Source organism: Pelophylax lessonae (genome assembly GCF_965119305.1).
Source record: "Pelophylax lessonae genome assembly, chromosome: 9".
Lineage (NCBI taxonomy): Eukaryota > Metazoa > Chordata > Amphibia > Anura > Ranidae > Pelophylax > Pelophylax lessonae.
The window spans coordinates 59482458-59739009 of NC_138776.1; the positions used below are offsets into that span (position 1 = coordinate 59482458).

General features: G+C 45.3%; 2 protein-coding genes across 2 annotated transcripts; one reads left to right on the top strand and one right to left on the bottom strand.

Annotated features, from left to right (window-relative positions):
• Positions 1-18524: 18524 nt before the first annotated feature.
• LOC309564217 (uncharacterized protein) lies at positions 18525-203335 on the top strand (the record flags this gene model as incomplete). The annotated part of the gene is made up of 23 exons (XM_082268844.1): positions 18525-18564; positions 22830-22910; positions 34467-34628; positions 50469-50568; positions 58692-58742; positions 79078-79212; positions 89101-89258; positions 89344-89429; positions 90015-90093; positions 97864-97937; positions 98196-98297; positions 159772-159832; positions 174342-174514; positions 181119-181234; positions 187333-187450; positions 188722-188799; positions 195497-195580; positions 195709-195816; positions 195902-196054; positions 196826-196951; positions 200629-200806; positions 201414-201497; positions 203268-203335. The coding sequence occupies exons 2-23, from the start codon at positions 22853-22855 to the stop codon at positions 203333-203335; spliced, it is 2352 nt and encodes a 783-aa protein (XP_082124970.1). The 5' UTR covers positions 18525-18564; positions 22830-22852.
• Positions 203336-208229: 4894 nt separating this feature from the next.
• Positions 208230-252019, bottom strand: FAM204A (family with sequence similarity 204 member A). The gene is made up of 7 exons (XM_082267561.1): positions 251868-252019; positions 248530-248614; positions 247100-247145; positions 246921-247020; positions 245608-245697; positions 209043-209155; positions 208230-208703 (listed from the first exon to the last, which is right to left on the bottom strand). The coding sequence occupies exons 1-7, from the start codon at positions 251976-251978 to the stop codon at positions 208652-208654; spliced, it is 597 nt and encodes a 198-aa protein (XP_082123687.1). The 5' UTR covers positions 251979-252019; the 3' UTR covers positions 208230-208651.
• Between the last annotated feature and the right edge of the window lie 4533 nt (positions 252020-256552).

The window sequence follows — 256552 nt, forward strand, 5'->3', positions numbered from 1 at the left end:
CTCCTTCCCCCGCTGCCGAGCCAATAGAAATGCGCAGCGCGTTTCGCGCATTCGCGGTAGGGCTTCACTGCCGGGTTCCCTTACCGGCAATGGCGACGGCAGCACCCGACAGCCGATGGAAACATCAGCTGCGGTGCTGACATCACTGGATTCCAGGACAGGTAAGTGTCCTAATATTAAAAGTCAGCAGCTACAGTATGTGTAGCTGCTGACTTTTAATTTTTGGTGGGGAAGGCGGAACTCCACTTTAACTTTGTATTGACACCCCCAGCAGTTCGCATATGGCAGTGTGAAGTCGGGTGCGATGCGAGAATCCGCAGTGGATTCGCAGGGTTCCTGCATCGCATCAATGTGAACCGCCACTAAAACATGCCAGAGAACTAAAATAAGGGGGAGGATAAAGAGGGTAAAGAAAAGGGGGAAGGAAAAAGAGAAAGAGAATACCTGCCTAACTGTTACCCGGTCACAAAAAATTCTAACTTTAAGGCCTCATGCACACAGGGCGTTTTTACAGCTGCTTATAGGAGGGCCAGACCTTTTTTTTTGCAGCTTAAAAATGCCCCTCCATGGTATTCTATGGCCTCAGGCACACATAGGCTTTTAGGAGCTGTAAGTGGCATAGGCGTTTTCAAACTGTAAAAAAAATCCCAGGGCCAGCACATTCTAGAGCATCAGCATTAGGCTGTAAAACCGCCTGGCGCACTTAAACAAGGGCTAAATGCGTTTTAACACTGTGTACAGCCTTAAGCCGCGTCAAGCATTTTTACGTTGTAGTAATTGGATTTGAGAGTGGAAAAAAGAAGAGGAGCTTGGAGAAAGGAGCCGTGGGTGGCTCTGAAACGCGTTAGCCGCGCCTTAACCTCCCGCTCCCAGTGCTGACGTCATGTCCGACCAGGAACTCGGCGGCTTGTGTCTCTTGTTCTGTGGTATGCCGAGCTGGAAGCTCCCTGCCTCGTCTAGTGCTTGCTCAGATGCCTCTGTCTGTAGACGTCCTCCAGGTCACACAGCCCTTCTGACCCCTGGTAGGGTCTGACATGCGCTTCATTGTTTTACTTCCTGTAAGTTACCAATTGTCTTAATAAATCCACAAACTTTTAAACATATTGCACTTAAAGTGGCGCTCCTTTGTCTTTCATGAAAATAGAAGAGGGCAAGAAGGCTGCTAAACGCAAACACTGCTAAACGTGGCTGAACGCACATTACCGCCAATGCAAAACACTTGTAAAAGCGTGTTTTAACAGCTGCTTTTTCCTGGCGTCAGAACTGGCTTTGCAGCTCGTTTTTTCATGAGGCCAAAGGGATAAAGAATGATGTTGATCTGCTTTATGACATACAAGTTGGTAACTATAGAACAAGAGGGAAGATACACTTGCTATCTCTTGCGCATAGTACATTCACCCTGACCATACATCTCTAAATTTTTCTTGTTGGTCCCTAACAATGTGAATCCATCATTCAGCCTCCATAATGACATCCATTTTTCTTTTCCAATCAGACAGTGTAGGGCGATTAGATTGTTTCCAGAATCTGGGAATCTTTGCAGCATTTTATTGATGAGGTATTACACTTCTTTTATAAGCCTTCAAGGAAGATGGAATCCCATGAAAAAGGAGATGGAACGTAGAATTTGAGATCGGTCTAAGGGACAATTTTTTAATCCAAGGGACAACAACTTCCCAGAATATTCTAATCTTAGGGCAGAACCATCAATTGTGGAGAAACGTGCCTCGTTGTTCACATCCCCTCCAACAACGGTCACTAGCAGTAGAAAACATCTGAGCTACGCAGGAGGGGGTCTTGTACCATCTGGTAGAGAATTTAGAGGAAGATTCTTGGGTGCCGGAGCTAATAGAAGAAGCATGAGTCAATTTAATGATCCATTGGATCTGGGGCAGGGTAAATTCCAGTCCAAACTCCTTCTCTCATTCCCTAACGTAATAAGGAACAGTTGAGAAGTCGTCTGGTACCAGTTTATACATTTGGGACGATAAATGTCTGGAGTCGGGGAGGTGTCTAGATTGATTCAAACGTGAGAAGACTCGCCATAGAGCGCGGTTTGTGTTCTAATTTAGAGATAAAATCAGTCAACCAGCAATGCCTCCAAGTCATGAAAGGAAGATTGCAGAGCCTGAAGGGGTAAAATAATTCCTTGAGGCGCCAATTTCGTGCATGTGGTATCGCCATTCGCTCCCCATGAACAAAAGAATCCAGGCTACTCACCCGGCAAAAACCATGGGAATCCCTCCAGTGGTGCTAGCAGAGATGTCGGAGGGGCTTAATGTTTAGCCCTTTTCAACCTATCCCAAACATTCAAGGTTGCTCTAGACAGGGGAGAAGTCCAGTCTGAGAGACCTCTAGATGTGGATGGTATCCACGGAGCCCCTGCCAGGTTCCTACCCGCCATTGATTTCTCTAGAGGGACCCATAATTTGGATGACGTGTTGTGGTACCAGTTCAGTATACAAACTAGGGCCATAACCTTATAGTAAAGAGCGATGTCAGGAAGACCAAGTCCTCCATCTAGTTTCGACCGACGAAGGATGTCATATGATAACCCAAGGTGAACAAGTATTTTAAAGCTTCATGCACACTGGTTTCTTGTAAATGCTGTTTACCCCGACAGGAGAAAATCAGCGTTATAAACTCATCTAAGCTATATTATTTCAAACCAGTTTAGGTGAACTTAGCAGTGTTTGGGCGTTTTTTTATTTCATTGGCCAGAATTTTAAAGTGTTCTGGCAATTGAAATAAATAAACATTATGACAAATTACCGTAAGGCTCCATTTACACCTCGGTGATTTGAATCGCGGACAGAATCGCTGCAATTCCAAATCGTGGATAAACGCAGAAGGCTTTTGCGATGCCATTACTTCTTAATCGTACCTCAATCGCGGTGCAACTTTGCTGCAATTGTCGCGTCAATGCGGCATTGCAATCATGGCGAATCTCAACGCCTGGCGCTGTCGCCCAAAAGAAGCTACTTTTTGAGCAACAAGCTTCTCGCGCTGGAGCGTCATTATGCAGCGACAATCACAGCAAAATCGCACCGTGATTGGGGTGCAATTAAAATGGTTGTAAAGGCACAAGGTTTTATAGAATGCATGAAGGTAAAAAAACCTTCTGTGTGCAGCAGCCCCCCTAATACTAATCAAGTCCCCTCTTGATCCGGCAATGTCCACGAGAGCCTTGCCTCTCCGGGGACTCGTACACCTAAATGGCTATTGGCAAAATGGCCCAGCCAGTGAGCCAATCAGGAGACGGAGGGGGCGGGCTGAACCACAGCTCCGTGTGTTAATGGACACACAGAGCAGCAGGTTGGCTCGAGTGCCCCCATACATATACTGCAACAGGATGGCAGCTACAGGTGTACGTCACTGCCTGTTTCTGGCGTATGCCCCTGTTCTATCAGAATAACGCCACCTATCAGATTCTGATAGAAAAAAAATATTTTAAAGTCATTTGGGGGAAAAAAAGTCATGTTCGGTTTCGGTTTTCGGCCAAGGGCATTAGGGCATCCTGAATTTTCGGTTTCTGTTTCAGCCCAGAATTTTAATTTCGGTGTATCCCTACACAGTAATGCTGGCCATACACTATAGAAAAAATTTGGCAAAAATTCGGTCATTTGGACAGTTTGTTCGTTTTTTGGCCAGTTAATGGGCACGAATCAGTAATCGGTTGTGACGTTTTTGAGCCAAAAAAAGGACAAGTTTTGAAATTTTCTGCCGAACGAACAATAAATTGAAAGGGTAATGTGTTTCTCGTCCAAACTGTTTGCACTAGGTATGTGTGAAACAACGAACAAAAAACTGAATAATTTATGTCCACTCTAAGATTTATCGGTCAGTACATGATGGCACGTCATCGTTTGAGTTTGAACAATTTTTCGTATAGTGTATGGCCAGTATAAGAGCTGTGAAAATGTGGAATAGACTCCCTCCAGAGGTGGTTCTGGCCAGCTCATTACTTTAAAAAAAGCCTGGACCCTTTCCTAGGTGTACATAATATAACTGGGTAGTAACATTTATAGGTAAAGTTGATACAGGGAATATCCGATTGCCTCTCGGGGGATCAGGAAGGAATTTTTTCCCCTGCTGTAGCAAATTGGATCATGCTTTGCTGGGATTTTTCACCTTCCTTTGGATCAACTGTGCGTATAGGCTAGTGTATATAGGATATGTATGGTTGTGTTTTCTTTTTTTGATTTTTATTGGTTGAGCCAGATGGATTTGTGTATTTTTTTCTACCTGACTAACTATGCTAAAGCCCCGTACACACGCACCGATTGTTGGCCGTAAATTGTCGGCCAACGTCCGATCGGCCGATTGTCGGCTTGTTAGTATGATGCTTCCGACAACCGACTGCGACTTTTCGGCCGAACAAAATCTGGTGTGCATGCTATAAAATTTTCGTTGGCCGTCACCAGAATGGCCGATTGTTCGTCAGTCAGTACAGATTTCGGCCGACAAACATCAGATGAGCAAGACTGGGCATGCTCAGAGAAGAAAAAACACTCGAAAAGTAGACCAGAACATGATATCACTTCTGCAGTTGGTTGTTGTTGGCCGACAAAATTCGTGTGCAGTCTAGGCACATTTCAACCAACACAACAACAATGGACAAAAGACGGCCGATCGGTCAGCCAACAATCGGTGCGTGTGTACGAGGCTTAAACGTGCCTAGCGTTTATGCGTGTTTAACAGCGTTCAGCATTTTTTGTGGTCAAAAGTCCCTCTCCTGAATGTAATTTTAGGGCGTTCAGAAAACATCCACTAAACTCCCTTACTACTAAACTGCTAAAAACATCCACCTGTGCATGGACATATAGGATAACATAGAGTGGAGTTCAAGGGCAGAAATAAAATAAAAAAAAACGCCAAACTTCAAAAAACAGTTTAATAACAGCAGTGTGCATGAGGCCTTAGGTGTGACATAAAGTGGAACTCCAGCCAAAATCTTTTTTATTTTTCTTTTTGGTCATAGAGGGAAGGGAAAGGGTTGGGATTAATGTTGGGATACTGCTGCCTTTAGGAAGATTTCCACTCCTCACTTACTGTCCCTGATATACAATAGGAAGTGAGTAGAAATCTTTAAAATGAAGGAAGATCACATCTGATCAGGTGTCCCCACTGGAAGCCATCACTTCCAGTTCTGGTGACATCCTCAAACTTTTCAACCTCTACCTGCCCAGAACAAATAGGATGAATCTCTCCAGCAGCAATGAATCCTGAGAGAGATTGTAACCTTTCTTCACTATGTCCAAAACTAGAAAAAAAGAAGTTGGGCAAGCCATACATTAACCAATTTTCTTTCCTTTAATCACAGGTTGAAGGAAAGAAAATTGCTTGATTCCCACATCAACACATTCAGTGTTGATGGGGGATTCCCTCTCACAGAGCCATTGTATTCTGACAGTGAGAGGTTTCCCACCATCAGAATACAATGATCACGGCTTGCGGCTATAGTCAAAATAAAAAAACAAAACAACCAGACTGTCCATACATGGATCGAAATTTGGCTGGTTCCTGCTGAACTGGCCCAATTTTGATCCGTCTATAGCTGGAGTTCACCTTTAACCAGTTCTGGACTGGAAGGATTTGCCCCCTTTAATGACCAGGCCATTTTTTGCGATTTGACACTGCGTTAATTTAACGGAAAATTGCGCGGTAGTGCGACACTGTACCGAAATAAAATTGATGTTCTTTTTTTCCCCACAAATAGAGCTTTTTTTTGGTGGTATTTGATCACCTTTGCGATTTTTATTTTTTGCGCTATAAACAAAAAAAAAAAAGAGCGGCAATTCTGAAAAAAAAATATATATATTTTTCACATTCTGCTATATCGTGGGACGCGTTTGTGATGCCATTACTTCTTAATGGCACCCCAATTGCAAGATAAATTGCGCTGCAATTGCGGCAAATTACAACGCGCGATGCTGTCACTCATAAGAAACTCACGGCTAAATCGCAGTGCAATTGGGGTGCCATTAAGAAATAATGGCATCGCAAACGCATCCCATGATTTGGGTTCAAAACTCTCAGGTGTGAAGGAAGCCTTAGTAAATCCCCCCAAAAAGTGTTTTTCTGTCTGTATTCCATTTGATCCATTTGCGTCTGTGAACTCTCATTGTTGTACAGTAATTAAAACATCTATGGTCAAAATATAACAACAAATATTCATTTCCACATTGTATTACAATTATTTCCAGCCTACTCCTATTCATTGGAAAGATCCTGAAGTTTGTAAACTTACATTTGTGATGATCCCCACACATTTCCTTCCATGGCCCTGCTGTGTCCCACATTTCACAGAGCCTGCCTGCTGAACTACAGAGGTGTGCAGAGGAGGAGCTTCAGGAGGCGGAGTCAGTACAGGAATCACTGTTTGCAGGCAGCAAGGCACCATGGGATATTGAAAGTAAACAGCAGAGGAGAAGCTGCAAAGCATGCTGGGAATCCAGGAAGTTGTGGAAGGAGAAGGGCAGCAGACAGGCCAAACTCACAAAGGAGATTTTTCAAGTAAGCTTATATTGGATTGTCATTAATAACTATTGTTTGTATTATTATTACAGCGCTGTTATAAAATGAAAGTGTATGTCATGACCATTCATTTCTTATAAAACAGGTGGTGAGGAGGTGCATAGTTGCCAACATTTAAAAAAAATTTCCAGGGACACGTTGCAGCACAGCTATCGATTACCACACCCACTTCCCTGAAGCTCCGCCCACTCTGCATAATTAATCTCGCCTCTTTATCAGATTATAGAGTCTACTACAATATAGAGAGAATTACAGGAAGTTAAAAAGGGAATTCCAAACTTAAGGCCACAGTAGCAGAGTTGGAATAATTCTCCCATTCAGCTGCACTACTTCTGCGTAACATTTATGGGCAGCCCGAATAACCGGCGCTTCCAGGGACAATATAAATGACCTGGGACAAGCTCCTATTTGCAGGGACTGTCCCTGGAAAAAAGGGACAGTTGGCAAGTATGGAGGTGGCGTAATGCCTCTTCACCCCCAGTCACACAACCTTTGAAAAGTGAACCACTGCGGATTGCTCTTCAGGGGGCTTGTGTAGATGAAACCTTAAAGAGGTTGTAAACCTCAGAAAAAAAAAAAAACACCAGAAAGACAAAAGCATAATGAGTAAGTATGCATCGCATACTAGCTCATTATGAAATACTTACCTTAGAACGAAGCCCCCGCAGTGCCGACTGCTCACTGATAACCCGGCAGACATGTTCGGCCGGCCTTCTTCCTGGTTGGCGTCCTCCGGCCATCAGATTGGCTGGAGGCGCGATGACATCACTCCCGCCCATGTGCACGGGAGCCACCGTTCACGGCACAGGGCTCTGAAGGAATGGCACGGGTGGCCGTTCCTCCAGAGCGTATGCGCCAATAACGTCATTGGCTGCATGCAATGTAATTTTCTCTTACGTCCTCCGACAGTCGCCGCCATCTTCATATTCGTCACAATGGGTATTAGACTTTGCTCCGTAGGAGTAGCTAGGCAACAGAATATGTCAATATTAAAGCTTTTAACATATCCCCACCCCAGGGGGTGGTCCCCTCAGTCTATACCCTCCTGCTTCCTGTTTCCTGCTTCAGTTTCAATGTCTAGCTTGTCAGGAGTAGCTGGATGTCTCTATGCTGGGGAATTTTGTCTCAGCCTTCTCTCTTTTTTGATTTTATTTGAGTTTTTTCTCTCTTTCTTTATTTAGCTGTTATTTTTACCAGCAATAGTTAGATCTTCGGATGAAGAGGATAATGCGGGCTGCGTCTCGGGCTGACTCCCCTGGTCGCAGGTTGTGGGTCAGTGGCTTCTCAGCCCGCCATCGAGCGTTCAGTCAGGTACCGCTCCTGAGTTTTCTGAACGACCCATCCCCGTTCCGTGCAGGGATGCTAGGGTGAGGTGGCTACCTCACTGGACGCTGTGCGGTTTCTCAACCCACCTTCTGCTGCGTCCTGGATGCGACTCTCCCTGTCTCATGTACAGCGGCTTGTTCGCCTGTGCGGGTCCCCCACGCCATGTAAGAGGTAAGTGTATTCATGTGGGGACCTGTCTGTCTGGGGGGTGTCAGTCTGGGACTGTGTTACCTTGCCCTGTGTTCACACTATTGATGTTTCCCTATCTCTCACACTGCATGCTGTGGGCTGCAAGGAGGGGGGGCTGTGCTGCACTTCTGTGTCAGTCTGAGTGTGTGAACGGCTGTGTGCTGTGGAACTTGATGCTATCATGTTTGGGGCACATTACAGCGCCGCTGCGGCAGTCCACCATGTTCTTTATGACTATGTGGTGTATTTTTATTCCACCTTCATGAGGTGGGGGAGCGGCGGTTTCGGCGCCAAACGGCGCCATTTTGGCTGTACTCGCTCCGGCCGCAGGGTACACATGCATGGCGGCCATTTTCTTGTAGCCTCCCATAGGCTTTAATGGAGCGCCCTGAATATCAGCAATTCCTTTTCTACAGGAGCACCGATCTGGTCAGCAGCAGCGGTCTCTCCAGGTTTTTTCCCTCTATTCTCTGTATCCTTGCCTGAGTATAACTTCTCCCTGTGGGGGTCCCTGATGTGGGTGTGCTTGTGTGGCGGTGGGCTACGTTCGCAGCGCCTTATTTAAAGGGGCGGTCACCCATTTTATTTTACTAATTTTGGGGCATGGATTCTCAGGAAAGCAAATTTCCTGTCACATTGGTGGGAAACCAGGGGACTGCGGTTTTCCCCCTCGGGGGGGGGATTTGGCTGCGATTGTGGCTAGCCTTGCGACTCAGGTGCAATTGCGGATGGCTGCTCAATCCTCAAAAAGGCCCAGAGTTTTCAATTTCCTCTGATTCAGAGGGTGTTGGTGATGGGGCTGCTGTTGCTGGGGTCTGCTTGTCGGGGTCCCGTTCCTCCCTGGACCTTGTAGGGTCAGAAATGGAGGCTGAGATTGAGGGGGTTGATATTTCTCCCCCTGGCTCGTCTGCAGAGCTTGCACTCATGGATGAATTGGTTGCTTCTATCAAAGCAAACACTGCGTTTACAGGATGAACCTTGTCCTCCTGCTGCCTTGGCGGCTTATGGGACGCAGAAAAGACGCAAAACAACGCAGGTATTTCCCTGCACTGATGATTTTCAATGCGCTGTAAAGGAACATTGGCGTAATATACGCAAGCCTTTTTTCTATACCAAGTAGGTTTAAGCTGCGCTATCCTTTTACGCCCGCTACTGATGGGCGTTGGTGTGTCCCACCTCCGGTGGATCACGCGATAGCGGTTCTGAATAAGCCCACTGCGATTCCTGCTGAGGATATCCCGTTGTTCCGGGATGCCACGGACAAACGGACGGAGTCCCTTGCCCGTCATGCCTATTCTATTATGGGTTCCATGCTGAAAGCTTTATTTGCTTCACTTATGGCGGCCCAGGCTGTCGCGAGCTGGACGCAGGTGCTTAATCGCGTCCTGGTGGCTGATTCTGCCCTGAAGGCGACTTTGGATATGGTGGATCAAATCCACCAGGGTGTCATGTATTTGTGTGATGTGGACCTGGATATGGTTCCGTTGGCTGCACGTGTGCATGGTGTGGCGGTATTGTCTCGCCGTTTTGGTTTGGTTGAAGTGTTGGTCGGTGGACCAATCTTCGCGTAAGGCCTTGGCTAATCTGCCCTATGATGGTTCTCGCCTTTTTTGGTGAGTCCCTAGATACGTTAATTAGGGGGATCACGGGTGGTAAGAGCACGCTCTTACCCTAATCCCACAAGGCTAAGACGGCTCCTGGTAAGAAGCCGTGGACTGGTAAGCAAAAGTCCGGCCAGTCCGGTTCAGCGGCCCACACCAGTGCGGCCTGAAGGGGCGCCCTCACCCGACTCTGGGGTGGGGGGGGACGCTTGCTCGGTTTCCTTCAGCCATGGCTGTCCCGGGTTCGGGACAGGTGGGTTCAGGAAATCGTTCGTTCTGGCTACGAGATCGAGTTTCTCTATAGGCCGGAGCGCAGATTTTTTCCCTCAAATCTTCTACTGTCCCCGGAGCGTTTGCGGCATCTGCATCTAGCGGTGCAGGACCTGAGGGCTCAGGGAGTGGTGGTCCCGGTGCCTCATCGGGACAGGTTTCGGGGGTTCTATTCCACTCTGTTCACCGTGCCCGGGAAGGAGGGCAAGGTACGTCCGATTCTGGACTTAAAGGCGCTGAACCGCTTTGTGCGGGTGCGCAAGTTCCGCATGGAATCTCTGCGGTCGGTGGTGGCTGCCCTGGTTCCGGGGGAGTTCATGGCTTCCATCGACTTGAAGGCTGCGTATCTTCACATCCCGAATTTCGAGGGTCACCAGAGGTTCCTTCGATTCGCCATAGCGGAGGATCACTACCAATTTGTGGCGTTGCCCTTTGGTCTCGCCTCGGCTCCACGGGTGTTCACCAAGGTGCGGGCACCGGTTTTGGCTTTGTTGAGAGCCCAGGGCGTCTCTGTCCTAGGGTATCTGGACGATATTCTGGTTCGGTCTGCGACCAGCCAGGGTCTGGAGAAGGCTCTGTCCGTTACGATGCAGTCTCTGCAGGAGTTTGGTTGGACGATAACTTTTCCAAAGTCAGCACTGTGCCCATCGGTTCGTCTCCCTTACCTGGGAATGGTTCTGGACTCTGTCCAGGCGAAGGTCTTCCTACCGGACGACAAACTCAGGACTCTTCAGGAAGGAAGTCAGGTCCCTCAGGGACGCTCCGTCCTCGTCCACTCGGACGTGCGTGAGATGTCTGGGATTGATGGTCTCGGCTTTCGAGGCGATTCCCTTCGCCCAGTTTCACACGCGGGTCCCCAAGCGGAGATCCTGTCCAGGTGGGACGGGCGACCGCGATCTCTGGATCCGGATTTCGTTGGGCCATCGCACCAGAAGGGTTCTTCTGTGGTGGCTCCTGTCCCCGCCGGTGTCAGGGGGCAAGTCTTTTCGTCCTCTCTCATGGACGGTGGTCACCACGGATGCCAGCCTGTCGGGCTGGGGTGGTGTTCTGGGCGTTCTGTCCGCCCAGGGAACTTGGTCGGAGGGGGGAATCCTCCCTTCCGGTCAGCATTCTGGAATTGCGTGCGATGATTCTCTGCCTTCAACGTTGGCCGGACAGGCTGCAGGGCTGTCCGGTTCGGGTGCAGACGGACATTGCCACGGCGGTGGCTTACGTCATTCGCCAAGGGGACACCAAGAGGGCCCGGGTGGCTCGGGAAGTGGCCGACATTCTGTCTTGGGCCGAGACGCATGTCCCGGCGATATCGGCGGTTCACATTCCAGGGGTTGGAGAACTGGCGGGCGGATTATCTGATGCCGCCAGTCCCTGGACCAGGGGGAATGGCCCCTCCGTCCGGGTGTTCTCCAGATGTTGTGCGCGACGTGGGGTCTTCTGGAGGTGGACCTGTTCGCGTCTCGTCTGTACAGCAAGGTGTACAGGTTCGTGGCAAGGCCACGCGATCCTCGGGCAGACGCGTCAGACGCGTTGGTAGCTCCGTGGCATCAGTACCGACTGATGTATGCGTTTTCACCGTTTCAATTGCTGCCCAGGTTCCTTCGCAGGTTGGTCTCGGAACCAAAACACGGTGATTCTTGTGACACCAGACTGGCCTCGCCGGTCCTGGTACGCAGACCTCGTGCATTTGGCGGTCGACGCCCCGTGGCGTCTGCCTCTTCGGGAAGATCTCCGGTCTCAAGGGCTGATATTTTGTCCTGCCTTGCAGTCGCTGGCTTTGCCGGCCTGGCTGTTGAAACCGAGGCCCTGAGGGATAGGGGGTTTTATTCCAATCTGTTCACTGTGCCCAGAAAGGAGGGCAAAGTGCGTCCGATTCTGGACTTAAAAGCTCTGAACCGCTTTGTGCGGGTTCGCAAGTTCCGCATGGAATCCCTGCGCTCGGTGGTGGCTGCTCTAGTTCCGGGAGAATTCTTGGCCTCCATCGATTTGAAGGATGCATACCTTCACATTCCCATTTTCGAGGGTCACCAAAGGTACCTTCGATTCGCCATTGCGGAGGATCATTTCCAATTCGTGGCGCTTCCTTTTGGTCTCGCTTCGGCTCCGCGGGTGTTCACCAAGGTGCTTGCACCGGTTCTGGCCTTATTGAGGGCCCAGGGCATTTCGGTCCTGGGGTATCTGGACGACATTCTGGTTCGGTCTGTGACCAGTCAGGGTCTGGTGAACGACCTGTCCGTCACGGTGCAAACTCTTCAGGAGTTTGGTTGGACGATAAACTTTCCAAAATCGACGCTGTGTCCGTGGGTTCGTCTTCCCTACCTGGGAATGATTCTGGACTCGGTTCAGGCGAAGATCTTCCTGCCGGAAGACAAGCTCAGGACACTTCAGGAAGAAGTCAGGTCCCTCAGGGACGTTCCATGCTCGTCCCTCCGGACGTGCATGCGGTGTCTGGGATTGATGGTCTCGGCCTTCGAGGCGATTCCCTTCGCACAGTTTCACACGCGGGGTCTCCAAGCGGAGATCCTGTCCAGGTGGGACGGGCGACCTCAATCTCTGGATCTTCAGATCTCGTTGAGTTCTCGCACCAGACGGGATCTTCTGTGGTGGCTACACTACCCGGCGGTGTCGGGGGGCAAGTCTTTCCGCCCTCTTTCGTGGACGGTGATCACCACGGATGCCAGCCTGTCGGGCTGGGGTGGTGTTCTGGGCGTTCTGTCCGCCCAGGGTACTTGGTCGGAGGGGGAATCCTCCCTTCCGATCAACATTCTGGAACTACGGGCGATAAATCTCTGCCTTCGGCGTTGGACGGACAGGCTTCAGGGCCGTCCGGTTCGGGTGCAGACGGACAACGCCACAGCGGTGGCCTATATCAACCACCAAGGGGGCACCAGGAGTGCCCGAGCAGCTCGGGAAGTGGCCGACATTCTGTCTTGGGCCGAGACGCACGTCCCGGCGATATCAGCGGTTCACATCCCGGGGGTGGAGAACTGGCAGGTGGATTATCTGAGTCGCCAGACCCTGGACCAGGGGGAATGGTCACTTCACCTGGATGTCTTCCAGATGTTGTGCGCGATGTGGGGTCTTCCGGATGTGGACCTGTTCGCGTCTCGTCTGAAAAACAAGGTGGGCAGGTTCGTGGCAAGGACGCGCGATCCTCGGGCAGACGCCTCAGACGCGTTAGTGGCGCCCTGGCATCAGTATCGTCTGATGTACGCCTTTCCACCGATTCAACTGCTGTCCAGGTTCCTTCGCAGGTTGTCCTCGGAACCGATCACGGTGATTCTGGTGGCACCAGACTGGCCTCGCCGGTCTTGGTACGCAGACCTCGTGAATCTGGCGGTCGACGCTCCATGGCGTCTGCCTCTTCGAGAAGATCTGTCTCAGGGACCGGTGTTCCATCCTGCTTTACAGTCGCTGGCTTTGACGGCCTGGCTGTTGAAACCGAGGTCCTGAGGGATAGGGGTCTCTCCCCTGAGGTCATTCACACTCTGATCGACGCGAGGAATTTTTTCCTCGGGTAGGTCTTTTACCGTATTTCGGAGGCCTATTTTGCCTGGTGTGAGTTCAGGGGGTCTTCACCTCGCCCGTGGTCGGTGTCTGGGGTGTTGTCCTTCCTTCGAAAGGGTGTTGACAGCGTTTGGCACTGGCTATGATCAAGGGTCAGGTGTCTGCGATGGCCGTTCTTTTTTCAACGTCCTATGGCATCTATCTCCTTGATTGGCACTTTTGTTTGGGGGCATCTGGTCCCTCCTAGGAGGGTGCCTCTGCCTCATTGGGACTGGAATCTTGTTCTGTCCGTGTTACAACATGATTCTTTTTTGAACGGATCGGGTAGATCTCGTTGTCTATGTTGTCCTAGAAGGTCACCTTTTTTGGTGGCGATCAATTCGGCTCGCAGAGTGTCTGAGCTGGCAGCCTGTCCTGCCATTGTCCGTATCTGGTCAATCACTTGGTTAAGGTGGTCTTGCGACCTAACCCTTCTTTTTTTCCGAAGAGGGTTTCGGAATTTCACCTCAATGAGGACATTGTCTTGCCTTCGCCTTGCGCGAAGTCTAAACATTCGGAGGAGGTGGTGTTGCACTCCTTGGATGATGTTCATGGCGATTAGGGTTTACCTAAAATCGTCTGAATCTTTTCACAAGTCGGATTCTTTGTTTGTCCTTCCGGGGGTCCTCGGAAGGGCGTGGCGGCGTCGGCTTCTGCCGTCGACAATTGGTTCAGACAGGCCGTTGAACAGGCCTATGCTTTGCGGGGAAAAGTTTCCCTTATGCCTGTGAGGGCGCACTCTACCAGATCTCTGAGTACGTCTTGGGCCTGTCGTCATGGGGCTTCTGTGGCCCAGGTGTGTAGGGCGGCGACTTGGTCGACCGTGCACACCTTCACTCTGTTCCACAGAGTGGATGTTCAAGCATCGGCAGATGCTTCCTTTGGCCGCAAGGTTCTTGGTGCGGCGGTCCCTTAGGGTCCCTGGTTTTGGTCCTTTGGGCTGTTTGGGATTTCTTTGTATGCCTGGGTTATTTGTTTTTTTCCTGGGTTATTGCTCCCGTTGAGCAAATTTTTTCTCGTGTTGCCCAGCTGGTTTCCTTCCTTTGGTAAGGTTACTTTCTTGATGTGGAGACTGCGTTGCCTTTAGGCGCGGCTGCGTTTCAAACCCCTCATGTTTGCACTGCTTTGGGACGTCCCCATTGTGACGAATATGAAGATGGCGGCGACTGTCGGAGGACGTAAGAGAAAACGGAATTTTTGTAAAATTCCTTTCTCTGAGTCCTCCGACAGTCGCCGCCCCCGCCCCTCTTTTGGGGTTTAGGTACTCTACTGCTATTCCACTGAAACTGAAGCAGGAAACAGGAAGCAGGAGGGTATAGACTGAGGGGACCACCCCCTGGGGTGGGGATATGTTAAAAGCTTTAATATTGACATATTCTGTTGCCTAGCTACTCCTACGGAGCAAAGTCTAATACCCATTGTGACGAATATGAAGATGGCGGCGACTGTCGGAGGACTCAGAGAAAGGAATTTTTCAGGTAAGATTTTACAAAAATTCCGTTATCTCCTAAACGGTGCAAGTTTAGGAGATATTTACAGTACCTATAGGTAAGTCTTATTATAGGCTTACCTATAGGTAAAAGTCATTAAGGGGGGTTTACAACCCCTTTAACCACTTAACGACAGCCCGCAACCAATTTAAGTTGGTCCTTTGACGCTAAATACCGGGGTTATGGCAGCTATCTGCTATAACCCCAGTATTTTTGAAAACGGCAGGCGATCAGCTTTCAGATAAGGGTAATCCCAGCGGCGGATTCACCGCAGGATCACCCTTGCGGTGGGACGGAAGAGGTGCCATCCCGCCGCGTACTGGCTATTTTCCCCACTTACCGGACCCGCCAGCAGCGGGGAAAACAATCCGGTCCCAGATCCTCAGAGACAGGAATTTGAGTGAGGGCAAGATGGCCCTCACTCAACTCTATGGTCTTGGAGGACTAGAACGATGTCAAACGTCTTTGCCTAGCGACCGGTTTAAAGGGCCGATTTTTTTTCAAGACTTTCTTTTCTTTTTTAGTGTAGCTGTGAGGTGTGAGGTCTTTTTGACCCCAGATCTCACAATAAAGAGGACCTGTCATGCCTTTTTCTATTACAAGGGATGTTTACATTCCTTGTAATAGGAATAAAAATGATCAAAAATTTTTTTTTTTTAAACTGTGTAAAAATAATAAATAAAATAAATAGGAAAAAAAAATTAAAGCCTGCTGTCCCCATTAGCTCGCATGCAGAAGTGAACGCATACGGAAATACATATGTAAACGGTGTTCAAACCACACATGTGAGGTATCGCCGCGATCGTTAGAGCGAGAGCAACAATTTGAGCTCCTCTGTAACTCTAAGCTGGTTACCTGTAGACATTTTTAAAGTGTCGCCTATGGGGATTTTTAAGTACCAATGTTTGCCGCCATTCCACGAACCGAACGTGCGCAATTTTGAAACATGACATATTGGATATCTATTTACTCGGCGTAACATTTTCTTTCACATTATGGAAAAAAATTGGGCTAACTTTACTGATTTCTCTGTCCGTCTCCTCTGTGCACAGTGAGCAGAGACGGATCTGTCATCCGCCTGCTCAGCGGGGATCAACAGAGCGATTCCCCACCGAGCGGACCGCCCGTGTGGAAGGACCCAAAGGCACATAGAAAACAGTTGTTTTCTATGTGTAGGTTTACACCGTAATCAGCGTGCCCCCCCCCCCCCCCCGAGACCAGTGCACTTACCTGCAGCAGTGCGGCTTCTCCTCAGTACCCCGGCGTCTCCTCCAGTCCTCCCGCCTCCTCCTCGGCCAATGGCATGGTTTTGCCTTTCGGCCAATCAGGAAGCCGGTCTCGGACCCGCTTCCTGATTGGCCAGGAGGAGGATCCGTGTGACAATAGCGAATTTTCATTCGCTATTGTCACACAATAGGTGGGCTCGGGGCGCACTGCCCTGCACCCCGGATCCACCCTTTTCTGAGCGGGAGCCGAAGACGGGGGCAGAGCTGGGAGGAGGAGGGGGCAGCATAGATGGCCGGCCAGATTTTCCGGGACTTCAGCCCAGCTCCGCGGGACCCCGGGACCCACTTCAATTGCGGGACAGTCCCACGGATTCCGGGACGGTTGGGAGGTATGCGTAATGCTGCATTGAGGTGCGGTGTGCTGCCTAAAACCGCAGCATGCCTGCTTTTTTATGTTGCGCAACACACTCCATGTCATTGCAACTCAATGCGCTACGGCACTTAGGGTTGAAAAAAGTAAATAAGAGTAAACAGTGAAATGTGCTGTAACAGCGCATTGCACCGCCCCTCACAGCCATTACACAGCACATACCAGCATGCAAAGTGATCTGCACAAACCATACGATATGATTGGTTGGTGTGTGGAAGGAATATTGGTAGTCCTTGGTGCACGGTGTACTACGTTACATGAAACTCTCCTTGTAACCAGTGCCGGGACAAGGTTACCTAGAGCCCAGGGAAAACATGCCAAACTGCGCTGCCCCCCTCCCCAAGATGTACAGTATGAGCATTATATGCTGGCAAACCCCCCCCCCCCCCAACACAACAAAGTTGGACACCAATCTACATGGTAAACTCCTAAGCATAAATTCCCCCTAATCCCAATACAAATCGCCCCTAATGCTGAAATCCCCCCCTCCCAGCACAAATCATTGCCCCCTCCATCGCCAAAATCCCCCCCCCAGCACGAATACCCCCCCCCCCCCAAAAAAAAAAATCACCACTCCTAGCACAAACAACCCACATTCATTAATACTAGCACAAATCCCTCCCATCCCCCCCAACATAGAAATTTCCTCCTAGCACAAATCCCCTCTCTCCTCTATCATGTCACCTCTTCTAGCACAAACCCCCCTGATGCACCATTCTTAGCACCCCCTCCCAACACAAATCTCCCTGAATCACCATTCCTAGCACTCCCCCCCCCCCCCCAATGTCTGCTCCTAGAACAATTATTTTCCTCTGCTGCCCCCCAAATTCCTCCTCTCAACACAAATCCCCTCCCCCTTAATCTTCTTGTGGTCCCCCCCCCACCTCATATGATACCACAGTGCCCAGGGCAGCCGTCCCTCTTGCCCACCCCTTGTCCCCAGCCCTGCTTGTGACGCACTCAGGCTATAATGCAGTAATTCTTAGCAACCAACCAGATTCAGTTTTCTGTAGTCAGACCAGTAGAATGAATTCTGATTGGTTTTTCCAGCCTCCTTCTATCCAGCACATTCCTAAGCCCCCATTCTTACCATTGCGTTTTCTCCTGTGCTTGCTGTCGCACTGCCCTGCACAACAATGGAAATCATGTTATTCTCTATGGCGCCCGTTCACATCAATGCAGCGCAGCTGCAGCACTTTTCTGAAAAGATGCAGGTGCTTTTTTGGTGTAGCACCATAAACATCAGTGGGAGCGCATGAAAACAGCATACACATGCTTTTTTAGTGCATTTTTAGCAGAGTTTTGTGTAAAATCCAACCTCCTTCTCCTTAAAAAAAAAAAGAATGAAGTATTAAAAACGTAAAAAGTTGCACATCAAAAACGCAGAGAAAGACGCATCATGCAGCGCAGCAGCAATAGCGTGAACCTAGGGTCACACTAAGGCCCCTTTTTATGTTTGTGCAACCTAAAAGTCACCCAATTTTGCCGCAGTTTTTTGTCGCGATTTTGACTGGACTTGAAGCAATGCCTGTGTAGTCTTGTAGACCTCAAAACGCATGAAAGTCGGACCAAAGTAGTGCAGGGACTACTTTGAAGTGGCACAGATATGAATGGCACTCATTGAAAATCATGCAGTAGGACTCCTTATGCGACTTTGCGGTCCCAAGTCGCAGCACAAGTCGCACAAGAGGCCAAAAGAGTGCTCTAAACTACAAAAGAAATGATGTTCTGAATTTATTGATCAGCTACAGGAAACAGAATTCCCCCCCCCTCAGCTCCACACAGAACGGCCCTAGACAGGAATGTGTGTATGGTCAGACATGTGACTTCCTCTCCCATAACCTGTGCTATGATGGGATGCCGTGGAATGTGGGCGGGACTCTGCAGGGTCTCCTCCCTATTGCTATGGTGACAGTATTGTGTACTCGCCTCTTCTGATTTACCAGCTCACCTGTGTAAGATATCATGTCTGTCATGTACATAGCTATCTAATGCTGCGTGTCTCTGAAATCATGTGTGCATGTATGTGTGTGAGTGCGTGTATGTATTATGTGTGTGTGTGTGTGTTTATATATATATATATATATATATATATATATATATATAAAAATATGTGTGTCAGTGCGTGTATGTATTATATGTGTGTGTGTGTGTGTATATATAATATAAAAATATGTTTGTGAGTGCGTGTATGTATTATGTGTGTGTGTGTATATATATATATAATATAAAAATATGTTTGTGAGTGCGTGTATGTATTTTATATGTTTGTGTATATATATATATATATATATATATATATATATATAAAAAATATGTGTGAGTGCGTGTATGTATTATATGTGTGTGTGTGTGTGTGTATATATATATATATATATATAGATATATAAAATAAATATATATAACCCGCGCCCTTATGAAAAGTACATTAATCAGCCACTAACTCAAAACACTGGAGAGTTTAAAAAGGAATAAAATACATGGAGCAGCGCTGACCATTCTATTGCATTTTTGAGATACTATCATGGACTTTGTGTCATCATATATCTACAGGATGTTCAGTTTTTTATATAATTAGCGCTGCTCCATGTATTTTTTATATATATATATATATATATATATATATATATATATATATATATATATATATATGTGTGTGTGTGTGTGTGTGTATTAAGCCTGGTACACACAATGAGAATATCGTAGGAATGATTCTTGTTTTTTTTTTGCATGCTAGTCTTATTGGGTTGCTAGAGCTATGACAATTCTTGTAAGACAGAATACAACTTCCGGCGATGTATTGTATTGTATTGCAGGGCTTGACAAATTTGCTTTGAATCTAAGGCCTCATGCACACTGGACGTTTTTGGAGCTGCTGTTAGCAGCGTCAGACGTTTTTTTTTTTGCAGCTGCAGAACGCCCATCCATGTTATTCTATGGCCTCATGCACACATAGAGCTTTTAGGAGCTCCAAGTGGCATAGGCGTTTTACAGCTCCAAAAAAAACCCAGGAACTGTGCGTTCTGGAGCTGCAGCGTCAAGCTGTAAAAACGTCTGACGCTGCTAAAGGCTGCATAACGTTGCTTAACGTGCGTTAAGCCACGTTATACGTTTTTTTTTCTTCCATTCAAAATCAATGGTTCCCTATGGGAGCCTATTGATTTGAATGGAAGTCGCACTGCAAGTCGGATCAGGATGATCCGACCTGCGGCACGACCTGCACTGTGAGAATCTTGAGGGGTAACTCCACGCCAAAATGGGGAAAAAAACGGCGTGGGGTTCCCCCCCAGGTTCCAAACCAGGCCCTTCGGGTCTGGTATGGAATTTGAGGGTAGCCCCACGCCTGAAAAAAACGGCGTGGGGTCCCCCCCAAAATCCATACCAGACCCTTATCCGAGCATGCAGCCCGGCATGCCAGGAAAGGGGAGGGGACGAGCGAGCGGCCCCACCCCCCCTGGATCATACCAGGCCAAAGCCCTCAACATGGGGGGTATGGGTGCTTTGGGGCAGGAAGGGCTCTGCACCCCCCACCTCAAAGCACCTTGCCCCCATGTTGATGAGGACAAGGGCCTCATCCCCACAACCCTGGCCGGTGGTTGTGGGGGGTCTGCGGGCAGGGGGCTCATCGGAATCTGGAAGCCCCCTTTAACAAGGGGGCCCCCCAGATCCCGGACCCCCTCCCTATGTGAATGGGTATGGGGTACACTGTACCCCTACCCATTCACCCCATAAAAGACTGTGTGTAAATAACGACAGGAGACGTTTTGGAAAGTTTATTAAAAATCTTCATCCCGTCTTCTCCCTCTCCGGTCTTCTGCTCTTTTGCTGTCCTCACTTCTTGTCTTCTCCTCTCTTCTGCTCTTTTGCTGTCCGCTCTTGTCTTGTCTTCTCCTCTCCTGTCTTCTGGTCTTCTGCTCTTTTGCTGTCGGCTCTCTTCTTCCTCCGACGACGACGTCTCCGGCGATTATGCCGGTCTCCGGTCTCTGCAGCTTATTATATAGCCATTGGGGGCGTGGCCGCCAGATGACGTCATCGGGAGACCCCTCCCCCTTATGTCACAGATGACGTCACAATTAAAAAGATTTATTTTTATTTTTTTCCTAGCCCATTGAAATTAATAGGGTGCCCTCATAGTTGCCAACATTTGAAAAAAACTTCCAGGGACACTTTGCAGCATAGCTATCAATTACTTACCACACCCACTTCCATGAAGCTCCACCCACTCCACATAATTAATCTCGGCCTACTTATCATTTATCATCCGCTTATAGGGGTCTACTCAATAAAGAGAGAATTACAGGAAATGGAAAAGGGAATTTTAAAATTAAAGAGGTTGTAAACTCCGTTAATTTTTTTTTTTTTTTTTACAAGCTGAAAGAGAAAGACATAATGAGCTAGTATGCATCGCATACTAGCTCATTATGAAATACTTATCTTAGAACGAGCCCCTGCCGTGCCGTCCGCTCACCTCTATAACTATAGTCTTCCGGGATCGCGGCATCCGGCCATCTGATTGGCCGGAGCCGCGGTGACGTCACTCCCGCGCACGCGCGCGGGAGCCGACAGTCACGGCATGGGTCTCTGAAGAAACGGCACCAGCGGCCGTTCCTTCAGAGCGCATGCGCCAGTGACGTCACTGGCTGCATGTAAGGTAAATATCTCCTAAATGGTACATGTTTAGGAAATATTTACAGTACCTATAGGTAAGCCTTATTATAGGCTTACCTATAGGTACAAGTGTCAGAGGAGGGTTTACTTCCTCTTTAAGGCCAAAGTAGCAAAGTAGGAATAATTCCCCCATTCAGCTGCACTACTTCTGCCTAAAGTTTAAAATTCTCATCACAATTCTTAGGGGTGAGAAATGTGCTCAGGTGTGACCATATAAAAAATGGAATATGTAAATATAAATAAAGTGCAAGGTGTAAATAAGTACGACAAAACCTAATTATACTATCTGGTCTCGAGACTTACATGCAGCTCTGATGACCGCGTGGAATCCCCCTCCGGCTACCAGGTGTCTTCCATGTGTACAGTGGAGAGGGGAGGAGCCTCCGACCTGGGCAGCTAATCAGCTTCAGTGTACAAGTGAATTGCTTTGCTTGTACACTGAAGAGAGAAGCTGAGTAGCTGCTCGAGTCAGAGGCCCCTCCCCTCCGCAGCCATATTTTCACAGCTGGAAACTTCAGCTATCAGTGAACTGACAGGTCGCCCGGCCAGAGAACACCGGGACAAAGCCCCCCACGGACACGGACAGACTGGGACATGGGTCTGAAAACCGGGACTGTCCCGGGAAAACCAGGACTGTTGGCAGCTATGTGCCCTATATGTGACGCAAGGAAATGCACGAAAAATATACAGAGATGCACTCGCACTTGGTCACCTCTGAATGTATACACCGGTGATCTTAGTGTTGGTCACATATGAAGGGGGGGGGGTAATTTGATCAAGCAAGTAGTTGTCTGTTTCTAAATTATGGTGGGAGAGTGTATTACTCGGGAAATCCCCATAGGCACTAGAAGAACATGAACAGTGAATACAGGAATCTCTAGTGGCGATTGAATCCAGAACCTCAGATCTGCAAACACTACTGCCGTGCTGGACATGTTTCTAGCAGATTCCGGTTTTCCCCCAGACCTGATCCCCGAGTCTGTGTATTGTATGTTCTGGTTGGTGCTTTCCTACCAGGGTGCAACCAATAAAGCTCTTACTTTCACTCTCCTATGCAGCACTGGGAGAATCTGATTGGCTGTAGATGGATCACAGACAGCCTGAAATATCAGCTCCTTTGACATTGATAGATGGCTCTGGCGGGGTTCACACTCATGCGATGTCTGTGCGTTGCAAGTATGGCTGAAATCGCATCACATTCGGACCAAAATAGGGGAAAAGGACCCTTTTTTTGTTTCGCACTGGAATCGGATCGCATGGGTGTGCAATCTGATTCCCGCCCAATTTCACAGTTTGCACTGCGTTCTACGGCCTGATTTGGGGGTGTCATTAACTTTACATTGACATCCGCAGTGGTTCGCAGAGAGCAGTGTGAACTGCCTGCGAGTCAGATGGGATGCAGGAACCCGCACAGGAATTGCAGTGCTTCCTGCAACACATAAGCGTGAACCCAGTCTCCCAGTCTTGTGTGGTCTGGAAGGAGACTGGCACACAATGTTGACCTCATGGTGTAGTTCTGGTGATAATCCTCATGTCTCCACTTCTTTTACAGATGTCTTGTGTCTCGTTATCAGCATGTCAGCCAATGTAAGCTCAGTCATCCCGCTGGATATCATCGATGCAAAATCACCAGGTAGGAGCCGAATCATTGTACAGATAACCCTTTGTGTAACGGACAAATTTTAAATGGGCTCTCTATTCTGGTATAGGTTTTTATTATTGTAACATTTTCCTGGATTTTTGTAATGTTACTTTAACAATTTTACATATTCACATAATTGTTTTACATACACTGGGTATAGAAAAAAATCACCCCCTTTAAAATAATCAAATTTTGTTACTTTTCAGTCTGAAATGAAGACAGACACTGTTTTTGTTTTATTCAGCTGTATTTACTAGTGCAATTTATAACAACCAAGTGAAAGATATAACACCAACATGTCAGAAAAAGATCCAATAACAGAATAACTGAGTTGGAAAAAGGATCACCCTACCTTACAGTATGTTATTATTTTGTTTAACCACCTTTTGCTTTAATTACAGCCTTTATTTAGTCTGTTGGGATATGTCTCTTTTCTAACTTTGCACATCTAGACTTTGTAATATTTGCCCACTCTTCTTTGCTGGACTGCTCAAGTTCAGTTAAATTTGATAGTGATCTGTTTATGGACTGCAGTCTTCAAGTCATTCCATAGATTTTCAATGGGCTTTAAGTTTGGGTTCTGACTAGCCCATACAGGACACTCACATTTTTCTCCTTCAACCACTGTGTGGTCATTTTTGCTGTGTGCTTTGGGTTATTGTCATGTTGGACGGTAAACCTTCTTATTGAAAACTTCCTGGGCAGCAGAATTTCCTCAAGAATTGATTGTATTTTGCCCCATCCATTTCTGTACTGACAATTGTTCCAGTCCCTGCTGCAGAGAAACACCCCCATAACAGGATATTACCACCTCCATGCTTTACTGTAGGTATGGTGTTATTTGGATGGTGAGCTACTGTTGGATTGCAGGCCAAATAAATTATTTTAGTCTCATCTGACCATAACATCTTTTTCCATGTGAACCAAGATATGTGTGTGAGCCGCTCAGACTGTATGGGAATGAAGTCCTGTGCCCACTTCTGTGAATGCTGGCTGGGAAGGGAGCTCGTCTATGTTCCAGAAAATGGTAGACAGTGATAGGGGTCCCGGGAGCCTCACATCAAGTCAAAGCCTGCTGTGTGACAGTAAATTGCAGTCTCAGCCTGGACCCATCGCCAGGCCACACCCTCAACACGGTTTACTCCGCCCACCAGAGTAAGCTTCGGCGGTTGTCCAGGCTGGCACACTTTACTAGCACACAGCAGGCTTTGACTTGATTTGCGACTCCCAGGACACCTATCACTCTCTACCTTTTTTCATGTGGCCTCAGAATCTTCGAGGTGCGTTTAGGGTGGTCAGATGAGACTAAAATTTAATTTTCTCTTACGTCCTCCGACAGTCGCCGCCTCTCCATATTCGTCACAATGGGGGTAATTGACCTTTGCTCCGTAGGAGTAGCTAGGCAACAGAATATGTCAATATTAAAGCTTTTAGCATATCCCACCCCCAGGGGGTGGTCCCCTCAGCCAATACCCTCCTGCTTCCTGTATCCATACCTCAGTTTCATTGTCTAGCTATCAGGAGTAGCAGGCTGTCTCTGTGCTGGGGCTTTTTGTCTCAGCCTTTATCTTCTTTTTTTGATTTTATTTGAGTGTTTTTCTCTATCTTTACTTAGCTGTTTATTTTTTCAGCATTAGTTCGTTCTTCTGATGAAGAGGATCGTGCGGGCTGGGTCTCGGGCTGGCCCCACTGGTCGCAGGTTGTGGGCCAGTGGTTTCCCAGCCTGCCATCGAGCGTTCAGTCAGGTTTTTTTCCTGGCATGTGTGAACGACCCATCCCTGTTCGCTGCAGGGATGCTGCGGTGAGGTGGCTACCTCACTGGACGCCATGCGGTTTCGCACCGCGGTTCTGCTGCGTCCTGGCTGCGACTCTCCCTGTCCTCTGTGCAGCGGCTTGATCGCTTATGCGGGCTCCCCACGCCATTTGGAAGGTAAGTGTACTCTGTGTGGGGACCTGTCTGTTTAGTGGGTGTCAGTCTGGGACTGTGTAACCCTGCATTCTGTACACACTATGGGCTCCCTGTCTGGGTTGCTGCTTCTGTGGGCTGCAAGGAGGGGGGCCATCTTACACTGTGCTGTGTTGCAAGGAGTGTACTTACTGTGTGTGACAGGCTGTGTGCTGTGGAACATGGTGTGACACATGTTGGGCATACTTGCGGCGACCGCTACTGCGATCCGCCATTTTTTATTAGCAGCTCATACTGGCATTCCTGTGTGTGGAGAGCGGCGCTTTCGGCGCCAAACGACGCCATTTTGGCGGCGATCGCTCAGACCGCATGTCAGCGCTGCATGCTCTGCCTTTACAGTCCCCCACCGGCGGCCATGTTTGTGGAGCCTTCCATAGGCTTGGTAGGAGCGGTCTGTGTTGCATCACTTCCTTTGCCCTGAGACCAGCGATCGATGCAGCAGCCTGAGGGATCTCTCCAGGTTTATCTTCCTTTCTCCCTGTATTCATTGCCTTCGTTTGTTGTACCTTCTCCCTGTGGGGGTCGGTGTGTGCTGTGTGTGTGCGGTGGGCTGCGCTGCCGCGTTCTTAAAGGGACAGTACCCCTTTTTTTCCTGCAAACTTTGGGGCATGGATTCTCAGGAAAGCAAATTTCCTCCCACTTTGGTGGGGGGCCAAGGGTCTGCTGCTTCTCCCGAGGGGGGCGATTTGGCTGCCATTGTGGCTAACCTAGCTGCTCAGGTGCAGATGCTTGTGGCTGCTCAGTCCACTAAACGGCCCAGGGTTTCAATTTCCTCTGCTTCAGAGGGCGATGGTGATGGGGCTGCTATGGCTGGGGTCCCCTTATCGGGTCCCGTTCATCCCTGGATCTTGGAGGGTCGGAAGGGGAGGCAGAGGTTGAAGGGGTTGATGATTCTCTCCCTGGCTCGTCTGAAGAGCTTGCAATCATGGATGAATTGGTTGCTTCTATCAAACAAACGTTGCATTTGCAGGATGAGCCGTGTCCTCCTGCCGTCCTGGCCTCTTATGGGACGCAGCGGAGACGCAAATCATCGCAGGTTTTTCCTTGCACTGAGGATTTTCAGCACGCCGTTAGTGAACAATGGCGCAATATAAAGAAGCCTTTTGCTGTGCCAAGTAGGTTCAAGCTGCGTTATCCCTTCACACCCGCCACTGATGAACGTTGGTGTGTGCCGCCTCCGGTGGATCATGCGGTGGCGGTTTTGAATAAATCTACTGCGATTCCGGCGGAGGATACCCCGGTGTTCCGGGATCCCACGGACAGGAGAATGGAGTCTCTTGCCCGCCATACTTACTCGGTTACCGGTTCCATGCTAAAAGCTATTTTTGCTTCCCTTATGGCAGCTCAGGCTGTCGCGGATTGGACGCAGGTGCTTCGGCGCGTCCTGGTGGCTGATTCTGCCCCGCCGACGACGTTGGCTATGGTGGATCAGATAAATCAGGGTGTCATGTATTTGTGTGATGCGGACTTGGATTTAGTCCCTTTGGCTGCACGTGTACACAGCGTGGCGGTGTTGACACGCCGCTTGATTTGGCTGAAATGTTGGTCTGTGGACCAATCTTCTCGCAAAACTCTGCTAATCTGCCTTATACGGGATCTCGCCTTTTTGGCGACTCCTTGGATACGCTGATTAAGGGGATCACGGGGGGTAAGAGCACGCTCCTGCCCCAGTCCCACAAGGCTAAGGTTGCTCAAGGTAAAAAGCATGCTTCGTTTAGACCCGCTCAAGGGTCCTTTCGTGCCTTTCGGTCGCACTATAAGGGCAAGCCCTTTAAAGGCCAAGGCTCCCAAAAGAAGCCATGGACAGGTAAGCAAAAGTCCGGCCAGGCCGGATCCGCTGCCCATCACAATGCGGCCTGAAGGGGCGCCCTCAACCAGTTCTGGGGTGGGGGGACGTTTGCTCGGTTTTCTTCAACCCTGGCTGGCCCGCGTTCGGGACAGGTGGGTTCAGGAGATTGTTCGGTCCGGTTACAAGATCGAGTTTCTCTCTCGGCCGGCGGGCAGATTTTTTCCCTCAAATCTTCGACTGTCTCCGGAGCGTTTGCGGGATCTGCACCTGGCGGTGCGGGACCTGCGGGCTCAGGGAGTGGTGATTCCAGTGCCTCATCGGGACAGATTTCGGGGGTTTTATTCCAATCTGTTCACTGTGCCCAGAAAGGAGGGCAAAGTGCGTCTGATTCTGGACTTAAAAGCTCTGAACTGCTTTGTGCGGGTTCGCAAGTTCCGCATGGAATCCCTGCGCTCGGTGGTGGCTGCTCTAGTTCCGGGAGAATTCTTGGCCTCCATCGATTTGAAGGATGCGTACCTTCACATTCCCATTTTCGAGGGTCACCAAAGGTACCTTCGATTCGCCATTGCGGAGGATCATTTCCAATTCGTGGCGCTTCCTTTTGGTCTCGCTTCGTTTCCGCGGGTGTTCACCAAGGTGCTTGCACCGGTTCTGGCCTTATTGAGGGCCCAGGGCATTTCGGTCCTGGGGTATCTGGACGACATTCTGGTTCGGTCTGCGACCAGTCAGGGTCTGGTGAACAACCTGTCCGTCACGGTGCAAACTCTTCAGGAGTTTGGTTGGACGATAAACTTTTCTAAATCGACGCTGTGTCCGTCGGTTCGTCTTCCCTACCTGGGAATGATTCTGGACTCGGTTCAGGCGAAGATCTTCCTGCCGGAAGACAAGCTCAGGACACTTCAGGAAGAAGTCAGGTCCCTCAGGGACGTTCCGTGCTCGTCCCTCCGGACGTGCATGCGGTGTCTGGGATTGATGGTCTCGGCCTTCAAGGCGATTCCCTTCGCACAGTTTCACACGCGGGGTCTCCAAGCGGAGATCCTGTCCAGGTGGGACGGGCGACCTCAATCTCTGGATCTTCAGATCTCGTTGAGTTCTCGCACCAGACGGGATCTTCTGTGGTGGCTACACTCCCCGGCGGTGTCGGGGGGCAAGTCTTTCCGCCCTCTTTCGTGGACGGTGATCACCACGGATGCCAGCCTGTCGGGCTGGGGTGGTGTTCTGGGCGTTCTGTCTGCCCAGGGTACTTGGTCGGAGGGGGAATCCTCCCTTCCGATCAACATTTTGGAACTACGGGCGATAAATCTCTGCCTTCGGCGTTGGACGGACAGGCTTCAGGGCCGTCCGGTTCGGGTGCAGACGGACAACGCCACAGCGGTGGCCTATATCAACCACCAAGGGGGCACCAGGAGTGCCCGAGCGGCTCGGGAAGTGGCCGACATTCTGTCTTGGGCCGAGACATACGTCCCGGCGATATCGGCGGTTCACATCCCGGGGGTGGAGAACTGGCAGGCGGATTATCTGAGTCGCCAGACCCTGGACCAGGGGGAATGGTCACTTCACCCGGATGTCTTCCAGATGTTGTGCGCGAAGTGGGGTCTTCCGGATGTGGACCTGTTCGCGTCTCGTCTGAACAACAAGGTGGGCAGGTTCGTGGCAAGGACGCGCGATCCTCGGGTAGACGCCTCAGACGCGTTAGTGGCGCCCTGGCATCAGTATCGTCTGATGTACGCCTTTCCACCGATTCAACTGCTGTCCAGGTTCCTTCGCAGGTTGTCCTCGGAACCGATCACAGTGATTCTGGTGGCACCAGACTGGCCTCGCCGGTCTTGGTACGCAGACCTCGTAAATTTGGCGGTCGACGCTCCATGGCGTCTGCCTCTTCGAGAAGATCTTCTGTCTCAGGGACCGGTGTTCCATCCTGCTTTACAGTCGCTGGCTTTGACGGCCTGGCTGTTGAAACCGAGGTCCTGAGGGATAGGGGTCTCTCCCCTGAGGTCATTCACACTTTGATCAACGCTAGAAAGATCTCCTCGGGGAAGGTTTACTACCGTACTTGGAAGGCCTATTTTGCCTGGTGTGAGTCTAGGGGGTTTTCCCCTCGCTCATACTCGGTCTCTAGAGTGCTGTCTTTCCTTCAAACGGGCGTGGACCAGCGTTTGGCGTTGGCCACGATTAAGGGTCAGATTTCTGCGCTGGCCGTTCTTTTTCAACGTCCTGTGGCGTCTAACTCTTTGGTTAGCACCTTCGTTCAAGGAGTGCGACACCTGGTCCCTCCTAGGAGGGAACCTTTGCCTCCCTGGGACTTGAACCTTGTTCTGTCCGTGTTGCAACATGCTCCTTTTGAAAAGATTAGGGAGATCTTGTTGCCCATGTTGTCCAAGAAGGTCGCTTTTTTGGTGGCGATCACTTCGGCTCGCAGAGTGTCGGAGCTGGCGGCCTTGTCCTGCGGGTCTCCGTATTTGGTTGTTCACTTGGATAAGGTGGTCTTGCGACCTAACCCCTCTTTTCTTCCAAAGAGGATATCGGCTTTTCACCTCAATGAGGACATTGTCTTGCCTTCGCTTTGCGCGAAGCCTAAACATCCAAAGGAGGTGGATTTGCATTCCTTGGATGTTGTTCAGGCGATCAGGGTTTACCTGTCATCGACAAAATCCTTTTGCAAGACGGATTCTCTATTTGTCCTTCCAGAGGGGCCTCGGAAGGGCATGGCGGCGTGGGCTTCTACCATCGCCAAATGGATCAGACAGACTATTGAGCAGGCATATGCTTTGAAGGGGAAAGTTCCCCCTATGCCTGTGAAAGCGCACTCGACCAGATCACTGAGTGCGTCATGTGCCTGTCATCATCGGGCCTCGGTGGCCCAGGTGTGTAAGGCGGCGACTTGGTCGTCCGTTCACACCTTCTCAAAATTCTACAAAGTGGATGTTCAGGCATCGGCAGATGCTTCCTTTGGCCGCAAGGTTCTTAGTGCGGCAGTACCTTAGGGTTCCTTGTTTTTGGGCCCTTGGCTGTTTGGGATGTTTTTATCCCTAGGTTATTTGTTCTTCCTGGGTTGTTGCTCCTGTTGAGCAAAGTTTTTTTCATGCTGCCCAGCTGGTTTCCTTCCTTTGGTAAGGTTCCTTTCTCTGATGTGGGTCCGGTGTTGCCTTAGGCACGGCTGCGTTTCCCACCCCTCATGTATGCACTGCTTTGGGACGTCCCCATTGTGACAAATATGGAGAGGCGGCGACTGTCGGAGGACGTAAGAGAAAACGGAATTTTTGTAAAATCTTACCTGTAAAATTACTTTCTCTGAGTCCTCCGACAGTCGCCGCCCCCGCCCCTCTTTTGCTATACTACTGAAACTACTAAAACTGAGGTATGGATACAGGAAGCAGGAGGGTATTGACTGAGGGGACCACCCCCTGGGGGTGGGATATGCTAAAAGCTTTAATATTGACATATTCTGTTGCCTAGCTACTCCTACGGAGCAAAGGTCAATTGCCCCCATTGTGACGAATATGGAGAGGCGGCGACTGCCGGAGTACTCAGAGAAAGGAATTTTACAGGTAAGATTTTACAAAAATTCCGTTATTTGGCCTCAACACCAAACAATATGTCTGGTGGAAATCCAATACTGCTCACAATCCAAATATCACCATTCCCACAGTAAAGCATTGAGGTGGTAATATCCTGTTATGGGGGTGTTTCTATGCAGCAGGGACTGGGGCACTTGTTAGGATGGAAGGAAAAATGTATGGGGCAAAATACCATCGAAATTCTTGACGAAAATCTTCTGCCCTCTGCCAGAAAGTTGTCAATGGAAAGAAGGTTTACCTTCCAACATAACAATGACCCAAAGCACATTGCAAAAATGACCACACAGTGGTTGGAGGAGAAAAGGGTGAATGTCCTTGAATGGCCTAGTCAGAGCCCAGACTTAAACCACATTGAAAATATGTGGAATGACTTGAAGACTGTAGGCCACAAACGGTCACCATCAAATTTACCTGAACTTGAGCAGTTCTGCAAAGAGGAGTGGGCAATTATTGCAAAATCTAGATGGGCAAAGTTAGTGGAGACATATCCCAACAGACTAAAGGCTGTAATTAAAGCAAAAGGTGGTTCTTCAAAATACTGACATAGGGGGGTGATCCTTTTTCCAACTGATTTTGTTTTTGAATTTTCTTTATTTTTTCTGACATGCTGGTTTTACATCTTTTACTTAGATGTTTTGAGTTTCACTAATAAATGCAGCTGGATAAAACAAAACTCTGTCTGTCTTTATTTCAGGCTGCAAAGCAACGTGTGATTTCTCTTTCGTTCATTGATGGGACACAGCTCCTGATATTCATAACCATTGGGTTATACTGCCCCCTACAGGAGTAGGACACTAGGCAGAAAAGAATTCTGGCTACATCCATGGGCAGTCCCAGGGGGTTTACTCCCTCTCTCTGCTATAGCCGCTCCGTTTCCTCTGCCTAGTCAGGAGTAAGGACCTATTTGTTTGCTGGGATCTTTGGTACTGGAAAAATGTTTTGGATAGAAAATTATTTCCTTCTGGATTTTTTCCTGTGAGATCTACAATCAACTGCCAGAGTGGGCGACGGACTGGATAATCTAGATCCAGTAGTCACCCCTGTCTGGCCAGTGAGCACGCACAGACCTCAGCTCCGCGCTAGGTCGGCCGCGGCATAGCCCCACCGGACAGGGGCTGGCCTACGAGTTAAATGACTCGCAAGGTCGCATATGACCGGGTCTCAGCCTTAATAGCGGCGTTCCTCCTGGCGGACAGCCCCTTCCTGGATCTGTCCTTGAGGCCTGGTCTCCCTCCTGTGGTGCTGCGCTAGGCCGCCATTTTGTTGTAGCCTGTGTGTTTCTATACACGGTGGCCATGTTTGTGTAATCGGACGGCCATTTTGTTGTGGTTTGCCATTGGAAATAGCAGCGGCCATGACAGTGGAGCCCTGTGGGTGGTGATTTAGGCGGTGGGAGCCCCTCCTCATCCCCTGGTGCTGACTCCTGGATCATTTTACTTCCTGATTGCCGCACGTGTAGTGCAGATTCTCCTGGTGTCTGCAGGTGCCTGTTTCTGTGGCTGGTGAGTCTGGTGGGGTCCTTTCCCTCTCTGCTGATGATGGCTTGGTGCTTTGTGCCTGGTGACCGGGTGGTGCTGCAAGCGCGATGGGAGTTGTCCCTTAGCAGTATTTACACTTTTTGTGGGGTCCCCCATGGTGACTAATGGAGTCTTTGGAACACGTTTCCCTGCCTGATCTCCTCTCTTAGGCTGCGTGGTCCTCCGGGTCCCAATCCTCCATCCATGCACTGACAGCAGTCCTGGAGTCCCTTGTGTCCCAGGTGGAGGTGGCTTGCGGGCGATGGGCTAACAAAAAGCACCCCCCCCAGCCTTCTCCTGCCTCATCTGTCTCATCAGATCCTGAATCTGATTTGGCCGCCGTGGATGTGATGTGGAACACCCTGCTGGGTCTGCAACCTCGCGCCCAGAGTCCTGATAGTGAGGATGATTCCTCCACGTCTGCAACCGCGCACAAAAAGACGCTGGTGGATGCACTGATTGTATCTGTGCGTGAGACACTGAAGATGGAGGATGCAGCTGAAGCTGCGACAGAAGCGCAGGGGCCCTTTGGCACTCAGAAGCTATCCAAAGCGGCAAAGGTGTTTCCTTTCCCTGCCTATTTTGACAGGATTTTCGCTAAATAGTAGGGATGACCAAAGTGTCCCCGTGGGGTCCCTTAGCACTTAGGCCTTACCCCTATGAGGAGTCGCCTCTTAAGAAGTGGACTGGGCCACCGGTGGTGGACCCTCCAGTTTCCAGATTAAACAAGGCAACCATGATTCCGGTTGAAGAGTCCCCGGCCTTCAAGGATCCAAGTGACTGGAAGGCGGAGACTGTGGCCCGCACTTCTGTATATACACTCTGGCTGGTTCGGCAGTTATTCACCATTGCCCTAGTGTTGCAAACTCTGACCGAGTGGGCTAAGCTCCTACAACGTGACCTGGAGGGGTAACAGCTCCCCCCTGCCTTTGCCGAGCTGGCGGACCAGCTGATCCAGGGGCTGCAGTTTATCTGTGATGCCTCTTTGGATGCGGCTCCCTCTCCCCCTCACCTCTCTGTTCCGGCAAGTACTGGTCTGCGGATCAGACTTCAAAAAAGGCCTTGACTTATCTTCCTTTTCAAGGAGATCGCCTGTTTGGAGCTACCCTGGATGACATCATTAAAGGTCTCACAGTGGGGAAGAGTACTTTTCTTCTGCTGGCTATTAAGGGCAAGGAACCTAAGAACATAAGAAATGTTTTCATCCCTCAGGGTCGACTGACCAGGGCTCGAAGCCTTTCAGGGCCTCTTGATTGCCCTGGTTTTGACCTTGGAATGTTTTCAGAGTTTTTACTCAAACCTGTTCACAGTTCCCAGGAAGGAAGGCAAAGTGTGTTCAGTCCTGGACCTCAAGGCGCTAAACTGCTTTGTGAGGGCAGAATGAGTGATTCCAACGGTGGTGGCATCCCTGCGTCAGGGGGATTTTCTCACCTCTGGGGGATTTCCTCGCCTCTATCGATATCAAGGATGCCTACCTTCACATTCCAATATGTGCCAGTCACCAGAGTTTTCCCTGCTTTGCGGTGGGAGAGGAGCATTATCAGTTTGTGGCATTACCCTTTGGTCTCGCATCTGCTCCTCGGGTCTTCACAAAAGTGTTAGCCCCGGTGCTAGCTTTGCTACAGCGGAGCGGAGTCTCCCTCTGCTCTGGTGGATAACTTGGAGGTCACAATATGAACTCTGTGGGAGTTCGGCTGGATTCCGAATTTTCAGAAGTCTGCTTTGGTTCCGTCCACAAAGCGGGACTATCTGGGTCTGACTCTGGACTTAGCCAGAGTGCTCCTTCCTCTGAAAAAAAGATCCAGAAATTGCAAGCTGCAATTTGCCTCCTGCTGTCCAACAAATGGTCATCCCTCTGGACTTGCATGCGGGTGCTGGGCCGGATGGTGTCTAATTTTGAGGTTGTCTCGTTTGCACAGTTCCATATGAGGTCCCTGCAAAGGGAAATTCTGACCAAATGGGACAAGAGTCCACAGTATTTGGACAATCAGATCCGGCTGAGTATGGGCACGAAGGAATCACTTACAGGGTTGCTTCATTCTCCAGCAGCTGGGAAAATCCTTCTTCCCCTTGTATTGGACAGTGGTCACGGATACTGGCTGGCGAGGCATGCATTCTGTTTAGGGGATCTGGACGCTGGCGGAGTCCAGACTCTCGATCAATGTCTTTGAACTCTGAGCAATCAGACACTGCAGAGAGGCACAGTGCTAGACAAAGGGAGGACTTAGGTAAGTATTTGGGGTGGGGGGGGGGATACAAATACTGGAATGCATTAAAGTTAATGCTGTCTTGATATTACAACTACTTTAAGAACACATTTATATCTCACTGGGTCATCACTGAAATAATATTCTAACCTCATTACACAGACATTGTATATTTACTCCCAGCAGCCTTCCTATGGGGCTCATAGACATTAGAAGACATTGGGGCTCATAGACTTTAGAGAGCCCTTCTGATCCAGTTCTAGGCACCTGCCATGTCCCCTACAACTATTCTGTAGCCTAGAATATAATTGGTTACACAGTGCAGCTGCCTGTGTTTAGCAAGAACTGCTGCAATGTCTCTAATGTGTGTGATGGCTTTAAAAACTCACTTGACAGAGGTCTGCATTGTGATTGATTGCTATGGGTTACTGCATGCTGTTCATTCTGCATTATGTTCTCCAATCACACTCTGTGTTTCCTAACGTTTCAGCCAATCAGTACCTGGTTCAGCTACTGGAAGACAAAGGGACAGTGAGTTTCCAACCAATGACAGAAGAGAGGATCCGGCTGGTCTTCCAGATTTTGGACAAAGTGAGCCCACAGCTGGGGACCTTCTCCCGCCTGATGGGGCTCCTCGGAGCAGAGTTATATGGTAAGAATGACAACTTGTTCTGTCTACATTGCTGGCACGGGGCTTCCTGTATCAGCAGAGATGTAACGCTGGCTCTGTACTAGAGTGCACAATGGTTATCTTTATCCTCCTATGAGTACCCACTGGTAAGCCCTTTCGCCTGACCATGGTCTGCTCTGTACTAGAGTATATGATGGATATCCTTTTCCCCCTCTAAATACTCACTGGGGGTTTCCTCCTCACCAGGCTGAGGTCTACGCTGTACAAGGCTATGGTGGTTATCCTTATCCACCTGCAGTACCCCCTGGGGAGCCCTTCCTCCGGAGCGAGGTCTGTTCTATACTACAGTTCATAGTGGTTATCTTTATCTTCCAAAGGTAATCACTGAGGAGCCATTCTATCCATTGGGGAGCCACTCCTCCCGAGTGAGGTCTGTTCTGTACTAGAGGCCATGGTGGTTTTTCTTATCCTTCACTGGGGAGTCCCCATGGACTGAGGTCTGCTCTACAGTCTAAGGCAGGGCTCAACAAGCCCCATCATCCTGGCACCTTGGCTTCTGCCAGCCCACTCACTGCAACTCCCATCGCCCGACGGCCCGGACATGCATCTCTGGGCGCCGGCTGGCCGATCCTTCTCTCGCCCCCCAGCTAGTCTCTGTGGTTTCCCTGAAATCTGGCAGCAAGCAGGATTCCAATGTCTGCCCCATGTGAGTAACATAGTCGGAGCGCCAGGTCAGGCTCCTCTTCCCAGGCGGCCGCTGTCCCCTCCTCCCCAAAGCCCGAGCCGGGAGCTGTGTTTTCTCTTCTGCTGTATGCCGTGCCTGAGCCACATTGCTGCCAAGCTGGTCTTCCTCCCTTTGGCGCCCACCTACACAGTGTGGGAGAGGTCAGGGGGAGGTCAGACCTCAGCGGAGAGTGAGGTGCTGAGGGACCCAGCAGCCTGTGTCGTCCCCCCGTGTAGCCTTCCCCTTACAGAGCGGGCGGACTGGCATTGCTCTCAGCAGGAGCTGGAGGCAGTGGAGGTGTTCCGGTGAAGGATGGACCGGGAGAGCTGCCTGGGCTGTATGTTCGCCCTCTGTGTCCTCCGGGGAGCCCCTACACTCTGCTTGTCTCCCAAGAGAATGCGGTGGATCTAGGACTTCTACATCAGCCTGGGCTCCTGCATTAACTGCATCTTCTCCTATGACTACTAAAAATGAAAATAAAAAAAATAATTATATATATATATATATTGTACAGGACACCGGGAATGTGTCCTGGATGGCAGGTACACTCCCCTAATATTTGAGTTGTGGTCCCTTTAATGGGGACAGTTGCAGAGCTTTTGTGGTACAGCACCTGTGTCAAGGAAGTGAGTGGTAGAGAGAGAGACTCACAAGCTGTGTATCGAGTGGAAGCTCTCCGACAAGCTGAGACACAGGCTGCTAACTTTCTCCCCTGTGTGGCCTGCCTGGCACCCTGACTTTGGAGGAGCCTGACCCCTGTATGGGACCAAAGACTAGCGGTGAGCCTGCTGCTTTATTTCCAGTACCCGGATTTGGACTGTTTATTTACTTTGGCTGAAGTAAGCTGTCTTTTGTTTTGCTGCGATTCAAATAAATGAGCTGTTTTGCTTTTACCAAACTGGCTGGCAGTCATTCCAGAGCTACCCCAGGTTACATTTGGTGGAGGTTGCGGGGCAGAGTGTAGCCGCAAAAGCCATTTGGAAGCATTTAAAGAGCCAGTACCAGGACCCACAGTTCCATGTTCTGGGTCAGTAGAGCATGATAGCCCAGCAGCAGGCCGCTGCAGAGGCCATCCGTCGCCATGAGGATGCAATGGCTGTATTAACAGAAACGGTGCGGCATCTCGCACTAGGTCGAAAACACACGGTTGTTGCCCCTAGCAACCAGGTAGCAATCACTACCTACAAATGTTGACGTCTAGTGATGATGTGGAGGCATTTATGACTACTTTTGAGAGAACAGCCAAAATAGAGGGATGGTCCCCAGACCAGTGTGCTGGTATTACTGCTCCATTCCTCACTGGAGATCCCCAAAAGACCTATTTCGAACTGTCATCTACTGATGCCAAGCATTACAAAAGACTGAAGGCAGAAATCCTGGCCTGCCTTCGGGTAACTACTGCTATACGGGCCCAAAGGGTACACCGTTGGAGGTATCGCCTGGACTGTTTGCCAAGGGATCAGATGCATGACCTGAGTCAGCTGGTCAAAAAATAGCTGCAGCCCGAAGTGTTAACGGGTCCCCAGATAGTGGAGTGGGTCATGTTAGACCGATATCCGTGGTTGCTGCCACATGACCTTTAGCGCTGGGTGAGCCATGGGGACCCCAAGACAGCAGATGAACTAGTGGAAATGGTTGAGAGACACGTTGTGGTGGAGGATCTACTGGGACCTGTCAAGCCTTGAGGACCCTTGCCAGTGAGAAGAGCCAAGCCATCCATAAACCAGGGAGTCAGCACCCAGGAGAGTCAAGGAGCGACCACCCCAGCGTCCCAGAGCTCTGCTCCGGCACGCAGGAATGAGGGCGTGATGTGCGGTGTCACTCCCGGGGTCATATCTAGACTCACTGTCCCCTGCAGGAGGAACCCATGGAGTGTGGCGCTCTACGAAGGATGTCGTTTTATGCCCAGATGGTCTGTGCTTCCCACCTGGACCTAACTGAGGGGCGGTTTGAATGTGACCTTTGGTGTTACCAGCTTCATGCCCAAGCGCTGTTGAACTCCGGAAATATGGTAACACTTGTGGGTAACGGGGTAGCTGGGGGGGGGGTGAGTCCGGGAGCAAGAACCCTGAAGGTGGTATGCATATATGGGGACACCAAGGAATACCCACTGGTGTCAGTGACCATCACCACGGCCTGTGGCACAATTGTCCAGGAGGTTGGGGTGGTGCCGGACCTCATCCATGATGTTATCATAGGGAGGGACTGCCCGTTATTTGCTGAACTTTGGGACTACGTGAGCCAAGGACTACTGGAACAGCTGGACTGCTCTGTTCCCTTTAAGGGGCTGGACACCCCTGATAGCATTGCATCTGGAGCAGATGGTTCCCCAGCTAAATGGACCCTTGAGGGGAGAGAACCCATTCTTATGCAGGTCATGGCTGGTGATAACATAGAGGAAGCCTCCCTTCTGCCGTTTATGTCAGAGGAGGATGAGGGAGAAAGCTACTCTAGTCTTGCCCATCTGATCCCGAGGTGTCACCGGGTGCATTTTCTTCTGCCCAAAAGAGGGATCCCTCACTGAAAAATGCCTGGGAACAGGTTACCGTAGTTAATGGGGTGTCCAAAGTACCTGAGGCCTGAAAAAAGGTTTCCCTGCTTTGTGGTCATTGGTGAGCTGCTATACTGGGTTACCGAGGTTCGGGGAGAAGTGGTCGACCAGTTACTGGTTCCCCAGCCTTTCAGACGCACGGTGCTCAACCTATCTCACAATGACGCGTTAAAGGGTCTCCTGGGGGCTGACAAGACCGAGACACGAATAACAGACCGGTTCTACTGGCCAGGAGTGACAGTAGAGTTGAGACGTTATTGCAGTTAATGTCCCACCTGCCTGCTAACCGTGCCATTGCCCCACTTGAGGAACCCATTGGTGCCGTTGCCCATTATCGAAGTACCATTTAAACGCATTGCGATGTACTTGGCTCGGGCCACCAATACATCCTCCTGGTACTAGATTATGCCACCTGGTATCCAGAGGCAGTTCCCCTAAGACAGACAACTTCAAAAGCAATTGCCAGGGAATTGTTCAATATGTTCTCTAGGACAGGATTCCCAAAGGAAATCTTGACAGATCAGGGCACCCCATTCATGTCTCAGGTGATGGCAGATCTGTGCAAGTTGTTCCAAATCAAACAGCTGCGCACATCTGTCTATCATCCAAAGACAGATGGACTGGTAGAGCGATTCAATAAAACTCTTAAGTCAATGCTTAAAAGGGTTTTGCAACAAGATGATAAAGACTGGGACTGTCTACTCCCTTCATTGATGTTTGCTATTAGGGAAGTGTCTCAAGCATCCACAGGTTTTTCCCCATTTAAATTGGTGTATGGGGAAAGGCCACAGGGACTGCTTGACACAGTGAAGGAAATGTGGGAAAGTGAGCCCTCTCCTCATAAGACAGTTGTAGAACATATAACTCAGATGAGAGAGAGGATTGCTAAGGTGATGCCTTTGGTCAAGGAGCACATGCAAAAAGCGCAGGAGGCACAAAGAAGGGTGTACAAACAGTCTGCCGAACTTAGACAGTTCCAGATTGGGGATCGGGTATCTGTGCTTATACCTATGGTGGAAAGTAAGTCCCTGGCCAGGTGTCAGGGGGCCTTTGACGTGGTAGAGAAGGTTGGGGAGGTTAATTATAAGATACACCAACCTGGGAAGAGGAAGCCCTATCAGATATACCATGTAACTCTCTTGAAGCCTTGGAAGCACCATAAGCAGGAAGTTGCCCTGGCTGAGGTTAGTCCTAAGCCCCTCAATAGGGGAGAACTCAGTCCCAGTTTCCACCTCCCTAACCAAGGCGCAAACGCAGCAGGTAAAGGAGTTCTTACAGAGGAATAGAGAGAAGTTCTCAGGACTGCCAGGTAGTACCAGGGTTATTAAACATTATATTGTCACAGAACCTAATGTGAAGGTTCGAGTGAAGCCCTATCGCATCCCCAAGGCACATAGGAAAGCGGTGTCAGAGGAAGTCCGGAAAATGCTCGAACTCGGTATCATTGAGGAATCGCAGAGCAAGTGGTCGAGCCTGATTGTGTTGGTACCGAAGCCAAGGGGACTCTATGTTTTTGTAATGATTTCAGGAAACTCAATGAGGTATCAAAGTTTGACGCATATCTGATGCCCCCAGTGGATGAACTGATGGAAAGGTTGGGACCAGCTCGATACATTACTAGCTTAGACCTCACCAAAGGCTACTGGCAAATACATTTAACTAAGGAAGCCCGAGAAAAGACTGCCTTTTCTACCCCAGATGGCCATTTCCAGTATAAATGAATGCCGTTTGGCTTACATTCCACTCCAGCTACCTTCCAGAGAGCCATGGATAGAACCTTACGCCCACATCGGAAATACACTTCAGTGTATTTAGATGACATTGTCATCTTTTCTACTGACTGGGAATCCCATCTTCCCTGAGTGCAGGCTGTCTTAGACTCTCTGAAGAAAGAAGGATTTACTGTGAACCTGGAAAAGTGTGCCATTGCTATGGAGGAAGCCAAGTACTTGGGGTACATTGTAGGTAGCGGGCTGGTGAAGCCACAGATGAACAAAGTGGAGGCTATTCAGGCCTGGCCCTGCCCAGTCATTTATGTGACTATCAGTTATGGTGAAATGGAATGACAAGGCTGAAAAGGCTTTTCGGGAGCTTAAAACAGCTTTGTGTCAATATCCAGTGCTTGTTCGCTCTGCACTTCTCAAGAGAATTTGTTGTTCAAACAGATGCCTCCAGTAAAGGCTTGGAAGCTGTTCTGTCCCAAGAGGTCAATGGGGAAGAACACCCCATAGTTCTTCTGAGTAGAAAATATACAGCCGCTGAGAGAAATTACGCTGTAGTGGAGCAGAAGTGCCTGGCCATTAAGTGGGCTCTGGACTCCCTATGCTATTTTCTCCCAGGTAGGAAGTTTGGCCTGGTGTCAGACCATGCACTATTGACCTGGATGAGACATAATAAACACATGAATGCTAGAGTTACCAGGTGGTTTTTGGCTTTGCAAGAGTTCAAATTTGTAGTTGAACACAGGCCAGGAAAGCAACACCAGAACGCGGACGCTCTCTACCAAACAGGCTGGCGGTCATTCCAGAGCTACCCCAGGTTACAATATATATATATATATATATATAGTATCTCACAAAAGTGAGTACACCCCTCAAATTTTTGTAAATATTTTATGATATCTTTTCATGTGACAAGACTGAAGAAATGACACTTTGCTACAATGTAAAGTAGTGCGTATACATCTTGTATAATAGTGTAAATTTGCTGTCCCCTCAAAATAACTCAGCACCCAGCCATTAATGTCTAAACCGCTGACAACTAAAGTGAGTACACCCCTAAGAGAAAATGTCCAAATTGGGCCCAAAGTGTCAATATTTTGTGTGGCCACCATGATAGTATCACGGAGCTGGTGAATGTTAGAGACCTTGCACTCCTCCACCTTCCGTTTGAGGATTCCCCACAGATGCTCAATAGAGTTTAGGTCTGGAGACATGCTTGGCCAGTCCATCACCTTTACCCTCCGCTTCTTTAGCTAGGCAGTGGTCGTCTTGGAGGTGTGTTTGGGGTCATTGTCATGTTGGAATATTGCCCTGCGGCCCAGTCTCCAAAGGGAGGGGATCATTCTCTGCTTCAGTATGTCACAGTACATGTTGGCATTCATGGTTCCCTAATGAACTGTAGCTCCCCAGTGCCAGCAGCATTCATGCAGCCCCAGACCATGACACTCCATGATTTACTGTAGGCAAGACACGCTTGTCTTTGTACTCCCCACCTGGTTGCTGCCACACACACTTGACACCATCTGAAACAAATACATTTATCTTGGTCCCATCAGACCACAGGATATGGTTTCAGTAATCCATGTCCTTAGTCTGCTTGTCTTCAGCAAACTTCTGCATCATCTTTAGAAGAGGCTTCCTTCTGGGGTGACAGCCATGCAGACCAATTTGATGCAGTGTGCGGCGTATGGTCTGAGCACTGACAGGCTGATGTCCCACCCCTTCAACCTGTGCAGCAATGCTGGCAGCACGTATATGTCTATTTCCCAAAGACAACCTCTGGATGTGACGCTGACTCAACTTCTTTGGTCGTGAGGGGTGTACTTACTTTTGTGAGATACTGTGTGTACGTAGGTTTGTGTGTGTATGTGAGTATATATATATATATATATATATATATATATATATATATATACATATATATACTGTATACATATATATATATCTGGACCGGGTTTTACACAGGGGGGGACCTGGGGCCGGGGTGTATAAGGAGGGGGGGACGGGACCCACAGTGTATATGGGGGGGGCAGGGTAGGACAGGACCTATGTGTATACAGAGGGGGGGGGGGGTGCATGCAGACCCAGTGTGTATGCAGAGGAGGGAGGATCTGGGATGTATATCGGGGGCAAGGCGCAACAAATCCAGGGTCGCCATGGTGACCAAAAAAACAGATCCTGGCTCCTGGGCTTCCGCCAGCCCACTCCCGGTCAGCATAAGGCGCAAGCATCTCCCATTGCCCGATGACGTCCCAGACATGCAGCTCTGGTTGCCAGGCAGCTGATCCAGCTCCAAGATTAAAAAAAAGACTCCAGCACTGTGTCTTAGCCGCAGCAGAGTCAAAGTTTCTCTCTTCCTCTCCACACATCGGCAATCTTGTGCACCTCTGCCCCTCCACCAGAAGACCCACCACGCGGAAAAGGCTCCCCTCTCCTTAAGCACCAGCCAATCCGTGCGCACTGTGGCCCACCTCTTATCCTCCCTGCCAGTCTCCATGTGCGGCCCTGGAGACAAGCAGGAAGGTGAGCAGAGTCCAGCCCACACGGCATGCCAAACACCACAACACACACATCAAAAACTTCAGCCCAACAACCTGAAGTGTCAAATTCCCACATTCCAAGAGCCCCAAAGAGATACACCTCCCCTGAAACAACTCAGTGAGAAAGCAGTCCTACCCAGCAGCATGCTTGGCTCCAGTCCCCTCCATGTGCAAATTCAAGATCTGCCACCTCCATCGTCGAAAATAAAACCCTGTTAGGCTCCTTTAGGCTCCTAAAAAGGCTCCTAACTTTTTTAGCTGGCTCCTAGATTCAAAGCAAATTTGTCAAGCCCTGGTCTATGGTCCTTATCCTCCTACAGGTACCCAGTGGGGAGCCCTTCTCCTTTAGTGTGAGGTCTTGTACTGAAGACTGTGGTGGATGTCATGGACTGTGGTGGACGCCAAGGTCTGCTATGTACTAGAGACCATGGTAGATATCCTTCTTCTCCTCCTATGAGTACTCACTAAGAAATCCTTCTCCCCATGCTGATATGGGCTCTGTACTGTAATCAATTGTGTATATTCTTATCCTCCTATTCAATTGTGTATATTCTTATCCTCCTATTTACTGGGGAGCCCTTCCCTCCCAAGCTGTGGTCTGCCCGATACTAGAATACATGGTGTGTAGAGGGTTCTGAGTAGCAATGAGTATGCTCCATGATTATTGAAACTAACCTACTCATTTTTTATGTCTGTCCGTTGTATTATACATGCTGCTCTAGATATCTTTATTGAGGGACAATTTGACCACTTTATGGTGATTGTTTAATTTGTTTTTTACTCCTTTTTTTTTTTCTTTTTCTTTTCTTGTTTATTCACTTTTTGTAAACCTTTAAAGCGGTAGTATACACAGTTTTTAAACTTTTACCTACAGGTAAGCCTATAATAAGGCTTACCTGTAGGTAAAATTAATATCTCCTAAACCTGCACGGTTTAGGAGATATTCACCCTGCATGCAGCCGCTGACGCCAGCGGCGCATGCGCTCTGAAGGTCCGGCGTATCTTGCCGGACCTTCACTTTCCGGCAAGGAGCCAGCAAGGAGCTCTGAACTCCTGCGCGCATGCATGGGAGTGACGTCATCGCGGCTCCCACCACTCACAGCGCCGGAGCCACTGAACCTGGAAGAGATGCAGAGGGAACATGTCTGCTCCCTCAGCGGTGTCCGGGCAACCGTGTCGGGACTTCGTTCTAAGGTAAGTATTTCATAATGGTGCTAGTATGTGATACATATTAGCACATTATGCTATTGTCCTGCAGGGTTTGTTTGTTTTTTTTGGGGATACAACCGCTTTAAAACTCAGAATAAAAAATATTTGGAAAAAAGTAGACTACATGGTGAATATCCTTCTACCCCACGAGTACTCACTGGGGAGCTTTTTCCCCCGAGCTAAGGTCTTCCCTGTACTATATTCAATGTTATGGGTACCCAATGCGTAGCTCTTCCAATTTGGGCTGAGATTTTCTCTGTATTGGAGACCATGGTGGGTATCCCTGTTTTCGTATGAGTACCCAATAGGGAGTCTGTTCTATGCTAGAGTCCATGGTGATTATCCTTATCCACCGAGTACTCAATGGGGAGTAGTCCCCCCCACCCCAAGCTGAGGTCTAACATGTGCTATAGTCTAAGGTGGATATCCTTATCCTCCTATGGGTACCCACTTAGGACCCCTTTCCCTTTGGGCCAAGGTCTGCTCTGTACTATAATCCATGGTGGATATCCTTGTTCTGCTTCAAGTACCCACTGGGGAGCCCTAAACCTATGTTATGTAAGGTGCTGACAGTCTGTAATTTACATTAAATACAGTGCCTTGAAAAAGTATTCATATCCCTTGAAACTTTCCAAATGTTGTTATGTTACAACCAAAAACATAAATGTATTTTATTGGGATTTTATGTAATAAATTAACACAAAGTGGCACATAATTGTGAAGTTAAAGGAAAATGATAAATGATTTTCAATTTTTTTTACAAAAAAAACCTGAAAAGTGTGGTGTGCTATTGTATTCAGCCCCCCTGAGTCATTACTTTGTAAAACCACCTTTCGCTGCAATTACAGCTGCAAGTCTTTTTTGGGAATGTCTCTACCAGCTTTGTACATCTAGAGAGGGAAATGTTTGCCCATTCTTCTTTGCAAAATATCTCAAGCTCTGTCAGATTTGATAGAGAGCATCTGTGAGCAGCAATTTTCCAGTCTTGCCACAGATTCTCAATTGATTTTAGGTCTCGACATTGACTGGGCCATTCTGACACATGAATATGCTCTGATCTAAACCTTTCCATTGTAGCTCTAGCTGTATGTTTAGGATCATTGTCCTGCTGGAAGGTGAACCTCCGCCCCAGTCTCAAGTCTTTTGCAGACTCTAACAGGTTTTCTTCTAAGATTGCCCTGTATTTGGCTTTATCCATTTTCCCATGAACTCAGACCAGCTTCCCTGCTGTTGAAAAGCATCCCCACAACATGATGCTGCCACCACCATGTTTCAAAGTGGGGATGGTGTATTCAGGGTGATGTGCAGTGTTAGTTTCCGGCCACACATAGCGTTTTGCTTTCAGGTCACAAAGTTCAATTTTGGTCTCATCTGACCAGAGCACCTTCTTCCACATGTTTGCTGTGTCCCCCTCATGGCTTCTCTCAAACTGCAAACGGGACTTCTTATGGCTTTCTCTCAACAATTGCTTTCTTCTTGCCACTCTTCCATAAAGGCCAAATTTGTGGAGTGCACGATTATTAGTTGTCCTGTAGACAAATTTTCACACTTGAGCTGGGGATCTCTGCAGCTCCTCCAGAGTTACCATGGGTCTCTTGGCCGCTTCTCTTATGCTCTCCTTGCCCAGCCTGTCAGTTTGGGTGGACGGCCATGTCTTGGTAGGTTTGCAGTTGTGCCATACTCTTTTCATTTTCGGATGATGGATTGAACAGTACTCCGTGAGATGTTTAAAGTTTGGGATATTTTTTTTTAGAACCTAACCCTGCTTTAAACGTCTCCACAACTTTATCCCTTCATGATGCTTTTTATTCACTAAGGTTCTCTAACAAACCTCTGAGGGCTTCACAGGACAGCAGTATTTATACTGAGATTAAATTGCACACAAGTGGACTCTATTTACTAATCAGGTCTGACTTCTGAAGGCAATTGGTTCCACTTGATTTTAGTTAGGGGTATCAGAGAAAAGGGGACTGAATACAAATGCACGCCACACTTTTCAGATATTTATCTGTAAAAACTTTTGAAAACCATTTATCATTTTCCTTCCACTTAACAAATATGTTGGTCTATCACATAAAATCCCAATAAAATACGTCTTTGGTTTTACCATGACAAAATGTGGAAAATGTCAAGGGGTATGAATACTTTCTCAAGCCACTCTATTATATTTGATGTCTGTATGTTTCATACTGTATATTGTATTGACAGTAAAAAAGTAACACTAGCCATAAGCGCCTTTTGCCTTCACCCCCCTCTGGTGTATCTTTAGATTGAGAGGCAGATGTGGCCTCCGCAGATGCAGCCCACCCTGATGGCTCTGTGTCATCGCTTTCTGATGGCGAAGAGGACCTGTCCTCAGAAAGCGCTTTGATGGAAGCACTTAAAGTTTCAGTGGGAGAAGCTTTAAAAATGGCGGATCAGTCTACATTGTCAGGAACGCAGGTGTCTTTTGGCACCCGCAAATCCCAGAAATCGGGCAGAGTGTTCCCTTGTCTGGAACTTTTTGACAATATTGTCAATGAACAGTGGGGGCGCATTAAGCACATGTTAGTGGTGCCCAAGCGTTTTAAATGCCGTTATCCCTTTGCGGATAAGGTTTCCATTCGGTGGACCGTGTCACCAAAGATGGATCATCCAGTTTCCAGACTGAATAAGTCTACTGTGGTCCGGATGGAAGAATCCCTGGCCTTTACGGACCCTATTGAGGGACGGATTGAGTCTTTGTCCCGCCATTTACATGTAAAAGCGGGCTCCATATTGAAACCAATTTTTGTAACCACCCAGACCATCACTGAATGGGTGAAGTTGCTAAAAGGTGTCTTGGAAATGGAACAGCTCTCCCCCCGGGGCTGATTGAGCTCTTTCTCACCTTCCCTTTACGGGGGAGAGGTTGTTTGGATCCTCCCTAGATGAGTTGATCAAAGGCCTTACGGGTGGGAAGAGTACTCTTCTCCCTCAATCCTAAGGGCAAGGCACCACATGCTAGACGGGGTCCTTCTTTTACTGCTTATAGATGGCTTTTTCGTACCTCCAGGTCTCAAGAAAATGGAAAGCCATTCAGGTCTTCTGGGAGTTCCAAGAAGACATGGTCAGGCAAACCGAAGACAGGCAAATCCTGATCTGCAGACAAATCTTCGTCTGCATGAAGGGGCGCCCTCACCCTATTCTGTGGTGGGGGGACGTCTGTGGTGGGGGGACGTCTTCACTTGTTTCCGGATCCATGGACTTCCTTGTTTCAGGACAAATGGGTTCACAAACTGATCCGATCGGGGCACAAGATAGAATTCTGGAATCTACGCCTATCTCCAGACCGGTTAAGGGATCTTCGAGAGGCTGTACAAGTTCTGTTGTCACAAAGGGTAATTGTGTCAGTTCCCTCTCAGGAAAGTTTTCAAGGGTTTCAAACCTGTTTACTGTGCCTAGCAAGGAAGGCAAAGTGCGTCCAATCCTGGACCTCAAGGCTTTGAACCGCTTTGTGCGGATACAGAGGTTTTGAAGTCCATTTGCACGGTAGTGGCGTCCCTACACCAGGGAGACTTTTTGACCTCCATAGATTTCAAGGACGCATATCTACACATACCTATCTACGCTGGACACCAGCGTTTTCTCCGCTTCGCTATTGGAGAGGAGCATCAATTTGCAGCATTACCCTTTGGTCTCGCCTCCGCCCCCAGGGTCTTCACCAAGGTGCTGGCTCTCGTGTTGGCATTACTGCGCCAACAGGGGAATTTCGGTACTGGGGTACCTGGACGATCTCCTATTGGGGGCGGACTCTCACTCAGCCCTTTTGGGCGATTTGACTGTCACTGTCCAAACACTGCAAGAGTTGGGTTGGAACATCAATTCAATTTAAAAAAATCTGCCCTAATACCTTCAATGAGACTGGATAATCTCGGCCTGACTCTGGACTCCGCTTTGGCAAGGGTCTTTCTTCACCCGGACAAGTTGCAAAAATTGCAGGGGGCGATCTGCTTGTTGTTAGCAAACAATCTGTCCTCTCTGCCGACTTGCATGCAGGCCTTGGGTTTGATGGTATTGAGTCGCAACACAAACTCTCATCTTCTGTGGTGGCTTCACTCGTCAGCACTTCGCCAAGGCAAGTCCATCCTACCGTTGTATTGGACGGTGGGTACCAGGGACGCCAGCCTGTCAGGCTGGGGAGGAGTGCTGGTGAAACTCTGCACCCAGGGGTCTTGGACGGTGGAAGAGTCCAAGCTGCTGATAAATATCTTGGAGCTCAGATCGATAACGTTTTGCCTGAGTTACTGGACGGCTCATCTGAAAGGTTGCCCGGTCCAGACTCAATCGGACAATGCCACGGCCGTGGCGTACATCAACCTTCAAGGGGGCACCAAGAGTGTTGCGGCCCAGGAGGTGGCCGAGATTCTGGATTGGGCATAGAAGTTTGTCCCAGCTCTTTCTGCTGTGCACATCCCTGGGGTGGAGAACTGGCAGGTGGATTACCTGAGTCGTCAGGTGTTTGATCAGGGGGAGTGGTCTCTGCACCTGGAGGTGTTTCACCGCCTGTGTGACCGGTGGGGGACACCCCATGTCAACCTGTTTCCTTCTCGTCTCGACTCAACAGGCTCCTTGGGGTCAGTATCGGCTGATCTATGTGTTCCCTCCTCTGAAACTCCTGCCGAAGCTGCTGCGCAGAATAGAGGTGGAAGGGATTCTTGTCAATCTAGTGGAACCCAGACTGGCCTCGGTCTTGGTACACAGACCTGGTAAGGTTGGTCGCCGATGCTCCTTGGAGGTTTCCTCTCAGGGAAGATCTGCTGTCTCAAGGGCCGATCTTCCATCCTGCTTTACAGTCGCTGGCTTTAACGACATGGCTGTTGAAAGCCAGATATTGAAGGATAGAGGTCTTTCTGACTCTGTGATTCCTACACTTTTGAAGGCCAGGAGGTCTACTTCCAGGAAGATCTACCATCGTACGTGGAAATTGTACATTTTACGGTGTGAATCGTTGAAAGTGCACCCTCGCTTGTTTTCGGTAGCTAGGGTTTTGACTTTTTCTTCAAAAAGAGGTTGAACAGCGTTTGGCTTTGGGCACTATCAAAGGCCAAGTGTTGGCTTTGGCTGTGTTTTTCCAATGTCCCTTAGCTACGCATGCCCTGATTTACACTTTTATTCAGGGGGTGCGTCATATGGCGCCTCCAAGACGATCCCCGTTAACCTCCGTGGGATCTGAATTTAGTGTTATCGGTTCTTCAAAAACCTCCTTTTGAGAACATTAGGGAGATTCCCCTGCTTAAATGATCTCAGAAGGTTGGCTTTTTGGTGGCTATCACTTCTGCCAGTAGGGTGTCTGAACTGGCGGCGTTGTCTTGCCGTTCACCTTATCTGGTGGTCCACAGAGATAAAGTGGTACTTCGACCTAATCAGTCGTTTGTTCTTAAAGTGGTTTCTGATTTCCATTTGAATGAAGACATTGTGCTGCCTTCACTTTGTCCTAAGCCCAAGCATCTCTAGGAAATTGCCTTCCATTCTCTGGATGTGGTTCGGGCAATTAGGGTTTACCTGAAGGCTACTGAATCTTTCAGGAAATTAGACTCTTTTTGTCCTTACTGAGGGACCTCGAAAACGATCATCTGCTGCAACCATATCCAGATGGATCAGGCAGACGGTGGTACAGGCTTATTCACTGAAGGGTCAGGTTCCTCCTTTCCCGGTGAAGGCACATTCTACTAGAGTGCTGAGTGCCTCTTGGGCTTTTCACAATCAGGAGTCAGTGATTTAGGTTTGCAAGGTGGCAACTTGGTCGTCAGTGCACACGTTTACAAAATTCTACTAGGTAGATGTGTTGGCATCTTCGAATGCCTCTTTTGGCCGCAAGGTTTTGCAAGCTGCTGTTTAAAAGAGAACTTTTTTTCTCTTTGAGGGTGTATGTCTTTTCTAGGTGAGCTCCAGTTGTTCCTGGTTGAGGTCCTTGTTATTTGGTTGGCTATTTTTAGCCTTTGGGGAATTACGTTCTTCTTTGCATTGTTTTTCCCACCCCTCATGATAATACTGCTTTGGGATGTCCCAATGGCTAAGAAGATATGACGCTGTGTCTGTTAATGAACAATAGAGAAAACTTGATTTTTGTACTTAACGTAAAATCCTTTTCTCTGAAGTTCATTGACAGGCGCAGCACGCGCCCCTCTCATTATGAGTGGAATGGGGTTGTTGTCTTCTAAACACTGCTTGCAACTAAACTGAGGCCTGTAGCAGAGTGTGTGGGGTTATGCCTGCATGGACATCCCCATAGGCGCGGTGAAAGCTTTTTCTTGCCTAGTGTCCTATTGCTGATGGGAGGAGCATAACCCAATGGCTAAGAGGATATGAAGCTGTGTATGTCAATGAACTTCAGAAAAAAGGATTTTACGGTAAGATAAAAATCCAGTTTTTCCTGGCGCTTCGAGTGCATCAAACTGTAAAAAGCATTCAGTCCTCACAATGCGGGTATAAGACAATCAGACAGTATTTCCACACGCATTGTGAACATACCGTGGAAATACTGTCTGATTGTCTTTATGATTTAGGTGTATGGAGATAAGTGTAAGAGAAGGAGGATTCTGAATTCAAGTTTGCTACCATTATTTGGTCTTATCCCCCAGGTGAGGGCACATAGGATGAGGGGATTATCACTAATGTACAGTATGAGGGATTGAGCACATAGTGGTAAACACTAATTAAGGAAGCAGTCATTTGGATATGTGAACACAAGCCTGTTTTTTTATGAAAGATTGAGCATATGCAAGCAAATTTATACCAAAGGACACTTTATGAACTGATGCATTGTTTGTTTTGTTTTGTTTATGGTATATATGGTTTGATATGACATGCTGATTCTGAAAATTGCTATGCAAACAGATTTAAAGGGATACTAGCACATTAACAATTGGGAGTGCGGCACCACTTCATAATATCGTTATGTTTAGTGTTGTATAACTCACCGACTGTATATAATAGATATTAAAGATATGTGTATGCTTCATTCTATATGATGTACTCAGAGTATATAGTATATATTACAGACGTGTGTGTTCTATTATATATATCATACTGACAATATCAATAATATGTTTCATACTATATAATGTACTCACAGTATATAATGGTATATTACAGATGCTGTATACATACACCCAGGAAGTCAACTTTGGAAGGGCTGGAAGGGGACTCATGCAGCCCCATATTTTAGCCTGGCGCTGCAGATGCAGGATGAGCGGTACGTCCTTCACCCACTCTTGCTGTCATTTTTACACTTTTTTATGTGGAGATTTTCTTGATTAATAATTTTCTTTTATTTAGAATTGTAGTTAGGTTACAATTTGTCTCATGCGGTATTGAGGGTACAGAAAGGTAATTATAAATTTCTCTATCGTTCATCGACAGACGCAGCTCCGTATCTTCCTTAGACCATTGGGTTATGCTCCTCCAATCAGGAATAGGACACTAGGCAGGAAAAAGCTTTACTACACCTATGGGGGCTGTCCCTGCAGGCCTAACCCCACACACTCTGCTACAGCAGTTAGTTTGTTTCTGCCTAGTTTAGGAATAGGACCTAGTTCCCTGCTGGGACTTTGGTCTTAGCTATATTAGGGAAATTTGTTATTTTGTGATTGATTTTTTTATTTTCACTAGTTAGAGTTTCTGGAGAACTACAAGCAACAGCTGGCTGTGGTTTTGGACTGGATATTCTAGATCCTTATGGTCTCCCAGCCTGTCCAGCGAGCGTGAGCAGGTTATAGTCCAGAACTAGGCCTCACCACGACAGAGCCCTGATGGATGGGGACGAGCCTACAAGTGGACAAGTCTTGCTGGGACGCGATCAACCTAGAACGCCCTGAGTCGCAGCGTACCCCCTGGCTGGCAGCACTCCCACCCCAGGTGAGAGGTGGTCTGTGCGGAGTGAGGCACACCTGGTACTATGGTATGGCAATACTGTCCCCCCCAATCCTCTGGCGGTCTAGGGGTGTACATGGCCCCCTCCCTGGAATAGTCGGACCCTATGGGCTCCCTTGGTTCCCCTGGCCTCTGGGATACTAGACCTACCCCCTCACAGTCCTTTCCCCTACCCTTAGCAGGTCCTACCTCCGGGGGGTCGGACAAATTGCGGCCTCTGCGGCTTTTTTCTTCAGGGGTGGCCTTGTCATGGTTGGGTCCCTTCCTAGGGATCCTCTGATGCCTCTTGTCTGGGACCCCCTCGGGGGGTCTGGGAGAGCACATGGCCCCCCGTGGGGGCCGCCATTTTGCTGTAGATTCATGCTTTCTATTCTCCCATTGAAATGCATGGGCAGCCATTTTTTGTTAGTTCCCCATAGGAATGCATGGGACGCCCATTTTCTTGTAGTCCACAATTGCTGGACAGGCAAACGGCATATAACATGAAAATCTATCTATGGCAGGCTGTGCTTGTCATTACCTGTGAGGGAACGTTTTACTTTTAATTTCACTTCCACAGGAACGTTCTGGCAGTCTCCTGTGCGGTCTGGTAATGTTTTCTGGCATCCCCTGTAGGTTTTACTCACCAACTCTGCTATCGGCTTGTATTGGATTGGGACTAGGTATACCACTAAGTTTGTGGTGGGATCGTGATTTAGCGACTTTTAAAGTGACACTGAATTTTTTTCATATCAGTGTAATATGGAGTCCCAGGGTACTATTTAACCTACAGACCCCCTAGGAGTACCTGCAGAACCTTCTGGGTCGCAGCCCCTGTCTGCGCTTATGGCAGTCTTGGAAAGCCTTATCTAAGGTATATTTTTGTATGTAAAAGTGTTGCTTGCCGCAAACGCCCTCTGCCTTCGCCTCCCTCGGTAGTTTTCTCAGATTCTGAGGCAGACTTGGCAGCTGCAGACGCACCCCACTCTGAGGGGTCAATGTCTTCGCAGGTGAAGAGGACCTGTCCTCGTCCGCCACCATGTGGGAATGTGCATTGGTGGAAGGGTTCGCAGTTGTCTTTTGGCTCCTGCAAATCCCAAAAATTAGGCAAGGTGTTCCCTTGTCCGGAACTTTTTGACGATATTGTCAATGAAAAATGGTGGGGCATCAAGCACATGCTAGTGGGGCCTAAGCGCTTTAACGCCGTTATCCTTTTGCAGATGCAGTTTCCATTAGGTGGACCGTGCCACCTAAGGTGCATCACCCGGTTTCCAGGCTGAATAAATCTACTGTGGTTCCGGTGGAAGAATCCCTGGCCTTCGCGGACCCTGTGGATAGGCGAGTGGAGTCTCTATCCCGCCATCTGCACGTGCTTGCGGGTTCCATTTTGAAACCAATATTTGTGAATGTCATGGTGTCAGACGGTTACTGAATGGGTGATGTTACTAAGAGGTAACTTGGAAGCTGAACAGCTCCCCCCAGCGGTCCTGGAACTAATGGACCAGATGGCTCAAGCCCTGGTGTTCATGTGTAATGTGTCCCTGGATGCGGCTCCCCTAGTGGCCAGAGTGTCGGTAGTGGGGATTGCGATTAGGCGCATGGTGTGGTTGAAAAGCTGGTCTGCGGACCAGGCTTCCAAAAAGGCTTTGACAGATCTTCCCTATTTGGGGGAGAGGTTGTTTGGATCCTCTCTGGACGAGGGGGGAAGAGTACACTTCTTCCTCAGTCCTCTAAGGGCAAGGCGCCACGTCATAGACGGGGTCCTTCCTTTACTGCTCATAAGGTACTTTTTCGTACCTCCGGTTAGCAAGAAAACGGGAAGCCATTCAGGTCTTCCGGGAATTCCAAGAAGCCATGGTCAGGTAAATCAAAGACAAGCCAGTCCGGGTCTGCGGACAAATCCTTGTCTGCATGAAGGGGCGCCCTCACCCGCTTCTGGGGTGGGAGGACATCTTTGCTTCTTTCCGGAACCTTGGACTTCCTTGATTCAGGACAAATGGGTTCACAAACTGATCCGATCAGGGTACATATCGAATTCCAGTCTCGTCCGTCGGACAGATTCTTCCCGCCCAACCTGCGCCTCTCTCCAGACTGGATAAGTGACGGGAGGCGGTACAATATCTGCTGTCGCAAGGGGTGGTTGTACCAGTTCCCTCTTTGCAATGCTTTCAAGGGTTTTATTCAAACCTGTTTACTGTGCCCAGAAAAGAGGGCAAAGTGCGTCCATTTCTGGATTTCATGGGTCTGAACCGCTTTGTGCGGGTACAGAGGTTTCGCATGAAATCCATTCGAACGGTAGTGGTGTCACTACACCAGGGAGACTTTTTGGCCTCCATAGATATCAAGGATGCATATCTACACATCCCTATCTACGCTGGTCGCTAGTGGTTTCTATGCTTTGCCGTAGCAGAAGAACATTATCACTTTGCGGCGTTACCCTTTGGTCTCGCCTCCGCTCCCAGGGTGTTTACCAAAGTACTGGCCCCGGTGTTGGCATTGTTGTGCCAACAGGGGATTGCGGTACTGGGGTATTCGGACAATCTCCTATTGAAAGCAGACTCTCATTCAGCCCTGGCGATCACTGTTCGCTCCCTGCAGGAGTTCGGGTGGACCATCAATTTCAAGAAATCCACCCTGATACTTACCTTGAGACTGGATTATCTGAGCCTGACTCTGGATTCAACCTTGGCGAGGGTCTTTCTTCCCCTGGACAAGCTGCAGAAGTTGCAGGGGGTGACCTGGTTGTTGTTGGAAAACAATCTGTCCTCTCTGCAAACTTGCATACGGGCCTTGGGTCCGACGGTATCAACCTTCAAAGCAGTTCCGTTTGCTCAGTTCCATACCATACCTTTGCAAAGAGAGATTCTGGTCAAATGGAACAAGGATTCAAAGTCTTTAGACACTTTGATTTGGATGAGCCACTACACAAGATCTGCTTTGTTATGGTGGCTTCCCTCTCCAGCACTATGCCAGGGCAAGTCCTTCCTCTCGTTGTTTTGGACGGTTGTAACCACCGATGCCAGCCTGTCGGGCTTGGGCGGGGTACTGGGGAAGTTCTGTGCCCAGGGAACCTACCAGGTGTGGAGAACTGGCAAGCGGATTGCCTGAGTTGTCTGATGTTGGATCAAGGAGAGTGGTCCCTACACCCGGAGGTGTTTCATCTCCTGTGTGTCAGGTGGGGGACACCCAAGGTCGATCTGTTTGCTTCTAATCTTAACAAGAAGGTGCAGAGGTTCGTAGCTAGATCTCGAGATCCTCTGGCCGACACCACAGACGCACTGGTGGCTCCTTGGGGTCGGTATCGGCTGATTTATGCCTCTCCTCCGCTGAAACTTCTGCCGAGGCTTCTACACAGAATAGAGGTGGAAGGGATTCCGGTCATTCTGGTGGCTCCAGACTGGCCTCGCCAGTCTTGGTACGCAGACCTAGTAAGGTTGGTCGCCGTTGCTCCTTGGATACTTCCTCTCAGGGAAGATCTGCTGTCTCACGGTCCGATCTTCCATCCTGCTTTACAGTCGCTGGCTTTAACGGCATGGCTGTTGAAAGCCAGATGTTGAGGGATAGAGGGTTTCTGATACCGGAAAACCTGTGCAGTGAGCGGGATCCATTGACCGTGGGCAGGTCAAAATAAGTCAAGATACTATATACCCATACGGAATTTGGAACCGGGAACCCTCAGCAACCAAGCACGTAATCAACAAATCGGGGGTGGTGAGAGGGGAAAGACCCTCTCAGAAAGGTTTCAATGACAGGGCTCACAGGGTAATGTGTGCAAAAAGTCAAATTTTATTAAGCGGTGCAATACAAAAAATAGGTAAATACTCACAAACAAGTAAAAACTACATTGCAGCAATTGTGACACATGTAGTGTGGGGCCGACCCCTAGGGTCAGTGTAGGTGGTGGATACAGTGTAGGAACACCACCTAAGGCCAGCACTCCACCTGGTGCAGGGACTCTGTCTCAGGTAGCCCAATGGGAGAGGAGTGATATATGAATTCACAACTGTAAATCACTTCTTCAATCCCTAAATGCTGTAATGCCTCCTTGTGTCTGTAGGGCTGTTGCGAAGTGTAAGAAATGGGTCTTAATGACCCTAGGTAATAATACAAGGTGGAGACATGTAATCGCTGGGGGCTATGTGTGCAGCTATGGACAAATGGTGTCTGAGAGTGGCGGATACACTGTATATCACTATTTCCAGTAAATAAATGTCACATGGAGAGGAACCAGCTTCATCATTACCGTGCCATTACTTGCTCCATGGTCCCAAACCACTTCTACAATCAAGAATGACTGCCAGTCTTCACCACTTAGGTGACAACAGGTCTCATTGAGACCGCAACAGGGTACCAGCGAGCTCTCTTTGGGTGGCCACCTTGTACACTTATTATCCTCTCCATGTGACATTTATTTACTGGAAATAGTGATATACAGTGTATCCGCCACTCTCAGACACCATGAGCCCAACGAAGCACTATATACTTGTACAATGTTACTATTAATAAATATGATTTTATAAAAATTGCAGAAATTGCATGAATCGCATTTTCAGAAAACTGCCTAGAAGTCCTACTTTTTACCTGGTTTGAGGTTTTTGGCCTTTCTTCAGAAAGGGGTTCAACAGCGGTTGGCTTTGGGCACTATCAAAGGCCAAGTGTTGGCCTTGGCAATATATTTTCAATGCCCATTAGTTACGCATGCCTTGATTCGTACCTTCATTCAGGGAGTGTGCCTTATGGCTCATCCAAGGCGATCCCCGGTACCTCGGTGGGATCTAAATCTGGTATTATCTGTTCTTCAAAAGCCTACTTTTGGGAACATTTGGGAGATTCCTCAACCTTCATTGTCTCAGAAGGTTGCCTTTTTAATGCACGCAGGGCGTCTGAATTGGCGGCGTTCTACTGCTGTTCACCTTATCTGGTGGTCCACAGAGATAAAATGGTACTCCGACCAAATCAATCTTTTCTCTCTACAGTGGTTTCTGATTTTCATTTGAATGAAGACATCGTGCTGCCTTCACTCTGTCCCAAGCATCCTAAAAGAAATTGCCTTGCATTCTTTGGATGTGGTTTGGCGATCAGGGTTTACCTGGCGGCTACTGAGTCTTTCTGAAAGTCAGATGCTCTTTTTGTCCTTACTGAGGGACCTTGTAAGAGATTGGCTGCATCTGCTGCAACCATTTCCAGGTGGATAAGAAAGGCGGTTAATCAGGCTTATTTGCTGAAGGGTCAGGTTCCTCCTTTCCCAGTGAAGGCACATTCTACTAGAGCGCTGAGTGCCGCTTGGGCTTTTCGCCATCAGGCGTCAGTGATGCAAGTTTGCAAATCGGCAACTTGGTCGTCTGTGCATACGTTCAAGAAATTCTACAAAGTTGATGTGTTCGCATCTTCGGATGTCTCCTTTGGCCGCAGGGTTTTGCAGGCTGCTGTTTAAAGATATTTTTTTTTTCTCTTTGAGGGTGTATGTTTTTGCTAGGTGAGCTCCAGTTGTTCCTGGTTGAGCTCTAGATTACCTGGTTGGCTACGTTTAGAATTTGGGAAGTTACGTTATTATTTGGGTTGTCTTCCCATCCCTCATGAACATACAGCTTTAGGACATCCCAGTGGTCTAAAGAAGATATGGAGCTGCGTCTGTCGATGAATGATAGAGAAAACTGGATTTTTGTTTACCGTAAAATCCTTTTCTCTGAAGTTCATCGACAGACGCAACACCCGCCACTCTGCTTCTTAGTGTGTGGGGTTTTTGTCTTCTAAACACTGCTTGCAACTAAACTGGCTGCTGTAGCAGAGTGTGTGGGGTTATGCCCGCAGGGACAGCCCCCATAGGCATGGTAAAGTGTTTTTCCTGCCTTGTGTGCTATTCCTGATTGGAGGAGCATAACCTAATGGTCTAAAGAAGATATGGAGCTGTGTCTGTCAATGAACTTCGGAGAAAAGGATTTTACGGTAAGTACAAAAATCCAGTTTTTGCATAATGTTCACAGTATATCTTCCCAATATACACAGCATTTCTGAAAAGCATAATATAGGGACACAAGTGTTTGTACCTGTTAAACAAAATACAAAGTGTACCTGAGAAGAAAGGTGGCAAGGCGTGAGCATAGTGTGGGTAGGGGTGGATGAGTAGAGAGAATACCAGGGTTTAAAGTGGTAGATGAAAGACCATGGGGCTCTGTGGTTAATAGTAAATGTTGGCTCATAAAAGGGAATGTGATGGGGTTCAAGAAGAGAAGAGTCAAAGCTAGGTAGGCGGCATTTGTTTATCCAGGGCTGCCATATTTTAGTGTACTTAGGAATCCTTTCTTGTAGTGTGGCCTAGATTTTTTTTTTCATTTATTACAGCTTGAGCAACCCTGTTTTTGGTTTTGGTAAGGCAAAGTCTATGACTTTTCCAGGCCTTGACTATAGTCTAGTTGCAGTGGTGATTTATTTATTTTTATTTATTACAGGTACTTATGTTGCACTCTCAATTTACACAGCGCTTTACATATATATATTTTTTACATATTATATATATTTACATCAGTCGCTTCCATCAAGGAGCTTACAATCTAAGGTCCCTAACTCACATTCATACATACACATACTAAGGCCAGTTTAGACAGGAGCCAATCAACCTACCAAATTGTGCAAACTCCAGGTAGGTAGTGCCATGGTTTGGATTTGAACAAGATGACCCTAGTGCTGCTAGACGGAAGTGCCAACCACTTAGCCACTATGATTTGTAATAAGAGCTTGAGGTTTGAAAATATTCCAAAAATATTGGCCCAAAGTGTACTAACAGCAAGGCATGTCCACCATATATGTAGGTGAGTCCCTAGATTTCTGCAGCCCCTGACGCATGTGGTTGTATAGTCATGGACAAATTTGGCTATCCTGGTCGAGACCAATTACTGTCAGGATAAAACTTTGTAGTCTGTATTTGGGGAGCCACATTCTAAATACAGGACGTTGTGGTAGCCCAGATATGGTTCCACTCATTGGGTTCAAGGGTGACACTAAGGTCATCGGTCCATTTATTAGTATAAGGAGGGGGTTGAGGTAAAAGTTTGGAAATCATTGCAGAGTAGATCATTGGGATTAGACCCGTGAAGTGGGGGTCTTTGGAGCATTTGTGATAAAAAGATGATAAAGAGATGGTCCATGAAGGTTTGAGTTCAGGGAATGCATGTATAAAAATAGTATTAAAAATATTATTAAATATCTAAAGATTTCCGATCCCGGGAAACTGGATTTCTCCTGCAGGACCTGAAACGTTTTAATGCAGTTCGGGACAGTGAATTGGTGTAATCAAGTCAGCTGCACTTTGGTCCATGTTTTGAAGGAATCAGGGGAAACATAAAGTAGATAGAAAGAGGGGTTGCACAAGAATGAGAGTAAGGGCATGTACTGTATGGGTAAAGGAATCCACTGATATTCTTTAGTGGTTCATGTGGAGATTTTATTACTTTTTCTCTGTATTTATAGAAATGAGGAAGAGGACAGACTCCAGTCTGAGATCCAGCGGAAAAGCACCATGTGAGTAACTTTTATTTATGAAAATAAGCAAAACTGGATCAGGTTCCTTGTTTCCTGACAGGTCCTACCTTATTTTCTGGGAGATTGTCCCTTAAATCCCATAATAATGCAATGAAGCACAGACAGGCTTTATTTCATATCATTTGCTGAGAGTGGCGTCGCACTCTCTGCCTTATCCAGATAGAGAACGCGATCTCTAAATTCTCTTGGAAGTTTTTTCCAATAAAGTCTCTTGGAAGTTTTAACATTTCAAAAGTGCTTTTCAATTTCCTAAAACCTGCAGATTTGATTAAAATAATCCCTGGTGACCCTGCCATAACGGTCCTTGTTTAGGCACCTACTGTTATAGGGAGACAACACTCTGTCCCTGTCTCCTAATTTTTCTCCTGTGTTGTGACGCTGTTAATGGGTTTCCGATGGAAACTACAAGTGGGCGTTTGAACGCACATTACACAACTATGGTCCATTGGTGTCCTCATCAGGAAACCCACCCTGAAAATACTGTGCAACTATCGCATAGTGCATGTAGACAGGAACTTCCTGCAAAAAGGCTGCAGAAGATCAGAAGCATTCAGATAAGAAAAGAAAAAAAAGGTGAAAAAAAGGATTTTATTTAAAAAAATTAAATTTGTTTATGATACACAGTGCACAAGGTAAACTAAACGTCATCTGGTTAGGATTACATTAATGAAGGCATCAGAAAGAACTAAGTCCAACACTGCTATCCTTCACCTATTCTGAACATGTTCTGCTATTCCCAGTCATTGGCTTCTGTCCAGTCACCAACTCTTCTCTCCTTGTCCTTCTCTGATCCTGGGAAGGTTTGCTGCATTCCTGTACAAGAATTAGAGCTCATTCTGCATTTCCTGATCAGATTATCCAAGTTGCATACAGCAAAGTTTCTTTGTGACATATTTTTCTTCTAATATTTCCTGCCAGTCCTATAAATTTGCCATCCAGAACAATATCCGTTTAGTAGCAGGAAGTTTCTGACTTTATATGAGCTATGAACCCAGATTTTCCCTTTAATATATTTGTGACTTGAATCAGGTGTTAGAGAGCACAGGGCTGTGAACGTTTACATACCAGGAACAGTCTGCAGCCAGACATGTCAGGAATCTTAAAGCTGAACTCTAGCCACACGTGTTTGTAATACTCAGTTTATCTAAATATATGTAAGTGGTTCCAAGACTTTTAATTTGTTTTCATCCAGTCTTGTGATGCAGGCACCCCTGCTAGACAACATAGCCTGGCCGGTGACCTGGCTTCTTAATACTGCACTTAAAGTGACACTATATGATATCTTTATTCTTCAAAAATGATCAATATACTACTTAATAGCCCTGTATTCTGTCTTCATGAAATTTTTTCTTTCTGTGTTTTTTGCCTCTTTGTAACATCTCCCATGATTTCCTGAACCTCTCCTTTTTCTTCTCACATCTGTTTGTTTGGAATGAGCAATGAATGTTAGCTGTGGTCATGTGCACTGCTTTATGCACACTACACATCCCACAGTCCATAGTCTCCAGTCCAGGGGTGTCGCACCTAATTTCATTGTGGGCCAAATCAGCATTATAGTTGCCCTCAAGGGGCTGTTTGTATCTGTAAGACTATATGAATTTATCTATGGCTTTTTTCCCCAGAGAATAGGTGCAGAAACTCAGCCACGCCCCCTGCTGAACTGCATTGAAAGATGAGTGTGGCCAAATTGCAGAATGCAGAGTTCAGGGGTGTGCTACATGCTGAGTGCAGGGTTCAGGGGCACACTATGTACAGAGTGCAGGGTTCAGGGGCTTGCTATGTACAGAGTTCAGTTTTAGGGGTGCCCTATGCACAGAATGCAGGGCTGAGGAGTGTGCTAAGCACAGTCTGCAGGGTTCAGCTCTCTTTCACAGGCTGTCCACATCTCACTTCCACCCCTCTTTAGCTACAACCTCTGCATCATTCTGCCCCTCCCCCATCCCCCACCTCTGCACACATATCCCTCCACAGCCCTCATCTCTCTCTTCACCCCCAAAGGTATCTTCGCATCTCGCCTACCTGGCCTGGCTCTAGTACCTCCCAGCAGTGTAGGTGACTCTGCCTCTTTCTCTCACTTGCAGCAAGATCATTGGTTGGCATCTGTGCACCCGGGCATAGATGAGGATCACAGTGCAGCTTACCACATGATGCCCCATTCCACACTGCATCTGCATCTCCCTTGCCCCTGCCATGAGTGCAGGGCAGGCAGGGATTTGTAAAAGATGCAGAGAGGAAAGGCTTCTTTGTTTACAAGTGACAACGGTGAGCGGGGAGCAGGGGGTGAGAGCCGGAGGTACAGAGTTCCGCCACATTCCAGCTGAAAAAAAGCTCTGGGTGCGAGGGTCACATTAAATGGCCATCGGGCCTTGTGTTTGATACATGTGTCCACCTCATGAGCAAACAAGAGAGGGTTGCTACAGTCCTACTTTATGTGAGATCATGAAGAACAAAAGTAGCCACTCTTTAACAAGAAGTTGGAACACAGCATAAAATTAAGAAATTTGGAGATTTGGAGTAAGAATACATATTTCATAGAGTTTAGTTTCACTTTAAACAATAAAGCTTAACCATCAGCCTGTTAGTTACATATACAGGAAGTTGTACTAGCAGCATTAAAAATACATTTACAGATGCATTTGAGGAAAAGTATGGCCAAAGCGTATTTGGCCATACTTCTCCTGTGGGTAAAAGGAATGCTAAAGCCTGCTGCTGGCTGACGTCACAGAGCTGCTTTAGGCTCTGCAGATATCCCGACAATAATGTAATGTCGGGATTCACCCAGATGCCTGCCGGACATATGGTTCAGCCTCTCAGCGTGCTGCTGAGAGCCTGAACCAGCTGATCCCACCCCCTGTGCAGTCCGGCGCTTCAGTTAATTCTAGAGTGGCAGAGCAGAGAGTCTGTGACTGACAGTCACCACTCTCTGCTCGCTGAGGACTGACAACTGAGCGATCAGCAGTCTTTCATTGGTCAGTTGTTGGTCTTCAAGGCAGCGGAAGACAGCTGCATCTTGAATTCATGCTGCATCTACATAGGTGAGTATGTGCGTTTGTTATTTTTAAATCCCATACATACCTTTTTAAACCCAAAAACAAAAAAAAATGTATTTCTCTTTCGTTCATTGACGGACACAGCTCTATATCACTATATCTTTTATCGACCCTTGGGTTATGCTGCTCTCCATAGGAATAAGGATACTAGGCGGAGAAAAGTTTGACTATGCCCATAGGGCAGTCCCAGGGGGTATACTTCCACTTCCTGCTCTAGCTCTTCAGTTTTTTCTCTGCCTAGTCGGGACTAATGACCTAGTTCCTTGCTGGGATCTCCGGTCCTGGCATTTTTTCCTTTTTAAGCAGAATTTTTTTCTTCTTTTATTATTTTCTGTTCCTGTGAGAACTACAATCAATTCAGTTACTTTGAGAACTACAATCAACTGCCGGACTGGGCGATGGACTGGATATCCTAGATCCTTATGGTCTTCCCAGTCTGGCCAGCGAGCGCTTGCAGCACCACCCATTCCAAGATGGGGAGGGGGTCTGCCCAGATTGGTGCCAACCGGTTCCATGTTGTGGTAAGTTGTATCCTCCCTCTCTCTTTTTGGTCCCTCGGGGTGGACGTGGGCCCCTCCCTGGGATGGTCGAATTCTTGGGTACCCTTTCATTCCCTCAAGCCCCTCTAACAGTCTGTCCACAGGGTGCCAGCCAGACAGCCACCCACCACAGGGTGCCAGCCACCCACCCACCACACGGTGCCTGCCAGCCAGACAGCCACCCACAACAGGGTGCCAGCCACCACAGGTGCCAGCCAGACAGCCACCCACCACAGGGTGCCAGCCAGCCACCAACCCACCACACGGTGCCTGCCAGCCAGACAGCCAACCCTAGCAGGGTGCCAGCCAGCCACCACAGGGTGCCAAGCAGCCAGCCACCCACCACAGGGTGCCAGCCAGCCACCCACCACACGGTGCCTGCCAGCCAGCCAGACAGCCACCCACAACAGGGTGCCAGCCAGCCACCACAGGGTGCCAGCCAGCCATTTTGTGTAAGCCTAAATTAGTGTCTGACTCTTTCTTGTTTCAATGGAGATGGATGGAGATAGAAAAATTAAAAGTGTGGTTTGGGAGTATTTCTCCAAAAAACAAAAATACGTCAAATCTTTGGGCCCATCTAAGAGTTCATCATCTTGAATTGTATCATGCAGGACAGAAAAACAAAATGAATCACAAGGTGAATAATCCCTATCCCAGGCAACAATAACAGATATGTTTCAGAAAAAAAACAGGTGGCTAAAATCTGATGGAAGATCACAACTGCTGGGCAGAGTAATCACGGAGATGATGGTCACTGATAACCAGCCATTTACAATAGTGTCTGACTCTGGATTTAGGCGGTTAATGTCCATAGTTGAGCCAAGGTACACACTGAAGAGTGACAAGTTTTATCGGACTGAAATGCTGCAAAAGATTCACCAAAAGGTCGTTGACAAAGTTAAGACTATGCTGCAACCAGGGAATGCTGGCAACTCCCTCTCATTCAAGACGGACTGCTGGTCAGGACAAACAGAATCACTAATGAGTCTTACATGCCACTACATTGACAGCGGATGGACAAGAAGGCATTTGGAGTTGAATACAAAAGGGATTCAAGGATCCCACACTGGGGAGTACATTAAAGAAATGTTTCTAGGCATGCTAGAAGAATGGGGAATCAGCATCAAGACCGAGTGATGCTTGTGCTGCGTAAAGTGGAGCGAACATGGTTAAAGGTATGAGACTTGCTGAAGTGTCAGACCGCAGTTGCATGGCACACACCCTCCAACTGGTGGTAAATGATGGTCTGTCACACCAGAAAGCTTTGCTGGACATTATTACCATGCTGAAGAAGTGCGCAGGCCATTTCCACCATTCTGTACTTGCCAAGCAGCGACTGGGGTGCATTCAGGAAGACCATGGCCTACCCAAAAACAACCTGATACAGGCTGTTCCAACACAATGTAACTCAACGCTACACATGTTACAGAGGATGCTGGCGCAGAAACGAGCTCTCACTATATTTTCTGGTGAATATGGACTTGGAGGACATTCTTGCCCTACTGCAGACCAGTGGGACATAGTAGGCAGCATTATAGAGATGCTCGTACCCATTGAGGAAGTGACACTGGAGGGGAGTCATTACAACTCATCTGTTTCCTCTGTAAACCCATGTGTGAGAGTCCTGAAGATGCTTCTTCAACAGAATGAAAGACCCAACACATGTGGCATCAAAGCATGTAGGCAGGCCATGAGTGCCATACTGCACACAGAGGTAGTCCTCCACTGACTCAGAGTCCAGTCCAGTGCAATCTACTGTGACATGTGTAGCTGTTGCCTTGCTCTTTTTATAGCAGTTGTGCAGTGTGTATGTGTATTTTATTGTGTAGCTGTTGTTGCCTAGTTTTTTTCCTAGCAGTTTTGCGCTGACTGCACTGCAGTAGAGTCCACTACTGCAGCACTTTATTATACATTAATGCACAATCAGATGATGTGAAATGCTAATGTCCAACTCCTTGCAATTGAAGTTTTGCTATCAGTTTTTATGCAGTTAAGGTGTGAAGAACGAGCACTTAATGTTAAAAATGTTTGTTAATAAAGATTAACATGTTTGTTAAGAGATTTCTGTCGTATTTTGTGTTTTTTTGGGTAATTTTTACATGTGTGAAAATATCGGCCGATACCGATATGCGATCGGCAAAATATCGGTATCGGCAAGGAAAAAACGATATCTATCTTCTAAGCCTAAGCACCCTAAAGAGATTGCGTTACATTCTTTGGATGTGGTTTGGGCAATCAGAATGTGCCTGGCGGCGACTGAGTCATTCCGAAAAATCAGATTACCTGTTTGTCCTTACGGATGGTTCCCGTAAGGGGCTGGCCGTGTCTGCTGTGACCTTTTCCAATGGATCAGGCACACGATGTGCAGGCCTCTTGTATTAAAGGTCAGGATCCTCCGTTTTCCTGTTAAGGAGCATTCTACGAGGGTGCCTAGTGCCTCTTGGGCCTTCCGTCATCTGGCGTCAGTGGTGCAGGTTTGCAGGCAGCCACCTGGTCGTCTGTGCACACTTTTACAAAATTTTCTAAGGTAGATATGTTGGCATCTGTTGATGCCTCCTTTGGCCGCAAGGTTTTGCAGGCCACTGTTGGAAAGGATTAGTCCTCTTTGAGGGTGAAAATATTTGCCAGGTGCGCTCAAGTTGTTTCCTGGTTGAGCTCTTGTTTTAACTGGTTGGCTACGTCTAGCCTTTAGGAAGTATGTTTATTGCTTTGTTCTTCCCACCCCTCATGTTGACATTGCTTTGAGATGTCCCAAGGGTCAAAGAAGATGTGGAACTGTGTACGTCAATGAACGAAAGAGAGAACTGGATTTTCGTCTTAACGTAAAATAATTTTCTCTGATGATCACGGACACATCACCTGCCGCTCTAATGAGTTGGGAGTTATGTTCTTCTGACACTGCTTATTACAAAAGTGAAGCGCTAGAGCAAGAAGTGTGAGTATACCCCCTAGGACTGCTCTATGGGCTTAGTCAAACTTTTTTCTGCCTAGTGACCTACTCCTATGGAGAGCAGCAGAACCCAAGGGTCAAAGAAGATAAGTAACTGTGTCCATCAATGAACATCAGAGAAAAGGATTTTACAGTAAGACAAAAAATCCAGTTATTGCAGCTTACCATTTCTTAGATGTTGTGTTTGCATTCATTTTCTCTTTTTTAGAATGTTCCCTTTATTTTCACCAGTTGATCCTGCCAGTAAGTGTGTTTATTTTCAACAGACCAAGATGTCCAGTTAGAGGGTTTAGACAAACCATTTATCACTAACAATAGTCAACTTTATTAATGTATGTAAAACATATTTATGTCATTCAACCAGCGACAGAAGCCAGTTGTTGGACCAGCCGGCTTCTTATGAACAGAGAGTAGTACACATGGACTGAAAGTCAGCTGTTTCCTGCTGAACCAGGCTGACTTTCGGTACGTGCATACCCGGCTTTAGGCCAATTTATCTAAATCTGCTAGTCTTCTCTCTAAATTGACAATGCTGCTCTCCAGGGGTGTCTCTGGTAATCCTCTGTCCAGATTGGAGACACCCTGAGATGTGTATTACTCCTCGGATCACCAGGTGAAAATAAAGGAAGAAAAGCCTAAAAAAAAAAAAAAATTTGCAGCTACCACATTTAAGTTAGTTGTAAAATATCCACTTCCCATCCGCTGTACGTTTATAAACATCCTCGGATAGGAAGGGTGATGTCTTGGTCATCGCTGCAGCAATGATGAAGATATCATCTTGTAGGACCAGGGATTCAGCACAAAATAAAAGTAATCTAAGCGGCTAACGAGCCATTGGATTACTTTTGCAGGCAACAGAAGGGGATCCAACCCCTCTCCTGCCGCCTTTACTGAGCTCTTTTGTGCGATCGGAGAGCCCGGTAAGAATGTGACCAGTGGCATCCAGCTTTGAGAGGAACGGATGATGTTTCTCCCACTGTGTGACATCAGAAACAGGAAGCAACAACGTTTTCGTCACTTCCTGTTTCGGTTGTTTGTTTACCTGGTCATTACTGGCCAGGGAAGCAGCCGATCAGACCGATCTGTGCCTGATCAGCTGCATTGGAGACCAGAGGAGAGATTTGGAGTCTAATAGTCTAAAAGACCCCCAATCTGTCCACAAACAGGACCTGTTACGGCCCATGCTATTACAAGGGATGTTGTTCATCCCTTGTAATAGCAGTAAAGTTGATTTAAAAAAAAAACTAAAGATATAGTGTTAAGAAAAAAAATAAGTAAAGAAAATAATAATTATTAAAAAAAAAATTTAAAGTTCCCCCATTGCCCCATGCTCATGCACAAATGTGAACGTGCATGTAGGTTCGCACGCATATGTAAAGAGAGATCACACACAACTAGGGATGCACCGAATATTCGGCGGCCGAACATTATTCGGCCGAAAATAGAGAAAATAGCACTTTCGGCGTTCGGCCGAATAAGTCAAAAGGCCGAATAATTTTGAGCCGAACAATGTCAGCTTCCGCCCTGACCGCTCACCTTCCTCATTGCGGCTCGCGGCTCCCTTCTCACACGCCGCCGTTGTCCTGTCCGGCCGCGAGTAGGGGGTGTGACGTCACACGCGCGTCCCGCCCCCTGCTCCTGACTGCGGCTCCTTCACACTAGGTTCACGCCCCGCCCCCCTGTTCGCGGCTTTTGGCTCTGGCTGCAGTTCAGGTATGTGATGTGGAGCTGAGCACATTTGGGGGAGAATACAGTAGCTGGCAGCTGCACAAGCATTAGTGTGCAGACTGCCATATGTTGTTGCCACTTGCCATGCTCATTACATTAGAGTGCCCTATAAAGTGCCCCTTAAAAAAAAAAAAAGAAAAAAAAAATGTGCCCAACAGAGTGCTCCCTTGACATAAAATGTGGCCATCAGCTTGCCCCTTATTTTATGCTAAGGGACATGCTGATGAGCATATTTTATGTTAAGGGGCACTCTGATGGGCATATTTTATTTTAAGGGGCACGCTAATGGGCATATTTTATGTTAAGAGCAACGCTGATTTAAATGTTTTTTTTTGCCCATCAGAGTGCCCCCTAACATAAAATGTGCCCATCAGCGTGCCCCCTAACATAAAATGTGCCCATCAGCGTGCCCCCTAACATAAAATGTGCCCATCAGTGTGCCCCCTAAAAATTGGCAAAATAAATGGAAAAAATGCGAAACACCGCGTTCGGTATTCGGCCTTCGGCCAAGCATTTCATTATTATTCGGCTTCGGCCAAGAATCTCATTTCGGTGCATCCCTACACACAACACATGTGAGGTATTGCCATGAATGTCAGAGTGAGAGCAATAATTTTAGCACCAGGCCTCCTGTGTAACTCTAAACTGGTAACTTGTAAAGCTTTTTAAAGTGTTACCTATGTCGTTTCTTAGGTACAGTAATTTCACGCCATTCCACAGGCATACGCAATTTTAAAGCATAACATGTTTGGTATCTATGTACTCAGCGTAACATCATCTTTTATATTTTATCAAACAATTTGGTATTGTATTGTGTTTTTGTGCATTAACATTCATTAAAGTGTATTTTTTCCAAAAAATTTGCATTTGAAAAACCGCTGTGCAAATATCATGTGACATAAAAATATGCAACACCCACCACTTTATTCTCTATGGCCTTTGTTAAAAAAATATATATATAATATTTCTAGCAAAAAAAAAAAGATGTTTTTTACATGTAAGAGAGGAATGACAGAATTGGCCCAGACTGGAAATGGATATTACATTTTTGTTTTTGGGTTTCTTATCGCTTTAATTTTTTTTTAATACATAACTAATTGAAATTGTGATCTTAAGTGCCGGTTCACACTTATGTGATGCGGGAAGGCTGCGAATTCGCAGCCTGTTTCCGCATTCGCAAACGCACCCCTGGCAGTTCACACTGCCATATGCGATACAGTGGGGGTGTCAATGTAATCTTAACGACACCCCCAGTTTGATCGCATATCGCAGTGCGATCTTACAGTTCGCACAGGATCAGATCGCACAAGTGTGAACCACTGTGCGATCCGATCCTGATGCGGCTGCAAAAAAGGGTCCTGTGCGTCTTTGCTGCGGGTGCGGTGCGAATTTAGCCATACAAAGTGTATGGCTGAACTCGCACCGCACAGCCGATCGCATGTAATGAAGGAGCAGTGCGCTCCGACATTACATGCGATCGCCGCAGCCGCACTAGTGTGAACCGGCACTTAATGTAGCTGAAGTGCTGCTTTAAGACAGACCCAATAAAATTGCTTTTTAAAACAGATGATTGCATAAATCTTCTGACATCATCCTCTGCAGAGTGAACATATCTCCCCAGAAGATCAGCCAACGGACTATACCTGCGAATGTCTGCTGGAGGACATACAAATGATTGGCATTCACCAAAATGACAGGAATAGATTAGGACAAGGAACAATAATTCCACATCTGGGGGATCTTTTAGGATCTCTGGGAGCCATCACCTGTTTATGATGGTGTGGATAGTGGTAAAGGGAGCTTGTCTTTCTTGTCGTCATAAGATTTACAGTATATATTTTTATGTTTTGTGCCCTGCTGGAGAGATTCAAATTTTACTCGATGCTGTATGGGTCAGTTTACAGAGGTCTCCAGTTAGCTATGGTGTGGTCACAGAGACACTGAATAGCCTTGTTTCCACAGTTCTCACATGGAAAACATGGGCCTCCTTACCATGATCTCAGCAGTGGGGGAGAAAAGGAAAAGTGACTGGAGAAGGCGGCGTGAAAGTGAACCTGTTACTTTTCTCTAATGTAGCTGCACAGTTATCTGAACCAATGATCTCAAGATTTATGGCGAGTCTCTCTGTGTACAATACACCCAGTCTGCTGTATTATGCTCTAAATTTACAATGTCGATGTTACTATTACTGTATGCTTTACATACAAAGAGAAATGTATGTACAGACTAATGTAAAGTATCTGCAGCCGCAAAACCCAGGAGCTGAAACACTTACCCCGTTCTAGGCCCTGTTCCAGATCTTCCCTGCCATAGAATATTCAGGAACAATGACCCTCTAATCTCTGCTCGGCTCTTTAGATCTTCACTGCAATCAGGGACCTACCTCCCATCTGGGTATGTGGATCTTTCCGACAATTATTCCGATATTTAGGAACAGCAACACCTAAAGTTGGCCATAGAAAAGTCGTTTTTTTTTTTTTCAGCCAGTTGGCTAAACAAAAAAATTGATTCCTCCATCCACACAATCGAGGTGGATGGAGGAATCCCCCCACCTGGACATTGTATTCTGACAGCGTTACCCAGCTCTGTCCGAATACAATGATCAGCAGCTGCAGCCGATAGCTTACAAAAGAACATGCAACAGCTGCCCAGGACTGAATGATATTCCAATACCATGGGTGCCCAGGAGTACCAAGATACCGCTCAACCTCTGAATGACATAACAATACCATGTGTGACCAGGAATACCAAGATATGTCTCAACACCCGACTGACATAACAATACCAGGGGTGCCCAGAAAGACCAAGATATGTCTCATCACCCGACTGACATAACAATACCAGGGGTGCCCAGAAAGACCAAGATATGTCTCAACCCCTGACTGACATAACAATACCATTGGTGCTCAGGACTACCTGGATATGTCTCATGCCCAAATGACATACCAATACTACAGGTACCCACAACTTCCAGGATACGGCATCCCTCCGAATGACATACCGATACCATAGGTACCCAGGATTACCAGAATACATCTCACCCCCAAATTACATTACAATACCAAGGATGCCCAAGACTACCAGGATATGCCTCACCTTTGAATAACATACCCACGCAATGGGTGCCCAGAACTACCAGGATACGTCTCTCCCTCCAGTGACATACCGATACCACAGGTGCCCAGAACTACCAGGATACATTTCACCTCTAAATGATATACAAGTACCACAGATGCCCAGGACCAACAGAAGACATCTCACCCCCAAATGACATACCAATACCATGGGTGCTTAGGACTATCAGATGATGTCTTACTCCTGAAAGACATATTAAAATGACAGGTGTCCAGGACTACCAGAAAATGTTTTACCCCCTCATGACATACAAATGCCATAGGTCTACCAGAATATGGCTCCCCACTGAATTACATACCTGCAATACAAGAAACAGGTCACGCTGCTATTATTTACTACTATAAATGAGCTTTATTCAGCATCCCGCCAGATACAGGCTCCTTCCCTGCTGTATTTTGCAGTAACGTAGGGATACGTCTCTTATTTGCTTTCTTTTGGGCTTCTAAATATAACAGTAGTGTTTTTTTTTGTTGTTATATCTGTTTGATAAGTACAAAATATACCTGTTGATCCTGCCATAAATCTGGTGAGCTTGAAAACTTCCCGTACTCCATCTGTGCTGCCTTCTTATCAGTTACATTGTTCCCAGCTATAGGTTATGGGCCCAGGAGTTGCATTAAGCACCCGCACAGACGTATGCTCTAAACACTGTTTGCATGTACTATTTGGACATACACCTCTTGGGAGTATTTCCCATTTACTTCTTTCAGCTCTGAGCGGTTGCCGAAGGCGGGACACCCCTGCAGATGCTCCTCATTTCTCCTCTTGACACATTAGGGTAAAAAGCAATCTGAGAAATCTGAAATAAAATCTTTTGATCTTTTGTTGGATGGCAGGGCCCCTGGAAGTGTATAGTGCAGACATGGAAGCCAGGCTAAGACGTGGTAAATGAAAGGAGTGCCGAGATGGCTTTACTGAATACCCCGCTGTCCCATTCAGGCCCAGCCAGAGGGGGCCCACTATGGACTTTGATCTGTATAAGCTGCAAAGAAAAGTAGGAACTAATCCTGGAAGTACATTGGAGGAGAGGCTTGTCTAACGTTAACCTGTTCCCTGCTGATATAACACATACCGCTATTCACAGTTTAACCTCTGACCCTGCCGCAGGCTGATGACTAATTGTGAGCCACACCCCCTGCTGGGGGACATCTTAACACCTCCACTGATGGTTGTAAAAACATTATCCAGAGAGCTAACAAGTCCATCCCCATCCACAGCCTCAGGTGTAATTCTGTACAGTATATATAATGGTGAGTGATTCTGTACAGGCTTATATGTGGACATTTCTCCTCAAATTCACCATTCTGTTTTACAAGAGTGACATCACTACTTCCCAGATATGTTATAATACACAAGAGTGACAATAACAATCTCCAAATCTTTAAAATATACAAAAAAGTGACATCACCGCTCTCCAAATCTTTAAAATATATAAAAGTGACATCACCGCTCTCCAAATCTTTAAAATATACAAAAGTGACATCACTGCTCTCCAAAACTTTAAAATATACAAAAGTGACATCACTGCTCTCCAAAACTTTAAAATATCCAAAAGTGACATCACTGCTCTCCAAAACTTTAAAATATCCAAAAGTGACATCACTGCTCTCCTAATCTTTAAAATATACAAATTGACATCACTGCTCTCCAAAGGTAACTTTTCTTTATACAGGAGTGACATCACCGCTCTCGGGATGTAAATTATATTATAAAGGATGGACATTACACTTTCCAGATATAAGTTATATTATGCAGGTGTGACATCACCGCTCTCCAGATATAAGTTATATTGTACAGGAGTGACATCACCGCTCTCCAGATACAAGTTATATTGTATAGGAGTGACATCACCGCTCTCCAGATATAAGTTATGTTGTGCAGGAGTGACATCACAGCTCTCCAGATATAAGTTATATTGTACAGGAGTGACATCACCGCTCTCCAGATACAAGTTATATTGTTCAGGAGTGACATCACCGCTCTCCAGATATAAGTTATATTGTACAGGAGTGACATCACCGCTCTCCAGATACAAGTTATATTGTTCAGGAGTGACATCACAGCTCTCCAGATATAAGTTATATTGTACAGGAGTGACATCACTGCTCTCCAGATATAAGTTATATTGTACAGGAGTGACATCACCGCTCTCCAGATATAAGCTATATTATACAGGACTGACATCTCCGCTCTCTAAATAGAAGTTTTATTATACAGGAGTGACATTACCGCTCTTTAGATATAAGATATATTCTACGCGAGTGAAATCATTGCTCTCCAGATACAGGAGTGACATCACTTCTGCCCAGATATGTTATGCAGGAGTGGCATTGCTGCTCTCCGGATAGAAGTTATATTATATAGGAGTGACATCCCCCTTTTCAGATATAAGGACTGAGATGCCTGTTCAAAAATTACAAAGTCATACAAATCCTGGTGACTAAGCAGTTCTTGGCTGTGTTCACAAATGTCTGACTCAAATCAGCCCCTGCTGCAGCCTCTGACTTTTGTGCCTTGCTATTTTGCAATTTTGCAGTCTGATCACTGGAGGAGAGGAGACTGAGGAAATGTTTCCTTCTGCCAGCAGCAGACTCATGAAATCATCTCAATTTATGCAAAGCTGACTGGAGCTCAAGAATGGCTGTTTAATGATAACAGCTTTTCTGGAAAATTATATTGTTGCTATATATTGTGACTGCGTTTATTCATGCAGACTTGTAACGTAACTGACAGGTCCACTTTTTAGTAGTTCAGATTGTAAGAAAATAGCGTGAAGTGTGTCACAAGCTTTAGGTGATGCTTCAGTGCAATCCATGCACATGTATTTATAAAGAACCTAAGAACCCTATTAGCCAAAGTCCTACCTAAGAGCTAGAAAAGCTGTGTGCTCCTCTGAAACTAGCTTCACTTTTTTTTTTTTTTTTTGCTGATAAACGGGTTTTCTTAGTCTATAACAGTTGTGATTTTGAAGACGTTGCTTATAGCTTGCATGATTTTTTTTATTTAATTTCTGTTACATCAATAATTTGATTGTAAGCTCAAGGGAAAACATGGCTATATTTTCAGTCCCTAACCTGTTGTTATTATGACATCACATCCGCTGCGGCTTTATTCATATGAGAGGCAGTTTCCTCGGCCGTAGCTCTGCCCCCGGGGGTTTAGCACCGCCGGTCGAAGGAGCCTTGCGCGGCCTCAAACACTTGCAACATTTTGACAATTTGTAGTTGATATTCTTGTATTACCCTTTTAAGACCCTAATAATAGGTTTTCCTTTAGCGCTGCATTCAAACATTAAAGGCGGTGAATTCCTCAGTCACCTGTGTTCATTTATGACTAATTTATTATGGAACATATCATAAACTGCTTCTGACATCCAGGCCTCTTCTTGCTCATAAATCTGTTTCCACGTGTTTACATAACTTGCGCTGAAGTTCAGGAAGGGACCTCCAGTGCTGGGGGGGATTTAACCCCTCGCTGTGACCTAGCGCAGGTATGAGAGCCCGATCGGGAAACATTGCTCTCCATAAACCACAGACAGATGTATCAGTGATTCAGGTACCATCCAGGCGTGTTCTGTGGCCAATTATTTCTGGGACGGAAATTCTTCAAGAAGCTGTGACGTAGAATATGATGCAACAACTGGTGCTAATCTGACTATGCCTGGGCAAATAATTACAAAAAAAAAATACACATGCCCTTCTGCATATTACCTGATGTTGAAGAAACCTTCCTCCTGCTCAGCCAGTTGATGGTTCTTCTCTCGTCAAGGTCTATTAACAGGTAAAGTGATACTAACACACACTTTTTCATTTACATTGTCCCTTCTCTTTCTGTATGTGGATGATGACCCTGTAATCATTTTAATTAAAAAATCTAAGTACCTTTTTTTTCTAATCGATATATATATACAGTGGGGATCGAAAGTTTGGGCACCCCAGGTAAAAATTTGTATTAATGTGCATATAAAGAAGCCAAAGAAAGATGGAAAAATCTCAAAAAGACATCAAATTACAGATTAGACATTCTTATAATATGTCAACAAAAGTTCGATTGTATTTCCATCATTGACACTTTCAAAATGACAGAAAACAAAAAAAATGATGTCTGCAAAAGTTTGGGCACCCTGCAGAATTTATAGCATGCACTGCCCCCTTTGCAAGGCTGAGGAGACCTGCCAGTGTCATGGATTGTTCTCAATCATCGTCTTGGAAGACCAGGTGATGTCAATCTCAAAGGTTTTAAATGCCCAGACTCATCTGACCTTGCCCCAACAATCAGCACCATGGGATCTTCTAAGCAGTTGTCTAGAAAACTGAAACTGAAAATAGTTGACGCTCACAAAGCTGGAGAAGTCTATAAGAAGATAGCAAAGCGTTTTCAGATGTCAATATCCTCTGTTCGGAATGTAATTAAGAAATGGCAATCATCAGGAACAGTGGAAGTTAAAGCAAGATCTGGAAGACCAAGAAAAATATCAGACTGAACAGCTCGCAGGATTGTGAGAAAAACAATTCAAAACCCACGTTTGACTGCACGATCCCTCCAGAAAGATCTGACAGACACTGGAGTTGTGGTACACTATTCTACTATAAAGAGATACTTGTACAAATATGGTCTTCATGGAAGAGTCATCAGAAGAAAACCTCTTCTACGTCCTCACCACAAAAATCAGCGTTTGAACTTTGCAAATAAACATATAGACAAGCCTGATGCATTTTGGAAACAAGTTCTGTGGACCGATGAGGTTAACATTGAACATTTTGGCCGGAATGAGCAAAGGTACGTTTGGTGAAGAAGGGGCACAGAATTTAATGAAAAGAACCTCTGTCCAACTGTTAAGCATGGGGTTGTATTGCAGCCAGTGGCACAGGGAACATCTCGCGAGTAGAAGGAAAAATGTATTCAATCAAATTTCAGCAAATTTTGGATGGTAACTTGATGCCATCTGTGAAAAAGCTGAAGTTAAAGAGAGCATGGCTTCTACAAATGGATAATGATCCTAAACACACCTCGAAATCCACGGGGGATTACATCAAGAGGTGTAAACTGAAGGTTTTGCCATGGCCTTCACAATCTCCTGACCTCAACATAATTGAAAATCTATGGATAGACCTTAAAAGAGCAGAGCGTGACAGACAGCCCAGAAATCTCAAAGAACTGGAAGACTTTTGTAAGGAAGAATGGGCAAAGATACCTCAAACAAGAATTGAAAGACTCTTGACTGGCTACAAAAAGCGTTTACAAGCTGTGATACTTGCCAAAGGGGGCAGTACAAGATATTAACTCTGCAGTGTGCCCAAACTTTTGCAGATGCCATTTTTTTGTTTTCTGTTATTTTGAAGTGTAAATGATGGAAATAAAATCTAATTTTTGTTGACATATTATAAGAATGTCTAATCTGTAATTTGATGCCTTTTGGAGATTTTTCCATCTTTCCTTGGCTTCTTTATGCACATTAATGCAAATTTTTGCCTGGGGTGCCCAAACTTTCGATTCCCACTGTATAGCTGTCACATGAGGGGGGGACATGGATAGGAGGGGGAGACAGAGGACAGCAGGATCAACCAGGTTTTTTGCAGAATACAGAAAAAGAATCCCATAGTGACTGAATATGGTCAGCATGTAATACAGCATTTATTAATAGTTTTTACTCATGTGGGTTTAATGACACTTTAAGACAAAATAGCTGTCAAATACCAGTCCTGCCGTTTTTGCGCTCCCTTCTTTCTGAAGCACCCAAGGCAGCTGCCTCATCTACCTACCTCTCAGACTAACCCTGGTTCTCATATCAAGATTGCTCACCTCGGGAAAATTTCTCAGGAGGAGATCCACAAAATCGATTTTCTTTACAGACACCTGTTTTAGGTTGTGTTTCACATGTTGTACCCCGCATTTATTACTAGCAGGCTGACCTCAGTGGCAGTGCACAGCCAACATTACCCTGTGTTTCTCGCTGGCTTAGGCCATATTGTGTTATTAAGCCAGATCCAGTGGTCTCCTTGCCAAATCTGATATCCACTCTACACATTTTCCATGATCTCTTCAGTCTAAGGGTAAACCTCTGGAAACGTTCTGCACTTCCTATTAATTTACTGCAGTCCACAATCACTGGTATTCAGTCTAAATTTGGCTTTGCTTGGTGCGGTGGAATGCCCCATACTTGGGCATTCGATCCGCCCCATCCCTTCGTAGGATGTACCATTCTAACTATTCACAGGTGATATCTCACATCAAGCAATTGTTACGAGTGTGGGCACAATACCATATCTTCTTTTTGGGAAGGGTTCAATCGGTGAAGATGTCCATGCTTCCAAAATTGCTGTTTTATTTCTGAGCCTTACCTCTATACGTCTCTCACCAAACAATTGAAGTGATTCAGAAGGAAGTGAATACTTTCATATGGAAGGCAAAAAAAAAAACAAGCAAATTGTTAGTGTACAGATCCCAAGTTTAAGGTGGATTAGGTTTACCCAGTCTTTGGTTGTATTATCACTCAGCCAGGCTGGTCCAGTTAGCTCAATGGCATGCCCCCCCAGCTCATATTCTGTGGCTTCGCTTTAAAGACTCTACCATAGCACGTTACTATCTCTCTGGCCTTTTATGGACGCATTCAGTTCGTCCATATTGTGTTATTAGTAGTTGTCACTGGAGGGTGACAATGTCGCAGCTTGCAGATTTGCACACTGACCGATCCTAGCAAAGGATATTGACTTCCTGCTTATAAGTAGCATCTATAGCTCCACCTAGATGTCTGAATGAAATAAAAATTCAGTCCTAGAGTAGGCTTCCACCTGATCTGAGTTGATTGACTTTTCTGACCGTGCGCAGTAATGCAAATAAAAGCTCACCACACGCATTTCAGTCTTACCGTTCATTCTCCTTTAGATCTACCAACAACAATATAGTACCTGGACGGACCAGGTTGGATACAAACAAGTTTAATATTTTAGGTACATACTCATATTACATAGTTTTGGTAAATATAAAGTTTATTGTATATAGATTGCATACCTAGCTTGTAATATGTATGGTGATTTATCCAAGCAGTGCTTTACCATTAGGCAGTATATAAATCCATGATATTTACCATTGGGCATATGCCGGGCTTATGGGGAAGCAGAGAGGGTTCTAGGGAATAGCTGACTTCTGAGGCCTTAAAACTGGACCATCTGTGCTGTCTGCTGTCAGTGATGCCAGCCTACAAACTACTTTCCAGAACATCGGCTTACAAACTGCTGGTGGTGACACCAGCCTACAAACTGTTGGTGGAGACACTGGCCTTCAAACTGCCTTCCGTAATATCAGCCTACAAACTGCTGGTGGTGACACCAGCCTTCAAACTCTTGTTGGTGACACCAGCCTTCAAACTCTTGTTGGTGACACCAGCCTTCAAACTCTTGTTGGTGACACTAGCCTTCAAACTCTTGTTGGTGACACCAGCCTTCAAATTGTTGGTCGTGATGCTGGTCTGAGTACTTATGACACTTGATGGTGATCCCAGTTATGGTACATCTGACACTGCTGATGGTGACCCTGGTCTGGGTAAATCTGACACTGCAGATGTTGGGATTAGTACTGGTATATCTGACACCATTAGTAGTGGCACTAATCCGGTTACATCTGACACTGTTGGTAGTGACACTAATTTGGGTACATCTGACACTGTTGATGGTTACACTGCTCCGGGTACATCTGAGACTGATGGTTACACTACTCCGGGTACATCTGACACTGTTGATGATTACACTGCTCCAGGTGCATCTGACACTGTTAATGGTTACACTGCTCCAGGTGCATCTGACACTGTTAATGGTTACACTGCTCCAGGTGCATCTGACACTGTTGATGGTTACACTACTCCTGGTACAGCTGACACTGTTGATGGTTACACTACTCCTGGTACAGCTGACACTGTTGATGGTTACACTACTCCTGGTACAGCTGACACTGTTGATGGTTACATTACTCCTGGTACATCTGACACTGTTGATGGTTACACTACTCCTGGTACAGCTGACACTGTTGATAGTTACACTACTCCTGGTACAGCTGACACTGTTGATGGTTACACTACTCCTGGTACAGCTGACACTGTTGATGGTTACACTACTCCTGGTACAGCTGACACTGTTGATGGTTACACTACTCCTGGTACAGCTGACACTGTTGATGGTTACACTACTCCTGGTACAGCTGACACTGTTGATGGTTACACTACTCCTGGTACAGCTGACACTGTTGATGGTTACACTACTCCTGGTACAGCTGACACTGTTGATGGTTACACTGCTCCAGGTACATCTGACACTGTTAATGGTTACACTGCTCCAGGTGCATCTGACACTGTTAATGGTTACACTGCTCCAGGTGCATCTGACACTGTTAATGGTTACACTGCTCCAGGTGCATCTGACACTGTTAATGGTTACACTGCTCCAGGTGCATCTGACACTGTTAATGGTTACACTGCTCCAGATGCATCTGACACTGTTGATGGTTACTCTACTCCTGGTACAGCTGACACTGCTAATGGTTACACTGCTCCAGATGCATCTGACACTGTTGACGGTTACACTACTCCTGGTACAGCTGACACTATTGATGGTTATACTGCTCCGAGTACATCTGATTCTGTTGATGGTTACACTACTTTGGGTACATCTGATACTGTTGATGATGACCCTAGTCTGGATAAAACTGATACTGTTGTAGTGACCCTGGTCCGGGTACATATGACACAGTAGATGGTGACACTGGTCCGGTACATCTGACACTCTTGGTAGTGACACTGTGTTGTGTTCTCAGTAAATGCTGAAGTTTCAATAAGATTGTACCTGGGACCGAACATAGAGAATTAACCTCCCTGTTGTGTTTGGTTTTCTGTCCTACTCACCTGCTTGTCATGTTTTCAGCTTGTCGCAGAAAGAAGAAGAGATTGTGACACTCACAGATAAAATTTCTGCTGTGCAGGAGAAGAACCAGACATTGCAATCTGCCATGGCTGCTTTGAGACTGGAGGCCGAGGAGAGCCGGAGGAAAGCAGAGAAGTATAACCGCATTATATTATGTAGATGACTGATAGAAAAAGAAGTATCACTTTTATACCTTGTTTAGATGATTAATACATATTCAATATTGTCCAATAGAAAATGTGCATATTTCCTGACTATGCTTTGCAATGAAATACCGTATTTAACCACTTAAGCCCCGGAGGATTTGGCTGCTAAAAGACCAGGGGGTATTTTGCGATTCGGCACTCCGTGATTTTAACGGACAATTGCGCGGTCGTGCGACGCTGTACCTAAACGAATTTGACGTCCTTTTTTTCCCACAAACAGAGCTTTCTTTTGGTGGTATTTGATTACCTGTGCGATTTTTTGATCATGCGCTATAAACAAAAAAAGAGCGTCAATTTTGCAAAAATAACAATATTTTCCACATTTTTTTATATGAAATTCCCCCCCAAAAAAAAGTAAAAATCAAAATTTTTTAACATTTTCGGCCAATTTGTTTTATGCTACATATGTTTGGTAAAAAAAATCGCAAAAAGCGTATTTTGATTAGTTTGCGCAAAAGTTATCGCGTTTACTAACAAAGGGAAAGATTTTTGTCATTTTTTTTTTTTTTTTTTTTAACGTGTTTAATGGCGGCGATCTGCGATTTTTTTTTGCGGTACTGCGACATTGCGGCGGACAGATCAGACCCTTGACTGACATTTTTGACACTTTTGGGGTTACCAGTGACATTTCTACAGTAATCAGTGCTATATATATGCACTGTTACTGTAAAATTACACTGGCAGTGAAGGGGTTAACTTTATTTGAGAGGGAGGGGCTGTGTATGTCCCTAGGGGCGTGATTCTAACTGTGATTGGCTGTGACTTGAGCTGTAGGAACACTGATCAACGGTCCTACATAGTAGAACCGTATGATCGGTGTTTCTACACAGGGGAGAATGACAGGCAGCTTGTTTACACAAGCTGCCTGCCTTTCTCCCTCTCCCCCGGCGATCGCACACCGCGCGGGGGGTCCGTGACCACGCGGGAGCGTGCCTCCGGCGGCGCGCGCTCGCTTCCAGAGCCTCACAGGCTAGTGACGTATATTTACGTCACTTTGCCTGTGAGGGGCTGACCACCGCAGTATATCTACTTGCGGCGGTCGGCAAGCGGTTAATAATATTTTGTGACTTGAATTAGGCAGATGGATGGTTGATGATAGTTTAAATAACATAGGATGCCTTGAAGATCAGCTTTTATGTTTTTTTTTTATATACCCCCCCCCCCCCCATTATCTTAGCATACACTGTGTTAGACTGTGCGTCCCACAAAGTATTTCTTCCTCTCTGGCGGTTCTATCACAGCCCCTATAAATGTGTCTGAGGCACCTCTGACCACATCAGCACCTCTGTCTTTGGGGAAAGTTTTCAAAGTTCAGGTGAAAGTGCGTCCAGAGTTCATACAGAGGCCGGAGGGAATGTCGCTAATCCCGCCTTAGCGCGTCACGTCTCTGGAGACCTATTTGTGAGAGATTTCAAGGTGTTTAACAATTACCGCAAGATTACGGAGCCCTTAGATCTGGTCTTGTGTAAAGTGTAACTAGAGAGGAATGTGAGCAGCAGATCATGGTGCGAATCTCAAATCATTTCCACATTATTATCCAATGTCACCAATGTGCAGAGAAAGAACAGAGCTCACTGCTGGAGGAGACTGAGCTGCTTCTCTAACTAAATAGTGACAAAGAGAACTGCATACCCGTTTATGAGGCTTAACTGAGAGTTGGATAAAAGCCACATGTGTGCCCAAGGACATGCAGCATGAGGATGACAACTATAGAGGGCACTATACTATAGGAATCCATCACCCCACTTGCTTATTGTGGACCATATTACCAGAACCGTAATCCTAAATATTAAATAGATCTGAGCACAGGTTAGTAGTCCAGATAATTTTATTGCAGTGTAAGAATAAATTAAATCCAAAGCATTTCGGGGGGCAGAGTTGACCATCAGGGCGTAGGGACTGATTCAACCGGGTGTTGATGAATACAGTGTTTTATTTGGTTACAATACCACATAAATTGTATCTTTTAATCCAGCCCAGGTGTTTACACTGTTCCCAGTCCATATTTCCTGATAATGGGAGTGAGTTCTGGCCTCCTCAAAATGTTTCTTCCATTGGATCCTAAAGCTGGATACACACTATACAATTGTCTTTAGATTTTTTCCTTTAGACTTACCAAAACCATATAATATGAGGTCAGACCTAAACACTTTCAATTTGTATGCAATGAGGCAGGCCCTTGCACTACATAGTTGAAGGTAAAGCCTCGTACACACGCACCGATTGTTGGCCGACCGATCGGCCGACTTTTGTCCAGTGTTGTTTTGTTGGTTGAAATGTGCTCTAGACTGCACACAAATTTTTTCGGCCAACAACAACCAACTTCAGAAGTGATATCACGTGATGGTTTACTTTCCGTGTGTTTTTTCTTCTCTGAGCATGCCCAGTCTTGCTCATCTGATTTTTGTCTGCCGAAATCTGTACTGACTGACGAACAATCGGCCGTTCTGTTGACAGCCAACAAAAATTTTATAGCATCCACACCAGATTTTGTTTGGCCGAAAAGTCGCAGTCGGTTGTCGGAAGCATCATACTAACAAGCCGACAATCGGGCGATCGGACGTTGGCCGAAAATTTACGGCCAACAATTGGTGCGTGTGTACGAGGCATAAATCTAAAGGAAATCTACCAACAAAAGTTGTATAGTGTGTATCCAGCTTTAATTGGACTAAAATTATTATCTGGCCTATTAACCTGTAATGTGAATGTCTGAGATCTATTTAGTTGCATAGCAGACCAAGAAAACTGTGGAGAATATTCTTTGCTATGTACAGCCATGGCCAAATGTTTTGAGAATGACACAAATATTAATTTTTACAAAGTCTGCTGCTTCAGTTTTTATAATGGAAATTTTCATATACTCCATAGTTTTATGACGAGTGATCAGATGAATTGCTATTAATTGCAAAATCCCTCTTTGCCATGAAAATTAACTTCATCCCATAAAAAACATTTCCACTGCATTTGTAAAGAAGGCTTCAGAAAGTCCAAGAAAGTCCAGCAAGTGTCAGGACCTCCTCCTACAGTTGATTCAGCTACGAGATCAGGGCACCGTCAGTGCAGAGCCTGCTCAGGAAAGGCAGCAGACAGATATGAGTGCATCAGGGAGGCGAAGACTTTTGGAGGATGGTCTGGTGTCAAGAAGGGCAGCAAAGAAGCCACTTCTCTCCAGGAAAAACCATCAGAGACAGACTGATATTCTGCAAAAGGTACAGGGATTGTCATTTTCTCTGATGAATCCTTTTTCCCTTTGTTTGGGGCATCCAGAAAAAAACCTAGACTGTAGAAGAAAAGGTGAGCGCTACCATCAGTCCTGTGTCATGCCAACAGTAAACCATCCTGAGACTATTCATGTGTGGGGTTGCTTCTCAGCCAAAAGAGTGGGCACACTCACAATTTTGCCAAAGAACTCGTGAAGCCATGAATAAAGAATGGTACAAAAACATCCTCCGAGAGAAACTTTTCCCAACCATCCAAGAACAGTTTGGTGAGGAAAAATGTCTTTTCTAGCATAACGGAGTACCTTTCCATAAGGCAAAAGCCATAACTAAGTGATTTGGGGAACAAAACATCAACATTTTTGGGTCAATGGCCAGGAAACTCCCCAGACCTTAATCCCATTGAAAATATACTGTTAATCCTCAAGAGGCGGGTGAACGAAAAAAAAACCCCCACAAATTCTGACAAACTCCAAGCATTGATTATGCAAGAATGGGCTGCCATCAGTCAGGATGTGATCCAGAAGTTGATATGACAGCATGCCAGGGCGAATTGCAGAGGTCTTGAAAAAGAAGGGTCAACGCTGCAAATATTGACTCTTTGCATAAATTTCTTGTTATTGTCAATAAAAGTCTTTGACGCTTACAAAATGGTTGTAATTATATTTCAGTATACCATAGTAACATCTGACGAAAAGATCTAAAAACACTGAAGAAGCAGACTTTGTTAAAATTTATATTTGTGTTATTCTCAAAACTTTTGGCCACGGCTGTAGAAGCTGCCAGTCCAGAATCCAGACACTGTTAAAGCACCAGTATAACACTATTTGATGGAAAATAAAAGGATAATCCTAGGGTTTCCGGTGCTAGTCATTCATTCTCCCAGGTAATTATTATTCATTTTATATTGCACCAACAGTTCCCACAGCGCTTTACAACATGAGCGTAGGAAGGACAGTTACAGTACAATTCAATTGTATTGCTTTGGACAGTGACCATAGATTTCCCATTAGTATAGATACGCATTCTGACACGTATTACTACAGCCGTAATAACAAATGTAAACTTAAAGAGGAGCTCCAGTCTCCCCCCCCCCCCAAAAAAATAAATCACAGTCAGCAGCTACAAATACTATAGCTTCTGGCTTTTAATATAAAGACACTTACCTGTCATTGGGTCCAGCGCTGTCCTCCCCCGAGCTAATTCCTCAATGCTTGAGCCATGCTGCGCTTTTTGAACGATCCTGCAGCCTTATGGGACCTGTGATGTGTACCAGAAGGCTGTGGGAGGGGGGGCAAAGTTCTGCTCGGATCAACGCGGCCATCCGACTGGAAGTTGAAGCGAGGACCTGTCAACACCAGGTACCCGCAACCCCCCAGTGCCAATTATTTAAGAGGCAGGGGGGAGGATGCAAGAAAGCAGAGCTTCCCCTTTTGGGTGAAGTTCTGCTTTATTTCCAGAATTAGCTGGTCCATCTGTCCCATCGTGCAGGCGACTCCACATTCTGGGATCTAATTGATGGGCACTGCAAATACTTTTCTTTAAAATTGTGACATAATATGATACAAGAAATAATAAAACATTTAAAAAAAATTTAAAAATGAAAAAATGTAAATGAGCTTCTGTAGCATTAAAGTCCACCGAACCTTTAAAAACCATCTTGCCTTTAATATTGACTTTCAATACATGGTGAAATTTCAGCAAAATAACACGATTTTTGCCTTAAAGTGATTCTAAAGGCAGAAGGTTTTTTTATCTTAATTCATTCTATGCATTAAAATAAAAAAACGTACGTGTGCAGCAGCCCCCCCAATACTTATCTGAGCCCCATCTACATCCAGCGATGTGCACGAGTGCTTTGGCTGTCTGGGACTCTCCCTCCTGATTGGTGATACAGCAGCAGCACCACCTGCTTCTGTCAGTCAAAGTCAGTTAGCCAATGAGAATAGAGGAGGCGGAGCCTAATCACAGCTCCGTATCTTAATGGACACACAGCTGTAGCTCAGCTCGGGTGCCCCCATAGCAAGCTGCTTGCTGTAGAATCACTTGACAGGAGGGAGGGGCCAGGAGGGCAGGCGGGGGACCTGAGAAGAGGAGGATCTGGGCTGCTATGTGCAAAACCAACTGCACACAGCAGGTAAGTATAACATGTTTGTTATTTTAAAATAAAATTAAAAAACAAGACTTCAGTATTACTTGATCACTGGAATTATCACTTTAATACTAGTGAAGTGAAAACAGTAAATTTTTTTTCATGACCAGAGCAGTTGAAAGCTCACCTCATTAAGCTCCCCCCTTAGAAAGAACCAAACTACTCATGCGTGGTATTAAATGGCCGACACGGCCTTTTATTAAACAATAAGCTTTTAAATAACAAACATAACATAACCCAGTTAAACTTGGTTGCAGGTCCTTGATGGTACCTTATTACTTCAAACTTTGTGTTTGTGGCACCATTTTGCTAAGTTACACCTCCAGCCGCCAAACTCCGACCTCCAACATCAACCCAGCCGACCTCCGACATCAACCATTCCTCCCACTGCCCGGTCCTTGTAACTTGAACCATACCAAGTAGAAGACAGCATACCTCTGATGGGTCCTCACTATTTTCCCAATAAGCTTAGCTTTAGACCCCTGTAAAGGGCCCCAAACAGCAATACAATACAATAAATCTGAGTTCCTCAAACCATAAGAGTGGGAGGGAGGGACGTTCTTCCAATGATTCCTGCTCTGTGAGTGAGCCTAAACCACTCCTCCCCAGCAACCATACTTTACAGCTACACCCCATTACCTTGTCTGCCCAACCAATCAGGTAAGGGTCAGTATCTTACCACATACTTTTAGTAGTATGTATGCCCTATGCTTAATTATTTTCTTATTAGCACCAGGCATAGCTTTTCTAGTGCTGAGAGACAACAAATAAAGACCTGTTTAAGTGTGAAAAATGAAAAATAATTAGTATTTGTATATGTATGTTACGTGTGTACATACTGTATATTATACCTGGGCATGTGAGAAGTACAGTAGAAGCCAACCCTCACCGCTAAAATCTATCATTAGAAAGTACATAGTTACATAGTAGGTGAGGTTGAATAAAGACAATAGTCCATCCAGTTCAACCTGTGTAGGTGTGTGTGGCTGTAATCATCTAACATAGCCCTTAATGTCCTGATCCTTGAGATGTAAGTCGAAGAGTCTTTTGAAAGCCACCATACTACCCGCAGAAACCACCTCTTGTGGTAGACAATTCCACAATCTTGTAGCCCTAACAGTAAAGAACCCTCCTTGTTGCCTGAGGTTAAAACGCTTCTCCTCTAATCGCATTGTATGTCCTTGAGTCCTCATGCAATTCCTTCGAATGAACAGCTTTTTTTCTAAGCTGAGATCCCCATTAAGATATTTATAAATTGCTATCATGTCCCTTCTCAGACGTCTCTTCTCCAGGGAAAATAAATCGAGCGATTGCAGCCGCTCTTCATAGTTAAGGTCCTCCAACCCCCTAATCAGTTTAGTTGCCCTTCTCTGGACTCTCTCCAGCTCCAACACATCCCTCCTGAGGACTGGCGACCAGAACTGGACAGAATACTCCAGATGCGGTCGGACCAGAGTTTTATAAAGTGGAAGGATTATAGTCTTATCTCTGGAATACATCCCTTTCTTTATGCATGCTAATATTCTGTTGGCTTTGGAAGCTGCCGCTTGACATTGCATGCTGTTGCCTAATCTATCATCAACCAAGACTCCCAGATCCTTCTCCATTTTTGATTATAACATGAGTTATAAATCTTTCATTGACCCTTTCCCTACTCATATGCATCTGCTGCAATGACATTTGCAGCCCCACCATACCCTTTTCCCAAATACTGAAGAACGAGAGGGATGTTCAAAGTGAACCTGTGACCAAACTATGCACATATTTACATATGCTTAACAAGTAGTAAAAGAGATTTTTTAAAAAGCCATCAGTCCCCTTTTTTTTATTGTTTGTCACATGACTAAAAGTAGGACCCTTGCATTAAATATTTGTGAATTGAAATAATTCATCCTCAAAGATCACAACAAAAATCACAGTTCAACTTCCTCAATTCTCTATAGAGAGCATAATCTTGGCAGCGGACTAGCCCTCCAACGTAAATACACAGCAGGTGCAGAAAGCCGTAGAAACTGTTTGAAACCAATTCAGAGTCTGTTTTGTTTTAGAATATTGATTACTTCACAGTGTCTGCAGCTACAGAGGTCATTGATGACTAGATGGATGGATTTCAAGAGCCTTTTTGCTGATTGCTAAAGTGTGTTGAAAGCCAAAACTTTTTCCTCTATTGTCCATTGAAGGACACAGCTTGACAACCAAGGGTTATGCTGCTACCTACAAGAGAAATGGACACAAGATATATAGAAAACTGAAGGTCATTCCCCAGATGCTATAACCTATCAAAGCTATAACTGCTCCCACACCAATCCTACTCAGTTTTGCTTTGTGTCTTAAGAATTGATCTTCATTACCTTCTGCTATATTTTTGTTAATAGTAAAAATCTTTTAATGCAATCAGCCGTCATTGGTAGATTCGGGTGAGATATTAAATATTCTGGAATTCTCTTCATTTGGCCAACAGACACAGGTTTCCCAGTTTATTAAGTATGCTGGTTTTCTCTCTGCAATGATTCTGCAGTTGGCTGTGACAACGCATCTGTGTTTCAGTTCACACAGTACTCCGCAATTCAGGTCAGGTGAGCTTATTAGGTGATTCCTTGCAGAGGTAATGGAACCAGAGCTGTGTCAATTTTGTCTGTCCCTGTCTCTGAAGTGGCTAAAAGTGGGGATCTCGCTGGGTGAGGAATGTTTCAAATGTACCTAAGTTTTTTTATGTTTAACTGTCACTTATGCGACCATGGCTGGCTGGGTAGTGATAAGGGACAGATGTTTTTTTCTGGGCTTCCCTTTGTGCCTTTTCTGTGGGCCTTGTCCTTTATTGCCTTCATTGGGGATAAAACAACACTTGGCCATTAGTACCATCAAAGACCAGGTGTCTGACTGTCCATTCTTTTTCCACATCCTCTGACTAATATTTATCTGGTTCATTCTTCCATTCAAGGGGTTACTCACAGAGCTTCTCCTGTTAGGCCTCCACTCAAACTGTAGAGTTAAATCTTTTATTGGTGTTACAAAGACCTCCATTTTACCTATTTGGGACATTTCCTTGACATTGCTATCCTATAAGGCAGCTTTTCTTGTGGACATAACTTCAGCCAGAAAGGTTTCTGAGTCATCAGAGTTGTCTTATAGGGAGCCCCATTTGATCTTGCATAAAGGCAAGGTTGTTTTGAAGCCAGGGTCCTTCTTTTTTGCCCAGTGTGCTTTTTACCCTAATAAAGATATTATGTTATCCTCTCTGTGTCCAAAACTGGTGCACCCCAGTGAGATCTCTCTCCATTGCCTCTTTGTGGTGTTGGCCATTAGGGGTTTACCTTTCTGTGATTTCTTCATTTAGACAGTTGGATTCCCTTTTGGTTATTCCTGAAGGTCACAAAAGAGGATCTCTGGCTACCAAATTCACTGTTTCTAGTGGATTCAACAGGTTGTTTTGTAGGCCTATGAATTGTGAGATAAAATCCCTCCCTTTTCCCTTAAAGCCCACTCCACTAGGGAACTGAGTACTTTTGGGTCATGTTTAGTATTGGTAATCACAGGTCAGGTTCAGTATAGGTAATAGGGGGTCATGTTCAGTGTAGGTAATGTGGGAATATGTTCAGTATTGATAATGGGGTTCATGTTAGGTATTGGTAATAGGGGCTTGTTTAGTATTGGTAATGAAGGGGGCCTGGTTTATTATAGGTAATAGAGAGTCATGTTCAGTACTGATAATTGGGGGTCATGTTCATTAAGGGTAATGGGGAGTCATGTTCAGTATTAGTAATGGGAGTCATGTTCAGTATTGATAATGTCATGTTTAATATTGGTAATGGGTTTTACTTTAGTATGAGTAAGGGCTGTCATGTTCAGTATAGCTAATGGGGATGAGGGTCATATTCAGTATTGGTAATGGGGGGGGGGGGGGCATGTTCAGTATTGGAAATGGGAAGCCAATTTTTAATATAGGTAATGAGGGTTCATGTTCAATATAGACTATGGGAGAAAGAAGGTGTGTCATGTAAAGTATTTGTAATGGTGGGTCATGTTGAGTATTGGTAATGAGGATCGTATTTAGGATAGGTTATGGGAAACATCATGTTGGTATAATTATTGGGTTTTCATGTTCAGTATTGCTAATGCAGGGTCCTGTTGAGTATTGTAATGGGGGTCATGTTTAGTTTAGGTAATGGGGTGTCCTTTTAATTCAAGTAATGGGGGGGGGTCACGTTTAGTATTGGTAATAGGGTTCATGTTTAGTATAGCTAATTGGGGGGGGGGTCATATTTAGTGTAGTTAATCAGGGGTCATGTTCAGTATTGGTATTAGGAGGGCAAGTTCAGCAAAGGTAATGGAGGGATCATGTTTGTTGTGTAATGGGGGTCCTGCTTAGTATTGACAATAGGGGGGGACATGTTTAGCATAGATAGTACTTATTTATGGCCATTATAGAGTTTCTCCATGTGTGCAGATTTGATTTGGTGATCCAGGCTCTGAACAGACAGCTTGAGATGGAGAGACAGACTTACAGACAGTCCTTGTCTGATCTTCAGAATCAGCTCAAATGTTGTCATGATCGCATACAGAAGATGAAGGAACGCACTGCATCATACCAGGCCTTGCAGCAAGGTAAGAGTGTAGAGGTCTGCAGGTTGGTAATATAGTCTCATGTATTTTCTCATGTATTTTCTTCACCCTCATACTGATCTTACAGCTTTCCAGTCGCCAATGACCCGGGTGAAGCAGAATATCTTATCCGCACCAGGGAAGGTTCCTGCAGACCGGACGGCAGTCTCATCAGTTAGTGTGATCTTTGTGGTCTTACTGATAGCTCTGACACATTAGCAATATGTCTGTTATATATCATTGATCCAGCTTTCCTCCCTGAATAGTATCTTTTTCACCTGATAAAAAAATCCCTTAGGGCCCTTTCACACGGGCTCCGTATGTCCACAAATCATCCTATTTTTTGTGGATGATTTACGGACATAATGTAAGTCAATGGCATTGCGGATGTCAGCAGAATACCATCCGCTGACATCCGATTTTCTTCCTTTCAGTTCTGTTCCGTTTTTTGGAACGGAACAGAACCCTATTTTTCCTCTGTTCAAAAAACGGAAAGGAAGCAAAATCGGATGTCAGCGGTGTCATCCACTGACATCCGCAATGCCCATAGACTTACATTATGTCCGTATATCATCCGCAAACGAATGGGATGATATGCGGACATACGGAGCGGATGACACAAGTGTCATCCGCTCCGTGAAAAAAAAAAGTGCCGAGCGGATCGCAATGCGGTCCGCTCCGTGTGAAAGAGCCCTTAACCTGTAGATTTATGTCTGGATATTCTAATCTAAGTCTAATAAGCCTTTTACAATTTTTCAGACATTTGTGTCATCATATCTGCAGACCAACAGACACATGTACCAGCAGCTGCTCCATGTCCGGAATACTGTCATGGATGGTGAGACCAACTTACTAACCATAGAGTGTGACATTACATTTATACATTCCCACCATCACTGGTATACTGCAGATTCCCCTGGCTTCCCTGTGGCAGATGATCAAGGTACAGGCCTTGGTCTGTCCCAGGGCCGCAGAAAATTATATGGGAACTAGGATGTGGCTATTTCTTTGAAATATGTACAGTATATCTTATTCACATAAGCTATGGAGGTGCCAAGACACAGAAGTCATGTTACTTATGTACCAAATGTATCATATTTGAGTTCCTTTCTTCTTCAGCGAGGGACACAGGAAGTCTTTAATCTATATCTTATATTACAGCCCATAGGAGGATTGGACACTGGCAAACAAAAAACATGCGGGCCAACCCAGGAAAACTATACTATCAGCATGCCTCTATTTTTGCTAGTGTCATAGGAGGAAGGATGTGTTTTCTTCAACTCCTAAATATTAAAGAATAACCCACTTCTTTCTCGTTCATTAAGGAACACAAGATTCCATTATGCTGACACATTTGGGAGGAATTGGACACTAGAAAACAAAAATAAGCTACTGGCCAGCTAGCTGTAATCCCTCCCACTCCCATCATACTTTAGTTTGTTACAAGTGTGTCCTAGAAGGATGGACATCTTTTCTCTACTCAATTTTTTTTTTCTTTAAGTGGGAGTAAACTCCCATGCATGATTTTTACCTATAGGTAAGCCTATAGTAAGACTTGTATATAAAGAGCTGCGCTAAATTGATGGTAGGCTAGAGTCACCTAGCATAAACACAATTATTGTACGTAATGGTATAGTATATGTTACACCAACAATAGCAATATTGGCTTATATGGTATTTTATGTATACACCAATGGCAATAAAACTTTATGCCTCACAAACAAATATATGGTATTTTATGTATACACCAATAGCAATAAAACTTTATGCCTCACAAACAGATATAAATATATCACAAATCACATAACTACAGGCATAGGTATATGAATGTGAAGGAGAAAAAAGTCCATCAATAAAGGTCCATGTAGGTTAAAGGTGTCCGGTGAAAGAATGAAACACACACCACTTCCTATGTGCCTAATTCCACAAAGGTGCCACATGCAAAGAGCTCAAGTTAAGCTTACCAGAGCTCATTGGGTTATGAGCATGACACATATATCCACAAATGGGCCAACCAGAATCCACCATGTGGTACCGCACTGCCACTGTATTCCTGAACAGATGCTCCGAGCTGGTAAAGGAGCCCCTCGGTGTTCCACGTCCCAATAAAGAGAAGGGAGCAATAGCGTAGTACGTACACACAGTTTATTCATATAAAAGGTTATAAAAACTTACATCAATGTTAAAACATAAGCGCTTGTATATCTCTTGCTGCCGCCCGACTTCCGGGTCGCGTTGTGGTGACGTCAGCACGCCTTTCCCTACGCCGTTTCGTGATACCTCACGTCTTCCAGGGGAAGACTGGAAGACTGGACCTGGAAGACGAGAGGTATCACGAAACGGCGTAGGGGAATAATGAGAAAACGGGACAAGCCCATAGCGTGATACCGCCAAAACACAAGTTTATTGCCAAAAAAGGAAATACACTCATTCACAGAATGAAAAAACAGGCATGTAATTGCTGTAATGCACCGGAGGCTCGAGGAAAAAGCGATCTTCCTAGATCCACCAAAAAGATGGCCGGCTTCCGGGTGTGACGAGGCGACCAACGCGTTTCGTCATTACGACGTTGTCAAGGGGGTGTAACCAGCGTCTGCATCACACCCCTATAAATAGTGAATGAAAAACCGGCAATATCGCACAGCTGTCACTTCCGGCGGGATCACTCGCACAGGTGACCTAAGCGCTCCAACCCGGAGCGCAAACAGTGCTTTAGCCTGGAAATAATACAATTAGCGGCCATAATTAACCCGAACCGCTGTACTAATTTGTTCCAAAAGGAACCAATCCATGTATCAGTTGGCCAATAGAAACATGGGGTACAGGTCAAGAAAGGCTACCAATCAATATAGCATTCAATTTGGTATATATAGCGTCACATCCGAAAGTCCGGAGCGCCAAAAGTGAACCAGTGCAACACAGCAGGCACATATACACAAATATTAAATATACAATAAAACATGAAATGACAATAAAAATGCATAAAAACGATTAAAAATCTACAAATGCTAAAATCACATAAATACACATAAAAAACATAAAAAAGCCCTAGCGAGTTCTAGACAGCAAGATAAAATCGTATAGTCCATATATACCTAAGGCTAAAACCAAGGTCGCAGGAAAGATGAATATTGGCTAGAGAATATAACTACATGTAAAATATATATAAAAATATATAAAAATATACATGTATATACTGGGGCTCAAAAACTGAAGAACAACTGGGTAGGTAACAGGACCGTATTGAATGGGCAAAACTCAGCTATTGTTAATGAAGGCATTAACATCCCACTCAATGTTTAAACCGAACGGCCTGTATACCTTGAGTAGATAGATCCATTTGGTCTCAAGCTTTGATACCTCCCTCCTAATATTGCAACCCCTCCAATGCGGCTGTAGTACATCTATAATCATGAAAGAGGTGCCACTGGGATCCCTAGCATGTTTCAAATCAAAATGTTTTGATAAAGAATGCTTCGGGAAGCCCTTTCTGATGTTTGCCACATGTTCATTCATCCGTATATGGAAAGGACGGATGGTGCGGCCTACGTAATGCAGGTCGCATGGGAAAGTAATAAGATACACAACATTCTTAGTTGTACAAGTGGCAAAATGCTCTACCTCATAGGATTTCCCAGTGACATTAGAAGAAAAACTAGTATACTTCCTACATTTCAGATGGTTCAGCCTGCAGATAGAACAGCGCCTACATGAATAGAAACCATTCATCTGAAAAAATGGAATTGGCTTCCAAGGGGGATCCACAATGTTGGGTGCAATGGATAATCTTAAAGGGGGCAAAGCCCTATAGGTAACCACAGGCATCTCAGGTAAAAGTGGCCCCAAAACCCTATCACTCTTGAGGACGCCCCAATGCTTCCTCAAAAGTCTCTTTACCATAAAATGTTGGGACGAGTAACTGGTAAAGAATGTAAACTTAGGTGGGGCTTTGAGAGTTTTGCAAGGTTCATCAGGATTCAGGGGCCTAGACGTCGGGTCTAAAATATGTCCCCGATCCATAGAGCCCACATCCTGGGCGATTGAATCCAATTCTTCCAAACTGTAGCCCTTGGAAATAAAGCGTTCCTTCAACAGATCAGCTTCCACCCAATAATCTTCCAATTTGGAACAGTTCCTCCTAATACGCCTGAATTAGTTCTTGGGCACCCCCTTGAGCCACGGGCGATGGTGGCAACTATCCAAATGGATGTAACCATTACGGTCAGTTTCCTTGAAATGTGTGGAAGTGATCAGTTGATTCCCTTCAACTCTAATGCGTAGATCTAAGAAATTGATCTCTATCTCACTGGCCACGTATTTGAGTTCAATGCCCCTATCATTATCATTTAAAGTCCCCATGAAAGTGTCCAACGATACCAAATCACCTTTCCATAGGAGGATGATGTCGTCTATATAGCGCCTCCAAAGGAGGAGCTCTGGAAACATACCAGAATAGACGACATCATCCTCCCATTTGGCCATAAAAAGGTTGGCCATGGAGGGCGCAAATTTTGCCCCCATGGCAACTCCTCTCTGTTGGAGGTAATATTGGCCTCCATACCAAAAATAGTTATGCTTCATTGAAAAACTAAGCAAACGTAAAATTAAATCTTGCTGTCTGCTAGGTAAAGAAGAGTCCCTAGTCAAATAATGTTCTACCGCTTCCATGCCGTCTGCATGGGAAATAACGGTGTAAAGAGAGGTGACGTCAGCCGTGACTAGAAGACATCCCTCCTCCCATACAACCTCCTTCAAGATGTTTATCACCTGTGTAGTATCCTTCAAATATGAAGGCATGATGGACACAATAGGCTGAAGGAAGTTGTCCACATACCTCCCTGCCTGAGAGGTCACTGAATCCAGGCCACTAATAATAGGCCTCCCTGGGGGCCGAACTGGATCCTTATGGATTTTTGGTAATATATACATAATTGGCACCCTAGGGGCCACAGGAACCAAAAATGCCTTTTCTTTTTTATTAAGAATCCCACTGCAAAAGCCATCTTCCACCAACTGGGAAAGAGTGCTTTTATATTTACGAGTGGAATTGGCCTGTAAAGGGACATAGGTGGTGACATCAGAAAGGATATTCATCATTTCAGAATGATAAGCATCCCTTCCTAAAACCACAATGCCACCACCCTTGTCGGCGGGACGTACGACAATGTCATGTCTTTCCTTCAATGATTCCATACCCTTCTTAAATTTCTGATCATAGGGGGCCTTAGGTATGCGCATTTTATCAAGGTCAGAACCCATAACCTCTCTAAAAACACTCAAAGGGGGAACTAGAGACCCAGAAGGGTTAAAAAGGGAGGCATTACTCAGTGTGGTATTCTGAAAGCCCCTAGAGTTAGGCAGTACATTCCGTATGGGATTAGTGATGAGGTACCGCTGGACGTTTAGCTTGCGTACAAATTTTTGCACGTCCATAAATACTTCAAATTTACTTAAAGATCGGGGGGGAACATATTTCAGTCCCTTACTAAGCACCAATTTCTCCTCATTGGAGAGAGGGGCTCCGCTCAAGTTAAAAATACCTGCATCATCTATACCTTTCTCCTTTTTGGATCGTAACTTCCTCCCCCCTCTGGACCCTCGTTTGGTTCTATGGCTCTTTTTGGCCTGGATTGGTCCCTTGGAAAAAAAATGTCATTAGTGTTATTATGGCCGCTAGTTGCTGGTATGCGATGCATACCAGCACATTATGGCATTACCTTGCAGAATTAAAAAAAAAAAAACACCCAGCGGTTTTCTACTGCTTTAAGATCTTTTCTGCTTCAATCAAGAATTAATTTGCATGCCGCTATCTGGATTGGTGTTTCCTGATCTATAGCTTTGGCGGCTGTACAGGCCCGTTGGACCAAAGACTGTGAGGCTATCCTGAAATGTGAGGTTTCATGTAATGGGCTCTGCTTGTGACACTTTCCAGTACCTTTTGTAAGTTTGCTGCACAGTGCTCTCTCCAACTCCAGTAGCTTGGCACAGCCTCTGGCGAGACCCAAACTCACTTTGTGAATATGCCCAAAGATATATGGAATGTGACCTTCAGACATTGGACTCTGCTTTTAGGCACCTTTCTCACGGGGCGGATCTGCTTGGCGGACTCCTCTAGCTCAGCGGGGATCAAACCGTTGATTCCCGCTGAGCAGACGGATGACAGGTCCGTCTCCTCTCACTGTGCAGAGATGGATCTGTCAGAGTCCCGCTCTCCTCTATGGGAAGATCGGATCACCCAATTCCATCCGTTCCAACCCGCTGGACGGATGGCGAACGCATAGACATCCGTCTGTTTTCAGCGGATCTTTTCAGATCGGATGCCAGATGACATGGCCTCCCCATAGAGGAGAATGGGTGACCTGATTATGTTCGCCTGAAAAACGAACAGGCGGACCTGATCGGCCTGATCATGTGAAAGATGCCTTAGTGCTTTCCAAATCTTTGTATACTGCTGCAGAGCGCTCCTCAGGTCCAGGACTTTGGTAAGTATCTGAGATCTCCTTTATCATGTGTCCGAGCATTGGAATATATTACTGGTTCTGTTAAGCACCACCATTATCCCCTGTTTTGTCAGTTCTGCAAAAAAGTTTAGCGACTTGTGGACTGAAGTGCCGCGTCACTTGCTAGAGTGTCCTGTGTACATGCTGCACACTCTGTTCCTTCCTATTGCAGCATGGAGTAGTTTCTTCCTGCCTTTGCTTCTTTTTGCACAGTTTTTTGATTCGGTTAGCCCTTGCTGCTGCCTACAATGACATAGTCACCTCCAGCTATTGAAACTCTCCTCCTCTCAGCAGCTGGTTTGTCACCACCCAAGGTTTTTCTTGGTGCATTTTATTAAAGCTGTATAAAACCCAAAAACAAAAATGTAATCTTTTGCAGTTTATCAATTCTTAGCTGTGATGGCTGCATTCGTTTTCTTTTTTAGGTTTTTCTTTTCCTCATTTCACTTGATGATCCTGCTTTTATTACACTTCCTGTCTTAGGGCGAATGCATCCTGGATGAAGTAGTAAAGTTGGGTACATAAGGATTGAAATTCAGCTTTTTCATTGGGGACTGGCCAAATTTTGATCTGTGCGCAGACCTCTCTGTTAGACAGAAGCTGATCGTTAAATCGGCTTCTATGAAATGGGACTGCTGATAAATGTGCTTTAATCAGCGGCTTGCAGCCAATTGGCTGCAGTGCTGATCAGTGTATTCTGACAGCAAAAAGTCCCGCAGGGGATTCTTGCATCCACATCTGTTGTGTGTGTGGATGCAGGAATCTCATAGCTTTTGTTTTCATTTATCCCACTGACCCAGCTTAAAGTGGTTCTAAAGTCAGAAGGTTTTTTATCCTAATGCATTCTATGCATTAAGATAAAAAACCTTCTATGCGCAACAGTCCCCCTTAACCCTCCTAATACTTGCCTGGGCCTCATCTCAATCCAGCGGTGTTGCATGAGAATCTCGGGTGTCTGGGACTCTCCCTCCTAATTAGCTGAGACAGCAGCAGGGCGCCATTGGCTCCCGCTGCTGTCAATTAAAGTCAGTGAGCCAATGAAGGGAGAGAGGGGACAGGGCCGAGCCATGGCTCCATGTCTGAATGGACACACAGTGTAGCGGTTTGGCTCGGATGCCCCCATAGCAAGCTGCTTGCTGTGGGGGCAGGAGGGAGAGGCCAGGAGCGCTGGTGAGGGATGCGAGAAGAGAAGGATCTGGGCTGCTCTGTGCAGAACCACTGCACATAGAAGGTAAGTATATAACATGTTTGTTATTTTTAAACAAAAAAAAAAACTAGACTTAAGTCTTAGAGTCGGTTCACACTAAGGCGACACGACTCCTTACTACTTCGGGGGCGACTTGTGCATTACCATGCACCACGACTTTGGAGCGACTTGCAGGGACTCCACATAATGGAAGTCTATGCAAGTCGCTCCGAGGTCGCCCCGAAGTAGTACAGGACCCTTTTTCTAAGTCGGAGCTATTAGAACGGGTCCTGTAGGGACCGCGAGGGAGCGCGAATTGTCAGGCTGACAAGTCGCCTGACAAGTCGCGCTAGTGTGGACCGGCTCTTACTCTAAAGCAGACACCTTTGGACAGCAGCATTGTCAGTGCGGGGGAAGGTAGGGTTAAACGAGCAGGTTTAGATGGACTTGATTAACAAATTGAATTTGAATTCCTGCTAACAATTTGAGAAATTTTAGCTAGACAGTTATTTTCCTTTTCGGATAAATGTTTCACATAAATTAATAAAAGCTGATCATCGTAAGCATCCCTGTCAGTGTTTAATAGATCTGCCTGAAAAACTGACAGGCGGATCTGAACGGTCCGCTAGTGGTAAAGGGGCCTTACCAATTTTTTTTGAGACGTGTTGCTGCAATCAGACTCAAAACTACTGCAATCAGATTCAAAACTACCCTTTTTTCCTAAAATGGTACATTTTTTCAGTTTAAACATTTCATATGTTTTCTATTTTCTATTGTGAATAAAATATGGTTTTATGAGATTTGAAAATTATTGCATTCTGTGTTTATGTAGATTTTACACAGCATCCCAACTTTTTTGGAATTGGGGTTGTACATTTTAGTCCAGATCTTGTATCCAGTTTTGATTTTTTTTTTCCTGCAGACTTTGATGCCTTTTTAGAGAGACAAAGTAGCAAATCGGGAAACAGAGGATCTCAACAGGAGCCAGATGAAGAGGTACTATACACACAGCAATATCCAGAACTTGGTCTTTTAGCAGCCATTCACGCTGACCACTGGCAGAACAATAAAGCTGATTGGTAGATATGGGCTACAGTGCTCTGCAAATGGTTTTTGCTGACCAAGCAGGACCTGATCTATGTAATTTTTGTTCTAGGCCAATCTGTCTGTCTTCTCTGTGTTGCCACACAACAATGTATATTCTCTTCCTAGTGAATTTCCAGGTGGTTAATGTGAGCTGTGTTTCCTCCTCAGACACAAAGCTTCCTGACCACCCTGGAGGAACTGACACAAGAGCTGTCACTGCTGAGTCAGCAGAGAGAGAGTCTGGAGGAGCGACACGCAGGGTACAACCAGGTAATAATTTGCTGGAACGTTATTGTGAGATGCAGTCTGGAGGATTAGTTCCTTATGTTGGGGCAACTGTCATAAATGTATGAAAGACTCATGTTTGACAGGTTAGGCTACTAAATCAACCTCCAGAGCTGGGAAACCATATTCCCACCCAATGATCAGTGCGACTACTCTGAATTTGAAGAGCTGTATGTGATTTTGTTGAGAGATACAGTAATGCAAGTCAGACTGTTCCATAAAGTCTACTATATACCAGCTAGGCTTCATAAGCTTAACCTTAAGCCTACCTTCCTATGCTTCAAAGCTGTGGAACTATAGCAGATTACTTCTGTACAAAGTGGTCCTGTGGCTACATTTGTAATATTTGGTCTGTGTTTACTATCTTTATGGAATGCCAGCCAGCAGTCCCCAATATATGTATGATACGACCATGTCTGCTTTGCTTATTGAAGGATCAGTCGCTCTGTACGTCCACTAAGAAGCTACTCAGACTCTTTTATACTAAGAAACGTATCCTCCTTAGGTGGAAACAGACTATAGCTCCTTCCTATGCCGAACGGCTTTTCTTGACTAACACTAATTTGCCCCGTTATAACCTAACCTTTGAGCTTAGAGAAATGTGAAACAATTTGAAAAGATCTGTGGACCTTGGATCTCTTCAACACACGCTACCCCTAATACACTCTAGTGATGATCATGTTAATGCCTGTATTTTCCACCCTTTTTTCCCTGTATGCCTTGTAATAAACACCCCTGTTTTTCGTTATCGTGTGAAACCCAATTGCTTGTTTTTAACACGGGGGGGAGGTCATACCAAAATAGGAGATTGAGATCGGTTAAGTTTTTTTTTTTTTTTAATGCAATGTTTCATTATTAAAAATAAAAGCAGCTGCCAGTTCTTGTGCTGTTATTACATTTTTACCCAAGGATTACCCTAATAATATTTTGGCAGGACCTTCCTTTCTAGTCCAGCATTGTTAAGCTCTGATAATTTTTGAACCCCTAAAGCATGTTGTCTGTTTTTACACTGTGATCTATAAAATTTTCAATCGTATATCACAGGTCACTTCATATTCATGACTACAGCCACCTTCAAGTGAATGGACAATGGACAAAAAAGGCATAAATTCCCTGCCCAGGTGTACCCCCTCCCAGCTCCGCTAAGCCTCAGTTTTTAGCTAGTGGTGATAAATTTGATTACAGATGTGCCTCATCAAAGATCTTGTTTCATGTGCTTTGTTCCCTATTTTTATGGCCTATTCTACACAATCACTTCTGGGGTAGAGATGGGCTTAATCCAGACTGTAGGCCAAGAGAAACTGTACCTGGACCCCCACATGCAAGAGCGGAGTGGCCTGTACTGTTGCTGGTTGGCACTGGACCCTGAAAGCAGCAATCTCCAGGATATTATGTACCAGGGGACCTCACTAGCAGGGTCCAGGGTAATGATCTGTTGGACTGGTGAGTGCCTTTGTAGTGGAGTATAAGGCAGTCCCACTGACAGTGTTCCTTGTGTTCCTGGGTGGCCAATACCTTTTAGTGTATCATAGGCCTATTAAACCTCAACAAGCCATGACCTTACTCAGGCAGAGCGGTGGGGAGAAGGACGAAGAGGTGGGCTCCCAAATGTCTTTATTAGGTAGAGAGGACCCCCTGCATAGTTTGCCCTGTAATGGCTCTCCTAAGTGTCAGATTAGCTGTAAATTCCTAACTTTGTCTGGTATCTCCAATGTTTCAGGGGAACAATCCTTTGGTTCCTTTGTGTCAAGAGATACATTTTTTGCAGTCATTTCTGGTTTGCAGGATGGTCTCTTTTCACTGGTTTGGAATGGAAGGGACACAAGCATACGTGCTCTCTTTGACCTCCTCCCTTTTTGCGAGAGGATGAGGCATTGGAGGGACATCTCAATGTGAGGAAGAGCAGGAAGCTGCTGAGGGTCCAGAATCCTCTGTAGACAATTTTGCCCAAGGTGAATCTCAGGGTCCAGGACTTTTACAGACACAGAAGACCATAGTGGGCTTCCTCCTAGATATGGTGCGCAATAACTTAAAGTTACCACTTCTGGGGTCTTTAGAAGGGCATTTAAACTAGGTGATGGGGGGGTACAGATGAAGAATTAGCCAGCAAGGAGCAAGTAGCACAAATGGGGACATTAGCGTTAGGGTGTTCAGAGTTCCTAAACCCAAGGTGTGTATGGGTAAAAATCGCAAGAGCAGCCTAAAAACAACATCAAACGAGGATATAGTGTGCAACAGGACAAAATTACGAGGATTCTATACCAATGCTAGAAGCCTGGCCAACAAGATGGGAGAGATGGAGCTGCTGATGTATGAGGAGGACTTTGATTTTGTGGGGATTTCAGAGACTTGGTTTGACAGCTCTCATGATTGGCTGGCAACCATTCAGGGGTATTCCCTTTATCACAGAGATAGAGAAGGTAAAAAAGGGGGAGAGGTATGTCTGTATATTAAGAACAGTGTACAGGTAAATAGGAAGGACGATATTAATAATGAAGCTAAAGAGGAGGTAGAATCCCTATGGGTAGAACTTCAAAGGGAAGGCACTATGGGGAAAGAAATATTGGGCGTATGCTATAGGTCCCCAAACTAGAAGGAGGAGGGGGTGGCAGACCTCCTTTCACAGATTGGAATGGCAGCAAGGATGGGAAATGTAATTATAATGGGGGACTTTAATTATCCATATATATACTGGGCAGAAGGAACCGCGCATTCATCCAAGGCTCGGCAGTTCCTAAATGTTTTGCAGGACAATTTCATGGGTCAGATGGTCAAAGCACTGACAAGAAACAATGCGGTACTAGACCTACTGATTACCAACAATACGGACCTGATCATGGATATAGAAATACGGGGCAACTTAGGAAACAGTGACCATAGGTCAATTAGTTTCAGTATTAATAATAGTAATAGGAAACACAAGGGTAATATAAGGACACTGAATTTCAAAAGAGCCAAATTCCCAAAACTGCGATCTTTGCTAGAAAATATCAAATGGGATATAACCCTGTTAACAAAGAACACGGAGGAAAAATGGGAGTGCTTCAAGAACATACTAAACAAAGGGATTGGCCAGTGCATTCCAAAGGGGAATAAATTTAAAAGTGCAAAAATAAACCCTGGGTTGCTAAACTCCAACATAAATAGGCCTATTAATACTAGAGAAAAGGCATTAAAAAAACACAAGGCTGAGGCAGCATTCCAACAGTACAAAGAGTGCAATAAGAAATGTAAAGGCAAAATCAAGGTGGCTAAAATAGAACAGGAGAGCGGAAGAAAGTAAAAAAAATCCCAAGAAATTTTTTAAGCATGAATAGTAAGAAAGCAAGACCAGAACACATTGGCCCCATAAAAGACGATGAAGGTAATCTGGCCACAGAGAACAGTGAGAAGGCGTAAGTGCTAAATAATTTCTTCTCTTCAGTCTTCACTAAAGAATTGGGGGGCTACACTAACCAGATAGTAATGCTAAATTAAATATTACACCTCAGGAAGTACCCCCATGGTTAACAGAAGATAGACTTAGAACTAAACTGGAGAAACTTCACAAATAAATCACCGGGACCGGATGGCTTGCACCCGAGTGTTCTTAAAGAAGTCAGCCAGGTGATAGCCAGACCGTTATTCCTGATCTTTACAGATAGTCTACAGACAGGAATGGTGCCAGCTGATTGGAAAAAAGCCAACGTGGTACCAATATTTAAGAGGGCCAAGATATATCCCGGGTAACTATAGACCTGTCAGCCTAACATCAGTAGTCTGAAAGATTTTGGAGGGGATGTTAAAAGACTATAAACAAGATTTTAGTAATGAAAATAGTATTATTAGTAGTAATCAGCATGGATTCATGAAAAATCATTCTTGCCAGACCAATCTATTAACCTTCTATGATGAAGTGAGTTGCCATCTAGATAAAGGAAGGCCTGTGGATTTGGTGTATCTGGACTTTGCAAAGGCATTTGACACAGTTCCCCACAAACGCTTACTGTACAAACTAAGGTACGTAGGTATGGACCATAGGGTGAGTACCTGGATAGAGAACTGGCTCCAGGGGAGAGTCCAGAGGGTGGTGATAAATGGGGAGAACTAGGATTGGGCGGGTGTGGAAAGTGGGGTCCCCCAGGGATCTGTCTTGGGACCAATCCTGTTTAATTTATTTATAAATGATCTAGAGGAGGGGATATCTATCACAATCTCGGTATTTGCGGATGATACTAAACTAAGCAGGGTAATAACTTCTATGCAGGGTGTGGAAACCTTACAAGCAGACCTTAACAAAATAATGGGGTGGGCAACTACATGGCAGATGAGGTTTAATGTTGAAAAATGTAAGGTAATGCACTTTGGCGTCAGAAACACGAACGTAAGCTACTCGCTAGGGGGGGAACCTCCTGGGTGAATCTAAGATGGGAAAGGACCTGGGGGTCCTAGTGGCTAACAGGCTTGGCAGTGGCATGCAATGCCAAGCCGCTGCAAGCAAAGCCAACAGAATACTGGCATGTATAAAAAGAGGGATTCACTCCAGACATAAAGAGATTATTCTCCCACTTTACAAGACTCTGGTCCGGCCACATCTGGAGTATGCCGTCCAGTTCTGGGCACCGGTCCTCAGAAAGGATGTGACTTTATCAAGGTGGGCCACCCTTGATAAAATCACGTGTGTGAGTGACGCAACGCGTCGGGAGAAGCCAGGTGACGTCACTTCCGGTCTACGGCCGAGACTGGAAGTATCGGAGGTTTACCGCATCGGCGGCTACTGAACTGATTTTATCTTAACTGTAAGTCCTGTATGTTTGCTTTTAAATAAATAATCTTAATGTACTTCACGATGAGTGCCCATTCATTTCTCTGAGTGCACTGGAGGAGGATAGACACCCAGTACTTAATGAGGCGGACAACATCCATTGAAAGGAGACCCCAGAAACTCTAATAGAGGTTCCCACCAGTGGAGGAAGAGTAGATATCCTGGTCCAGTGATCTACTATCACTAAACGCCTTTAAAGGTGTTTGTGGAGGTGAGCGGCCACTGCACCCACATAAGGATATAGCTCACTTCTAGTGACCCGTTTTATTTCAGAAGTTCCACGAAAGTCACCCTTCTTTTCAAGCATTATTTTTTGCACTGTTTTTGCACATGGACTTATTTATAATCATTACCCCACGATTACTATTATATTATTTATTAATTTATTGATTGAAATTTTATATTGTGGATATCTTGTCATCATTATATTTCACCAATCAACCTTTATATGTTTTATGCACTTATGAATATTATATATTTCTTTCTCACCTTAGTCACAGTAACCTGTCACTAAAGTCACATATTGGATGTGTTTTTTCACCTCATACTTTTTTGTTTTCACCACATCTATACATTGAAATGTTTACTATAGTACAACTAGGATTCTGTGCTATATGTAGCTTTGGAAAATGTAGCATTTAGCGAAACAAGCGCCGATCCCCCCCCCCCCTTTTTTTCCTTAGCCTTGTTAATAAGTGGTGACCCTTTAGAATTGGCTGCCCGTTTCAGGAATTTTGGTTCAATTATATAGACTCCACCCTACTCTTATTTTATTACTTTTTCCTATACCCCATTGGTAGCGCATTGGCTTCCTTTTTTCTTTAATGTACAAATACTGTACTGGTGACCCTAGCATAAGGAACAAACTTTTCAGACAAAGGGAATACAATAAGACACGTGGCCACTCACTAAAACTAGAGGAAAAACGTTTTAACCTTAAAATACGTAGGGGGTTCTTTACTGTAAGAGCAGTGGGGATGTGGAATTCTCTTCTCAGTTGTATCAGCGGGGAGCATCGATAGTGTCAAAAAACTATTAGACGTGCACCTTAAAGACCACAACATAAAGGGGTATACAATGTACGGTTAACATCAAACACACACACATCATAGGTTGAACTGGATGGACTGATGTATTTTTTTGACCTCACTAACTATATGTAACTAACTATATATGTAACTATATGGGGTCGTCTTCCCTAGAAGTCACTGGGCTTAAACCCCGACTGCTGCTAAAACATCCTAAATTACTGGGACAGTAAGCAATGTATTCTGATTTGGCTCACCTGAAGAAAGCATTCTCACCTCAGAAGTGATTTACTCATCAGTACCCCACGGAGGAGGAATTCTACAAGAAACAGGATTCGCTGGTTGACCCAGTTTTTTACTACTTGAATAAGACCCTGACAGTCCCAGTTGATCAAGTTCCGGTCATACATAAGAAGTTAGAAAGCATCTTTTTCTCTGGTAGTGGCTGTGGTGGCAGTTTGCCAAGCTTGGGCAAAGCGTATGCCCCGTTCTGGAGAATCGGATCCAATTGATCCTGCCAAGATTTTCTGAGAATTGAGTTTCTCGGTGGATGCCCTGGAAGACTTAACACACCAACTTTCCTAAGTGGGCATCATGTCTGTCCACATGAGAAGGATCCTATGGCTCAAGTGTTGGTTGGCGAGACTTCTCTGCAGGAAACTAATCCAGAGGCTGCCCTCTGAGGGCAACACTTGTTAGGACTGTTCGTGAATGACAGCATTCAGAATGTAACTATGGGGAAAAGCTTGCTTTTACCCCAAAATAAGACGATGAAGGTGACAAGTCCAAAACAGGAGATGTCTTTAGAATCTAAGAATTATTTTTGTTCGCAACAAACCTTGGGCGGTGAGCAAAAACTACAACCCAAGTTTGTAGGAAGAACTGGACCCCTAAATCCTCAGGGTCCAGAGCCAAGTCCTCTTCACAGTGAAGGCACACCTCCACCCACGGAAGTGGAGGGATGTCTATTAGCCTTTGCATTTATCTGGACCAAGGAAATCTCAGAGAACTTGGTCTGCAGCATTGTGTATAGAGGCTACAAGCTGGAGTTTTGCTACTTTCCCCCTCCATGCTCTATACAATCAAGGGTATCTTTGGAACCACAAAAAATAAATCTGTTTTCTCTGCAGCTCTGGAAAGGCCCCTCCCCTGTACTGGACGGAGAGAGGTCGGACAGCTTCTATTTTAACCTGTTTGCAGTTCTCAAGACAAGCGGCGCTATCTGCCCTATTTTGAACCACAAGGTTCTCAAGAAGTTCCTGAAAGTACAGAAATTCAAGCTGAAAACCTCCTGCTCAGTGATTGCTTTGCTTAATCAAGGGCACTTCCTGACACCAGTGGATATCAAGGATGCCTACCTGCACATCCTTATTTTCTGCCTCATTAACAGTTTTTGCTTTTCGCAGTGGATGGCCACTTTATTAGTCTAAGATTTTATATCGAGGTGTTGGCTCCAGTTTTGTGGTTTTTGAAGACATTGTGTGTTGCCTGGATGATCTGCTTTTCAGAGAGCAATCGGCACAGAAGCTAATGTCAAATGTCCAGCAGATGGTAGAGGGTTAGTTGGGTTCTGAACTTTTAGAAGTGGCCCTTGGTTCTGGCACAACATCTGGACTTAGGCTTAGTCCTTGACATGATACTGCTTCCATAGAAGAAATGTCCCTCTTCGATCTCAGGTGGAGTTTTTGAAGTCATTGAAAAGTTCCTCGATTTGGGCCTATATTAGGTTACTGGGGAAGATGGTAGCTGCCTTTTATTTGGTCCTTTATGCCCAGTTTCACTCCAGAGCTCTTCAACTCCATATCCTGTCATTATGGCACAAGCGTCAAGAGTCTTTGAGCTACCATCTTTGATCTGGCGCCAAAAACCAGAACTGGAATGGTGTGTTGTCATGCAGATGCTAGATGCCGAAAAGATGGAAAGTTTTGATGATAGATGTCAGCCTGTCGAGCTGGGGAAGTGTTTTGGAGAACCTTTTGATTTAAGGGAACATGGTTGTCAGGGGAGTGGAAGTTGCCAAACAACTAGTCTTGGACAGAACTTCATGTTTCCGCCTTCTCTACCGTGGCCTTCTCATCCACCAGCAGCTGAATCTGGGGGAGTGGACTCCTTACCCTGGGGTGTTTGCAGAGATTTGTGTGTGGAGAAAAATGCAGTATGTGGATCTCTTGGTGCCCAGATTCAACAACAAACTTGAGTGGTTTGTGTCCCAGACCAGCGATCCTCAATCATTTTCGTTGGATGCCCTAGTGACTTCTTGGGATCAGTTTTCCCTGATCTTTGCCTTTCCTCTTCTGCAGTTTCTATCTCACCTGCTGTAAAGGATAAAGACGAAGGGCATTCTGGTCATTCTCATATTGTGTATAATTTCCGAAGACGTCCTTCCGAAGACGTCATATTGCTGACGAAACGCATCAAGTTGGTACGCACGCTGCCTCGCTCTGAGCCCGCCGGTGAGCCGCACGCCGAGATCCCACTTCCGGGTACGGCGAAATCACCTACAAACACGGTAAAACCTTAGCCGCGAGGCTGGAAAGTGTTTGACGGAGGGCAGGAGCGGCATACTCTTTATAGAGACTGCACATAGTTACGTTTATTCACGATTTGGAGTGAGACTTTTTACATTTTTGGTCTTTTTGGCTTTGGAATGTTTTAACTGGAATTTGGAGTGTTTTTAAACGGTTTTAAAAATAAAGGAGTCTTTTAACGCTCTACACGATGAGGGGCCTTTTTGCTTTTTCATTTTGAGCCATAAAGCTATATCCAAAGGAGACATCTCCCACAACATCGTGGATCACAAGCCATATCTAGTGGACCCCCGCCACACAGAGGATCTGGGATATATAAGACCAAGCGAATATTGATTCCTTTCTGGCGTACGCCACTAGGAATCTACAACATCTGGTAAGTGAGTCTTCTTACCACACAGCACTCAAGGTGATCGGTGAAGGGTCATACTATCGGTATTGCAGCACGATAAATATTGGAAAGACTTTTTTGCACTACGGCACCTTTTTCTTCTTCCTCACCAAGAAAATAAGTTTTTGTGAATCATAGAAGACTATCACAAGCTAGACTGCTATGGTCCATGTATAAATTGTGGATATATATTTATTTATTGCTATTTATTAATATTTATACACATCTATTAATGCCAAAACACGAGTAACTTTTTTTATATGATATTAGCCAGTTTTAATGAACATACAGTATTTTGGATACTTTATGCAAGATATGTTTTGAACACCTATTTTATAATCACTATATGCACTTTATTATTAGTAATTTGTGGATGTGAGGAATCACATCCTCAGAATCAGCACGTAGCGGGAGTATAACATATAGTGGAGTAATACCCCCTATTTACTAGAGGTTAGCGCAGTTTCACATTTCTTTCATTCTCATATTACCTGCTTTGCCATGAAGAAGGGGGTAAAGAAATTGTAAATTACTTGGCTGACAAGCTATGGGCTCTCCTAGATCGGCCATGGTCTTGTGGGTCCTTTACTTGTTTTGTAGACTTCTCCTTTTGAACCTCTCTGAGAGATTCCCTTGTCACTCCTTATGCCCAAGGTTGTCATTTTGGATGCCATTTCTGTCAGGAACTATGAATCAGACTGAGGCAGAAAATGCAGTAAAAATCACACCTTTAATGTAATGATAAAAAATGGTACAGAACAGTAAACGTAGTCAAACATAACCAGGGGTCAGAAGCCAAAATGGGAAATCAGACGAGCCAGTGAACAGGAAACCAGAAATCAGCGTAGTTCGAGTCATAGGAAGAGGATCAGGAACCAGAAGGGTTGTCAGCCGGGCAAAGTCTTTCACAGGAACACAGCAAAGAAACTCCTGATATGTTGACAAGGCGAAGGCAGGAACGGAATGAACACCAGGCAGCCTAAATAGCCAGAAGGGGCTGGCTGTAAGTGGGACTGAGGAGCAGATCATGATAACCAGATGAGCCACTAAGGAAACAATGAGTGCTGACAATTATCCGACAGCTGAGCAGCCTGAGCACAGAGAAGATAGCTGCTGCGAGCCCAGCCTTGACAGTACCCCCTTCTCAACAACCCTTCCCCCTCGGAGGGGCACCAGGTTTTAGCGGAAAACGTCTATGGAAAGCACGGAGGAGGACAGGAGCATGTACGACCAATGATAAGACCTAAGAGTGTTCCTCTGGACCGTTCCCTCTCCAATGAAAAGGTACTGTATGCGCCCATGGAACCTATGGGAGTCAATAATCGATTGGATCTCCTACTCATCATGATTCTCAACCTGAACCAGGTGAGGACATAGTACCGAGTTGGTGAAGCAGGTGCACACCAAAGATTTTAATAAGGAAACATGAAATGCAGTACATTCCAAATACGCATGTTAGAAGGAAGGTCAAATGCGTAAGCCACTGGGTTGATCCTATGGAGAATACGGAAATATATATATCAGGGAGCCAGTTTCAGTGAGGGAACATGGAGTCGGAGGTTATGAGATGATAGCCAGACCCTCTCCCCAACCTGGTAGGAAGGCACAGATAGAAGTTGGCAGTCAGCATGGAGTCTGTACCTATCACTGGCATGTCGCAAGGGCTCTTGGACCTACACCCAAGTGGAACAGAGTTCACGGAGATGCTCCTCTAATTAAGGAATTTAAGGTACAAATGTGTCAGGCAATATGGATGCCTGGAAACCATAATTCGCCATAAACGGAGACAATCGGGAAGCGGTATTGACGGCACTATTGTGAACAAACTCTGCCCAAGGTTAGAGGTCTGACCAGTTGTTATGGTGGTCAGAATTATAGAAACGTAGGAACTGCTCAAAGACTTGGTTAGCTCGTTCTGCTGCCCTATTGGACTGTGAGTGATACACCGAGGAGAAGGATAGCTGAATTCACAACTGTGCACAAAAGGCTTGCCAAAAACCTGTACACAAACTGCCTATCCCTGTCCGAGATTATAACCTTGGGTAGCCCATGTAACCGAAAGATCTCCCAAGTAAAAATGGATGCAAGTTCTTTGGATGTAGGCAACTTCTGGTGGAATACAATGAGACATCTTCAAAAACTGGTCAGCCACCATAATAATAACTGTGTTGCCCTGGTAGTTAGGTAACTCTACAATAAAATCCATAGACAAGTGGGTCCAAGGCCTCTCTCTATTGGGTATGGGTTGTAGGACCACTGGATGGTGTTTACTCTGGGCACACACGGAACAGGCGGCTACGAAGGTGGTTACATCAGCGCAGAGACTAGGGCACCAGAATTGTTGAGAAATAGACCAGATGAGCTGATTCTTCGCAGGTAGACCAGCTACCTTGGTAGAATGGTATGTCTGGAGCAAAGCAGTGCTGAGATTCTCAAGGACAAAGCAGCAGTCCAAGGTTTTTCAGGAGGAGAATGGATCTGAGCAGCAAGAATTCTGTCACCCAAAGGTGAAGTGAGACTAGTGTGAATAGTGGCTAAAATGTGATCTGAAGGTATCACAGGGGTAGGCACCGACTCCATCTTGAAGGAGGAGGAAAACTGTTGTGACAATCTATCAGCCCTTACATTCTTTGTACCAGGTAAGAATGAGACTATGTAATTGAAGCTTGACAGGAAAAGAGCCCATCGTGCCCTTTTGGGAGATAAGCGTTTAGCCTCCGACAAGAATGTTAGATTCTTATGGTCAGTCAAAATGAGGACTGGCACAGTGGTACCCTTGAGGAGATGCCTCCATTCCTTAAGAGCTAAAATGATAACTAGCAATTCTCTGTCCCTAATCTCGTAATTGCATTCTGCAGGAGAAAATTTCTTAGAAAAGTAGACACATGGATGCATAGCGCTCTCAGAGACAGGACATTGAGACACAAGGGCGCCTTCTCCAGCCTCAGACGCATCAACCTAGAGAATGAAGGGTAACTTAGGTTTAGGTTGTGCCAGAACAGGAGCTGAAACAAAGGCAGCCTTGAGAGACTCAAAGGCCTTAATGAAAACCGGAGACCAATTCTGTGGGTTGCCGTCCTTCCTGGTCATAACAGTCAGGGAACAACAATATCTCTCCTGCGCTCGAGTGGTATGCGGGAAGGATGAATCTTCTAGGCGGTTTTATGACACAAATGAAGTGGTCTTGCTGCCCCCCTCAGGACCAAGGGTATCCAAAAGGCACTACAAGAAAACAACAAGAGAAGGGCGCACCGACCTTCTGCATTACCACTTAAAAGTTTATTAAAAGCAAAGAAGGGTAGCGTACAATATACTCACAAACGTAGCATATGAGCAAGCATATAGGAAATGGGCACCGCTCGCTTCCAGGACACTTCTCTACTCCTGGATAGCGTGAAGGCGTCCTCAAAACCTGATGTGGCTTATGCGTTTCGAGGGAGGACCCTCTTTCTCACAGCCAAAATCGCCACTGACCCACCATGCACTCCTAGGAAGTAGGCAGTAGAAATTACATAACTCACAATGGAACTTGCACTTCTCCAACTTACAATACCGGTTTCTCTCAACCTCTGTAGCACACAGGAGACATCTGTGTGGTGGCTCTCTACGGATTTTGAATATATGAGAATATCATCGAGATAAGCCACCACACACTGCTGCAACATATCTCGGAGGACATTGTTGATGAATTCCTGAAAAACTGCAGGAGCGTTGCAGAGGCCAAACAGCATTACGAGGTATTAGTAATGTCTGGTCCTGAAATTAAATGCTGTTTTCCATTAATCGCCCTCCTTGATCCTCACGAGATTGTATGCCCCTCTCAAATCGAGCTTGGTGAAAAACGTGGCTCCCTTTAGGAGGTCAAATAATTCCGTAATCAATGGAATCGGATAAGTGTTCTTAATCGTGATGTGATTAGGACCCCTATAATCGATACAAGGTCTCAGTTCACCACTCTTCTTTTTCACAAAGAATCCAGCACCGGCAGGAGACGAGGGCTTGTGGATGAACCCTCGAGAAAGTGAATCGGCAACATAGTCCACCATGGCTTTATCCTCTGAGACAGACGAAGGGTAGAACTGGCCACAAGGGGGCATGGCACCAGGTGAAAGTCAATTGCGCAATAATACGACTGATGTGGAGGCAAACTACCTGCTTGGCCTTTGTCAAAGGCATCACTATATTCCCGGTACACCTGGAAAAAAGGAGAGTGAAGAGGTGCACAAGACCTAACCACTTTCTGAAAACATGTCTTACTGCATTGTGGCGACCTGGAAAGAACCTCAGCACGATGCCAATCAAAAGGTTGCCTCTGTAGCCAAGGATAACCAATGACCACCAGGGAATGAGGGGAGAAAATAAGTTGAAAACGGAGCAGTCTCATGAGCAGGCTGTAAAGGTCTCCCATCATTAGCCTCAATGGCAAGTGGAGTGGCCTGAAGCTGGAGCGGGATCAAGTGCTTAGACACAAACGCAGTATCTAAGAATAGGCCTGCAGCCCCAGAATCGACTACAGCCTGTGTATCGATGGACGACTCAGACCAAGAAAGGGTAACCGGAACTAGAGGCTTATCCTTCAGGATAGCTGGGGATGCAAAAATGCCACCTAAGGTCTGTCCCCTACAGGACCTCAGGTGCGGGCGTTTCCCGGATGGGTAGGACAAGACTTCAATATGTGACCTGCCTGGCCACAATAAAGGCACAATCTCTCCCTCCTCCTAAAGGCCCTCTCCTCCGCAGAGAGACATGTGAAGCCCAACTGCATGGGTTCTACCTCACTGGCAGACTCTGTACCAGGATGCCTTGGAGGTGAGGGAGGCAAGGGTGGGAATGCAACGCTCGGAGCCAAATGTTAAGGAGGCTTCCGCAAGCGCTCCTTGAAGGAAGGTCTCTCTCGGAGTCTGGAGTCAATGAGAATGGCAAACGTGATTAACTTCTCATGATCCGTAGGTATGTCTCGGGATGCTATCTCATTAATGTTATCCGAGAAACCATGAGAAAAGCAGCCACGAGGGCCTCACTGTTCCAAGCAACCTCTGCTGCCAGGGTATGGAATTCAATGGCATAATCAGCAATAGTTCTTGTCCTCTGATGGACATGAGGCTCTTGGCAGCTGAAGTGGAGTGAACAGGAACGTCAAATACCCTTTTAAAAGAAGCCACAATCTCAGGATCTCAGGACAATGGGTTTTTGAATCTCCCATAGAGGGTTTGCCCAGGCAAAGGCTCTATCAGAAAGCAAAGAAATTATGACCTACTTTGTTTCTGTCCGTGGGGAACGCCTGGGGTAGCATCTCAAAGTATATCCCAACCTGGTTGAGAAACCCTCTACATTGAACTGGATTGCCCCCCAAAATGCTGGGGAAGCAATGCAGAACCAGACGTGCCTCTTACAGAGGTAATATTATAGGCGGATGCCTGCAGGGAGATTGGAGCAGCAGCAGGGATGGCCTGCAACGCTAGTTGTCCTGGAACAGCCACAGTGGGAGGATCCAGGTGAACAGCATGAATCAGGAGCATCTGTAACATTATGGCTAACTGATCCATGTGGTGGTCCTGCTCATTCAATGCGGAAAAAATATTACCACTAGGTGGATTGCCTGCATCCTCTGAATTCATGGCCTTTGCATACTGTCAGGAACCATGAATCAGACCGAGACAGAAAATGCAGTAAAAATCACACCTTTAATGCAATGTTATAAATTGGTACAGAGCAGTAAACATAGTCAAACCTAAGCCAGGGGTCGGAAGCTAAAATGGGAAATCAGACGAGCCAGTGAACAGGAAAGCATAAATCAGCATAGTCTGAGGCATAGGAAGAGGATCAAGAACCGGGCAAAGTCTTTCCCAGGAACACAGCAGAGAAACTCCAAATATGTTGACAAGGCGAAGGCAGGAAAGGAATTAACCAAGCAGCCTAAATAACCAGAAGGGGCTGGCTGTAGGTGGGACTGATGAACAGATAATAACCAAAGTGAGCCACTGAGGAAACAATGAGTGCTGATAATTTTCCGACAGCTGAGCAGCCTGAGCAAAGAGAAGAGAGCTGCTGCAAGCCCAGCCCTGACAATTACTTTGGCTTGCAGGGTCTTGGGGTTGGCTGCGATTTCCTGCAAACAACCTTTCCTGATTCTTCACCAGAATAAGGTGGTATTGAGGCCTCTGTCCTTTTTTTACCTAATGTGGTTTCTTTATTTCACCCGAATGAAATTGCGTTGCCATCTTTATATTCTAGTCCTAAGCATTTTTTTAAAGTGGTTCTAAAGGTAGAATTTTTTTTTTTTTTACATTAATGCATTCTCTGTATTAGGGTAAAACCCCTTCTGTGTGCAGCAACCCCTCTTATAATTACCTGAGCCCAATCTTGATTCAGCACTGTGCCCAAGAAGTAGCGCTTCTCTCGGGTCTCTCTCTTCTCACTGGAGATCGAGGTAGCAGCCTTCTGCTGCTGTCAATCACAGCCAATGAGGAGAGAGAGTGGAGGTGGAGCTTAGCCACACTCTGTGTGTCAATGGACAGACAGAGTGTGTAAATGCCCCCATAGCAAGTGGATTGTTATGGGGGCACTTGGGGGGAGGAGCCAGGAGTATCAGCAGGGGACTCTAGAAGAGGAGGATCAGGTCTGCTTTACGCAAAATAATTGCACGGAGCAGGTAAGTATGACATGTTTATTGTTATAAAATACATTCATTTAGAATCACTTTAAAAAAGTGCTCCACTTTTTGGGTGTTGTTCAACTTGTTTGAATTTATCTGAAGTCTATAGCTTTGTTTCAACAGTCTGATTCCCTGTTTGTTTTACATGAGGGTACTTGGAAGGGTCAGGCCTCTTCTTGATTCACCATTTTAAGATAGAATTGTTAGTTCTCAGGCCTATGTTATCAAGGACAAGCTCCCTTATTTCCCTATCATGGCCCATTCCACTACAAGTATCAGTGCTTCCTGTGCGATTCAGCATCAAGCTTTTGCTGTTTAAGATTGTAAGACTGCAAGCTGGTCTTCTCTTCACACGTTTACTAAGTTCTACCAGGTAGATGCTCACGCTGATGCAGGTGCCAGTTTTGAAAAAGATCTTGCAGGCAGCTCTGTAGCAATGTTTTCTTCTATTCTGTTTTGGGTCTTGATGCTGTGTTGCTCACCCCTCATGTTTAGTGCTTTGGCGCATCCAAGTAGTGATGACAAGTAGTAATGAACATTAAGAGTTCCGGTATCCTGTGATGTATGATTAGGAAATCAGGTTTTTTGGTTTACCTGTAAAATCCTTTTCTTAGAGTACATCACAGGACACAGAGACCCCTCCTCTCTTTGTCTGCTCTTCATTGCTTGCTACAAAACTGAGGCTTAGCGGAGCTGGGAGGGGTTATGCATAGGTGTAGAATTCTGGCCTTTTTGGCTAGTGTCCATTCACCTGAAGGTGGCAGCATAACCTTAATAATAATGAATATGAAGTGCACTTACAAATCTCAACTGCCGCTCCAAGTCCCAGGCTTCTCTGCCCAGCAGTGTGTGCTGGCTGGGTTCTATCACATTCCCTTCCCTCCTTTCATGGATTCAAACAATTTTAAAGGGTCTCTCGGCTTAGTATTGAATCCAGAAAACATTATTGCACAAACAGCACACTGAGACACTACACTCCCTGTCCTCGTCTACGACATTGGAATACTCACCTACATCAGAGTACCACCTTACTTCTTCAGTAAACATATGGAAGATCTCAGGAGATCATTAGAGTCCAATTCACTCAGATCAAGTGCTCTCATGAAATCAGAGAGATTCAGTATTTTTCCTCTTTCGGCCTCCTACTAGAGTCAGGGGCACCTGATTTTGATGAACTGGTATCTGCACTTTGTGGCACATGCATTATTTAAGTTAGATGTCCCAGGTTATCGTATGATAGAGAAAGATGTATTTACGGAGCTGTGATGACAAATAATTCAGAGAAAATGATAATAGTTGTTTGCAGCAGTTGTTGGATTTTGTACATATTATAAGTATTCTCAGCCTTGGACACACAGCTTACCTGGTCACATGATCTACACCCCATCTCTGCAACGATAATCAGCATTGGGGGGGATGAATACATGAAACATTTTTTTACAAACAAAACAAGTTTTATTTCTGTTACGCCACATATGGGTGCAAGCCGATTTCTTGCAGCTGTACTGCTTTACGCGCAGATTACACCTTGCAGGGCCGTACTGCGAGTGATGCCACAGGGGAGTGCGCAGCAAGGATTAAACTGCTGCTCTGTGGGCGAGTTAGGACTTGTTTAATGCAGAAGGTCCTCGCGGAGCAGATTGCAGGGAAAGCAGTTAGAAAACACATCCCGCGTGTAAATGAGGCCAGCGCGGCCCCACGGGGCACCTTTGTAACACAATTTACTTGTGTTCAGCTGTTAAAGAGCTTTTACAGGCTATTGAGCTGGTAAATGTGTCACTGATTGTCATGTATATTATATACAGATGCAGCTTCATTAACCCTTCCTCTCCTATACACACATACAAGTATCTTGACTAGTTAGCGGAAATACTCCATTATAATGGGAGTGACACAGGCAGATATGACTGGAACGGGCCAGCATGTCACCTGCCGTTCTACTTATTAGGGCTCATGCACACAGGATGTTTTTGCAGCTGCTTTTAGGGGCATCTGGCTTTTCTTTTTTCAATGGCTGTGAACTCTCCTCCGTTAGCCTATGTGTCCATGCACACATAAACTTTCAGAGGAGTTTGGAGGCATAAGCGTTTAGGGGCTGTAAAAAACGACTGCTAGTGTGTCCAGGAGCAAAGGCTGTTTGGCTGTAAAAACGCAAAATGTCAAAAAACGCTGCTAAATGCGGGTAAATGCTGTAACAAGCTTTTCGCCGTGTTTGGCATTTTTAGCGTTTTTACATTTTAGGGAGTGTGTGCACTGTAAAAACGCTCAAAACATGCATAAACGATCATAAACACTATTCACAAAACGTGTTTTTAACGCAGCTTTTTCCTGATAGCAGCACTGACGTTTTTTAAAAGTCCTGTGTGCGCATGAGCCTTTATTATTAAGTATACACAAATGTTTCTTCTTTTTAAAAGATTATACCAGGGGTATCAAACTCAATTTCATCGTGGGCCACATCAGCATTTCGGTTGCCCCCAAAGGCCCGTTGTACCTGTAACATTAGATGTCCAGAGCACCCTACCCCCCCCCCCCTTACATCAGATGTGACCCCCCCATCAGAAGTCAAGAGTCCTCCACTCCTCCTTATATTACAGTGCACCCCCTTACCTTCTGCTTCTAGGAAGAAGATGAGGGTGGAGCTGAGAAGCAGGGAGTGCAGGGTCTGGAGGAGGACCAGAGTAGGGACTGGAGTCAGCTGCCAGGGTGTGCGGAATGCTGAGACCAAGAGAGGCAGAGAGGGGTGCTGCGACGGCACAGGATCTGGTGGAGGAGTGCGTTCCTCCTCTCTGCTGCCAACTACTAAGACAAGGTGGGGGATGGAAATGAAGGCGGTGCCGCAGCTGCAGGAGAGGTGCCAGGGCCACAGAAAATGGCCTGGTGGGCCATTTAATGCAAATGATGTTGCAATGTGTGCTAACATTTCAATGTGTACTTTGTAGCTATCTATGAAAAGAAAAAAGTGTCATCTGCTCAAAAGAGGTGAACTCAGCAAGGGCAATACAGTGAGCAAAACCAAAGTTCCCCTGCATGTCATCTAGACAGTTAGCATAAAGAACCTAAGGCTGGCCATACATTATACACTTTCCTCATTCAGTTGTTTAAGTATGACTTCATATTATTTGGTTTTTGGTAAATCTAAAGAAAAATTTTACAAGAAAAAAGCCGGCCATGCATGAAGATTCAACACATGTATGGGCAGGCAAGTTGTTCTTCCCAAGTTGATCCATAGATTGACTTCGGTACAACCAGCCTGTCTGATTTATTATATCCTATTACTTCCGACGGCTAGCAGTAGCCATTGTGCTCTACTGGCCAGAGGGCTCCCTGCTGCAGAATGCAATAGTGCTGTGGGATGCATTCCTCCATCAACACTGACTCTGTTAATGGTCATCTATGGGCTGCTTAAGAGTTAATGCCAATAGGTGTTCTAGTCACACATTGCGTTTTCCATTTGAACGCATGCAGCTGCATTTAAGTTGAAAATTTTGCATTTGTGAAAAATAGGCTGTGTCTGACCTGCTTTGCCTTCTGTTTAACCACTTTAGTACCAGGCATTTTAACCCTCTTCCTGCCCAGGCCAAATTTCAGCTTTCAGTGCTATCACACTCACACTTTTGTAAAAAAAAAAAAAAAAAGATGTTTTAGTTTCTTTTATAAAATTTTGCAAATAAATAAATTTTCTTCAAAAATTTAGGCCAAAATGTATTCTGCTAATTTTCTTTGGTGAAAATAACCCAAATCAGTGTATTTTATTTAGTCTGTAGGAAAGTTCCACAAAGTCCACAAACTATGATATATACAGTATACAGTATATCTGAAAAATGATCAATCCTGATGTACAGTATCTCACAAAAGTGAGTACACCACTCACATTTTGTAAATATTTTTTTTACATCTTTTCATGTGACAACACTGAAGAAATGACACTTTGCTACAATGTAAAGTAGTGAGTGTACAGCTTGTATAACAGTGTAAATTTGCTGTACCCTCAAAATAAATCAAAATACAGCAATTAATGTCTAAACCACTGGCAACAAAAATGAGTACACCCCTAAGTGACAATGTCCAAATTGGACTCAATTAGCCATTTTCCCTCCCCGGTGTCATGTGACGTGTTACAAGGTGTGAATGGGGAGCAGGTGCGTTAAATTTGGTATTATCGCTCTCACTCTCAGTTCAACATGGCACCTCATGGCAAATAACTCTCTGAGGATATGAAAAAATGAATTGTTGCTCTACATAAAGATGGCCTAGGCTATAAGAAGATTGCAAAGACCCTGAAACTGAGCTTCAGCACGGTGGCCAAGACCATACATCGGTTTAACAGGACAGGATCCACTCAGAACAGGCTTTGCCATGCCTGACAAAAGAAGTTGAGTGCACCTGCTCAGCATCATATCCAGAGGTTGTCTTTGGGAAATAGATGTATGAGTGCCAGTGGCGTACCAATGGGGGGGGGCGGGGGTGCGGCCCGCCCCGGGTGCCACTCACTGGGGGGTGTCAGCCGGTGTCCTGCCCTGTGTGTTCAGAGTCAGACAGATCCCGCAGTGTGAAGGCAGCTGCAGTGGCTGGCAGCTCCTTTAGTCCGTGCTGCTAGTGGGGGGCGGAGCCGCGGCGGGAATAAGGGGGCGGAGCCGCGGCGGGAATAAGGGGGCGGAGCCGCGGCGGGAATAAGGGGCGGAGCCTCGGCGGGAAGAAGGTGAGTGCCCATTGCAAAAGTGTGTGCTGGATAGGAGGGGGATGGGGCTGCTACATATAGAGGAATTCATCTTTCTCTATTCTTCCTGCAGCTTCCTGCTGAATAACCGATTCTCCTCCTCTCCCTCCTGCAGGAAGAATAGGGAAAGATCAATTCCTCTATATACAGCTGCCCCATCCCCCTCCTATACAACTTCTTTTGCTGGCCCCTCAAAGTTCTTAACCTCCTCCAGTGCTCCTAATCCCTCCCTCAGTGCTTTTAGCCCCCCCCCCCCGCCAGTGCACTAGACCCCCCCCTGTTCTTTAGCCCCCCCCCCCATGCTCTTCAACTCCCCACAGTGCTTTCTCCCTCCCCCCAAGTGCTCCCTGTCCCCCCCCCCTGTGCTCTCCACCCCCTGATTTTCCTTGCCCACCCCCCTAAGTACTCCCTGTCCCCCCAGTGCTCTCCACCCCCCTGATTTTCCTTGCCCACCCCCCTAAGTGCTCCCTGTCCCCCCCCCCTGTGCTCTCCACCCCCTGATTTTCCTTGCCCACCCCCCTAAGTACTCCCTGTCCCCCCAGTGCTCTCCACCCCCCTGATTTTCCTTGCCCACCCCCCTAAGTGCTCCCTGTCCCCCCAGTGCAATCCACCCCCTGCACCTTCCAACCCCCCTACAATGCTTTCCAAACCCTCTCTTAATTCTCTCCAGTCCCCCCCCCCCCCCCCACCGTGCCCTTCAGCACCTCCAGTGCTCTCTGCTTCGTCTGTGCTCTCCGGCCCCCCTAGTGCTCTTCTATCTTCTATCATATCCTCAGCCTCTGAGCATCTCCTGTACCATGTCTGTAGTCTCTGACCATCTCCTGTATCATGTCTGCAATCTCTCACCATCTCCTGTATCATGTCCTCAGTCTCTGACCATCTCCTGTATCATGTCTGCAGTCTCTGACCATCTACTGTATCATGTCTGCAGTCTCTGACCATCTACTGTATCATGTCTGCAGTCTCTGACCATCTTCTGTATCATGTCTGCAGTCTCTGACCAACTCCTGTATCATGTCTGTAGTCTCTGACCATCTCCTGTATCATGTCCTCAGTCTCTGACCATCTCCTGTATCATGTCCGCAGTCTCTGACCATCTCCTGTATCATGTCTGTAGTCTCTGACCATCTACTGTATCATGTCTGCAGTCTCTGACCATCTCCTGTATCATGTCCTCAGTCTCTGACCATCTCCTGTATCATGTCCTCAGTCTCTGACCATCTACTGTATCATGTCTGCAGTCTCTGACCATCTCCTGTATCATGTCTGTAGTCTCTGACCATCTACTGTATCATGTCCTCAGTCTCTGACCATCTCCTGTATCATGTCCGCAGTCTCTGACCATCTCCTGTATCATGTCTGTAGTCTCTGACCATCTCCTGTATCATGTCTGCAGTCTCTGACCATCTCCTGTATCATGTCCTCAGTCTCTGACCATCTACTGTATCATGTCTGCAGTCTCTGACCATCTCCTGTATCCTGTCTGCAGTCTCTGACCATCTCCTGTATCATGTCTGTAGTCTCTGACCATCTCCTGTATCATGTCTGTAGTCTCTGACCATCTCCTGTATCATGTCTGCAATCTCTCACCATCTCCTGTATCATGTCCTCAGTCTCTGACCATCTACTGTATCATGTCTGCAGTCTCTGACCATCTCCTGTATCATGTCCTCAGTCTCTGACCATCTACTGTATCATGTCTTCAGTCTCTGACCATCTCCTGTATCATGTCTGCAGTCTCTGACCATCTCCTGTATCATGTCTGCAGTCTCTGACCATCTCTTGTATCATGTCTGTAGTCTCTGACCATCTCCTGTATCATGTCTGCAATCTCTCACCATCTCCTGTATCATGTCCTCAGTCTCTGACCATCTACTGTATCATGTCTGCAGTCTCTGACCATCTCCTGTATCATGTCCTCAGTCTCTGACCATCTACTGTATCATGTCTTCAGTCTCTGACCATCTCCTGTATCATGTCTGCAGTCTCTGACCATCTACTGTATCATGTCTGCAGTCTCTGACCATCTTCTGTATCATGTCTGCAGTCTCTGACCAACTCCTGTATCATATCTGCAGTCTCTGACCATCTCCTGTATCATGTCTGCAGTCTCTGACCATCTCCTGTATCATGTCTGTAGTCTCTGACCATCACCTGTATCATGTCCTCAGTCTCTGACCATCTACTGTATCATGTCTGCAGTCTCTGACCATCTCCTGTATCATGTCTGTAGTCTCTGACCATCTACTGTATCATGTCCTCAGTCTCTGACCATCTCCTGTATCATGTCCGCAGTCTCTGACCATCTCCTGTATCATGTCTGTAGTCTCTGACCATCTCCTGTATCATGTCCTCAGTCTCTGACCATCTCCTGTATCATGTCTGCAGTCTCTGACCATCTACTGTATCATGTCTGCAGTCTCTGACCATCTCTTGTATCCTGTCTGCAGTCTCTGACCATCTCCTGTATCATGTCTGCAGTCTCTGACCATCTCCTGTATCATGTCTGCAGTCTCTGACCATCTCCTGTATCATGTCTGCAGTCTCTGACCATCTCCTGTATCATGTCTGTAGTCTCTGACCATCTCCTGTATCATGTCTGCAGTCTCTGACCATCTCTTGTATCATGTCTGTAGTCTCTGACCATCTCCTGTATCCTGTCTGCAGTCTCTGACCATCTCCTGTATCATGTCCTCAGTCTCTGACCATCTCCTGTTTCATGTCTGCAGTCTCTGACCATCTCCTGTATCATGTCTGCAGTCTCTGGCCATCTTCTGTATCACGGCTGCAGTCTCTGACCATCTCCTGTATCATGTCTGCAGTCTCTGACCATCTCCTGTATCACGTCTGCAGTCTCTGACCATCTCCTGTATCATGTCTGTAGTCTCTGAATATCTCCTTTAGCAAGTCTCCAATCTCTTACTCAAACTTAAACACATTGCTAATATTAGCTATCTATCTATGCTGAAGGTAGGACTGTGCAGGGGAGGCAGAGATTGCAAAAGGGGGAACTGTGATTAGAGAGACGGAGGGCCACTGCAAGGGGCACTGTGATGGGGGGCTGTGAAATTTGTGCAAAAAATATTCTTGAAAACATTACATTTTTTTGTGGGTGTTTTTACATTTTAAAGTCGGGGGGGGGGGGGTGCCAGATATAGGATCCGCCCCGGGTGCCAAATGCTCTAGGTACGCCACTGATGAGTGCTGCCAGCATTGCTGCAGAGGTTGAAGGGGTGGGGGGGGGGGGGTCAGGCTGTCAGTGCTCAGACCATACGCCACACACTGCATCAAATTGGTCTGCATGGCTGTCGTCCCAGAAGGAAGCCTCTTCTAAAGATGATGCACAAGAAAGCACGCAATTCATTTGCTGAAGACAAGCAGACTAAGGACATGGATTACTGGAACCATGTCATGTGGTCTGATGAGACCAAGATAAACCTATTTGGTTCAGATGGTATCAAGCGTGTGTGGTGGCAACCAGGTGAGGAGCACAAAGACAAGTGTGTCTTGCCACAGTTAAGCATGGTGGTGGGAGTGTCATGGTCTGGGGCTGACATTAATGGCTGTGTGTGTTATTTTGAAGGAACAGCAAATTTACACTGTTATACAAGCTGTACACTCACTACTTTACATTGTAGCAAAGTGTCATTTCTTCAGTGTTGTCACATGAAAAAATATAATAAAATATTTACAAAAATGTTAGGGGTGTACTCACTTTTATGAAATACTGTACTAACACCTCATTCTTATTTCTTGAAGCCCGAAAATGCCAGGACAGTACTAATACCCCCTTTTTGGAAAGTAGACAGTCCAAGGTGTTTAATAAGAGGCATGGCGAGTTTTAATTTTTTGGCACAATTTATTTTTTTATTTACAGTGACCAGTACAGTGCAGTGTCATCATATACCTGGTGTGGTGGTAATCAAGGACACTGACTGGTGAGAGTATGTAAAAAAGTAAATAAAAATCTTTTCTCTGTCACTCATTGACAGACGCAGACTTCTTGATTAATATCAGTAGGGTTATACTGCCCCTTACAGGAGTAGGACACTAGGCAGAAAAAAAGTTCTGGCTACGCCTATGGGCAGTCCCAGGGGGTATACCCATTCACTTCCTGCTATAGGATGCCAGTTTTTTCTGCTTAGTCAGGAGTAAGGACCTAAGTTCCTTGCTGGGATCTCTGGTCCTGGCAAGCCTTTTTTTTAGATAATTTTTTTTAGCTAGTTTTTTTCTCCGGATTGTTCCTGTGAGATCTACAAGCAATTATGCCGGATCTGGGCGACGGGCTGGATGTTGAGATCCAGGGGTCACCCCAGCCGGCCTACGAGCGCGTGCAGGCCCTAGCTCCGTGCTGGGTCGGCCGCGACATAGTCCCACTGGACGGGGACTGGCCCCGCGAGTTAAACGTCTCTCCAGGTCGCCTACGGCCAGTCTGAGCCTGAGTCGCAGCGTCCTTTTTGGCCGACAGCCCCCCCACCTCGGTGGAGAGGGGTTCTGTCAGGAGTTGGCGCCCGCCTGTTCTGGTGTGGTGAGTAAAATGTTCCCCCTCTCCCCCTGACGGGTTTTGGGGTGGACGCGGGCCCCTCCCTGGGATGGTCGGACCCCCACAATCCCGGGCTTCCCTGTGTCCTGTTACACACCCCCACCTATCTGCCTCCCCCCCCCCCCTCACTAGTGTGGTTGCTGGCTGTCGGTCCTTCAGAAACCCTCCCTCTGCAAATTTTCAGGGGATTCCCCTGCTCGCTTTGTCCCTGAAGGTGGCCTTTTTCTTTGTGGCTATTACTGCTGCGCGCAGGGTGTCGGTACTGGCGTTGTCCTGTCGTTCTTCCTATCTGATGGTGCATAGGGATACAGGATACTTCGTCTGGAACTGTCCTTCCTTCCAAAGGTGGTTTCCATTTTTTCCTTTGCATGAAGTCGTCGTGTTTGCCTCCTTGTGTCCTCAGCCTACACATCCGAAGACTTGCATGCATGCTTTGGTTGTGGTTCGGGCATTTTGGGTGTACCTGGCAACTATTGACTTTTTTCGCAAGTCAGATTCCTTTTTTGTGCTCACGCATGGCCCTGGGAACGGGTTGCCTGCGTCTGCTGCTACTGTTTCCAGATGGGTCAGGCAGAAGGTGGAACAGGATGGTTCAATAAGGGTCAGGTTCCTCCTTTCCCTGTGAAGGCGCTTTCTGCTCGAGCGCTTAGTTCTTTCCATGGTTTTTTCGCCTTCTGGCTTCTGTGCTTCAGGTTGGCGAGGCGGCTACCTGGTCTCTGGTCCCACCTTTCCAAAGTTTTATGAAGTTGATGTGCTGGCATCTGTGGATGCCTCTTTTTGCCGCAAAGTTTGTGGGCTGCTGTTTAAGGGGGCCCTTAGTCTCCCTTGAGGGTTTCTGTTTCTCAGGTGGGTCTCGATGAGTCCTGTTTTACCTGGTGGGCTATGTTTAGCCTTGTGGATTTGTTTCTGCTGTCCCACCCCTCATTTATGGCACTGCTTTGGGACGTCTCTACTGATATTAATCAGAAGTCTGCGTCTGTCAATGAGCGACAGAGAAAACTGGATTTTTGACTTACCGTAAAATCCTTTTCTCTTAAGCTCATTGACAGACGCAGTACCCGCCCCTCTGTTTTTGAGTTGGGTTGGTATCATTTCTCTGACACTGCTTTGTTACAGAACTGGCATCCTATAGCAGGAAAGGAAGTGAAAGGGTATACCCCCTGGGACTGCCCATAGGTGTAGCCAGAACATTTTTTCTGCATAGTGTCCTACTCCTGTAGGAAGAAGTCTGCGTCTGTCAATGAGCTTAAGAGAAAAGAATTTAACGGTAAGTCAAAAATTCAAAAATCCATTTTTTTTTTTGTTCAAGTTTTTATTATGTTTTTTCTTTTTTATTATTTTTTTCTTTTTTTACATTTTAACAATATAGTTTTACAATAGTAACACTGTACTACTCTGGGGAGGTGATCAGGATTTATGAATTTCACTATTATACACAATCGTTTAGTGTTTACTGTTGTGATTAGCTGTAATTGGTCACTGCTAATCACATGGTACAGATGAGCTGTGATTGGCCCTGTCTGTACCATGTGATCACTGACCAATCACAAAGATCACACAATAATACACAATGAATGGAAGCCATCCATGGTGTACAATTGTCATGTGATCTGCTGTGATTAATTACAGCAATCACATGGTACTGGCAGTGGGCCAGTTCACTGATCTCTCATCTGCTGTGTCTGGTGGACACAGACCACAGCCAATCCACAGCCATCCACCTTTATACCAACTCAGGAGTTAATTTTTTAAGCGATATGTCCTCTCTTCTCCTTTTTTAACATGAGTGGTGTTTTATTGATATGTTTTAGGAACAAAAAGCAGTGAGCACTATACCAGTTTCTGTTGTCTTTTGAGTAAAGGACTTGCACTGATCCTTCCACCCACCACCTGAGCTGCTGGTGATGATTGAAGTTTATGAGGCTTATCTTATATCAGGGAAGATCAAGCAGAGTGTGTACTAAACCTGATTGATTGTACAACAGAACATTTGGACCTTTGTTGTTAGGGTCAATATAATAAGGAGGGAGCATACCCTGAGGGGTATGTTTTTCACATACACATATCTTATGCACTTGCTTGAACTTCTATGATTGTTTTTTGGACTTTCCACTGTCAGTATTATTGCATACCAGAATCTAGCCTCTTCACAGGGAGTTCTTGAAACACATGTGTTTGGCTCACATATACGTGTTGTGGTTTGGAGGAGAGGAACAGACACTTGACTCCTGGTTCTACTTCTCGCGGTTGGCAGTGTAGTTTTTGATTGCCCATTAGATTATCACTCAATCAGGGTTCGCCATGTCTGTAGCTACAGTGATGATGGGAGGGGCACGTGAACTGTTGCTGTAGGTACAACCTTGGTCCTTGTGTCAGTGATGCCCTGAAGAACCTCTCCTGCAGGCTCCTTACAACTGTCCGTATGTGGATAAGAAGAGGGAGTTAATGAGCAGAAAACGAGGTGGATTAATGAGAGTGGAATGAGGTCATATACAGAGAGGGGCTGAGAAGGAATTAAGATTTTCTCCATCACGGTCTCCGGGAAAGAAAGGCCAGAAGCCTGGACACCTGCTGCATGATTGGAATCCAATCTGCTCTCAATTAGAAGGCTTTTAACACGCCGAGCCATGCCCAGTGGTGAGTCTGAGCCAGAGGTTACCAATTATATGAAATGATAAAACTATTCAAAGCTTCACAGTGAAATGCTGACAAAATTGTCAACGGCCCCCTCCTCTGCCCCAAGGCCAGACGCACCTCTGTACCAGCTCACTGTTTTATCTCCATGTCATGTGACAACACAGGAGCTCACTAAATGACGATCTCATTCTCCTTTCAATAACGTGGTATCTCTAAAGTACAACTTCTCTGCTGACTCTCTGTAACTGCACTTGAGATGCTCTTGCTAGGACGATTCTTTTTCATATGCGAAATTGTAGGCCACCCAATTGTAAGGTATATCTTCTCCTCTCTGTTACTGTACTTAAGATGCTCACATACTAACTTTTTGTTATCTGAAAAACCCAATAAATACACATTTCTGATAATAATGTGGCATCTCACCACAGAAGAGAAGAACGGGGTGTTTGACAATGTGTACAGTATATTTGTATAAGCAGTTATGGACCAGTGCTTGAGCTGGTGATCGTTTTACTGACAAGCTGCTAATGTCTAAAGATTTGCAGTGGCAGAAACAATTGAACTTACTAATCAGAAGCATTTCATAAACAATTTTTTTCCGTGACAGCTGACATGCCATGATTTCCAGATCTCCTTCAATTTTAGCATTAGTAACATGCCTGGTTTGCACTAGCTGGGTCACATTGATCACTGTTTCAAAAAAAGTGTTGTGTAATGCTACAGCTGAGGGGGATCTAGTGAGGATCTTGTTTCATGTTATAGGTGAAGAAAGAAACCTGGGGAGAAATTGTGTATCACATTACAAGTGTGCAGATCTGGTTAGAGTTATTTTTTTACATTACAGGTTAGAAGAGCTGGTAAAGGATTATGTGTCACATTTCAGGTTAGGAGACCTCCTAAAAGGATCATGTGCAACATTAAAAGTGAGAGATCCTGCATTACATTACATGGGAGAAGGTCTGTTAAGGGATAACGTGTCAGGTTAGGTCATATAGTTAAATATCTTGAGTCACTTTACAGGTGAAGAAACGTTTATAACAGTGTGAGTAAGGAGATCTAGTGATGGATACTTACATGCTAGAAGATCTAGTGACCAATCTTGTGCTATGGTACAGGTGAGGAAATCTATTGATGGGTCTTGTGTCACATTACAGATGAGGGGAATCTGTTGTGGGATCTTGTCTCATGTTACAGGTGAAGAGATCAGGTGAAGGATCTTGTCTTGTTACATGTGAAAGGATCTAACAAGGGCTCTTGTGTCACTTTACAGGTGAGGGTATTTGGTAAAGGGATCTTGTGTCACGTTACCGGTGAGAGGATATGGTGAGGTTTCCTATGTCATGTTTCAGTTAAGAGGTTTGGGGAAAAATCTTGTGTTTCATGTGTGGAGATCTGGTGAGGGTTCTTGTGTCATGTTACAGGTGAGGGATCTTGTGTCAGATCTATTGATGGCTGTTGTCACATTACAAGTGAGGAGATTTGATGTCACGGCACATGTGGGAGTAGCTTGCAAGGGATCTATTGATGGCTCTTGTGTCACATTACATGTGACGAGATTTGATGTCATGTTACATGTGAGAGGATCTTGCAAGGGATCTTGTGTCGTGTTACAAGTGAGGAGATCTGTTGTGGGATCTTATGTCATGTTACAAGTGAGGGAATCTGGTGAGGGATCTTGTATCATGTTACAGGTGAGAGGATCCGGTGAGGGTTCTTGTGTGTGGTATCTTGTGATACATTAAAAGTGAGGGGATCTGTTAAGAGTTCTTGTCTCACATTACAGGTGAGGGGATGTGTCATGGTACATGCTAGAAGATCTAGTGAAAGTTCTTGTGTCATGTTTCAGTTTAAGAGTTTGGTGAGGGATCTTCGGGTGAGGGTTATTGTGTCACGTTACAGGTGAGGAGATTTGGTGAGGGTTATTGTTTCACGTTACAAGGAAGCTTGGTGAGGGTTGATGTGTCACATTATAAGGAGGGACATTTGATGAGAATATTTTGTGTCATGTTACAGGTGAGGGGATCTGGTGAGAGATGTTGTGTGACATTATAGGTGAAAATATTTGATGAGGGATCTTGTGTCATTTTACAGGTGAGGTGAACAGGTGAGAGTTCTTGTGTCATGTTGCAGTTGAGCGTATCTAGTAAGGGATCTTGTGTCACATTAGAGGTAAGAGGATCTGGTGAAGGATCTTGTGTTGCAATACAGGTGGGGAGATCTGGTGGGGGGGCTTGTGTCATTTTACAGGTGAGGATATCTTGTGTCAAGTTAAAGTGAGGGGATCTAGTGAGAGATGTTGTGTGACATTATAGGTGAATAATTAATGAGGGATCTTGTATCAATTTACAGGTGAGGAGATCTGGTGGGAGTTCTTGTGTCAGGTTACAAGTGTGAGGATCTTGTAAAAGATCCTGTGTCGCATTACAGGTGAGGAGATCTGGTGAGGTTCTTATGTCAAGTTACAGGTGAACCTGTAAGTGTATTTGTGTGAAGTCTGCGGCTTCTTATACAATATTTATGGAGATGGGGCTCTAAGTATATTTTCACAGAAATTGTGGTTTTGATTAGTCATTCAAAGCTGAAGGAGGCTGTAAGTGAAAAGCACGTATGGGATCAAGGTAAAAGACTTGAAGAAAACGCTAAGGAGGGGAGGGGCTGCAGGGGTCATTTAACCCCTAATGGCCTAGCGAGGCAGGCTTCCCATTCGCACAACGCCCCATGCTCGCCCTCACTAGCCAGTAAAGGGTTGCTGGAAGAAACTGAAAGCAGATGTCTGAAATTAAAAAGCATAAATTACTCACATAAATTCCAGCGATGAAAATCCATCATTTCAGAGCCGGAGCAGCCTGGAAGGGGTTACATATTTGGGTACTTAACGTTATTAAACAAAGTGTCAACTGAAGCCCCCGCTCCAGGTTCTGGGGGTTCAAATGAAAGAGCGTTTGATGTGCTGGAGATGTGATTGAACTACTTGTATTTTTAGGCGGAGCCCCCTCTGCCTGTTTGTATAGGGGATGATCGGGACCAGGACTGTGACCCTGTCCAATGGCAAGTCATCCAGCAGAGGGCATAGTGGAGACTCCACCAGAACTCCTGCTCCTTCCAAGTGTGAGTATCAATGTCTGAGCCTGGCCTGCTTGGCACCCATTAGGGAAGTTTGTTGGGTGAGATGTTGTTTATGGGATAAAAGAGAGATCCACCAACAGGAAGTAGCTACAAACCACAAACTCTTATAAAGCTGTCTGTTCCTGCCCAAGGTCTTATCTTATTACTGGGCACAGATGTTTAATGACCCTCAGACTACTGGAACACTGGTAGGAATAATCCATTATTATTTTCCTTTAGATTTGGGCAATGAACAGATACAGTTCATGAACAAAGAAGATCATTGGATGTGCTTATCACCATGGCCCTTTCTTCTCTGTGTTTTTTTTTTTTTCTTTTGCTTATCGAGCCCTATATATGGCAGTATATTTACCTTACCGACACCAGTGCCTAATTGCTCCCCAAAATTGCATTCCAGGTCGCTCAGCAAGAAAAGACACTGCCAGGAACAACAGCAGTTGTAGGTTCAGACCCAGGTCCTGACATATACCTTAGCAGAAGTAGTGGATGCTTTTGTGGCTCTGTGGTATCAGTTCACCCTGATCTGTGCCTTTCTCCCTTGAAATGTCTATGTCATCTGCTTCACAGGATCAAGCTTGAGGTCTATCATTGCAAATGGAAAGCATACTTCAGTTGGTGTGAGTTTCAGGCCTTCCACCCCATGAGTTCTAGACCAGAGTTTGGCACTCAGCACTATCAAGGGCAAGGTTACAGCTCTTTGTATCTTGTATCATAGACTGTTGACCTCTCCTTCTGAAGTACAACTTTTTTGTATATATTAATCAAGGGGTGGTCTCACTCCTTGATTAACAGCTTTTTACAGGGAGTTTCCCATGTAGCCCCCCATGTCTGTTCACTTGTCACTTGTGACTTTGTGAGATTGGTATTTGGTTCTCTCAGCTTTTCAGAAATCATGTTTTTTGACCATTAGAGACATTCCTATCTTTACTGGTATTACTTGTAGTCACTGGTGGCCTTATCCTGCAAAGAACCCTGTCTGCTACAAGGTGATGTTGAGGCACATGACTTCCTTCTTGCCTAAGGTATTTTCTGCTTTTTACCTCTGCTCTGCATTTTTATCTTTGCACCTCAGGATATTGTTCTCCCATTTCTCTCTCTGGTTATGTCCTCTGTCTGGTTCCGGTTCACTCAAAGAAAATTTTGCTTCATTGTCTGAATGTCATTCGGGCAGTGGAAGTCTATTTCTCTCAGTCACTGCTTCCTTTAGGAAAATGTATTTCCTTTATAATCTTGGAGTTCTGGCTTCTCATTCCACCAGCTCTAGGTGGCTCAGAAAGACTGTCATCCAAGCTTATGGTCTCAAGGATCTGTTTCAAGGCAGTTTACTTGTCATTTAGATACCTTCCGTGTGATGTCCCGTATAGATTATGCCTTTGCCACGCCTATCACTCTCCCCCTCATTTCTAATGCCTCTATACTACCCCGTGGCATTTCTGACCATGCACCCTTGCTGTTGGAAAAGGATATCCTTCCCTCTCGCAGTCCACTTTTATTGCGTCTAAATTCACATTGGTTAGAAGACCAAACGGTTTATAATGCCTGCTTATAGGGAGTGGCGGAATATTGGAAACTGAATTCTGACACTGTCACTTCAGCTATAGAATGGGAGGCCTTTAAAACCTCACTCTGTGGTACCTTTATGTCCATTACAGGAGCCCTTAGGAAAAATAATCAGTTACGCACTGCTTAATTAGAGGCAGACATGGTGAAAGAATAGGCGGGATATTCAGACAAACCTACTCCACACACACACATGTCCTATGTTTACACTCACCTAGAATTTACGAACTTCGTTTATTGGACCTCACGTGGAGGAGTATGCTGTACAGTGCACCTCTCCAAAAAATATTTGAATAAGGCCGGACATTTGCTGGCCTATCTAGCACGTCCAGATCATTCTCCAAGCTTTATTCCCCGTATTTGTACGCCATTGAACACCGTAGTTGAATCCCTTGGTGAAATTCTGGATGCTTTCATGTCTTTTTAAAATCATTTGTACTCTACAATATATCAATGCCCAGCTGTCACAATATATGGCTGACATGGCTCTCCTCATACTAACTAAAAAACGTAGGGATATGCTTGACGCTCCACTCACCAAGGAGGAAATAGAAACGGCTATTGCACAAATGCCATCGCATAAGACCCCGGGACCCGATGGGTACCCTACTAAGTGGTATGATAAATATAAATTTCTATTGAGTCCCTATCTTTTGTGTACTTTTAATCCAGCAGTGAATGCAGGGGTTCTTCCTCCATCCATGTGCGAGGCCTTAATTATTCTTATCCTTAAGCCACACAAGGACCCATTGGATTGTGACTTTTACAGACCTATTTCACTATTCAATGTGGACGTGAAAATATTGGCGAAAGTAATATCCAATCGCTTAAATAAAATTGTTCCTTCATTAGTACGAAATGTTCAGGGGGGGGGTTTGTCCCTGGTCGATCTACTAGGATGAACATAGGTAGGCTTTTCCCGAACCTACAGTACCCTCATGACCACTCCTCTACCCGGGTTATTGTGTCCCTGGACACACGGAAGGCATTCGACAGTGTAGAGTGGCCTTACTTATTCAAAGTTCTGCAGCTTTATGGACTAGGCCCTCGGGTGATTGCTTGGATTTGACTCTTGTACACTGACCCATTCGCTAAGATTCAAATCAATAACATTGTCACTCCGGTATTCTCTATCTCCAGGGGAACAAGACAGGGATGTCCATTGTCTTCGCTCCTCTTCTCACTGGCTATCAAACCATTGGCCATCCGAATACGCTCCTCTTCATCCATTCAAGGTCTTACATTGGCACCATAGAGGAGCGAATATCATTGTATGCAGATGATAGCCTAGTATATTTGGCTGACCCTTCTGCATCTCTAGGTTCCCTACTGCAGGAGATGGAGGAGTTTGGTGGCTTTTCAGGATTTCGGATCAAAATCCAACTTCTTTCCATTGGACCCAGGGGTGGAACAGGTGATAAATTCGAGTTTGCAGCTTCAGGTGGTGCATTCCTTTTGCTATCTGGGAGTGATAGGGCAGCTGCCTTTACATTCTTACATAGCAAATATAATTTGTCCGGTCATTGCCCAGCTTAAACAACGCATAGACCAGTGGATGACCCTCCCATTAGACCTTATGGGTAGAGCCAACCTAATAAAAATTATATTCCTTCCAAAACTCCTGCATGTTCTGACCAACGCCCCTTGTAGAATCCCCAAGTCCATTTTCCCAAAAATTTATTCCCGATGCTCAGGTTTCCTTTGGCACCGTCAGCCCCCCAAGATAGCCCTGGAAACACTAAAATTGTCATGTAATATGGCTGGCTTGGCCTTTCCAAATTTTTACTTATATTACCTAACCTCTCAACTTGTGGTGGTACGTGATTGGCTACATCCCTCTCCGCATAATGCCGGCACTAATAATGAGGCTGCTATAGTCTCCTCATTGGAAATGTTACATAACATTATATACGAGACAAGGGTGCCTAATTGTCCGGGAACAACAATGATACCCACTACACTATCCATTTTTGTTACCATAGTGTCCCGTCTTTCTAAGGATCCCTGGGACGCCTTCCCTAGCAACCCACTTTGGTATAATCCTGTGTTACATCAGCTCCTTACAGACCCTAATTCACAATATTGGATTGCTAGGGATGTTAAATATCTTTGACACTTATATACTGAAGATGGCTTCAAATCCTTTACCCAAATGAGAGAGGATTTTGCGCTTCCTCCCACTTTCCTGTTTTCCTATTTTCAACTTCGGCATGCCCTACGGGCTCAGTTTGGCTCCCTCTCACTTCTACTGCAAATAGTCCCATTGGAAAAATTGCTTAGGTCCCCAGAGACTACTAGGTTGATATCTGGTTATTACTTCACTTTGATGGCCGACTCTAACCCTAAATTCACGGCAGCACAAACCCGCTGGTCCAGACTAGACTTACAACTCTCTGATGAGGATTGGGATAAATTTACAGATACTTATAAAAACACTGTTATAGCATCGAGAGATAGTTATACAAATGAAAATAGTCTATCAGAGTCACCTCACCCCAGCACAAATACATAGGATGAGGTTAGGCGACTCCCCCTGAATGTTTTAGAGGTTGTGAGGCTGACTTCATACACTGCTTTTGGTCTTATCCAGTTGTTTCTGCATTTTGAAATATACCAAGGGGTGATTTTATAAATCACCGACCGCGCCTAGGAAATTAGTGCTACTAAATAATAAATTATATTACTAAAAATTATACACAGTGGGCTGCTAGTCCTAAAAACACCATGTGTTTGATAATAGTGAAAACAAGGGGGACGACAGCGCTCACAAATAAATAACTTCTAATATTTACAAATTGATGATTAAATAATCAAATCAAAAAGTGACAGTGCACAGTGCAAGTATCGCAATAAAGTGACAATGCATAAACCTTAAATATATATAGTGACAACACTTATGTGCAACAAATGCAAATGCAATATTTGCAACAAGAACACAAAGTGCTAGCTGAAGGTGCTTTTTAGAGGGGAGCCATTTCCCCTTAATCACAATTTTTGTGCTGTATGCAGAAAAAAGTCCTTATGTGCAAAATGCAAATGCAATATAAATAACTCAAATTAGTCCTTGTGAATTATAAAGTGCTCAGTGCTGTGAATAACAGTGTCTTCTTATGGTGAGGTAACAAGAGGGAAAATAATCCACCACCAGATAGATAACACACTTACCAGATGACCCCTTGGGGTCTAGCCTTGGTAAGTGATTTACTGTAGGAGGTCTCAGAAAGGATGGACTTCCGCACAACTTCTAATGGTAGTCTTAGGAGACTGGTAGATTCTTCCTTCACTGCAGATGTAGATGGTCATCCAATTGGTGTGTGTGGCCAGCTGAAGGTATGTGTGTGGCCAGAAGTTATTTATTTGTGAGCGCTGTCCTCCCCCTTGTTTTCACTGTTTCTGCATTTTGGTCAGAGATTGGTTCATTCTTGTCCACCGTTTGGGTGTACCCAATATCCTTCACCCTAAAAATAATTTGCTGGGTATCATTTGAAAGCTATCAGTCCCCATGCATATTAAAAACTACTACGCATACTGTACTTTTATGCCAAAAAAAATATTCTCCTGAGTTGGAAGGGGTCTTCTAGACCCTCTATAGACACTTGGCTCCAGTTAATTAACAATTGTTTGCCTCTGTATAAACTCACTTTGAACTACAACTACGGCCACACCTTTTCGATAAGTTGTGGGACAGGTGGGTGTCTAGCCCTCTGACTTTAGTTTTATCGTGCCCGGGTGACTGATTTATACGGCAGAGGATTTCTCCTTGCAAGTGTATATATACTGTACTGCTATTACCTTTCACATATTGTCCGAATAGATTGTTTGACACACCTGTATATTCTCTCGCAGAATGTTTATTATTCATATAATATGGAAGGCACTGTCTGGTTGCAGTTGTAACCAAATATTAATAGTAGGTTATGTTTTTTTCATTTTTGTTTTTTTGTTTTTTCTCTTTACTGCAAAACTCTCAATTAAAATATCTTTAAAAAATATATATATATTTGCAGTCCACTCGGACACTAGCAGCCATTTTTTGGCCGACGTGGATTCATTCTGACATTTCATCAGGATGAAAGTCTGCTCCATATTATCTCTCGGCCATTACTGTGCTATATTACAAGATGAAAGGAAAGAGATGATAAATCAGTTATCGGCACACATGGGTAGAGAAAACACCAACACGTGAGGAGCCTCTGCACACAAATTACACAGAGAGGACATGACTGGCAGCCATGATGTGTGAGTTCTATTGGGGGTGATGGGGGCAAGATTGGTGTTGTAGACAGGTGAAGTGTTTTGTTGCTGCTCCGATGATGCATTGAGAAGAAATAGGGTATTGTAAATCATACAGCACTCAAAATCATGGACTGTCATATATATCACATAGGATCATACAATCACATCACACACAAAAGTTCAGATTGTACAGTCACTACTGCCATAAATATCACAGGATATTCTACAATCACAGAGATGAATATACAGTCACTGAATGCCATAGACATCACAGGGGATTGTACATTCACATCACACAGAAAGGTTTGGATTGTGCATTCAGCTGTACTGATATGAACTTTAAATGGTCTAAACTTTTTTTTTTTTCCCCAAAGAAATAAAACCTGTTGCTGTAACTGCTCAAAAAGTGATAGCTGGAGTTGGACTTTACCACTTAATGCAGAACTGAGCTCAAAACTGAAAAAAATTACTATCTTGTAGGGAACAACTAGCCATGTTAATTGTGCCTAATCTATGCCCTGGAAAAAATTTACCTTTTGTCTTTGATTACTTGTGAAACTATCAATGCTCTTTTCTGTGTGTATGCACTCCTGTAGTTTAGCCTCATATCTGTATACAGTGGTGAAAATAATTATTTGATTTTGTTTGCCACGTACAAAAGAAATGAAGGGTCTATAATTGTTATCATAGGTGTATTTTAAATGAAAGCGACAGAATATCAACCACAAATCCAGAAAAAGACACAGTACAAATATTATAAATTAAGCTGCAGTTCAGTGAGTAAAAGTAGGTAGGTATTTGAACCCCTACCAACCAACAATATTTCTGGCTCCCACAGATTGGCTACAGTATGTGCTGATGTGGTACACAGATTAGTCCTGTCAAGTTAAGAAGATGCTCCTAACAACAACTCTTTATGTGTGTAAAAGACACCTGTCCACAGAATCTTTTTCTTCCATTCAAACCTCACCATCATAGGCAAGATTAAAAAGGTGTCAAAGGATGTCAGGGACAAGATTGTAGACCTGCACAAGGCTAGAATGGGCTGCAAAACCATCAGAAAGAAGCTTGGTGAGGAGACAACTGTTGGAGAGATTATTTGCAAATGGAAGAAATACAAAATAACCATCAATCGCCCTTAGTCTGGGGCTGTGGTGTGCAAACTTGGTAACCAACTACAAGAAACATCTTACCTCTGTGCTTGCCAACAAGGGTTTCTCCAACGTGTACTAAGTGATGTTTCGCTTGGAAATCAAATACTTATTTTACTCACTGAACTGCAACTCAATTTATAACATTTGTATTATGTGTTTTTTCAGGATTTTTGGATGATGTTCTGTCTCTATCATTTAAAATACACCTATGATAAAATTTATAGACCCCTCATTTGTATGTAAGTGGGCAAACTTACATAATCTGCAGGGGATCATATAATTATTTTCCTCGCTGTATCTGCTATGTGAGATCATCTAAGGCACTTCTGCCTCCAACTGCTAGTCTTAGATTCAGAGTAAGATTTGTGGTCACTACTGTGCTGCCCACTGGACCTGCGGTGCAAGGATCTCTGTGTTCCATCCTTTCTGTGGATTTGTGCTTCTTCTTTCAGCTCTATCATTACCCCACCAGTTATCAGATCACTAATCAGTGGGGCATCTCTAACACAATGTCATGTACCTGGTCTGAGACCAATTTGACGAGAGGGCTTCCCTTGCAGCTAAAGTGCCAAGCACCCCTGAAGGTGAGAACAGGGAGTGCTAGGCTCAAAGAAGCATGAGTGCTGTTTAGGTAGATCTGCTGGAAGCTGCTTGCAGCACAGAGGAACTGGATAGCTGTCAGCTGGTCTGTTAGGACAGATGGCAGGGCCTCTGGAGATGTAACAGCGACCACAGGCAAAGTGGCACCTGAGGAAGAAGCAGGATCATGCTGGCTAGACTGGACTGAAGAAGCAAAGTCAGGATGGTAGCCAAAAGTCATGCACCAGAAGACAAACCAGGGAGTAGGCAGGTTCGTGGTCAAGAACAGAGCTGAGGTCATTCACAGGGATCCTATGGAGCAAGCAGAAGAGTAGTCAAGAGCAAGCCAGGGTCATGCATGGTAGAACAAGAGAAGGAGAGTCCTTAGAGCAAGCCAGGTTAAAAACCAGGGATTCAGGCAGCAGGAAAGTCAGGAGGTAAGCTGGGTCAGTAATAGGTAATCCATGGAATATAGGAAACGCAGGAGCAAGTAGTACTGGTACTTGAAGATCAGTTAGCAAAGTATAGCAGAGTGCAGCCACCTTATACCTCTTAAGCCTTATTATATAGAGCGTTTGGTTCCATTTCTGGCAGCAGATGTGCATAAACGTGGGCCAGTGCGAACATTTGCGCTAATGCGCACATTCGTGTGCATACGTGCCTTTCTGTGCAAACGAGAAAGTATTGGCAATTATGCCAGGTCTTTTCCTCGACACCTGCACAATTTTATTCTGCTGTCACCTTTTCAGCACATCCTCATGTTTGTTCCCAATAGCTTCCTGACACACAAGGAAGCAAAGGGGTTTATTTACTAAAGCTGGAGAGTGCAAAATCAGGCTCATTTCTGCATTGAAACCAGCTTCCAGTTTTTTTTGTGTAGAGGAGAACAACACCGCTCAGGCCAATCCGTGTCCGCAATCCAAGGTGGGTGCTGAAACCTGACTCGCTACCGCAAACAGCATACAAGAATAAATTGGTTGCACACCACCAAACGATTGGATGAAGAGAAGATTCTTTATTCACATATAGGTGCAAGGTACAGCAGGGTAGGATAAGTAGACGTGTTTCACACAAAATCTACGTGATTTCCTCTTGTATCCAGGTTTTATTGCCAAAGCCTAATTGAACAAACTGAGGTTAGAAGCTGATTGGATTCTATGCAGAAGTGATCCTGATTTTGCACTCTCCAGCTTTAGTAAATAAACCCCAAAGCCCTGCTCTTCTACCAGCATGGCCATCTCCACACACAACAAAGGATGCTAAGTCAGTAATTGACCAAAGATCAGTTGCAATGAGACCACAGGCAATACTGGAGAGTAGTCCTCTGCCTTTTTGGGCACAGTTTTCCAGAGTTCAGGTCTATAAAGTCGATTTAAAACTACATGGTTATGTAGGACTCCACTGTCCACAGGGTGACAACGCTGCTGGGCGATTTCTCTGCAGAACAAATAGTGCTGTCACCTTGTTAAAGAAAGTAGAGTTCTACTTTAAAGTGTAAAGGGTAGCAAAAACTGTTTATTTTAGGTTTGGATGGAGTAGACAAGGTTAAAAACTCCTTTAAGGGTATTTCTTTCTTCCTGTGTGCTGCTGGAGAGATTTCATTCTACCTCATGGAGATGCAAGAGGAAATGAGAGGAATTCCTTCAAAGTTGAGTTTATATACATTTTAAAAAGAGGATTAGACTAGGCCCCCTTTACTGACTGTCTGGGCTGTGTGCGAGGTTCCCTTCCATGTGCTCCACCTAGAAAGGGATTTAGCAAATGCCATTTTTATATCTCCATGTAAAAGTCCATCATGTGTTGCTACACTTGCAGGGAGGAAAAAGAATATGTTTGGCTGTAAGCTGATCATTGTGATGAGAGTTCTCATACTAATGTCAAGTCTCACTCTACAGAGGACCCTTGGCGCTGAGTGCTGCCTTTATCTGTAAAGGTATACAGCCGAGCCTTCTGCTTTTATTACATTGGGTTTCTTCAAATCCAGGCAGGCTGAGAATTGATGGAATTTGTTATAAAGATAATATACCATCTTGTAAATAAATCATAAGGAATTCTCAGTGTGTTTTTTTGCAGTATTCATCTTATAGTACTTTTGAAGTGGCTTTCACACTCTTAAAAGCTTGCTTTTCATTTTTTTTGTTATAGTATTAAATGTTGAGATTTGTAAATCAGCCTCTAGATGGAGCTCTCTTGTGTTCAGTACAATTACTCACACAACTGCTGAGATCAGCCTCATTGTTTTCATCAGGTTGGCTGACTCATAGGAGGAGATATACTAAGACTGGACACAACTGTGCAGGTAAAAATGTGCATTTATTATTTTTTTTCATTGGGAGCCTGCAAAGCATTGCACCCATGATCAACAGATCATGGATGGTATACAGGGCTCTTGCAGACTCTGTGTTTAAGCTGTTGCATTCACTGACAGGAACATTCAATGAACTACCACAGCGCTCAACAGCACCATAGTAGATCATTGAGAACTACAACCCAACAGCTACAAAGGGTGTCGGTAGTTGTAACTTCGCATTCACAGAATACTGTGAATGAGTGTCTTTTTTGAATTGTGGCAACAGACACAGGGAGAAGATCCCCAGTTTGCTGTCACAGCGGGATAGGGGGGAGGGGGCTCAGGGGCAGTTGCAGCACTAACATATTGCATGTTACACCCTGAATGCGGGTGTAGCATGTTAGAAAAGGTGAAGTTATCCTTTAAGGAACACTCGTTCATCTCCAGAGTTGTGTGATTTCCATTTCAAGTGCGACTTGGATGTGACTTTGGCTGTTGACTTTCTGTTGCACAACTGTCACATTGATAACATTAAGATGCAACTTTCACGCGACTTTTGAGAGTTTACATTGCAGCCTATGGCCCTCAAGTTGCATGAAAGTCACATCGAAGTAATGCAGTTTTAAAGTCGCTGCAATTTTAAGTTGCATAGATATCAACGGCTTCCATTTAAATATTTGGGCTGCGACTTGTCATGCAACTTTGTGTCCAAAGTCTCATGACAAGTTGTACAGGTGTGAATGGAGCCTTATTGTCAAAGCTTAAAGTGTTCCTAAACCCACAGCAGTAAAATCAGTCCGTACACTGTGTAACCTAAGGGGTTAATCCTCTGCATTGTTTAAAAAGGCTGTTTGATCCTGCCTTCTCTGATCACCCCCTTCTTACACTGACTCCAGAACAGGTCTGGATAAGACAGAGACTTTGGATTTAGGCTGTACATGCTCAGTTTGCTGTGTATTGCTATAGAGTTTTTTTTTTCTTGAGAGAGTGCATGTGATCAGCACAGGGCCAATCAGCACTGTCCAGACAGAGGGTCAGGGGTCAGCTCAGTGAAGTATGAAAACTCCTCCTACAAGCTTAACCTGGAACTGGTAGAAGTCACAAGTCTGCTATATACTGCTGATGAAAAAAGGTATTTGGCAGTTTATTTTCACTAAAACAATTGCATTTCCATGTTCTGTGTACTGTGGGAGACCAGATATAGTGAATGCAGGCTCCTGGGTTTAGGGATACTTTAACTGAACAAACTGAAGTTAGAAGCTGATTGGTTACTATGCACAGCTGCAGCAGATTCTTAATTCTTCCTTTTGCTGTCTTTTCCTGGCCCCACCCCTGTCTTCACATCTTATTGGCTGCTGCTGGTTACCTGCACATTCCTGAACTTCCAACAAAATGGTCACTGTAATCAACCTGGCAGTCATTCACAAATGCAGCTCATATGATTTTCAGAAAACAAGACTATCCCACCTACAAAAGAATTGATCCTTCCATGTATGACCAATATTAGCTCTGCTTTGTATACTTCCCTGTTCTCTGTGTTTACATCTGGAGTGCAGCATATAAACTGGCATCTTTATCAGCAGAGCGGACCTGGCAGAGGCCTCGGGGGGAGGGGGAGAATTGGGGGGAGCTCAAGTTGTTGTGTTTAATTAGCACATCTGACACAGAAGACTGCACTCCCCATGCACTTGTAGTTGCTTCAAGATGTGTCAAGTGCCGGCCACCTGCAGCCGCCGCGCCCCGCTACTCTGCTGTTTGACCTGCTGGGTGAAGTGCCAGAGGCCTCATCTGGATGCAGGTTTGGCCCCAAGACCTGCTGACCTGCAAATGTGGTCTTTCTTCAGAGTTCTGAGAGATCTCCCTGCTCCTGCCCTCTGGATATTGCGGGAAGAGGTGGATTATCAGGGAGAAAACACCAGTTAGGACTCACATTTCACTCACATCCTGCAACGTTTGTGCAATTTATTAATATGTTGTGGTCAGTATATTACTGTTCCTATTTATCCTTGGGGATGACAGGACAATGAAAGTGGACCATCATAAACATGAATATTTGTTCTGTCACCAATCCTTCATTTGTGTAAACATTTTTCTGTAGTAATTTGTACCATGCAGTGTGTTTTAGCCATTTAACTAAAATTTGATAATCCTGAAGGGAGTATCAAGATTCATTTCCCATAAAATCTCCAGAATTACTTCCATATGATCACTGTGATATCTCTTTATTCTCCACAAAATCCCTGGGCTCTCCACCATTGACTTGCTGGTCTCTATATGGGCATTAAAACTTAATATAGTGATGCGCCAGATAAAAAGTGAATAAAAAATATATATGGTATGAATCATAAATATAGAAAAAAACAGTGCATAAATGTGTACGAATCAATAAGTGTCCATAAGTGAATGCTTAAATTTCAGTGCCAAAACACAATCCATATAATGCATCCAATTTCCAAATAGAAAACACCACTGTGTGTGAATAGAGATCCCTTCACCAGACAGATTGGCCTCTCACCTCACTGACAGACCCGGATACACGGGTCAATACCAGCCAGATATCCTTTGCTCAGGAGACTCGTGGAGGACAGCTGTATAACTCTCTCACCGCCCAAAAACGATAAGGCACATAAGGGAAAAGAAGGAGATCTAGTGTTCTCTGTTTTAGAAGCTTTTCAGCAATTTATTGAATGAAAGCGGTACTCACAAACACAGCACTCAGCGGTGCACGCTTTCAGACTCGGAAGAGATGCAGCGTCAGGTACGCAGGCTCCGCCCCCATACGCGTTACGTCAGAGTGCCTTCACAGCGTTGACTTCCTCGGCAGAAGTCAACGATGTGAAGGCACTCTGACGTAACGCATATGGGGGCGGAGCCTGCGTACCTGACGCTGCATCTCTTCCAAAGTCAACGCTGTGAAGGCACTCTGACGTAACGCGAATGGGGGCGGAGCCTGCGTACCTGATGCTGCATCTCTTCCGAGTCTGAAAGCATGCACCGCTGAGTGCTGTGTTTGTGAGTACCGCTTTCATTCAATAAATTGCCTAAGAGCTTCTAAAACAGAGAACACTAGATCTCCTTCTTTTCCCTTATGTGCCTTATCGTTTTTGGGTGGTGAGAGAGTTTTTATCTGGCGCATCACTATATTAAGTTTTATGGTTTCTATTTGTGAGGTATTGGCACAATCAAGTGACTGCAGTCGGATTGGTGCACTGATTGTTGCACTTTCACGCACATATTTTGTTGTGATATCACGGTGAATTTACGTTTATTATTGACCATTATTTTCGCTGATAGTATTTTTGTACACATTGTCTATATGGGCATTTGCTAGGGAATATTTGGTAACTTCTCCCTAGAATCTCTGGGATCACATTTGTAGCCTCTCTGGGCTCTCCTCCATATACATTCTGGGCTGTCACCCATAGACTCCAAGGGGTTCATTTACTGAAACTGGAGAGTTCGAAATCTGGTGTAGATCTGCATAGAAACCAATCAGCTTCCAATTCATTTAGGCAAAGCAAAATTGAATAAGCTGAAGTTAGAACCTTATTGGCTTGTATGTAGAGCTGCACCAAATTTTGCACTCTCCAGTTTTAGTAAATCAACTCCTCTGGGTTTTCCTCCATTAAAAAAATATGATATCTTCATATAGACATTTTCCATAGAATATTTGGGCTCTTTTGAGTAGAATATCTGGTATTTCTTAAGTCAATCAATCTCTGAATAATTTTTGGGATCTCTTCAATTAAGCCACGTTCCATAGACAGTGGGGATTTCTCCAAAGAATCTAGGTTCTCTCACATACTCACTCACCCATACTCACTACTCTTGATGGGTTACACCAGCCTGTGATGTCCTCTGTGAAGCAGCTGTCAATGGAGTCCTATTCATCAGCCTGTACATAAGAAAGATTTAATCGTTCTGTTGTTGTCAGATTGCTTCAACGTGGATTTGCTCAGTGGGGCTCTGCTGGGTGTAACACAGTGATAGTCATGTAATCATGGGGGTGCTGTTACTGCATCCCCCTGCTCAAACAGATACTGAGCTTTTCTATGTGGATCCACATAGATAGATATTGTTGGGTTAGAGGAAGTCTAATCCTTGTGATGTTCCCGCTGTGTCCTTTTGTGTAATTACATCATCTTCATTATGATTGTCTCTGCAGGTGGCCTGCAACCAATATGGCTGCCGTACACCATGTGTAGCACAGTCAGTGGATTCACAGCGCATGTTCAGGCAGGGCGAATATTGTCACATAACATGTACGGGAGAATATCAGTAATTATCAGCTGGCGTCCTTTAACTAGAAGCTCGATAGGTGAGAATGTGAGTACACAGAGGGAGAGAAAAAGACCCTATAATAGCGAGATACACAAAGATGCCGGCCACGACGGGGGGGCTTTTAAATGGTGGTTTGCATGGAGTAATGAGGGGTCTTCTGTCCATTATCATTATTGCAACTATATTTATTGTGTTAGTTATAAAAAATGACAGTCATTGATATATTTTTATTGGAATTTTTATATGTCCACAGAATGACTGTCAATAAGGCCTCTGTTACCTCACAAGACCCTCCATACAATCAAATCAGTCGCAATCTGTCACTCATAGACTATATGGGTAAAAGTATGTGAACACCTGACCATCACACCTGTATGAGCTTGTAGGATATCCCATTCCAATACCATGACCAATAAAATGGAGTTGTCCCCTCTCTGTGGCCATGAGCCTGTGCTGTTCTGGGAAGGATCTCCAAAATTTTGGAGTGTTTCTGTGGGAATTTGTACCCATTTGTGAGGTCAGGTTCTGATAATGGCTGGCAAGCAGTGAGTGTTCTAGTTCATCTCAAAGGTGTTCAGTAGTGTTGAGGTCAGGGCTCTACAAAGGCTACCGGAGCTCCTCCACACCAAACTGGTCAACCATGTCTTTATGGAGCTGGCTTTGTCAATGGGCACAGTCATGCTAGAACAGAAAAGGACCTTACCCAAACTGCTACCACAACAGTACCCATCACTGGAGACACTTGAACTCAATCATTTATAGGGTGACCACATACATTTGGCCATATAGCCTAGGAATCGTGTGCCACCTCCTCATTGTGGCATTGCTGTTGTTGTAGTGTTATTCATCAGCTGGGAAGTTTCTCCTTCTTCGCAATAAACAACCAGTGATGCTGCAGTTTTTACTGTTGGAAATGTATTTGGCTGTGATAAAAATTGGTGTGACTTTGGTCCAGTAATTGTGATAACTGGCTGCACTTTGCTGTCTTTCCAAGGAAGTTGCATCTCTGATGACTCTAAGTAGTTATACAATTACTCCAGATAATTGCTCCACACATCGTTCCATATCTGCATGGAGATAAAATTACCACTTTATAAGTACTTAAAGTGATACTAAACACACACTGTTTAATTTACATTGTCCCTTCTATTCTGTATATCAATGGTGGCAATGTAACTAATTTAATAAAAAAAAAACAAAAAAACATTTAAAGCGGAGTTCCAGCCTTTTCACTCACCTGTCCAACGGTCCAGCGATGCGGCCGCCCGAAGCCTCGATCCTCTCCCTCTGGTCTCGGCGGCGCCGGCATTACTGCTGTGGGCACCCGGCTGTGACAGTCTGCGGCTTCACAGCCGGGTACTCACTGCGCATGCGCGAGTCGCGCTGCGCAACTTGATTGGCCGGCAATCTTCTGGGACCTCTGACATGTCCCAGAAGATTGCAGGGAGGGAGGGGAAAGGAGAACTTCCGTTCAGGGCGCCGCGGCGCTCCGAGCGGAAGTGGGAGCGGGTACCTGTCAAAACTAGGTACCCGCTCCCCCCCCCCCACCAAAAAAAATGACATGCCAAATGTGGCATGTCAGGGGGTTAGAATACCTAAAGCGGAAGTTACACTTTTGGGTGGAACTCCGCTTTAAGTACCTTTTTCCTAATTGATATACAGCTGTCACATGACCTAGCTCTTTCCCAGCCTGTCTGCAGGGAAACATAAGCAGGAGGAGCTTCTAGCCCTCTGCTGCTGGTCACATGTTCAAAATAAAAAAACAGCCTTTGGAATACAGAGTAAAAATAAATAAATATCAATAAACAAAAAAAAAAAATCATACAAATATATATTTGAAATCAAATCTTTATTATTTTTTTGACAATACCATGGTGTGGGCGAATTTTTGCCAGTCACAGGCCGTGCCACGCCCCTTCAGCCTGTGTCTTCAAATAAGAGGGAGGTGAAGCCTCCATAAATCTACACGTACTATCCTGCCCCCATTGTGTTTAGCTGGTTAGTGGGCATGGAGGAGGAAGGAGGGAGCAGGCTGTCATTTACCACTGTGTATATACACCCACATGTGTGTCTCTATAGTCACATGGGCTGCTCAGATGTGATATGGAAGAAATGTTCAGCATAGAAACTCACTGAAAACTGAGCATGTGCAGAGTTGCTACAACAGCTGCAAAATCCCTAGCTGAATTGGGGACATGGACAGAAGGGGGAGATAGAGGACAGAAGGGGGTGATAGAGAGCAGCAGGATCAACCAGGTGTTTTGCAGAATACAGAAAATGAATCTCATAGTGACTGAGTGAGTATGAACAGCATGTAATACACCATTTAATCATAGTTTTTTATGACGTGGGTTTAATGACACTTTAATGCTTTGGAGATTATTAGTTAAATGTTTCGAACAATGCTAATATGGATTATAATTCTAATATTGCTAATAAAGTAGATTATCAGCAAAAAATATTGGTGATAATCTCTATCACCTTGTTTCTGCTACAATTCAGCAGAGGAAAGTGGAGAGTTTCCTAATAAACCTACATCATATCGATGTGTGCCTATGCCTATTTTCTAAGGCAGATGGGAAGAGGATGGGCTTTGTTTGCAAATAATGACCCATTCCAGCAATCCTGGCTCTTCCTCAACTTACATCTGGACAATCACTGTGATGGTAGAACTTCTTAAAATATAATATTACATAAAGGCAAAACGTAACATAACATAAAGGCAAAACATTTTAAAAATATTGGATAGAGTTGAGAGGGTTAGAACTTGTCATGTTTTTATTGCTGTCTCTGCCTCTGTTAGGGAGATTCACTTTCTCTATCGAGTTGATCAACTAAAACTAGGAAGTGCAAAATCTGGTGCAGCTCTGCATAGTAGCCAATCAGCTTCTAACTTCAACTTGTTTAGTTAGGTTTTTGACAAAAAATAAATAAAAAATCAACCCCTATTTGTCATATTTACCATTTTTACTGAAAGTGTGTGTGAAAGAAAATCCCAAATGTTGGGTTGTCCCCAGAACAGTAATAGAGGAGAAATCTTTCAATAGGGGCACTAAGTGTGGCGAACCTGGTGACAACCAGGGATTTCCTCTCACTTCCTGTTTTGACTATGGGACAGGAAGGGGAATCTCCCCAATGAGATACAGATGGCCAAAAAAAAGTTGACAGTGGTTATAAACCTCCCTTAGTCCCGGTTCACACTTGTTCGATGCGGGAAGGCTGCGAATTCGCAGCCTGTTCCCGCATCGCAAACGCACATCTTGCAGTTCACACTGCCATATGCGATACGCAGGGGGTGTCAATTAAATGTTAACGACACCCCCAGTTTGATCGCATATCACAGTGCGATCTGACAGTTCACACAGGATCGGATCGCACAAGTGTGAACCACTGTGCGATCCAATCCTGATGCGGCTGGAAAAAAGGGTCCCGTGCGTCTTTTGTGCGGGTGCAGTGCGAATTTCAGCCATACAAAGTGTATGGCTAAATTTGCATCCGCACATCCGATCGCATGTAATGAAGGAGCAGTGCGCTCCGAATTACATGCGATCGCCGCACACTCGCAATAGTGTGAACCGGCCCTAACTCTATCCAGGATAAAGTATAATGTTTTTCCTTTAATTCTACTTTAAAGTAGTATTAAACCCAAAAGCAACATTTATTATATTGCAGCTTATTTATTCTTTGATGTGATGGCCGCATCTGTTTTCTTATTTAGGCTTTCTTTCTTCTATTTCCATCTGGTGATCCAGCCAGTAAGTCTGTTGTTTTTCAAAAGAACAAGTTCTCCGGCAGAATGTATCAGTTACAAAGATGAGACAAACCATTTAGCATGGAAAGGGGTCATTACAATGATCAGATTTTATTTATGTAAAACCTTTATCCCAAAAGGAAAAAAACAACTGTAACTGCTTATAAAGTATTAGCTGGAGTTTGAATTGAATGTATTAGTTTATCTGCTAATACATCTACCTCCTTTCCCCATAAATTGACACGGCTGCTGTCCAAAGGTGCCCCATGGTACAGTAACGAAGGGTCACCTGCTAATTGGACAATAAAGGATTAGATCACACCAATAAGTCATCAGCTCTGTATACTCCCAAATGTTTACACTGGGTTTCCTTAATGAGGAGTTCCAGGACCAGTGACAATCATGTAGCACAAATTAAAATTTCAACTTCATAAGCAGCGTTGCTCCGCACTCACTTCCAGCTCCTCCACCAGGCACCAACCTGGTTCTTCATTGGCTGAACACACATGACCACAAATGAGTGAGTCACAACGGGCTCTAAGTGTATCCCCTTTACACTGGTTCCCCAGCTCTCTGGTTTACCTGGTTCTGACCCACCAAAACATAGTGCAGAGAAGGGATTCTTCTTGTGCACTATTTCTTTCACATCCATTAGGTTTGTTAAAGCATCAACATGTAAAATTATAAAATGACAACAAGCAAGTCCGTTTCAGCTCTGCCCAAAACATTATGCCTAATTGACTTTTTCATTGGGTGGAGCTGAAAGGCTGGATGTGTTTCTGAATACACAAAAAACTTGTGGGGAGGTGCAGCTTGGCGCATGGGCAGTAAACTCTCAGAGCCCAGTTGCAGAGAACAATACTTGCATTATTGTTAAGGGTCAGCAATTCACAACAAGCCGCCCAAACGGGAACACTCACAGAATGCAACAGCAATGTTTAGCAGAGTAGGTCGCAGATGTGCTGGCGGCGTCTGTCTTGAGGGGTGGAATTCGGCCTGGCTGATCCATGCCCAAATTTGGGAGGTTCCCAGGAAGCATGGCGTGTCCCTATTCTTTCCCTAATTGTCAGAAACCTCTCCCCACTGCTAATCATTGTCCCTGTCAGATGGGAGACCCGTCCCTACACTACCCACATGCAAAATGCATGCCAAGCCTGGGAACCAGGGCCTTAAATAGGCTCTGCCTGACCCAAGATGGCTGCTAAAGTCACATGGGACAGTAGGATACAATCAGATAGCTTCCCCAGGGACCCATTAAACCATAGAGGAACCATGTTCTTCTTGACTGTCCCTCCAACTGTAATCCCTCTGCTGTCAAGCGTCACTTACAGGGGAAAATAGACAACACCTGCCTACAAACTAGCTATCAATATTTATAAGAAATAACACCATAGATTTTGGACTCAATTGATTATTGGTTTGCCTTTGAGGATCAGGAAGAAATTTTTTCTCAGTTGGAGTAGATTGGATCCCACTTTACAAGCGATCTTTTGCTTTTTTTCTGGACCAGCTGCAGGCTTGTGGTTCTGAGAATGCAGGTTTTTATTCGGTTTTAACAATTGGTTAACATGTAAAAGTTCTGCCTACGCAGGGGCTAGCATTGAGGTTAAAACAGGTGCTAGCTCAATAGAAGGGCAAAAATAAGACGACACATAAACAGAAAAAAATGAGAGCTAACACAACAGCAGTAAATATTAGTGTTAATGATACCGTCAGGACCAAGGGGTCCCAAAGAGTTTCCCCACAACTACAGAGCACCCCCTAGGCCCGTCAAAATCCAAAACATGGTGCAATGTACAGCCTAAACTGAACTGAAAGGGATAGAGGAGCGAAAAACAGATGAAAGTTAGACAGAAAGGTGAAGCTAGAAGGAGGGAGATCGCTCACCTATGGAATAGGGAGCTAGAGAAGGGATAGGGGAGTCTAGGAAAGAAAGTGAGGTCAGAAGGATAATAGAGACCAAAAGATGGGGAAAGGAGAAGGGTTTGGGAACATCTGGACACAGCTAGCTGATAGGAGGATAGGAAAGGCATATGACAGCCATGGTTCCCAAATTTTGGGGAACATGCGATCTTTTACCCCCTAAAAGGGGACAGATGTTTTTTTCCAGGCTTAGGCAATCGTTCTTTTGGCTGACAGAAATAGGTAAGGAGACAATTTTCCATTGATAAGTGAATAGGCCTAGAATTGGACAATGTAATAAGGCAAACTTGGCATCTTTTGGTATGGGCAGGTGAAACAACGTGAATAGGATGCCAAATACCGGAGACAAGAAGCCAATTAGTCTAGGACATTTCCATGATTATATGTTTAACCTCACCCTGATTACCACAACCCAGAGAACAGCAGTCACTGTAGGATGGTTTGGCATGGGTAATGCCAGCAAGGATCCAATACCAACGTAGGAGTGCCTTATATGCCGCTTCCAAGGTGGCTGTATTAAGAGGATGCAGGTTTTTTTTAATAATTTTGTCTTTCCGTTGAATTTGTCTCTTTTCAGTCTTTCTAACTGTGAAGCTTGTGGGGTTAGATTTAGGAAATGAAGGAAATATCATTATCACAGCTTGATAGAATAAAGAAAAATATTTGGGCAAGAATTATCCTTGGACCAAACTTGCTGTGTGCCGCTTACACATTATTTTGTTTGTGGTGGAGGAAAAATTTGTGTTTCCTGATATATTTTTCTCCATGCCAGAAGACTAAGGCTCCATGTACACGGGACGTTGTTAAAAGTCCCTTTGAATGCTGGAATTTTTAAAACATCCTGAATGCAGGACATTTAAAACATCCGTTAGGTCGCGTTTGCACCCGCGTTTAGTGGGCGTTTGCGTTTAGAACCGTTCCTAGAGGTAAAAAAAATCATTCCCCTTTAAAATGGAAAAACGCAAAACGCGGGTCATCACATTCGGCCGCGTTCGGACGCGTTTTTGCGCTTGAAACGCAGGGAAACACACGTTCGAATGCAAATAATTGCGTTCCAAAAAACGTCCCTGAACTCAACTGCCTGCAAATGACTGTAAACGACCCTGTGTGCATGGACAGATAAGATAACATTCAGGTGGGTTCAGGGGCTTCTGAAAAAAATGCCCAACTGCTCCTAAACGGCCGTTTCCAACGTCCCGTGTACATGGAGCCTAAGGGTAGTTGATTTTCAGAATAAACATCCAGCAGAGGTAGTGAGCCAGTCAACAGTAAATGGCTTCAAACCTGCTTGGGGCAACCATAGATCTATACTCTATACAAAACATGTATAAAAAAAACGGACAGACTCGATGGACTATTTGGTCTTTTTTCTGCCGTCACTTTTCAATGTTTCTAAGACCTAAATCATTCCTGATGTTGCTGTGCTATGCTGTGTCTCTGTCTGAGTTTCTGTGTTGTTTCGGCCAGTAAACGGCCGCCCTCCCCTCGGGACCTTTCCTGCCTCATTAGAGCAACCCGCGGGACCAAGGAGATGAGTGAGCCCAAGTCATGTGGTTGCAGGTGCTGTTCCCCTCAAGGCTCTCTTCTCTGTCCGGACACTTTTATCTTCCTCCACCCCTGGACTCTGACCCCTCCTGACTTGTTTGGGTTGAAATGAATGTTCAAAGACCAATTTAAATGTTTAGCTGTTTCCCATAGACACATGAGACGCGGCTGATGACAACTTGATCTGTCACCGTCCAACTTTTCCCGGATCGTAAACTGCAAATGGCAACAAGTTTTCTGCCTGGGGACAATCACATTTCATAGCAAAAGTCTTGTTTACAGATGAAATAACAATTATTGGATGACTTATCCCGCAGCCATAAAACAGATTCTATAGCTCTTTTTAATCAATACTCTGATAGAAAAGTGTATTAATGATTGTGTTCATTATATAATTACTCTATATGTTCTAATTTACTGCATATTAATTTCTATATAAATACCTAACCAGTCATATATATAATTTGTATCAGTGCCGGGACAAGGTCATCCAGCACCCAGGGTAAGGATGCCAAACTGCGCCCCCCGTTCCCTTAGGGTTAGGGTCAAGGCGCCCCCCCATCCCTGCAATAAACCATTGCGCCAAGGGCAACCGTTCCCTCCTGCCCACCCCTTGTCCCGGCCCTGAATTGTATAAAACTCTTATTCAAAGCCCAACTCTTGGCAGAAATTAAAAGATCCCATGCAGTAGGGCTGCACCCACACGGCAACAGTTACTTGCCCATTTTGGCTAGAGGAGAGAAGAAACAGTTACTTACCTGAGCCTTCCCTCGCCTGGTAGGCGATGCTCCCTCACAATCTGATGGTGGACTCTCCCTTGACATCCTTACATCAAGTACAGGGCTATGGACCCTGTTCTGGTCTTGGTGACCTCAGGACCCTAGAATGCGGGGGTGCAAAAGCTGCAGGGACTGATCTAGCTTCAGTAGGTAGCATGAGTATCGGGTAAGTATATTTCCTTTTATTGTACTCTTAGACATAAACAAACGCTGAAAGGGATACATTTTTATTTGCCCAGAGCTGGGTTTTAGAAAATACTTCCTAACAAATCAGTAGGTAGACCCAAATTCTTTTTCTTAGAATGCATCATGCCACTATCTATATAGTTTTGTTAATTCATGTTTTGTAAACATGTTGCAAAGTTTCTCACTGCCAGTAACAACAGTGGCTGACAAAGCTTAGACACTGCTTTGCGATTAACAGCGGTATAGTCAACTTAAGGTGTGTTCTCCTTTAAGCCGGCCATAGACGATTTGAATCTCGGTTCAGAAGGGATCAGCCTAGATTCGAACCATGTATGGACAGGCTGATTGTACCCAAGTTATTCAATCGATCAGCCTTTTGGATTTATCATGTGATTATTGCCAACAGCTATAGCTGCTAACAATATTCACTCTCCCAACAGGGATGGCTCCTCGTGCTTCCACCCCCCATCAACGGGAGAACACAGTAGCTCTGCTGGTGAGCATTCCCCCATCAACACTGTTTATGGGGAATTATGGGGAATTCTAACAATTTTCTTTCCTGCAGCCCCTGGTTGCAGGAATAAAAATTCACACTGTTTATTGGCGGCTTTAGTTGGCTGTTTATTTCATAGATCTGAAAGGCAGCCCAGCAGCATCGGTAGGAGTGCACATGGCAGTCTAATAGCTAGGCAGTGGCTTAGCTTTGGTAGCCTGAAAAAAGAAGTGCTGTTACTGGCAGGATCTCCAGGTGGAAACATTATCCGCATATTTACAAAATATGATTTGATTAAGGGCCCTTTCACACGGGCGCTCCGTATGTCCGCAAATCATCCTATTTTTTTGTGGATGATTTGCGGACATAATGTAAGTCTATGGCATTGCGGATGTCAGCGGAATACCATCCGCTGACATCCGATTTTCTTCCTTTCAGTTCTGTTCCATTTTTTGGAGCGGAACAGAACCCTATTTTTCCTCCGGAAAGGGAAAGGAAGGAAAATCGGAATGTCAGCGGTGTCATCCGCTGACATCCGCAATGCCCATAGACTTACATTATGTCCGTATATCATCCGCAAACGGAGGGGATGATATGCGGACATACGGAGCGGATGACACAAGTGTCATCCGCTCTGTGGAAAAAAAAAAAGTCCCGCAGCGGAGAAAAACAGTGGAGCGGCCGTGTGAAATAGGCCTAAGGCCCCTTTCACACATGCTGTCCGTTTGTCCGTTTTTCATCCATCCCTTGACGGATGAAAAACGGACATCAATGTATCTCTATGTAAAAACGGATGACAACCGATGATCATCAGTTAACATCCGTTTTCATCCGCTTCCGTCAATGTCCATTTTTTTGAACGGATGAATGCCCTATTTTTCATCCTTCAAAAAAACGGATCGGACGAAAAACGGATGAAAAAGGGATGACAACGGATGAAAAACAGATAACAACTGACGAAAAACGGATGACAACTGACAAAAAAATGGACGAAAAACGGATGAAAAACTGATACATTTTGACGTGACTGAACTGATGAACTGAACGGACCGTATGTGTGAAAGGGGCCTTAAGCTGAATTCTGGGACAATTCTATATAGGGGTTGATTTACCAAAGGGAAACAGACTGTGCACTATACAAGTGCAGTTGCTCCAATGCATAGTAAATGGGGGGAAGCTCTGCTATTTTCTATCATCCAATCATATGCAATCAAAAATGCTGTTTTTTTTTATTTTTCTTGCATTTGATTGGGTATTATTTGCAAAGTAAAGCTTTACCTCATTTACTAACTTGCAAAGTGCACAGTCTGTTTGCCTTTACTAAACCCACCCCATTATCTAAATACAAGATGCATGTGTTTTCCTAATTGAATCTTGGTGTGCTTTGTGTATTTTTTCCAGATCTGTGCACTAATCCAGCATGAAACATTGCCTTTTTTCAGGAGCCTCATGGAAATCAAGACTGGTCACTGCTGCTCTCTCTCCATGTGCAGAATGAATGGTCTTGTCTCCGCCCCCTCCTGTATATTTCTACAGGCAGCTTGTAGTGGGTGGGGCCTGCTGGGACCCCCCCCCCCCCCCACAACTCTGCTCTCTGTATACAGCACAGTGATGATGTCACCGCTACTTTTACAAAGTAAAAATCTAGGCTTACAAAGGAATTTGGTGTAAATAAAGTGGATTTTATATTTTTTTTGGTCATTGAGGAATATATATAAATTAATGCTTTTATGCCTGTTTTTGCGTTTTAGGAAAAGCTTTATAGAGAGAGAGGTAGGATGCTAAAAATATTGAAAGTAGATTTAGGCTCGGTTCACACCTATGTGTTTTTTTGGTGCTTTTAGCAGAAACGCACTACAATCCATTTAACATGGTTTCCTATGGGACATGCTCACATCTATGCTTTTTTCAGCCGCTGCGTTTTTGGAAAGGGTCAGGGTTTTTTGTAAATGCAAAATGGTGCTTTTTTTTTTTTTTGCTTTTTGGTTCCATAGACTTAAATGGAGAAGCTGCTTTGCTGAGATTTGCATTTTGCATATTTTAATCTGCCCAACAACAAATTGACCAAAAAAAAAAAAAAGCATTAAAAAATGCAAATCGCTGCAAAATCACAGCAAAAATGCACTGTAGAATGCACCAATCACAAACTGCATAGATGTGAATGGAGCCTTAGGGTCTTACATAAACTTTTATTTTCAAACATATTATACAGTTAACCTAAATAAGTTAGGTTATTTAAGTAACAAAATCTAATTATTACAAAACTAGATTTGAATAATAAAAAAAAAAATAGAGCAGTGAATATGACTTTCACCAAATTTTCACTGGCGGTGAATCAATCACTGCCATTTAAAAACATGTGCACCATGAAGATTCACCTGAAGTAAATGGTAGGTTCATTGCTTTATAAATAAGCTCCCAATTTATTTTTATTATTTAGTAGAAGTTTATGTAGATAACCGAGGAACGATCTCCTCAGGTATCAGTATATGTTGGTGTTGGAATGTTTCTGGGGATGATTCCTGATCTTTGTGCTAATGTTAGATGTGGAGGCGACATTCACATTTCTGTGATGTTTCACACATTAATTACCTTCCAGGAAGGGGCATCTTGTTGGACATTGCACCAAAGTGCAGCACGCAGGATTTTTCTTTAATGCAGCTAAGGAAAACACACAGAGGTTAAGGAATGTAACATGGCATTATAGCTCTGTTACATCTTGGTGTATGAACTGTGCAGATGAAAGCAGTATTAAACTCAAAAGCAAACATTTATCATATTGCAGCTTACTAATTCTTAGATGTGACGGCCACATTCATTTTCTTCTTTTAGGTTTTCTTTCTTCTATTTTCATCTGGTGATTCAGCCAGTAAGTCTGTTGTTTTTAAAAAGAACAAGCTGTCTAGCAGGATGTATGTGATACAGAGATGAGACAAACCATTTTAACACTAGCAGGAATGCTTAGAATGATCAGATTTTATTTATTTATGTAAAACCTTTATCCCAAAATGTAAAAAAAAAACAAAAACGGTTTGCTATAACTACTTATAATGATTTTAGCAAATGGCTGCAATATAACAAAGAGTAAAACATTTAAGGGGGTCTGAATACTTTTCGTACCCACTGTAGGTGGGGAGACACTACAAGTTCATATGGAGCATGGTTCCATCACAATTGTAATTGAATCAAGGAATGGCCCTAATGGATTCTTCTCCTGGGTGGCTCTGGGGAACTGCACCAAGTGTTTAATCTGCTATGTAATGGTCTTTAGGACTTTATAGCCAATACCAATCCTTTAAGGCTTTTCCTGCGGAAAGCCATACATCGCATTGCTCAACCCATTTGGGGACATCCCCCCGCTAAGTCTTCAATGGAACAATTACGTTTTTTGATGTTTCATTTTTCTCCTCTGAATGGATTTACTGTCTGATATATTGGGCTAGTGTGGTATTACACATCTCCTGAAGAAGCCAAGAAATTGGCGAAACATGTCGGGATTACTATACCCCAAGTATCACTTCCAATAGATCATCTGTATGATTATTTGGAATTAAATGGTTTAGTGTTAACAACTTTATGATGTTTGTCTTTATTGCTTTTTTGTACTTATATGTTTTATAACATGAACTGATTATAATAAAATTACGAATTTTAATCACTTCTGGACTGGAAGGTTTTACCCTCTTAATGACCAGGCCATTTTGTGCGATACTTTAACTGACAATTGCGCGGTCGCGCGACACTGTACCCAAATTCAATTGATGTCCTTTTCTCCCACAAATAGAGCTTTCTTTTGGTGGTATTTGATCACCTCTGCGGTTTTATTTTTTGTGCTCTAAACAAAAAAAGAACGACAATTCTGGAAAAAAAAAATATATATATATATACTTTTTACTTTCTGCTATAAAACACAGCCAATAAAAAAATAAAAAATTTTAGGCCATCATTTCATTTTAGGCCAATATGTATTCTGCCACATATTTTTGGTAAAAGAATCCCAATAAGTGTATATTGATTGGTTTGTGCAAAAGTTATTGTGTCTACAAACTAGGCAATAGATTTATGGCATTTTTATTTATTTATGTTTTTTTAACTAGTAATGGCGGCGATCAGTGATTTTTAGCAGGACTGTGACCCTGTGGTGGACAGTTCGGAAACCTAACTGACACTTTGGCACTTTTGAGGGGACCAGTGACATTAGTACAGTAATCAGTGCTAAAAGTTTGCACTGTACTAATGACACTGGCTGGGATGGGGTTAACACCAGGGGCAATCAAAGGGTAAGTATGTCCCTAGGGGATGCTCTCTAACTGTGTGGGGGATGGACTCACTAGATGAACATAGAGATCTATGTTCCTTAATAGCAGGAACACAGGATCCCTGTGTTCATCTGTGACAGAACAGCGGTCTGCCCTGTTTACATAGGCAGACCACCATTCTGTCTCTATGGGGAGTGATCTCAGGGGTCCGCTGGACCCGCTAATTGGCTCTCCATCTGGACGTCACTTCCGGGTAGTTGTGGAGCGCAACTACCAAGGGCCATTTGGGTATTTATAAAATCATTCGGGGGCCGTACAAAATTATCAACCTAAAAATGTGCCTATTATATTTGGTCAAACATTTAACTCACCCCTAATGGGATGGCTGCAACTGCTTCTCTTTGGTGAGGTGTGTGATGTTAGCTGGTATTGATGAAGTTGCTACTGGCAACTGGTTTTCCAGGTTTGCGTCGGTCAGTCTGGAGCGCAGTCGACTCTTTGTGGTGGTAAGTTTTGAAAAGAATTGCTGGCGGGTACAGCTGGCTGGTACTGCTGGCCAGTATGCTGTGGGTACTGCTGGCTCAGGCTAGTACTGTGCTGTGGGTCCTGCTGGCTCAGGCTGTTACTGCTGGTTAATATTGTTGTGGGTACTGCTGGCTCAGGCTGGTACTGCTGGCTGGTACTGTGCTTTATGTACTGCTGGCTGGTACTGCTGTGGGTGCTGCTGACTCTGGCTGGTACTGCTGTGGATACTGCTGGTTCTATTGTGGGTACTGCTGGCTCTGGCTAGTACTGCTGTAGGTACTGCTGGTTCTTCTGTGGGTATTGCTGGCTCTGGCTGGTACTGCTGGATCTTAGTGCCCCCTTAATGAAGAGTGATTAGTGCCCCATCAATGCAGAGTGATTAGTGCCCCCTTAATGCAGAGTGATTAGTGCCCCCATCAATGCAGAGTGATTACTGCCTCCTTAATGCAGAGTGATTAGTGCCCCCATCAATGAAGAGTGATTAGTGCCCCTATGAATGCAGAGTGATTAGTGCCCCCATCAATGCATAGTGATTAGTGCCCCCATCAATGCAGAGTGATTAGTGCCCCATCAATACAGAGTGATTAGTGCCCGGGAATTAGAGCGCCTCGCCCTCCCCTTCCCCTCCGTAGGCAGCCCCCCCTCCCAGGATCGGCCATGCAAAGCGGGGACAGTGTCCTCAGTCCGGGGACGTCTGGTCACCCTAGGACAGGGGGCTGGATCAGATGACTTCAGGGGCCGCATACGGCCCGCGGGCGCAGGTTCCCCACCCCTGGTCTAGGTGCATTGTGTGTGCTTTCCGAGCTGGTGCCACCCGGGGCACTTTTATAATGTCAGCACAACTACTGCAGAGTTGTTTTGACATTTTTTTTTTTTTATTAAACGGTGTTGTAGGATCACCTTGTTATTCGTTTTTTCATGCCAATTGCCTTATATTGTCTGAGGGGAGGATGCTCCGTATGGAAGATTGCCTTTAACTATGGAAGAGTTCTAAAATACAAGTTTGCATTTACAAAATAGCGTATCTGGTCCCTGGGACCTGGGGGCTCTGGTGAGTGCATTTATTATCTGCACGTGGTAGAGCACTGAATATTTTTGAAGAAAAGCACTTATTTTGCACTGCACGGTTTATGGTTACAGAGACTGTCATGATTTTTAACTTTTAACAATTTTTGTGTTCTGTTTGTTTTTTTTGTATTTTTGCTTTTCTTTTCATCTTTTTTGGCATCACGTCATTTAGACAAGTACTGTATATGGCGGTGATCTCATCACTTAGGTCACAATTACTGGATTTTTATGTTTGACATCTCCTGATTTTTGCATAACGTATTTGCTATTTTTTTATTTTAAGCAAATTTTATTAGGCTGTTGTCATGTAGTTTATATAAGCCTTTGCCACTATTAACGAGGACATTTTTGGCAGGGGGAACATGCAGTGATGGTGGGAATAAGTGTGCGTTGGTGTTGGGAATAAGTGTGCGGTGGTGGTGGGAATAAGTGTGCGTTGGTGGTGGGAATAAGTGTGCGTTGGTGGTGGGAATAAGTGTGCGTTGGTGGTGGGAATAAGTGTGCGTTGGTGGTGGGAATAAGTGTGTGGTGGGAATAAGTGTGCGGTGGTGGTGGGAATAAGTGTGCGGTGGTGGTGAGAATAAGTGTGCGTTGGTGGTGGGAATAAGTGTGTAGTGGTGGTGGGAATAAGTGTGTAGTGGGAATAAGTGTGCGGTGGTGGTGGGAATAAGTGTGTGGTGGTGGTGGGAATAAGTGTGTGGTGGTGGTGGGAATAAGTGTGCGTTGGTGGTGGGAATAAGTGTGCGGTGGTGGTGGGAATAAGTGTGTGGTGGTGGTGGGAAAAAGTGTGCGTTGGTGGTGGGAATAAGTGTGCGTTGGTGGTGGGAATAAGTGTGCGTTGGTGGTGGGAATAAGTGTGCGGTGGTGGTGGGAATAAGTGTGCGTTGGTGGTGGGAATAAGTGTGCGTTGGTGGTGGGAATAAGTGTGTAGTGGGAATAAGTGTGCGGTGGTGGTGGGAATAAGTGTGCGTTGGTGGTGGGAATAAGTGTGCGTTGGTGGTGGGAATAAGTGTGTAGTGGTGGTGGGAATAAGTGTGAGGTGGTGGTGGGAATAAGTGTGCGTTGGTGGTGGGAATAAGTGTGCGTTGGTGGTGGGAATAAGTGTGCGGTGGTGGTGGGAATAAGTGTGCGGTGGTGGTGGGAATAAGTGTGCGGTGGTGGTGGGAATAAGTGTGCGTTGGTGGTGGGAATAAGTGTGTAGTGGTGGTGGGAATAAGTGTGTAGTGGTGGTGGGAATAAGTGTGAGGTGGTGGTGGGAATAAGTGTGCGTTGGTGGTGGGAATAAGTGTGCGGTGGTGGTGGGAATAAGTGTGCGGTGGTGGTGGGAATAAGTGTGTGGTGGTGGTGGGAATAAGTGTGCGTTGGTGGTGGGAATAAGTGTGCGGTGGTGGCGGGAATAAGTGTGCGGTGGTGGTGGGAATAAGTGTGTGGTTGTGGTGGGAATAGTGTAAACTCACCTGGAGCGGTGTTTCACTCTCTCCATTGGACTACAAAATCACCCATCTGACATGGCACTTAGTGTTCATGTCGATGGGTGTGCTAGTCAAATGCTGCATTTTTTTATTTTATTTAAACGCATGCAGCTGTGTTCAAATGGTGATGCAGTGTTTGACAGTAAACGACGGCCTTTAACCTGCTTAATCTGCTGATCAAATGCACCTTAATAGGACTTTTTTGCATCCACAGAAATGTAACACAAAGCTGCTCAAATGCCTCTGACCTCCCATGTGTACTGCTCAATTAAAGTCTATGGGATTTTGTTGTCCGACACTTGACTCGCATTAGAAACGCACGTCAAGCACAGAAAAACATCGTCCATGGACATGAGCCCTTAGAATTGTTGTTCTGTTCTTCTCGCATGGGGGTTCATTTACTAAATAGGCAAATAGACTGTGCAGTTGCTCCAAAGCTTGGTAAATGAGTTGAAGCTTCACTTTGCAACGAATACCCAATCACACGCAAGGAAAATTAAAAGAAATAAAAACTGCCTTTTTGCTTGCACGTGTTTTGATGATGGATGTCAGCAGAGCTCCCCCTCATTTACTAATCTCTGGAGCAACTGAACTTGCAAATGCACAATCTATTTGCCTTTAGTGAATCAACCCCAAAGTGTCAGGAAGGGTCACTGTGGCTTGTTGTAGTAAACGGTATAAGGCCAAAATCCTGAGCAGATTCCGAAAGAAGGAGAGATTGTTTTTGTGTGGAGATCTTTTGGGAATAATTAACTCCAGCAGCCCCTCCAGATAATCTGTCCTGGTTTGTGTCTGTTTATATTATGCTATATCTCTTATGGCTCTTTTATTTATTGTGTTGTATGTCTTATGGCTCTTTTATTTATTGTGTTGTATGTCTTATGGCTCTTTTATTCATTTTATGTTTTTTTTTTTTATCTTGACAGGTCTTGTCCACCACTCAGAGCCTGAATTCTGGACGCCATCCGCTCAGCGACACAGCTACACGTATGTAGGAATTATCTAAAATATATATATATTGGCTGGACAGAGGCACCTGATTGACCACCACCCCCCCCCCTTTTCCCCCGCAGCAGGTGTCAATCTTCAGCCGGGGAAATTCCCCCCTCACCTCGGGCCAGAATAATATTCAGCTCTGGAAAAGCTCTGGGGAGCCCATCAACTTTCCAAATTGCTCTGCTTGTGAGATATCAAAGCCGCGGCTTCAGCTGTGAAATTAAAACCAAAATAAACGGGCAGAGCCGAGCATGACAAGTGATGAATTAAACGCAGGTCCTCCGCACATTCTGTAACCGCCTGATAATGTAAACACAGCCACACTGATCGCTCTTTAGGCTCTTTATTAGGGACGGGGGATGGGGGGGGGGGGGACATCACTCTCCAGACGTAGATTTTATAAATCAGATACAAGTCCTTTACTTGATTCTCGGGCACACATCCAATCCATCCAATATGATGGTATTTGGGGAACACTGGCCCATACTGGAACATACTGGCCACACTGGTAACCCATAGTGACCTCTCTGATCTGACAACATTTGGTTGCTATGGGTTACATCGCTCTATGCGCCAACATACCTGTTGGCTGGTGAAAAAGCGATTGGCAGAATGTTTGCAATTTCTGCAATTTTTACTAAGTAAGCCTCACAAAAGCGGTCACCCTGAATGGAGCAAAAATGACACAAAGGGGTGGATTTACTAAAGGCAAATAGACTGTGCACTTTACAAGTGCAGTTGCTCCAGAGCTTAGTAAATGGGATGAAGCTTTACTTAGCAAAGAATGCCCAATAACATGCAAAAAAAAAAAACAGCATTATTGCTTACACGTGATTGGAAGATGGAAGTTAGCAGAGCTTCTCTTCATTTACTAAGCTCTGGAGTAACTGCACCATGGCTCACTCCATTATAGCATTTTTATCTGCCGCAGTCAATAAATAATGAGGCAGACAAATCTGAAATTATATATAAATGGCAGTTTATAAAAACATATCAGAGTTAAAGCTAAATGGTTGTGGATTGCATTTCTCTGGGATGGGCCAGTATGAGTTCTCCACCAGAAAATGAACTCTGAGTTATGGAGAGTCCGCTATTCCTGGGAAAGAAGGGGGGGGGGTACAGATGTTAACTATTTCTGTGCTGTAGATGTCTCCTGTAACTGGCACCAGCGGCCCCTCTCGGTTCACATCTGGTGGGCTTGGGGTAGTAATGCAGATTCACCTGCCTTCTCCTCCTCAGCTCCTGGTGAAAATTCCAGGAAATGAGTAATCAGGTCGTACTTAACCCTTGACTTCTCAGCCCAGCTCTGAAGATCAGTGGAAAATGCCATTAATCCAGCACTTCAGTCCTTCCCAGGGGAGCTGGGAACTGCCTGCAATTGTAGAGTGCTAGCGCTGTGGAGCAGAGACAGCCAAGTACAGAGCTGTACAGTGTGTGATTGTAGAGTGCCAGCTCCATGAACTAGAACACAGACAGCAAGGTTTATAGTGGCAAGCACACAATGGTGCTATAATTCTATCTACTCTAGAGTGTCAGCTCTGTGAACAAGCAGAGTCAGCTTGTTTCCCTTTAATGACTATCACCGATAAGTAACACAACAGTGTACTAAGAGGCCATAATAGGAAGGGGCAGGTCTGAGTAGCCAATCAGATTACACCTTATAAGTTTTTGGCAGCCAGAACAATGAAAGTTGATTGGTTGCTGTGAGATACTGCAGTCTGTACCACCATGAATACACGCTAGCAGCATTTCTCACAGTGACTGCAGCATGTCTTCAGTGACCAAACAAATGTCTTCTGGAGAAAGATAATTTCTTAGTAAATAGATGAGAAAATGATTCTCTCTTTCCAGCTGGAAATGATTATCAACATGGTGGACTAGCGAGAATCCGTTCCTCCGGCTGTGAGGGCCCATTGTGCAATGTGTTAACTTGCATTGCAATATTAAAATAGGAAGTCTCAAAAATTTGCGCTGCGATACATGCGCATTGCGTTAGAACATTGAAGTGTCATTCAAAATTAATAGAACCTGCAGAACATGTAATATGCGTTGCAGTAACATGCAAGTTCAAATAGGAACTAAATTATTCCAGCATGTAAGAAAGTGGAAATCACTTCAAACTGACTGTCAAGTGCACAGGCACACTATGCTCTACTGAACACTTTTCTCTTGATAGCAGAAAAGCAGCGTTAAAAATGCGCCCAAAGCTGCGTTTTTTAAACATGTTTAGATGCATTCAAGCATTTGGGCTCTCATTTATTTCATTGGCAAGAATTGTAATTTATTCTGGCCATTGAAATGAATGAAAGTTCAAGTGCTAAACGCGTCAGACGTTTTTTCTGCCCAAAAGCTTCACTCCTAAATGCAGTTTTGGTACATTCAGATTTCTGCCACTAAACACCCCTGCCTCTTGTAAATGCCTATGTGTGCACGGACACATAGGCTAATAGAGGAGCGTTTAGGGGCAGAAAAAGCAAAACGTGACAGCTGCAGTGTGCATGAGGCTTTATAAGTTTAAATATGGCTGTGAAAATGCATTGCTTGTCACATACATGCAATATATACACACAGTACTTTAATATACAGAAAGAACACAAAAAAAACATAATACATACACACACTTATGATGTTATTACAGCTCTCTGCTTTGTCTGGATAATAGGTATACATTTAGTATATAGAAAGATAAAACATTAAAGAGACAATCCATTGGAGCCAAGGCCATCGTATTGATCTTTCTGCTCTCGTACGGTTGGCGTGTTTGCGTTCTCAGTTGATTTTATGGAAGTGCTGCTGGACATTTCATGAATAATCTCATCATAGAGTTTGTATTAGGAGATGCAGGTCAGCCCTGGTAGGGAGCGGACCCACGGCACCTTATTGGTGGAGTTATTTGCTGTAGTTAGATGTTGGATTGAGCTGCATTCCCTGCAGACAGCGAACACTGATGGAGTGTCTGTGAGAAGACCTGACACACGAGCGGGTCCTCGCCTTACAGCGGCGCAAGGAGAGGATTCCCGGCGTTGGGTCTCCCCAGGGACAGACGTAACAATGCAGCCTCATCTTCCAGCGCACTCCATAAAGCAGTCAGCGCACAGATTAAATAATGGCTATAATAAGGTGCATACTGCGCATCGCTTCGCCAAATACAGATGCAGCACTCCAGGGAGGCGACTATAGCGGCTGCCAGTCACTGTTTGTGTACGAGAAGTGGAAGATAATTTGAAGATGGATAGAGCGGATTAGGAGTGTTTGATCAGTACCATCATATTGCTGTGTGCAGCGTTCGCGGTCAGAGAGATCAAAGATCATACGCAGACACCTTGTCACCGTATCTCATTATATACATTACGGAATATCGCACTGACCTCTATGTACAGGGAACTGGATGTTGTCGCTTAGTGATGCAATGTTAACTCCCAACTGAGGATTGAGGAGTTTATAGTAAAAAAAAGTCTGATTAAGGGTGGAGGTAGGGACTGAAGGCTTTGACTACAACTCTGTCTTGTTCTCTCGCTGACTGCATCATCGCTATCAGTGTACCATATTGGCTAGAAGCAAATATGGGAATAGTTTAACACTTAATGGCTACACACAATGAACCCTCTCCAAGAGTCAAACCCTTCCGTCAGTACAATTTTAATGGTTGTGAATGGAGCTACCACAGGTTGCATTAAATATAACCTTTTTAGGACAGAGGAACCCTTGAAACAAGTTTCAGGGAATGGCTAAATTTACAGCTAATGGTATATTAGGATGAACAGTTCATTGAGATATAAGAATAAATAAAAGAATAAGGAATGTGGTGTACTAGGTTTATTTGACACCCAAGGCTCCTCTATATGGTGACCGATGTAGTGCCCCCTTTTTAGTGGAGAAAGGTCTCTTACACTGGCGGTCAGTGGAGAAGTGCTCGCTTAGATTGGTGGTCATTAGAGAAAGGTCGCTTTAGATTACTGAGTTTCCCCCTCTTACAGATAGCTAAAAAGATCATTGGTGTGAATGTTACTTATCTGAAAGGCAGAAACTGCTCATTGAACAAGAAACCCCTAACAACCCCTGGAGAAATCCTAGGCTTACAGGGAACCCTGTTTAAGAAATGCTTTTGTAAAACATTAAAAGGTGTCAAAAACATTGGGGTTGATTTACTAAAGGCAAAAAGACTTTTCAAAGTGCAATTGCACTCTGCAAGTGCAGTTGCTCCAGAGCTTAGTAAATGAGGTAAAGCTTCACTTTGCAAAGAATACCCAATCACGTGCAAGGAAAATTAAAAAACAGCATTTTTGCTTGCAGATAATTGGATGATAATTGGATGATAAAAGTCAGCAGAGCTTCCCTTTATTTACTAAGCTCTGGAGCAACTGCTCTTCCAGAGTGCAACTGCACTTTGCAAAGTGCACAGTCTATTTGCCTTTAGTACATCATCCCCCATGTATCAGAATCCATACATAAAAAAGATAAGCCACTAGAGAGTGCTTTGTCTATGGTGGTGCCGGAGGTGGGGACACCCTTCTATAGGTCAATGGGGGCAAGAAGATTCCTCTATAGGTCACTGTGTGGCTGAATCAATATTATATTTAGGAGATAAAAAGGTTATAAACTGCGCTAACCAAACAAGATAAAATAAGGCCGCTAGCACAGACAACTGACAATCAAGTTGATAAAAAAAACAGAAAAAAATATATATATAGTGCAGCGCTAAATTGAGAAATAAACCATAACAGTCCACTAGAAACAATCAATTGGATGATGAAAAATAAAAAAGGTGACAATATAGCAAAGTAAGTCCCATGTGTAAGGGTGAGTTTAATATCCAAGGTGATGAATGTGGTCACAGTGGTTGCCAGATCCCAACACCATCATTGGGTAATAAATATGCGCTCACCGGATATTATGGACCCAAAATACCATACAGCATATGGGTCACATGATGCTCACAAAGTGGATCCTGGATTCCTCTATCTAAGGCTGTAACCACGGAGGCTCCAAAAGTTAGGTATCAGATGGAGTGAAGGGAGAATGAAGCTCTTAGTCAACCGATGACATAAAGATAAATACCAGAGGAGGCAAACATAGTGTAAAACCGCTAAAACTATTTATTAATTCAAACGGAAATGCACTTACAAACATCCAGCAGTACAGTCAGGGATAATAAGCAAGCAAATCAGGCTGTCAATGGCAAGAAACTGGCGCGTTTCGTTATATAAGACATTCTCAAAGGATATTTCCAGCCATATTATATTTAGGAGAGTCATCAGGTAGTTATTGGGTCACTCTTAAGGATGGTAAGACACTAAAGGCCCACTATAGGGATCCATCTTACATGCTGGTAGCAATATCCTCTGATGATGTCTGTGTGGACGATACGCGTCAGAAGCTCGCAGTAGAACCTCAGTCTTACTTTATTGCCTGTTACCATGCGAATTTTGTAAGTGCAATTCCTTTTATTTCATTAAAAGTTTTTAGCAATATTACGCTATGTGCACTCCTCTTTTTGGTTTTTATGTTACCTGGTTTTGAGAGACTTCCATCCCTCTCCCTATTACCGCATGAGCCGAAAACTACATCCATGGTTACATTCTTAGGAGGAATCAGGATCATCTTGTAAAGCCTAGTGGGTCTTCTTGCTATAAGGCAATTCAGACCCACTTGATCTGGTGAGCGCCCATTCTATTTGTCTACTTGGTGTTGGGAATTATCTTTTCACATTTGGATATGATTATGTTCACCGACAAGATGCATCACTCTTTTGGGACTCTATTTTCAGTCTACCTTTGATATGGGACTTTATCTGAATGTTTGATTTATTCATGTATTATGTCATCATTATTTATTTGTTGTATATTATGTACACAATACTAGCGCTGCATTTTTCCTTTTACATTTATAACCTGTTTATCAGTTATGTTGTTCTGGCAGCTTTTTTCACTTTGATATTAGCGCTTATTAGACCATATTTTTCACGATGACATAAAGATAAATAACAGAGGAGGCAAACATAGTGTAAAACCGCTAAAACAATTTATTAATTCAAACGGAAATGCACTTACAAACATTCAGCGGTACAGTCAGGGATAATAAGCAAGCAAATCAAGCTGTCAATGGCGAGATTCTGGCACGTTTCGTCATATAAGGCATTCTCAAAGGATATTTCCAGCCATATTATATTTAGGAGAGTCATCAGGTAGTTATTGGGTCACTCTTAAGGATGGTAAGACACTAAAGGCCCACTATAGGGATCCATCTTACATGCTGGTAGCTGTATAAGTTTGTTTACAATGTTTTATTTTTACATTTATGTGTTTTCCCATCTTTACTTGCAGACCAAACTGTCCAACAAAAGTTGACATTACAGGGGTTGGGACAAACCATATAATACTGATGGGGATACTTACAACAGTCAACTTGTATTCATACGGTTTAAACTTTTTTTCCAGAAGAAAAAAAAGACCTTTTACTGTAACTGTTTAAAAAAAAATGTAAACTGAAGTTTAATTTGTTTGTCCTGGAAGTAAAGTCCACCTAAGGCCGGTCATAGACACAGATTTGAACTGTGTGTGGGCAGGCTGAACGGCTGAATGTACCAAGTTGATTGATCGATCAACTTGGGTACAACCAGCCTGCCAGGCTTACTTGTGATTATCGCCACTAGCAATATTCACTGTCTTCTCCCGTTGGGGACAGCTTCCACGGCCTAGCCCCCCCCCCATGTCAGCATATTGATGGGGGAATTGTGCAAATTTCTTTCCTGCAACCTGTGGTTGCAGGAAAGAAATTTGCACCGTCTATGGCCTGCCGAAGACCCCCCTGTCCACAGAGTGAAAACACTGCTGTGTAATTTCATTGTAGAATAAGCAATGTTGTTGTTAATGAAAGTGGGAAAAATAACAGATCTGCTGGCAGGATCATCTGGTCATAAAACTATCTTACAGGGGGATTCAGAAACAAACTGCTGTGTAAGGGTCCTTTCAGATTGGAGAACTACGCTCCATCCAGTGGGAGATCAGTGAGCAGACCTCTGCTGAATCAGAGCAGAAAGGGATGGATGTAATTTTTGTGACATTTCTGCGTTTTGACAACGGACTGTGGCAGACCCATGATGGCTCTATGGGTGGCTGGATGTGAACAGACTTACCTCCGATCCATCACGTTTAGGTCCGGGAGGGATTTGTCATGCAATTTGACAGGTCAAATCGCATGACAAGTTGCAGCCTTTCGCCGGCACCGTTCCAATTGATGCAACGCTGACTTTACAGCAGTTTGCAAAAGTCGTTTCTGCTCTACTCTTGCCGATTTTGGGTTCCACTTCAATAGACATCTGTGCATGAAGCTGCACAGATGTCTTTCAAGTCACACCGAAAGCTTTGAAGTTGTGCGATTTCAGCCTTGTTGAACAAGGGCTAAATGCTACTGACAGACTGCATCCTATATGTCATTCTTTATTTTGCTCCGAGTTCCACTTTAAGTAACAGGTTTGGGTTCATGGGTTGGGGATTGAGTTTAAGGGTCACATTAGGATTAGGGGGAGTAATTTGGTCGGGTGTTGGTGATAGTTAATGTCTAATATTAGGAAAATGTTGATCTGTGGGCTGGTGTCCTGAATGTGCTGCCTATTTTCACCCTCCACTGTCCTCATTGTCAGAACCTAACAGAACGGCTGTCACTTCCACACACCGATCTTTTAAAGTTACCTAATTTACACCTTTGTGTGAACTAGTGAAAAAGATCTAAACCTGCCTGTAGAGTGCGCTAATCTGTAGCAGCTAATCGGCAGCCATCTTTCCCCTGTTGTGAGAGTGCTTGTGGTGATGAGAGTTGAAATGTAGTTGCTAAAGGTAACTTTCTTGACTCTTGAAGATTATGTGGTTTGCTGCTGCCAAGCCCTTAATCAGGTCACCTTCATGAAGGATCAGGTGCATAAAGCAAGCAGAGGCTCATTCTGTGCATCTCAGACTGCACAAATTTAGAGTAAAAGGCTGACTACACTCAGAACAATATCCAAACAGCTTAGTCATCCAGAGACCTCTAAGATTAAGCCCATCTTTGTGGGTGAAACGCGTCAAAAAAAGTCTCTTCTCATGTTGTCCTAATTATTAAATTACCAGTGCCTGGATTGCAACCTTTTTTCTTTTTCCTATATGGAAGAGGTTTGATTTGCAGTGAGCCCTCCTCGCTGTATAAATATACGACGGTAGCAATAGCAGTGGCAGACTCACTATTTCTGCTCTGACATGTTGGAAAACCAGCTTTCTATCAATTATTTACATGGTAACCTCCACCTACACCCCCCCCCCCCCTTTCAGAACCGCGATATGCAAACTGTGGCCCTCCAGATGTTGCAGAACTACAGGTCCCATGAGGCATAGCAAGACTCTGCCTTTGGGTGTCATGCTTGCGGCTTTCAGAGGCATTATGGGACTTGTAGTTTCCCAACAGCTGGAGGGCCACAGTTTGCATATCCCTGGTGTAGGGTGAGATGGTATGGTGCCTATCATAGCAGCTTTCATTTGCTGGGAGAGGAGAGTAAAGAAGTCATATATAAGAGTCAAAGAGGAGCTTGCAGTATGAAAGAAATGCTCCTACTTAGCTGGGTCTGGGAGTCTTCTCAGTATGACCACACCCAGAATGGCCCCCTTATATCTTCTGTCCTCTATAACAGCTGTGAACGATAATAAATGGATACAGAACTTGGCCAGAATTGAGGACCGTTATGTATGTTAAAACAGGGATGTTTTCCTCTATCACTGTCACTGAATGTGCTGAGCAGAGATCACCAAGAATTACACGAACTACAGAAAATGAAATACTCCCATAGGAGAGATCAAAACAAAAACAAAACACACCCACTTTGTTGTAAGGATCGGCAGACCAATACAATGTGCTGCAGAGACAGTGTAAGGGCTGTCCTGCTGGTATCTGTCCATTTTGCCTCTCTCCCACAATGGGGAGACTTCCATGTTGTAAATTGTTTCTCCACCACAATGGTGACATTTCCCTCCAGCTGTTTGTGTCTCTGCCCCTCCCACAAAGGTGACATTTCCCTGCAGTAGTTTGTGTCTCTGCCCCTCCCAAAATGATGACATTTCCTGGCAGTAGTTTGTGTCTCTGCCCCTCCCACAATGGTGACATTTCCCTGCAGTAGTTTGTGTCTCTGCCCCTCCCACAATGGTGACATTTCCCTGCAGTAGATTGTGTCTCCATCCCCCCAGAATGATGACATTTCCCTGCAGTAGATTGTGTCCCTGCCCCTCCCAGAATGATGACATTTCCCTGCAGTAGATTGTGTCCCTGCCCCTCCCAGAATGATGACATTTCCCTGCAGTAGATTGTGTCCCTGCCCCTCCCAGAATGATGACATTTCCCTGCAGTAGATTGTGTCCCTGCCCCTCCCAGAATGATGACATTTCCCTGCAGTAGATTGTGTCTCCATCCCCCCACAGTGTATGGATAATTTGTGGCATGTGAATCTGCAATGGATGGAAGCGGGATCCTAGTTCTGTATGTGATGTCATTAGACACTCATTTTCTGCACTCTGAGTTTGGAGAGCGTTATACAGCTCTAAGGTCCTGGATGGTTGTAAGACCCTAATAGAGCCCATGTCAATCTTTTACTTATCTTTAGACTGTCCATTAAATCACTAAGCTGCCATTTTACCAGCCTGACCCTTGCAGGCAATGTCTGATCTATGTGCTGACTGTCCTGGAGTAGCTCCGAGGCCTGGAAACAAACTCCGGCCACCTGCTGACACAAGAACTTACATGTCAGTTTTATGTTTGGAAAGCCGAAGAGCGTGAAATTAGGATTTCACCCGTCTGGCAGAGCTTTGTGTGTTTCTGCTGTGGAACAAGAGATAGCACAGAGCACAACACTACGTGTACTGCTGATTATGATCACTGGATCCCATCTACTTGTCATATCTATGCTGTAATCACCTGATCCCATCTACTTGTCATATCTATGCTGTAATCACCTGATCCCATCTACTTGTCACATCTATTCTGTGATCACTAGATCGCCTCTACTTGTCACATCTATGCTGTGATCACCTCATCCCATCTACTTGTCACATCTATGCTGTGATCATCTGATCCCATCTACTTGTCACACCTATGCTGTGATCACTAGATCACCTCTACTTGTCACATCTATGCTGTGATCAACAGATCCCATCAACCTGTCACATCTATACTGTGATCACAAGATTGCCTCTACTTGTCACATCTATGCTGTGATCACCAGATCCCATCTACTTTTCACATCTATACTGTGATCACCAGATCCCATCTACTTTTCACTTCTATGCTGTGATCACCAGATCGCATCTACTTGTCACATATACTGTGATCACTGGAACCCATCTACTTGTCACATCTATGCTGTGATCACCTGATCCCATCTACTTGTCACATCTATGCTGTGATCACCTGATCCCATCTACTTGTCACATCTATGCTGTGATCACCTGATCCCATCTACTTGTCACATCTATGCTGTGATCACTAGATTGCCTCTACTTGTCACATCTATGCTGTGATCACCAGATCCCATCTAGCTGTCACATCTATACTGTGATCACAAGATCCCATCTCCATGTCACATCTATGATGTGATCACAAGATCCCATCTACTTGTCACATTTATGCTGTGATCACAAGATCCCATCTCCATGTCACATCTGTGCTGTGATCATTGGAACCAATCTACTTGTCACATCTATGCTGTGATCACCAGATCCCATCTACTTGTCACATCTATGCTGTGATTACTAGATTCCCATCTAATTGTCATAGCTATGCTTTGATCACTGGACCCCATCTACTTGTCACATCTATGTTGTGACTACTGGAACCTATCTACCTGTCACATCTATGCTGTAATCACTGGATCCACTTTACCTCTCATATTTACACGATGATTAACTAATCCCTTCTGTATGTCATATCTAGGGTTTGATCAATGGAACCCATCAACTTGTTAAATCTATGCTGTAATCACTGGATCCCAGCTACTCGTCACATCTATGCTGTGATCACTGGATCCCATCGATTTGTCACATCTATGCTGTGATCACCTGACCCCCATCTACTTGTCACATCTCTGTTGTGTTCACTGGATCCCATCTACTTGTCACATCTATGCTGTGATCACTGAATCCCATCTAGTTGTCACATCTCTGCTGTGATAATCTGGTCCCATCTACGTGTCACATCAATGCCGTGATCACTGTATCCTATCTACTTGTCAAATCTGTGTTGTGACCACTGGAACCCATCAACCTTTCACATTCACGCTGAGATCACTGGAACCTATCTACTATGCTGTGATCACTAGATCCCATCTACTTGTCACATCTATGCTGTGATTCCCAGATCCCACCTACTTGTCACATCTATGCTGTGATTCCCAGATCCCATCTACTTGTCACATCTATGCTGTGATTCCCAGATCCCATCTACTTGTCACATTGATGCTGTAATCACTGAAACCCATCTACTTGTCACATGTATACTGTGATCACCAGATCCCATCTAATTGTCACATCTATGCTGTGATCACTGGATCCCATCTACTTGTCATACATATGCTGTGATCACCTGATCCCATCTACTTGTCACATCTATGCTGTGATCACCTGATCCCATCTACTTGTCACATCTATACTGTGATCACCTGATCTCCTCTGCTTGTCACATCTATGCTGTGATCACCTGATCTCCTCTGCTTGTCACATCTATGCTGTGATCACTGGAACCCATCTACTTGTCACATATATGCTGTGATCACTGGACCCCATCTACTTGTCATATCTATGCTTTGATCACTGGATCCCTTTTACCTCTCATGTACATACTGTGATAGCTGAAGTCTTTTATCTCTCATTTTTAATGTGATCACTGAATCCCATCTATTTGCCACATCTATGCTGTATTCACTAGATCCCTTCTCCTTGTCACAAATATATTGTGATCACGGAATCCCATCTACTTGTCACAAATATGCTATGATAACTTGATATTTCTTCTTGGCACATTAATGCTGTGATCACTGGATTCTAACTACTTGGGGTATGGGCAAAAATATTCCAGCTGAAGACCTTGTAGCGCATGGGTGCCCTCCAAGTGTCCAATCCTTCAGATGGCCATGGAATGTTTGTAGACATCTACATGCCGGTACATAGAAAGGTTGGTTTAAGCTCATACTGGCCCTTTTGAGGTCTCAATAACCTGGTCTGATACAGCCCCCTCTGTTGTCCCAATAACAGTGGCTGATATGGGCTCTTATGGGGTCCCGATAACAGTGGCTCAACACAGGCCCTTAAGGGGGTTCTGGCCCAAGGTCCCAGTACCAGTGACTACTACTGGCCCTCCTAGGACCTGTATAACTGAATCATATGGGCCTTTCTAGGGTCCCGATAACATGAGCTGATATAGGCCCCTCTGGGGTCCCAATAACAATGGCTGATACAGGCCCTCCTGGAAGCCCAATAACAATGACTGATACAGGCCCTTCTGGAAGCCTGCTAACAATGACTGATACAGGCCCTTCTGGAAGCCTGATAACAATGACTGATACAGGCCCTCCTGGAAGCACCGATAACAATGACTAATACAGGCCCCCCCCTGGGGTCCCAATAACAATGACTGATATAGGCCCTCCTGAAAGCCCAATAACAGTGACTGATACTGGCCTTCCTGGAAGCCCAATAGCAATGACTAATACAGGCCCTTCTGGGGTCCCAATAACAATGGCTGATACAGGCCCTTCTGGGGTCCCAATAACAATGGCTGATACAGGCCCTTCCGGGGTCCCAATAACAATGGCTGATACAGGCCCTTCTGGAAGCCCGATAACAATGACTGATACAGGCCCTTCCGGGGTCCCAATAACAATGGCTGATACAGGCCCTTCTGGAAGCCCGATAACAATGGCTGATACAGGCCCTCCTGGAAGCCCGATAACAATGACTGATACAGGCCCTTCCGGGGTCCCAATAGCAATGGCTGATACAGGCCCTTCTGGAAGCCCGATAACAATGGCTGATACAGGCCCTCCTGAAAGCCCGATAACAATGACTGATACAGGCCCTCCTGGAAGCCCGATTACAATGACTGATACAGGCCCTTCTGGGGTCCCAATAACAATGGCTGATACAGGCCCTCCTGGAGGCCCGATAACAATGACTGATACAGGCCCTTCTGGTGTCCCAATAACAATGGCTGATACAGGCCCTTCTGGAAGCCCGATAACAATGGCTGATACAGGCCCTCCTGGAAGCCCGATAACAATGACTGATACAGGCCCTCCTGGAAGCCCGATAACAATGACTGATACAGGCCCTCCTGGAAGCCCGATAACAATGACTGATACAGGCCCTTCTGGGGTCCCAATAACAATGGCTGATACAGGCCCTTCTGGAAGCCCGATAACAATGGCTGATACAGGCCCTCCTGGAAGCCCGATAACAATGACTGATACAGGCCCTCCTGGAAGCCCGATAACAATGACTGATACAGGCCCTTCTGGGGTCCCAATAACAATGGCCGATACAGGCCCTCCTGGAAGCCCGATCACAATGACTGATACAGGCCCTCTTGAGGTCCCAATAAATTGGACTCATATATGCCCTTCTAAAGTCTGCTAACATTGGCTCATAAAGGGTCCTACTGTGGTCCTGATAGCACATGGTTTGATAGCAGTGATCCAGCCTGCCCAGAACCCTGCTATAGGATAAAGTGAAGCTTTCATTGCTCAGCAGTTCTGTCCTCTCATCTGCAGGCTCGGCTGTGGCACCTGATAAGTGGGCCTGTTTGCCATGGCTTGTCTCTATCCCACGGCTGTTGGCCTAGAGTACCTATTAGCATGGATAGAGTTGACTTCCTTGGCTGCTGATGAGTGGACGTGGTTCAGGTCCCTTCTGCAGGCCTTGGTCTAGGATGGTCAGTCCTATTGGGGGTTCCCGGTGACTGTCAGGCCATGGTGGGATATTAATATCCGCAGAGTAGTGGAGGCTTCTCGTCTTGCACAGGATAATAATCTTGCATCGCTCAGCGCTCTGGACATCTGCTTGTAATTTTTTGCTTTATGGAGAAAATAGATTTAGAGAAGCCTCGAGCTGCTGTTCTCAGTGATTTTTCAGGCGGCTGATTGAATGCACATGATGCGTGGCCCACGGGCTCGCCGTGTTTGTGTGCGCTAGGATTTCACCCATAATACTTATTATCTCATCAGCGCCTTTATGTATTCTGGAATTATTTGGCCCAATACAATTAATTCTATTAATTAATGGTGTTTCTTCTTGCACTGAGGAACCGCTGCTAATGTTTACCCGGGGTCCCCAGGGGCTTCTCTCCACACACCCAGACAGTCAGATAAATACAAGCACAGGATGTTGAGAAGCTGCCGTGGTTGTCAGCTGCCATCTAGTGGTGAAGTGCAAGAGTGCAGGCAGAGAGCTACAGCAGCTTACTAATTCACGGTTGTGTTTTCTGTTGTCACCAGAGTCCCTAAAGGAGGCGGATGAGGAGAACGTTGGAAGATTTCTCTCCGCAGTTCTGTTCCCTGATGAAACACTACTGAATCGCTACGCTGCCATGATCTACACCAGCTCAGACAACGGCAGGATCTTCGAGGAGCTGCCAGGAGCTGACATGTGTCACAGCTGTGCGGAGAAGGTGACAAACTGCTAAATGCCCAACCAGCCGTCACAGAGACTAAGCACTGAGTACAACTGTCACTGCCTGTCCACACAAATCTCAGTCCTGACTCCCCTATAGGAATGAACAGGAGTGTAAAAAGAAAATGTATTCTAAAAAGTACAATTATAGACTCAATTCACTAAGGTGGATGAGTTATTTTAATTTTACGTTTTTTTAAACATATTTAATTCAGAATCAGACTAATCTCTTAATTGTTATTTTCTGGCAGTTAAATGCTGAATGTTGTGTTTCCTCATAAATCTTGTTTTAACCCACAAACAAGTTGATTTACTGAAACTAGAGAGTGCAAAATCTGGTGCAGCTCTGCAGGGAAACCAATTTGCATCCAGTATTGTCAAAGCCTAATTGAACAAGCTGAAGCTGATTGGCTACTGAAAACAGTTGCACCAGATTTTGCACTCTCCAGTTTTAGTAAATAATGTCCATTGTGTAATTTTATGCACATCTGGAATGGCTCATTTTCCCTTCACAGATGCCCAAAAGAGCTTAGTGATCACCAGCCTGTTACTGGTGGTATTTTAAGGAATTTTCCTTGCAAGAGTCTGTAAAATAACACATGTGGTGGTAGTACACTGGGGTACAGTGCTGGAAACAGGCTGGTGCTTCATTCTCTGGGGACTAAAAAGACGGCTCCATTTGGGCAGCTCTATGGTCAGTGTCTGGTTTGAGTCTTCCAGTGAGTGTCAGCTGTATGTAATAATGCTGCCTGGTAAGCAGATAACACAGACCGGACATGTTCTGTCTCGGGGTCCCAGAACGGGGTACTCAGTCTTAGTGATCAGCCCCCCACATCTCTCAATCATGTCCTCAACAATACTCTTCAGGAGAAATGATATCTCTATCATAAGTTTATTCATATAAAACTTTCATCTAGAAAAGCTATCCTATGGCAGCCTGATTGGATCCCTTTGCTTGTTCCCCACTGGAGCAGCTAGACACTGCCAGCCTGCCTTGGAAATCTGCTTTTACTGGGGTCAGGCTGAAATCCAATCCAAATCCATGTGGGATCGCAACATGTAGCAGTTCCCCTACATGGGCCTACAAGCTCTTGTCACATGTTTCTGTGCTATGAACAGTTCCCAGACTGCACTGCACATCCACCTGGTTCAGAAACCGGTGTTTCCAGAACATCACATTTCCGGCAATGAAGCACTTGGGAAGAACCTTGGTACTACTGCTACACCTGGATGTTGAGCAGGAGCATTGAGTCCCTTGTATGTGATTCATAGATTCATTCACAATTGTGATTGCTAGGGATGGTAACACATCATAGTATTGTCCCGAGCATCACAAATGTGCATTCTTTCCCTTGTTTTCTGGACATCTTGGCCTGTCCAGTGGCCTTGATGGTGAGATCATTGTTCGATAGCGAATTAAAGGTTCCAACTTTTGTGTCCGGACTGTTGTTTGGATCCGGAAGGGTCTGTGAAGATTAAGTGATTAAATATGCAGAGAAATCCCCCTTCATGTGTTTATCATATTAATGATGGCCTCGCTCTCAGCCCCCAGCACTGGACCATCTATAGGAAGCCACCGATAGGATGAACGCTTGTTGTTAATTAAAAGAGCATTAACCCTAATGGTCTGGGAGGCTGAGACGTCATTTACAGAGCGTTGCTGTACACAGGCCGCTCTGCCATAACAAATGAAGCAATCACGAGAGAGGAAAGGACAATTTACCATCCAATCATTATTTTATGGCCTGCAGCGCAGGCTCTGATACACAACCTGAGCCAGGATGGAAAATCAACAAATACCTTATTTATGTAACCTACAAATGAGCCTGAGACTTAATTGCTTGTAGCTTCCTTTTACAGGCGGCTCGGGATGATGATCAGTTGTAATAACACCGATGATTAACATCGACTTTTCGCTGCACGTGGTGACATCACTTGGGGGGCACCTCTGCTGACTTATGACATGGCTGTAGTATGATGGCCATTAATAACCTGAGAATATACTGCACCGAGGGAGAGAATATGGTGCCCTTTGACCCTTGCCTGATCCATCTCTTGTAGAACTACAATTTCCAGTAGACATTGGCAGCCACAGACAGATGGGAATAGTAATTTGTTGAAGGCTTGTAGGACTGAAGAGGCTAATCCACCTGGCTGCTCAGGGTTTGGAATGGAAACCAGGTATATATTACTGGGCTGACCTTGTCCTGCCTGCAAGTTTACAAGTGGCCCTAAGGATCTTAATGACAACCAATGGTGAAAGATGGCTGTTAGTTCTGAGGCTAGGAGAAGCTGATTACCAATCTTTCTCTTTTTTTGTATCTTCACACAGACTATGCTGTAACGTCATCCTGAGACAAGATGGTGGCAAGCTCCAGAGGCTTTTAGCAAAAGTGGGCAGATTTTTACACTGTGTGGCCACCCTTAGATAAAACCAAAAATCTTCTGCTAGCAAATTCATTACAAATTATGGCTTTGTGCTCACAGACAACTCTGATACTAAATTTGCCACACATAAGGGTTGATTTACTAAAACGGGAGAGTGCAAAATCTGGTCCAGCTGTAGTTGGTAGCCAATCCGCTTCTAACTTTAGCTTGTTCAATTAAACCTGGAAGTTGATTGGTTTCTATGTAGAGCTGCACCATATTTTGCACTCTCCAGTTTTAGTAAATCAACCCCACATAGTTGTACATGGCAGCGATTGATGGCACAAATTTGAAACATTGTTAGGATCAAGTATGTATATTCCCGCGCTTCTGGTGTTTAACATATAAATAATTAGTGCCATTAATAGGTTACTGCTCTTATACAGTGCTACTCTCCAATGTTCCCTATGCTTAGTGATCAATCATTTATCGCAGGCGGTTTTAGTAAAGCATTCACATTAACAAAAATGTCCTGTTTGTATATAGCCTAAGGGCTCTTTCACACGGTCCGCGTCCGTAGGCGAATCCGTGCTGCTCAGCGGGGATCAATCCGCAATCCCCGCTGAGCCGGCGGATGACAGCTCCGTCTCCGCTTGCAGTGCAGAGAGGGAGGTGTCACAGCCCCCCGCTGCTCTCTATGGGGGATCGGATGAGAGCGGACCGCCTGTCCGCTCTCATCCGATCCGATCCGATACCTGAAAAATAGGGTTTCCATCCGTCCAGATTTCACGGACAGGATCGGATACGGGTGTCAGCGGAGGTGTCTCCGCTGACATCCGCTGCCCCATAGAGCTGCATGGAGGATCCGATCAGATCCGCCTAAAAAACTGACAGGCGGATCTGATCGGACCGCCCGTGTGAAAGAGCCCTTATGCTTTGTACCTCTTCATTTCCCCTTCCCAAACACAAGTTTGTTCTTTGAAGCGGTTTATTGCCAAGATTGCAGGCCATTGAACACCCATTTTTCACTGCTATAGCCCACAAATGTAACACGCCATGGACAAGTAACATTATATGTGTCCCCTTCGTCCAGCATATTCCTCCAAATCACAATCAGCCTTTTGCCTCTAATAACCTCCATTTTAATGTTACAAATTCAGTGTGCAGCACTGTCCTGAAATTCAGAATATTTTTGGGATATGTGATGGAAAGATGTGAATACCATCAGTTTTATTGACTTTACTCCCTTGTGTTTCTTTTCTCCCTTCTAATCATAATCTGTTATAATGCTCCAGATTGAGAGGTTACTTCTGGAGGAGCGCTTAGGCTCATCAAGACACAAAACAAAAAGTTTTCTGCACTTCTTTCCTTCTCAGGCAGACACTAAGGCCGGTAATGGAATTCTAGGATTTTCACGTAGCTGTTATCGCTGAAATACAGATAAAGATCTGGAGTGATTCCTGTATGTTAAATATTGTACAGAAAGTCCCATTGCCATCTTACGTTCGTCCAGTTTTTGGGACATCCACAATGCTTTATCCAGATCCTGTACTCTATATGTATCTATCTAGTATATATTGTATGCTTTGCCTAATTTGTGGTGCATTGCTATATATATTTTTTTTAATTTAAAGTTTTTGTAAACCTCAGACATGAAATATGAACAAAAAATGTCCCTCTATACTGGGTACTTGTTTCAATAAAGGGGTTGTAAGGGCTGAAGGCTTTTTACCTTCTGTGTGCAGCATCCGCAGCCCCCCTAATACTTACCTGAGCCCGATCTCTATTCAGCAATGTGCATGACAACAGCGGCTCTCTGGGGTACCTCTCTCCTAATTGGCTGGAACACAGCAGCAGGAGTCAATGCCAATCACAGCCAGTGAGAAGGAAGCAGGCGGCGGGAATGGGCTGCGCTCTATGTGTCTTATTGACACACAGAGGCGGTTCGGGAGCAAGCACATACCAGTGGCCAATAGGAAGCGAGTTGCAATGGGGGCACTCAGCAAGGGAGAGGGGCCAAGAGCGCTGACAGGGGACACGAGTAAAGGAGGATCTGAGCTGCTCTGTGCAAAACCACTGCACAGTGCAGGCATGTATTACATGCTTATTTCTTTCAGCTGTCTTCTTCCTCTGTTGTCTGAATTCTGTCAAGTTTTCCTGACCCCAGGAGGAAAAAGGGGACAGGGGAAGGACCTCCAGCCCACCGCCTGTGGTTGAGAGCCTCAGCTCTGTTCCTGGGTGCTGTGTAAAGGAGGTTGTGTACCTTCCATCCAATCAGCTCTTCTCACTGAGCTCTGCAGTGTATAATTTCAGCTCTCTGCCCCTGTTTTTCTGACAGACAAGCTGTATACATTCTGGACTTTGAACAGCTGTAGAGCAGAGGAGACTGCAGATAAACAGGTACAGTATACAGTATCTCACAAAAGTGAGTACATCCCTCATATTTTTGTAAATATTTTATTATACCTTTTCATGTGACAACACTGAAGAAATTACACTTTGCTACAATGTAAAGTTGTGAGTGTACAGCTTGTATAACAGTGTAAATTTACTGTCCCCTCAAAATAACTCAACACACAGCCATTCATGTCTAAACCGCTGGCAACAAAAGTGAGTACACCCCTAAGTGAAAATGTCCAAATTGGGCCAAATTAGACATTTTTGCTCCGCTGTGTAATGTGACTCATTAATGTTACAAGGTCTCGGGTGTAAATGGGGAGCAGGTGTGTTAAATTTGATGTTATCGCTCTCACTCTTTAATACTGGTCACTGGAAGTTCAACATGGCACCTCATGGTAAAGAACTCTCTGAGGATCTGAAAAAAAGAATTGTTGCTCCACATAAAGGTGACTTAGGCTATAAGAAGATTGCCAAGACCCTGAAACTTAGCTGCAGCACGGTGGCCAAGACCATACAGCAGTTTAACAGAAGAGGTTCCACTCAGAACAGACCTCGTCATGGTCGACCAAAGAAGTTAAATTTGCATGCTCAGCGTCATATCCAGAGGTTGTTTTTGGTAAATAGATGTATGAGTGCTGCCAGCATTGCTGCAGAGGTTGAAGGGGTGGGGGGGTCAGCCTGTCAGTGCTCTGGCCATATGCAGCACACTGCATTAAATTGGTCTGCATGGCTCTCATCCCAGAAGGAAGCCTCTTCTAAAGATGATGCACAAGAAAGCCCACAAACAGTTTGCTGAAGACAAGCAGACTAAGGACATGGATTACTGGAACCACATCCTGTGGTCTGATGAGATCAAGATAAACTTATATGGTTCACATGGTGTCAAATGTGTGTGGCGGAGAACAAGTGAGGAGTACAAAGACAAGTGTGTCTTGCCTACAGTCAAGCATGGTGGTGGGAGTGTCATGGTCTGGGGCTACATGAGTGGGGAGCTACAGTTCATTGAGGGAACCATGAATGTCAACATGTACTGTGACATACTGAAGCAAAGCATGACTGGAGACTGGGCCGCAGGGCAGTATTCCAACATAACGACCCCAAACACACCTCCAAGATGACCACTGCCTTGCTAAAGAAGCAGAGGGTAAAGGTGATGGACTGGCCAAGCATGGCTCCAGACCTAAACCCTATTGAGCATCTGTGGGGCATCCTCAAATGGAAGGTGGAGGAGCACAAGATCTCTAACATCCACCAGCTCCGTGATGTTGTCATGGAGGAGTGGAAGAGGACTCCAATGGCAACCTGTGAAGCTCTGGTGAACTCCATGCCCAAGAGGGTTAAGGCAGTGCTGGAAAATAATGGTGGCCACACAAAATATTGACACTTTGGGCCCAATTTGGAAAATTTCACTTAGGGGTATACTAACTTTCGTTGCCAGCGGTTTTGACATTAACTGCTGTGTGTGGAGTTATTTTGAGGGGACAGTAAATGTACACTGTTATACAAGCTGTACACTCACTACTTTACATTGTAGCAAAGTGTCATTTCTTCAGTGTTGTCACATGAAAAGGTATAATAAAATATTTACAAAAATGAGAGGGGTGTACTCAGTTTTGTGAGATACTGTACAACCTATGTAGAAGGATTTGTTTCATCTCTGTGTATCACCTGAGGCCAACCACTTCACAGCCATATACTTGGGCATATGTAAAGGTTTACAGTCACTTTAAATATCTAACGCAATACAAAAAATAAAACACGATCTGACCTTTTTAAAGCAAAATGACACTCTTGGAGTCTCCAGAGTGACCGTCTTCCATTCTTTTATCTTTCAGACCCTTCTGTGTCCTCACAAATTCAGAGAAAGTCAGCTGATTCGCCTGCCCCAGAACTGCACACACATTAAAATCTGCCGTCCCCAGGTGCACCTCTCCGCAGTGCAGGCCAAGATGTGAGTATTTCAATGGGTTATATCCTACAAATTTTTTTTTGTACCTGCCAAACATCGAGAGATTGTTGACGATTTATATAGGGATTTTCTATTTACTGTAACACAAGCAGCAGTATGGGGTGGATTTTGCCTTTGTTTTGAACCCTGGGTGAGAATTTTACCCTATTCGTCTGGGGCCAAATGTCCCAAAGCAGCCACTGCCAGGTGCACAGCCTTCTGGGAAAGCATGAATTAAATTAAGATGTATCCAACACACATGCCTGTCATGGCTGCGATGTGACTTGCCCAGACATGATTGCCATGTCAGCGGTGACATTAATTGAGTCGATTAGACAGTGTCAGGGCCTCTTGGGAATAGACAGGTGAGAGGAGAACAAGGCAGATATTGATTAGTGTCATTAAGAGCCAAGCTCTGGATTCCTCCAGGTTTTCCTCTCTGCCTTTTCCACCGGAGTGTTACAAATAGTGATGATGACAATCACCATGACTTTCTGATTTCTTCCATGTTGATCTTCAGGGAATTGCATAGTTCAGGAATCTTGGTAATTCCCATTCATGAATTGTACAATTCTCTGTTTGTCAGACAGATTTTTTCCCCACGGTTTTTCAATTTTACACATTTTAGGATTTCATAAACATGGGATTCTTACTTGTTCTGGCAACCTGTGTATTGACTTCCAGGCCTGCTGATCTTGGGGGGACAATTGATTATAGAGAATGAATGTTCTCATACAGTCTCTACCACCCCGCTAAAATAAAGCGTGGACACAAATACCGGAGTGAGCATACTCTCTTATTACACAATCTTTCTGAAGTGAGACCATTCAGTTCTAAATGTAAGTCCCATATTGTTAACTGACAGTGTATGTGAACCTCTAAATTGTCAATCCTGAGCGCAGTGAATTCTTCTTTAGTTTGAGTCCCATATTGTTATAATTTAATTGAAGTATGTGCACTCATTACTCACCTACTCGCCATATTCTGTGTGTCCAGTATACTGGTCTCCATTTTGGGTATATACAATGCTCTGATCCAGGGCCATCTTACCGAATGGGCACACTGGGCAGTTGCCCGGGGCGCCCCACCAGCTCAGCGACCCAGCCCCAGCCAAGCTTTATTCCCGATTCCCTTGTGCATCCCGCTGCCGAACTTAGCAGGTGCCAATCGCCTGTTAACCCTGCACTGCTGTCAGGCCACTTGGGCCGTTGGGCCGTGGAAGGGGAGCCCACAACTGCAGGAATGCCTGTCTGCCTTCAGGGGAACAGGCACACACAGGACAGTTGAGTCTGACTCCTGTCCGTGTGTGTGTTTACTGAACCCAGCCGCCGAGCTTGGAAGCTGTCATTAGCCTGGCACTGCTGTACCAATAAATATCGCCTTATCGATAATGTGTATTTTTATTCTTGTGGGTGTTGTGTAGGCAAGGCCTCAGTGCACTGCACTGCCCAGGGCCCTTTAATGCTCTTAAGATGTCACCGCTCTGATCACCAATTAGCGATGAGCTCAGGTGTGTTCAAATCCGAACCCACCTAAGTGAGCCCCCTAGAAAGCTGTCACCTGTACTGTGCCAGTCACCTGCTGTCAAAGCATGCTGCGCAGCTGCACATATATGATGGGTGTGTATGCCTGTGGGCACGGAGCAAAAAATGCTTTGGCCGCTTGTGTTTGGCTCAGTACAGGTGGCAGCTTTATGGCGGGCTCGCTCAGGTGGGTTTGGATTGGGATTTCCTGTGTTCAGTGTTCCATTCTTAAAAAAAGGTTGTGTTGGTGGTGTACTGGCCTGCATAGTGTGTGTGCAGTTGTTCTAATGTGTGTACTAGTCTCTGTGATGTGTTTGCTGGTCTCTGTACTGTGTGCGGTTTCCTAATCTCATACTGTGTGCAGTGTTCTGGTCTCCATATTGTGTGCAGTGTCCTGGTCTCCATATTATGTGCAGTATCCTAGTCAATATACTGTGTGCAGTGTTCTGGTCTCCATAGTGAGTGCAGTGTTCTGGTCTCCATACTGTGTACAGTGTCCTAGTCTCCATACTGTGTGCTGTGTGCTGGTCTCTATACTGTGTGCAGTGTCCTGGTCTCCATACTGTGTGCTGTGTGCTGGTCTCTATACTGTGTGCAGTGTCCTGGTCTCTATACTGTGTGCAGTGTCCTGGTCTCCATACTGTGTACAGTGTCCTGGTCTCCATACTGTGTGCTGTGTGCTGGTCTCTATACTGTGTGCAGTGTCCTGGTCTCATATTGTGTGCAGTGTCCTGGTCTCCATACTGTGTGCAGTGTCCTGGTCTCCATATTGTGTGCAGTGTCCTGGTCTCCATACTGTGTGCAGTGTCCTGGTCTCCAAACTGTGTGCAGTGTCCTCGTCTCTATACTGTGTGCAGTGTGCTGTTCTCTGTACTGTGTGTGTGCAGTGTCTTGGTCTCCATATTGTGTGCAGTGTCCTGGTCTCCATACTGTGTGCAGTGTTCTGGTCTCCATATTGTGTGCAGTGTGCTGGTCTCCATATTGTGTGCAGTGTCCTGGTCTCCATAATGTGTGCAGTGTCCTGGTCTCCATACTGTGTGCAGTGTGCTGGTCTCCATATTGTGTGCAGTGTCCTGGTCTCCATACTGTGTGCAGTGTGCTGGTCTCCATATTGTATGCTGTGTCCTGGTCTCCATATTGTGTGCAGTGTCCTGGTCTCCATACTGTGTGCAGTGTCCTGGTCTCCATACTGTGTGCAGTGTTCTGGTCTCCATATTGTGTGCAGTGTGCTGGTCTCCATATTGTGTGCAGTGTCCTGGTCTCCATACTGTGTGCAGTGTCCTGGTCTCCATATTGTGTGCAGTGTCCTGGTCTCCATACTGTGTGCAGTGTTCTGGTCTCCATATTGTGTGCAGTGTCCTGGTCTCCATACTATGTGCAGTGTGCTGGTCTCCATATTGTGTGCAGTGTCCTGGTCTCCATATTGTGTGCAGTGTCCTGGTCTCCATACTGTGTGCAGTGTGCTGGTCTCCATATTGTGTGCAGTGTGCTGGTCTCCATATTGAATGCTGTGTCCTGGTCTCCATATTGTGTGCAGTGTGCTGGTCTCCATACTGTGTGCAGTGTCCTGGTCTCCATACTGTGTGCAGTGTTCTGGTCTCCATATTGTGTGCAGTGTTCTGGTCTCCATATTGTGTGCAGTGTGCTGGTCTCCATATTGTGTGCAGTGTGCTGGTCTCCATATTGTGTGCAGTGTCCTGGTCTCCATTCTGTGTGCGGTGTTCTGGTCTCCATATTGTGTGCAGTGTCCTGGTCTCCATATTGTGTGCAGTGTCCTGGTCTCCATATTGTGTGCAGTGTCCTGGTCTCCATATTGTGTGCAGTGTCCTGGTCTCCATATAGTGTGCAGTGTCCTGGTCTCCATACTGTGTGCAGTGTCCTGGTCTCCATACTGTGTGCAGTGTTCTGGTCTCCATATTGTGTGCAGTGTGCTGGTCTCCATATTGTGTGCAGTGTCCTGGTCTCCATATTGTGTGCAGTGTCCTGGTCACCATACTGTGTGCAGTGTGCTGGTCTCCATACTGTGTGCAGTGTGCTGGTCTCCATATTGTGTGCAGTGTGCTGGTCTCCATATTGTATGCTGTGTCCTGGTCTCCATATTGTGTGCAGTGTGCTGGTCTCCATATTGTATGCTGTGTCCTGGTCTCCATATTGTGTGCAGTGTCCTGGTCTCCATACTGTGTGCAGTGTTCTGGTCTCCATATTGTGTGCAGTGTGCTGGTCTCCATATTGTGTGCAGTGTCCTGGTCTCCATACTGTGTGCAGTGTCCTGGTCTCCATATTGTGTGCAGTGTCCTGGTCTCCATACTGTGTGCAGTGTTCTGGTCTCCATATTGTGTGCAGTGTGCTGGTCTCCATATTGTGTGCAGTGTGCTGGTCTCCATATTGTGTGCAGTGTCCTGGTCTCCATATTGTGTGCAGTGTCCTGGTCTCCATACTGTGTGCAGTGTTCTGGTCTCCATATTGTGTGCAGTGTGCTGGTCTCCATATTGTGTGCAGTGTGCTGGTCTCCATATTGTGTGCAGTGTGCTGGTCTCCATATTGTGTGCAGTGTCCTGGTCTCCATACTGTGTGCAGTGCTCTGGTCTCCATATTGTGTGCAGTGTGCTGGTCTCCATATTGTGTGCAGTGTCCTGGTCTCCATATTGTGTGCAGTGTCCTGGTCTCCATACTGTGTGCAGTGTTCTGGTCTCCATATTGTGTGCAGTGTCCTGGTCTCCATATTGTGTGCAGTGTCCTGGTCTCCATATTGTGTGCAGTGTCCTGGTCTCCATACTGTGTGCAGTGTTCTGGTCTCCATATTGTGTGCAGTGTGCTGGTCTCCATATTGTGTGCAGTGTCCTGGTCTCCATATTGTGTGCAGTGTCCTGGTCTCCATACTGTGTGTAGTGTCCTGGTCTCTATACTGTGTGCAGTGTCCTGGTCTCCATATTGTGTGCAGTGTCCTGGTCTCCATACTGTGTGTAGTGTCCTGGTCTCCATAATGTGTGCAGTGTCCTGGTCTCCATATTGTGTGCAGTGTCCTGGTCTCCATATTGTGTGCAGTGTCCTGGTCTCCATATTGTGTGCAGTGTCCTGGTCTCCATATTGTGTGCAGTGTCCTGGTCTCCATACTGTGTGTAGTGTCCTGGTCTCCATAATGTGTGCAGTGTCCTGGTCTCCATACTGTGTGCAGTGTCCTGGTCTCCATATTGTGTGCAGTGTGCTGGTCTCCATATTGTGTGCAGTGTCCTGGTCTCCATATTGTGTGTAGTGTCCTGGTCTCCATATTGTGTGTAGTGTCCTGGTCTCCATACTGTGTGTAGTGTCCTGGTCTCCATACTGTGTGTAGTGTCCTGGTCTCTATACTGTGTGCAGTGTCCTGGTCTCCATATTGTGTGCAGTGTCCTAGTCTCCATACTGTGTGTAGTGTCCTGGTCTCCATAATGTGTGCAGTGTCCTGGTCTCCATATTGTGTGCAGTGTCCTGGTCTCCATATTGTGTGCAGTGTCCTGGTCTCCATATTGTGTGCAGTGTCCTGGTCTCCATACTGTGTGTAGTGTCCTGGTCTCTATACTGTGTGCAGTGTCCTGGTCTCCATATTGTGTGCAGTGTCCTGGTCTCCATACTGTGTGTAGTGTCCTGGTCTCCATAATGTGTGCAGTGTCCTGGTCTCCATAATGTGTGCAGTGTCCTGGTCTCCATAATGTGTGCAGTGTCCTGGTCTCCATATTGTGTGCAGTGTCCTGGTCTCCATATTGTGTGCAGTGTCCTGGTCTCCATACTGTGTGCAGTGTCCTGGTCTCCATACTGTGTGCAGTGTCCTGGTCTCCATAATGTGTGTAGTGTCCTGGTCTCCATATTGTGTGCAGTGTCCTGGTCTCCATAATGTGTATAGTGTCCTGGTCTCTATACTGTGTGCAGTGTTCTGATCTCTATATTGTGTGCAGTATCCTGGTCTCCATACTGTGTATAGTGTCCTGGTCTCTATACTGTGTTCAGTGTCCTGGTCTACATACTGTGTGCAGTGCCCAAGTCTCCATATTATGTGCAGTGTCCTAGTCTCTATACTGTGTATAGTGTGCTGGTCTCTATACTATGTGCAGTGTCCTGGTCTCCATACTGTGTGCAGTGTCCTAGTCTCTATACTGTGTATAGTGTGCTGGTCTCCATACTGTGTGCAGTGTCCTAGTCTCTATACTGTGTATAGTGTGCTGGTCTCTATACTGTGTGCAGTGTCCTGGTCTCCATACTGTGTGCAGTGTCCTAGTCTCTATACTGTGTATAGTGTGCTGGTCTCTATACTATGTGCAGTGTCCTGGTCTCCATACTGTGTGCAGTGTGCTGGTCTCTGTAGTGTGTGATGTGTCCTGCTCTTCATACTGTGTGTGGTGTCCTGGTCATTGTACTGCATATCTACATATTGTTTTAAATACAGTGTAGGGTTAGATATTGTAGTTGTGTTTACAGGGGTTGGTACTTCTCAATAAAATGTAGATGTAGGCAGTTTTATATACATTGTACAGGTTGTAAAGATTATTGTACAGATATATTGCAGTAACAGTTTATTCATTTCACTATATTGTATCTCTTCTACAGAGAAGTCAGTAAGACGAAGTCTCTGGTTGGCACCATTCATGGGAACCATACAGCAAAAAATGCCCAGAGGTCCCCAGACGGCACCAAGAGCCAATCAGGAGCAGCCAGCTGGGCTTTGGTGAGTAAGTGATTTCCCAGAATCCCCCAGCAGCAGAGGGGAATAATGATGGAGGAACATCTGGTTTTCCTGCACTAAAGTATACATTGAGTCCTTACCCACCAGTCCCTGTGTGGAGGAGGCAATGTCCAGGGACATGACTGAACATCTGACACTGTCAACACAGTTCAAAGTAATAGTGATAGTGCTGTACACAGATCGCATATAACTAAGCAAATGTTCTGTTTACAGTGCATTTATTGAGCCAACAGCCTTTTTATTGTACCTAAATCTCCCTTTATTCCAATGTTGTACCCCAACCTACACTCCCCCCCCATGATGACCCCCTGTTGTGCCCAAATCTTTGCCTTTCTACTGTACCCTAGGTACTTCATTGTCCCTCTACTGTACACCAGTCCCTCTCTTTGTCTCTTTGTACCCTCAGTCTCCCTTCTGTACCTTTTTTGTACCCCCAAGCCCTGTTATACCTCAGCCCCCCCCCTTTCTTGTACCCCACCCCCTCTACTTTTCGTGAATCCCCCTGCAATCCCCTTTCCTCCCAGGCTTTCACTGGTACCATGATCTCCTCTTCACCCCGTGCCTCTCTACTGTTTCTCAATTTTCCCTCTGTCCCTATACTGTATTCTACTTCAATTTCCCCTCTGTCCCTTTCGACTGTACCCCCAGTCACTCCATATCCCTGGCTACTGTACTTCAATTCTCCCCTGTTCCTCCCTACTGTATGTACCCCCAATCCCCCTGTCCCTCTCTTCTGTACCCTTAATGTCTCTCTGTTCCACTCTACTGTACCCTCATTCGACCCTTTCCGTTGTACCTTATCTCCTTTCTGCCCCCTTTGTTTCTTTCCACCTTACTTCTAGTCCCTTCTCTGTCACTCTCTTCTGTCCCCAGTCCCCCTCCCCTCTGTTCCCCTCTACTGTACCTCCAGTCTCCCCCACCTCTATCACTCATTAAAGTACCCACAGTCCTCTGTTCCTCTCTAGTATATCTTTGCCCCCCCCCCCCCCCACTATAGCCCCATCCCCTCTAAGCTATGGTGTATCATGCCCATGTCATTACCACTTACCATGTTGTTACAAGCATGCTTTGTGTCCGGTGTTGGTGTATCAGCCATGTCTGATGTGATTGTGCCCCTAATGCATTTCCTTACATTTTAATGTTATGAGGGCCTCCAGTCTCTGGAGTAATGTGTTATACCAAGTGTCCGGTCCTGCCTGAATGATGTGATAATGATCCATTGAACCTTATTTGTGTTTTTGTATTTTCTGCAGGATACAAGTTTCTCTGGGCTAGAGAAGGAATTTGAGAGGATCAATCTGAAAACAGAATCTTGTAGAGTGATATCTTTGGTCAGTACAATATTTCTGTGTTGTAGCTGCATCAACTCTCCCAGGGTGCGTCCGCCCGCCCACGCACCAGGAAACCTAGGGACAAAGCCTAAGAATTTTTAGGACTTTATCAAAGTAGACCTATTTGATGAGTGTTTTTTTTCCTTTTAGGAAGGGGTTGAAAGATACCTCTCTACCTCAATTTGTCATTAAACTCTATCTCCTCTTAGTAGCTCTGTCTATACCGCAGTAAACAACTAAAGGAAGTGCAAAAAGGAAACATAGGAGTTCTAATCAACTGATAGAAATCATTCTACTCTATACTTCTAAATTCAATCCATTTTTACTGGACTTAAAAGCGTCCTGACTGCAATAAAACGCTGACTCCTGGCCACTGATAACTAAAGCTGGAAACACACTATACAACTTTTGTTGTCAGATTTCCTTTAGATTTACCTTTTCTATGTAGTGCAAGGGCCTGCCTGATTGCATACAAATTGAAAGTGTTTAGGTCTGACCTCATATTATATGGTTTTGGTAAGTCTGAAGGAAAAAATCTAAAGAAAATTGTATAGTGTGTATGGCCCTTTAGAGACATGAGAACAACTTAGAAATAAAAACCCTCCCCACCAACCAAAATACCGTATCTAAATGTGATAGTGCACCCAAACTCACTAAGAAAAATACCCTACATGTTTCACTCTAAAAAAAATAAAATAAACAAAGAGAGCAGCATTCTGACACTGTGCACAAGGTGCGCTCACTACCAACAGCCTATAGATATGTATAAAGGGTCACATGATATGACCTGCCACTACAGACAGCATGTCCCATACCAGTGTTGCCAACCCCCCGGAGGGAAATTAACTGGCAGAACGTCCACAATTTACGGACAGCACCAATTTTTTACTGGCAAAAAATCATGAAATTTACTGACCAAGCCGCATTTTTTACGGACACTGAAAAAAGTACCTAAAATAACAATTTTCAGTTCTTAACAGTGCAAATATCAATATTTTAACTATGAACATATAGCTAGTGCTATTAGCAATGTGTTAAAGTTAAACAAAAGTCAAAAAACATATTTCTCAAATGTACATGAAGGTTGGGTTACCATAACCCAGCCAGCAGAGTTCCCCCTTACATCAGAGTTTGCAGACTCTGGTCAGACACGGTACAGGAGGTGGTCAGACACTGCGGACATGGTACAGGAGGTGGTCAGAGGATGCGGACGGGATACAGGTGGCGGTCAGAGGATGCGGACGGGACACAGGTGGCGGTCAGAGGATGCGGACGGGACACAGGTGGCGGTCAGAGGATGAGGACGGGACACAGGTGGCGGTCAGAGGATGCGGACGGGACACAGGTGGCGGTCAGAGGATGCGGACGGGACACAGGTGGCGGTTAGAGGATGCGGACGGGACACAGGTGGCGGTCAGAGGATGCGGACGGGATACAGGAGGCAGTCAGAGGATACAGAAATGGTACAAGGAATGGTCAGAGGATGCGGACGGGACACAGGTGGCAGTCAGAGGATGCAGACGGGATACAGGTGGCGGTCAGAGGATGCGGACGGGATACAGGAGGCAGTCAGAGGATACAGAAATGGTACAAGGAATGGTCAGAGGATGCGGACGGGACACAGGTGGCGGTCAGAGGATGCGGACGGGACACAGGTGGCGGTCAGAGGATGCGGACGGGATACAGGTGGCGGTAAGAGGATGCGGACAGGACACAGGTGGCGGTAAGAGGATACAGAAATGGTACAAGGAATGGTGAGAGGATCCCCCGGCATTGGGACTCTGGGAGGAAGACAGCCCCTTACATTGGTATGGAAGTGGAAGTAGGACTGCTCTTTACATACAGTAGATGTCATTGGGAGAAAGACAGCCATATAGGTTGATGGTCAGTGGGAGCAGAAATTTGCCAGCCTTGTTCACTGTCAGCAGGTATGTACAACAAGCACTAGTGCTCAGTGGTAGGAGGATTGTGCCACCATTGGTAAACAGTAGGAACAGGTATGCCCCAGCACAGCAGTGGTGGTCATTGGGTGCAGGAATGGCAATTGGTATTCAACAAGAGGTCTGCCCCATAAATGAGTGGTCAGTAGGAGTAGAAACACCCCAAGAATTGATGATTTGCAGGAGCAAAAACTTCCATTAGAAGTCATTGAGAGGAAGATTGGCTCCTGCATTGATTACAGTGGGAGGAAGAATACAGAGCTGGATCGCCCAGAAGGCAGGCTAGGTTTGGGTACCTTTTTACAATACTTGTCAGTGTCACTTGAGGAGATAAAGTTGATAGGGCTCCGTCGGGTCCGCGCTGTCTGTCTTTAGTGCTGCCTGCCAGTCCTTCGGCTCCCCTGCACTGATCACATCAGAACAAGACTCCTCCTCCCTTCAGCCCGCGCCGCGGCTCAGTCAGTCAGTCGGCTCCTGGCATTTTAATTTTTTTAGGCGGGTGTACTGCCGATTGGCGCCTGTGCGGCATGACATAATCAGTGGGTGGCGCGGCCGCGGACTCAAGATCGGATTGACTCGGCGATTTCCGGAACTGCGCATGCGCAGTTCTCATCTGAGCCCGTAGCAGCCATTTTTACTGCCACTTACGGGCATTTACGGGCAGCCTAAAAGCGCCCTGTTTTTACGGGCTGCCCGTAAATCTACGGGCGATTGGCAACACTGTCCCATACACACATATGTACAAATCATCACACACGGATATGCCCCCCCCCCCTCCCCCCAACATACACAGGGAGATGAATAGGAAGGGTCACATGACCTGCACTGTCAACACAAACAGTCCCTACCATAAAGATATGTATGAAGGGTCACATGGCCTACACTGCCACTACATACAGTGCCTTGAATAAGTATTCATACCCCTTGAAATTTTCCACATTTTGTCATGTTACAGCCAAAAACGTAAATGTATTTTATTGGGATTTTATGTGATAGACCAACACAAAGTGGCACATAATTGTGAAGTGGAAGGAAAATGATAAACAGTTTTCAAATTTTTTTACTAATAAATATGTGAAAAGTGTGGTGTGCATTTTTATTCACCCCCCCCCCTGAGCCAATACTTTGTAGAAACACCTTTCCCTACAATTACAGCTAAAAGTCTTTTGTTTATAGACGCTTTGGGAAAAGAATCTGTGGATAGCAATTTCCAAGTCTTGCCACAGATTCTCAATTGGATTTAGGTCTGGACTTTGGCTGGGCCATTCTAACACATGAATATGCTTTGATCTAAACCATTCCATTGTAGCTCTGGCTGTATGTTTAGAGTCGTTGTCCTGCTGGAAGGTGAACCTCCGCCCCAGTCTAAAGTCTTTTGCAGACTCTAACAGGTTTTCTTCTAAGATTGTCCTGTATTTGACTCCATCCATCTTCCCATCAACTCTGACCAGCATCCCTGTCCCTGCTGAAGAAAAGCATCCCCACAACATGATGCTGCCACCACCATGTTTCACTATGAGGATGGTGTGTTCAGGGTGATGTGCAGTATTCGTTTTCCGCCACACATAGCGTTTTGCTTTTAGGCCAAAAAGTTAAATTTCGTTCTCATCTGACCAGAGCACCTTCACCATGTTTGCTGTGTCCCCCACATGGCTTCTCATAAACTGCAAACTGGACTCCTTATGGCTTTCTTTCAACAATGGTTTTCTTCTTGCCACTCTTCCATAAAGGTCAGATTTGTGGAGTGCACGACTAATAGTTATCCTGTAAGCAGATTATCCCATCTGAGCTGTGGATCTCTGCAGCTCCTCCAGAGTTACCATGGGCCTCTTGGCTGCTTCTCTGATTACTACTTTCCTTGCCTGATCTTTTAGTTTAGGTGGACGGCCATGTCTTGGTAGGTTTGCAGTTGTGTCATACTCTTTCCCTTTTCAGATGATGGATTGAACAGTGCTCTGTGAGATGTTCAAAGGTTGGGATATTTTTTTATAACCTAACTCTGCTTTAACCACTTGCCGACCAGTCACGTTGACTGTACTGCGGCAAAGTGGCTCGTTATCGTCTGGCGACGTAGACTTACGTCACCAGACATTCCCCTCTCTCGACGGCGCGCGCGCGCTGCCGGAGGCTCGCTCCCGCTGTATTCAGTTACAGCGGGAGTCGGGTCAGGGGAGGAGCGGCGGTGATCAACGCTGCTCTTCCCCGATCGTCGGGGATCTAGTGTGGAAATCCTCCCGCTTGTGTAAACAAAGCGGGCAGATCTCCTAAGTGACAGGCAGGGTCAGATTGCAGTGTTCAGCATAGCTGAACCTGCGATCTGTCCCTGTGTCACTCAGTCACGTCCCCCCACACATGTCAGTAAGCACCAGGCATATATTAACCCCTCCCTCTCCAATAAAAATTAACCCCTTCCCTGCCAGTGTCATTTTTTCAGTAACAGTGCATATTTATAGCACTGATTACTGTAGTAATGTCACTGGTACCCCCAAAAGTGTCAAAAATGTCAGTCAAGGTTCCGATCTGTCCGCCGCAATGTCGCAGTCCCGCAAAAAAAATCGCAGATCGCCGCCATTACTTGTTAAAAAAAACACCAAAAATGACAGAAATCGTTCCCTTAGTTAGTAAACGCAATAACTTTTGCGCAAACCAATCAAAATACGCTTATTGTGATTTTTTTTACCAAAAATATGTAGCAGAAAGCAAATTGGCCTAAAATGATAAAAAATTTTGATTTTTAAATTTTTTTGGGGGGGAATTTCATATAAAAAAATGTGAAAAATATTGTTATTTTTTCAAAATTGTCGCTTTTTTTTGTTTATAGCGCAAAAAGTAAAAATTGCACAGGTGATCAAATACCACCAAAAGAAAACTCTGTTTGTGGGAAAAAGAGTACATAAATTTAATTTGGGTACGGCATTGCACGACCGTGCAATTGTCCGTTAAAATAACGCAGTGCCAAATCGCAAAATATGGCCTGGTCAGGAATGGGGTAAAACCTTCCGGTCATAAAGCGGTTAAAGATACGCTCATTGAGAATTTTTTTTTGTCTAAGACATGTAGCTAAATACATTTTGGCCTAAATATATGACAAAAATTGAATATATTGGATATTTTTTAACTGTCAAAGTTGTTATTTTTTCAAAATTTTCGCATATTTTTATTAATATCGCAAAAAATAAAAAGCGCAGAGGTGATCAAATACCACCAAAAGAAAGCTCTGTTTGTGGGGAAAAAAGGACGTAAATTTCGTTTGGGTACGGCTTTGCATGACCGCGCAATTGTCAGTTAAAATTTGCACAGTGCCGAATCGCAAAAAGTGGCCTGGACGTAAGACAGCAAAATCCTCCGGTGGTAAAGTGGTTAAACTTCTCCACAACTTTATCCCGGACCTGTCTTGGTGTGTTCATTGGCCTTCATAATGCTGTTTGCTTACTAAGGTTCTCTAACAAACCTCTGAGGGCTTCACAGAACAGCTATATTTATACTGCAAATAAATTACACACAGGTGGACTCTATTTACTATATAGGTGACTTCTGAAGGCAATTTCAGTTAGGGGAATCAGAGTAAGGCCTTTTTCATACGGAGCGGACCGTATTGCGATCCGCTCCGGCACTTTTTTTTTTTTTTTTACGGACACGGATGAAACTTGTGTCATCCGGTCCGTATGTCCGCATATCATCCCATCCGTTTGTGGATGATATAATAATGTATGTCTATGGGATTGCAGATGTCAGCGGGTGACACCGCTGACATCCGATTTTGCGTCCTTTCCGTTTTTTTAAACGGAAGAAAAATAGGGTTCTGTTCCGTTCCAAAAAAACGGAACAGAACTGAAAGGATGAAAATCGGATGTCAGCGGATGGTCATCCACTGACATCCGTAATCCCATTGACATGCATTATGTCCGTATATCACCCGCAAACGGATGGGGTGATATACAGACATACGGAACGCCCCTGTGAAAGAGGCCTAAAGGGGGCTGAATACAAGTGTACACCATACTTTTCAGATATTTATTTGTAAAAATATTTTAAAAGCATTTTTCTTCCACTTCACAATTATGTGCCACTTTGTGTTGGTCTATCACACAAAATCCCAATAAAATACAATGTGTATAAGGGGCACAGTATCTTTCCAAAATCATGATTTTGTTCACTTTATACACATTAGTGATTGGAAGCATGGATTATTTATGAACTTTATTCTGATATGGACATTTGGTGTTTAAACTGAATGATTCATTTATTTTTGACTGTGATGATTGCTTTCTTACATTATTTTCATATACCTAGCTTGTCTTGATTGGCTTTTCCCTGTGTGTCTAATGTGCATGGCACACGGATTTGTATATTGTTTGATGATTTTGTATCAGTTATAGCCCATGCATACGATCCAAAAATCGGATGAAAAATACAAATTTCGAAGCGATCGTACGATGATCGGATCATTAGCACAGAGCTCTTGAGAGCCGATTACAACAGTTCATCCAATATTATCCGATCAGTTAAGCATGAAAATGTTTTTCTGGTACGATACCAGATCGTACGTTTTTTTTTAATCAGTACAATTGTTGTCCAAAAATACATTACAATACATTACATCACTTCCAAATTTTTATCCTGTCATACGTGAATTTTCTCCATTTTCGATATGCGACTAGCATGCAAAAAGAAACGTACGATCTGTTGTCCGGTTTTCGGATCGTGTGTACGGGCCATTCGTTTAGATCATGTGATTGGAATCTCATTGTTCACAGGAGCTTTGTGTGTCTGTGACTCAGAAGCTGGTGGCCACCATTGTTCTACAACTTGAAGGCAAATCACAGATCAGCCCTATCCAGGTAAGAGAAAACATTAAAAACTGGAGCCCATCTGTGTTCCATCTGTGTGTAAGAATAAACATTTACCAAACTTTTTTACTGGCCCCAGTACCAGTACACTATCAATAATGTGTCTGTGTCATGTACAGGACTCAGTGTGGGAATTCTTTAGGAAACGCTACATCCAAGAAGACGTCAGCATTCGAGGATTGGAGGACTACCTGTGCGCGCTGAGGCGGTACGCCCCAGATAGTCAGGTCAGTGTTTAGGGTTCACAATGGTCCAAGCAGGAATTGGAAGTATGGGGCTGGGATTCAAACACTGTAGTGTCTCTGCCTGCAGGTATTGCGTCTACTGGGATCAATACTCACACATGATCTGGATCCTTCCATACTGTGCTATATCCTCCTCCATTCAGAATCCCTCCAGGTATCTCCACTCTCAGATTTGGGCCACTTCCAGTACTTTCTGCAACAGAACTACCAGTTTCTAGAGGTGAGTCCACAGAGATGGTATTTGCCCAATGTTTGCACTTCTATCTCCACTGTGTCATTCTACGTTATGCTAAAAAGTTCTGTCTCCAGTCTGGGAAGACATAGCACATGTCTGTGTTACCCTTACCAACCAATTACCTCCTCCTTTTATGTAATCGGAACAATCTAGGAAAATGAGGTATGAATGTGGCACCTTTAAAGGCTAAGTCCACCTTTTACAGCAAAAAGAATAAATTCATCCACATTTGCATTAGAAAGGGGATTGCAGGTGTCAGGTTCTTACAGACTCTTCCTCCAGCTCCGTGTCCCTACTGAGGTACAGACTTTCTGCTGGAGAGCTGGAGGAAGTGTCAATGGACTGTGATGAGTCTTGTGATTACCATACTCTTGTTCCATTGATAACTAAAAATACGTCTGCTGTGGTGGAAGATGGGATTTGTAGTTCATTCATTCATTCAGATCTCTGTGAATGAATGATGTGGTCTGTGGGAGCATTCCCCACACAGCTGTTCTGATTTCAGAAGTGACAGCTTCTGCAGGGGATGAACCCCCACACGCAGTTTATGGGATGCCTATTTTAAGGGTGAAGAGGGACCCATTTGCACAATGTTACACCCTAAATACAGATGCAGCATGCTGCAAAAGGTGCAGTTAGCCTTTAAATATTGGGTCCATTTTGAAAGAAAGACACTTTGGGTACAGCAGGAAGGACAGGAAATTAGGTAATCGAATTGGACTGTTCTGCAGACTTCATCATAGTTTGTTCACACAGGAAACAGAGCGGGACAGTCTGCTGCTTGAGTTCACGGCCTACAGTGAAAAATGTGTATCACCCTCCCGTGTTATGAGTTTTATACTACACCTGATTCTGCAGCATCGAGAACCACTCATCATAGAGGTAAGTGTGCATAGGGCTCTTCTCGGTGTACATGTACAATACTTTGAAAAAGTATTCATACCCCTTGACATTTTCAGCATGCTCTCATGTTACATCCAAAAATGTGAAATGTATTTTATTGGGATTTTATGTGATAGACCAACACAAAGTGGCACATAATTGTGAATTGGAAGGAAAATGATAAATAGGTTTTCAAACTTTTTACAAATAAATATCTGAAAAGTGTGGCGTGCATTTGTATTCAGCCCCCTTTACTCTAATACCCCTAACTAATATCTAGTGGAACCAATTGCCTTCAGAAGTCACTTAATTAGTAAATAGAGTCCACCTGTTTGTAATTTAATTTCATTATAAATACAGCTAATCTGTGAAGCCCTCAGAGGTTTGTTAGAGAACCTTGGTAAACAAACAGCATCATGAAGGCCAAGGAACACATCAGACAGGTCAGGGATAATGTTGTGGAGAAGTGTAAAGCAGGGTTACGTTATAAAAAATGATCCCAAGCTTTGAACATCTCACGGATCGCTGTTCAATCCATCATTCCATCATCCGAAATTGGAAAGAGTATGGCACAACTGAAAACCTACCAAGACATGGCCGTCCACCTAAACTGACAGGCCGGGCAAGGAGAACATTAATCAGAGAAGCAGCCAAGAGACCCATGGTAACTCTGGAGGAGCTGCAGAGATCCACAGCTCAGGTTGTAGAATCTGTCCACAGGACAACCATAAGTCACTCCACAAATCTGGCCTTTATGGAAGAGTGACAAGAAGAAAGCCATTGTTAAAAGAAAGCCATAAAAGTCTTGTTTGCTGTTTGCGAGAAGCCATGTGGGTGACACATCAAATATGTAGAAGAAGATGCTCTGGTCAGATGAGACCAAAATTGAACTTATGGGCCTAAAAGCGAAACGCTATGTGTGGTGGAAAACTAACATTGCACATCACCCTGAACAAACTATCCCCACTGTGAAACATGGTGGTGGCAGCATCATGTTGTGGGGATACTTTTCTTCAGCAGGGACAGGGAAGCTGGTCAGAGTTGATGGAAAGATGGATGGAGCCAAATACAGGGCAATCTTAGAAAAAAGCCTGTTAGAGCCTGCAAATGGCTTGAGACTGGGGCGGAGGTTCACCTTCCAGCAGGACAACAACCCTAAACATACAGCCAGAGCTACAGTGGAATGGTTTAGATCAAACCATAATTATGTGTTAGAATGGCCCATTCAAAGTCCAGACCTAAATCCAATTGAGAATATGTGGCAAGACTTGAAAATTGCTGTTCACAGGCCCTCTCCATCCAATCTGACAGAGCTTGAACTATTTTGCAAAGAAGAATGGGCAAAAATATCACTCTCTAGATGTGCAAAGCTGGTAGAGACATTCCCAAAAAGACTTGCAGTTGTAATTGCAGGGAAAGTTGGTTCTACAAAGTATTGACTCAGGGGGGGTGAATACAAATGCACGCCACACTTTTCACATATTTATTTGTAAAAAAGTTTGAAAACCATTTATCATTCTCCTTCCACTTCACAATTATGTGCCACTGTGTGTTGGTCTATCACTAAAATACATTTATGTTTTTGGTTGTAACATGACAAAATGTAGAAAATTTCAAGAGGTATGAATACTTTTTCATGGCACTGTACGTGTGCACAAGACAATACCTAGTGTACAAGTAGGTCTATATTGTGTACAGGTAATCATGCTCAGGACTTTTTAGCATACAGGTTATGGCTCACAGGTCTCTTCAGTTTACAGGTAAGTGTGCAGAGGGCTATCCTTAGTGTACAAGGGACTGCATAAGTCTCCTCTAAGTTTGCAGGTAAGTGTACACAGGTCTCTTCAGTGTATATGTGAGCATGTGTAGGTTTCTCATCAGTACACAAGTAAGCATGTACAGGTCTCTTCTTGGGGTAGAGGTAGGTACAGGTCTCAGTGTGGCAGTAAGTGTGCATAGGCCTCTGCAGTGCACAGGTGAGAGTGTGCAGGTCTTTCCTTAGTGCACAGGTAAGCACGCAAAAAGTCTATTCCTGGTGTAGAGGTGGGTGTGCACAGGTCTATTCCTGGTGTAGAGGTGGGTGTGCACAGGTCTATTCCCGATGTAGAGGTGGGTGCACAGGTCTATTCCTGGTGTAGAGGTGGGTGTGCACAGGTCTTTCCTGGTGTAGAGGTGGGTGTGCACAGGCCTATTCCTGGTGTAGAGGTGGGTGTGCACAGGTCTATTCCTGGTGTAGAGGTGGGTGTGCACAGGTCTTTCCTGGTGTAGAGGTGGGTGTGCACAGGCCTATTCCTGGTGTAGAGGTGGGTGTGCACAGGTCTATTCCCGGTGTAGAGGTGGGTGTGCACAGGTCTTTCCTTGGTGTAGAGGTGGGTGTGCACAGGTCTTTCCTCGGTGTAGAGGTGGGTGTGCACAGGTCTTTCCTCGGTGTAGAGGTGGGTGTGCACAGGTCTATTCCCGGTGTAGAGGTGGGTGTGCACAGGTCTATTCCCGGTGTAGAGGTGGGTGTGCACAGCTCTTTCCTCGGTGTAAAGGTGGGTGAGCACAGGTCTTTCCTCGGTGTAGAGGTGGGTGTGCACAGGTCTTTCCTCGGTGTAGAGGTGGGTGTGCACAGGTCTTTCCTCGTGTAAAGGTGGGTGTGCATAGGTCTATTCTTGGTGTAGAAGTGGGTGTGCACAGGTCTTTCCTCGGTGTAGAAGTGGGTGTGCACAGGTCTTTCCTCGGTGTAGAGGTGGGTGTGCACAGGTCTATTCCTGGTGTAGAGGTGGGTGTGCACAGGTCTTTCCTCGGTGTAGAGGTGGGTGTGCACAGGTCTTTCCTCGGTGTAGAGGTGGGTGTGCACAGGTCTATTCCTGGTGTAGAGGTGGGTGTGCACAGGTCTTTCCTCAGTGTAGAGGCAGGAGTGATTGGGTTACTTTAGTGTACAGGTAGGTGTACACAGGTCTCTCCCCAGTGCAGAGGTACGTGTGCATGGCTTTCAATGCAGAGATCGATGTGCACAGGTTTCGATGAGGAGGTGTCTGGGTCAGTGGAATGGTGGTGAAATGATATTGGAAGGTCTCTAGGTCAGTGGAGTGGTGACAGAGTTATATGGGAGGGTTCTGTGTCATTGTGGTGATGCCAGAGGTCTCCGGATCACTGGAACAGTGACGCAGTTATACGGGGAGGTCTCTGTGACATTGGAGAGGTAAACAAGAAAGTATCTAGATCAGCAAAGCAGTGCTCTAATTAAATGGGAAGGTCTTCAATGGCTGCAAGGTTACATAGAAATGAGAGATATTGGCAAGGCTGGTTGATGGTGGGCCTGGAATGCAGCAGTGGATTACCAGACTTTATTCCTGGAGGAGTTGCTATCAGAGAAAGACTTTTTTTCTGTGAATCGGTGGGAGTCATGAGGGGACTGACAATTTTGGTGAGGTCTCTTAGCTGTGGTGTTATATGAGGTCTCTTAGCTGTTGTGTTATATGAGGTCTCTTAGCTGTGGTGTTATATGAGGTCTCTTAGCTGTTGTGTTATATGAGGTCTCTTAGCTGTGGTGTTATATGAGGTCTCTTTTGGTGGTGGAGTTGTATAGGGAAGTCTTTGGATCAGTGGTGGTGTTATTGGGAGGTTTCTGCATGGGTGCAAATATAATGTTCTACACCAGTCACGTTCTGCGTTGTTCCTGTCTCCACCAGTGTCAAGATGAGCTGTCTACCCACATGAAGACCCACGCTGGCCATTTGACTGTGGAAGAGCTGGCCAGAGCTCTGGATGAGATGTGTCTCCGCACAGACAAAACCCAGATTAAGTCTTTTATCCAACGCTCTGTAACTCTGACTGGAAGGAACCTCATCACCCTCCACAGTGCTGCCCGTATCCTATAATCAAGCTGAGGGCAATGTCATTTTCAGGAAATCCAAATTCTAGTTTGCCCTAGTCTAGTCACCCACTACGGACTGAGGAGAATTGTAGATCATTGCCCAATGTAATAAGACATGGGAGGCATCTTCAGGACAGTTTCTAAATGTTTCGGGGGGTAGGGGTGGTTAAGGTGTCAGTGCCTGCAGCCTTATGAACTAATGTATAGGTGTCACTGTCTGTAGGTTTTTGAAGCCAATATTCAGGGTGGGAGGCAGAATTTGGAGCCATTGCTGGGTAGGAAGTCAATGTCCCCGGATTTTTGAGCCAATGCTAAGATGGGAGTCTGCAGAGTTTGCAGTCAATGTATTGTGGGGGGGGGGGTTTAGCACCCATGGATTTTGGAGTCAATTTTCAAGATGGGAATGAAGGAGCAGGGTCTGTGGACTCTGGAGTCAATGTATGAATTTGGGAGTCAGTGTCCAAGGATTTTAGAAGGGTGGGCAGTGTCTGCTGACTTTAAAACAAATGTAGGGAAGGTGGAGGGGGCAGTGGTCGTGCACTTTTGTAATATATGATGTTCCACTCACTGCTGTAAAGTTTCTTTATCGCGGCTTCTCAGAGATTGCAGCGTACCAGCTTGAGCGCATTAGGCGGTGGAATAAGAAGAACTCAGTCGTCAGCCAGCCAGACTCAGGAAACACAGGTAGGAAAATGATTTCACAGCAGGCATGTGGTGGTACCTTAATGCTGTCACATTTTGCAAAAAAAAAAAAAAACAACATAAATGCACCTATATTTGAAGCAAATAAATGCATGTATATATATTTATATATATATATATTTTTTTTTTTTTCAAATGAGCCTGCAAAGCATTGCAACTGAGTTCAGTGGGTCACAGGTCAATGCACATGCTCCTGCAGACTATTCATTCAGCTCCCTGTTCAAATCGAGGTACAGACTTTCAGTTAGAGAGATGGAAGTATCGGTGGAATACCAGGGTGTTGCAGTTTCTTGAGAGCTAGAAGTCTATTTGCCATAGTAGGAATCAGGATTTATAGTTCATTCATTCTAAGATCTTTGTGGATTTTCCGCATGCTTGGCAGGTGTACACTTAAACATGGAATTATATATACATATGCACAGCATATATATATATATATATATATATATATATATAGTACATTTATATATACTAATTATAAAGCCTGCACATGGTAAAGTGACCCTTCCCAATGTTCATGTAGGACACCTCACTTCCCCCTCCCCTTGCTCCCGCTCCACTCCAATAAGCTGCTGGGAGATAATATAACACCCAATATTTCCAGGTTCGGGGAGCACATGACTTTGCCATGGAACTCTGTGATTGACCCAGCGCTGTCATGTGGAGCCATACATAGATCAAAGTTCAGCAGGGACCAGCCAGATTTTAATTGATCTATTGCCAGTCCCATTCACAAGAAGTTGATCTAACCATCAACTTCTCATGAAGTTAGACAATTTTGCTTTCATCAGTGCATGCAGCCAATCTATCTGATAGCTTAAGGAATCCATAGCTTTACTCAGCTTTATTTCCTGGATTATGGTGAGTGGGGGAGAAGGAAAGATGAGTAGATCCACTTGGGAGGGGGACCTAGTTGACCATTTTAATTCATCCTGCATGGGCAGAGGCCATTAAAGCAGAAGATCACAATGTAAAGGTAAAGCCCCGTACACACGTACCGATTGTCGGCCGTAAAGTAAAGTAGGCTTGTTAGTATGATTCTTCCGACAGCGCATTTTCGGCCGAACAGAATCTGTCGTGCAGGCATTAAAATTTTTGTTGGCCAACACTAGAACGGCCGATTGTTCGCCAGTCAGTACAGATTTCGGCCGACAGACAGCAGATTTGCAAGACTGGGCATGCTCAGAAAAGAAAAAAGACACGGGAAGTTAACCATCACATGACATCACTTCTGCAGTCGGCTGTTGTTGGCCGACAAAATTCGTGTGCAGTCTTTTGCAGTTTTCAACAGACACGACAGCCCTGGACAAAAGACAGCCGATCGTTCGGCCGACAATCAGTACGTGTGTACGGGGCTTTACACTAGATTATGACAGACTGTCCACACCCTGCTGAGGTCGTCCTCCTGTGTGGTTCCTTAATACCAGCCACTGCCTGAAACATGTGGCAGCATAGGAGGACATGGAAAAAGAGACATTAAAAAGTTAGAATGCAGATTCAACCAGATATTTCTTGTGCTGAGGATTGTGAGAAGATCAGAGGATTTCAGGGTATTTTCTTGGAGTTATATGTGAAATAATCAGCAGACAGGAGGTTTCTTCTTCCGTTCTGCTGGAAACAAGTTCATAATTCCCGTCAATACATTTTATACCTCATTCTGCAGAGCCCATCCTCCACGTGTATATTTCCTGCATTATTGGCCCCTTTGATCTGCTGTACATGTATCACAGGTGACACATTTTTCTTTCACAGGAACGACCGACAAATTTTCCAATCTCCATATCCTTAACAATATACTCCGTCTTACCAAGATCAGTTAGAGAGTGGAAGTCTCCAGCCAAAATTGCTGCACCAACTGTGGAGTCCTCTCAACAAGGCCGGAAGATTGTAATGTGTTTGTCAATATGATGGATGAAATTTAGTCTCCAAATAAAGCAGTGTTTACTCCTCAATCTGGGGTCCTACATTTGGGAAAAGGAAAGTGTATTTTTCATCTGAATATATCAGGGTGTGGATTTCGCTGCTACCCATGGGTGCTTTTAGAAGTCTAGGAACTGTAAAATAGAACACAGGTAGAAAAACCTGGATCCCAAGGGAGGAATGTTATCAGGGGCAACAAGGATCTGAGGAGCAGGTAGAAGGACAAATGTAGAATCAAAGCACTATCAGCCTGGATAAAGATAAACCTGGGTGGAACATTACAAATACAGAGCATCATCGCTCTAATGTCTCCTTCACAGTCGCATTTGTTTCTGCACCAGAGGCGCTCACAGTCTAATACTTCAACACAATTTCTATAACTCTGATATATACAGAGAATACCGAGCCAGCCGTTTTTGCACCAGAGAAGCTTCACTCTAATATCCACAACACACTCATACTATTATTATCCATGTATATAGCTTGGAGATTATCCATAGTGTTGTACAGAGACCATAGAGCCGAAGAGTATTCCTTAAAATCAAAACTTTCCACATTTATAAAGCTCTAATATACAGAGCAGCTATAGGTATGCGAGCCAACAAAGAGCACGGGATAGGGAATGTTCTCCAGTATATGGGAATTGGAATAGTTGTGTGAATTGAGACCTCCAAGTGAGATGATTAGACATTAAAGCACAGCACAGGATAGGGAACTGGAATGTATTTGTCAATTTGGGGGCTCCTGAGGTTGCTGTGTAGACTTTATGTGCTACATTTTATACTGTATCATTTTGTTTTGATGCAGGTTTGCAGAGAACAAAAAAAAAAAAAAAAGACAGCGGGGAGGTTTGTATACACTTTTGTTTATTACATGAAAAGGTTACACTGTCACAAACCTGGGCACTGCAAATCGAGAATATGTTGGAAAAATCCCTATTGAAAGTTAACTCAAAATTCTGCGGTGCTTATGTGACACAAAGGATACATATTGCAATGTTTTCAACATGCAGGTCTGACACGTGTATACAGTATAACCAGTGATCTGCCTCACTCTTCAGCCTTGCTGCCCCTACTCTGGATAGGACAAATCAATACAAAACAAACCAAGAACACAGTGGAACACTTTGTAAAAATCAGTTAAAAACAAATGTCATATGCAATTCAGACCCACATTCACACCAGGACTGTCCAATGCACACTGGAGAAAGAGGAAATGCCTCTTAAAATGTGTCGGCAGACGATGGACACCGGCGCTCTAACGGAGAGGAATTGTGTTGGCAGAGGACACACAACGGAGCTCTGAGGAAGAGTTCCAAACACTCCAGCAGAGGATTCAGTCCGGAGCTCTCAGAGGTGCTGGAAGGATGGATTGGATACATGGGAGTAATAAAGTGGATCCCCTGTTGGTGGTGTGAAATTTGTGCGCATTTCATATGACATTTTTATTTTATTTTATTTTTTTTCAATAAAGTGGTCTACACAGATCTTGATGTCTGTGTTATCTTGCAGAGAGATCAGTAGGTACAGAAATATGGATGGCTTAAGGTACATTAAGGCAGTGGTCCTCAACCCTGGTCTACAGGGCCCACTAACAGGCCAGGTTTGCAAGATAACTGAAATACATCCCAGGTGATATCATTTGCTGCTCAGTGATTGCAGTACTCTAGTCTGCATCTCCCCAAGGTAATACTTAAAATCTGGCCTGTTAGTGGGCCCTGAGGACCGGAGTTGAGGACCACTGCATTAAGGCATTAACTTTAGATGTAAAAAAGTTAAGCCCTGCCCCTAGAACATCCAAATCTCTCTACTGGTCCTTCTCTTAATTAAAAAAAAAAAAAAAAAAGGATTATAAAATAAAAAGTGTATCAAACTAATTCTACGTCAACTGTTGCAATCGGGTTCCTTCTTTAATGTTTTCCTAAAAAGGAATTTTGACTTATCTGTAAATTCCTTAATTTGGAGTACAGTACAGGACTTTATTCATAGATCATGTGTTTATTTGCAGGCTACCTTTAGGCAACTAGACACTATCAAAAAAATAAAATAAATGTTATTAGGGCTGCCCCTACTGCACACTCATAACCCCACTCTGTGGGACTCCATTTTTTTTGCAAACCATAGGGAATAACCACAGAAGACAGAGGGGAGGGTCCTGTACTGTACCCCAAGATAAGAAAGTTTATAGGCAAATCAAGATTCCCTCAAACCATGAATATCGCCAAGCAATAAAATAAGAAGGGGGGGGGGGACAACACCACAACAGAACTGTCAGGAGGCCCACAAAAACACAAAGGTTAAAGAACCTGCAAACACTTAAGATGACAGCTTGAAGCACCTTGCAGTCGAAAGCTTGCCTGAACAGAGAGCCAGGTGGCAGTCTTGCAAATCTAGGATAATGATCCTCAATTCAGAAAAGCCCAAGAGACACCAACAGAACTGCTGGAATGGGCTTTAATACAGAAAATATAGAACCCGGTTCTTGAAGGGTGTAGGCCCTGCAAATAGGTTGCTTGTTCCACCTAGCAATTGTGGAGCGTGAAACCAGAAAGTCCTCTAAGAGGGCCTGCAGGAAAGACAAAGAGGGGCTCCATTTTGTGAACAGAAGCCATGGCTGTCTGCTACAAGGAGATTTCATTTGTGTGTTTTAGAGCAGGACAGTGGGAAGGGAGGAAAGTAAAGTCATTGAGGTAGATGGAAGAGGGACCACCTTGGGTAGAAAAGGGTCTCTCAATACTACCTTTTCCCAGTGCAAAACAAAAGGTTCTTCACAAGAGAGCTGCCAGCCCAGAAACACATACCAGATGTAATGGCCACCAACCAAGAAAACAACCTTACCAGTGAGGTCTTCCTAGGGGGTCTAATAGGTGTAAGGGGGTCTCTGAAGTACCGAGAACACCACGTTGAGATCCCAAGGTAAAATGGGATTTAAAATTGGGGGAATTTTGATAAGCAACTCCCTAAAGAAAAATCTTGAAGGATTGTGAAGCGAGAGGTTTCAGGAAGAGAATCAATAAGGCAGAAACCTGTCCCTTAAGAGTACTCAGGGCCCGACTGCGGTCAAGACCAGTTTGAAGAAAGGCAAACTATAAACAGTACTTCCTGAGGCTCCACTACTTGTCCTTGCACCAGGCAAAGTATACCTTCCATATATAATAGTAGATTTTGCAGGAGATAGATTTTCTCACTCAGTGTAGAGATAACAGTCAGATATCACTCATCAGTCAGGACCGGAGTTTCAACAGCCATGCTATTAAAGTCAGTGATAGAGAAGCAAGATAGTATAAGAAGCCTTGCACTAGTAAGTCTGGTCTTTATGTAAGAGGCCAAGGCTCATCTGCCAGGAGTCCGAGTATGTACCACGATCTTCTTGGCTAATTGGACAACAATTACTGGAATCCTTTCTTCCTCTATCTTGCATGTCAGTCGGGGGGATTTTTTATTTTTTTTTCCCCTAGGAGGGAAGGCATTTATTAGCTTGAATAGAGTCGAAGGAATCACCAGAGGATCTATTGCAAAAGCCAGAAGAACCCTGGCTACAAATCTGTTCAGTTGTTGTTGAACCTGGAGATTCACCATGTCAGGGAGATTTTTTTCTGGTTGGAAAGACACATAGGAAGATCTAGAGTGTGGAGCTGCTCCTGAGGTGAGGATGTGGAGTTAAAGGGACCCGGAGTATTTTGTGCACCTGAGAAGGGAGTGGTGTCATAATAGGACATTGCTCCAGGACAAGGGAACAGCTGTCACCCTGAGAGGTGTTCTGCGTTTCCTGTAAGTCAGCAGAACACATGCTATTCGTTCGTTTTGTCCCAGCTCCCTTGTACCCATGATCTCCCATTGCTTAAGTGAGGGGTTCCCCAATGGGATACTAACAGAGTTGGTCCATAAAGAATGGGGTTTTCCATATCCAGAATGCAGAAGCTGCTATAACCCAGGCCAGGGGCAATACAAAGTGCGTGCGTTTTGCGGTAGATATGGCATGCAGAAATGCATCTTCATCCTCAGACTAAGTCCGCATGGTATTTAAAAAAAAAAAAAGCAAAATCTAAAACTTATGTCGCCGAAAGCTGTGGGGTAACTCAATAAAGGGAACAAGTCCCGATTCTTCTGCCTATGAATCCATACTGTGAGCTCAGCACTGCTGATTGTATAGTGACAGCGTCGAACCAGTCCCAAATCACAAGGAAACTCTGTCTTCCCTTATCCAGTTGGACCTCTGGGGGGCCCAGGCTTTGCCCATCACAGTGGGTATACCCCCAAGAGGGCTCTGCAATATTTGGGAACCATAGAAATGAACCAAGGCCCTGGACTTGTATACCATGCTGCAGATAACTACACACATTAAGCTTCTTGCCAAGGTGAGCGCATAAGGCAGAATCCAAGTGGGCAAAGCAAATATTACAGGTCTGCCCCACAGTGGGGTCCAAGTATGGTCCGCAGGGTACAGCACTGAGGGTTAATCCAGAAACTGCTAGATAAACCCTCAGACCTTAATGGAAGTATCAGAAGAAATAAAAATGGTTAAAAAGGAAAAAAACCTCCAAAAAAGGAGAGGCGGTCCATCATCTAAGGACACTAGAAAAATATGGAGTCTCACGGTGTGGGGAAGGTTATATTAGCATGCAGTAAGGGCCACCTTAACAAAGTATCCAGAGTATAAACCATAGTCTATGAATAAAAATGTTGTGTACGGTATAGTTAAGATATGAACATTTAAAAGTGAATTGACTGTGCTCTAGTTGAGATGTTTGTCTCAGACACTTTTAATCCCTTATCCCCCATGGTGTACAGGTTAATTCAGTATTTACAGTGAATCATAAATCTAACACACCACTATCACTGAAGATATGTTTATCTTATGGATTTCCTCATCCTGGACTCAAGTTTGTGACAGGTACACATTAAATTCATGAATACAGAGACCGCTGAGGCTTGTCCTCCATACAGATGGTGTTTGCTCCAGAAGGATCATAGAAGTCATTGAAGAGTGTTTGTGGATTCCCAATCTTGTGTTACAGATGGAAAGGGAGAGGTGGACAAATGACACTGAATTCTGCTGTGTGTAACAATAATCAGCTAAAGCAATGACAGAGTATAAACTACAGGAAAAAAAAAAAATAACTACGTGGGAACCCTGCAGAGTCCCTTTCTAGTTATGTTATATATACACATTTCTATGTAAATATTGCACCATCTTACAGTGCAGTGCTGTGCACACTACATATATCCCATGTTGCTTTTGGTTTCCCATCTTTTCTTGGCCTCAAACCTAAAAATGAGAATACAAGAAGTGAAGACCATATCGGTAAACATACAGCCAATCCACATATAGAAAGATGCAGGGAGGTCACGATCTATCCACATGCCACATATTGAAAGACGGGGGGGGGGGGGTCACATTTTATCCACATGCCACAAACATAAAGACACATGGAGGGGTCACATTCTAACCACACATTGAAAGAATGGGGGGGGGGGGGGGTCACGTTCTGTCCACATGCCACATATTAAAAGACAGGGGTGGGGTTCACGTTTTATCCACATGCCACCTACAGAAAGACACACAGGGGAGGGTCACATTCTAACCACATATTGAAAGAATCCTCACCCCCAGGGCAGGTTCTTCTGCTTCTTCTTTGCTCCTTCCTGAGATGACTCCTGCTCTTCTCTGGCTTTTTTGTACTTGTGACAAGACGCAGCTTTGGTGATCTTTACAGCCAGCTAGAAAGGAAAGTCACACGATGAGTGAGCACAGAGCCGGAGACACAGACTTCACAACATATAAAAAAATAAAAACCAGATTGCAGATTAATCAAGAAAAATGCTGGGAATTGAAAGGACTCTAGTTTATAGTTGACCTTTGTAGAAAACAAAGACCTATCTTAATCAAAACACAGGTATTTGAAGTTAAAGTTCCCCTCAATCTGTGATCTAGGCAGTAGATGGGCTTCTTGAACTCCACACTGAACAAACTTTAAGCTTTAAGTGTCATTAAACCCATATCATATAAAACTGAATAAATGTTGTATTACATGCTGTTCATACTCAGTCACTATGAGATTCATTTTCTGTATTCTGGACAAAACCTGGTTGATCCTGCTGTTCTCTATTTCCCCCCTTTTGTCCATGTTCCCAATTCAGCTGGAGATGTTGCAGCTGTGGTGGCAACTCTGCACATGCTCAGTTTTCAGTGAGTTTCTATGCTGAGCATTTTCTCCCTGTCACATCTGAGCAGCCCATGTGAATACAGAGACACACATGTGGGCTTATACAACGTGGTAAATGACAGGCGACTCCTTCCTTCCTCCTCCATGCCCACTAACCAGCTAAACACAATGGGGGCAGGATATTACATGTAGATTAATGGAGGCTTCACCTCCCTCTTATTCCAAGACACAGGCTGGAGGGGTGTGACAAGGCCTGTGACTGGCAGGAGTCCGCCCACACCATGTTATTACCTAAAAGTAATAAAGTTTGATTTCAAATATATATTTGTATCACAATTTAAAACAGTTTATGGGTATTAGTGATTTTTACTCTGTATTCCAAAGGCTGTTTTTTTTTTTTAAACATTTGACCAGCAGCAGAGGACTAGAAGCTCCTCCTGTATACTTTTCCCTGCAAACAGGCTGGGAAAAAGCTATGTCAAGTGACCGCTGTATAATCCATTAGGAAAAGGGTACTTACGATTTTTTGTTTTATTAAAATAATCACAGTGCCATCACCCACATACAAAACTAGAAGGGACAGTGTAAATTAAACAGTGTGTTTAGGATCACTTTAACCACCTCCTTCCCAAGCCTATTCTGACACTTCGCTCCTACATGTAAAGATCTACTTTTTTTTTTGCTGGAAAATTACTTAGAACCCCCAAACATATATATATATACACATACATATATATATATATATATATATATACATATACACACACACACACACACACTATATATATATATATATATATATATATATATATATATATATATATATATATATATATATATACACACACATACATACATACATACATACATATACACATACACACACTTTTTTAGCAGAGACCCTATAGAATAAAATGGTGCGTGTTGCGATTTTTAGGTCACACATCACACATTTTTCAAATGGAATTGTTTTGGGGAAAAAACACTTTCACAAATTAAAAAAAACAAACAGAACAAAACAGTAAAGGTAGCCCAATTTTTTTGTATATTGTGAAAGATGAAGTTACACTTTATAATTGCATCTGCCCGTGGAATGGTGGCAAACTATGGTGATTAAAACTCTCCATAGGCGATGCTTTAGACGCCTTTACAGGTCACTAGTTTAGAGTTGCACAGCAGGTCTGCTGCTGGAATTATTGCTCTCACTCTGACATTAGCAACAATACCTCACATGTGGTGCGATCACTGTTTACATATGTGTGCAGGAGTAACATACGTTCGCATTTGCGTGTAAGCACGATGGGACAGGGGCGCTTTGAAATATTATATATATTTTTTTTTTTTTTTTACACTTTTTTTTGTACTAACTTTATTGCTATTACAAGGGATGAACAACATCCATTGGGACAGCATGGACTGTGACAGGTCCTCTTCATGGAGCGATCTAGGGTCTAATAGACCCAAAATCTCTCCTCTGGCCCCACATGCAGCTGATCAGACCGAGATTGATCAGATTATTATTATTATTATTATACAGGATTTATATAGCGCCAACAGTTTGCGCAGCGCTTTACAATGTGAAGGAAGACAATACAGTTCAAAACAGGAGGAACTAGAGGGCCCTGCTCGTTAGAGCTTACAATCTAGAAGGGATGGTCAAGTGAGACCAAAAGGCAATAACCGTGGGGGATGGGTTGATGGAGAAAATGGAGGTATATTTCTTAGGTGTGGGTAGGATAGGCTTCTCTGAAAAGGAGGGTTTTCAGAGATCGCCTAAAAGCTAATAGAGTGGGAGATAATCGGACAGATAAGGGTAAGGAGTTCCATAGGATTGGAGAGGCTCTGGAAAAGTCCTGGAGGCGAGCGTGGGAGGAGGTGATGAGTGAGCTAGAGAGCAGGAGGTTTTGAGAGGAACGAAGAGAGCGATTAGGTTGGTATTTTGAGATGAGGCTGGTGATGTAGCTGGGGGCTAGGCTGTGGATTGCTTTGTAAGATGTTGTAAGTATTTTGAATTTAATTCATTGAGTGAGCGGAAGCCAGTGGAGGGCTTGACAGAGAGGAGCAGCGGACACTGAGCGATTGGTGAGGTGGATGAGTCTGGCGCAGAGATGGCATTGGAAGCCGTGGGAGGCTATCAACTGACCTAGATAGGAGGTGTAGATTGAAAATAGGAGGGGTCCAAGAACAGAGCCTTGGGGGACTCCAACAGAGAAGGGGAGAGGAGAGGAGGAGGTAGAATTGTAGGTAACGCTAAAGGTGCGGTTAGATAAGTAGGAAGATAACCATTGAAGAGTACGGTCACGGAGACCAAAGGCATGGAGTTTTTTGAGGAGGAGGGGATGATCAACCGTATCAAAAGGCAGCAGAAAGGTCCAGAAGATTGGCTTCTTCTCTGGCCGCTGGTGGCCAGGTAAACAAAGGGGTAAAACCAGAAGTGACAAACTACTTGTCGCTACTGGTTTCCAGGGTTACAGAGAGAGGGGGGAACAACCTCATTTCTTCTGTGTCCGAGGCAGCCATTGCCGCATCGCTCCCGCCCTCCCCATGGGACCGGAGAGCCCTAGAGAGGCAGCGGGTGGGACCCCCTTCCCGCCACCTGCAGAAGTGATCAAGTGGCTAATTAGCCACACGGATCACTACTGCAAAAAAGAGAATCACTGGCTACAAACAATGATGCCTTTAGGTGCAGGCATCATCCCAGTATTACCACTGAAACCCAAGGACGTATGGGTGCGTCCATTTGGGGGAAGTAGTTAAAGACCAAAAGTTACACTACTAACTCAAAACTACATCTGTAAGAGTTCCCGCAATCAAAACACAAAAGAAAGACAATCTGCATTTCTTACATTGTCTTGATTGTAAGCTGTCCAAAAAAAAAAAAAAAAAAAAAGGCAGCAGGTTGGGACCTTCAATGGGTTTGCTGGACCTTGTGAAAATGTTTCTTCCTTTTCATGGCTTTCCCATGTATTGAGGCCCAGTTCATGAATATTGCTATTAAATCATAACCCTAAAGTTTAGGACTTGTCTGTCCATTGTATCATCAACTACATGTCTTTTTCATTTGCTGTTGACTGGTCTGTTGGGTTGCTAATTTTTGCCTGGCATACGAAGACCTTATACAGCTTTCATAATGCCCATTTCCTAAAGAAAAATCCTTTGAATACCTACAAGAGAAAGTCTCACCTCAGACTTTGAGACATAAAAAACTATTGTGAGCAGATGAAAACCCTAAATTTAACCCACAGTGACGAATGAGAAAAAGGACCCATCCTTCAGGTACCGGTAAATTGCTAAAGGTGTATCCCATTGGCTATCTGGTATAGGTCAAGAGGGTAGAGATAGCTCCTTATTATCCCTCTAAAAGAGGCATCACAGCCCCTCTCTGGTCGCTTCTTGACCTTTTGGGCAAGATTAAGTGAATCTGTGCTTAGCCAATTTCGGGAACGGAATGCCAGTGCCTCTTGTGTGGGGGGCGCCGGTTAGTAATTCCAGTCTTGTATCGAGTTGAAGGAAGTGCCTTTCTGGTAGGAATGAGGTTGCATTTGTCTGGCCAGGAGCTGAGAGGCGCAAGAAAATCCACGTGCCTTCAGAAGTGGCATTCCAGGGTTGCCAGAAAAAAAAACACTGACAGCGGTACACTATCAAAATATTTTTCACGGGCACTAGGTCATTCTATGCTTTCCTTGCACAAGCCTTTTGGCTAGTCCAGGGAAAATGTTTAAACTTGTCATTGGACCTGGCACTTTTTTAATTTCACCATTTATTACAGGCACTTGCACTACACATTTGTTCATTATTTATGTATGCATGGTGACTAAAGGCAGCAGGTTTTCGGGTCTGGCCAAATGTTGGTAGAGGGGGCTCCATGGTCTTTGGGGGTCTTTTTCCTCTCCCAAACTGAGAGTCCCTCTTCGTACCTTTAGGAGCCTGCTCGAGTGTGTTCAGTTTGAGGCCCTTCAAAAAAAAGAAAAAAAAAAACTGTCCTTCTCCACCTTTCTTTTACTCCAGGGGTGGCAAACTCAATTTTGTCACGGGCCGCATCCATGCTATAGTTGCCCTCAAAGAGTCATTGTATCTGGTGTGTATGCTATGAACAGAGTGCAGGGTTTAGGAGTGCGTTACATGCAGGGTTTAGGGGTGTACTATGCAGTGTGCAACCCCAAGGCTTCTGTGTTTCCAAGTGACAGTGGGGGGCGGGAGCAGATGGTTAGAGCCCGCAGGTGGCAGAATGAAGTTCTGCCACATTCCAGTTGCGAAACCAAGTGCGAGGGCCACATGACAAGGCCTGGTAGACTGAATTTGGTCCACAGGCCTTGTATTTGACATACGTGTTTTACTCTTTCAACTTATTTCACCACTACCTACCAGTATCAGTTACCAGATTAACATAGAATACCAACGACTTACCTGCTGTCAAGCCCATCACATTTTTTAACCCTCATCAGCAAGCGCAATGTCTCAACACCTTGTAGCACCACCCCTGCACCCTATGAGTACTTTTAATTCACAAAAAAATTGATTTCCTTACTTTACTTACAAGATTTTGTATAATGACTTTTGTAGTTTTACTTTTAACATTTAAACAAATTTCTTGTGAAAATAAATAAAGTAAATTTGTGCAGATAAGTTCACTTACAGCCAGATTCTTATCATAATGATGTATAATCTGTGATCTACAAATGCTATAAAAGATTAATTTTAGAGGAGACTGCCAGTAACTTAATGCAAAGTTTTCAGAAGAAAATTGGCACAAATTGCTGGATTCAAACTTGAATTGTATGTTTTCCTCCTGAAGCCGAAGGACATCCGGAAGCCGCACAAGCAGTTGAACCTGGCCCAGCCATGCAGCGTTTATTTGTTAATGGATGAGACAGAAATAAAGGGAAAATAGAGGGGGAAAAAAAATAATAAAAATCGCCATGTTGTTTGTCCCAAGTGCAGAAGCACAAACAGTGAATGGCGAGTGAAAGGAACAGACCGCTTCCCCTCCAGGGCTCGCACACTGCGGTCACATTACCTCTTCACCGGGAGAAAGGAAGCCGCAGCGTCTGGATATATCTACGCTCTCACAGAGCAGAGAGATACAAAGCATTATACAACCAAATTCTTTTGTAGAAAATCCTCAGCACTTTTCACACAGAACATCCAGTATTTTGCTGCATTTTAATTAAGGTGTCTAAACATTATCGCAGAGAGCTGGAAATTGGTCCGAGGCTGCGGAGAAGAAAACTAAGCTCTAAAGGCTTTTTATCACTATATTTCAGGAACCAAGGGTGTAAAATGTTCTAATTTGGGCTATATTAAAAGCCATAAAAGGTCTTTCAAAAAGATTAATGGTACTTTGCTTGGATATAAGATAAGGGCTTTAGCTGGTTTCAGAAGCTGGGCCTGGCTGTTCCCTCGAGGCGATCATCTTTACAGCCACTTAGAAGATTTGTGAAAGCAGCCGCGTAACCTCCAGCCAATACACAGCCGCAATGGAGAGTTTTCCTCTCTCTCCTTCTTTAAATTCCTTTCAATTTTACAGGTTTAAAGTGTGTAAATCATCTCGGACAGACACAATGGGTGCCGCTTGTAACATATCACGCCGCCACCTCCCCTTTCACATCCTGGGAAAATACACACACGGGATGTCACAGAAGATGTGTGGCACTTCAATGGGTCCAGGCTTGTCAATTATGCTTCAAAAATGACAAAATAGAAAAAGCAAACAAGAAGCATTTCAGAGGAATGTAAAGCTTGCTCGTACCCTGTTCAGACGCACAGTGACAGAGGCGATTAAACATTAGAAACACACAGCATGTAAGGGGACCTAGAGATCACATACCCAATAAAACACCTTCTGATGATCTAGTGGGGCAGCCCGGACATTTTCGGGCTCCTGGAACAAACATCCCAAACTCTGTCCGCAGATACAGTGGATATATGCCTTCAAAAATGAAGACATTCCTATTTTATTTTTATCAATATGTTTATTATGTCGACAGTTTCTGATTGTCTTAACTTGAGCTCAACATTAGTGTCAGCCGCGTTACCTTGGAGACGGCAAAGATCAAAGCGACAAAAAAAAAAAAAAAAAAAAGCTCTCAATTGTCTGATTAATCAAGTCAGCAAACAGCTTATTCCTTTTAGGCTGCACGCACGTATGAAAATGAGATTCCGGGAGCGCGGCTTTGTGCAGATTTGTTCATTCTTATCAGAACAAAGCCAGAGGCAGCCTATTTCACGGATCATTGGCACTGTCAGGCCCGGTGCACAGAATGGGTGACAGCCCCTTATTCTGAGGCTTGAGTAAAATTAGCAAAAAAGTCGGCACAAATTACCCCCTCATCTTTTTAGTAATATGACATTATTCATTTATTTTATTTTTTTATCCAATTTTCAATTTTTGTCACACTTTTGCTAAACCCCCCCCACCGCCATTATCCCCCACTACTCTAAAACTTCCACCAGCCCTTTACAATACAGCCTAAAACCTGGGGTATGTGGGAGGAACTGAGCAGCCTTCAGAGAGAAGAGGGCAGTCAGCACCCATCCTCAAGAGATGAACAAGCGGGTAGTCAGCACACCTCCTCCAGAGAGGCAGAAAGTGTCAGTGGGCACCCACCCTTTAGAGTCACAAGAGGGTAGTTAGATGCCACCCTCCAGAGAGACAGTAGAGGGCAGTCAACACCCATCCTAAAGAAGGCAGAAGAGGGTAGGACAATCAGTGCCCATTTTTCACAGAAGCAGAAGAGGGCAGTAAGCACCCATCCTCCAGAAACGCAGAAGAGGGCAGTTAACACCCATCCTCTAGGGAAGCAGAAGAGGACACTCAACACCCATACTCCAGAAAAAACAGCAGAAGGCAGTCATTACATATCCTTCAAAGAGATAAAAGAAGGTAGGTAGCACTTAGCCTCCAGACAGGCAGAAAAGGGCGGTCAGAGCACATCCTGCAAAGAAACAGAAGAGGGCATACAGTGTCCATCCTTCAGGTAAACAGGGCAATTGCCCAACCATTCTTCAGAAAGACAAAAGAGATCATTTAGCACCCATTCGGCAGGAAGTCTGATAAGGGTGGTCAGCGCTCATTCTTCAGAGAGCCAGGAAAGGGCAGTCCCTTCCTCCAGACATACAGAGAGGACACACTGCACCTACTCTTCAACAGGAAAAAGAGGCCAATCAAAACTTGTACTCTAGAGCAACAGAAGAGGGTAATCAGCACTCGCCAGGGAACCAAGTTGGAACCTATACTCCAAAAAATAGAAAAGGGCAGTCAGTGCCCACCTTCCAAAAAAAAAAGAAAATCAGAAGAGGACAGTTAGCACCCATCCTCCAGGTAGGCAGAAGAGGGTTGTCAGCCTTAAGGTAGAAGAGGCGATTTAAAACCGAGCAGTCAACACCCATCATCCAGGAAAGAGGCAGTCAGTTCCCATCCTCCAGAGGCAAAAGGCAGGTGTCAGTGTCCATCTTCAAAATAAGAAAAAAAATTCCAAAAAAGTGTAGTCACCACTTCTTCAATGGAGTTAGAAGAGGGCATTCAACACCCATCTTTGAGAAAACCAGGAGAAGGCAGTTGGCACTGAGACAGGCAAAAGGCAATCAGCACCCATCTTACTGAGCATTAACAGAAGGCAATCTCAAGAAACTTAAAAGAGGGCAGTCAGCACCCATTTTCCAGAGATATGGAAGAGGGAAGTTGGTGCACACCTTCCAGAAAAACAGCAGAGGGCAGGATGTTCCCACCATCAAGAGAGGCAGAAGGAGGCAATCAATGGCCCCACTCCTCCAAAGAGAAAGGGCAGTCGGCATCCATCCTCCTTGAAATCAGAAGAGGACAGTCAGCTCTCCAGAGAATTAGATGAGGGCAATGAGCAATTATTTTTCAGAGAGAAGAGGGCAGTCGTGCCCATCCACCAGGGATATAGGAGGGCAGTCAGTAGTCACTGCATACTCTCAGGAAGCACAGGCAAGGACAATCAGTGCCCACTCTCCACAGAGGCAAAAGGGGGCATTCAGTGCCCACCCTAAGGGCAGAAAAGTACAATCAGCTCCCAATCTCCAGAGAAAAAAGGACAGTTGGTGGCTATGTCCGCCCCCCATTCAGGTAGAGGAAAGTTAGTGCTAGCCCTCCAGACATTCAGAATTGGGCAGTCAAAGCACACCCTCCAAAAATAGCAGAGAGGGCAGTCACTTCCCATCCTCCCGAGAGGTAGAAGTGTACAGTCTGTGCTCACTCTTCAGGAGGGCAGTCAGCATCCATCTTTCAGAGTCAGAAGAGGGCTGACAAGACTATCTTCTGGGAAAAGGGTAGTCATAGTACCCATCCCCCTGGAAAGTCAGAAGAACAGTCAACACCCATCCTCCAGACATATAAAAAAAGGAGTCTACATCCACTCTTTATAGTGGAGGCAGGGAGTCAGCACCCGACCTCTAGAAAGTCAGAAAAAAGAAGTCTGATTACCAGAGACACGGAATATTTTATGGTGTGATTGCACACTCATAGCTCATGACAACTGCACCTCATTTTCAGTGACCTTTGTTTACGCCAAACTCTGCATCGTTTCCAAGAAGAGAATAATTAGGAGTGCACACGTACTGCTCACCTTCTTTGCTTGAAAAGGATGAGTAGAAAATTGCTTCGACACTGGATAGATCAGTAAAAGATTCCTCTGGTGAGCCAACAATGATCGAACCAATCCAGAAACGCCCACCACTACGGACGCATCTGCACACAACCAACAGATCCACGCGTGTGCTTCACTCGTCTCTCCATCATTCCACAAGAGTTTGGAGCACAATAACTGTGATGTTTTCAGCAATTTCTTTATCTCTCTTCTTCTAAGTAAGAAAGCTTATTAACACGCTTTGAACTTAAAATCACATTTACAATAATGTGCCATCAACAGTTTTATAAGCTAATTAGAAAAAAAAAGATTAATTAATGACTAGCCTGCTAATAAAATGGCAATCAGGAAGAAAGAAACCAAGGGTGCTAAGCTTCAACTACCACCAATTAAGAGCTAATTACAAACAAATTATATATGTGTTTTGCTGTGGGCTTTAATTTACTAAAATGGTTTTAATTAAAAGAGAAAACATGCTGATTAATTTGACTGCAGTACAGTATAAACCGAGCATTGTCTTGTGTTAATGAGTCTTGTAGAAGCCAAATCTGCCTGTGAAGCAGAAGCAACATGGAAACGGGAAGGAGTTCTTGTCTACATTATCAGATGTTGTTATTGCGCAATCAGAGGTCACATGACCCCAGCTATTTACCCCGGCAATTTACCAACACATATACCCCTGGATAGGACAGGGTAGGACCGCCACAGTACTACTGTTTATGCTTTGCTTGCGAGTGGAGAAAGAAATGTAAATCAGAAGGAGATGAAGCAAGTCCAGGACCCTACCCTCTCATAAAAGAAGTGACTTGCCCATGTTTTGATGGGTGTCAGTGCATACTCCATTGAATTATAAAATGCAGATTTCGTGTCCTGGAAATATGCTTATTTATACATGTAAAGAGTGCACAATGGACAGACATCTGTAATAACTAGCAATGGACGAATCTCCTTCATACAGGTGCGGACTCTAGAAATGCGCTGGCCGTGTGCAAGGACTCACCTCTTTGTCTGCACACTGTTCCGCTGGAAACCCCTGAACCGGCAGCTTGTAATCAGCATGTGTAATTAACCAAGCTTTACAGTGATAAATAAACAAACATTCGGCGTGGGATGTTTCAGACTCAATCGCTGATCCAGGGTGTTTGGTCAGGGGGGATAAAGCTTTGTGCACAGATTTACCGTTCAGATGCTTAATCTGGACCCCGGGCAAACAATGCACTGCTGTGTGCTGCGATAACACGCTACTCCTTAAACACTGACCCATGTGTAATCTGTCAGAGATGAGTCACACTGCCAAGTGAGGATCGGAGAGTTTGCAAGGTCACAGCGAGCGTCAAGAGGGTCGGGGCATCTCCTGGGCCCGAGTCAGGCCTGGTTAGCTGTCAAGCTGGCCATATGCTTCCAAGTCCCAAGGCGCAGAAGCCTGAGGATGGATCCATGACGAGCTAGGTTATTTGTTCCTCTGGCTCTTTTCCACCTCCATCAAAGCTGCAGCTTCCAAGATGCTATTTAAGGGCTTAGAAATGTTAGACATCAGAAATTAGTTTCACCTATTAGGACAGGAACCGGATTAGAGCAGCGTGGGAGCCTTGCCCCAGAGCAAAGGTTTTATCAGCCTGTTCCAGTTCTTGCATCTTCAGGAGGAAAATGACTCTGTTCAGCTCTTTTTCGCAGCACCCGTGTGTCTGTCAGAGGACACTGCCGGGTTGACTTGTTGGACATATGACCATTCTAAGCGTTTCTTAGAGTTTTTTTTCCCCATTATCAGGAGTGACTCAAAGTAAAACACATAGCCAGGATACCACCCTTCCCTATTGGGTTTCGCTTTCAAAATTTGGCGCAGTTGTTTTTAGTGCAGGTATAGTGCCAGGAATTTCAACACATGAACCTTGTACAAAAAAACAAAAGCTTTTACTGCATTTCATACACTTATCATAGAATAAAAAGTTGGCTGCTTATCTAACGGAAACTTAGACATAAAGCTTTAAAGGGTGGCCTGCAGGGAGTGGTGGAGGGAGGTATGGGATGTAGAGGAGGGGGGTGGTGGAGGGAGGTATGGGATGTAGAGGAGGGGTGTGGTGGAGGGCGGTATGGGATGTAGAGGAGGGGTGTGGTGGAGGGCGGTATGGGATGTAGAGGAGGGGTGCGGTGGAGGGCGGTATGGGATGTAAAGGAGAGGGGTGCGGTGGAGGGCGGTATGGGATGTAAAGGAGAGGGGTGCGGTGGAGGGCGGTATGGGATGTAAAGAAGGGAGTGGTGGAGGGCGGTGTGACATGCAGAGGAGGGGGGTGGTGGAGGGCGGTGTGACATGCAGAGGAGGAATTTGGTGGAGGGCCATGTGGGATGTAGAAGAGGGGGGTGGTGGAGGGCGGTATGGGATGCAGAGGAGGGGGGTGGTGGAGGGCGGTATGGGATGCAGAGGAGGGGGGTGGTGGAGGACCGTGTGGGATGCAGAGATGGGGGGTGGTGGAGGGTGGTATGGCATGCAGAGGGTGGTATGGCATGCAGAGGAGGGGGGTGGTGGAAGGCGATATGGCATGCAGAGGAGGGGGGTGGTGGAAGGCGGTATGGCATGCAGAGGAGGAGGGCGGTATGGCATGCAGAGGAGGGGGGGTTGTGGAGGGCGGTATGGCATGCAGAGGAGGGGGGGTTGTGGAGGGCGGTATGGCATGCAGAGGAGGGGGGGTTGTGGAGGGCAGTATGGCATGCAGAGGAGGGGGGGTTGTGGAGGGCGGTATGGCATGCAGAGGAGGGGGGGTTGTGGAGGGCGGTATGGCATGTAGAGGAGAGGGATGGTGGCAGGCAGTATGGGATGTAGAGGAGGGGGCTGGTGGAGGGCCGTGTGGGATGTAGAAGAGGGGGGTGGTGGAGGGCCGTGTGGGATGTAGAAGAGGGGGGTGGTGGAGGGCCGTGTGGGATGCAGAGGAGGGGGGTGGTGGATGGCCGTATGGGATGCAGAGGAGGGGGGTGGTGGAGGGCCGTATGGGATGCAGAGGAGGGGGGTGGTATGGGATGGTGGTGGTGGAGTTGGGTGGTAAGGCATTGTGAAGGGAAGTATGGGATGGAGTTGATGGGAAGTATGGAGGAGGAGGAGGAGGAAGAAGGTGCAGCCAGCAGACATTGCTGACAATGCTCATCAAAGACAGACAGGTCTAACCTTCCCATTTGAATTCCCAGACAATGGGCAGATCATTTTGATACCTCACTAAACTTCTAGCTTATTTCTGCTGCTTCAGAACACTTACACCATATAAAGGCAACTATACAATCTGATAGTAGATGGTACATCCAGAAACAATTGTACAATGTAGTGAAAGAGCCAGCCTGAGATCTTTTGGAAACCATCAGATCTTATGGAAGAGGAGTCCTGAACATATCAATCAGACCAGGACTCACAGTGAGCAGACATGTCATAGTAGTGGATAGACAACCACCTATAAGCATGTATTATAGGCTGTCTGTGAGATCTCCTGGGCCAGATTTCGGTCCCCCCATGAGACCAATGATAGATTTTACCTGCTAATATCACACTTGTCCTCCCGACTTATTTTATCTTAAGAAAAAACTGCTGTCTGTGTCTTGTGAAGATCAATGGGAATGTGATCCAGTCCCTCATACATGTTACACAAACACTTACATGCCCACAATAACATGTGCTATGTGAAAGAGACACTCATACCATTCATAGATTTGCAGAATTTGGTTTGACATTTATGTACAACAGTTGCTCAATCTCAGAGCTTGCTGTTGGCAGAAGACAATAAAACAACTGCTGGTAGGTTATCCTGATGAGACTGTGCAACATTCCACACAGATGAAAATTGACAACATTTAATTCTACTGATGTCACAGCACAGGGGCTCACAAATACCCAACTATGGCAGGTAGGAAACCTGGCCCTGTGAAGTCTTCCCTCCCTTGTGCTCTTTATTTTGGTCACATAACGGCTCTTCAGGCCTGCAGGAAGCAACAGGTCTCCAATCAAAGAGCAAGCTGAAATGTATCTTCAGTCTACCAATCATGTCCTACCTGAGATCTCCGACTGGTCAGAGACCGCTTAGAAAAGCAAGTCCGTGTCCACTAGACTCAGGATAAGTGGGGATAAACATTGTACCAAAACGATAGTGCTAAGACAGGCACAGTAAAATCCCACTCACAGTCAAATGTTTAAATTACAGACTGGGAGGTTCTGGGCCAAAGGGCCAAAATGTTTCTCCCCATGCAGAGCCATTGAAAGGGTGCAACAATATAAACTGGACCCGAATGTCCACAGCATTCCTTGGCATGGCAGCTCCATGTTACTGAAAAAACAGAATGATGGGAAGAAAAAAAAAAAAAAAAAAGACATTGAACATTTATAAACTTTAATGATAATAATATGGGACACCAGAAGGTACAGGAGAAACTGTCTGTAAATATCAAAACACTAAAACCTACAAAACACTGATCTAAAGTAAGGTCCATATATAACAACACAGGCACAATTTTAGTTTTTTTTTAACCAAAACATATTCAAGCTATAGTGCTATAATGGATATTGACTCAAAGTGCACACTCTGAGGTTTAATTTGAGGGTATGTACACCCAAATCGGAGGAAGGGTTTAGGAAATACAGCTCTTACGAATGGCCAGCCCCCTTTTTCAAGGGACCAAAAGTAATTGGACAATTGAATCAAAAGCTGTTTCATGGCCAGGTGTGGGCTACTCCATCAATTAAGCAGGTAAAAAGGTCTGGAGTTGATTCTAAAGCCCCGTACACACGTACCGATCGTCGGCCGAACGATCGGCCGTCTTTTGTCTGAGGGCTGTCTTGTCTGTTGAAAAGTGCAAAAGACTGCACACGAATTTTGTCGGCCAACAACAGCCGACTGCAGAAGTGATGTCATGTGATGGTTAACTTTCCTTGTCTTTTTTCTTTTATGAGCATGCCCAGTCTTGCAAATCTGCTGTCTGTGGAGGGCCGTGTGGGACGCAGAGAAATCTGTACTGACTGGCAAACAATCGGCCGTTCTGGTGTCGGCATACAAAAATTTTAATGCTTGCACGACAGATTCTGTTCGGCTGAAAGTGTGCTGTCGGAAGCATCATACTAACAAGCCGAAAAACGTCCGATCGTTCGGCGGCCGAACATTTTCGGCCGACAATCGGTACGTGTGTACGGGCCTTTAGTGTGGTATTTGCATTTGGAATCTATTGTTGTGAACCTACATCATGCGTTCAAAGGAGCTGTCCATGCAAGTGAAGCAGGCCATTGTAAGGCTTCAAAAACTAAACAAAACCATCAGAGAGATAGCAGCAACATTAGGAGTGGCAAAAAAGTGCAAAAAATCATCAGTTTGGCACATTCTGAGGAAAGAAGAATGCACTGGTGAGCTCAGCAACATAAAAAGACCTGGACGTCCATAGAAGACAACAGTGGTGGATGATCACAGGGTCCTCTCTATGGTAAAGAAAAACCCATTCACAATATCCACACAAGTGAAGGACGCTCTCCAGAAGGTGAGCGTATCATTATCTAAGTCTACAATCAGGAGAAGACTTCATGAGAGCAAATACAGAGGGTTAACCACAAGGTGCAAACCATTCATAAGCCTGAAGAATAGAAAAGCCAGATTAGACTTTGCCAAAAAACAGCTAAAAAAAGCCAGAGCAGTTCTGAAAAAGTATTCTTTGGATGGATGAAAGAAATCTGTACCAGAATGAAGGGAAGAAAAAAAAAAAAAAAAAAAAGCGTGGAGAGGGCTTGGAACATCTCATGATCCAAAGCACACAACATCATCTGTAAAACATGGTGGAGGCAGTTTCATGGCATGGGCATGTATGACTTCCAGTGGCACTGGGTCATTGGTGTTTATTGATGATGTGACAGAAGCGGCAGGATGAATTCTGCAGTGTTTAGAGATATTGAATATTGTTGAGGCGCTAGCCTTATAATGCAAATGTGTCTAAGAAATTCCTCCAATCCCATTACATACACAAAAACAAAAATCGTGTAACTAATAATACTTTGCCAATTATTTACCAAAAGAATAAAAATGCAGTAAAAGTCCATGCAAAATAATGAAATCTTCTATAGCACTTCTTTTTTCACCATCTGTGAGTCAGTGATACATGCTCCTCTTATATACTGTGCTCCACCACTTCGTATATGAGGGGCCACTCACCAGAAGGCTTTGGGACACCAGGACCCTCACCACTTATATGCAGACTCCTATATTGGATTTGTAGCGTGCATCCACTTCCTTATGGCTTACATGCAAAGTTAACCACAGGTTTAACCCAGAATGAGAGAATAACAAACAGGGTGATCGTACGTTTATTAAAAATGGTAATTAAAAATAAAAGCCGATACTCTCACGTTTTCATGTGCCATTAAGTGGCACCCACTATGCAGAGCCTATTCAATAGCAATCCTAGCAGCTGCTCGTCTCTGAGCCAGTGTGCGTGCCACCTAAGCAAGACGTGACGTCAGTAAAAAACCTGGAAATTCCACCACTAGCCAGTGCATTTCACCGGAAGGCGTCACCAGGAAGTCGAGTGGCGGCCATTTTTTCAATGTCCTTTATACACAATCTACTGTCTAATTGGTCAGCCAATCTGCCTGGGTGTCCCCCCATGTGCAAACTAGCTTGTATTAATATGGTGACAATTTGGATTACTTATTCCAGTTCCTCATTTCAACTTCAACATATTTTCAAAGGATGTTGAAATGAGGAAGCGCGGTGCGGTCCATTTGCCAGCGCAACCTCCTTCTCTTCCCACCTGTCACTGGATGGTAATGATGTTAATGATGCTGCTGGCTTCACAGGCTCCTAGCAATGGTGACATTGCAGTGGCTGGAGTCTGATGGGGAAGAGACATTAATCTCCACTCTCAGGTCCGCTCTCGTCTTGTGACTGACACCAGGCAGTGGGCGGATTCTATACCCAGTTTATCTATTGGCTAATGATCCACCCACTGCCTGCTGTCAATCACAAGGACAGCAAACCTGATGGGTAACTTGTGACTGGTATTCCCCATCAAACGCTACCCTCAGAGTTGCAAAACTCCCCGCCACTGGGATGTCTGTGTCAGCTGCAGTGGCAGGAGGAAGCGCAGTTTTACCGATTTTCTTATTTTGGTTGAACTGGATGGACTTGAGTATCCATATGGAAATTCCTGCCTCAGTGCACCTCTACACTTGGTACATGCCCCAGATTATATATATATATATATATATATATATATATATATATATATATATATATATATATATATATATATATATATATATATATATATATATATATATACACACACACACACATATACACACACACACACACATATATATATATATATATATATATATATATACACACACACACACACACACACACACACACACACACACACACACACACACAATGACCACCTGCAATGCCCCCAGATACAAATTTAATGATGGCATTTCTTAGAGGAAACATGGGAGGCTACCACTGACTTCAGAAAATGCTGGTTGCCAGGCTTCCAAGATGATTAACTTGTTTAAACAAAATCCATTGACCTGAAATAAGTGTGCAGATGATTTCTGAATCGCACTATAAAAAAGCAAAACTATGTGAACCACCCTCCAAGTACTGAATTCAGCTATTTCCAGTGAGGGGTACATTAATACCCTTAATTCTCTTAACATCTGATTGGATGCAGGCACTGTTCAGCCTTCCACTGATCAAATTTAAGTTGGTTCATAAGAGACCAGCCAAAATTTGCTCAGTGTACAGCAAGTTTTAATGTTCTGCAATCCGGGTCCTCACCAGCAGAGAGGAAGGCAATCATCTCTATAGCTCTCTGTATATATACCATGAGGTCAGTAAATTGCAGCAATGTTCTTGACAGTACGAGAATGTATTGTAGAGATGGACTAAACTTTTTTTTTTCCCCAATGCATAAGCAAATATTGTCTAAATCCCAGGCAGAATCATTTATACTCCTACTTGGATGACCGTTGTGCTTTGTGTATTTCTTCCAGATCTGTGCAGTCGTCCAATGAGAAACGTTGCCTCTGTGCAGGATCTTCCTGTAAGAAAGACCGCTATTTCTTCTTGTGCAAGGTGACTGGTCTTGTATCCACCCCTTCCTGTAGTTTCCATCAGGCAGCCTGCTGAGTCTCACCCACAGCTCTGCTCAGGCTGTGTATAGCAAAGTTCTACAATTCTTTTTTTTGGTTAATGAAAAATAAATGAAAATAAAGGATTTTTTGTAGCCAGAGTTCAGCTTTAACCCCTTCCCACTGCCTGTACACATACAGTATATGCAGACTCACTGAAGTGGGTCTTTTCCTGTGAGGCTGAATGTGTGTGTAAATGTATATATACTCTGCCAACACAGATCTCCCTGAGACCCCTGCGTCTCATGCTAACGATCGGGGACTGGGAGGCCTGGTAACTGATCACCTGATCTCGGTGATAGCCTCTGATTGGCTATCACAGTGATCAGTCACTGTACATCCGGCTCTGTGTTTTTTTTCCTCCTTTAAATGCAGCGAAAGATACATTGCATCTTTTCACCCTAGCAGAGGAGAAAAACGTTAAACAAGAGAGTGTAGAAAAAAAAAAAAAAGGGTCCATGCAACTGGTTTAAAAAAAAACAAAAAAAAACTGAGTGCTCCTTATCTCCAGTACAACACTTAATTTGAGCGTTTTTTTTTTCCTGTCTAGGGAACTTTTTTTTTTTTTTTTTTTTTAAGACCAGTGTACATGAACCCTAAGGTTGGGTTCACAGTGCCCTGACACGGAAGGCGCACAACTTCCAATCTGACTTTGCACTGCAACCTCCATGCGACTTCGCCCTGTGACGTTAATGAACAAGATCAAACTTTGAGATGATTGCGACATGTCCTTTGACCTATCAAAACAATTTATATGCTTCTGGTATAGAAAAAAACCTAACGTCAAATAAAAATTAAAAAAAAAAACAAAACACTGGGGTGGGGTCCCCCCAGATACATACCAGGACCTTTAAGTCTGGTATGGATCTTAAAGAGGAACCCCAATGCCGAAATGTTTTTTAAAAACCGTATGGGGTCCTCCCCAAGATCCATACCAGATCCTTATCCGAGCATGCAGACTGGCAAGTCAGGAAAGGGATGGGGGGGTTGCTACAGGCACAAATCCCCCTCCCTCCACCTCAAAGCACCTTGCCCCCGGGTTGATGGGGACAAGGGCCTCTTCCCAAATACCCATAGGGCAGGGAGCTTATTAGAATCTGGAAGCCCCCTGATCCTGCCCCCCCCCGTGAATGAGTATGGGGTACCCCTTACCTATTCACCAAAATAAAAAAAACTGTAGTGTTACAAAAACAAGACACGGTTTTTGACAAGTCCTTTATTAAAATAAAGAATGTCCCCGTCGTAGCTCCAACGTGTCTTCTTTCTCCAGTTCCACCACTGCTGTCTTCTTCCTCTGGTCTTCTCCCTCCTGTGATGTCTTCTGCAGCCGCCGACCCGTTTAAAAAAAAAAAAAAAAAAAAAACACATCCTCCTCCAGCGCTGGCTCCCGTAATTGTGTCAGCTCTGTTGTCTGCCGAGTCTTATATAGCTATGGGGCCTGGCCATCCGGTGATGTCATCCAGAGACCCCCGCCCCTTGTTAAGTCACAAGGGGTCGGGGTCTCCCATGTGATGTCACCAGATGGCCACACCCCATAGCTATATAATACTCCGCAGAAAACAAAGGCAGGAGGATTTTTTTTTTTTTTGTGGGTTGGCGGCGGCAAAAGATATCACCAGCAGGAGAAGACATCACCGGAGGGGAAAGACTGGAGGAAGAAGAAGACATCAGCAGAGGAAGATGACAGCAAGACAGCAGTGGAGGAACTGGAGAAAGACGACATGTAGCTACGACAGGGTACATTCTTCATTTTTAATAAAAGGACTTGTCAAAAATCATCTCTTGTTTTTTGTAACATTACACTTTTTGTTGGTAAATGGGTAGGGGTACAATGTACCCCATACTCATTCAAATAAGGGGAGAGCCAGGATCTGGGGGCCCCCCTTGTTAAAGGGGGCTTCCAGATTCCAATAAGCCCCCTGCCTGCAGACCCCCACAACCACCGCCCAGGGTTGTCGGGAAGGGGCCCTTATCCCCATCAACATGCCACAAGTCAAATCAGTTAAGTTGATGATCCGACTTGGATGTGACTTACTACATTCAAATCAATGGTCTGAAATTGTGCCCAAGTCAGACCAAAGTAGTGCAGAAAACTTTTTCAAAGTCGGACCAGTTAAGACGGCTCTCATAGTGAGGCATTGATTTTGACATGTCATGCGACTTGTGCTCTCCAAGTCAGAGCGTATGTCGGACCAGTGTGAACCAGCTCTTAAAGATAAAATAGCTAGATCAGGGATTGATCTAGGTCAGAGTCAAAATTCAGAAGAAAAAAAAAAAAACACACTTTTTTTAAATTAGTATCTGTGTCCATTAGGGTCAGTGTGTTTTAGGAAAGTTGAAAGCTCGGCTAAGCTGCCCCCATAGCAAGCTTTTTCCTGGGGGGGCACTCAACAGGAGGGAGGAGCTCCAGCCAGGAAACCGAGAAGAGGAGGGTCTGGGCTGCTCTGTGCAAAACCAACTGCACAGAGGAGGTAAATATGTTTGTTACTTTATTAGAACAAAAAAAAAAAAAAAACGAGACTTTACAATCACTTTAAAATAAGGATCACAATTCGACATACCCTCATCTTTCACAATATAAAACTGTGCTTACTTTTTTTTTTTTTTATTAACTGAAGTGTATTTTTCCCCATAAAACCGCTGTGCAAATACACTGCGACATAAAATATTGCACCGTCATTTTATTCGCTAGGGTCTCTGCCAAAAAAAAAAATAAAATAATAATGTTTGGGGGTTCTAAGTAATTTTCTAGCAAAAAATACTGATTTTACCTTGTAAGCAACAAGTGTCAGAAAAGGCCTGAATAAGTGAAAAAACTGACCTCATTTACAGAACAAAGTTCAACCCCTGTTTTTATTTCTCAGAGATAAGCAATGTTGTGATAAATGTTGCAGGCTGTTTTTTTTTTTCTTCTTTGACAGCTCTGAGGAGAGAACGGCTGTGCACTGTTACATGAATCATGGAAATGCCGGATTAAGATCGTGAGGGGGGCTGAATCGAAATCGCAATTTTTTTTAACAATCATGCAGCTCAACAAAGTTGGGAAATCGAAGGAATAAAAGGACACTCCGCTGCCACCAACTACCCCAGAGTCCACAAGGAGATACTCCACCAGCAGGACCTATCCCAGAACCATCAGAGGAATGCTCAACTGGCTCCACCCATTACAGAGAGACAGAAAAGGGACAGATTCCCGCACCACCTAACACAGAGCCAGCAGAGGAATGCTCCACTAGCACCACCCAATTCAGAGCCAGAAGAGGGACAGATGCTACCATCACTATTTATCACAGAACCAGCATAAGAATGGTCTACCAGAACCACCTATTACTGAGCCAGCAGAGGATACTCTGTCGCCACTGCCATATAATGTGAGACTTCTTCAGCATTCTTTTAGGAGCTCACAAAATACAGTCCGAGTTATTGTAAATGTAGAGACAATCACTAAAAACTCATAGAAGCTTTAGTCAAAATGATCTCTGGCGATCCTGCCATGAAGGTCCTTGTTCAGGCACTTCCTTTTCTAGTGTGACCACGCTTGGTCCTGTCTCCCAACTGGGTTCCTGAGTGGTCACCCTGCCAGTACATATAGTCCTGTCACCAGTTTCTATACAAGCAGCAGATGTACTATCAGTGACCAGTATGAAGAGTATGTACATTAACCCCCATAGAACGAGAGCCACTCTCCTGCACAATGGTCATGCCCTCTGCACATACTGCCCTTTGTCATACCCTCTACGCTCCTCTGCTGAAAAACACTGCCCACTGTCATATCCTCTGCACTTCTTTGCAGCATATACATGCAAATGTCATACCTTTCACACTCCTCTCTTGTACATACTGCTCTCGTTAATACCCTCTGCACCCCTTCCCTGCTCATACTATCCGCATTCACTCCCCCCGCACACCTCTCCTGTACATACAGCTCATCTTAATAGCCACTGAAATCCTCTCCTGCACATACTGGCCATCATCATACCCTCCGCATTTCTCTCTGCACATAACACCCACTGTCATACTCTACGCCAGGGATCCTCAAACTACGGCCCTCCAGCTGTTGTGGAACTACACATCCCATGAGGCATTGTAGAACTCAAGACATTCAGCCATGACAAGGCATGATGGGAATTGTAGTTCCTGAACAACTGGAGGGCCATAGTTTGAAGACCCCTGCTCTACGCACTCCTCTCCTGCACACTGCCCTGCCAATCCCCTCTGAACCCTTCTCCTGCACAAACTCTCTGCTCTCAAACTATCCGCACTCCTCTCCTGTACACACTGCCCCGGTCAAACCCTCCAAACTCCTCTTCTGAACATACTGCCCACCAGGATACCATCCACACCACTCTTCTGCATTCACTGGCTGCTATCAAACATTCCACTGTCCTCTTCTGGACACACTGCCCTCATTCATACCCTTGCACAGACTGCCTGTTATACCTGCCACACTGCTAACCTGTACAAATAACCCGCTGTCATACTATCTGCACTCCTTTCCTGTACATACTGCCCTCTGTCATGCCGGTCACACTCCTTTCCTGCTTATACATTTCTTCTCATAGCCTTGGAACACTTTTTCTGTAAATACTGCTTACCAGAATATCCTCTGCACTCCTTCCCTGCTTATATTACTAGCCTTCATACCCTTAGAATGCCTCACCTATGCATACTGCCCTCTGTCATATATGTCACAATCCTCACCTGCTTATACATCCCTGTCATGACCTTAGCATAGCTCTTTTGCAAATACTGCCTTCTGTCAAAACGTATGCACTCCTTTTCTGCACATACTGCCAATTGCAACACCCTCGTAATCCTCTCCTGCACATACTGCCCACCATACCTTCTGCACTCCATTCTAGTACATACTGATCACCATGCCCCTGCTCTCCACCCCTGCTCATACTACTACTAGCCTTCTTACCCTTTACACTCCTCTTCTGTACATACTGTTCTCTGTCAAAATCTCCACATCTCTCTCTGACACAGGTCTGCTGTCATTCCCTCTGCACCCCCCTCCTGCACACACTGCCTGCTGTCATTCCCTCTGCACCCCCCTCCTGCACACACTGCCTGCTGTCATTCCCTCTGCACCCCCCTCCTGCACACACTGCCTGCTGTCATTCCCTCTGCACCCCCCTCCTGCACACACTGCCTGCTGTCATTCCCCCTGCACCCCCCTCCTGCACATACTGTCTGCTGTCACACTCCTTGCACTCTTCTCCTGTTCTGCCCTCTGTAATACTCTCCACAAAACTGCACATACTGACCTCTGTCATACACCCTCTGCCACTTCTGCATATACTGCCCACCGTCATACACTCTTCACCCCTCTCCTGATTATATCCTCCAAGGTTTTCTCCTGTATATACTGCCTATATGTACTTCACAATACCAAAGCATTTAGGCCTTTGGTGCACAACCTGTCCACTGGGGGGTCACATGCGGCCCTTGGGTGTTTGCACTGCGATCCTTGGACCCAGCAGTCAGCTGTGGAAGTTTTGATTTGTAATGAGACTGTAATAGCAGTGATCGCTAGCAGTTTCATGCAACATGTCCCTTGTCTCTGACAGTTTGACTCCAGTCTCCAATAACTGCTGTAGCAGTCTATGATCACATTTTCTTGTAAGTCCCCAGTCTGACAGTCTTATAGCAATACATATAATTATAGATATTGTATGCAGCCTTATGGCGATATCAGGAGACGCATTTAAGGCCCTATATATCTTGTAAGTGGACAACCACTGATTTAGATTAACCACATACTTACAATTCTTGATTACCGTTCTTTTAACACCTTGGTACTTAGTATAAATTATTTTTACTCTAAAGGACATTGGCCTTCAGCATTTGATTAGTCTTTCCATAGGTATTGGTGCACCCCATGGATGTGTTCCCAGACCTCATCTGTAGACTCTTTGTCTCACCGGCACCAATGAGCAAGAAAAGGCTAGCCCTCTCCTATATACTATACTACACTCTAGCTTGCCTGCCTTCTCCTGATACAGCGGTCACTGGTCTCATCAAGAATAGTGATGAAACAGACAGATCAGAAATATTGTTCAGCGGTCTGCCAGAAATAATATTAATATAAATATGATAAAAGAGGGGCATGGCTTGCCACGCATGGAGTAAGACACGTCGACGGCTGTCCCCGCCAAGGATGCTGCTTCTTACCTCGTGCAGCAACGCAGAAAGCTCCCGACCTGCTTAGGCTTCACTATACCCAGGGCTTCCTTACCACTGTCAAGAACTCTGCCATCACAATGTCCCGGAGGAGAAAAGACTTGCAAGCGGCGCCAGACAATGTGATCCAAGCTGGCAGCCGCTCGTCCCTCTCAGCCAAGGAAGCAGCCCAGAAACTATTTGCCAAATCCACTATTAGGGATACCCCTCTAAAATCTGCCTTTCCACGACCAGCTGCGGTCCCTGATGCCCTACTGAAGGAAGAGAGTCTTTCTACCCAGACTTTTCTGCAGAACTGCAACATATAAAACGGCCAGAATTCACCAAAGTCAAAAAGCGGTTGTGCCACTTCGATGTCACTTATGCCATGCTATACCCAGCTCAGCTGCAAAAAATTAAACCCATTTTTTTCAACAATCCCAATGGCGGCATTCTGATTGGCTCGATCAAGTGGAGCATTCTCTGAAAAAGTCGGGCAATACTTGAATGACAGTCTACATTCTGCCTAGCGGTGGAAAGCAATCTACATAATTTCACGAGAACTTAAAAAAGTTGTACAGTAAAACCTTGGTTTGAGAGTAACTTGGTTTAAGAGCGCTTTGCAAGACAAGCACAATTTTCAAATAAATTTTGACTTGATATACAAGCAATGTCTTGATATAAGAGCAGCCTCAAGTCACAGCTGAGTATAAAAGAGAAGAGAGGCGCCTCTAAGTGTAGCAATATGGTTAAATTTAATGAAGGTACAACATTTAGCAACTCACATGGTTGATGATTGGAACAGGCACATCTAAGGATGCAGGCATCCTGGGTAAAACTGTACACATAGACCATCCTCTGCACCGCCATCTACGTCATCCCTTCCATGCTGCCCCTCGCTTTCAGATCGCTTTACTGCAGGGTGGCCTTCCCGGTCAGGATTACAGACTGGCAGCCGGTGGTGCAGAAGATGGTCTATGTGGACAGCTTTACCCCAGATGCCTGCATACTTAGATGTGCCTGTTTTATTCATCAACCATGTGAGTTGCTAAATGTTGTACCTTCATTAAATGGGAACCATGTTGCTACACTTAGAGGAGCCTCTCTTCTCTTTGATACTCTGTAGCTCCTGCTGGATTTTGCTTCTAATCCCTTGTGGAAGCGGCTATTTGTGATGGACATTTTATGGTTATATAACCTATCGCAATGCTATAATCTTTTTATATGGACTATAAACTGAAGGATTTATGAATAAATAGTTGTGGAACGAATCATCTGAGTTTCCATTATTTCTTATGGGGAAATTTGCTTTGATATAAGAGTGCTTTGGATTACAAGCATGCTTCCGGAACGAATTATGCTCGCAATCCAAGGTTTTACTGTATTTGTTTTTCCCCTGTAAGGCGGCAAGAAAAGTATGTTACTCCAGTTTTAGTTACAGTGGTTTCTTCAGTGGACTCTGCAAGTTCCTTTGGATCTATGGGTAACCCAGTGACGTTGGGGCCCCCCCCTAATATGTGTCCTGCTTGGACGCCTAGTCTATGGCATTTGCTACCTGGTTTTGGGGACTATGGATTTGGTCTGCTGTTTTGTTTAGTCCTGTCCCTATTATTGTGATTTATAGTGGCCCGCAATGGGACCACTCATGTTTTTCTGAGCTGTGCGCACATAAACTTTTTTCGCTTTTTTGACTACCTCCCTATGCTGCACCAGTAGCTCCTATCTGACATCCTCTAACCCTGAACTTCCTGTGGGACATGCAATTACCACCTCACTTTCAGGTTATTTTTAAGGTTGGTATGATTTGCCCACGGTGTATGCCTTGGGCGCCTCTTTAATTACATAGCTATTCTCATGCAGACTGAGTAACTTGCCCTCCTGGAATTCGAGGGGGTTGGGCGATTGAGTGAAATGTGTTGCGCTGTTCTCCGCTTTGAAATCTTACCGATCAGTGGTAGTGTGCTTGCAGGAAAACGCATCTTCAATCTAATACCCTAACCCTGCGTAATAACCGTGCCTTTTAAGGACGCAGCTTCACTCCATGCACACCGCCTACTACAGGGGAGCCAGTATAATAATTTCAAATACTATACACTCTCATATGATACAATCCCGTGTGGATGATCAGGGTAAATATATTTTTCTGCTATGCAAAATAGCTAGGATGTTATGCATTGTAGCGAATATTTATGTCCATTCCTTTCTCCGGACAGTTTGAAAAGCTTGGTACAATTTATGGCCCCCTAATATACCGATTTGGGTTCTGGGAAATTTTAATAACCTCCTGGATAAGATTCACATCTTCAGGGGGACGGGCTGCTGGTTCTGGTGGTCCCACCCCATTTGCCAGATTGATTTTGGAGCTGGGTTTGAGAGATGTGTGGAGGTAAAAATATCTGGACAAGAAATGTTACTTATATTATTCAGCCACACATAAGGGCCTCTCACATATAGATCTCTGCCTGTCTAGCCCTTTGACATTACTTAAGGTTACTCTAGCTGATTATGTCCCACGTAGCATCTTAGATCACTCTTTGTTGAGGGTATCAATCACTGTCCCTGGTGGTACTGGGGAGAAGCTTTCTGGCTTAACCTTTTCCCAGTTGTTGACCCTATTCCCAAAGCGATACAATTGCTTATGTGATTATAATAAAGATACAGATGCACCGGGAGTAGTTTGGGATACTATTAAAGCCCATCTTCGGGGGGTCTCATTATAAAACAAATTTCTTACATTAAAACGGCTACTAAAGACTGGGAAACCTTGGTAATTGGAGAGGCTAGGAAGGTAGAAGAAGCCTATGTTACAAACCTCTCACCCGCATCTGAACTTGGATGGATGGAGGCGCAGAACTTGTATCAACAGCTTGTCCTTTAAAACTGCTGAAAATAAAAGATTTTTCATGCAGCGTTATTTCGATAAAGGAGAAAATACGGGGCACTTACTTGCTGTGACCTCTCGCTCGCAGCAGGGGGTGTCTCATAAAGTCTAATCGAAGCCCCACGGGGGGATCTGCTGCAGAACCTGGATCAGATACCCAGGATCTTCCATGACTATTTCAAGGATGTTTACTCCTTTAAGGTCGACCCCTCGGAAGAGGCGTTGGTGCAATTTCTGGACTGTTGTTCCCTACCTAAACAAATAGTGACCGTAAGATGTTAAATGCCCCCATTACAATAGAGGAGCTTACTGAGACAGTAGTGGCAATGGGCAAAAGTAAGTTCCCAGGTACTGAAGGCCTACCAGTAGAAACAATAAAGCGACTCCCTTTTGCCTATCTTATGGACTACTCTTAATGCTGTGGTGCATGACAAATATTTACCCCCTTCTATGAATGAAGCAGTTATAGTAGTACTCCCCAAACCTGGCAAGGATTTGACGCTACCAGACTCCTATAGAGACTTATATCGTTACTAATTACAGATATTAAGTCACTGGTTAGGGTGCTCACTATGAGACTGGCGAATGTGGTCTCCGGTTGATCCACCTAGAACAGTCTGGTTTTATACCAGCTAGGTCCACGCCACTGAATATATAAAAGACGGTTGTTTCTGAATGTTCAGCTGCCAGTGGATAACCCAGAAAACAGAGCGGAGTTCTCCCTCGACGCTGCCAAAACTTTTGATAGCGTCGAGTGGAAATGCCTTTGGGTGGTTCTGCAGAAATTACAGCTGGGAAGCTTCTTTTATTTTCTGGGTTAAACTACTTTACTTAGCTACTACAGCGAAAATTCGAATCAACGGCGCCCTCTTAGAAGCCTTTCCGCTTTATAGGGGGACTAGATAGGGGTGTCCTCTGTCACCCCTACTTTTCTCCCTAGAATTGGAACCGCTGGCAGCCAGAGTGAGGGCTTCTCCGAATATAGTGGGGTTCCGTAGGGGAAACTGGCAAGATAAACTCTCCCTTTACGCATACAACACTTTATTATATATATATATATATATATATATATATATATATATATATATATATATATATTGGGTCTTTGAAAACGGTCATGCAGCTTATAGAACAATTCGGGCAATTCTCTGGGTTCACGTTAACTGGCATAAGTCATCCCTTTTATTGTTGGATTCATTGGGGTTGGCCTGGTCTTTAAAATACCTCAGAATAGTAGTGACAGGAGATGTTGGGGACTACATATCCTTCAATCTTAAACCTCTATTGCAGAAGTTCAAGCATAAACGTGCCAGTTAGTGGAAGCTGCCTTTATCGGTAACAGGTAGAGCTAGCATTATCAAAATGGTGTAGGCACCTCAGCTTCTGTATGTCCTTAATGCCCCAGTATGAATACCTCGGCATTGGTTTAACCGCATACACTCAATACCGCGCCCTAATCTGGAAAAACGAAGTGCCACAAACTAAATTACCTACCCTGCAAATACCCTAAGGATCAAGGTTGCATGGCAGTCCCTCACTCTTTTACGTACTTTCTAGTTGCCCAGCTACAACATATGGCAGGCCGGGATTTACCAGTTGTGGCTGACCCTTCTAGGACCCTACTGATTCATTCCATGGTGGTGTACTCAGCTATGTCCCAGCTGGATATGGGTCTTCCAGAGACACCATCAGACTGTCTCACAGTGCAACTACTCCTGAAACTCTGGACAGAATTAAAGCACAGAATGGGTATAGTAGGTATTCTTGCAAACACTCCTATCTGGGATAACAGATCTTATAGTGAACTAGGTAAATTACCTAACAGCTTGGTATGAATAGCTGCTGGCATTAAATATCTCGCACAATTATATGATGGGTCAGAATTTAAATCCTTCTCCCAACTGTGTATTGAATTTTCAGTATTACGTAACCGGTATTTCATGTACTTGCAATTACGCCATGCCCTGAAAGCGCCAAGTAGACACTCTGCGTTACGACTCGATGACTGGGTTTCTTCACTCTATAATTTTCTACTACGAACAAAAACGGTATACTTTCTTGTATATACGCCTGCCTGCTAACTTGCATACAAACTCCAGATTTGTTGCCCTGTAGAGAAAAATAGGAGGCTGACGTGGGTCCCATAGACAGATAGCTGGGAACAGATCTTAGCGGCTGGCCCGCTGGTGTCTGTATCGGTGAGTCACAAATTGTCACATATGTTTATCCTATACCGCGTCTCTAGAACACCAATACAGTTGCACAAATGGGGCAGGAGGGAATCCCTTATTTGCCCAAAATGCCAATTATACCCAGGCAATCTGATACATAGGCTTTGGAAATGCCCTAAATGTGAGGTACTGGGGGGAGGTGGTTAGGACCATCAATGGCATATACCAAGTCCAATTACAACTGAGTCAACTTGTATGCATGCTTGGTAGCTTGGTGGAAGAGATTTACCCTCCCTCCAAGTACATTGCACTGGTTAGGTGCTTATACTTAGCCAGAAAAATGGTAGCGAGATTTTGTCTCTCTCCCCAAGCCCCCACGTGTCATCAATGGATACAACAGGTCAATAACATACTTATCTGAGAGAAAAAAAACACTTAACTGCATAGAAATGCAGGCAAAAAAACGTATGAACATTTGGCAGGAATGGATGGAGACTCCTGGAGTGTCATATAGGAGTGATGCTACTAATTTCTCAGTGAGATTTTTACTGGGCATTTGATAATCCTGGATACCCAAGTTTGAAATGTAAGTATATATCTTTGTGTAACTTTCCCCCAAAAACGAGTTCTTCCCCCTTTCCCCCCCCCCCTTTTTTTTTTTTTCGCCTAGCGACCTGGTCTCTGTTTTCAGATAGGAGTATCTAAAATTTTCCTGATGGAGAGTACTGTCTTGCAAAACGCATCAAAATTCCAGATACCATGTATAGGTAGTCCATATTCATGGACTATAAATCATGTTTTAATTTATGTACTTCTGTATCTCCTTGGTGAAATGCCTTGTATTTTTACATGGGAAAAAAAAAAAAATTAAGATACGCTCCTTGAATAAAATAATTTTTTATTTACTCCTGTGTGTCTCTCGAAGTCCCTTGGGCACTACGGTTTTATATACACTAGTATAGCCATCCTATGTGATTTAGTAAAAGCAAATAGACTGTGCACGTTGTAAGTGCAGTTGCACTCATTCTCCCCAGAGCTTAGGGAATGTGCCCAAAGCTCTGCTGATTTCCATCATCTAAATCATGTGCAAGTAACAATGCTGTTTTTTTCCTCCTTGCACCCGACTGGTGGTTCACCACATTCACTAAAATCTGGGAAAATAGTGCAACTGCACTTGCAAAGTGCACAGCCTGCCTTTAGTAAATCAAACCCATTGTCTGTTTACCTTCCTGCCATCTGGGAGGAGTTACAAAACAATGAAGACCAATAATTTTTTTAATAACAGGTAAGCTGGCCATAGATGGAACAAAATGTGATGGGTTCAGCAGAGACCAGCTGAATTTCGATCCATGGATGGTCAATCCTGATCAGCAGAAGTCAATCTAACCATAGATTTGTCGCATGGGAACATTGGCAAACTTTCCAGCTACGGCCGCTGATCAGTGCATTCTGACAGTGGAGGAGTCCTGCTTTCCCAATACAATGGCACATTGAGGAGGATCCCCCCCATCTACCTTGCCTATGTGAATGGGGGAATGTTTTTTTTTTGTTCTGCTGGCTGTTAAAAAAGATGAACGTATGGACAGCTTTAGGCTAAGAAGCAGTTATCTTAGTTTTGTGGTACAGCTGAATCAATGACCATTGGGTTATACTGCCCCCTACAGGAGAACACTAGCAGGAAAAATCTTTACCACGCCTATAGGGCAGTCCCTGCAGGTATACACCCTCTCACTCTGCTATAGGCTTCAGTTTTGTTGCAAGCAGTGTTTAGAAGAAAAAAAACCCATCCCACTCATAATTAGGGGACGGGTGCTCCGTCTGTCAATGAAAAAATGATTTTACGGTAAGTCAAAAATCCAGTTTTCTCTATTGTTCATTGACAGACGCAGCTCCATATTCTTCTTGACCACTGGGACATCCCAAAGCAGTATTTGCATGAGGGGAGGGAAAAAACAACACAGAGAAAGAACGGAATTACACAAAAGCTAAACTTAGCCAACCAGGAACAATTGGAGCTCATCCAGAAACAACATACACCCAGAAAGAAATAATTTGCTCTTTTAAAACAGCAGCCTGCAAAACCTGAACGTGTGCACAGACGACCAAGTTGCCGACACTCAGCGCTCTAGTAGAATGCGCCTTCACAGGGAAAGGTGGAACCTGACCCTTTAGTGAATAAGCCTGTACCACCGTCTGCGTGATCCATCTGGATATGGTCGCAGCAGACACAGCCAATCCTTTGGAAGTCCTTCGGTGAGGACAAAGTCTGATTTCCTGAAAGATTCAGTAGCCGCCAGGTAAACTCTAATTGCCCGAACCACATCCAAAGAATGCAAAGCAATTTTCTTGGGATGCTTGGGCTTAGAACAGAGTGAAGGCAGCACAATGTCTTAATTCAGATGGAAATCAGAAAGCACCTTAGAAACGACAGATTAGGTCGAAGTAACACTTTATCTCTGTGAACCAACAGATAAGGTGAGCGGCAGGACAGCGCCGCCAATTCAGATACTCTGCGGGCAGAAGTAATAGCCACCAAAAGGGAAAACTTCTGAGACAGTGTAAGCAGAGGAATCTCCCTAAAGTTCTCAAAAGGAGGTTTTTGAAGAAGAACAGACAATAGCAAATTATGATCCCAAGGAGGTAGCGGGGAATTGCCTTGGAGGAGCCATATAGCAAACCCCTTGAATAAAAGTGTGAATCAAGGCATGCGTAACTAAAGGATGTTGACACTTGGCCTTTGATAGTGCCCAAAGCCAACTGCTGTTCAACCCCTTTTTGAAGAAAGGTCAAAATCCTAGCCACAGAAAAAAGGCGAGGATGCACCTTCATCAATTCACACCATGAGATGTATGATTTTCACATACGATGATAGACCTTCCTACAAGTAGACTTCCTGGCCTTCAACAGTGTAAGAATCACTGAATCAGAAAGACCTCTATCCTTCAATACCTGGCTTTCAACAGCCACCCTGTTAAAGCCAGCGACTGTAAAGCAGGATGGAAGATCGGCCCTTGAGACAGCAGATCTTCCCTGAGAGAAGGTCTCCAAGGAGCATCTGTGACCAACCTTACCAGATCTGCATACCACACCGGCAAGACCAGTCTGAGGTTACCAGAATGACCGAAATTTCTTCCACCCCTATCCCGCGCAGAAGCCACCGCAGGAGTTTCAGCGGGGAGGGAATGCATTGATCAGCCTATACTGACCCCAAAGAGCCACAAGTGCATCTGCGGCATCGGCCAGAGGATCCTGAGAGACTTTGCTACAAATCTCTGAACCTTCTTGTTGAGTCGAGAAGCTAACAGGTCGACATCAGGTGTCCCCCACCGGACATTCCCCCTGATCCAACACCTGACGACTCAGGTAATCCGCCTGACAGTTTTCCACACCTGGGATGTGCACTCCAGAAAGGGCTGGAACAACATTTTCCACCCATTTCAAGATCTCTGCCACCTCCCTGGCCGCAAAGACACTTTTGGTGCCCCCTTGATGATTAAAGTTAGCCACGGCTCTGGCAATGTCCGATTGAATCCGGACTGGAGAACCTTGTAAACGATTTGTTCAGCGACTCAAGCAAAGCTTTATCGCGCTAAGTTTCAGAATATTGATCAGAAGTCTGGACTCTTCTACTGTCCAGGACCCCTGGACACAAAGCTTCCCAAGCACTCCTCCCCAGCCAGACAGGCTGGGTTGTGTGATTACCACAGTCCAATACAATGGGAAAAAGGACTTGTCCTTGCATAGTGCTAATGAGTGAAGCCACCATAGAAGAGCAGTCTGTGTTATGACTCAACCGAATCATAGTGTCCAAGGACTTTGGATCTTTGTTCCATTTGACAAGAATTTCCCTTTGTAAGGGTCTCGCGTGGAACTGAACAAAACGGAACCGCCTCGAAGGTTGACACCATCAGACCTAAGGCTCGCATGCAAGTCTGCAGAGAGGACAGATTGCTGGATAACAGCAAACGAACCCCCCCCCCCCCTGCAACTTTTGCAGCTTGTCCGAGGGAAGAAAAACCCTTGAAGCCGAGTCCAGAGTCAGGCCCAAATAATCCAGTTTTAAAGATGGTATCAGGGCAGATTTTTTTTAAATTGATGTTCCAAAGGAACTCTTGCAGAGTCCGTACAGTGATTGTTAAGTCGCCCAACAGGGCTGAATGATGCGAGTCTGCTCTTAAGAGGAGATCGTCCAGGTACCCCAGTACCGCAATCCCCCATTGTTGCAGTAATGCCAATACCGGAGCCAACACTTTGGTGAAGACCCTGGGGGCAGAGGCGAGACTAAAGGGTAACACCACAAATTGATAAAGCTCTTCTCCTACAGCAAAGCAAAGAAAATGCTGGTGTCCAGCGTAAATAGGTACGTGTAGATATGAGTTCTTGATATCAACGGAGGCCAAAAAGTCTCCTTGGTGTAGAGATGCCACTACCGTGCGCATGGACTCCATTCGAAACTTCTGTAAGAGCTCAAAGCGGTTCAGAGCCTTGAGGTCCAGGATTGGACGTACTTTGCCTTCTTTCCTGGGCACAGTGAACAGGTTTGAATAGAACCTTTGAAAGCGTTCCCGAGAAGAAACCGGCACAATCACCCCTTGCAACAGCAGATCTTGTACCGCCTCTCGTAGATCCCTTAACCGGTCTGGAGATAGGCGTAGATTGGGCGGGAGGAACCGGTCTGACTGTCGAGACAGGAATTTAAGCTTGTAACAGGATCGGATCAGTTTGTGGACCCATTTGTCATGAATCAAGGAAGTTCATGGTTCTGTAATATGGGTGAGGGCGTTCCTTCATGCAGACGGGGATTTGTCTGCAGGTCTGGATTAGCCTGTTCTAGGCTTACCCGACCATGTCTTATTGGACCCCCCAGAAGACCTAAAAGGCTTAGATCCTTTCTCCTGCGGGCCGGAGGCACGAAAGGGCCGCCTGTGGGCTGTGAAATAAGGCCCCCATCTATTACACGGTGGCTTGCCCTTGGCCGATTGAGGAAGAAGAGTACTCTTCCCGCCTGGGAGTCCTTTGATTAACTCATCCAACGAGGAACCAAACAAACTGTTTCCCGAAAAGGGGAGATCTGACAGAGCCTTTTTTGGAGGCCTGAACTGCAAACCAGCTTTTTAGCCACACCATGCATTGAATAGCTACCCCCACCATGGACACTCTGGCTACAAGGGGGGGGGGGGGGCGCATCTAGCAACGCATTACATATAACTAGTAGGGCTTGGACCATCTGGTCCGTTCGCTCTGGGACACCACAGTAATCGCGAAGATCGGTTTAATTATTGAGCCTGCTCTCGCGTGTAAATGAAGGGACAGACTCAATCAGTCTAGCCACAGCGTCTGTAAAGACTGGGGACTCCTCGACCAGGATCACAGTAGATTTGTTCAGTCTGGAAACCGGATGGTCCACCTTCGGTGGTACGGTCCATCTTGCAGACACCGCGTCCGCGAATGGTTAGCGCCTTTTAAAACGCTTTGGCACCACTAACATCTGTTTTATGCGCACCCACTGTTCCTTGACAATTTTGTAAAAAAAGTTCCAGACAAGAGAAAACCTTGGCTGACTTCTGAGATTTGTGGGTGCCAAAAGACACCTGTGTCCCTGACGCTGTAGAATCATCCGCCATTTTTAGAGTTTCCCGCACTGACACTAGAAGTGCCTCCACCAGCGCATTTTCCCACGCGGCTGCAGACGAGGATATGTCGTCCTCGCCATCCTAGTGCGATGAGGCAAAACCCTCAGGGTAACCTGTGTCCGTGGCGGCCAGATCTACCTCAGAATCTGAGGATACAGGAGAGGCAGGGGAGGGTATAGGGCGCTTTTTAATAGTGATATTTTTGATAACTATATCCACTTTTGACACCAGGTTTTCCAAAACTGCCATTAAAGCAGACAGGGTTTACGACCCAGAGGAGATCAGTAGGTGAAATTTGTTCCTGGGACTCCATTATGAACCCTGGAATAACGCAGTGTCACTTTAAGAAAACTTAAATAAAAAAAAAAACGGACTGCACTGCTGCACCAGCGGTACTACAAGTCCCAGCCGCTAGCACTGCCGATAGCAGGGTGAGCGAGGAAGACCAATAGGGACCCCAATATACATACCAAAAATTGATATGGAAGAGAACAGGATCGCTCTGCTATGTAGAAAAAACGATCTTCACAGAAAGAGGAAATACCTGGGTCATTCACTAGAGTAAAGGCCTAGCTGCTCCATGCTGTCCAGCAATCGCAGACTCCAAGAAAATGGCTGCACAATGCATCCCTATGGGGAAACCACAAAAACATGGCCGGCCATGCATTTCAATAGGGAAATCTGCATAATGAGGCTTAACAATTCTACAGCAAAATGGCGGCACCCACGGCGCACCATGTGGTGTTTAGGACCCCCTAAGGGGTCCAAACGATAAGTGGCATCGGGGTCCCCCCCAGCAGATCCGCTATAGCGGTCTCGACGCGTCCACCCCCCCCAGGGCCCCTGTCGCTGACTGAGGTAGGGACCTCCATGATTGGTGGGGAGGGAGGCCTTGGGGAGCCTGGTACCTACTGAGAGGCCAGGAGAAATGAGGCGTACCCTAGGGTCCGACTTTCCCAGGGAGGGGCCCACATCCACCCCGAGACCACCAGAGTTATGGGGGGGGGGGGGGGGGACACACACTCATATCAATATCGGTTGGGCACCACTCAGGACAGACTGCCTCTCCACTCGGGGTGGGGGTGCTGACGGCCAATGGGTATGCTGCAACTAAGGTCGAACCAGGTTGTGTGCATCCCGGCGAGGTGTTTCATTCGCGGGCCAGCCCGTCTACTGGGGCTCTGTCGTGGTGAGGCCTAGCACTGGGCTATAACCTTCACATGCTCGCTGGCCGGGCTGGGAGACCTTAAGGATCTAGAATATCCAGTTCGAAACCCAGTGCGGCTGTTGATTGCAGTTCTCTCAGGAACATAACTAGCTTAAAAAAAAAAAAAAAAAAAAAAAAAACATTAGTTTTTAACAAAGGTTCCATTTAAAAAAAAAAAAGAAGCAAGCTAAGACTGAAGTCCGAGCCCGGAACTAGGTCCTACTCCTAAACTAGACAGAAACAAACTGAAGCCTATAGCAGAGTGTGTTGGTGTATGCTTGCAGGGGACTGCCCCATAGGCGTGGTGAAGATGGTAAAGAGAAATGGGCATGGCAGTTTGTTGTGTATGGGCTGTGAAGCCCATGGTGACCCATGTCCACAGCCAACAGTTTCTACAATGGTCACGGAACACCAAGAAATGGACTACGGAGCAATGGAAGAAGGTGACCTGGTCTGACAAATCAAGTTTTATTTTACATGATGTGGATGGCTAGGGTGCATGTGCGTCACTTACATGGGGAAGAGATGGCACCAGGATGTGGTAGAAGGCAGGTCAGCAGAGGCAGTGTGATGATTTGGGCAATGTTCTGCTGGGAAACCTTGGGTCCTGCCATTCATGTGGACGTTACTTTGGTGTCCATGCCTCAATGGGTCACGGCTGTTTTAGCAAAAGGGGGCCATACTCAATATTAAGTGGGTGGTCATAATGTTAGCACTGATCAGGGTATATTTAATGTGTAACTGTGTTAATTATGTAACGCACAATTCTGGGAATGAAAATGGGAATTTTGTTGTATGTTTTCATACAATGAAAATTAAGTTTCATTTATTGATATACTCAACTTCTATACATACGGTCAATCATCATACCTTCCACACACCTCCCCTGCGCATACTACACATTGTCATACCCTCCACATTCCTCTTTTGTACACATGCTGTTACCCATCATACTCCTAATACTCTTCTCCTCTCGCTAAATGGTCAACACTACTACTATCCAGAGACATACAAGACTACCAGCTGTGATTGGTACCGTTATTATGGTTTCTGAAGTGGAAAAGACAACACAACATTTGGTCACTGTGGTCCCAGTCCCCTTGTACATAGTTCATGGCACCCACTTGTTCTGCAGTGGTTTTATATGAAAATTGTACATTAAAATGACACCCATGAATATATTCTACTTACCTCTCGGGTGGCCAGCTGTTCACTTATCTGTTCTGCTTCTTCAATGTCACCCTTCTGTACTGACAAATCCAAGCTCTGCTCCAGACGGGACTGCAAAAAGACAAGTAGGACATCAGGAAAGGCCGCATATCCTATGGGAAGCCAGGCAGCAAGTCATGAGCCCATGCCCCTCAAAAGAGAAATATGTGGAACTGGTCAGTAAGTAAAACACCTGTGTGAGCAGCCCCACCTGCTATTCCCTAGCTTACAACCTCTAAATCCTTCTGGTGCAGTTTGGCGCAATCTATTCACTTTCCCTCAGACAGGAATGCCTGGAGCAAGAATTCAGCCCCTGGATCAGAGAGCAGCAGCTTTCTTCTCAGGCTTTTTACACACCTAAAAGGGTTGATATCTTGGCTAACTGACGGTCTGGAGAAAATGGTTAAGTCTCACTGGATGGAGGCCTAGAGAAGGTGGATAAGACACACTAGGTCTAGGCCTGAAAACTTCACTCAACCAAGAACCCACCCTCCCAAGACCTTTGCCAAGCACAGACCTCAGCCATCTTTGCTAGAACTCCAACAAGCCCCCCCACAAAGCATCCACCTTGCCCATACCTCCATCAAGTCTGGACCTTCCAAGTGTCCAGTTCTCACTGACTTTAGTCACATCTACATCTTATCCAATTTACCATCCAGCTTAGACCTTCACTTTTTCCAGACCTGCACAAAGCCCAGACCTCTACATATTTTTTTTTTCAGACTTCCATCATACTTAAATCTCACCCGAATTCTCTAGACCAGTGGTCCTCAACCCTGGCCTACAGGGCCCACTAACAGGCTAGATTTCCAAGATAACTGAAATACATCCCAGGTGATATCATTTGCTGCTCAGTGATTGCAGTACTCTAGTCTGCATCTCCCCAAGGTAATACCTAAAATCTGGCCTGTTAGTGGGCCCTGTAGGCCTGGGTTGAGGACCACTGCACTAGACAGCCACAAAACCCACAAATAATTCAATCTCCTAATTTGCATCAAGCTTCGACCTCGCAAACCCAGAGAAACCTTCATCAAGGCTGGACCTTCACTATGCCCAGACTTCAGTGACACCTACACAGGTTGAACTGGATAGACTATTGTCTTTATTCAACCTCACCTACTATGCAACTAAGCGATCTTATCCAAACTACCACCCAACATAGGCCTAAGACTTCCTTTAGACCTCCCCGCCTTCTCTAGACCTCCACCAAGCCTAAACCTCCCCTAACTTCTGTACACTTCCACCAAGCAAAGACCTTCCCCACCTTCTCCTTTATACTTCCAAAGAAAACATACCTTCTTCAGCACCTTCTGACACACAGGTGGATTCAGGTGGTCATTGATCCCAAAGTATTTCTGAAGGGTATCCAGAGCTGGGATCTTCTCTGGTGTTGAGCTAGAAACAAAAAACACAGAATATTAGGGTTACTGTAAGAGTTGGCTAAAATGCAGACTGACAGCAATGCACCATTTACCTTTCAACCTTTTCGGCAGCTTCTTTACTACTGGCCTTTCTTTTCCCTAATTGCAAAGATATAATGAAAAGTTACACAATCCTCAGGAGAATATAAAGTGCACTGACACAAGTGAACACACAGCATAGAACAAGCTCACATGACTGGCTGAAGGAGGGAGGGGGCAGTAATGGAGGAATAGATATCAACCTCTAGAGTGGAGATAGAGAAATGGAGAGCGGCTGCTGGTGAGGGAAACGATGGGGGGGGGGAACAATGGGGAAATGGAGAGCAACTGCTGGGGAGGGAAACAATGGCAGAATGGAGAGTTGCGGCTTGAGAGGGAAACAATGGAGCAATAGACAGCAGCTGCTGGGGAGAGGGATGGAGGAATATAAAGTAATTGGTGGGGAAGGAAGCCATGTGGGAATGGAGTGGTTGCTGGGGACAGAAGCGACGGAGGCGTGGAGACCGGCTGCAGAGGACGGAAGCCTTGTCGAGCCCTCGCTGGGGAGGGAAGCCGTGTCGAGCCCTCGCTGGGGAGGGAAGCCGTGTCGAGCCCTCGCTGGGGAGGGAAGCCGTGTCGAGCCCTCGCTGGGGAGGGAAGCCGTGTCGAGCCCTCCCTGGGGAGGGAAGCCGTGTCCAGCCCTCCCTGGGGAGGGAAGCCGTGTCCAGCCCTCCCTGGGGAGGGAAGCCGTGTCGAGAGGGAGAGGTCACTGGTGAGGGAAGTGAAGGCGATATGGAGCGGTTGCTGGGGAGGGAAGCGATATGGAGAGGGGGAGGACACTGGGGAGGGAAGTGAAATGGAGCAGTCACCGGGGAAGGAGGCGATATGCAGCAGTCTCGAGGAGGGGGTGATATGGAGCAGTCTCTGGGGGGGGCGCTATGGAGGAGGAGCAGTCTCTGGAGAGGGAAGCGATAAAGGAACAGAGCAGCTGCTGCGGGAAGCAAAAGAAAAATGTCAGTTGGCTGCTGTGGTGGGAAACAATGGAGGAATGGAGAACGGCTGCTGGACATGGAAACAATGGGGGAATAAAGTAGTTGGTGGGGAAGGAAGTAATGTAGGAATGGAGTGGTTGCTGAGGAGGACAGCAGAAGAAAAATGTCAATTGGCTGCTGGGGAGGGGAGAAATAGAGAAAGGCTGCTGGGGTGGCTGATGGAGAAGAGCTGCTGGGGAGGGAAACAATGGAGGAATGGGGGGGGGGGGTGGCTGTTAAGAGCAAAAGAGAGAGATGGAGGAATGGAGAGCGTTGGGTGTAAAATCCCCAATAATACTATGTACAAACATCCCGTTAAGGAGCCTTCTTTACTTCAGGGAGAAGGACCTAGACATGCTGGAGGGAGATGTGGAGTCTGGGTCATCTACACCGTCAGTGGTTTCATTCGGGGCTCACTGCTCTCACCCCCCCCCCCCCAAATATAATATGGCCGAGCCACATCCAAACCTCACCTCTCTTACGCCGCCGCTGCCTCTTCTGTTGCCGGCTGATCTCCGCCTCTAACTCTGAGCGCTTCTTCTGGAGTTCCAGAAATTTCTGTGATTACAAAATACAGAGAGAAAATGATTACACAATATTACTGGGGCCCCAGGGGTGAGAGGGAGTAACTTTCGGTAAAGGGGCCTGGGAAGGGGTGAGTAATCTGGGAAATAACTGGGGTACAGGGATCAGGAGGTGGGGAGTGATTGGGTAATGGGGACCTAGAGGGACATAGAGAAGAAGGAGAAAGGTAGGAATGGGGGGATGAAGGTGGACAGGTAATGGGATGATATAGGAGGAGGGGATAGGAATGACTGAGGAGGACGACGGTGGACAGGGAAGGAGATGATATACAGTATCTCACAAAAGTGAGTACACCCCTCACATTTTTGTAAATATTTTATTCTATCTTTTCATGTGACAACACTGAAGAAATGACACTTTGCTACAATGTAAAGTAGTGAGTGTACAGCTTGTATAACAGTGTAAATTTTCTGTCCCCTCAAAACGACTCCACATACAGTCATTAATGTCTAAACAGCTGGCAACAAAAGTGAGTACACCCCTAAGTGAAAATGTCCAAATTGGGCCCAATGAGCCATTTTTTCTCCCCGGTATCATGTGACTCATTAGTGTTACAAGGTCTCAGGTGTGAATGGGGAGCAGGTGTGTTAAATTTGGCGTTATCACTCTCACTCTCTTATACTGGTCACTGGAAGATCAACATGGCACCTCATAGCAAAGAACTCTCTGAGGATCTGGAAAAAAGAATTGTTGCTCTACATAAAGATGGCCTAGGCTATAAGAAGATTACCAAGACCTGAAACTGAGCTGCAGCACGGTGGCCAAGACCATACAGCAATTTAACAGGACAGGTTCCACTCAGAACAGGCCTCGCTATGGTTGACCAAAGAAGTTAGGTGCACGTGCTCAGCGTCATATCCAGAGGTTGTCTGTGGGAAATAGATGTATGAGTGCTGTCAGCATTGCTGCAGAGGTTGGAGGGGTGGGGGGGTCAGCCTGTCAGTGCTCAGACCATACGCCGCACACTGCATCAAATTGGTCTGCATGGCTGTCGTCCCAGAATTAAGCCTCTTTTAAAGATGATGCAAAAGAAAGCCTGGAAACAGTTTGCTGAAGACAAGCAGACTAAGAACATGGATTACTGGAACCATGTCCTGTGGTCTGATGAGACCAAGATAAACTTATTTGGTTCAGATGGTGTCAAGCGTCCAGGTGAGGAGTACAAAGACAAGTGTGTCTTGTCTACAGTCCAGCATGGTGGTGGGAGTGTTATGGTCTGGGGCTGCATGAGTGCTGCCAGCACTGGGGAGCTTCATTTCATTGAGGGAACCATGAATGATGAAAACATGTACTGTGACATACTGGGAAGGGGGTGGGGGTGACTGGGGACAGAGAAGAGGGGGGGAGGGGGTGACTGGGAAGGGGGGGGGTGGGGGTGACTGGGGACAGAGAAGAGGGGGTGACTGGGGACAGGGGGGTGGGGGTGACGGACAGGGAAAGGGGGGGTGGGGGTGACTGAGGACAGGGAAAGGGGGGGTGGGGGTGACTGAGGACAGGGAAAGGGGGGTGGGGGTGACTGAGGACAGGGAAAGGGGGGTGGGGGTGACTGAGGAAAGGGAAGGGGGGGTGGGGGTGACTGAGGAAAGGGAAGGGGGGGTGGGGGTGGGGATGACTGAGGACAGGGAAGGGGGGGGGGGATGGGGAGAACTGAGGACAGGGAAGGGGGGGGATAGGGAGAACTGAGGACAGGGAAGGGGGGGGATAGGGAGAACTGAGGACAGGGAAGGGGGGGGATGGGGGTGACTGAGGACAGGGAAGGGGGGAGATGGGGGTGACTGAGGACAGGGAAGGGGGGGGATGGGGGTGACTGAGGACAGGGAAGGGGGGATGGGGGTGACTGAGGACAGGGAAGGGGGGGGATGGGGGTGACTGAGGACAGGGAAGGGGGGGGATGGGGGTGACTGAGGACAGGGAAGAGGGGGGGATGGGGGTGACTGAGGACAGGGAAGGGGGGGGATGGGGGTGACTGAGGACAGGGAAGGGGGGGGATGGGGGTGACTGAGGACAGGGAAGGGGGGGGATGGGGGTGACTGAGGACAGGGAAGGGGGGGGATGGGGGTGACTGAGGACAGGGAAGGGGGGGGATGGGGGTGACTGAGGACAGGGAAGGGGGGGGGATGGGGGTGACTGAGGACAGGGAAGGGGGGGGATGGGGGTGACTGAGGACAGGGAAGGGGGGGGATGGGGGTGACTGAGGACAGGGAAGGGGGGGGATGGGGGTGACTGAGGACAGGGAAGGGGGGGATGGGGGTGACTGAGGACAGGGAAGGGGGGGGATGGGGGTGACTGAGGACAGGGAAGGGGGGGGATGGGGGTGACTGAGGACAGGGAAGGGGGGGGATGGGGATGACTGAGGACAGGGAAGGGGGGGATGGGGACAGGGAAGGGGGGGATGGGGATGACTGAGGACAGGGAAGGGGGGGATGGGGATGACTGAGGACAGGGAAGGGGGGGGATGGGGGTGACTGAGGACAGGGAAGGGGGGGGATGGGGGTGACTGAGGACAGGGAAGGGGGGGATGGGGGTGACTGAGGACAGGGAAGGGGGGGATGGGGATGACTGAGGACAGGGAAGGGGGGGATGGGGACAGGGAAGGGGGGGATGGGGATGACTGAGGACAGGGAAGGGGGGGATGGGGATGACTGAGGACAGGGAAGGGGGGGATGGGGGTGACTGAGGACAAGAAGGGGGGATGGGGATGACTGAGGACAAGAAGGGGGGATGGGGATGACTGAGGACAGGGAAGGGGGGGATGGGGGTGACTGAGGACAAGAAGGGGGGATGGGGATGACTGAGGACAGGGAAGGGGGGGATGGGGATGACTGAGGACAGGGAAGAGGGGGATGGGGGTGACTGAGGACAGGGAAGGGGGGGGATGGGGGTGACTGAGGACAGGGAAGGGGGGGATGGGGACAGGGAAGGGGGGGATGGGGATGACTGAGGACAGGGAAGGGGGGGATGGGGATGACTGAGGACAGGGAAGGGGGGAATGGGGGTGACTGAGGACAAGAAGGGGGGATGGGGATGACTGAGGACAGGGAAGGGGGGGATGGGGGTGACTGAGGACAAGAAGGGGGGATGGGGATGACTGAGGACAGGGAAGGGGGGGATGGGGATGACTGAGGACAGGGAAGAGGGGGATGGGGGTGACTGAGGACAGAGAAGGGGGGGATGGGGGTGACTGAGGACAGGGAAGGGGGGATGGGGATGACGGGGTGGTCCGTACAGCTCGGCAGGCGGCGGGCACATTGCCGGTGTTCTCGGGCTCCTGTCTCCCCTCCTCATCCTCGGTAGTGTCGCTGTCACTCGGTCCCGGTGAGGGCAGTCCGCTCCACATCTTCTGTCCCCGCCCACGTTTCCACGGAGAACCGGAAGTGTCTGTACGGCGCTCTTGCCCCCTCCGGTGACGTCATTATTCAGCGCCCAGCGGGCTGCGTGAGGTTGAGCATGATGGGAAACTGTCAGGGGGAGGGCAATATGTGTCAGGGTTGTCATCCTCGTCATCTGTGGTCCCTTATTCTGAGACTTGGAGAGGAAGGGACGGGGTCCTCTGACCTAGAAGTGGCCCCATGTCACATTCATGTCTGTCTCCAGCTGAAAACATGTTCTAGTGATTTGTGCCCATGTCTCAGACTGACCACTGTGGGAAGGACAGGAAGTGAGGGGAAATCTCTCCTGACAGAGGAGCCAGCCCCCTCCCCCACTCCATCCAAAGCTGAGAGATATGTCTGGATGTAGATGATAAAGATGGGGGTTGCAGAGGATAGAAGGTATATGATCCATGTAAGAGGGAAAATACAGCACAGAGCGCCCTCCATACTATAAAGACATTTTAACGGCTTCATAATAAAAAATTTCTGTTAAAAGTGAAAACTGCAGACTATACTTCTTTATTCTTTTCTGTTTTTAACCACTTTACCACCGGAGGATTTTGCTGTCTTACGTCTGGGCCACTTTTTGCGATTCGGCGCTGTGCGACTTTAACTGACAATTGCGCGGTCGTGCAACGCCGTACCCAAACGAAATTTACGTCCTTTTTTTCCCGTAAACAGAGCTTTCTTTTGGTGGTATTTGATCACCTGTGCGATTTTTACTTTTTGCGCTATAAACAAAGAGCGAAAATTTTGAATAAATAATATTTTTCACATTTTTTATATGAAATTCCCCCCAAAAAATGTAAAAATCAAAATTTTTTAATTATTTTTGGCCAATTTGTTTTCTGCTACATATTTTTGGTAAAAAAATCACAATAAGCGTATTTTGATTGGTTTGCGCAAAAGTTATTGCGTTTACTAACTAAGGGAAAGATTTCTGTCATTTTTGGTGTTTTTTTTTTTTAGCGAGTAATGGCGGTGATCTGCGTGTTTTTTTTTTTGCGGGTCTGCGACATTGCGGCGGACAGATCGGACCCTTGACTGACATTTTTGACACTTTTGGGGGTACCAGTGACATTACTACAGTAATCAGTGCTATAAATATGCACTGTTACTGTAAAAATGACACTGGCAGGGAAGGGGTTAATTTTATTGGAGAGGGAGGGGTTAATGTATGCCTGGTGCTTACTAATGTGTGTGGGGGGAGGGGACTGAGTGACACAGGGACAGATCGCAGGTTCAGCTATGCTGAATCCTGCAATCTGACCCTGCCTGTCACTTAGGAGATCCGCCCGCTTGTGTAAACACTCGATTCCCCGACGATCGGGGAAGAGCAGCGGCGATCGCAGCCGCTCCTCCCCTGGCCCGACTCCCGCTGTGACTGAAAACAGTGGCAGCGTGCGCCACCCACAAGGGGAGGAGTCCAACGACGTAGGTCTACGTCGCTGGACGATAACGAGCCACATTGCCGCAGTAGCAGCAATGTGAGCGGTCGTTATGTGGTTAAGTTCTTCTAGAACCTAGACCCTCCTGAGTTGGTAGTTCTTTTGCATCCTAGATCCTTCTTAGATGGTATTTCTTCTAGAACTTAGATCCTCCTTAGATGACAGTTCTTCTAGATCCTGGTAGTTTTTTTTAGAAGCTATATCCTGTGTTGGTAGTTCTTCTACAACCTAGATTCTAATAAGTTCTGGATCCTCCTGAATTTGTAGTTTTTCTAGATTTTCCTGAGTTTTTAGTTCTTCCAGAACCTAGATCCTCATGAGTTGGTAGTTCTCCTAGATGTTCCTGAGTTAGCAGTTTTTCTAGAACTCTAACATGGTCAAGCACTGTCAATATTCGGTGTATAGCTGTGGTGGGGATCATGTAAATGAACTTCCTCAGCGTTACATGCAGTAAGGGATTGATGAGCGGCTCTAAAAGCAGTTTGCCTCCTGGACTGCTCATCCAACTCTAATCCTACGTAACACCTCAGATGTCAGAAACAGGCGCAGCACCCATCATTGATTGTGCAGGTTCCTGGCACAGCAGATCACCAGCATCTGTGGTAGGGCCATCTTACCGAATGGGCATGCTGGGCAACTTGCCCGGGGGCCCCAGCAACCCAGCCAAGCGTTAGTCCCGATTCCCGTGTGCATCCCACCGGCGAACTTAGCAGGTCAGCTCTGCGCTGCTGTCAGGCCACTTGGGCCATGGCCGGGGAGCCCACAACTGCAGGAATGCCTGTCTGCCTCCACGGGAACAGGCACACACAGGACAGTTGAGTCTGACTCCCGTCCGTGTGTGTGTTCACCAGACCCAGCCTTCCAACTTGGAAGCTGTCATTAGCCTGGCACTGCTGTACCAATAAATATCACCTTATTGATCATTTTAATTTTTTTCTCGCCTGTGATTGTGTAGGGGGGGGCTCCAGTGCACTGCATTGCCCGGGGCCCTTTAATGCTCTTAAGATGGCACTGATCTGTGGCTGTATTCTGATCCTTGGCGGTATATGACCTTGATCGGTCAAGTGTCCTATCATCATGTTGGAATGTTCAGACAATCCCAGAGTCCTGCTGTCATTGCTCCCAATACACAGAGAGTAGCCCCCGCTGTCACTGCTCCCCATACACAGAGAGGTGCCCTGCTTTTACTGCTCCCCATATACAAAGAAGAACCCTGCTGTCACTGCTCTCCATACAAGGAAGGAAGCCCTGCTGTCACCCCATACACATAGAAGATCCCCGCTGTCACCCCATACACATAGAAGATCCCCGCTGTCTCCCCATACACATAGAAGATCCCTGCTGTCACCCCATACACATAGAAGATCCCCGCTGTCTCCCCATACACATAGAAGATCCCTGCTGTCACCCCATACACATAGAAGATCCCCGCTGTCACCCCATACACATAGAAGATCCCTGCTGTCACCCATACACATAGAAGATTCCCGCTGTCACCCCATACACATAGAAGATCCCCGCTGTCACCCCATACACATAGAAGATCCCCGCTGTCACCCCATACACATAGAAGATCCCCGCTGTCACCCCATACACATAGAAGATCCCCGCTGTCTCCCCATACACATAGAAGATCCCCGCTGTCACCCCTCCTCATATACAGAGGGAAGCCCCACTGTCAAAACTCCCCATACACAGAGAGGTGCCCTGCTGTTACTGCTCCCTATATACAAATAGGAACCCTGCAGTCACCCCATACACATAGAAGATCCCTGCTGTCACCTCAGACACATAGAAGATCCCTGCTTCTTTTGTGGGGGGAGGAGTTATGACAAATGACCTTCCTTGCAGGATGTTGTGCTAAACCTGTAGGTAAGTAAGAGAATCAGATACTTTACTAAGTGGAAGAGTGGGTTTGATAAAAAAAAAAAGTTGGCAGGGCCTCCACCGAGTACAGGGCCTCTGTGAACAATGCGGATTTCATTTGTGGGAAATGAACTAGTAATCTAATCAAAGTAATTGGGAGCAGAGGAGCTACTGCAACCAACATATAATATTAACCATAAGTATATAGATGCACAACACTACAGAAATAATATGGGCTGTATATTATAAAAGATTAATAATAAATGATAGATCCAATGTACAAACAGGTAATATCAGCAAAGAGCCCAACAGGAGTCCTGGTTGAATTGCGCACAAAAACCCAGGTGTATATATATAGTAGGTACTGGTATCTGTGCCGATACTAAGCATTTACATGAGTATCTGTACTTGTGTAAATGCTCCGATACTTGAAACTAAAACTTTCAGGCTCGGTTCTTGCACCTGTCAGCGGGATTCTCTCACTGATAGCTGAAATGTAAAAAAAAACAAAAAAAGCAGGCAATTATCGGTTGTTAAGGAGCCGGGGGGCTGCCACGTCCTTAAAAATCGATGACCCACGTTCCCCTGTTGACAGCTGAAGTGTAAACGAAGTCCCGGCAATTGGAGCTGTCAAAAAAAGAAAAAAAAAGCAACAACGAAACAGAAAGATAAATTAAACATTGTTTATTTTTGTATCTTTCTGTTCATTCATCTACAGATCAAAGGGATGAACTTCGATCTGCAGATGAAGTCAGTTTAAAGCAATCCGTCAAGTAAAAAAACATTTTTTTTTGTTTTGTTTTTTATTAAGTAAGTAAGAGCTGGATATTTCTAATGTTTTATGCATTTTACTACATTGCTTTTTATTACCAAATGTATTACAAATTACTTGTATAGCCCCCCAAATTACACCTGTTCTCTAAAGGGGGCAGTGCTAGGAGGTGTGAAGGGGTGGAGACAAGGGGCCATTGTAGGGGTGGGTGGGGGCGAGACACGTGTGGCCTAGGGGAGGGGGGCTGAGTTTCTGCACCTTTTCTCCGAGAAAAAAAGCCTTGGGTATTAGTACTAAAAAAAAAAGTCGGTGCTCGTAAAAACATTGTATCAGTGCATCCTTAATATATATGTATTAATAAAGATAACCACAGAGGAATGTTGCATCAAAGTCCAGCTGAAGCCCCCTGAGGATGATCCTGATGCAGCATTTATTTTGGTGTCAGTATATAACA

Coding starts and splice junctions, on each gene's coding strand:
- FAM204A (XM_082267561.1), bottom strand. CDS start 251,978: ATGTGGAGCGGACTGCCCTCACCGGGACCGAGTGACAGCGACACTACC. Junction 247,146..248,529: donor GCAGCGGCGGCGTAAGAGAG/GTGAGGTTTGGA, acceptor CTTTGCAATTAG/GGAAAAGAAAGGCCAGTAGT. Junction 247,021..247,099: donor GCTGCCGAAAAGGTTGAAAG/GTAAATGGTGCA, acceptor TTTTGTTTCTAG/CTCAACACCAGAGAAGATCC.